We start from the raw sequence: 288,358 nt of genomic DNA, 5'->3' as shown, positions 1-288,358 counted from the left end.
AAGGATACATTTGCAGCTGCAATGATGAATTAGTACTTATTGGAATCCCTCAAGTCATCCCTCCAGGTAATCCCCATTGTCTCCCCTATATTGTCCATGTCTGAACTGATGAGAAAAGTAGTTCTCAGCATCTAGACTCCAACGGTAGCTCCATAAACAAAGTGGCACACACTCTACTGCACTCCTTAAGCTTCTAACACCATCACCTCTTCTCTCCCAATTCCATTCCCAATGCCTCATGTCCCTGTGAGATTTCCAGTTCAAATATAATTCACTGTCTCCTTGCTATATGTTCTTTGTAGAAGAATTTCAGGACATTTACCAAAACCACCTGCACATAGGGAAATGCAACCTCATATTATTTAAATGGGAAGTAAAGTATTATGACTACACATAGAAAACAATACTAAATAGAAAATAAGAAACTGAAATTTTCTGGAGAAGTTTATTTGACTGCATATTTGTTTCCTTTAGTTCTTAAAAAGGAATTAAAGTGGCTGAATAATACAATAATTTAAGGTTGCTAAATAATAAAAAAAAACACAACATAATAAATTAAAGAAATTAAAAATAAGTTAATGAGAAAATTGAGTCAGAGGAAAGACAAGAGCAGGAGAGATGAGACGAAGCCAAGAGTGAAGTTCGAACCCAAGCTGTGTGTTGGAAGTTGCTCTGTCGGCTGTAGATAGATCCAGATTTGCATCCAAGATCAGTTCTGTCATTCAGAATCTAGAAGATAAATAAATTAATTTTAAAGACAAGCCTCACCATTCTCAGTAGAGAAACTTAAAAGAACGTTTTTTTGTGAGTCCTGGTAAAGAGGGTACTGAGTAAATCACCTCAAAAACATCCTGCAGTAATTTAAAAAGTTTCTTAGGGCTGTTTTTTATAATGTTCATCAATGAAACTGATGGCATCAGGTCAGACTTCATCAGGTGTGCTCCACCTTTTGAAATTCTAACGAATTAGTTCGAATCCCATCTCACACGAGGTGGGAGCTTTGTGCACCTACATCCTCCAGCATATGTACAACCCAGTGTCTCTTGCAGTTCTGGAGAAGGAATAAGTAGTTTGTGCTTTTCCCAGTGGCCCCCCACTCTGAGCTCCTGCCCCCTCCTTGGGGTCATCTTGCCTTCCCACACGTGCTGCCCCTCTCATGCACCGCACTGACCCAGACGGGAGACAGGTCTCTTCTTCCTTTAACTCCGGAACCACCACTCACAGAAGGTATTGATGTGTGCAGCTGGCTTTATTACAGCGTTTCTGGGGCATGGATGCAAGTTTACAGCATAACAATACAATGATATCAAATTTCATGTTAGATAGCCCTGCTTGCAATGGTATATAGGCTCCAGCTGCAGCCACGTGGCCTTCCTCGCCCCTCTCTTCTTGGTCCTTAGCCATACCCACAGGGCTGTTCACTTTTTCTAAAGTCTCCTCCACCCCATGTCCTCAGGGCTCTGTAGTCAACACCAAAGTGGCTTATAAACAGAGAGAACATGAAATTGGTTGTTTAAACTGGGTCATTTAGAGAGTGAAAGGAGGTACTATTAATAATTGCACTGGGACAAGAAGCACGAACCAGGACTGTTCTGGGCAAACTGGGGCACATGGTTAGCCCGTTGTATACATGTATTACATAAATGTATATAAAGTTTTCTTCCCTGGAAAATAGTCAGATTTGGGGATTTTTTGGTACTAACTCTTCCTAAATCCCAGTTCTTTAACCTTTAAACTCCCAACACTAGTGTTGGCTTCCTGAATACATTAACCAGTCCTCTGTTTGCCAAAAACAGTATATCAAACATGAATTAGAAAACCAAAAGCTTCTTGGGGTGCTGAATTTTACACTATTTGCTTAGTAGTGATAAAATCACAGATTTCAGGCGTGGAAATTATCGTGAAACACCTGACATGGAAGTGCATAAAATCAGAGTCTCTGGATTTCTTTAATCAAGTCATTATTTTTCAAAATTGGTTGCTTCCATTCCTGGGATACAGGCAAAGAGAAAGGTGTCCTACTGCTAATCCCAACATAGAGAGAAAGTCAAGAGTGGGGAGTGGCATGGGAAAGGGATTAGCCCAAACTAGCTCCTACTTTTACCCTTTACTCCTTCTTTTCCTCCTCTCTCTAAAGTAAATACTGGGAATTCAAAGAGTGGAGTGAAAGGGAGTATACCCTGTAGGATCCTACTAACATTTTCCCCATTAAGATAAACCAACAATTTGAGATAAACCCAATGTCAGCCTTTAAACCCTACACTCTTTAGATACCCAACATACACCAGTATTTCCTGCATATCCTAGTTTATAATACTAAGTCTGGATTTAAATCTTTTTCTTCCTCTTTTCCCCCCTCTTTTCTCCCTTTGAATCTATAATGTCTGCTTGCCTATCTAATATTATAAAAGGTCCAGCAAGCAAAGAAACTGAAGTAGCCGCTGTTCTGCAGAGGAATGCCAAGAACTGCTGTATGGAGTTATTCCCTCAAAGGATTCTCCTCATTATGGGTTCCTTCTCCAGTTTTCCTGCCTTGCTACCATGGGGTTAGGTCCTGATGTTTGTATGTGTCCTATTTTCTCCCCATCAGACACTGGGAGATTAGATTTTCTCCTCTGTGGGTTTGTTAAAGCAAAATTGACCATCACAACCACCTGTTGCTAAAGAAAAAATGTACTGTCAGTTCCAAGAGGAATGCTACAGGAGTCAAGCACAGGTGAATTCTCTTATCATTTGCTGCACGGTCATCAAACACAAGCTGAGAAAGAGAACCAGAGGCTAGTGCTATGATGGTGATCCTTGGTCCCTTATCCAGTCTCTTCGTTTGGGACACTTTGGTCCACATGGTCACCTCCCAAATGACCTCTGCTCATTTAACGAAGCATATATATAATAAAAATGCTAAATTAATTGCTAAGTAGTAGGAAGATGGGTGATAAAATCAACTGCTGGGTTGACCTCAGACACTAGCAAAACTTGGTTTTGCTGCTGCTGTTGTAACATCAATTTAGCATCTCAGAGGACATAAAAATTAGAATTACTAAGGAGTGGAGGGTTTCAGGGACAACACGACATTCCTTTCTCCTCTCTTTTGGTTATTCACCTCCACTGTTATAAAGGTCCATTAAACAGATCAAGTGCAGAGTACTTGTGTCATGCTACACACCAGAAGTTGCAAATGCTGGCCTTTGATATGAGTGTGTGTGCTTGTGTGGGTTGACGTAGCGCTGCTTTACCTGCCCGTAATCCTGCACCAACTGGACAAATTGTCAAGTTCTTTTACCTGCCCATAATCCTGTTTGTGACGCCAATTGTAAAGCTACACGACTACACCAGTTGTCGTGCTAGGGCTAATGGTGGGATCCTGCCCACGTCGCCAATTGTCGGGCTGGGTCTGGAGCTCACAGACCCCTCAAGCCTGTTGTCCAGACTGGGTCTCAAACCATTCACATGCCAGGTTGGGTCCCCAGACCCCCTCGCACGCCAGGCTCAGTCCTCAGACCCCTCACATGCAGGTCTATGAGCTAGGTAACTGGCAAACAGGTCCTTGGAAGGCCTAGGTTTGGAAAGCATGGCTGTGCGGAGCAGCAGACGCCTGGGGTAGGTGCCAGCCAGGTCGCCGTGCTGCCCATGCACACTAAATCCACCCACACACAATTTGTTTACTGAACCACCCCCAACCGGCCCTGAGGTGAAGGGAGCCTGATTAAATTATTCTATTTTCCCAACAGTTGAGCATTTGAAACAAGCCCTGTGGACTGTTACAGCAATGAATTTCAGATTATGGAAAAATTTTCATTCATCCCCCAGGCATTTACTGAGTAACCTGTATGTGCCAGTCTGTTCAGCCAATTAGTGAGAATACAAAAATAAAGATCAAATAGTCCCTGCCTTCATGGGGGACCCCCTATCTTTTTCCAGGGACTGATGTCTAAACAAAATAATTAGATAAGTGATAGTTACCATTACAGTGGAAAACTAAGGAGGCAGTATTAAATACAGCCCAGAAGATTAGGAAGTTGAAGAAAATCTTCACAGAGGAATTGGTGCTTGAGCTGAGCACTGATGAAAGGGTAAAAATTCTCTGGGTGAAAAATAGAGAACTGGTATCTCAGTGAGAAGGATCAGTATGTTGAAAAACAAGAGCAGTATGAAAATAATGTTAGGCATTTGGGAAACCCAGGGGCTCAGTGTGATTGGACAGACAGTGTGGGGACGGACAGAGGAGGCCAGGTCTGGGTGCGCCATGCTAAGGAGTCAGCACTTGATCCTGGAGGCAATGGGAACAGGTGAGTGGCATGACCTGACAGTCTGGATTCTCATCCGGCCGGCATCCTGGCAGAGGGCAGTGTGGAGGGAGGAAGGAAGGAAGGACTGGGCAGAGTCAGGAGGCTGCTGAAAGTCCTGCTGAGATAGATAAGAGCGTACGTAAAGCAGCTGCAGAGGGTGATGCAGAGGATGAAGGCCCAGGGCAGAGGAAAGGGCTGAAAAGAAGTAGGAGAAAGTCAAGACTACGCTATTCTGAGTCAAGATTAGAGTTCATAATAAGCATTTTCTGACCCCTTTATTGCTTTTCCAGTCTTACCAGCACTGTCATTGAAGTGCTGGTATTTCTGCTTTCTCTCATTATGTGCATATGAAACTTTATGAAACAAAGAAGAGTGCTATAAAGCAAGGAGCTGTTCTGCCTACAGGTTTAAGGAGAATGTTAGAACAATCGCTAATAAAGCATTCCTTGGGGGTGCTGGCCAGTCATTCAGTTGGGAGAGCACGGTGCTTATAACATCAAGGTCAAGAGTTCAGATCCACATCCTGGCCTACAGCCAAGAAAAAAAATAAAGACCTTGATACATATATTTTTTAGGAAAAAGCATTTCCTGGGATGGCTAAAACACGTGATTTCCTTATCAAAAAATGAAGGAATAAACCACAGGAGAGTTTTTCAAAGATTGATCCCAAAACTATTTGGTGCTGGTTAAAAATACATATTCAGGGGCCTTCTCCTCATCTAATCATGCAGAATCTTGGGAGAGAGTAGAGACTGCTAATTTGTGTTTTTAACAAGCAAGGTAAATCTTATGCACACTGGAGTTTGAAAACCACTAGAACAGAACTGAGGCCACCAGAGGTGGGGAAAGAGGGGGGGGGAGGGGGTGTTAGTGAGAAACTGGTAAAGGGCCACCAAAAATAATTACATTGTGTAATGCTAAATATACTAATTATCCTGATTTGAGCATCACATATTGCACACAGATATTGATATTAAACGCTGTACCCCACAGATATGTACAATCAGTTATGTTTCAATTAAAAAATCAACAAGGTTTGTACTGTATTTACCATAAGCACATCAAAATTGTATAAATGTCTTTCCTACTCAGTGAACTGTAAGAGAATGGCTGCTTTTTGTAGTTTTCTTAAAAATAAACTTCACTGAGATATAATTTTTTTAAAAAAACTATTAGATGATTTCTAAATTCCGTTCCAAGCCTAACATTTTTTTAAACCTGAAAATGGCTTTCTACAGGGTAAATTTTTCAGAAATCTCTGAGAAGACTGAATATCTTCGAGAGAGATAAATAAACTTGTTGACCTAAAAAGGAAACAGGCCAAATATGTAGAGTTTATTCAGGAATAAGCATTGCAATGGGAATTCGTGTCCCATAGTAAACTCTGTCCCATAGTAAACTTCTGTCCCATAGTAAACACATATTCAGGGAGGTAAAGGAAGGCAAAGGGTTTTAAAAGAAAAGTGATGGAAGATTAGATATTGTTTTGGGATATTTATCCTCGGCTACAAGGATCAATAACAAGGATGATGCCAGTCAGAAGTTGGACAGATGGTTGCTGGGCAGATATCCTCACAGAAGTATTTTTTGTTAAGTTTGCTATGGCCTCTGTGTAAGGTTGTGGTTTTGCAGAGTCCTTTGTGATCATTTTCGTTATCAGGCATGAAAACTCTCCCTTCATGGCTTTCCCCAGCTCTATTTGTCAAGGTTTTGGTTTTTTTTTTAAAACAAGTGACTCCATTTTGATTCTGACAACTTTAACAGGCTAAAGTCATCCTTTTTTTTTTTTTTTGCAGCTGGCCAATATAGGGATCTGAACCCTTGACTTTGATGTTATCAGCACCACGCTCTAACCAAGTGAGCTAACTAGCCAGCTCTGAAGATATTCTTAATTATGTCACTCTATTAAGAATATCAAACATTTATTCAGTGTTCAGATGTGCCAAGTATATGCCAAACACATATGTCCCATTTATTCATGTTGATGTCCTTTAGCTAAAGACACTAGGAACACACCTGTCTTTAAATAAGTTGCAATTATGATTTGTTACAGCGAGAAAGACACACACCATGGAATGTTTCAGTAAAAGGGTGCTAGAAAGAACTTATTGTAAGATTCGTACTTTGGTTGGGTGAGTTGGGGAGGGGTCTAAAATGGCAGGGGTTCACTCTGGAATGGATGTTTTCAGAAAGCAGAGTTAATTTTATGATTGGTTATCTCAATAAATTTTCCCATAGGGAGGGGAGGCAAGAACAAAAATAAAGCCATAATTGATAAAGAGGTAGCAGTTAATTATTTTGATGGAGAGAGGGGGTGGTTGGTATTTTGCGGGTGGCACGTTGACTTTGTTTTTGCCTGTGCTTAGACGAAATTATGAAGTGGCTTTATTTTATCTCACTTCATTATGGTCTTAGAGTAACCTTGTCTGAATCTGGTATCATGTGAGATTGTTTATATCCAGTAGGAAAATAACATGTTCTAGATGAGAGTGTCAAGCCAGCTTCTGAAAAAAAGAGGCTGCTCCTGTCTTTTTCTGTCTTTCTCATTCATAATACCACATCCCATGAGAAAACTCATGCTCTGAGGGGTTCTGTGATTTTCCGTATCCATACAGCTACTCAGTGGGCCTTCTGAGTTCAGACAGCCTGAGTCCAAAGCTCACATTCCTGCCCATGAAGCTTTCCGGCCTCCCCCACCCTTGGAAAGTGGGACGCAATCTCCCAAGCCATATACTTCTCAGTATTGGGCCCAGTTGACTACCAGGGGCTGATTTTCAGTTACATGAAGTACCCCCACCAAAGGGAAAGTTGATAGCTATGTCTTAAGTCACTGGGTCGATCGCAGTCAAATCTAGCCAAAATCAGAATCGAGATTTGTGTCCTGCACTGGACATGGAAATCGTATAAAGAAAAAAAAAAAAGACAGAGCGGCCTCTGTCATCAAGGGAAATTAGTCAGAGCTTGTGGCATTCTATCTCACCAACAGCCTCTCTGGAATTCTGGGGCACTTCTCTAGAGGCATAGTTTTTTCCCCCAGAAAATTCACAGGGTATAATTGAATCATATGTAGAGACATGAATTCAGGTCAAAAGTTCAGACTGATGTGCTGATAAATTTAGAAAACACTAAGAATCTAAATAAAAGCAACACATTGCTCCACATACAGGACAGCGTTAGAATATACCAGAGAACGAGGGCAAAATCTACAAACATTTCCACTGAATGCAGCGTGTAAAAGGGATCCATAAAATCCCCTTACTCACCCCCGCGGGCCCCTTTTGTGTGTTTCCTGCCAACGCAGCAGCCGTCCTGCTATATAGACCCGCTGCGGCCGCCAGCTCCGTTGCACTGAACTCGCATCGTCCGTGTCGAGCAGCCATGGGGAAGGTGAGCACAGCACAAGTTAAATAAAAAGAAAAGGAAAAAAGGTTTTATACAAGGTCTATTGGGAGCAAATGATTTAATTTGGAATTACTCTTCCTTTGCAGATCACCTTCTACGAGGACCGGGGCTTCCAGGGCCGCTGCTACGAGTGCAGCAGCGACTGCCCCAATCTGCAGCCCTACTTCAGCCGCTGCAACTCGGTGCGCGTGGACAGCGGCTGCTGGATGCTCTACGAGCGCCCCAACTACCAGGGCCTCCAGTACTTCCTGCGGCGCGGCGAGTACCCCGACTACCAGCAGTGGATGGGCCTCAGCGACGTGGTCCGCTCCTGCTATCTCATCCCCCAAGTGAGTTCTGCTTGATTTCGATCATAACGCCTGAGTGTTCTCATTGCTGGGATGTGCGTTAAAGTGAGGGAGGTTTTCCTTTCAAAACACCTAAGGGTAAAGTGGGCTTTAGATACTTGCCAAAGCCGGGATAGATACGTGCACAAAAACAGCACAGAATTTAGGAAAGAACCCACTTAGAGGGGGAGTCCGTTTTATTTTTAATTTTTGCTACCATTCATTTGCTCAGTCAAAAGTTGTCTGTAACAAATGTAATATCATAATGGGATAAAAAACAAAACTTGCAAATTTGGGGAAGCTGGTTGGGCACAAGAAGGCAGTATTTCTAACTAATTGTTTTTCCTACAGTAAAGGAATTTCTAATAAATGAATTAGATAGGTTCCACTGTGGACTAGTAAACATTGAAAACTCTATTGCTAATACAGGAGGACAGGCTATTCAAAGGTAAAACTCAGGAAAGGTGGTTTTCCTTAATCTGGAAAACCAATTGAATTCTTCTTCTCAGTGAGTATTTAAACCAACTTTCCACTGAAGTACATGACTTTTAAAATCCTACTTTAGTGGTAAATTTATATGTGTATACATTTGGGAGATAATACTCTTATTAAAAGAACACTAGCCAAAATAAATTATTTTATTTTTCCCCAAGATATAGGTTTGAGTTAATACAGGGGATCAGGAATCAAAATACTTGAGCTTTTGATGAATTCTCGGATTTTAAACTTCTTAAGTGAAAATTCCATCTTCTAATAAGAAATAGAAAATGAGGCACAAGTATCTGTTAAATGCTGGTAGAAAGATCCATGCACAGCCTCACAGCAAACTCACAGTCTCTGTTTTTACATTGACAATCCCATGCCCCAAACTACCAAGTTCATCTGTTATTTGGTTGGACAAATTCTGGAAGAGGCTCATTTGCTTTTTCTGATGCTTCTTTTTGTGGATGGAGCAGACAGGCTCCCACAGGATTCGGCTGTACGAGAGAGAGGATCACAAAGGCCTCATGAAGGAGCTGAGTGAAGACTGCTCCTGCATCCAGGACCGCTTCCACCTCAGTGAGATCCGCTCCCTCCACGTGCTGGAGGGCTGCTGGGTCCTCTACGAGATGCCCAACTACCGGGGAAGGCAGTACCTGCTGAGGCCCCAAGAGTATAGGCGGTACCAAGACTGGGGGGCCGTGGACGCTAAGGCAGGCTCATTGCGGAGGGCAGTGGACTTATACTAAAATAGGTTAACAGTACTATTTTCTCATTTTGGAACCTAATAAAGTATTTCGTCTGTATTGTTGGCAATTGCTGACTTCTGTTTTTCTTTCACCGTTTGCAGATTAATTCACCTGTAAATGCTCCCTGTTAAAGGTTGAGAAGTGAATTGGAAATCTTCTTATCAGCAAAGAATTAATTAACTTATTTTCAACTTGAAAATTTCTCTCCAGAGTCAAAGCCACCCATTATCTTACAACTTTACAAATTCTATAAAGAAGGAAGTAGGGAACATTTATTCTATTTTATGGAATGAAGTGTTGTCTGATTCTAGACACAAATAAAACCAATTGACATCTTTAAACTGAAAACAAAAGAAAAGAAAAAAGAAGTACAGGGTCCTTCTGACTCCCTTCATTACTAACTCGGGTTTACATTTGGTGGGCACCCTTCTGGAATGTTTCTCTTGTTTATATAGCTGCCTCATGAAACACATGCTTTTCTTTACAAAAATGGAATCATGCTGTACATATTAGTCTGCAACTTGCTTTTAAAATATATGAGGATACTTCAAAAATTTCATGGAAATCTTCGTATTATCTTTTAATTCTATTTTTCCACAAACTTTTTAAAGCACCCTCATAATATAATATCAGCATACATCTAGGTAAGTATCTTATTCTGTTTAATTACTAAATTGCATTCCACTGTTTACAGGTCCCCTAGATTATTTCACCATTTATCCATTGGTGACTGGGTTTTTCCAATGCTGCATTTACAAACAATGCTGCAAAGAATATCATTGCACCTATATACCCTTATCTTGACATAATTTCAAGAGCATAGAGACATAGAAATGGGATGCCTGCTTATAGTGCAAATTTATTTTTTAAGAATATCATTGCACCTATATATCCTTATCTTGACATAATTTCAAGAGCATAGAGACATAGAAATGGGATGCCTGCTTATAGTGCAAATTTATTTTTTAAGAATATCATTGCACCTATATACCCTTATCTTGACATAATTTCAAGAGCATAGAGACATAGAAGTGGGATGCCTGCTTATAGTGCAAATTTATTTTTTATTTTAATATGCTCTGCCCAATAATTAGCCACTAGAGTGCCTAGCTTCTTTGACACAGGATCTTCACCATTTATTGTGCGCCTACCATGGGCCTGCTGTTGGAAGCACTGGGGATGAGAAAACAAAACAAACAAACATACAAACAAAAGTCATGGTTCCTACCACCACAGAGAGCTACATAGAAATAATACTCAATATTATTAATACAAAATAATAGGATATAATCACCTGTTTAAGTCAAGTACTATATTGTTTTTGTTTTGGGTGTTTTTTTTTTTATGTTGGCCAAATGGGGATCCAAACCCACAACCTTGGTGTTATAAGGCTGCACTTTAACCAACTGAGCTAACTGGCCAGCCCCCTTAAATCAAGTCCTTACCAAGTACTAAATAATACAAGTATAATCGCTTTTACTAAGTACTTTTAAATTGTCCCATGATAAACTTCTAGGGGAAATAAATGGAGTAATATTTATTCACACATTTCTCATGGTATGTGTTTTTATTCCTTAACATTTGGGGTGGGAAATGTGTTTTCCTGACAGGACATACACATTTAACACTTCCTCGTACACCTTACCTTTCTGCAGTACTTTTTATTCCTGCTTCAGAACAACATCTCCCATGAATACAGAGTTTCCTGTGAATAGAAAACAACCCGTCCTTGCCACAGCAGATGACGGGTGAAGGGTTGCATTACAGGAGCAGCCACGTCCTGCCTTTGGCCCTTTGGCTGGAGGACAGGAGGCCAAGGAGGGGCTAGCTACAGGTTCTGTTCCACTTCCACCTCAGCTAGCCCTCTTCCCTTCTCCCCCCTCCATCTCCTACCTTTCTCCACCCACTGGTCTTGGGGTACAGGTGAAGTGAATTCTCCAGTGTCCCTCCTGTTCTTTGTGGGGAAATTTTAACAAAGATCCTGGGCTACAAATGCTGATTCTTGTGCTAAAAGTGCTTGAGACTCACATATAAATCTTCTAAGGAACAGAAATTCTAAAAGTAATCCAAACATTTTATAAATGACTTATTTTCTCTCTCTCTCACCCAAAATCACAGTGAACTCACAACACAACATGAAAGGGCCTTTTTCTTTTTTAGAATTCCAAAAGAGAAATGTTGAGGAACCAGGTTTCAATCACTTTTACAGTCAGTTTTGTGCCTTCATCAGTGAATCATACATCTTTAGTGAAGCGTTCTGAGAACAATAGAGATTAATGATAGCTAATGAAGGTGATAGCAGACGGGGATGAAGGTGCTTGAACAATATTGCTTCATTTAAAATGAAAATGTCATGTGACACCAGAAGAGGATGACAGTATTACAGTAAAAGCTGTATTAATGAAGAACATTATCTTGAAGGCAAAAACAATCTGTAAACTCATTCTATACACAGCTCAATCTATAAGCAGCTTGTACAATGGACAAATTAAGCCTATTATTTACAATACTTGAAAAAAAAAACTGAGACTCAGTTAAATTAAATAACACACCCAGATTCCTACAGCTAGTAAGAGGCAAGGATGAGACTCCAGCTCAGGTCTGCATAATGTCCTTAACTGCTGTGTTGGTCCTAACTGGGGGAGCTCTACGGAGGAATAATTTCTAAAATAATTCTAGGATAGGATTTGGAAGCATTATAACAAACAGATACATCCCCTCCCCTAATCTCACTATATTTTCCACATTCTTTAAATCAAGTGGTTCTCAATATTTTAGATTTCCCAGACTAATTTTCTTAAATGGGAACCAATATACGATTGTCAATTTTTATTTTGCCAAGCAAGAACATTTAAAATTACCCATCATCAGATGAGTAGATACGGAAAATGTGGTACATCTACACAATGGAATACTACTCAGCTATAAAAACGAATGAAATACTGCCATTTGCAACAACATGGATGGACCGACCTTGAGAGAATTATATTAAGTGAAACAAGTCAGGCACAGAAAGAGAAATACCACATGTTCTCACTTATTGGTGGGAGCTAAAAATTAATATATAAATTCACACACACACACACACACACACACACACACACACACACACACACACACAAACCAGGGGGGGGGGGAAGAAGATATAACAACCACAATTATTTGAAGTTGATACGACAAGCAAACAGAAAGGACATTGTTGGGGGGGGGGAGAAGGGAGGGAGGTTTTGGTGATGGGGAGCAATAATCAGCCACAATGTATATCAACAAAATAAAATTTTAAAAAATAAATAAATAAAATAAAATAAAATAAAAATAAATTAAATAAATTAAATAAATTAAAAATTTTTTAAAAGAACATTTAAAATTAAAAGCAAAAAGACAAAAATTAAAAACTAAGCACCATCATCTATTCTGACATCATTTTATAAAAGACATTTACAAATGGATATTTTAAACCCCCACCCCCCCCCCCCAAATACATAAATTCCTAACAAAGTCTGTTTCAGACCAAGAAAGAACACCAGAGAACAGTGCCTTGATATATGGTTTTTTGGTTGCTAAAAACTGGTTGAAACTGAGCAGATTTGAAAACTCTTGTTTGGGATTGCAAGTCAATGCCTTCAGGAGCCAGGGATATGATGTAAATAAGGAAATCAACCTCCCCTAAGACAACAAAGAATGATGGGGATTATGATGATCTGTGGAAAGCATGAACCAACCCAAAGCATTACAAAAAACATGTAAACACTGCACCAGCCAACAAAACATATCTCCAGATCCACAGAACTCAAAGTTGCCAATTCTCATTTCCAACCTGAAATGAGAATGAAAGCCAGAGAGAGAGCCACTGACCATGAATATCACAGTACTTCCCTGTGCATCGTCTCTCCCACCCATAAAATGACTTGGCAGGATGGAAGTGCACAGAACCTTACCATGGAGCCTGGCGAAATGAAGAAAGGAAACCCCAACAGTGACTAACATTAAATTTTCTCTCCATGCCAGAGTAATGAGACTTAGATTCATAAAATATTTTGGGCTCTAGAAAATAGGAAAAGTGATATTTCTTACACACTTCATTTTGTAGACTGTCATTTACACCAGCTATACAAATGATTAACCCTGCATGTAGCAAAGCCTTAACCTGAGCTAGTCTCATTTACTATCGCTTTTGTTTCAAACCACCTGAATATTTAGGGGATGACAAAGGGCCACTTGCTGGACTAGAGCTCTGGACAATAGTGGCTGTTCTTCATTTCTTGTTTCCCCTCAAAAGACAGTTTCCGTAAGTCATTCCAGGCAAGTTGTGTAGATTTCTGCTTCTGTGCCACAGGCGTAAGGATTCTCTGGTCTTAATTTATGTTCATCTAACACACCACAATTTGGGGCTTAGGTCTTACACACATTTGTCACTCTTAGAACTTTCTTTAGAGCATTGAAATCAAGCCACATTTTGGCCCAAGCCATTCGTTTTTCAGCTCTTTGAGAAATCTGGTTTATCCCCCCTGTTTCTTTAGCTCCAGGCTGAAAGTCTGGATAAAGTCTTCTCGCTTCTGGTCAATGGAAAAACCAAGCTCTACTTCCATTATTAAATAGACAATGTCCCACATTACTTTTTTCAAACAAATTACTTTTTTCAAATACCCGTTGTTTTGGTCCTCCAGGTGTATTCTAAATTTCAGCTGTGGCTGCATGTCATCTGAGGCAGTTGTCCCCACAAACTCTGCCTCCATGCTAGGTGTTCTCTAGTTCTATACTTCCTAAACTAGTCTGTTTATGCTGTCTGGGACTCTTTACATTCTAGTTATTCCTCATATTTTACTCTTCATCCATCAACACTCTCTCCACAGAACCCTGGACTCAGAAACAACTCTGAGCAAAATAATGATTATTTTAAATTTATTTTTTATTATTTTTATTATATAAAATTTTTAGTTAAAATGATTTTTATTCTACAGATTCTGGCTGTTTATTTTCCACTATGTAAATATAACTAATTTTGCAAACACATGCCTTTACGTAGTGGATAACAGGAAGCCAGAAAATAAGAATTAAGATCATAATAGAAAAAAAATAATAAAGTCATCATAGTGCACATAGCTGATACTTAATTCATAAAGAGGAGTACCACTTACAAAGATTTATAACTCAAAGACAAGACAAAGTGTTTCCATGGGTCAACACAGGGCTGTGAATAATTCTTTGTACATGAAAGAGGCTAGACGGATAGGTCATCTTCCACTCCAGTGCTTTTTCCAGTCCATCAAACTGTTCTCTTCCAGGCCAATAAATACTTTCTAAAGTCTTCCTAGAGTCCCAGCTTCTAGATATTTATTCCTTCCTCTCCCAACACCTTTCCGGTCATAGCTCCTTTTTGTGCTCATGCAATTAATTTCCTCTGAGTCAAAGGCTTTATATACTCTTGTTCACCAGAGAACAAAGGTCTCTGGATCCTACCAGAAATGGGTTTCTTAGGAATTTTATTTTTATTTTTTTTAAAGGATGACCGGTAAGGGGATCTTAACCTTTGACTTGGTGTTGTCAGCACCACACTCTCCCAAGTGAGCAAACCAGCCATCCCTATATAGGGATCCGAACCTCTGGCCTTGGTGTTATCAGCACCACACTCTCCCAAGTGAGCCACGGGCTGGCCCGGAATTTGATTTTTTATTTTACAATATGCTAAGAGGTAATCTGTTTTTGTGTTTTAAATATATTACTTTTTCTTATTGCCTCAAACTTACACATCTCCCTTTTAGACCTTCTTTCTGAGATTAAGCATCTTAACACTACTCTCCCTCTTGAATCACAGATTCACAGTTAGTTAAGAGAAAATATCTAATTCTCAGTCTACCTCCAGGCTTGAATGCAACAAAATCAGACCCAATGCTGAAGACCCCTGTTTGTTGTTTTGCTTTGTTTTGTTTTTTGGTTTTTTACCATACTGAAAGTTCGAAATTCTGTGAACTCCCTTGGTAAAACATTCCAATTTCTTACACCCTTTAAGGATGAAGTTCCCTCAAAGGACTGTCTCAACAATTTTAACATCCATTTAAGCCATTTCCTTTCTGTTAATAATCAGATTCTATATTGTGGCACATAAGTTATATGGTAGTTCTTACAGATTAATTTATATTTATCTTATTAAGACTTTTTTTTTTATCTTCCCCACTTTTTCCTGTTTTTCCTCAACCATTACAAATAAAAGTGTGCACTATATACGAAACGGCTGAAGCTCTACTTCTATTATTAAATAGACAATGTCCCAAATTACCTTTTTCAAACAGTCTCAATAGCATCAGCCAGTGATAGGAACCCGAATACTCCAAAGAGAATGGGACGAAAACCCACAATGAGCCCCGTGGACTATGACAGCAAAGAGAAAAAAGAGAACACAAAAACGCCCCCGCTGCCCCCCGCGGGCCCCTTTTGTGTGGTTCCTGCCAACGCAGCAGCCGTCCTGCTATATAGCCCCGCTGCGCCGCCGGCCCCGTCACCCTCGACTCGCACCGTCCGCGTCCACCAGCCATGGGGAAGGTGAGCGCCGCCAGCGCGCGGGGCCCGGGGACGGTCCCTGGCTCTCGGGGGCCGGAGACCCGGGCAGGCCTTTGAGCCCTCGCCTCGCCTTGCCTTGCAGATCACCTTCTACGAGGACCGGGGCTTCCAGGGCCGCCACTACGAGTGCAGCAGCGACCACTCCAACCTGCAGCCCTACTTCAGCCGCTGCAACTCGGTGCGCGTGGACAGCGGCTGCTGGATGCTCTACGAGCAGCCCAACTACTCGGGCGGCCAGTACTTCCTGCGGCGCGGCGAGTACCCCGACTACCAGCAGTGGATGGGCCTCAGCGACGCCGTCCGCTCCTGCCGCCTCATCCCCCACGTGAGTCCAGCTCCATAGCAGGACAGAGGCCCTGAGGACGCTGACTGGATAGTTGCAAGCAAAGGTCAAACATCTGGAGTAGTGATCACTCAGAATAAACTGAGAGTGTTTGGACAAAAGACAAGCTATAGTGGATTAGTTCCATAGAGTTTGCTCCCCACAAAAGCAAAGTGTTACCCGGATACCAATTAATCAGCAAATAGTTATTGAGTAGGAATGTGTTGGCTGCCCTGGGGGGGTGTATAAGACTGAAGTCCTGCCCTGGTATCATTTAGAATGGAGTTGTAGACAAATCACTAGTACCTAATAGAATAATTAAGTGTTAGATGATGTGGTAGTTATTAGCATGCAGTGTAATTTTTTTAAAAAGACTCTTTTCCCGTTTTGCTCCCCACTTGTATATTTTGGTTTTCCCCAACCTATACAAATAAAAGAATTTTCCCTCAGTGGAAAGCAACATAGAGCTATTTTACACATGTGCTACCTACGTTTCTTATACATGTTTTAAAACACCAGAGTTGATGAAGAATTAGTCCTTGGACTTACTGATTTTTCTTTCCCTTTTTTCCTTATTCTATTCATAGATTATTGACTGAGAATCATTGTTGTCTGAGACTTAAGATGTTTAATATTTTATATTTTTATATATAATATATTTAAATGCTTATATTTTAAATATATTTTATTTATATTTTAATATATTTAATATAATTATTTCAATATAAAAGCATTTCTTCAAAATGGCAAAAAAATAGTAATAAACTGTTCAAGGTGTGGGTTTCTTTATTGTTTGGGTACTTAGCATAGTCATCCCAGGAAATCGCTGAATATGTATAAAGAGTGAGATTTCCTCAATTCTTTCAGCCACACTTTATGATCTTGAAAAGGTACTGAATCTCTGTCCTTGGTGACAGGGAGTTAATAAACTTTAAGAATTCATTAATTTTTACCATTTATTTCAGAATGGTGTGGGCTGGTTCTCACCAAGGTGAATGCACTTATGGGTCAGAATCATTTCACGGTTGCTCTTATCTTTCTGTCTCTGGGTCTGCCAGGCTGGCTCCCACAGGATCAGACTCTACGAGCGGGAGGACTACCGAGGCCAGATGCTAGAGGTCACTGAGGACTGCTCCTCCCTGCAGGACCGCTTCCACTTCAACGAGATCCACTCTCTCAATGTGCTGGAGGGCTCCTGGGTCCTCTATGAGATGCCCAACTACCGGGGGCGACAGTACCTGCTGAGGCCAGGGGACTACAGGCGCTACCACGACTGGGGGGCCACGAACGCCAGGGTGGGCTCTTTGAGGAGAGTCATGGATTTCTACTGAAATATGTTCTCCTACATCGTTTCTCAGTCTGGAAACTAATAAAATATTTTGCGTGTTCCTGGCACTGGTTTGCTTATGTGTTTTGGGGGTTTTTTTTGGTCCTACCTTTATTTTATTATTTTGTTTACACATACACACAACACAAGTGGCAACCAAAAAGTGTGATCCATAGGTAACAAAGAAAATTCTCACAGCAGAAATACACCTCCAGATTACGCAAAACCTTACAGTTTGCAAAACACTGTCATATTACTTTATCTCATTTGATTCTCTCGCCTTTAAACAACTGGCTGCTTCAAACCAGATTATTAGAAATCTGTTCAGGTTTCAGTTTTCCTCTGAGGAGTGAGGATCTGAAAGCCAAGGTTCAGATCGTGTGAGCCACTTTTTGAATCAAGAATTCTTGGTACCATAATGGACTTCAGAAGATATTTGAATCCCCTAAAACTGCATGCAAAAGTTGAGTTCACAAATCTCTGTCAGACTCCCTTATCTCTGAGATGACCACATGACACTCTTCTGGCCATTGAAACAAACATAAGTGTGGGAATGTTGAAAGGGAGGCAGAAGAAATGGTTCTGGAAAAATTTTGCCTTTCTAATAAAATACAGCAGATGCCCCTGGTGCCACAATTCCGTCTTATTTAAGTCAATTTATACCAAGAAGTGACAAGTGTTAAGGGAAAGGCTAGGATAATTTCAGAGATGCTGGTCTTGACGTGGCCGAGCCCTGAACCAACTCCAGCAACCTTTTACCTTCAGACTTCTTGTAATGGCAATAAAACAGACCCATACTTGTTTAAGCCACCATCACTGGGTGTTCTTTAATCTGCAGTTCAACACACATTTCTAGCTGAGATAGAGCATATGTGAATCTTTCTGAGGTGACTGTTCAGAGTCTCAGAGAGATCCCTAATTGAACAATAAAAGAAAAAGTAAAGAATGGAGGGGGCGAGGATGGAAGGAAGGAGAGGAAGGGGGTAGACAGAAAGAGAGGAGGGAGAGGGAGGGGGAGAGAGAGAGAGGCCACTATAAAACAATGGAATCATAAGATGATAAGATGTTTAACATATTTTAGACCTGAAGATCATCTAACCTAGATACTTCATTTTATGTAAAGTAAACTGAGGTCCTAGTCTAATGTCACACAGTTAATAATAGAGGTGGCATCAGAATCCAGCATCACAGCTCAGAGATCATTGATTTTCCATTGCAGAATCAGGAAGTTTCCTGTCAAAGTAATGACAGAACTAGCTTTCAGATTCTTACTGTGAGGTCATTGCAAACAACCAACCAGGAATCGAATTAAATGTACTGGATAAGCCAAAGCCACATTCATTCTCTGTATATACACACAATAACACATACACAGTTATATATGCTTAAATATATAAATATACATATTACCTTATACATATGTGTGTATATATGTATAACCATATACGTATGTAATATACATGCCTGTGTGTGAGAGTATACTACGTATAAGCTTATAGGGAAGTGAGACACTACATTCACTTGTATTGGCTCTTGTCCCACTTCTTGTTTCTCCTACCTCTTGTCCAATCTTACTTGTGCTCTCATTGCTAGAACTTTAGAAACAGGAATAACTATGTATGTGCTTAGAGACTAATCTGATCATGTTATTTCCCTGATTATAAACCTCTGATGTTCCTCCACTGCCCCATAAGAAAAAATTCTAATTCCTTTGAGAACCTGGTCCCTCCCTGACTGTCCACTTCGTCTCCTGTAACATGACCTCAGTCACTCCCACATCTCTTTGCCCTTGCTCATGTCTCTTCTTCGCCTGCATTACTCTTCCCCACCTTCTCCCTGGTGAGTTGCTCATCTTTCAAAGCCAGATCAAAGTTCTCTCTAATCTCACAGACAAAATGTCCCTAAATCAGTCGGGATGCTTTAGACTGAAAGTAGCAGCAACTTCACATCAAATAGACAAGCAATTTGGAAATCTATTAGCTCACATGACAGGGAGTCCTGAGACAGCACAGGATTTAGGGATGGTTGATTCAGCAACCCAACAATATCATCAGGGCCACAGGCTTTGTCTGTCTCCCGCCATGTCTAGTATCTGCATCATCCTGAAGCCAGCATCCCAGGAAAGCGATCTACTGCACCTGGGGCCATGCACAAGAAAGGCTGGGTGAAGGAAAACACCAAGAGCAATCTCTGTCTACAGCACAATTGTGCCCAGAGCACTAATTCCCAGGCTTAAAGAGGACCTTGAACTTTACTAGGTTCTTGAGTGTAAGTTTACAGCACAATTGTGCCCAGAGCACTAATTCCCAAGATTAAAGAGGACCTTGAACTTTACTAGGTTCTTGAGTGTAAGTTTGGTGCTATAGGGAAATCAGAATGGAGTGACTAAAGGCAGAATGAGGGAAGAAGTCTAAGGAAGGAAAGGTACTAACAGGAAAAAAAAATTACGGTGTTAATTATATGAATTATCCTTTTATTCTTATTATAGAGTAAGAAGACTACAAGAAATTTAAAATAAACTGTTTTAGACACTCTTTAATTCCCTTATAATCTCTGGAATTCACTCCATTCTGGGGGGCAATTTAGATGGTACCTACTATTGGCAAACTTTTTACACTTCCTTAGAACTATGTGATAATGAGGAGTTGGAAGTCACAAGAGCAGCACAAGAAAAAATGTGAACTAACTTTTGACCCAGTGATTCCTTTTGTAGGAATCTATTCAATGAAATAAATTCTAAACATGAAAAAAATGTTATGCACTAATTATTCATTCAAATAATATTTATAATAATAAAACAAATGGAAATTACTAATTTTCCAACAGTAGAGGAATGATAAAATATGGCACATATACCTAATAAATACTTTGGTACTTTCAAAGAATGATTTATGAAGTGCTAACCTGAAGAGATGTTTGATGTAATAACGTTCACTGAAATTAAAAGATTCAAAATTTTATGTGTAGTATATTTGCCACTTAAACATTAAAGTTTTTTACTGAAATAAAACAGAATTTTAACAGTAGTTTTATTTTTTTTAATTAACTTATTATTATTATTATTTTACATTCTAAGATGTGGAGCAGTTGGGGGGAGGGGGAGAGAGGAAAGGGGAGGGAGACGGGGTGAGAGGAGGAGGAAGGAGGGAGGGGGGTGTGGTCAAGGTCCACAGCACCCCCCTCATTCCAGCAGGGGAGCCCCGGGGGCTTCCAGCAGAGTTGTCACTGAGCTGCATGCAGACTTCAGGGGGACGTGGCTGAGGCCCTTAGACCTCCCCGGGCCAGACTTGGGAGCCTGGGGGACTTCTAGTCCTTCTAGGTTTTATAGGTGTTCTTTGATGGTATTAGACCTTTACTGGTTAATATCAGAAATTTGTCTCTGATCTGTGGGTTTTTGATTTTTTCTTTCATTTCTGGGTTGGATTATTTGCTATTCCCACCACTTGAACTCTTCACTGGAACTAATTTGATGTCCTTTGGTTGCTTCTAAAATGGGGGAACTTCCTGTGGGAATCAGCACTTGAGCCCTGTGGTTGAGCTAAACTGCTGCTTTGCTGCTGATTCTCAGGGGAAGGCTTTTTGTGAAGCTCAGGTTTTAATTTTTGACCTTGTAAACACTTCCAGGTCTTATGAGGTCAAGTACACCTGGTTTATGTGGAAACTTCAGTCTAGGCCTGAATCTTTTCAGCAAACTGCACCCCCTGAAGTTCTATATTCCCGACCAGTCTCCACTGAGTGGGCCTGTGCTGATTGGAGGGCAGATTAGCTGTCCATGCTGTGCCCCAGTGTTCCCCCCAGTGAGCAAGTCTCCCCCAATCCCCTGCACTCCAAACACTTCCCATGGGACGGCCATGTTCCAGTCCCTTGTGACGATTCACAGGTCTCTGAGTGGCTCCTTTTTTCAGTGGTCTGTGGCTCCTTGCTCCTATGTGGGTCCATGGGAACACTGTTTGTGGTCTTGATGGCCTGGGGGCCACCAAGGCCCTCTTCTCCCTTGCAGCCTCCAAGCAACTTCATACAAAGGACATGGCAGCAGCTTTTGCCAGCTCTTGCTCTGTGTGCTCAGCAGGGCCAGCCTTGAAGTGGTTGGGGCTTGGAATCGTCAAGGTGATCCCTTCTTTCTCTCATTGTGGCTTCTCCTGCCTTCATGAACTCCATACGTCTCTCCTCCTCATCCCCTGAGCTCTAGTGACCCCAGCTTGGCAATCCTTGCTTTTCAATAGTTGTAAATTGGTTGATTGTGGGAGAGAGTGATGCTGGTGACTATCTACTCTGCCATCTTGATCAGAAGTCCCTAACCGTAGTTTTAAAAAGGAGGACCTATTACTGTCTGTTCTAACTTTAAAGCAAAACACTTTTATCACAAATAACATTGAGAAATACAGAAAAATTGTAAAGAAGATAATTAAAAATTAACCCTAATTCCACTCCCTGTGGTAATAAGCACAGAATAAGCACAGTTAGCATTTGGTTCATATGATTTTAGGCATATGTATTTTCTTCATTGGTTCATTATGTTTAAAATGTTTTGTAACCTGCTTTTTTAAATTCCCTTTTTCTTTTGCTTTTATATAATCTCAGACTTACATGAAATTGCCAGAATAGTACAAAGAATCCCTGTATGCCCTTTATGCAGATTCCCCAAAGGTTAACATCTTACCAGACTTGCTTCATTCTTTTCTTTCTATATATAAACACATAATTTTAAGTGTGTGAGAACCATTTGAGTTAGTTGCAAACATGATGCCTCTTTTATTTATATGTAATGAGAACATTTTTTTTAAAACCACAAAACAATGATCAAAATCAAGAAATTAATATTGATACGTTCTTCCTTTTTTCCCCTTTCTGCTCATAGAAGACTTTTTAAGTTGTGGTAAAATACACATAACATAAAATTTACCATTATGTTCATTCTTGTTCCCTTTTAATTTAAAAAAAAAGGAAAAAACTTACCATTACAATTTTAAGTGTACAGTTCAGTGGCATTAAGTACATTCACAATGTTGTGCAACCATCACCACTGTCTCCAGAACTTTTTCATCATCCCAAACTGAAACTCTGTGCCCATTAAACAATCACTCCCCACTCCCATCTGCCCCCAGCTGGAATTAGCATTCTACTTTCCATCTCTATGGCTCAGGCTATTTTAGGTACCTCTCATAAACAGAATCATACAATATTTGTCCTTCTGTGCCTGGCTTATTTCACTTAGCATAATGTTTTCAAGGTTCATCCAAGTTGTGGCATGTATCAGAATTTCATTCCTTTTTAAGGCTGAATAATATTCCATTGTGTGTATATACCACATTTTGTTCATCCATTCATCTGTGAATGGATATTTGGGTTGCTTCCATTTTACCTTAGTCCATTTGTACCACTATAATAAAATACCACAGATTGAGTAATTAAAGAACAAAAATTTCTTTCTTATAGTTCTGAAGGCTGGGAAGTCTAAGATCAAGGCATGGTCAGGTTCAGTGTCTTATGAGTGCTGCTTCTTCTTCTTCCAAGATGGTGCCTTATTGTTTTGTCCTCCAGAGATAACGACCTCTGTGTCCTCACATGGTAGAAAGCAGAGGGCAAAAAAGGACCTAGCAACTTGCATCCAGCCCTTTAATAAGGTGGCTAATCCCATCCATGAGAGTAGAGCTTTAATCACCTCCTGAAGACCCCACCTCTTAATACTGTTGCATTGGGGATTAAATTTCAACATGAATTTTGGAGGGGACACAAACATTCAAACCATAGTATACCTTTTGGCTACTGCAAACAATGCTCAATGAACATGGGTGTGCAAATATCTCTTTGAGATCCTGTTTTCAGTTCTTTTGGTTATATACCTAGACATGGGGTTGCTGGATCATATGATAATTCTATTTTTAATTATTTGAGGAAACTCATATGTTTTCCATAGTGGCTGCACCATTTCTCAATCCCACTACTGGTGCACAAGGGTTCCATTTTCTTCACATCCTCACCAACTTTTGTAATTCTCTGGGCTGTTTTGTTGTCATTGATACTAGCTATCTTAATAGGTGTGAAATGATATCTCATTTTGGTTTTGATTTGCATTTCTCTAATGGTTGTGATGTTGAGCACCTTTTCATATGCTTGTTGGTCATTTGTACATCTTCGGAGAAATATCTATTCAAGTCCTTTGTCCATTAATAGGGTTATTTTGTTGTTACTCTTGTTGTTGAGTTGTAGGAGTTCTTTATACATTCTAGATATAAATCCTTTATCAGATATATGATTTGCAAATATTTTCTCCCATTTGGTTGTTGCCTTTTCACTCTGTTGGTCATGTCCTTTGATGCACAGAGGTTTTTAATTTTGATGAGATCCAATTTATCTACTTATTTTTTATTGCCTGTGCTTTTGGTATCATATCCAAGAAATTATTGACAAATCAAATGTCAAAAAACTTTTCTCCTATGTTTCCTTCTATGAGTTTAATAGCTTTAGCTCTTATGTTTAGGTCTTTGGTCCACTTTTAGTTAATTTTTGTATATGGTATAAAGTTTCTACTTCATTCTTTTGCATGTGAATATCCAGTTTTCCCAACACCATTTATTGAAAAGACTGTCCTTTCCTCACTGAATGACCTTGGCAGTCTTGTCAAAATCATTTGACAATATATGTGAGAGTTTTTTTCCTAGTAGAGGCTCTATATCATTGGCCTATATGTCTGTCTTTATGCCAGTACCACATTGTTTTGATTACTATAGCTTTGTAATAAGTTTTCAAATCAGGAAGTGTTAGTCTTCCAAATTTGCTTTTCTTTTTCAGGACTTTTGGCTATTTGGGGTCCCCTGAGATTCCATATAAATTTTAGAATTGAGTTTCCTATATCTGCATAAAGTGTCATTGAGATTTTGATAGGGATTGCATTGATTCTGTGGATTGCTTTGAGTAGTCCTGAAATCCTAACGATGTTAAATCTTCCAATTCATGAACACAAGATTTCTTTCCATTTATTTATGTCTTCCTTAATTTCTTTCAGCAATATTTTATAGTTTTCAGGGTGTAATATTCTTGCTTTTCTTTAACTTAATGTATAGTGATTATTTTCTATATCTTTAAGTAAACTCCTTGAGAATGTGATTTGTGGTAGCTGCATAGCATCTCATCAAACAGGTGTTCCATGATTTATCTAATTAATGCTTTATTTTGGACATTTCATTCATATCTAATTTTCTATATTATAAACAATGTTCTGATAAAATACCACTGTGCATAATCTTCGTATGTGCCTTTAATTATTTTGTTTGGACAAATTCCTAGAGATGAAAATATTAGATAAAAGGAAGGAGAATTAAGAGTTTTAAATATACATTATCAGTGCTTCTTTTTGTACAAGACTATGGTTTTAATTTTTTTTCTCCTTTCTTCTGTTTTATGGCTTCCAAATTTTCTATAAAAGTTATAATTTTTAAAAGATAGAGATGTAAATGAGGCTTATTTATCTTCTGTATCAAATAAAATTTATTCAGGGAAAACCGTTTTTTAGTATTAGACTTAGCAAGAATCCAAACTAAGTACTGAGATAGGGTGCATGAAGCTGAGGACTAGCTTTTTCTAAAGTAGTGGTTCTCAACAAGGAATGATTTTGCTTCCCAGAGGGTATTTGGCAATGTCTGGAGACATTTTTGGTTGTCAATTGGAAGAATAGTGCCTAGTTGGCAGAGACCAGGAAGCTGCTAAACATCCCACAATGCATAGGACAGCCCCAACAACAGAGAATTTTTCGTCCCCAGATGTCAAAATAGTGCACCGGTTAGGAAAGCTGCTCTAAAGAGGGTGGAGCACCAGGAGCTGCTGGGCGATTGGGAGAGAAGGAGGGAAGACCTCAGCCCCTGGAGCCAGAGCCTTAACTAGAGAGTAACCAGGCAGAATCTTTGCAAGACTGTGGGATGTAAAATGTGTTATATTCGCATGTTAACTTTCATTTGTCAGCAGCTAGAACTAACTAAGCTTAGCCAGTAGTTAGCAAAAATGATAGTTAAACAGAAAGAGTACTAACCACCAGAGGATCACCTCCTGAACCCCTGTGGGAGGCAGAGTGCTACAGTGGGAGAGATTCCCTGGTCCCCAGGGAACGGACCCGAGGCCAGATGCCTAACCAGGGCTTCCTCTGGTCCAACCCCCTGTCATCTTAGGCATTAGTTATCTGACACCCCTGCTTATCAGCAGGTAAGATCATAGAGAGGTTCTCTTAGAAAGAGGAAAATCCATCCAACTTTAAAGGTCCTATGGAGGAAGTAAGTTCATTCCCACGTTCCACATTTTCACACTGAGAAAACGCTCTCTAATCTAAACGCCTCCTGCTGTAGCCCGTTCTGAGCCCAGACTTAGTCACTACCCGGCATTGTTACTCGAAAAGAGATTATTTTGAAATTTAAAAAGGTAAAACTTAACCACAATTATTAACTTGTTAAGCACTTTTGCTCGATTCCATTTTCCCAAACAGGCTTCATTTACAGGCCCAAGTGACTCCAAGTGACAGTTTTAACCAGGTCATCATTTCGAAAGCTCTGGAAAGTCTAATAGAAAACATACAATAACTCCCCTACCCCCAACCCCACAGTCATTATATAGAACAGAGACAGAGAGAAACGCCCCCGCTGCCCCCCGCGGGCCCCTTTTGTGTGGTTCCTGCCAACGCAGCAGCCGTCCTGCTATATAGCCCCGCTGCGCCGCCGGCCCCCTCACCCTCGACTCGCACCGTCCGCGTCCACCAGCCATGGGGAAGGTGAGCGCCGCCAGCGCGCGGGGCCCGGGGACGGTCCCTGGCTCTCGGGGGCCGGAGACCCGGGCAGGCCTTTGAGCCCTCGCCTCGCCTTGCCTTGCAGATCACCTTCTACGAGGACCGGGGCTTCCAGGGCCGCCACTACGAGTGCAGCAGCGACCACTCCAACCTGCAGCCCTACTTCAGCCGCTGCAACTCGGTGCGCGTGGACAGCGGCTGCTGGATGCTCTACGAGCAGCCCAACTACTCGGGCGGCCAGTACTTCCTGCGGCGCGGCGAGTACCCCGACTACCAGCAGTGGATGGGCCTCAGCGACGCCGTCCGCTCCTGCCGCCTCATCCCGCACGTGAGTCCAGCCCCGCGCGTCCCCTCTGCGCCCCGAGTCGCGTCAGTGATCCAGATGTGTCAGTCGCACCGCAGGCGACGGGAGGGGGTGGCAGCCTCCTCCCTTCTGGCTCTAACTGTATTCTCTTTTCCTTTATGAACATTTCCAAGGTTTCCTTCCACTGGAAAAGTAGGTGGCGCGATGCTTCTGACTGGACATTTCATTTTATTTTACTTTGCTAAAGTTCAATTCGCCTCTACTGGGAATCAGTTTTGCCCGGTTGAATTAGAGTGTCTATGCCACAGGCGGTGAATGAGCAGCAGATTAACGCCTGCTATCAGGCGGCTGTAGGCTAGTTCCGCACATCATTTCTCACTTTCCTCATCTGTAAAATGGGGCTTAGTAGGAGCCGTGGATTTATAGGTTTGGATGAGAATGAAAGGCGGTTGGTTACCTGGCACATGGCGAGCCACCCCCACACCTCCCCACCAAGGCACTAACTATTGTTATGAACATCAAGGGTCTCCAAGTCCTGCCTTTGATTAGGCAAAACAATGACCAATAATGAGATTCCAATAGTTCCTGCAAAGCTTCATTTGTTATGCAAATGAAGCCCCAGCAGCCTGGATTCCACAGTTAGGGATTTTCTAATAGGGAAAATGTACTATTTTTGTGAGGTTTGAAACCCCTCAGAGTAAGCCCTAGCTTGTTAGGACCCAGATTAACCTTAGGAGCCTGCAAACTTGGGTTTCCACTTTCCAGTCCTGGCTCTTCTAATGACAGACTGTAAACTCTAGACTTTAGTTTTCTCATAAAAAAAGAAAAGGCTACAATGATTGCTCTGCGTGTGCCGGGCTGTTGTGAAGACTGAGGCAACAGCCACGTGAGTCCTTTGCAAACCGTGGAGCGCTGAGCAAACGAGAGATACCTTACTAGCAGCCGTTTACACCTCACAACGAATTGCTTATGAGAATCCTTCCTGTGGAGGGTGTTGATGGGGGAAGAAGAAAAACACTGAGACATTGGTACCTGCTGGGAAGCAGCAAGCAGATGAAGGCCGAACAAGAGCTCAGGACAAGGGAGACGGGATTTGCTCAGGACAAACAGCCTAACTTTCTGTTTTTCTAGAGGTTTTACGCTCCCTTGATCTATGAGGGCCCCTTCATGATCTTGAACTTCCATTTTTGTTAATTACCTAACGCTGATTTGCAGGAGCACGTGTTAGAGCTGAGAACTGAAACCTAATCTTCATGATGGCTGTTGCTTTTCAGCGTTTTAGAGTAGCAGGGCTTCAAGCGGAAAAGAAGGGATTAAGAGATTGCCTGGGCTGGACTTTCTTCCTGAATTGCTACCAATCTGTTACTCACTTTGGGAAAAGCAATTTGACTTCCTCTCCCCCAGCCTCTTCTAATGCTATTGAGATTCAAAATAAAGTCCCAGACTTATGATAGTTTGATGGTTGGACATGATTTTTTGACTCCACGGTGGTGCAAAAATAATATGCATTCAGTAGAAACTGTGCTTGGAATTTTGAACTTTGGTATTTTCCTGGGCTAGCAATATGAGGTACAGCCCTCTCTTGTGATGCTAGGCAGAGTCAGCGAGCCGCAGCTCTCAGTCAGCCACGCGATCACGAGGGTAAACAACCAGTACTCTGCATTGCTCTGTGTTGCCAGCATTTTTTGTATACTGTGTTTTCTTTCTTCGCAACCCATCATGTCTACAAAACTCCCATTTTAGTATTTACGATATTTTCGATTATGATGAATTTACCAGGACATAACCCTATCTTAAGTCAAAGAGCATCTGTAACACTTTCTACCAGGGACACATTTGTCTTTCTGTTTTAATATCTAATTCTGTATGTCATCCAAGGAAAGCCTTCAGATTACCACAAATCTATGAAAGAGAGAAAAAAAAAAACAAATACATGAAAATTGTTACTTAGAAATTGCACTGAGCAAGGCCAGTGTATATGATTCATACAGGTTGTGGCCCCAGAAAACTCCAGGAAACACCATTCAATCATGGCCAGTGTGAACGGCGCCCTCTTGTGTTTCACAGTGTACAACCTACCCAACTATACACAGCAGCCCCGGTGTTGGCAGTCTCTTCCGTTCAATTTAGTGTTTGATATAGAAAAGATAAAGAAAGGCTCATACCCCAGGGGTGGGTGTGAATGGTTGCTACCTGAGGCCAGGTTTTCTGACTTCTCATCTGCTGAACACACTCATTTGCTTCTCATTTGCTGAACGCACAGGCCAGCTCCCACAGGATCAGGATCTACGAGCGGGAGGACTACCGAGGCCAGATGGTTGAGGTCACTGAGGACTGCTCCTCCCTGCAGGACCGCTTCCACTTCAGTGACATCCACTCCTTCAATGTGCTGGAGGGCTCCTGGGTCCTCTATGAGTTGCCCAACTACCGGGGGCGGCAGTACCTGCTGAGACCGGGGGACTACAGGCGCTACCACGACTGGGGGGCCACGAACGCCAGGGTGGGCTCTTTGAGGAGAGCTGTGGATTTCTATTGAAATGTTGTTACTCTACCACTTCCTCCATGCAGAAGTTAATAAAATATTTCCTGTGTGTTTCATGCAGTTACGTAGTCCTCTGTTCCTTCCAGCCTCCTTGGGAAAGCTCAGCAAGAGCAAAGCTAAGAACAATGTGGATTTTCTTACACGTCTTGGTGGAAAGGGCAGTGTGGGCTAGCTGTGAAGAGCACAGCCTCTGGTGCCAGAATGCCTGGCTCAAGATCCACTTACTAGCGATATACAGTGAAGCAAGTTATTTACAACAGTGCAAAGCGTGAGGTAACTGCTGTATAATAAGTATTTATAACATAAATGTTCCTGGGTTTATTGAGTATAATACATTACTCTAAGTACTATAAATTAATATAATAAACACCTATCAGTTAGTATTTTTCAAAGTATCAATAATGAGTTGAGATGACCTGCATCAAGATAGCCTGGGATACTTGTTAAAATGCAGATTCCTAGACCCCACCCCCAGGTCATTCTCATGCAAATAAAATTTGAGCACCACAGTTCTAAATCTAGTTTCTTGTAGTCCAGAATTATATCCTAAATAATGAACATCTCTGTATTAGTCTGTGTTGCTATAACAGAATTACCTGAGACTGGGTAATTTATTATGAACAGAGGTTTATTTGGCTTATGATTCTGGGACAGCTGCATCTGGCAGGGTCCTCAGGCTGCTTCTATTCATGGTGGAAAGTGGCCGGTACAAGCAGATCACATGGCAAGAGGAAGCAAGAGAGAGAGAGAAAGAGAGAGGAGGTGCCAGGGTCCTATAAACAACCAGCTCTCACTGGAACTAATAGAGCAAGAACTCACTCATTACTCCCCCCACCTAGGGAGAGCACTAATCCATTCATGAGGGATCCACCCCCATGACTCAATCAGTTTCCAACACTGCCACATCAGGGATCAAATTTCCACGTGAATTTAGGAGGGGACAACACATCCAAACTCCATCAACCTCCATTTTAGACACTGTGCTTTGCACTGGGAAATGGGGTCCACGCCCCCAAGAGCTCACAGTCTAGTAGGGGAGCAGTAGATCAAGAAAATTTTTAAAATAATTATCCCCTTGGCGTAGTAGAAATATGTATATCTAAAGGGCTATGGGAGCATCCAGGAAAAAGTTCAAGACACTTATCAGAGTGTTTCAAGATGCTCCAAATGCAACTTCACCCATCATGAGAAAGGACTTTGAATGTTCCCAGTATCATACTGAGAACTGCGAGCAAGTATCAAAGATACAGATTCAAAATTAGTCTAGTAAAATTTCTAATAGAATGCTAAGAAAACAATAGTGATACAGAATCTTCACACCAACATGACAGGCAATATAACAGAGGGATTGGAATTCGAAAATAGGATTGGAGTTAGACTGCTTGGGTTCAAATCTCAACTGTATCTATATCTTATACTAACCAGGCAAGAGTCTCAGGTCAGGTTTCCCCAGACACAGATCATGAAGCAAGGATTCAGGAAGAGGTGATTTACTGGGGAAGTGCTCCTGGCAGAAAAGGGGAGGGAGCTGGGAAGCAGGACGGGGAAAAGGAAGAAGCCAGCTCAGCCTAATCATAGGAGAGCCCCAGAGCATAAAGCCCACTTCAGTCTTTCCCACCTTGAGGCAAACGGTCTGGGTGCTTGTGTTCTCACGTCAGTCCCCTTCGGTATTGGCCATGGGAGAAGGGGGACACAAAACTCTGAGAGCCTTTCAGTTCTCCCTACTGGTGAGGGGCCATCTGCAGAAGGTTGCAGGGCCAGCATTAGCAACAAAACCTACAGAAGCTGGGGTCTGAGCCCTCAGAGTGGGTCTGGACACACAGTCAGTATAATAGGGATAATAAAAAAGGGTCTGCCTTATAGGATGTGAGGTTAAAATAATATCATGACCTTAAACACTTAGCATAGTGCCTGGCCCATCGTAAGTCTGCTATTACTACTCTTAGATTCTGTGGATTTGGGAGAGATGGGTATAAAAGTGGTGAAAATGTCATGAACTAATCTTGTCCCACAGGAAAGAAGGCATGGTACATCCAAGGGAAACACTGAATAACTTAAGTTGCCTGAAGCATTAGGGACCCAGAGGGGAGAAGTAAGACAGAAGGTAGTAAGATGGTTAAGGCCATATCTCTAAAGGAAATGGCATTACTGATCAGATCCTGATTGAGACAGAAGTGATGCCATTAGAAGGCTCACAATGGACATATAGAACCTAAGCTCCAAAGGGGGGGGGGGGAATTAAAAGATACGAAAAACAGAAGGAAAACAATGGAACAAGCAAAACCACTTCAAATCCACATAAGCAAAACCAGTAAAGGAGAAGCATTTGTACAAAACGTTAACACTGCTGCTTCCTCTACAAATGCTGCAAACACACTCTCCTACAGTTGCAGCAAGTGGGCCACAAGCACCTGTGAACTTGAAGAGGCTGTTGTATAAGAATCAACACAAGCTATTTAAAACCCTTCTGTTCTCACCGCCACTTGTCTCATTCCCTTTCATCTGAACTATCCTGATAACTTCTTAACTTGGTTACCTGCACCCAGGCCCTTTTAGCTTTCTTTAAAGAACAAAATTGGTTTTGTTTTTGTTTTTTTCTCTGAAAGCAAAATTGGAATATTGCCTTCAGTATTTTTAATACGGGTTGTTCCTGTCACTATTAACTGCTAAGATTATTTGAAGAAACTAAAATAAAAAGAAAGAGGAAGAGGCAAAGAAGAAAACAGAGAGACCAGCTAGCAAGTCATTCATTTGGGCAAGAGGGGATGGGGGCTTAGGGCAGGGTTCTGGCACAGATGGAAGTAAGAAGGGGTCATATTTTGAATATATTTGGAAGGGAGAGCCAACAAAAAATTTTGGTGGATTAAATGTGGGTATGAGAGAGAGGTTTGGTGTGAGCAACTAGAAGGATGGAGTTGAATTCAACCCAAACAGGAGGAACTACAGGGGGGAGCAGGTTTGGGGAGGAAAAGTGGGTGTCTCACTTTGGACAAGGAGAGTTTGAGATGCCCATGAACATCCCAGTGGATTTGTTCATCAGACAATTGGTCATACTAGCCTAGAGTTCAAGAAAGGTGTGAGCTGAAAATGTATGTTTTTGAGTCATCAGGCTGTAGGGAGATGGTATTTAAAGTCCTAAGTTTGAATAGGAGCCCCAAGAGAATGTGTGTAAGTGGACAAGACCCTGGGGCAACCCAGCTTTAAGGGCACGAGGCAAAGATTGTATGGGTCAGGGAGGGCTAGCTGCTGTAACAAATGATGCCAAAAGTTCAGTGGCTTAACACAATCAAATTTATCTTTCATTAAAAAAAATAAAATTAATTTTTTAAAACTTAAGAGTTTGCGTGTGTGTGTTGTGTGTGTTTTGTTTTTTTTAATGATAATGACTTTTTAGCCAATTCTTCAGACAAGATAAGTCTGGGGACATTGATGTCAGCAAGAATGATGCTGAGACCATTAGAGAAGTGGAATCAAATGGTTGTTTTATATCATTTTTTATTTTTTGCCCATTGTACTTTTACTGGAGCCACTCAACTCCTGGCTCAGCTCGCTAAAATGTGATACCGGGTACAGGTCCAGCTGCCTGCACCTTTCCAAAAGCAAACCACTCAGAAGTCAAATGTTGGTGAAAATGGAAGTGACCTGAGGAGAGATGTTGGGCTAACCATCTCTCTGGAAAGGCCAGACTACAGCCATCTCCCAGACTCAGATTTACTAAGGGGGATTTTTAAAGAGGGGGCTGAGGAAATGGAAGGTGGGAAAGGAAAAGCAGGAGAGAGGGGGATGTGAGCCGTGGGGGCTCTGTGCAAGAAGCCAGGGGAAAGGTCTCGCCAAGGCTCTGTCTGGTTTTTGCTCCCATCCTGGCTGTTATCTCATGGTCCTGCTGGAGGGGTAGAATCAACACAGCTTTATTGATGTCTACTTGGTTTCTCAGGGTCTGGATAGTATGTGTCTCCTGGCAAGTCTGCAGCTCCAGGCTGACTGGAAAACAGCTTTACATTTATGTAAATAATGTCATCTTGCCCCATAACCAAGGCTCAAAATATCAAATAACCATGGGAAAAGAGGGAACCCAGAGAAACGCATGCCAAGAAAAAAACTGTGTCTAAAATCTTTTAGAGCCCATGCAGTTTTAGGTCCCAACATGGCTTCAGTACTGCTCAGTCCAACCATACTAGAAAGTCCTACCTACCAATTCATCAAGAAAATTTTGAAAACTGTAATGAGTACTAAAAAAATATCATGATGCCTATGCACCCATATTTAGAATTTTTAAGAGAGACTTTGAAGCTTTTGGAAGTAGAGGGACAAAGGCCAAGTGCACAATCACCTCCCTAGGTTAAGTTAGGACAGCTTTTCCCAAGTGCACAGGCCACAAGAATCAGCTGGGCACTTTTTAACACACAGATACCCAGACTTTGTGAATCAGAAATCTCCAGGGAGTGCCCCATACATCGGTGTGGTTAACAAGCTCCCCTGGTAAAGGCTGTGATACGGAACATTGAGGACCCACTGAATGAAAACCTTTCCTTCCCAAGTGTGGTCTGCAAGCACCGCGTGTGCCATGGAAGCTTGCTAAAAATGCAGACTCTCAGGCCTCACCAAAGACCTGCTGAATCAGAATCTTCATTTTAACAAGATCCGCATATGATCTGTATATACAGACAAGTTCGAGAAGCGCTAGGCTAAAGAGTGCCAGTATCTCCTAAATCCAATAAAGTGTAGGTCTTTGATTCTCACGTCTGGCTGTACATTAGAATCATCCACGGAGCTTTTTAGAATGCTGATGCCCGGGCCCCAGTCAGGCATTATTTCTGAATTAATTACACAGTTTTCAAATAATTTCTCCAATTTAAACTTTGCTGACTTATGCATACTATTTTGCTTATTTATTTCAGGACTCCAAATACCCCTAATATTTAATCATGATGAAGCTTGATGAAGCTTGAAAACAAAATTTGGATTTAGAGCAAAGATGTGACTCCCTACTTCTTTTCAAATCAAACTAACCACCAGGCACAGGCAGAGCAGTTATCTGCTCTCAGGTGCCCTTCCCAAGGGCAGGGCCTGGCCTGATGGAAGAGTCAGGCAGCACCAGCAGAGAGAGCCATGGAGAGACTCAGTGACAAGGGGCAATGATCCATTCCAAGCTGGACTTTTTTTACTGATTAGATTAGCTAAACCACCAAGTTCTGCCAATTTAAATGCCACAGAGAGAGAGAAAGAGAGACTCTCCAAAAAAAAATTACATTTATTTGGGAACGGGGCATTGCAATGGGAATACATGTGCCATAGGAAGCTATGTGCGTATTCAGGGAGGTAAAGGAAGACAAAGGGTTATAAAGGAAAAATGAAGGGGATCACATAATTGTTTCAAGGTAGTCATCTTTGGCCACAAGCATCAATAACAAGGGTGGTGGTGCCCAGTCTGAGGGTGGATGAGCAGTTGCTGGGCAGATATCCTCCCAGAAGTATTTTTTTGTGTAAGGTGGTGATGGCCCTTGTACTGTAAGGAAAAATGCTGAAATAACATTCTCATAAGCCTGCTTTGTTCTTGAAGTAATATCCTGTCCTTGAAACTATGTTTGCTTGCTCCACTAGTCTGGCTGTTAATCACTGCTTGTATTTTTGGCTTTTGTAACAACAGCTCGCTTTTCTGCACAGACTGCTAGCCTACTGAATGCTGAGAAAAAGAAAAAAAAATGTGTAAAAGCCCAAGAAGAGTCTGCTTATAAAAACTGTGTGATATCTGAGCTCGGGGTCCAGATTTTTTAGGCTTTAGTCTGTCTGGACCCACTAGCATAATAAACTCCTGACTCTCCAACCTTCCGAGTGATGGTCGCTTCTTGCCGAGTCCGTTTCCACAACAGTACAAGGCTGAGGTTTCTGCAGTCTTTTGTGATAGTTCTTGTGATCAGGCATTCGTGCACGAGAACTCTCCCTTCATGGCCTTCTCCACTCTGTCAGGTTTTTGTTTTGTTTTGTTTTTTGTTTTTTTAACACAAGTGACTTCATTTTGATTCTGACAACTTTCATAGGGCTAAGGAGATGTTTACCTTGCTTAGGAACAAGAACTTTAGAATATGAAGTCTTTAGAACCCCTTTATGCTGAAAGTCACTATCAGTGGAATTTATTATTAAGAAGCCAGTTTTCCATTCACATATTATGAATCCCTCTTTATTTTTGTACTCTGCTTCTCCTATCTTTCTTTATTACTGATATATGCGTCCTCTGTTTTGTTTTGTTTTCTCTTTCTTTTCTTCTTTTTTATTTTTGAGTAAAAAGTTAGACGCCTTCTGTGCCACACAGAGACTAAATGGATAAAAATTTTGTAAGTGCCAAGTGTTCAAAGTAGCTTTCTTTTCTTCCATTTAGATGACGACGCCTTTTCGTAATTTGGATAACAGCTCCACCTGGTGTTCACCAGAAGGAAAGCAAGTATGGTTTAAAGTCTTTTCCAAAATCACAAATGGCAAGGGGAGATTGTTTTGCACCTTTTAAATATACTGTCCTATGCAGCATGTGCAGGGTAAGCTTAGCATTTAGCCAGGGTGGTTATTAAGCAAATATAAGTCTAATTTTTTTTTTTAAGTGTTTGAGATCTTTGAGACACATCATAAGGATTCTTAAGAGGACGTGGAGAGAGTATGACAACTGATCTTGTGTTCACCAGAGCAGGCGTGGCCCTTTCGAGTGGGGAATGCAGCATTTGCATTGTGCATTTTAATAGAGCTCTATGTCTTCTTCGTCCATCTGTCAACATCTGACAGATCCACATCGAATTTACAAAACAGAGTTCACAAGTAAAATAGATCCCACATTTTTGTTCATATACTTTCTCCACTTCACCTTCAATCTCATCCCCATTTGCTAATGATTTCTCTCAACCAACTCTTTCTATATCCTTTGGGTTTTTTTGAACCATTATATATGAGAAGGGTTTTTTACTTGTCTTGATTAATCTTCTTTAGAAAAAAAAGATGATACCTATTCCAAATCTTGTTGGCTGACTTCCTCTGTTCTTCTGTCCCTCTCTCAGTAGCTACAGACATGATAGAATATCCTCATTCTGCTCATCTCGAGACATCTCACATCAATCTAAGCATATTCAGAGATGATGAACAGTGTGCAGTGTCGTTCCTCTACTGCCCTCCTTGCATTTGAAAGCCACAACTGTGACTCTAAATTAACACCCAAGCTATGCATTTTCAGGCTGCTTTGCAGTAGTTCCCTCAAGTGATGTTTTCCTTTCTGCCTGAACCTTCCTACTCCCAGCTTATGCTGTTCTGGAAGGTGGGAACTGAGAACTGTTGATGTAGCTCACAAATATGAGTACAGTTCGTGTCCTTACACCCTTTTGGCTTTGTTAAGCATTCCCGAAAACCCCTATTACATGTACCACATGGAAGGGAAACACTGCAAATAAAATAAACCCAGATCCCAAAGCATATGTGCATCTACCAGACTCTGGCTTTGAAACTTACCCTCTCCTGATCCCTCTGACTTCGTGGCCACCTGCCTCACTCTCTCAGGGTCCTTGCTGGGAAAATAAGATAAACCCTATCTTACCTCATCATTTTTTCTTTCCGTGATATTAACCTAGTCCAGTCTCAGCTAAGTCTCCCCACCAGGCTCTGTACCTGACACAACTCCATTCCCCCATGTCTCAGACTGTTCTCCATGGCTTCCTCATCCCACAGATCACTTTTTCCACCTGATTTGTAAAGCTCTTTTGTTATTCACAACTCTTCCTCTTTAACATTTATCTAGTCAGACTTTATTTAAAATTTTCTATTCCTCCCTCATTCACCATTATAAACCTCCATTCAAGGACTCATAATACACAATTTTGCATTTAAAAAGCAGCAGCAACAACAAAAAACTCAACAAACTCCTATAAATGATCATCAAAACTTTTTAAATACTTTAGTTGTCACAGTTACAGTTTACCATAATCATCCAGCTGGTTTTTTGCTGGGGAATTGCTCCTGAATTCTCAAGAGTTTAATGAATGAGACCTAGTTTTCAACGTCAAACTTGAATCCTAACTTTATCACGCACTAGTTGTGAAACATCAGGGAAGCTACTTAACATCTCTAAGCTGCAGTTTTTTCATTTGCCTAGTGGGGATAATAACAGAAACTACCTCATGGGGTTTTATGAGATGTAAACAATAACACATAATACTGTAAAATGCCTGGCATATAGTAACTCATGAAATGTTAGCTATTAATGTTACATTTTATTATCTTTTTTGTTGTCCTAGGTATTGTATTTTGTTCATGTGGATTTTTAAGAATTATCACGTGGTCCAAAGTTTAAGGAAGAATGTCTTAGTTATGAGGCAGTTTGGCTTAAATTAATGTAATTATAAGTGTATTTACAGATCTGCAGTACCTAAAATTCAGAAAATAAATCTACTGTTCTTCAAACTGGTCAAACAAATTGTTCAGTTCTAGGCAATACATTGTAAAGAGATCATTACTAACATGTCATATTTTCTAAAGAGGACACCAGAATTGTGAAGCGTCTAAAAACTATCTCCTGTGAATAGCTAAAGAAACTGATTGTTGGAACTGGAGAAGAAAAAGTTAGTATTTTAAGATACTTAAAAGTCTACCATGTGAAAAAGAGCCTAGACTAATCTTCTGTTTGAGCCTCGTACAGAATTGCTATCAATGGCTGTAACTTATGGGAGGGCTAACATGGGTTCAACATAAAGAAAGACTCTAAGGTAGCTGGAAGTGTGGAGCCATGTAATGGCCTGCCCTTCACAGTAGCAAACATCCTGTTCAATGAGGTGCTTAGACAATCACGAATAAGAGAGGATTTCTGTGTGGGTAGGAAGTGCCTAACTCAGGTCTCTTCTTACACATGGGAGTTTGTTTACGTGACTCTAAGGAGATGTATTAGACTCTTTCGGTTGCAAGTGACAGATCCTTAACTCAAAACAGGTTCAACTGAAACAGAGTTAATTGACTCAGAACCAGGAAGTCATAGCATTTGTCATGCAGAGGTGGATTCAAGGGTTCAATGACACGCTTTCCTCTGTGTGGGCTTCATCCTTAAACAGCCTTTCCCCATGAGATAGATAGTCCACAGAAACTCCAGTATTACTGGGTGGCTACAGTTCAAAATCCCTGTCTCTCTCCCTAAACATCTGGATCAGGTCTCTCAAAAGGATGCCTATTGGTCTTGCTGGGGTGAGAGGCCACCTCCAAACCATTCATAAGTATGCCTTGAGGACAACATATGCCAGTTGGCAGCCTTGGTCACATGCCAGCCACTGTGTTGGGGAGATGGGACCTTGTAATTACTAGCCCACCTATGGAGGAGCCATTCTTAGAGAGGAGAGATGATGGGCTGACAAAAAGTAACAGATATCTACTGCAAGAGGACTCCTGAATAGGCAGATGAGACAACCATGCCTCCAAGTTCTCTGGGTGACCCCAAGAAAGCCATTTCTTCTGCAGGGTATTGTCTATCTACATATATGGACAATACTTTGTTTTCCCTTCTACAAACATTTTCCTTTATAGGTTCACATTTTCCTCCTACAAGTGGTTTATAAGGACAGATGATTATAATCACCAAAGTAATCTAAAAATGATTTCTTTCTAGGAATAAGCATTGGTAAGGAGGAACCAGGTGGGTTTAATCAGGTGCAAATAAACCACAAATAGAAAGGGCTCAATTCATAGAGTGCCTAGAGACCTGCCACTCTCTCCCTGCAGAATACCTTGTTTCTGAAATGGAATAGATAGTTTTCTAAGATTTTAAAAAATGCCTTTCAAATAGGAAGGTTTTGTGTACAAAGAACACCTCTTCACAGTAGCATATGCTTAAAATATCAATAAGTACCTAAATTTCAACTCTTTTGTAGGTATACCCCCCAAATCGAAATACGTTTCTGCTCTGCCCACTATCTCAGTGGTTTTTAAGATTTATTAAGTAGCCACAATATCAATGATGTTGATGTTATTGATAATATCAGTTGATCTAGGAAAGGTTTTGAGGTTTGATGATTTCAGGAAAACTATCACTGTTTCAAATTCCCATAGTAGACACTGTTTAATACAAATGTGCTAATTGACTAGTGAGGAAGTGGATCTATATTTGTTGATATGGAAATCTGTTTATGATATTTTAAGTAAAATAACACTTGTCAAAAGAGCATGTAAAGTATGATCCCATTGTGTGTGTGTGTGTGTGCAGGAGATAATCTGGAAAAACCAGGACAAAAATGTTAATAATGATACTTATTTCTAAGTTGTGGGATTCAAGATGATGTAAGTTTTTGTTTAGCTACTCTCTAATTTTTCTACAATAAGTATTTATTAATTATATGATGAAAATAATGCTGAAAGAAAATAAATAAAACAAAACTTTACTTTTTTGTCTCTAAACCAAATGTCTTCATTGTGAATGGATGGAGGTCAGGGGACCAATTTGACTTAATATGCAGTTGAAGGTTATTCAGGCTTGCTATATACCAAATATTGTTCTAGACCTCAGAAAATAAATATCATACAGACATTGGCATTGACACTGAAGAAAGACAGTCATTCACAAAAAGTGACTTATAATAGAAAAAGAAAAATGTCCTGTGAGAGTTTAACACACTCCTGTGGGAGCAAGTGAAGGGAAACACCAGAGGTGGTAATTAAAGTATTTAAGAACCATCAGGGGAAAAGCACAGCCCAAACAGTACAGACGCCAGCTGTGGGGTCCTGAGGCTGAATCGGGATCCCAAGGGAGTGACTTGGGTGGGACTCAAGGCTCAGGACAAAGGCAACCAGCATGGAAGCATTTCAATATTTTTACAACCAGTTCAGCAAGGAGGTGTGCCTGGAGCTGCACCTTGAAAATTTAGTACAAGGAGTGGTTGTGAGGGGAGAAAATTCCAGGTGGAGGAAGGGCTGGTCTAAAGGCATGCGGGGAGATGTCCTGCCTAGTTTTCCAGTGTGCGCAGTACAGTTCGGAAGGACATAGCTCCTTGTTAACTGCTTGAACCAGCCTCACTGTCTGCCCCCACACCCTTGCTCTGGTAGGAGATCCCTGTGGGGCTTGCAGTTTTTCCTTCTGGTCACCGGAAAGGAAAAAGCAGCCCCTGACAGCTCGTAGCAGGCAGCTGGCCTGGTGCTCATAGCTAGGTTGCCATATCTTCCCATTGAACAAAACAATTTTATGGAACACCATCGTCAGACGAGGTTATTCTATGACTGTGATGGAGCAAGAGGAAGACAAGGTCACTTTGTTAACCATGTCTGAACACCAAAAGCAAGAACACTGTGCAAATGACAAAAATGACCCAATATCCCCCCGTCCCAGCTAACTAATGAGTAACTTCTGTTTTATTCCCATTCAGCTTTAGCCCCACTCCATTCCTCCCACCTCCCAGATAAAAATATTTAGATACCCTGTCATAGAATTGGGCCCACTTTCTGGCCCTCCCCCAAATCACCTAACACAAAACCAAATTCTATAACAGCTCCTCCTAGCATCTTCTCATTGAGATGCCCTAAGCTTCCCCCTGGTGTGCAGCCTCTCACTGCAACAGGTAACAATAAACTCAACTTTGTTCGACAGTAGGTGTGGTCCTGGTCTTTGGCTGGTGGGCATCGATAATCACTATGTTGTCAGAGCTGGCACTGACCCTCACAGTGAGCATTAGAACTTTGGGAACCTCATTCTTACTTAAAGATAATATTTATTGAGAAAAGGACAGATGGTAAAAGGGTGGGAAGAAGGAAGGAATGAAAATGGAGTGCCTGGGACAAAGAGGTATTGACACTTCTCCGAGGGTATCTTTTTGCATAACTCTGACTCTTAGAACCACAGTAATGTTTCACATACCAAAAAATAAACCAACCGTTGAAATCAATTAAGCTGTGGGGGAAACCCAAAGTGGAATACAAACACTAACAAATGAACCTAAGTAAACTACAAATGAATATCACAATATGCAGAAGGAGATGGAGAAGAAAAGAACGATGGCAAATAGCATGTTGACTGCAGAATGTAAAGCAGAAGACAAAAACTGTCTGTCAACGCTGGATCTATTTAATAAAAATATTCCTCACAAGGATATGAGTTACCAGTTCTGAATCTACTGAATTGAAAAAATTAGGTTAATGGATCATAGGTAACAAGAAAGAAGTTATAAACAAGGAAAGGGGGAAGGCTAAAATGAACCCTGTAGTATTAGACTGTATTAATCGGAAGTGTTAACATAAATCATGATTTTTAAGACAGATATAGATAGATGTAAATATGTGTTTTAACATGACTTACACATGTATATATTTTAATAGCTTTGTCTGCGGAAAGGGCATAAAAGCAATGACACCCAAAGAAATAAGAACATACCCAGCACCTAGACCTTGCTCTCTAAAAACTATTCTTCAGTAAAAGGAACCAGGGCTCCTAGGAGAAGTGGTTCATTCCGTGGCTGGAGCAGACAAAGTGCATGAATCTAGAACACCTCGTGGTGCCAGAGAGTAAGAAAATGCTATTTTTAAAATCAAGGTGGGGGTCAGGGAGCAGACACAGGAGCCAACCTGACGGTGCTCCTCATGACGAAAATGCAAACCATTCAAACTGCTTGTATTTCAGCTTGTGGGGCTAGTGAGCTCCAGGGCTAGTGAGGATTCATGGCAACTGCTACCCTTCAGGAGCTTTATAAAATGGTGACATTGTGGGAAGGGGCCTGGTCCCTACCCCTTTCCTCCTTGGAGCTATTGATTTTAACATGTCTATTAGCTCACACAAATAAAAAATTCCCCATGAGGCATAATACACATCATTATAATTTTAGAGATAAAACCTAATCGGCACTATTCACATAACTCTCCGCTGAGGTTTTCTTAAACAGGGAAGCACTGAAAATTCTTTAAGCATCTACAGTCTCTTTCCAGATATGTAAAGCTGGCTTGCTGGTGTTGTGTAATATAACCCACACAACAGGGAGCAATGACAGAGCAGCTGCTGAAAGGACAGCCACTTCGGAAGGCTATCCTGCTGCTTTCACAGGGGTTCTTTCTGCCATGCAGCCAATAACACTAATTGACAACACTTATAGACTGTTTCCAGTGTGTCAGGCACTGTGCCAATCACTTCCTGTCCATGTGATTGTCCAGTTCTTTCATGGCAATCCTATGAGACAGCTACTAGAAGCATCCACATTTAACAAGGATACAAGTTGGTAAGTTAAAGGATTAATCCAGTCCCACATACAAATAGAAGGACCAGAACCAGAATTTGAAGACAGATTTCCCTGACTCCACAGTCACCACATTTCACCATGTTATGCTGCCTCTGTACAGATAAGGAGATACATGGACATAGGAATATGGGGGTGGCGTGTCACAAAGAGACATGGATATTATTTCCTGGGACGTGGTATTTCTAGTAGTAGTTTACTCAGTAATGGAGGTAGTAGGAGTGATGAACATAGACCTCAGGAACTTGACCAGCTGCCGGGGACCCACACCTACTTGATGGCCGCTCAAGTCTGGGCTGCTGTCCCAGCCAGGAACTTTAGGCAAGAAGTTGAGGCCAGTGAAGCAAAATGCCATTCCCATCAGAGGGACAGGCAGTGGTGGGCAGAAGTAGCCTGATGTCCAGACAAGAATCTGGGATTTTGTTCACTTCTATTGCTTCTGACAACACTGACTATAACATATATTGGCAGTAAGAACCCCCACACCCGAATGGTCAAGGTTTCTAACATCTTGACCAGCAGACTTTCTCTTTGGCTTAATGATTTGGGGGGCAAAGCCTGCAGTTAACAGGTGTTGCTGGTAGCTGGGTGGACTTGAGCAGGTAGGGACTAAGAAGGGCACTACGACAGCCAGACTTAGTATGGGGTGAGACACAGGTTAAGAAACGCTATGACAGCCACACATTCATTCAACCCATCATTCAACAAAGGTTAATTGAACATCTTTTAAGTCCCAGGTCTGAACACTGCTGAGTTAAGAGGTGATAAAACAAAGTTACTGCCATTTAGGAGAAAGGGGAAGGAACTCACATTGATTGAGCCTTTACTCTGTGCCAGTCACTACATCAGGTTCTGGGAATGCAAAGAGGAGTAAGAGAGGACCTTTCCCTTTAGGAGCTCAGAGGCTAGCACAGGAGCCAGACCCACAGTTAGCTTAGTAAGGTAACACATGGTTAACCGTGTAGGCACCAAGGATGTGAAGGGCTGCAGGGCCACAGAGCAGGAAATACGTGAATTCAGCCCTGGTTAGTAAGGAGAAGTCCAGAGGAGGATTTCTATCTCCCGAAGAGATGGCATTTGAGATAGACTTTAAAATCTGAGCAGGAATTTAATAATTGAGAAAGTAGAAGGGCATGGTTGGCACCCAAACAGCATGAGACAGGGCACAGTGTGTAGCAGACAGTGTGGAACCCAGCATGGTGGGAGCACAGGATACAAGAGATGGGAGGAGGGGAAAGGCAGAGAAGACAGTAGAAAGGTGGAGTAGAGCAGTGTTAGAAGTAGTTTCAGGTAATAGGGAACAATGGAAGGCTTTCAGCAGGCTTGATGCAATTGAATCTGTGTCTCTGAAGACAAAGAACAAATGGGAGGAAGGACAGAAGCAGGAAATCCAGGGAGCCACAAGAGAGTTTGCAGAGAACTGAGCAACTCTGGGTGGACGTGCCCCATCAAAAGGGGCATAGCCCCAGCCTCACATCCTGGCGAAATGAGGGACCAGGGTGGCCAGATCTTCTCACTTTTCATGAAAATCTAGAACTGTACATTTGGGTATTAACTATCCACCCCCACCTTGATTTTTAATATAGCTCAAACATTTTTAAATCACCACACAGGGCAATCAAAACATCCTCAGTTAAATTCCTGCACAATTAGGAATAAAGGAGGGATTTGTAAATCCAGAAAGTATCCTGGAGTCAGACTGACCTGGGTTTGAATTCTGGTTTCCCCGCTAAACATCCAGGAGGCTGGGGGAAAGTTAAATAAATAGCTTCTCTGAGCCTCATTGTACCAGAGGGTTGACATGGCTGCCATACAGATCAATTAAATAATGCACGTTAAGCATTTAGCACAGGACCTGGCATATAATAAGCACTCAATACATGAAGCTTCTGTTGCTGTTATTGTTACACCTATTGTATTATGTTGTGTGTTATATGTTGTACTATTGTCTAGTCAATGAGTTATTCTCCATTTCATAAGTTAGAATTGAATTTCTATTTAGATTCAAAGCAACACAAATAACCACTACAACCTTAAAAGAAAAATTCATTTCCCTAGTTTTAGTAATAAGAAAAGCAAGAAAAAATGTAGGGCATTATTTATCCTGTCTTTGGAAAACAAACCAGAGTGTACGCACCTGAAATTCAGTGGGTCTTTCTCCCAAGAATCTGTGCTAATTGCATTTTTAAATGAGCTTCATCTTTTCTCTCACTTCTTTTGAAGTCTTACAAATAAGTTTTTAACTTAACAAAATATTTTCCAGCTTACATTTTTAACAATAATGGAGTTTTGTAGCCATTTTCAATAGCACAACCTAAACAGAATTATAGATGAAGTTGACTGCTTAAAGAGGGACCCCAAATGAACAAACACCTTTTGTCTGAAGATAAGTGCTCAATGCTTTACACTTAATCCCCAAACACTTTAGATCCAACTTGGCTTAGACAGCATTCAGTAGCAAACAAGCAGCAGCTGTCATGTGTGACCTACATGTGGGTTTCATTTCTTTCTTCCAGCAAAATAGGAAAGGGGAGATTAGCCTCTGTGGGGTTAGAGTACAGATAACTCTAAACTGAGATCACTGTTATAATGTACTGGGCAGGACTCTTTCCATTATAAGTGACTAAAAACTAACTCACACAAGCTTAAGCAAAAGGAGAAGTTACTGCTCCACATAATCTAAGAGCTACAAGCATGTGCATGCAGGACTTCAAATGAGATAAGCAGGAGTTGTTCTCTGGAGCCCTCAGCCTTCCCCAGCTCTGCCTTCCTCTATCTTGGCTTTACTCTCAAGCACGGTTTTTCCACACAGTGGCTGTGCTGGTTAATTTTAGGTGTCAGCTTGACTGGGTGAAGGGATACCTAGATAACTGGTAAAGCATAGTTTCTGGGTATGTCTGTGACAGTGTTTCCAGAAGAAATTGGCATTTGAATCAACAGACTAAGGAAGATCTATTCTTATCCAATGTGGGTAGGCACCATCCAATCAGTTGAAGGCCCGAATAGAACAGAAAGGCAGAGAAAGAGCAAATTTGTTCTCTCTTCTGGAGCTGGGACACCCATTTTCTCCTGCTCTTGGACATCAGAACTCCAGGATCTTCAGCCTTCAGACTCTGGGACTTATACCAGTGGCCCCCTAGGTTCTCAGGCCTTTTGGCATGGACTGAGAGTTACACTATTGACTCCCCAGATTCTTAGGCCCTCGGACTTAGACTGAGCCACACTACTGCTTCCCTGATTCTCCAGCTTGCAGACGGCCTATCATGGGACTCCACAGCCTCCATGATTGTGTGAGCCAATGCCCCTAAGAAATCCTCTCTCCTAGCTCTCTCTCGTTCTCTGTCTCTCTTTCTTCCTCCCTCAACCCCCTCTCCTATTGGTCTGTTTCTCTGGAGCACTCTGACTAATCCAGTGGTTCTCAAAAGTTCAAGGCTTACAACATCCTGTAAAACAGAATCAAAATGGAGAGCTCTAGCAAAGTCTTGGCATTGAGTCTCATTTGCCTGGGTTGAGTTAATTTCTCTTTTCCACTGCCAGTCACTGTGGCCAGTAGAACAGAATATTCTAAATGGCTGAAGATGAAGCCTGAGCTAAACCCTGGAGTTGTGGGATAGTCAATCAGAACTAAGCCACATAGAATGCAAATTGAGAAAGAGCTGTTCACCTAAGAAAAAGAGGGGCACTAGAAAGTAGAATGGATTCCAAGAAGGAAAAACAAAACAGATGCCTACCACCTGGGTGATGCCCATTACAAACTCCAAAGAAAACTGATAACTTGTTTTATTCTATAGCATGAAGCAAACGCTCCTGATAATAAATGGGCAAACTAGCTACTGGCTTTACCATTCACTAGGAACACAGGAGCTGACAGTGGATCTACAGAGGAGAGCACAGTAGATTTCCTAGTCGGCACGCTGTCACCTGCAACTTTATGAAGCAGATTATGATTTCTTCCTTGGAATTTAGAATGCTTTAAAAAAATTAATGGAAGAATTTGGGGTTAGGTAAGAACTTTCTGTTGGTAAAGATGAGTAAAGTCATTAAGATATTTCTACCATAAGCTGTCTAGAAAATAAGGCCAAGGAACTTGCTGATCTACTAAAGGCAGGTCTTGGAGTATCTACAAATAATCCCAATATTTTCAATGGCTGAGTCTCCACATGTATTAGTCAGGGTTCCCCAGAGAAACAGAACCAATAGGAAATAAATAAATAAGAGCAGATTTGTTATGACAATTGGCTCCTGTGATTAGGGAGGCTGACTTGCCATAATCTGCTGTTTGCAAGCTGAAGAACCAGAAAAACTGGTGACGTAATTCCTCAGAAGTCCAAAGTTTCAGGCCCAGGCCAAAGGCCTGAGAAACAGGAGGGCCAATGGTGTAAGTCACAGTCCAAATCCAAAGGCCCAAGAACCAGAGTGCTGATGTCCAATGGCAGAGAAAGATGATGTCCCAGTTCAAACAGTGATAGTGAATTCGCTCTTCCTCCACCTTTTTCTTCTATTTGGACCCTCAGTGGATTGGATGATACGTTCCCATATTGGTGAGAACAATTTTCTTTACTGAATCTACTGATTCAAATGCTAATCTCTTGTGGAAACACCCTGACAACACACCCAGAAATGTTTTACCAGCTATCTGGGGATTCCCTAGCCCGGTCAAGATAACACGTTAATGTTAACCATCACAACCCACAACCATATACCTAATGCGGTCCTTCAATCTATTATGCCATTTTGAAAACCAGACTTTGAACTTCTGTAAAGTTCTCTAACATTCTGAAATGAAGATTTTGTAAAGCTCCTGCCCATAGCTAGCAGTGGAACTATGCAGCAAGAAGAGGTTTAGATTTGGAGTGACAAGCTTGGAATTCAAGTCTCAAATGTGCTTCCTGTTAGTGGCATGATTTTATGCCACTATCTGAGCCTCAGTTTTTTTCCCTCTCAAACACCAGTTGGAATCTCTATAATACGAGCTGTTCTGTCATTAAATGGCTACTCACAGAGCCACTCAACATCAAACATGTTTCTATGCTCTCCAAGTGCTCGGCTATTCATATTTGAGTATTTTAACAAATGCTGACAAAAGTTAATTTAAGGATTAGACTACCTTCCTTTTAGAAAAACAAAACTATCTTTTCTCCTTTAACAAAGATAGTTATGAATTACTGTGTGGATTTTTATTCCCTTCTTTGTTATTAATGTTTGCCTTCAGATTATGGAAGAGTGTCATGAGATAATATTCCTTTAATCTGCTTGTTATTTCTGGCTGCCATTGATTTCATCTTGACTCTTAAATCTTTTAATTGATACACATCAGTCTTTGATGTCTGGTAAATTCTCTACAACCTCATTCCTCTTCCCCCATCTCCTGTGTTTGCCCTCTCTGCAGGAACATCAATGCTGTATCTTCTCACCCATGAGGCCATCCCTCTGGGACATTCCACCAAAGCAGCGGTTCTTAGGATGGCTGCACATTCAAATCACCTGGGGAGCTTTGCAAAAAATCCCAAAGTTTGACCCCACTCCAAAAATGACACTTACTTCATCTGAGGTGGGGCCCAGGCATCGCAGTGTTTGTAAAGTACCCCAGCTGATGATAATGTGCAGTCAGGACTGGGAGCCATGGGTGTGATTCACCTTCTGAATAAAGTTTCTAAATAGTTGCTGCTATTCTGAACAAAGCAAATATTTTTATTTATTAATTCTATTTATATTTTTCATCTCTTCCTTTCTCTTTACGGCTTAGCTATTGCATTCTATTTGTAATGTTCTTATGTTCCCCAAGCCAATGCAAATGTTAGGACAGAAAAGAACAATATTCCCTCATAGCAACAGCAAAATTAATGTTCCCATCTGTTTTTATTGCTTATTTTATTTTTGTTAATACATTGAGTTCCTTGGATATCTACACTCATTCTTATTTTTTTAAATAATGTAAAGCATTTAACAGTATTAAATGTTAAATATAGTATTATTACAGATTCACAGTTGCATTCTGTGGTACAACATTTGTAGCATTGTTATTATCTGTTCCTCTTTCTTCATTCATTGAGCATATGTTGTGTCAGAGACTTTGCTATGCTCTGAGAAGTCCACGATGAATAAGACGTGTCAAGGTGACAGAGGAAGCCTGGGAGAATCAGGCATGTGAATTATTCAGTGGAGAGCAATGTAAAAAGTGTTCCACAAGAAATAAGGAAAAGCTCAATGATATCCCAGTGTCCTTTAGGTTTGAAGCCCATTAGTAACTCTCCAGTCCAGACTCTTTGTAGAACTTTAAACCCATTGGAGGAGGAGAAGGGGTGATGGCTTTTGTTACAAGAGGCTGGAACAAAAGCCAAGGCAAAAAATGACAGTGCTCAGATCAGGATTCAGAGCCTGTCATTGCCCATTGGGATTACTGCCGCAGCCTTCTACTTGGTTTTCCTACCTCCAGTCTTCTCCCTTTAAGTATATCCTCCACATGCAGCCAGACTAATCTTTAAAAGCAAACCTGATCATACCGATACCACCCCAATCCCTGCTTACAAACATTCATGGACCCCTGGGGCTCTCAGGGAACCGTCCAACCTCCCTTTCTTGAAGGTCCCTACCTCCTGTCACTTCCTACCCTTTCCCTCTGCCTTACCCTCTTTGCTTTTCTCAACAAGGCTGTTTCCTTCTGTCCAGGGCCTTTGCACATGCTTTCCCTACCCTTAGCTAATTCCTAACCCTTTCCTTGGCTCTCTACTCATTCTGAGTAGGCCATTTCTCCCTGTTTTACTCTGTCATGGCACTATGCACTTTGCTTTTATAGAACTTATAAGTGAAATTTGACTTTTCCTGCAACTCCCTGATTACTATCTGTCTCCACCACTAGATCATTCACTGCATTAGAGCAGGGACCATGTAGGGTTTTAGCATATCCCTGCACTTAGCACAGAACTGGGCCCAGAGCAGGTGTTCAAGAGCTATGTTCTAAAGAATGAATGAGGGGATGGAGGAGATTGTGGAGGTCCTCACAGAGGCACATGTGTCCATCGTCTGGGTGTTCTCAAGGACCATCAAGAAGCGTAGTGTCAATGGAGCATAGTGTATAAGGCAGGGATCAGGAGAAGATGAGGCTGAAAAGAAGAGCTGGAGCCAGCTCATGGAAAGCCTCAATGCCACACTAAGATCTCTGTTCTGCGCACAATAAGGAACTGCCACATAAGGTTTAAGCAGAGGAGATAAGTCGTAGAAGTCTAACTCTGGCAGCTTTGTGAAAGATGGGTTGGTGTGAGAAAGCACTGAAGGCAGGGGCTTTAGTGAGAGGGTGACTACATTGCAGGATAGTTTCCTATTTTCAGCTGCACTGGCCACTCAATCTCAGGGTTTCTTCAGTGTGACCCTTGGCAACCCTTCTTAGACACAATCCTGTACTCTCCTCGATGCCCATTTTCTTCCTGCCCATTTGGGCAAATACCAGACAATTTGGCACCGACACCTTTATGCCAAGTTGGCCAGATTTGCCACAGAGTGAGGAAGCCTGGGAAATGAAGTTTCCCATAATGCAGAGCAGCGCAGGGTGCGGGATCATGCCGGGCAGTTGACAGGTCCAGAGAGCTTCCAGGAAGTGTTTTCCTTTCACTCAACATTCTAGGTGTCAGAGTAGTGCGATGGACTTGCAGAGGGAGAGAACAGACCTAGGGTGGCTGGAAGGTGGGAGGAAGGTGGAGGGGGTTGGGGAGAGGTTAGGTGGGAATAATTGCAATTTGAGGTGGTGGGCATGCTGATAACATTGGCCTAATCATCACACCTTGGGCACAGGTGCTGACGGCCAGCTCAGTACCCAATAAATATGTATAATCAATTTTTTTTAAAAAAAGAGTTAGACAAAATTTTAAAAAACACTCTAGGTCTCACCTCTTCGCCTTAAAAAAGACAGGGGCACCTATAGAATTATTCTGTGATACTAAAACTCCTCATTAGATTAAGGGGTTCACAGTTTACAAAGGGCTTTCTCAAATAGCCTCACTTAATCCCCATTCCAACTGGTGGGTGGGGTTCAGGACACGCTATCCCCAAATATGGTATCTTGAAATATTGAATATTTTAAGCTAAAAAAAGTTTTGAGAAAACAGCAGAAGCAGGAAGTTCACTCTGACCTTCTGTTTGCCCTCCTACCCTGAAGCAGGGCGTAAAACCTAGCAAAGATTTTCTGACCTTTGCCTGAAGCAGGTCAGAAGACCCTAAGGTGAGAGGTGTTCCTCCTCAGAGGAACAGCCTTTTCTCTGAAAGACAAAGGGTCACAGAGAAGAATCTGAACAAACAGGCCTTGCTAAGTTTCCCCCGGTTTATTACCATTAGATCACACCCTTTTTTTCCTATCATATTTCTCCCCCACTATCCACTCTTCATCAAACCTACTGTAAAAAACACTCAGGTTTAACAGTTTCTTAGGTCTTCATTTCCTTATGAAGGGTTCCACGTCATGTAAGACTTACATTAAATACACTTTTATGCTTTTCTCTTGTTAATATGTTTTTTGTCACAGGGGTTCCCAGCTAACAACTCAGAAAGGGTAGAGGAAAAATTATTTTTCTTCCCTACACAACTCTATGGGACAGATATTGACATCCCCATTTTAACAGATGAAACTCAGACAGTGGATGACTTGCACAAAGGCCCAGAAATGGTAATAGGTAAAAACTCAGTCTAGTTCTTCTGGCCATAAGTTCAGTGCTCTCCTCACCTCAACACAACCACCTGCCCAAGGAAAAAGAAGCTTCTGGGTCCCTTCCTTTGGGAAATGCAGTGATAAATTTGATCTTGCATTATTCTAATCATCTATTCTGTTATTGTGATTTTGCTATAAACCTTAACGCTTTACCAAGGAGCATCTCTATTAACTTTTTCTGCTCATCTTTACCAAAATCAGTATATTGAAATGTGTTTCCATGTCTATACACTTTATATTTCTTAAGGAAAAAAATGTGTTGCAAAATAATTTCCTGGCTTCATTTCCTTTCACCATTTGTTTGTGTCATTTTCCACCTCCTCCTCTCCCAATTCAGCACATTCAACTTCATTCTCCCCACCCCAATCCACCTATCCACCTCCAGGCAGGAAATGGGAGACATACACATGTGCACACGTACACAAACACAAGGAAGAAGCAGCACGGAGGTCAAAAGACAGGAAGAAAAATAGGAAGAAGACAACATTCAGGAGACCTAGAGATGGGTGTAGGCCTTAGGGTAGAATGCCAAGCATTTGGACAAGGAGAGAAGTTGCCAAGCAGGTTGGAAGAAAATGAGTTGAATAGAGGAGCTGGTGGGCTCTGAATTATTGCCTACAAAGCCCAGAACTAATTCTTCCAGCTTGCTTCTTTGACTGAGTGTATGCAAGATTATGCTCAGCATGAGAGGCACTGCTTGTGTTATCATTTAGGATAATTTAGGCAACCTTTTGCAGTTTTTACACAAATGTACTTTGGGGCCTTTTGAATCAATTTTTGAAAAGTATTGCACGCAACAACATGGCTGAAACACACAAGTGTAATATTGGGTAATAGAAACCAGATGCAAAAGGGTAACTGTGATATAATTCCATTTTTATGAAATATAAAAACAGACAAAAGGAATCTATGCTGTTAAAGTCATGCTAGTGGTTACCCTTGGGGTGGGATAGCAACTGGAAGAGGCACAGGTGGGTTTCCAGGTTGCTGGTAACATTCTATTTCTTGATCTAGATACTGGTTACATGGATGTGATCAGTTTTTGAAAATTTGTTGAACAGTGCACTTACCATTTAATTTATGAGGACAGAGTCTACCTGACCTAATCACCTCTTAAAGGTTCCACCTCTCAATCCTGTTGCTTGGAGACTAAGTTTTCAACACATGAACTTTGGGGGACACATTCAAACCATCACAGGATGGTGGGAGGGAGGGGGGATGCCAAGAAGCCCCTCTGAGACCTGAAGGGCAAGTGGGTCTTGGCAGAAGAGTATATATCAGAAAAGGACGTGGTCAAGTGGCTTTTAAGTGTTAGGCTTAACTAGTCCAGTAGAGGGCGATCACAGACAAGCATTTGTGGCAATCCCTGACCTGCTTAAGGAACCAGAGGCTGAAAATTTGCTTAACTTCTCTTGTTAGTGTTAGAGGAGCACAAATTACTCAACGGAAACTAAGAATTCAAGTATAATTTATATAGATAAATGTTGCTGTATAGTCTTGCCCAGCAGTACAATGCAAATTCCTACCAAATGCCTAATGACCTTAAAAAGAAAAAGATAACAAGTGAGTAACCCTTTTTTTGGCTTTTACAACATCCTCAAAGAGCTGACCACAAGCACAGACATGCTGTGACTTTTTCCTACATATTAGTATCCCCTGTATGAGTCCGTCATATCTGCTGCAACCCCACACCCCTGCAGAAAGCTTTGCACTGTGGATTTGCTACCTGTTAGTATCTGTTTCTCACTGAAGCAGCTAATGAACAAATGTAATTTTATATGTTGCCTATAGACAACAAAAGGCAGAACAATGAATAATTTTCTGCATCCTATGAAATGATCAGGAATGAAATCAGGATTAAAACCAAGACATTTCCAGGGCATTTAAGAATAGATTTCTTTAGCGTCTACTATATGCCAAGCACTCTAGTAAGCATTTAAGGCATGCCTGTAGTGGATTGAATTATGTCCCCCTAAAACTCATGCAGCTTGAATTGTGTCCTCCAAGCTTCATGTATTAGTCCCCACTGTGACTGTTAAGAGGGTGGGAAATTCCACTATGTTAATTGAAAGGTGGAGCCTTGAAGAGGTGATTGGATTGTAGGATTGTGCAGTAGTGTATAGATTAAAAATGGTGGTCAGGGGTGTGGTTCTGAGGGCTTCAAAAAGAGAGTGAATGAGGAGGTTACTCTCTCTGTTCTTTCTGCTTCCACCATCTTGCAATGTGAGACCCCTGGGTCCCTGTCTCCACCACCAGATGGACTTTGGACTTCCCAGCCTCAGAAATCGTAAGCAATAATCTTCGTTTTCTTTATAAATCATTCAGTTCCAAGTATTTTGTTATAAGCAACAGAAATGAACTAGTACAATGCCATTCCCCTCTTTTAAAATTAATTCCCAGTGCAATTAAAATGTTTTAAATTTTTAACTTTTCGAAAATGAAAGCAAAGCTTTTAGTGTGATGAGTAAAGGCCTGTATGGTCCAGCCATTGCCTGTCTCCTGGACGCATCTCCTCTCATTCCTTCCTTCCTCACTACGTTTCGGTTGAATTGACCTTCTTGTTTCCATGAAATCAGCAAACACTGTACATTTGCTGTTTCCCTGGAACATCCTGCTTCCCTCATCTCACAAGAGGCTTCTTGTCATTCAAGTTCCAGGTTAATTGTCACTTCCTAGGAAAATACACCACTCGCTCGTGTCTGATCTTTCCAACATGCAAAACAGAACCCTGATCCTTGGCTGGGCACTTTGCTGCCCAGAGTACTAGTGTATATTTCCCAGCCTCGCCAGCCACTGCAATTGGCCATGTTTCTGGCTAATGGGATGTAAGTGGAAATGTTCAGTGAGGCTTCCTAGAAGCGTCTTTAAAGGGAAGCAGACAGCAGCTCTTCCCATTTTCCTCTCTCTTACTATTTGGAATGCAGATGTGATAACTGGAGCTCCTGGAAGTCCCTTGGACCCGAGAAGGCAGTGAGAATGGGAAGAAAGGCAGATTGGAGCCTGGAAAGCTAACGGCTCTACGGGATGGGACAGAGTGTGTGCTACCAGCCTCTAGTTATCTTTGATGGGAAAGAGAAATAAACTTCTATCTCATTTAAGTCATGGTTATTTGCAGCTTTACTGTTACATGCCACCAAATCTTTATGCTAACTAAGTATACCACATCCATCCTCAGACACATCCCCTATTTTCTTCAGTGTCATTTCACTGCGGGAAATAACTCCATCGTTTGTGTTTACAGAAGAGCAGGGATCTGGTCTGTCTTGTTCACTGTCATTTTTCAGGCACCTGCTACAGTGTAGTGTTTCCATGCAGGAACGCCTTCCCAAAATTTCTTAGGAAACTATCTTTTTCAATTCCAAGAAAAATCAGTTAAGAACCCAGGAGAAAGTATTACAATTCCTTCTGCAAGACATAAAGTTTAACAAGCTTCATGTCATGTAGATGTTACCGGTTTGGAATTCCATCTACGTCAACAACTAGTGATAACAGAGCAGTAATGGAAAAAATTGGAAAGTTTTCAGCAGGTATCCTGCTTCACCCTGCTGTAACAAAAGTGTTTTACTCAAAAACTTGAAGAGGAAGCATTAAAAACAACGAGCAGAAGAAGCAAATACAGTGCAGATTCTGAACATGAGAAAGATATAAGCAATCACTCTGATCTAGGTAATGAAGCTGGAGCTGATTAGTATGATCTGCAAGGTGGTGTCTTTCTGGCAATTTTTACAATCAGAAAAATTGTAAAACTGTTTAAATTTTCTCTGATGAGAAATTCTCTTTTGCAACAAGAATGAGAAAAAGAAAACTACAAGTCATCTGCAACTGCAAAACACTCTGAAACACACACCAAGAAAGACTGAAAAAAATTTAGATATCTTAACTGATAAAAATTGTTTTATGACCACTGAAGGCAGGACATTTATGGAAAGGGGAATGTTATGAAATTGTGAGAAATTAAATTACATAAAACTTGTTCAGTTAGCAGTTGAAGCATTAAGTAATCATGATGCAAATCTAATCAGAAACAGATTTCTGCTTTGAGGTATACGCTTTTAAAAGAACTTAGAATCAAATTGCTTAATGCAGAAAAAAGATCTAATATCCCTCATTAAGTATTTAAGCAATATTAGTAGCTTATATGAGGTGGACAACTTTTTTGCTTTGGCAAACAAGAATGAAATAGCTCAATTAGCAGAATCATTAATGGAAAGACTTTTGTCAAGGAAAATATACTTTATCAGAAGAAATGAAAAGAGAAATGAATATTGTTGGGAACTACTATATCAGGAAGTCAGAAACTGATCAACTTCAAGAGAACGATCAGAGTCAGGGAAACAAGACAATATTTTTATCACTAAGAGAAAGGAATCAGTTTAAAATAAGCAATATGTACCCTAACACCCAACTTGAAAATGCTTCTAAACACACTTTTAATAATTCAACTAACATCAACACAAAATGAAAGAAACATTCTACATCTGGAATATTTGTCAGGAAACAAAGATCAAGACAATCCATAAGGCAATTGATGGTGTGTGTGTGTGTGTGTGTTTTGTTTTTTGGCAGCTGGCCGGTATGGAGGTCAAACCCTTGACCTTGGTGTTATCAGCACCACATTCTAATCAACTGAGGTAACCAGCCAGCCCTTAAATTTCATTTTAAGAATGATAACTTTAAATTTTAAGTGTTTGTGGCATTATCTTTTAATTGTTTAAATCGTTTTATTTGGCATTTATTTTTTGTTAATGCTTTCTTCTTTTAATATTTTTAATTATCAAATATCTATATCAAGTAGAGATTTTTTTTACACATTATTGAAATGTAGTATATATCTTGTCCAAACATATATGCCCATATTAATAATAAACCATATAACCTATGCATTTATTATCACTGTTTTGTTTTATTTCAGAAAACCTCAGAAACTTTTAGTATAAGCTCATCACAGAAAAATGGCTTACTGCTTACTATTATGATCAGTCACTGTTATTTGAAAACATACAAAGAAGATGTTATGGAACAATATGGACTAACTCATGATTTTGAGAATTCCCAAGAATACCTGAGAATTCCAATTTCATGTTCCAGAATCCTGAAGATTAATATCTATCAAGAATTCGCAAACACTAGTACAATTCCTGGCATAATGTAGCTACTCCACATATATTTAGAATGAATGGATGTTATTTTGTTTAACAGTCACAGCAATCCTGCAAAGTACATGTGAGTGTGTCCATTTTACACATTAGAACACCTGAGTCTCCTTTGTGGTTGATATAAGACAATACCCATAAGATTCTTAAAAGTTCTATTATTTACTGAGATGGCCTATGAGGGACATTCTTAAGATTCTTAGAAATACTGCAAGGGTACTTTTAAAAGTTTGTTGAAAAATAGAATTAAAAGATAATATGAATCTTTCCATGAACTTTTTTGAAGTGCCATCGTATTAGACCTGCCTTAACCTTTTTCTTTTTTTTTTTTCTGACAAAGCATCTTATAGCCAAAGTCTGCATTTGATTTTAGCCCTGAAGCCATTTCTTCTTTGGGAATCTTTTGATGGGAGAGACTGGGTATGAGCAATAGTTTTATTTCAGAACCCAGTACATCCTGGCTTCTTTGTGTTTTCTTCCAATTCTGCTAAATACTTGAGCCATTTGTTCTTTAGATCATCTCTCCAGTCTCATATTTTATCATGGGCAATGGCAAAAAGCCAGCTGGCACTTTCTACATTTTGCTTGTACATCTCCCCAGCCAACCTCACCAGTTATTGAGCACCCTTTTTATTTTCCACGTTACTGCAGGTGACAATATTGCCACATTTTCTGTCACTGCTTAGAAAGGATTCTCTTTTCCAGCCTCCAAAAATATTTTCCTGTCCTTCGCATCCTCACCAACAGACTCCTGGTGGCTTTTTCTGCTTCTCCCTGACACCATGTCCCAAAGCCAATATCACACAGTTTGGGTATTTGTTATGGCAGCACTCCATTTCCAACTTCCAAATTCTGTTCAATTTATCTATTACTACATAACAATTTAGTGACATGAAACAATTTATTATCACTACATTCAAACAGGGCACAGCAAGCAACAGTTCATTTCTCCTCCAGAATTTCTGGGGCTTCAGCTGCAATGTCTTGGAAAGCTGGGGACTGGAAGAACGAGGGGGTGAGGAGCCAGCTGGGCATCTCTGTTCCTCTCTCGGTTCCCTATCGCTCCCCCTCTGTCCATGCAGTTTCTTCACATAGCTAGCGTAGGCTTCCTTATTTGACAGCAGCCTCTGATAGCCAGACTTCTTACACTGAATCTCGGGGCTCTCTAGTCAATGTCCCAAGAAACTGGAAGCTGACAGTCTCTTAAGGCCAAGCCTGAAAACTGGCACAGTGCCACTTCCACAATATTCTACTGGTCAAAGCAGTCAGACTCAAGGAGAGGAGACTTAGGTCCCATTGCACAATGGGAGTAGTGCCAAAGAATGTGTGTGGTTGTCTTTTATCTGCCACACCTGTATTACTATAATATAGTCATGCTTCAGGATAATGAAGATTCAGATATAATTTTTCTCCTGTCCGTACTCACTCTTAAAAGGGGGTGGCATCCAGTTCTTATCCTCTACACAGTGGTGTCTCATGATCCTTTTGAGACTCCCAGTTCAGCCTACAGTGCACACCGGGTTTGAAATAATTGATGTGCTGAATCTTCCCTTCGTGTCTCTCCAGGTAATGTCTTTCCCTTCTTCACCTGCTCTGTGCCCCAGGAGTCAGATCTTTACCTTCTGGCTTCTGGTCGACTGCAGCCACTGGGTGATACAGCAGAAGTTGGATGCAGGGGGTGGGAGTGAGAGAGGTCCCTGTATTTATTCCCCCTGGCTCTCCCAGCAGCATCTCCATTTAGCTTTGCCTTATTCCTTTCCAGTTTGTTCAGGCCTGGGGTGGGAATGGTTTCTTGGTTCTCACTAACTCCAGGGTATTGCACTATGCTTTGTTAGTTTCCCTTAATCCTGTCTGTTAAATTCTCTTAAATTATCCTATTTGAGTCTTCTATTTGCTGATGAAAACTGATACATATGGTCTATTTCTTTTCTTTTTTTCTTTCTTTTTTTTTTTTTTGGTGGCTGGCCAGGACAGGGACTGAACCCTGGACCTGGGTGTTATAAGCACCACGCTCTAACCAACTGAGCTAAGCAGCCAGCCCCTATTTCTTATATAACTAATAAATTGAAACTTGCCTCCTTTTTTCTTATCAGAATTGTCTATTAATGTATTGTTCTCATTTTTCTATCAGGTTTTTATTCTTTTGTCTGTCCATTTTTAAGAGTTCTTTATATATTAAGAATATTATCTTTTTCTGAGATATACCTTAACAAAATTTTTTTGCAATTTGTTCATTGATTTTTGACTGCTTATAATGGGGTTCTTAGCCATGCCAAATAAATTTTTTTAAAAAATTTTATATGGTCAAATGTATCAGTCTTGTCTTTTATTACTTCTAGATTTTGAGCCTTTCCCCACACCAAGGTTAAAGAAAAATTCACCCATGCTTTCTTCTATCACTTGTATGATTTAGTATCTTACATTTAGATCTCTGTTTTAAATTTATTCTTGAGTATGGTGTGAGGTATGAATTTAATTTTATCTTTTTCCAAATGTACCATTTATCCCAGCACCATTTATTAGAAGGTTCGTCTTTGCCCCAGTGGTTTGAGATGCCACTTGTATTTTGTTCTGTTTCTGGGCATTTTATTCTATTTCATTAGTCTACTTGTCTATTCACAGGCCAGTACCACCCTATTTTAATTATAAAGGCTTTATAGTGTGTTTTAATATCTGAGAAAGCTAGTCTCCCTCAAAGTGTTTTTATTTTGTTTTGTTTCTTTTTAATATTTTCCTAGCTATTTTTGAATATTTACTTTACATATAAACTTTTATTGCCAACTTGTCTGGCACCATAAAAAAGACTGTGGCTATTTTTATTAGGATTGTGATCATTAATAAATTAACCTAGGGACAACTGATGCCTTTGTGATGCTGAGTCACCCTATCCAAGAACAGGAGATGTTTTAATTATAGGGGCATTATAGAATATTTTAATATCAGGGAGGGCTAATCCACACTTAAGTTTTTCTCTTTTATTGTTTTCCTGACTATTCTTGCCTATTTATTTTTCTCATATAGACTTTAGTATCAACTTGTTTAACTCCATAAAAAAAATTTGTTGGGATTTTTATTGGTAATGTGATAAATTGAATTATGGAGAACTGGCCTGTTTTCCAAGTTTGATCACTTCAAAATAGATATTTTAGTTTTTTGTTGTCTTTGTTTCTCTGTTTTGTTTGTTTTTGGCAGCTGGCATGTATGGGGATCTGAACCCTTGACCTTGGTGTTATCAGCACCATGCTCTAATCAACTGAGCTAACCAGCCAGCCCCAAAATAGATATTTTGAATACACAACACAAATGCCAGAATCTAAACATTCATTGCAGATATGAAAGGACCAATTGCATTCAATTCAGCAAGTATTTACCGTTACCTACTATTTGTATACAAGATGAGCAAGTCATGGTCTCTGTCCTCAGGAAGATAGCTACCTGAAGGGGGCGATAAGCACATGTATAAATGACTACAGTGAGCCTTCACTGCATTTAATGCGGTATCTACTGGGTTAGCATCTCCGTGAACCACAGAAATTTACAGCCCAAATATCCACGTGTTGCACTTACATATATCCACAGAGATACATGGTAAAAATGCAATTCGTTTTCCCTTGCATATGCTGCATGCTAATTTATTACTCTCCGGGTACCCTGATCTCTAACATTGATCCTTGATTGAAGAGAGAATCTTTTCTTCCATAGGAGAATAAAGAATTAAGATGAGACCAGTCATTCATTCATTCTACAAATATTTATTGAGTGCTTTTTCTATGTGAAGAATTGCTCTTGGAGCCGAGCTCAGAGTGGGTAACAAGAAAGACCACATCCTTCCTTGTGGAGATTGCATTGTAGAGGCAGAGACAGAAAACAAACACATGAAATGATATAACAATTTCAGGTAGTGACAAGGGCTGTAAAGAAGAAAAAGCCTGGGCAAGGAGATGAAGAGCAAGGGGCCGTTTGGGTTAGGATGGTGAGAAAGCATCTTCCTGGAGAGAAAGTATCTAGGCAGACTTGAATGACATGAATGCATGAGCCACAGGAAAGTCGTTGGAAAAGCGCCTTCCATGCACGAGGGCACATCTGCAGAGCAAGGCACAACGTGGAGGGCTGCACTGCCAGACGAGAAAGCAAGGGAGACAGGAGAAAAGGCTTGATGTAGGCAATGCCTGGATCAAATAAGCACTGTAGGCAGAAAGGAATTGGGATATTGTTCTGTGAGAAAGAACGCTTTTTAGTAGGAGTATGACATGCATGATCTATGTTTTAAATCTGGCTGCCATGGAGAAAATGGGTTGTGGTGAGGGTAAATGTGGGAGACTGGTTAGCAGTCATTGCGCTAGTCATGGGAAGAGTGACAGGGGCTTGAACCAGGGGACTGCTGTAGAGAAGAAAAGTGGAGAAGTGGAGAAATGTGGGAATTTTCCGGAAGGTGAGCTGACAGGACTTGCTGATGGACTGAATTTGGCGGTGAAGGGAAGAGAAGAGCCAAGGGTAGCTCTGTGGTTTTTGGCTTGAGTACCTGGGTGAATCCCATAATATATATTGAGAAGCCGTGACTACTAAGAAGGAGCAGGTTTGGGGCAGAAGTCTAGGGATCTGTTTTGGGCCCATTATTCAAGATACTCGGTTACTTCCCACTAACTTTAAATGTCAGCATAAATTATATTTTCCTTTTCTAGTCTTTTCTCATCTCCGATTAGAGTGGTTCCTAGGACAATGTTTAAGCCAGGGTAAAAGAAGATATGGTAAATGATCATTTGATCATTTCTCTAGGTCTCAAGCTTTATTCTTCTGTAAAAAGGATTAAATCAACATTATTGTTAATATTAAAAGCTGTTTAGATCTACTTGATTTCAATTGTAATCAAGAAGGAAAAAAAACCGTGGGGGTTAAACTGGGTTGTTTGCAATGTTTCACGTAGTCAGGAGCAGAGATGAATTTATTACTTGCAGCTGGCTCTGTTCAGGCTGATGGTGCATGATTACAGTACTTTGATTACCTAGTAGGCTGACGCCTCAAGACATAACCAAGCCCTGGTGTAATCTCTGAACTGAAATCACGGAACGTTTTCTCAGCATCTGCCATTAACAATACACTGTGCAGGGACTTGCACCATATCTGATACCGTGACCCTGATGTTGTTCTTGGACACCTCTTATTCTCAGATGGTTTCCCATGATCTCTTAGATGCAATTAATCATTTGAGTTTTGTTTGTGGAACTGTGAAAAGTCTTTAAGACCAAACGCATACCTTAATGAGACCGTAAACCAGTTTAGGCATGTGAAGTGCTTTGAGATGCTCAGGTGAAAAGTTCTCAGAAGTACCAATAAATATCATCTTTTACTTAAAAAGTAGCCCTTAAACAAAACAATAAGCAAAACATGAGTCCAAAAAAGCTGTGAAGGGGATATACTTTATAAAGACCTTGGGTTCTGCAGTCAATTCTTTCCTAACTAAGAATCCCTGATATTTTGTGAATTATGACGGAGCACAGCCATGCCAGACCCCAGCACTGTCACCGTAGATAGAGCAGGGCTGAATATCTACAGCTATTGTGAATCATAAATTATTTTGCATTTGCAGGAAAAAAAACAGTGAGATTGAGCCAGGTGTAAATGATTCATGTTTTAAGCATCAAATGTGCAAAAATATTTTTCCAAAATAAAAAGCCTTTTTTCTTATAAGAAAAGTAATACAAGTTTTATACAAAAAATAAAAAATACAAAAAATCATAAAATAGAAAATTTAAATTAAGTATAACTATCAGAGATTATCACTGTTAATATTTTATCTATATACAATGAATATATATGGATGTGTGTGTGTATGTGTGTGCATATTTATTTTTTTGTTTTGTTTAGTTTTGTTTGGGTGGCTGGCTGGTACTGGGATCTAAAACTGTTACCCTGTGTTCTGTGTGTGTATATTTATATATGTAAATAATCTTTTGGGAATACTAATTTCTGTGAGTATATTCTTTTTAAGAGAGCATGATTTGAAAACTGAAAAATCACCTTCTAAAAAACTTTAAGTTATGGTGAAAAGCTGCTTAGCACAGATATAATTAACAATTACTTGCATTTTATAGCATATCTATTGCACACTATCTCTTTAGTCACTAACAATAGCTAGTGTTATTAACATAATAATAATTATTGGAATATTAATAACAGAGGAAAGAATACTTGGCTGAGAGGCATAAGTCTCAGCCCCACGTTATGATTAGGCACAAGACAATGAACTACTTTGAGTCTAAGTTTCTTCAAGTGTACAATAAATATCTTGAACTAGATGAGGCCTGAGGCCTCTTCCAGTTTTAAAATCTTATTTTGTCCAAGTGTATTTTGAAATATGGGCATTTACTGAGATACATTTGCTGAGATGCAAATTTTTACTTTCTAATATTTTATCTAAAACACATCTGTTTTCAAGCTAAGAAAAATGGATCATGTTTTGAAGAAAATTTGAAGCCTTTGAAGATGGGGCCTATTTACAGAGACCAATTTGTTTCTCTACATTATTTTAGCATACAACTCTTCTCTAGTCCTGAAGCTTCCTAAGTATCTGAGGCTTAGAAAAGTGGGGGTGGATGGAGCTTATTACCATGGAGATAGATGGGAGCAAATGGTCACATCATCAAAAGCAAACTAGAAATGTACAAAGCTTTTGTGATGCTGATCCTTCTTTTTTTTTTTTTTTTTAAGTAAGAAGAAGAAGGAAAAAAGGCACAAATAAAAGGACAGATCTCTCATTAAATTCAACACTAATTTAGTAATCACTGAAATAAAGGTACCCTTGAAAGCCCGCTGTCAGAAAATACAGTACAACAAAGAAGCACAAAAGGTTGCTGGCTGCCAGGTGTAATTTCCAGGTACTCCAAGTGCATTTGGACTCCCTGTTCTCTTAGCTTTTCTTTACAGATTGGCTATCTTCATGGTGGATTCGAACTATCCATTTAGTCACCCTAGTGTGTTATCCAAATATTTAGGAGGAGAAAAATTGCAGGAAAATAACCTGTAATCGTATGATTTTCCAAAGGAAATTGCTCAAAATTAAGAGATATGAGAAGCTATGAATGAGGACTAATCTATTTTTCTGTTTACTACCTATCATTTTGGATAATCTGGAAATAATTTTGACAGTGAGATAAGACTCAAAGTTGGGGTAAGAATACAAATTTACATAAAGTAGCTTTATGTCAGAATAAAGTCATCATCAGTTAGATTGCTTGCATAAATATGTATATACCCTTTCTAGTAACCCATCCACTACTTCGTCTTACTCTGGCAGAAGCTGCCAAAAACCTGAAAGAAGGAAAGATTTACACTCTGTTCTTCATAACTATCCAAAAGAAAGGAAATCGTTAAGAATGATTAGATAAAAGTTAAAGAACTTGGCCAAGAACTGCCTTGAACTTTCAATCTATAAATTAGAAATAGTAACTGCATACTCTTGGGATGTTTTAGAGATTGAGGTGAATGTTTTTATAGTGTTTTGTGCTATTCAGAGGGAAAATGCAATTTACATTATATTTTAAAATGTGAATTATGGGGGAAATGGTCTCTTCTTCCTCTTCCTCTTCCTTCTCTCCTTTTCTTCCTTTTCCATTTCAGATTTTCACTCTTGCCTACAATGTTAAGAGAGAAGACAGCTCACAATTATAAAGACATTAATTTCCTTAATTGATTCATAAATTCAATGCAGAGCCAAATAAAACAGCAAGGTGATTTTTTTTCTTTTTCTTTTTTTAACCTATGGTTTGACTGCAACAAGATGATTTTTTTTTAACCTGGCAAAACTAATACTAAAGTTTACCATGAAATGTAAGAGGGAATTAGAAAAATTCTTGAAAAATAAGGTATTGAATGGTAATTAATACAACTATATTAAAATGTATTACCAAGTCACAATAAGAAAAATATTTTATCCTAGAGAAGAATTGGTTAAATAGAATAAAACAGAGTAGGATGATCAGAAATAAGCCCAAATACATATACAAATTTAATGTGTGAAATATGTACATGGGTCAAATTTATTGGGGGGGGTGAGGAGGAGGGAAAATGCATTAGTCAATAAATAGTGATGGGTAAACTGGCTTGGAATGCAAAATAAAATAAAATGTGTTCTTTATCATACTCTTTATATCCAAAATTTCCAGAAGCTTCAAAGATTGAAATGCAATATATACTCGTACACAAGTATTTCAAAAAGTTCATGGAAAAATGTAATTAAAAAACAATACAATTCTTGCCATGAACTTTTTGAAGACCTCGAGTGTGTGTGTGTGTGTGTGTGTGTGTGTGTGTGTGTCTGTGTCTGTGTCTGTGTCTGTATGTGTTTATACATGAGTATATAGTGTATATATAGTTTTAGTAGTTTAAAACTTGGTGAATTTATTTATATATAAGCTCGTTGCTTAAAAGAGACTTTCTAAGTAAGACGCACAATCCCAATGTCTAAAGGAAGAGGAAAATAAATTTGAACATGTGCAAACTGGAAAAAATGTTGAAATATATTTGGCAAACAAAGAGATAAAGTCATTAATATACAATACTGTACAACTCAATAAGTAAAAACAAGTCAAAAGGAAAATGGTCAAATATATTAAACTCTTCATCTCATTCACAATTAAATAATTGCATATCAAAATAATGAGTATATTCATACAATGAAATATTACCTGGCAATAAAAACCAGCATTATTTATAATAGTCAAAAAGTGTAAACAACCCAAATGCTCATCAATATGTGAATGGATAAATAAAATGTGGTATATCTACACAATGGACTATTATTCAGCCAAAAAGAGGCATGAAGTTCTGATACATGCTACCCCATGGACGAACCTTGAACATATGTTATGTGAAAGAAGCCAGACACAAGAGCATATATTGTATAATTCCAATTACATGAAATGCTCAGAATAGGTAAATCCAGAGAGACAGAAAGTAGATTAGTGGTTGCCTAGGGCTTAGAGTGAGAATTGTGGGAAAATAGGGAGTGACTGCTAATGTGAACCGAGTTTCTTTTGGGGGTCATGAAAATTGATTGTGGTGATGGTTGCACAAGTCTGTGATATACACTGTAAATGGTGAAATGTCTGGTATGTGAATTATATCTCAATAAAACTGCTATTTTTAAAAAGCTTGTTTTAAGAATCAATTAGATATGTTGGGTTTGCTTATCATATTACAACGGATATAGGACTCAGGCATTCTCACACTCTGTTGGTGGGAGTGCAAATCAGTACTTTTTAGTGGCTAATATGCAATATCTTTCAACATTTAAATGCAGTGCATCCTTCGATTCTTCAATTCAAACCCAAAAATTTACCATGAGGATATGCTTGCAAAAACTTGCCAAGATGCATACAGAAGTGTATTGTTTGTAATAGGAAAATCTTAAAATCTGGAGATAACTATTTAGGGGGATATTAGGTAGACTTTTAAAAATATTATAGTTACATGGGATATGAAAAGATATCCAAGAAAAAAAGAAAAATAATATTTATTGAGCACTCGCTATGTGTCAGACACTCTTCTAAGTACGTTAAATGCAATAATCCCCCTAACCTAATCCTCTTTGCAGTCTTATATTTTTAATATTATTATTACCTCTGTTTAATACATGATGACACTCACAGGCACAAGTAGGTGAAAGAAACTTGCCCAAGATTACACAGCTACTTAGTGGTAGACACAGAATTCAAATCCATTTGAATAAATTTTAAAAGTATAGATCTATATGAACATGGCTGTATAGTTATTTTTTCCTTGTAGAAGCATACATAAGTCACTGTTAGAGAGAGAGGGACCGAACTGCCTCCTGATTGGTTACAGTGACAAATCAAGAAAAACTCCTACAGAAAGAAATGGAGTTATTTTGGGGGGAGCTCGTGCTTAGTTTGTGTGTTTTGTGGTCTAATATCTCCCTTACCGATGTGAAGCAGATAACTGAATCAATCCAGTAAAATACAAATAGGAATTGACTGACATTTTTGGATATGAAAAATCAAAGGTCAGCCCCACGTGTCTAAAACTGAATGACTGCTCTCACATATCGTGGTCTCTTCCTTAAATGAAATAGCCAGTTTACAGCTCTAATTTTCTCTTCTTAGGATGTTGATTTTCACTTCTTAGAGCATCTAAAACCTGACCCTGAGACTCAGCTGAGACATCTGACCAAGATGGCAGTATAGGCAGTACCCAGTGTCACACTCTCCCACAACCAACCAATTTACAACTATTAAAAAGCAACAAATGCCAAGCTGGGGTCAGTAAAGCTCACGGGAAGAGGAGGGGAGACCTATGGAGTTCATGAAGCCAGGAGAAGCCACAATGAAAGAAAGAAAGGACCACTCTGACCATTTCAAGCCCCGACCACTTTGAGGCTGGCCCTGGTGAACACATGGAGCAAGAGCTGGCAAAAGCTGCTGCTGTGCCCTTTGTATGAAATTGCTCGGAGGCTGCAGGGGAGAAAGAGCCCTGGTGGACCCCAAGCCAGCAAGACCACTAACAGGGTTCCCGTGGACCCACATAGGAGTGAACGGCCGCAGGCAATTGAAAAAAGGAGCCACTCAGAGGCTGGTGAGTCCTTGAGAGTCTCACTTGCCATGTACCGATCCCATGGGATGTGTTTGGAGTACAGATGGTGGGGGAGACAGGCCCACCTGGAGAATACTGGGCACAGCATGGACAGCTTATCTGCCCTCCAATCAGCACAGGCCCAGTCTGTGGAGACTGGTCAGGAATATAGAACTGCAGGAGGTGCAGTTTGCTGAAAAGACTCATGCCCAGACCAGAGTTTCCACACAGCCCAGGTGTACCAGACCTCACAAGACCCAGAAGTGCTTACAAGGTCAACAATTAAAACCTGAGCTGCATGAGAAACCTTCCCCAGAGAATCAGCAGCAAAGCAGCAATTTAGCTCAACACAGGGCTCAAGTGCTGGTTCCCTTAGGAAGTTCTCCCATTTTAGAAGTAAGCAAAAGACAATAAATTAGTTCCAGTGCAGAATTTAAGTGGTGGAAACAGCGAAAAATCCAACTCAGAACTGAATGAAAAAGCAAAAAACCCACAGATCAGAGACAAAGTTCTGATATTAACCAGTAAAGGTCTAACATCACAAAAGAACACCTATAAAACCTAGAATGACTAGAAGCACCCCTGGGCTCCCAAGCTGGAGTGGGGGGTCAAGGGCCTCAGCCACACCCTCCCAACATCCTCATCCAGCCCAGCGACAACCACTGAGCTGCCACCAGAAGTGCCGAGGGCCTCAGTCATGCCTCCCTGAAGTCTGCCTCCAGCCCTGCCACAACAGAGCCGCCACCAGAAGCCCCCTGGGCACCTCTGCCAGAATGAGGGGCGTGCCACAGGCCTCAACCATGTCCTCCTCCTCCTTCCTCCTCTACCTACCCTATACTCCTCCTCTTTTCCCTCTCCCCTTTTCCCCAACTGCTCCACAACATCTTAGAATGTAAATAAATAAATAAATAAATATAAATAAACAAAAATAAGACCTTACTCTTCTTTTTTAGTCTATGTTATGCCTGGACTGCTCATACCCAGATCCCAGACCAACGTAGCCTGAAACACCTTTGATGGAGTTCATTAAACGCTGGTTTCATCACACTATGCCCTTGCACAAAAGCCTTCAAACTGCCCTCCGCCGGTGAAGAAGACTTTATCCTTAGCCTGGATTTCAAGTCTTTCTTGTTCTGGCTTAAATCTTTCCCGTATTATCTCCCACAACTTCACCCTCCACACCAACATTACTATTTTCTGTATGAGATTTTTGCTTTATCCCTAAATCACTCAGTCCCCTTTCTGCCTGCCCATCTCTATCTCAGCCCCACTACAAGGTCTACCTAAAGCCTTCCTTGATCCCCTCAACCTACTCAAGTAATTATAATTACAGTTACTTACTCATGAGCATTCATACAGGAATTCACATCTTTATGGTTTATTTGGTAAAGGAAGAAATGCCAAAGCCTCCGCCTAGGCTCTGCATTTCTTCTCTCACCTGACCAGAAACCTCATTCTGTGCGTATATATCACTCTCTCTCTCCTGTATCTTTAATCTATCACTCTTTACTGTCTCCTTCCCATCTCCATTTTAAACTTTTCAAGAGTCTCCAATTATAAATGAAGCAGAAAGTATATGGCACAGTGAAAGTTCTGGCCCCATAAGTAAAGTGCTGAGAAGAGGGTAAAGAGGAAGAATAGGATAGCAGTGAATTCTGAGGCTTGCAATTTTCCATGTACTGCATTAAGCTCCAAGTACCAGAAAACCAAGCAGGGGGCTGGTGGGGAGAGGGAGATAAATTGTAACAAGCATTTTAGAAATCAGTTTGACATTAAAGAGTTGAACATTAATATCTCCTGTCACCCAGAAATTCCACTCCTACATATGTACCCTACAGAATTTCTTGAATATGGGCACCAAAAGATATACAAGAATGCTCATAGCTGCATATCTGTCATAGCCCCAAACTGCAAACTGAAATGTCCATCAAGAGTAGAGTACATATATAAAATATGGCCACATTGCAATACACATAAATATAACATGGTGCATATGAAATGCTAAATACTATTCTATACAAGAGAATATTATTGAGTAGTGAAAATGAATAAATTATAGCTATACATAACAACATGGAGGAATCACATCAACATTTGAGAAAGCGAAAAAAATTCCCTGGTATCCAGGAGATACTCTGGTACTAACAGATGGCCACTCACAATTAGGCACTGGTGTTCTCCTGCTGAATGTAAATCATTTCACGTAACATAACATCAGACAAGGCCACTCTGTGACTATGATAGATCAAGGCAAAAACGAGACTACTCTGTAATCACATCTGACCACAGACAAAACATGGATGTTGCCTAAACCACAAAATGACCAATACCCTCTTATCCTACCTAATATGACTGATTTCTGCTTCTTTCCCAATTATAGCTTTGGCTGAGTCTAGCCTTCCCTCCTTCTAGATAAGATTTAGTATTGATACCCAATCTAAGAATTACTCCCACTTCCTGACAGTATCCAGTCCACAGCACAGCCCTGCTTCCTTAAACTCTCCCCAAAATCACTTAACAGAATCCCAAATCCTATAATAAGTTTTATAACACCCTCCTACTGAGATGCCCCCTGCTTCCCCATGGTGTGAGTCAAGTAATGAACTCAACTTGTTCAAGGAGAGTTCCTGTTGTACTGGAGGCCAGTGGCACAATAAATTAAGTGAAAGAAGCAAGTCTTCCCAAAACATAAACTTCCATTTAAATTAAAGCAATGAAAGGCAATACTAATTAAATTGTTTAGAGATGCATTACCACATAAATAATAAAACTACAGAGATGAAAGCAGGGAAATTATGATGACAAGTGTTGGTACAATGTTAGTTCTAAGGGGAAGGAAGGGATGGGACAGATCAAGACATAATTAAATGGGGGCACCAGTGAAAGATGCTACTGCAAGAGAGCACAGGCAAAAGCTAGCTAAAACCTGGAAATGGATCCGAGAGCGACGCTGTTGACCTCTTCTCCAGATGTGTCTGAAAAGAGGATTCAGGCACTGTATTAGCCCATTTTTGTTGCTTATAGCAAAATACTCGGAACTGGGTAATATATAAAGAAAATGAAATTTATTTGCATATAGTTTCTGAGGCTGAGAAGTCCATCTGGTGGTGGTGACATTGCAAGATGGTGGGAGCAGAGAGAGTAGAGAGAACAGAGAGAGAGAGACAGACTCCCCTCTTCTTTTAAAGCCCTCCCAACCACACCCCTGACCACCATTTTTAATCCATTCACTACTGCATGATCCTACAATCCAATCACCTCTTCAAGGCTCCACCTTTCAATTACCATAATAGGATTTCCCACCCTCTTAACAGTCACAGTGGGTGTTAAGCTTCTAATATCCAAAACTTGGGGGACACAATTCAAGCTTCAGTGAGTTTTGGGGGGAAATAATTCAATTCACTACAGGCACTATTCCAGGAGCTTGCCTGGTGATAAACTTTCAGTCGAGACATAGCTTACCTTATTCAAGGATGAGCAAAGAGAACAAAACACTGCAGCCTAGGGAAAACTTTTGCAGAAAAGGAAAAAGAAAACAACCTCTAGAAGCTTCCAGGGTAGAGCTTGTATCAGGAATTGATCTACTACAGAATATAGAAGAAAACTTCAGGGAACTGGTAACCTTAATAGGCACAAGATGGACTTGTTTTTAAGGGAAGGGTTATGAGTTATTAAAAGAGAGGAATAAAATGAGAAGACATTAGGATGAAATAAAAATGCAATGTATTAGTCAGTTTGGGCTGCTATAACAAAATACAGACTTACAAACTGCAGAAATTTATTTCTCACAGTTCTGGAGGCTGGGAAGTTCAAGATCAAGTCGTTGGCAGGTTCTGTGTCTGGTGAAGGCTCACTTCCTCATGGACAGCTGTCTTCTCACTGTAACCTCACATGGCCAAAAAAGCAAGGAGTAAGGGGACCATCTCAGGCCTCTTTTTTAAGGACACTAATCCCATTCATGAGGGCTTGGCCCTCATGAGATAATAAACTCCCAAAAGCCTCACCTCCTCATACCATCACCTTAGGGGTTAGGATTTTAACATATGAATTATGAAGGACACAAACATTCAGAACATAGCATGCAATGATGCAACAAGTTCTTGTGTTTTTGTTTCAAAGATAGAATGATGTGATAAGAAAAGATTGGAAGGAAATTAAAACTATGTGCTGGATTAAAAAAAAAACTACATTGGAGATGTTGCAAAATTGATGCCATAATGATATGGAGGACAAATTAAATAACTTTCTCAAAATACAGAGAAGAAGGACAACGAGATGAAAAAGGTAAGATGATAGCAATGAAGGATGGAGAGCAAAGAACAGAGTGAGTTGGTTTTCCTTAAGAGCTCAGAGCAAGTGGAAAGACACAATCCCGAGAGATATGATAGGAGTGTGATTCTCCACTGGAGGGTGGGGATGGGGACATAAGATCAGAACAGCCCTGGAACAAGCAGTGTGCTTTTCAATTGCAGTAATTAGTGACTGCTGGTCAGGCTGTGTTGTGTCCTTCAGTTGAGTTAGGAAACAAATAAATTAGAACCACTGTAAAATAGAAGTCTGATATAAGATAATTAATAAATAAAGGAATGCATGAAGTTGTTGAGATCAATAGTGCTAAACCATGTCCCAGATGAAATCAGTCAAGAAAAACCCATACCTATACACATTTGGACAAAATTTTGAACCACAGGATTAAGAAAAAGTATATATATGCTACCATATCTATTTTCTCTCCTTAAAAAAAAAACAAGAAATGAAACAAACAAATGAAAAACTGAGGCTGGTCACAAGCTTCTCTTTCTCTGCTACAGGAAATTCCTGATGACAATACAGCAATGTTTAGAGTGCTGAGGAATGAGGCTGAAATAGCACTCAGCTACATTTTCACTCAGAAAGGCAATAAAATGATTTCTCCAATTCTCAAGCACTCGGAAAGGAAGCCACCTCTGGGCCCCTCTTGAAAAATTACTAAAGATGGACTCTAACAGACTTGTGGATTAAGTCATGGAATGAAGCAATTGCTGGTGAGTACTTAACTATAATTGAGATAGTTTTAATCAGTGACGGAGAAGATTATTTTTTAACATCCCCATCCTCCATACAAAAAAATTAATTTCAGAAAAAAATCATTAAATGAAACAAATAATAATAATGACTAGGAAAAAAAAATGCAGACAGTGAAAAGAGCTTATTAAACTTTGTACCAGCAAGAAAAAAGTATTACATTATAAAAAAGGGAAATATGGAATAATACTTTTTTAATTATAATGATTTTGGGGGGCAAAAAAAGAAGACAACTTGTACCCTTCTACCTACATATTGGTTGGTTACAATAATGAACAATAATACTACAGTTTGATAATAATAACAAAAGACTTGAGTTAAAAACAAGAAGAAATTCCAATTTTATAAATATCAGTTGACTTCAGCAAAATATTTCATGTATAAATGAAAATTTGCACTTGCCAATCAAAAATATTCACCTTGCAGTTTGCACTGTTTCACTGTTTTTATATTTTATATGCCAAAATTTCAAATGGTCACAAAGAATGACAGAACTGAGATTAAATCAAACTCTGATTTTTCATCTTTGCCATCAATATTGTTTATTTCAAATCTACTGTTTAAACACAGGCATTTGTAGTGCCACTGAAATTGGAAACATGAACTAGTCTCCCAAAGTGAGCTGGAACAATCCTGGACCATTATAAAGTTACCTTTGAAAGGAGCCTGTATGGCTGAGGCCCTGTGTGTTGGAAGCCAAATAAATGTACAACTGAGAATGCTCGTCCTGAACTTCCATATAGAACACAATGTTTACTGAAGGGTAAGTGATCCAATGTGCAAGTTGGCATTTACATGCATATTATTACACCTCAGTAACCTCAGCAATTGTTCAGAATTTAAGTCGAAGATTTTTTCAGGAGGGAGTATATTGTCACTCACTCTGTTTATACTTGTTGGCACATGGTGATAAGAAAGAGCAGCCCATCTTTTGGTTGGTTTTATTAGGGCTCCCACTGCCCTGCTTGGTCGACCACTGCTTTTAATAACTCCGGTAAATCTAGCTGTAAAACTGAATGCCAGATCCCAGGTCTCTCTTTTTCTAATTATTATCCAAAAAAAAGGACTGTAGTTTAATCATCGAGGATGATGATCTCACTGCACGTATTGGAAAGCCAATACAAAGGTTTGAGTAAGGGAGAAAAATATCTTTTCCGTGTAACAGCCCAGGGCTGGTAGAGCATCTCTGCACTGCCAGCAGTGATGTACGTTCCCTCCGGCTTTTTGCTCCAACTTCCTTAGCTTCTGTCTTTGTTCCTTAAGCTCACAAAATAGCTGCTGAACCTGAAGGTGTCGTGCTTCCATTTCACTCAGGAAGAAGCAGAAAAAGAAAAAGCAAATAGCTTGCACAAGCTAAATCCATCCTTTTTTGTTAGGAAAACAATAGCTTCCCTAGAAGTCTCATCTACCAAATTTCTGTTTATATCTCACTGGCCAGAATTAGTTATCGGGCCACTCCTAACTGCAAGAGAGGGTGAGAAATAAAGACTTTTTATGTTAGCTGGGTGCATTGCCACCCCAAATAAAACTGGGGTTCTTTTGGTAGGAAAGAATGCATAGTGTTTAGGTAAACTGCCTGGAGGTTAAATGCTGGCTATTGAATTCTTTTGGTTGGTGAAAAGGTTCTGAAATAAATGTGAGGTATCCTTGAATTTCCCATAAGGAGAAACTTGTGGTTGAGAATCACTATAATTTTAAAAGTTAACAGCGCTGTAGCATGAGGAAGACCCACTAAGAAATATGCTTAACTCTGGTGTGGTACAGACTGTAAATGTTCTGGGCCAAAATTATTTCATATTTTTATTTTTACGTACTTTAATATATTTTTTTACTTGTGTCACTTCTCTTTTTGGTGACAATGAAAGGTTGAAACAGTATATTATCATTCAATTACCATGATTAAATATCATACGGCTTAGAGACTTTTAGACCAGAAGCAGGCTACTCCAAAGGCAAATATTGACACTTTTTTTTTTTTTTCCTGTTCACTCATCCTTCAACTTCTTGAATCTGCCTAGGGTTAAAAGCAGCAGTGGCCCCATAGCAATATTAACTACTTAACCATTTACTTGGGTGATTGTCCCTACCTGCAAAACAGCTCCTGCAAGGACAGGAATGAGAAAAGCAAGGTTGTTCTTTTGCTGGTGTTTTTAATGCCAAGGCTACCAAACACTGAGGAAGTTCTCAGTTCCATCTAATCTAGCTCCTTCCCATATAGTGTTAGGTCCTCAGCAAGGTGAAGAACATATTTTTTGGTGAAAATTTTCAAGATCAGATACCTGTTTTCTCAATGTCTTCTACCTCAGAACATAGCCTGTTCTGAAGGATGAGCTCAGGAAAAAGGATGCTGGAGAAAAAGCCTCATGGATCACAGCAATAGTGACCGAAAGAAGTTTCTTTTTATAAAGGCTTCCAGACTTCTAAGGAGGGCACAGTCTGAGGCTGAAAGTCTCCACCACTGAGCTGAAGAAACTGCTGCTTTTTGGAGACAAATACGCAGAGTTAAAAATGGTCTCTCCTAAAAAGACACTTCTCAAAAAGTCTGGTCCAGGGTCTTCTATTTTGCCTTTATATGAGATTTCATGCTAGATAAATACAAACACAGTCAGCCCTCTATATTTGTGGGTTTGACATCTGTGGATTCAATCAACCACAGACTGAAAATATTTGCAGGGAAAATAACAAAAAATAACAATACAATAAAAATAAATAAATAAAAAACAATATAGTATAACAACAATTTATATAACATTTACACTGTGTTAGGTGTTATAAGTAATCTAGAGATGATTTAAAGTATATAGGAAGACGTGCATAGATTGTATGCAAATACTAAGCCATTTTATATAAGAGACTTGAACATCCATAGATTTTGTTATCCAAGAGGGTCCAGGAACCAATCCCTCATGGAAATTGAGGGATGACTGTATAGATGTAGGTATACAAATAGACATACATAGAAAGATATATAAAAATATAAAGATACATTATAACACCTAGGACAAGGGTTCAGATCCCCATACCAGCCAGTCACCAAAGGAAAAAAAAAAAAGATATAGATATACATATACATATATGTATAGAAAGCTGTAGATATACACATAGCAGACTAAAGTTACTACCAACTAAAGAGCTGCAGGCCACTTTGAACACCCAGGCCTCCATTCCAGTTGATCTTCCCACCTAGCACAGCCATCTTCACAACTATATTCTAAAACACCTATCACCAGATTCTTCCCAGACTCAGAACTAACAGTGACAAACTACGGTACCTTGTGATACCTCATTTGGCAGTAAAATACTATGGGGCCATTAGAAAGAATGAGATGGATCTATATGACCAACAGAGAAAGACCAACATGGATATGGAGGATGTCTTGTGAGGTGCCCGAAGGAAGTTGCCAAGTTGTAAATAGTGGATTCCAGAATGTTTCCTTTTAATTAATTTATTTTTTTACTGGGGAGAAAATCATGGAGAAATGTTCTGCATTTTTCTATATTATGCTTCTCTAATCTTTTACACTTTTATACAAAAGTATATAACCCTTGAAATCAGAAAATACATATATTCATATTTTATGTGCAGCATGTTTTCTAAAACTCACTTCCTTACAAGATGTGGCCTTGCCTTCCCTACTGATTCTTACTTCATTCCACCGCCAGACCTTCAGCTCCAACTGGTCTCCCTCCTGCCACAGTCATTCTCCACACCTTTACTCCTGTTATTCCTTCTACATGGAATGCCCTCCCCTGAACCCATCATTCTTACAAATTCTACCCTCCTGCCCTTCAAGAATGGCCCACCTTAATTCAAGAGTCTCCTTGAGACTCTTCTCCCAGATCTCAGTCCCCTCCAACTTCTTTTCTCAACTTTTATAGTGCCTTTCAAAACTTTAGTGTATATAAGAATCCCCTGGAGAGATTGTTAACGCTCCTGTTACCCCACCCCCAGAGATGCTGATTCAGTGAGGCCGGGATAGGGCCCCAACGTTCACATTCCAAACAATATTCCCAAGTGCTGTTATGCTGTGGGTTGTGGATCACACTTCTAGAAACACTGGTCTACAAGTCAATAATTTAGTATTCATTATATTCTGTTGCTTCATTTTTTCATTAGATTGTCAGCTCCTCGAGGGTAAGAACTTTGTTATACTCTTCTGTATTCTCTGCAGTGCAAGAGCCAAGAGATGTTTATAGCATACATGTTGACTGAGGCTTAGCCACTTGCACATTTTCTCAGTACTTTAGAAAGAAGTAAAGATTATGTAAGAGTTTACAGCAGTCTCTTCCACTAGTACCAGCTGCAGAAAATTTTCTGGCCCTGGCTCTGAACTTGAATGCATCTGGAACCCACGAGTGTGACCATGTGACTTTATGTAAGTTAAGAGACAAAGAACACACCTGCCTTGGAAGGACAATTCCTTTATGGTGCTTCAGATTTTCTTTCTTTCTTTTTTTTTTTTTTCCTTTTAAAAAATTTTTTTATTTTAAGAAATAAGGTTTATTGAATACAAACAATTGACAACAGATTTCTATAGGGTAATCAAATGAGTCATATATTTTTATGTGACATTTATTCCAGATGAATGAGGAGATACTGCTATCAATTGCTGTGAAAGAGAAAGTAACAGAAAGACAACAGGACAAACTTTTTTCTTAGACTTGTTCATTTTTCAGGACTGATATATAATGCCTTTTCTTCACTGAGGAGATCTGGCATACGTTCTCTGTTGCACCTCAAATTAATTGCTTTGAGATTTCTCTTCCAGGGAGTGGGGTCTGGTGGTTAAGTATTTTGCTGCGTTGGTCTATCTCCTCAAGAACTTTCTTAAGCACTATGGGTCTGGTGTGCTTCCCTGGTTGTGGGCAGGGGTAGGGCTGGCCCACGCCCCCCTCTAAGGACCAAAAGAACAACTCTTTTTTTTTCCTTTGGCAGCTGGCCAGTAAGGGGATACAAACCTTAGTGTTACAGCACAGTGCTCAGCCAACTGAGCTAACCAGCCAGCCCCAGATTTTCTGAAAACGCGATTTTATAATAAGACTTTCTTTCTTTGGTTTCCAGACTGTCCCCTAAATTGGTGAAATCCTGAGTCTGGCTTATGCAACTTGATTATAATAGAGCAGTCTGAATATAGGTGGCCACACTAGTCGTGAATTTCTAGCGTGCAATTGACTTCTCTAGCTTTATTTTTTTAAAGGAGTGATGGGATGCGTGGACTCAGTCAGTCCACTGTATGAATGCTTGGTCCCATTCATTGTGAGTCAAGGTACACTTGGCTGGCTGCATATAGGCTAGCCTAATGGCTGTCTCTCCAGAACAGCCCAAAGCAACAGAACACGCACCCAATGCATGCTGTTACTCTGCACCTTCGGAGGCCCCCCCTTCTTTCTCCAACCAGTAGAGAAAGTCCCCAGTTTTCCCGAGGGCCATAAACCATTGGAACGATCCCACTGGCTGAACCAGTGCTGAGTAACTAATCCTTGACTCATTTCTTTGGCTAGACCCTTCCTTCTCTTTTTCATTTGTTCTTGAGAAGACAGAGGCATCATTAAAGCTTGTGTATGTTTATCTGTACCTTGTGAGTCTGTGTTCCTGTGTAAAGGTCCACTCATTAGGGGAATCAGAATGTGCTTCTAGTTCTACCCTTGAAACTAGAAAATTAATCTTTAACTCCATAGGGAAGGAGACCTGGCTTTCTACACTGATATGTGAAAATACGGCATATGGATAGCTCCCAAATATAGTAGTCATGGGAACCTCTCAGGGAACAAACTTTGGTTGATAAATTGAAAACAAGCACAGAGAAGTGGGGTACAGTATTTTGAATCACTATCTACAGCATGACAAATTTATTAAGCACTCAGGTCACAAACATTGTACTGGGCACTGAGGATATATTGGAACACAAAACAGACAGAAGCAATAATAGCTATAAGCTTATAAGCAATAAGCTTATAGTTATTCTCATGAAGCTTGCAGTTTCATGGGAAGGTAATTATTAATATAAAAGCATTTTGATAAGTGTAAAAGTTTAATAACTGTGAGTGCTGTGAAGAGGAGTATGGGGTGCTATAAATGTGTGAAACAGAAGTTGTCAACCTAGAAAGGGCAGCAAGGGAAAACTTTCCTGAGAGCCTGACTACTGAGCTGAGCGCTGAAGGATGAGTGGGGCCTGCCAGGACCAAGTGTCTTCTAGGCAGAACGATGTGCAAAGGCCCCATGGCAAGAATAAGCAAGACATGTTCACAGCACTGAAAAAGGCCCCTGTGGCTGGAGCAGACAGCTGGCGGGAGCATGGCACAAGGTGTTGCTTGAGAGAAAGAAAGGACTAGACCATGTGTGGGTCTCACAGATGATGTGAAGAATTCTTATGGGCAATATAGGAAGCCACTGAAAAACTTCATCAGGTTTCTGTTTTGAAAGAGTTACTCGGGCTGTTATAGGGAGAATGGGTTGGAAGGACAAATAGTGTTGCTGGGACACTACTGCAGAACTATTGCTGTCATCCAGAGGAGAGAAGATGAAAATTTGGCCTAGAGTTGCGGCAAGAGAAATGAAGAGAAATGGACAGCTCTGGCCACTTCCCTGCCCAAACTAATAATGCACAATAGTTCCCCTCATGTGACACAAGCTTCCAGGAGAGCTGAGTGTTTGAGGCCTTTGTTGCAAAGCTAGCTGATTAGAAAACAGCGGTTTGGATTTAGGAGGCCATACCAAGTTTGAAATGTAAGCGTGTGATTGATTTCTAACTTCATATTTAAAAGGCATAACGGGAGAGGCAATTTTTCGGGTGTAGTAAAGTACTGGAAAATGAGTGGAAGAAGCTAAAGGAGAAATTCCTCAGGAGTGTCATTCTGCTTTATTAGCACTGAGTGCTGCTGTTTCCAGTGACAAATTCCCAAGAAACCAAAGGGCCAAGGATCGATAAGAAGAACTGGAGGAAAATCACATTAGAATAAAAGAAAGCAAGGGAGACAAAGGCATTTCCTAATTTTGAAAACCTGAGTCCTAAGCAGCAGGGGTTCAAACCAAGTTTGTGTGAAGGTCGTTTTGCAGTATGATAACTTTTGGCTTTACTGTCAGCTTCTGTAAAGACAGTCCCCAGTAAGAAAGGGGCCAAGAAGGGGCTTTTCTAGAACCATTATTGTACCCCCTCCCGCACAGTCCCATTAGTGGGCCTTATTAAACCAACCCAGACAAAGAGCAAAGATGCCCTAGTTAATGGAGAGTCTTCGATAATTACTTTGCTCAGCCGCTTCTTTTAGGGTCTGAATGGTCTTTAAATAATGTTTCTCTTGCTGTGGTCGCAGACAATGACCTAGCAGTCTGCTTTAAGCGGTGCCAATCCCATTAGCTGAAGAATAGCAAAACTCTGTGTGTGTCTGCATGCCAAGGAGTGAGTGAGAGAGTGTGTGTGTGTGTGTGTGTGTGTGTGTGTGTGTGTGTGCGCGCGCGCACGTATATGTGCATAGTGAGGAGCTCAGCTTATGGCAGGAATCAGGTTTAACTGTTGCTTTCTTCCTTTTTTCCTCCATTCTTCTGTACACCCATCCCTCCCAGGAATCAAACATACCACTGTGTCTATTGGCTCATCTGTCTATTGAGTGACAACCTGTCCTTCCTGAAAATGGCAAGAGACTCCCTCAAATGCTTGAGGAAGGTGCCTCTTGTTCTCATTTACTGAGCAGTTCTTTGTAGGATGTGATTTTATTTTATTTTTATCATTACATAATGTAAGCATTTTTGTGGCCTTTTATACCAATTTCTCCCTAAACCTCCTGCCTCTTAAGACGTCATTTTAACCCTGCCCTCTGAGAACTTCAAGTCTCCAAAGCACAATAATGCAAACAATATAAAGTCACCCCAAAATATGTCTGCCACTCAGAGTTGAAAAATGTTAAAAGTTTTCATGAATGTGGAAGAAAAAGAGCGGAGGAACAACGGTCATAGGAGGGAACACAAAGATCCCTGGAATATTGCAACTCTTTTTTCTGATAATTAGAAAACCCAGACTTCATTATATTTAAAGATATGTTATACTCTGGACAGAACATGTGGAAAAAGGGCAACCTTAATTTATTTGGGAAGCGTCAGATTCTCTGATATGAAAGTGAATAAGTTCAATTATGAGCTACTTTGTAATAAAAAATGTCTAAACCATCATTCAAAAACATTGCAGTGAATGAAACCTGCTATTGCACACCTTTGTCTGGAGGACTTTTTCGGGGGTTCCAGAATGATCTGATCTGACAGTTTTTGAACAAACTGAGTGCAAAAACAGGCTAGCATAAAAAAGTGGGGTGACTCCAGTTACACAAATACATGGGAGTAGTTATTTGCAGCTCAGTGAGTATCACAAAGCCTTCTCCCCTCCCTAAATTATCCCCCCCCACCACCACCACAACCATTGCACACACATCATATGTCAACTCCTGGAAAGAATGATTATATTGCAGCCAATAGAATAAAAGCTATTTTCTGGTTCTGGGTTGTAGAAAAACACCATAGGCAAAGAAATACTCTTCTTGGGAAACTAAGAGGATGAATTCTCACTCCCTTTAACTTTGATCTGCCTTTTACTTTAACGACTCTGAACAGCTCACGTGTGGGCATCCTTCTGTATAATTCAGTTTAAATTTCTGGTGTTATTTATTTTCAAAAGCATGGACTTACAATTATTTGAGAGATATTAGTTTCTTGTACATGTACCATTAACAACCTATCTGTTGGGTAACTACTTCTATTTGCATAATAATTAATTTAAATGTGTGAAATAAAGAATCATCCAGCAGGGACTGAAGAATTCAGTGTTTTGGGTGTCGGGTTAGTGTTTTGGGTGTCGGGTTCTTTCGTATCAGTAATTCCAATTCTGGTGAAAGGGACTGAATAGTGTAAAAGTTCTCTGGAGTCTTAGGGGGGAAGATTTTTAGATCACATAGGAAAGCAAAAAGAGAATCAGCTCTTAGGGACAGAATTGGAATTTGGGTTAGATTTTTAAAAAACAAAAACAAACAAACAAAAAACAACCTTAATAATAATCACTTTTGAAAACCAAATGGAATTCTGGAATCTCAATAGTGTTTGATATCACAAAAACAAACTGCTCATTCGATCTTGCTATGGGCCATCACTGTATTTAGTGTTATGAAGAATAATAAGCATAATAAATACGATTCATGATCCTAGACTTTTCTGCTAGGCTTATAAGTCAGATGTCCTGATTCCCAATCCAGTGCTTATTCTAGTATAGTAAAGCCTCTATTATGACATAATTACCTTATCATGATCCCATATGTACTAAAAATGGAGTATTGCATTAAAAGAGTTGATCCCCAGTCAAACCTTCAACTACTGCCCTTGGACCAGGCAACTGGGCCACTGACCTGGGCTTCATGCTTTAGAGGGCCCTACACTGGCCCTCCTCTGGCCACATCTCTCTGGCCAAGAAGGTAGAAACTCGGAGCTCCCTCCTCCTAGGCCAGGTATCTGGGGCCTCAGAATTCCCTGCACCCAAAGTTGAGAATCTGCCCCCATGGCTTCATGGGCCTTTCCCCCAGGTCTCATCCTCCTAGTGGGCAACCCATAGTGTGCTCTCATAGGCCTGAAGAGTGACTATGGCTGGGAAGGCAGTAGACGAAGATAGGACATGGCAGCTGAGCTACCTACAAACACATGTGGGTCCTGTGGTGCAGGACAAGGCCTGGGCTGGGAAATTGAGGGCATCCATTTGTTTTCTTGCCCTGGTCCTTGTAAATGTCAGGAGTGTGCCTACCATCGAGGACCAGTTCTGGTGAAATGAACCTCTGCTCTTTGAAACTCTTCTGGCAATTTAGTTTTGAGCACATGTCAAAGTTTTGTTATCCTCTTGCTGCCAGGGAAGGCCAATCCAAAGGTTCACTCTTGGTAGGAAGAGAGAATAGTTCATCACTTCTAGTTAAAAGTCAGTATACTCTCTTTTTTTATTTTTATTGTTTGCACTCTTCTGCAATGTGCTAGCTTCACATTTTACAGCATGCAATAACAGGTCACTTATTGGGTCCAAATGTTACCAAGCACTATCATAAATTCTTAATGTGAATTAACTCATTCTGACAACACTTTGAGGTAGATAATATTATTACCATTATTATACTATTATCACCATCATCATCCCCATTTTACACATGCAGAAACTGAGGCAAAGAAGTAATTTGTGCAAGGCCTAAGAACTAATGAGTGCTAGAGCCAAGATTGTAACCATGATGCAATGCTGCTCCTATTCAATCTCTTCTGCTTTTCTACCTCAATTCCACTTGTTTTTCAAGGCAGGCTCAACCCCTTGCTCTTTATGGAGGCCTGTCTGAGCAGCTCCGTCTGATTTCCCAAACTTCTGGAATTTCTTTTGCCTTCATCACTTCCTGAATATTTACGGTTTGGAACTTCTGGAAATCTTCCCATATGTTTATTTATTAGCTCCACCATCTAGAAGTGAAAGATGACTAGACTCTTTGACTGACATTGGAGTGGGCAGGTGACTGGTTTCCCATAGCAAGTGTGGTGGACTCTGATGCACTGTCCAGATACCCCATCAAAAAAGGACTTGCTCCAGATGCTGGGAGGGCTGTCAGCAGATTGCCTTCAGTGGTCAGCCCCTTCAGGGATTGTGTCTACTGCAAAGATCCACCTTGCCAAGGCCAAGCCACATCCCACAGTAGCCCAAATCCAAAGCCTGAAAGCTGCAGGACTATAAAGGCCTGGACATTTTAGGGTGCTGGAGCCAGCTTCTGTTGACTCTCAGGGCCTGAATGGGCACATCTCCAACTCTATGTTCTGTGATGCTACATCCTGAGCTTGAAATTAGGCATGGTAGGGGTATTGACACCATAGAAACTGGCAAACACTAAAATATCAGAGCTTTGGTTTTTCAGAGGGTAAGCTTGACGGCAGACCACTGTTCTTGGCCCAGCTCAGGACTGCTCAGAAGCTTCAGAAGGACCACTCTGTCTTAGAGATCTTCGTGGGGTTGGCTGAGGCTGTTGTTGGACCTCACAGATATACCTCCCCCTCTGCCCAACTCAATCCCCCCACATTTCTTTGCACATGTGTTGATCTCAAGGGTACTCCCTGCATGCTAAACTCTCTCTAAAGTCTGTTTTCAGGGGAACCCAGTCTGCAACAACTCATTGCTACTAAAGTTTATCTCAACTTTGCAAATCACTTAGGCATTGTATCAGGAATGCTAGATTTTTCTCAGAAGGAAGTTAAGAATATATTATACAAAAAGGTTCTGTCCCACATAAAGATTGGGACTTTTTGTTTGTTTGTTTTTAACAAGGTTTTAACTTTCTGGACCATTTTCTCAACCAGTAAGCTCTTAACAGAGACTTCTGGTTCGTACTGACCCTTTTATAAAGCACTGTGAACCTATGAATCCCCTACCTAGAGGACAGTGAATTCATGTAATACATGCTTGTTGAATGACTGCATTCAAATTACCTGCTTAAATGATCAAATTCAAATTACCCAGTTAAAGATGTTTTCTGTAAATTCTATCACTTACTGTTGATCTTTTTGGTTTAAAAGGCCTTGTAGTTGGTGGTAGAGTGGGGAATCATTGAATATTTTGCTTTGTTAAAGGCTTTTCATTTCTTTTTTCCTGTTAACTTATTTGTAGGAGTGACAGTCAAAAGATGTAAAAATATGTATAGCCTGGCCATCAACTAATCAGAAAGAATTCTGGCCACAAGAGAAGAGCAGGGTCCCAAAGATACCCACTATCCCAGCAAATTAGGCTCAGGTATTAATTTTTTGGGCGGTGGATTTTAGGATGTGAGGAGTTCCTTGTAAAGAGACTTTGGGACACTTAGGAAGCTTAGAAACAGAGGCTAGTAACCAACCCGGAACTGTCTCAGTATTTTAACAATGGTTATGGTTTTGTGGGTGTCTACCAGCTGAATAGCAGGTTCGTTTATAATTTCAACAAATGATTCCATTTGTGACTTTAATATTCTACATCTCAAATGCTTTTAATTTACCTAAGAAGACAAACTAATTATATTAGATTACTCTAAATGAATATCCCAATCATCATTACTTAGGCATATTTGGGAGATAAGCAAGGTATACTTGGCTTGCAAACTTTAAGCAGCTATAAATAGCACCAAAAATTTTCTGATTAAGTTTAAAACACTTTTTGATGAAACATTTGTTTTATCAAGTGGAAGACAGCATTGCTTTATTGAATCTGGCTTGAGCATTACTTTTGTAAATGAAGGCTAAAAGGAAAAAATCTAATGAAGGGATATAATAATGGCATCTTCTTGCATGTTATTTGGTATTTCACTTTGTTTTAACAAACATTTATTGAGATCATTTACTAGGTACCATGAAGTGTTGTAGAAAATGCAGAGATGAGTAAGATAAGATCCCAGTCCTTCAAGGAATGCAGAAGGGAATATAATGGGGGAAACTTTTATTTGTTAATGATACCTCAATAAAGAAAAATTCCAGGGAAGGACTCTGATTGGCTGGGTCACATGCCCATCCCTGGATCATACACTGTGACCAGGAGACTAGGGTACCATGGGTAGTAGAATTGGTCTAGCATTGATCACATGCTTACCCTGTGACTTAGAGGTAGGGGAAGTTCCCTGAAGGAAGTAGGAGTGTTGAACAGAGAAAAAAAAAAAAAATGTCCCTGACATGTAGAATGGGCCAATAAGGTAGAGGGTCAGGTTACAGAGTTTGAACCCCTTCTGCCAATACGAGGTCATTAAAAGTTTTGGAGTAAGAAAGTAGCTGTAGATAATGGTTGGACTAGATCATCTTTTAAGTCCCTTTTTATTCTGTTAAAATTATTCTGATTATTCAAAGAGAGGCTTTCCTGAATGTCACTGTATAAAGTAATTAAAAAGATGGTGTTCTAATATAAACTATGAACTTTGTTTGATAATGATGTGTCAATATGGGTTCACGGATTGTAACAAATGTACCACTCTGGTGCAGGATGTTGATAGAGAGGGAGATTGTACATGTGTGGTGGCAGGGAGTGTGTGAGAACTCTCTGTACTTTCCATTCAATTTTGCTGTGGACCTAAAACTTCTCTAAAAAATAGCCTATTTAAAAAAAAAAAAAAAAGATGGTGGGGCTGCTGTTAGCAGAGAGCCTTTTGAATGGAGACATAAATTTAAATATTTTAAATTTACAGAAGCAAAATGCTTCAGCTGACAGAGACCCACCAGCCAGTAGGTGTCCAGCTAAGATTATTCTCATCCCTAAACCTTTCATCCCTTTTCTGGGATCGCCCCCTTAATTCTGGTGCTGAGGTTCTGTATCAGTGATTGTGAATAAATACAGTCATTCCATAAACATGGCTTTTAAATGCATTTTATGTGCCAGAACTTGTACTTAATGCACAGTGAAAAAACAATGACAAGGCACAGGCCCTGTCCTCAGATGTCATAGACTGGTATAGTTTTTCTCAAAGGGTGGTCCACAGATCACCTACAGCAGAAGTACTTTGAGGCACTTGTTAAAATCACAGAATTCAGGAACAAGCAATCAAGAACCTTGACATTCAAAATGTGGCTCCACCTGAGAGTTCATTACAGGTACAGAGGCCCATCCCAGGCCTACTGAATCAGAATCTGCATTTTAACAGGATCTCCATCCATTAAAGTTGGAGAAGCATTGCGTTACATGCTGAATTTTGAGAACCACTAATCTAACAGAAGACTGATGAGACTATAGATGAATGAGGTACAATGTGATGAATGCATTTATAGAGGAACACAAGAGATCCTCTAGGACTGCATAAAAGGAGCAGATTCCTCTGTCAGGGAAGGTTTCCAGGAAAGGTGTGATGTCATCGGCTTCTTAAAGAGCAAGGAGAAGTTAGCCGGGCAAAGGGGATAGAATAGGGCCAAGAGATCTTATCAGAGGGAACCACGTGTAAGAAGTTGTGAGGCAAAAAAGAAAGTACAGAGTTGTGAGGCAAGTTTAGGTAACAACAACAAAAAAACCTACCTCAAATTGCAGGCTTTTTGTTTGTTTGTTTTCGAAAAGCTTATTTAAACTCTGAACATGAACCAAAGAAGATTAAAACATAAAACTCAATGGTTAAAGATTTGCTTATTAATCTTGGGGGGAGGGGGGCGTGAGGGATCAGAATTTTAGATTTCTATGATATTGCTTTCTCTGACTTCTCTGGCAGTTTCTTTTTACATTCCTTTATTCATTCATTCAAACATATATATGTATCAGGCACTGTGCTAGGTGCCTATTACATGGTGGTGAGTGAAGCCAAAATGTTCCTAGCCTCAGAGTTTATAGGTGAGACTGGGATGGAGGTGGTGTAATTATAAATTGAGAAAATAGCTAAGAAGTGTGCTATGATAGAAAATAAGACGGGAAACTGCATGGAAGGTCTATCCAACTAGACCAGCATATTCTTGCAAAGTGGCCAAAGTCACTGCAAGGTAAGGTGTCGGGGGTCTCACTAAGAAGCACCCTGCCCGCACGCGGGCTTTCACACACACGCACATGCAGACACACGCACGCACACGCACACACGCACACGCACGCACACGCACACATACACGCACATGCACACGCACACGCACACTTTCTGTGTTGCTGAGAGTCCACAGTGGGGTTAGACCTCCCCTCAAAACCACTCACTTTCCACCTGCGGGATGCAACAAGAAAGGGCAGTGAGAACGGATTTTCATCACAGCTCCAAGCCTGAAATGAGAAGCAATCTCCAGATTCTAACAATAGCCTATTTCCGGAAAGAACTTTTCTCTTAGGCAAGGGAGCTGCTTATAACCGGCCCCGTCCTGGCATGTTCCAGGTGAAATTTTCCAGCCGCAGCCATCCATTTTAGCGTTGAGAGTAGCCGTGAGGAGGCTCAGCGGCACACGCCATTGCTTTGACAGTGTGTGTATGACAAAAAGTGTGTATACGCAAGCAATGAGGTAAGGAGGCCTGGCGGGTGCGGTCAGGCCCAGCCTGGCCGCTCGGTCCCTCGGGCAGGAAAGTCCTGTCCTCGCGGCCTGGAACCTTGTGTGTCCGGGTCTGGCTGCCGGGGCTGCCGGGCGGAAGCTTTTAAGCGTGGGACCGCGAGAAGCCGCTTGTAAACAGAGCCGGGCCGGGATGGTCGGCGGCCGGGCGGGCTGTCACCGGGAGGCGGGCGGGCTGCCGAGGCCGAGTCCCCTCTAGCAGCAGACCGCAGGCTCTGCAGGTGAAGGGAGAGCAGCAGCCGCGACCGGGTGAGCATCTGCCTGCTTCCTTGTGCCTGGCCGGCCAGTGGGGGCGGGGTGGGGGTGACAGAAGCTGTCTCGGGTAGCGGTGATGCTGCTGTTTCTTCCCCGGTCTGGTTTTCATGTCGTGCTGAAGACTGCACTGCATCGCAGTGGGTAATGGGTGAGGAGAGATGACATGATGCGGTGTCTGCTTATCTTTGTGAATCAGGTATATAATACGAGTAGAAAGTAGTCGAAATAGGTTACTGTTGGGTGCGTTGTTTTTAGTCTTACTCCCTCCCCCAACCCCCCGCCCCGTCCCTGTGCGCCCTTCCCAGGGGGTCCTAGAAACCAAACCTCAGCAGAGCTTTTAACCCACATCATGCTGGGGCTCCCGGAGAAACAGACTATTGTTCTTTCTGTCGACTCTGCCCATTTTTAATGTATGGTACATGACCCCACATGACTGATGACAAGCATGGTTTGGTCTTGTATGAAAGGATTATCAAGCTAAAAAAATCAAGATAAGAAAATCTCACACTCACTCCGTAAATAAAATAAATTTCTACTGAGATATACATTGGAAGACAAATTGAGACTGGTCTGGATATATAGCTTGTAAAGCAAGACAAGTTATATTTACCAAGTTAAACTGAGATTGAACCCTGCATGATGTTGTAAACTTATTTGGAATATTTTCCCCTCCTTTTCTTTTTTCCTTCTTGGAAGGAGCTAGAGAGAAACACCTGTATTTTTTTTTTCTTTCTTTTTAATTTCAGTAACCATAGTGAATTTGATTCGTATTTATATTTTATTGTAAAATACCACATTTAAGTTATAATTGGTGTACATGAAATAAAATACAAGGCAGTTTTTGTTTCATTAATTTCAAGAAAATGCCTTAAAACTTGGCTATACAGATAGTCACTTTAGGCACTTAGTCTAATTTTTAGTTAGGAGACAAACATTAGGTTAAACTGCACATAGAGAAGTATTTGAAAATCACGCACATCAAAGAAATAATATTAACACCTGATGACTTGTTATTACAGTGAATGTTTTCATGATGTAATGGTTCATAGCAAGAATTATAAAGCCAGACTACCTCAGTTTGGATTCCTGCTTGGTAAATTCCTAATTATGTAACCTTGGGCAGTTTACTTAGCCTTGCTATGTTTCCTAATCTGTAGAATGGGAATTATAACAATACTAACCTCATTAGGGTTTTTGTGAGGATTAAACAAGTTAATATTTTTAAAGTGCTTAGAACAGTACCTACCATATAGTAATTGCTACATACATATTTGTTAATAAACACATAAAATAAAAATATACCAGTGTTGAAAGTAGAATCATGATTACCAGGGGCTTAGAGGAGGGAGGGAGTGGGGAGTTGTTTAATGTGTATAGAGTTTGGCAAGATGAAAAGAGTTCTGGAGATTGGCTGGACAACATTGTGAATGTACTTAACACTACTGAACTGTACACTTAAAAATGATTAAGAGGATAAGCTTTATGTTGTGTATTTTACCACAATTAAAAAATACTGGTGTTAGCAAAGTGATGTATTCTAAGTCTTTATCAGCACACAGCAGCCCCATCCACAGTTGCTTTTGCCATTGTGAAAATGCAGCTTCTGGCAGTCCTCAGTAAGATGCATTTGTTAGTAGATTCATGCGATCGAGATGTCATAAAGTGCATGAATAAATTATAAGAAATGACACCTAAGACTCTGTGACAGGCAGAGTTTTAAAACTGCCCCTCCACCAAGATGGCTTGCCCTAATCCCTGGAACCTGTGAATATGATATCATTCCCTTGATTATGTTATGTTATATGGCACAGTTGAATTTGAAATGGGGAGATTATCTGCGTGGTACTAATCTAATCACAGGGAGCCATAAAAGTGGAGAACTTTCTCTGGCTGGGAAATCAGAGAGATTTGAAGCATGAGAAGTACTCAACATACTGTTGTTGCTTTGAAGATAGAAGGGGACAGTTGAAAAGGAATTCATGCAACCTTGAAGAATGCTGGAGGTCTAGAGTTGCTGAGGGTGACCCCTGGCTAAAAACCAGCATAGAAATGGGAACTTCGGAGTTAAGGCCACAAGGAAGTGGATTCTGTCAACAACCTGAATGAATCTGGAACTGGGTTCTTTACCAGAGTTTCTAGATAAGAGCCCAGCTTGGCCAACAACTTGATTTCAGTCTTATGAGAAAGACCCTAAGCAGAGAATCTAGCTAAGCCCACCTATATTTCTGACCTTCAGAATTGTGAGATAATAAATGGGTGTTATTTTAAGCTACTGTTAGTGGAAATTTGTTATGCATCAATAGAAAACTGACATATACTCTAGCAGGAAAATGGGCAAAAGACACAAACAGACTATCCATGGAAAAGAAAACTAAATGGCTAATAGATATATGAAAATGCATTCTTTCTACAAATCAAAGAAATAAAAATTGAAACAACAGTAAGGTACCATTTTTTCAGTTCTCAAATTAACATACATTTTTAAAAATTCTAATTCTCCATATCAGCTACGTGCAGTGGAGCCGACACTCTCAAATGCTAACAGGGGTGCACAATTATTCTAACCTTTTGAAAAGCACATTTGGCTGAATGTATGAAAAGCCTTAATAAGGATCCTACCCTTTGATCCAGTAATTCCACTTCTAGGAATCTATCAAAAGGAACCTATGAGAAATATTTTAAAAGTTAATGTTCAGAGATGTTCAGAATAGCTTGGTTTAGAAAAGTCAAATATCATTAATAACTTAAATGCCCAACAACAGGGAAACAGTTAAATTATGATATTATCAAAAGATACAACTTATGCAGCCATTTTTAAAAGATATTTATGAAGAATTTTAGCTGTGGAAATGTGTTACCAATTATTGCTAAATGGGGAAAAAATATGATAGAGAACTGTATCTACAGTATACACTCAACTATGTTAAAAAAGAAAAAAGATCTACTTAGGGAAAGGGCTGAAAGGGCAAAAAAATGGGGCAGTGCTTTTTTCCCATGGGAGGGTAAGTAAGTATTATTTATTTCATCTTTTATTCTTTTCTGTATTTTCAAAATGTTGGACAGTGAACGTGTACCTTTTTATAAAATCACAAAAGTCAATAAACATTATTTTAAAAGCTGTTAAGTGTCTACATTTTGAGAAATATGATGAACCTAAAGTGTTGTACAGTCAAATAATGGAGATAATAAAAAGTCATAAATAAATATGTGATAGAAAGTGATCTTTTTTTGAAAATAATACAAGATAGAAAACAATACCATCAGAAAGATTGGGAATAAAGTTGGAGTACTTATTTTTCGGTGGCATAGTCAGTGAAAGTGTTGTGATGGGAGGATTGCTGAATATCATACAGAAGTAATAGAAAAAGAAGGCACATGGTTGAATTTTCGTTAAAAGTCTTGGTTTTCTCAGATTGATGGATTTAGGCTTTGAGCTACAGACCCAGGTTAATTATACAAGAGGAAAACAAAGAACTGTGAATGTAACCCCCACCCCCAAAAAACACACAAAAAACAACAACAAAACCCTCTGCATGTTATGACTCAGAAAACCAAGCTCGACCTGCCCAGTAACATCTGCATTAAAAAACATCCAAAACTAATGTTTATTGAATATTTATCAGATGCTTGACATACTGTATTCTAGTTTAATCTTGTATATAGCCTTTGGGTAAGACTTGAAGTCATCATGCATTTATATATTTAAGAAGTGGGCAGGTAGATGAGTGCTACTTTAATTTCATCTCAAATGACCTGATTTTAATAGGAACCTGGAAAAGATTAGATCATTTAGGCACATTTTTTAGGATTCTCCATCTCTAGACAGTTTCCAGGAGCACCAGGCTTCTGCTGCTCCTACCCTTATTTTTCCATTGGCTCCCTTTCCTGTTTTCACTTCACCCTATCCTCCCCACCCCTCGAAAAGTACAGAAAGTATCTGTTGGCCCACTGGCTGCTAGCCAGATGCTGAAAAGGTATGGAGGCATATCTAGCAAGGAATTGCTTTTTTCTTTTTCCTTTTTCTTTTAGAGTGGATTTGGTATTTGGTTCATAAGGAGCTAAACTATATTCCAGATTGGAGTTTCTAGTGCAAGCCAAATAAATGATTCGGAGAACTCAGTGCTGAGTGAGAGTGCAGTAAAAATGACCACCAGCAATAAATTCCATGTATTGTGTTTGCTCTATTTCATTGGCCACTATGGCTCATAGCAGACATTGAAAAACCCACATAATTTACCTTCATGCTGGCCATAAGGTAAAAGCTTTATTTGGTCCATGAGTGTAATTAATCCTGATGGAGGTATGAGTTATGAGCAAACCCCAAAGTCATTGCACTGAGATGTTAGGCATGCTATTTTCATTAATATTTTGCTTGTTTTTCATACACTCATTAATTGTTCATTTGAGTTACTTGTTTCAAATTGGATTCCCAATTATGTGCCACATTTATGAATATGGTAGAGATTTATTTATCAAGTTATCTTGGTTAGTATAACCAATGTATATAATTCGGTACAAACTAATGCTACCCTGTTCTGCATTATCCAGTTTACTTGCGGATATTTATCTAACTGGGAACTTGTTAAATATTCACTTCATCTTGTGGTCTGTAGATGTGACTATAAATGTTGATTTTCAGTCACAGATCAGGGAACATTTATCATAGGTTAGAAAATGTCAGAAAAGTAATCAGCAGTTTTTATGTTCCAGGAAATTAGCTAAATTACCTCTCATGTGTTCTTGACCCACTTTACCAGCACTTTTCCAGAACAATTTCTCTTCCACCTTTAGGGATTCACTGATTCATTGATTCAGCAAGTAAGGACTGAGCACTTGTTTTGTGCCATGGAACTGTACTTGGAGTGAGAAATACAACCTTGAACAAGATAGGCACAGTTCTTGCCTTCATGAAGCTTATAGTCTAGTTGGGGAGACAGACGAGTAAATAGGCCATTTTTTAATAGGGTGAAAGGCATTATAATGGAGGAAATTGGGATGCTATGAGAGTATATAAAAAGGCCATTTTAAATGGACCTGGGAGGTCAGGGGAGAAACGGTACCTCAGGAAAGACCTGAAAGCTGAGTTAGAATTAGCCAGTTTGAGGCGGGGGGGTAGGGAGGGAACAATGGGGGTGAAGGGTGTTGGTGGTGGAAAAAAGTGTTCCAGGCAGAGGAAACAGGATGGGTGAAAAAGCGTTGAAAAATTCAAGTTTCTTTACATTCTTTTTGGCTGGAGATAGAGAGTGGAATTGGGGTTGGGGTGGATGGGGTTGGGGGGGGTGGAGAGGGAGAGTCAGGAGATAAGCCCAGGAAGGTAGGTGGCCATGAGCCCTTTCAGGTGATGTTAAGGAGTGTGTATGGCTTATTCAAACAAACAGGGTTCTAATTTTAGAAAGCCACTTTGGTTGCAGTGTTATGAATGGATTAGAGGAGGGCAAGACTGAAGGAAAGAAGACTAGATGGTGGTCACTGAACTAAGGCAGTGGAGATGGAAAGAAATGGGTAGATTTGACAGGTGTTGTAGAGGTAGAATTCATATGACTTGCTGAGGGTCGAGTAATGCAAAGTGCAGGTGTTCATCTTTCTGGGGTGGATGATGGAGAATGCCAGGAGGAGGGGCAGGTTTGAGGGGCAAATGAGGAGTTTGGCTTTGTGCATATTAGGGGACTTCTAAAAGGTGATCGCATATGTGGGTCTAGAGCTCAGGAAAGTGATCTGTTCCTCATCTGCCACGTGGATTGCAGCTGAAGCCAGAGGAATGAAGAAGATCACTTGGGAGGGTAGAAGAGGAACTAGATAAGAGGGTTATGGGAAAAACAGGAATACTCACATGTATGGTGTGAACACAGGAAGGAGAGTCCACAGGTGAGCAGGAGGAGCATCCTGAGTTGAAGGGAAAATACGAGAAGACACCGTCAGTGAATTCATGAGAGTAATGCAAAGAGCAGTTGCTCAGCAGGTCAAGTACTACTGAATGGTCAGGTCAGATGCAGAGACAAGTCTTCTGGATTTAGCAACAAGGAACTTATTGGTGACCTTTACCTGTGAAGTTTCAGCTGGGACAGAACCAGACAGCCTCTGGGAGGAGAATGAATGGTTGGTGAGAAATGGAGTCAGAAAGTATAAGACGGGCCGAGCCCGTGGCGCACTTGGTAGAGTGCTGCGCTGGGAGCGCAGTGACTCTCCCGCCGCGGGTTCGGATCCCATATAGGAATGACCAGTGCGCTCACTGGCTGAGTGCTGGTCACGAAAAAGACAAAAAAAAAAAAAAAAAGAAAAAAAAAGAAAGTATAAGACGAAGTTTCTTTGAGAAACTTAGAACAAGAGAAGAGGGGGCAAAAGCATCCTAGCTGTAGAGGAACTTGGGAGGCAAAGGAGGGTTTTTACTTATTTTTTCTTCTTTGCAAAAAGATACTCCTTTTGAATTATCATGCAGCACTTGCACCACTGAATCCCTCTGCAACAAGACCACCAGAAAAGATGATGCACAGAAGCTCCTGCACCTTGAACAAGGCAGGAGGAACCATTGAGTAGATTAAACCTTATCAGAGCTTCGTAAACTGATTGCTGTCACCACTGTCTCCACCAGTATGTTGGTCTATAATGGGAAGAGGTCCAGGAGAATGTGGTGACCTTTCCCTTGATACCACACATGCACCTATGGGCATCTTGTACCCTGCTTTGGAGTTCATAAAGCACTGCATCACATTATTTGATTTGCACTCCAAAACAACCTTTGAAGAAGGTGAGACAGGTATCCTTATTTGCCCTATGTCACAGACAAAGTGACTGAAATTCAGGTTCAAGTGGCTTGCCCAGAATCATACTTCTGGTAATGGTGCATGGAAGACCGAGACCCAGGTCTTCTAATTCCAGATCTTGTGGTCCAAAGGCATTTGCCCTTCACTGAAAGGCTTGATAGGATGTCTGTATTTTCATTATAGTCAGGTAATATGAAAGCTGGGCATATCTTCTTTTAGTAGACTTAAGAAACTAGACTGAAGGTTGTGGGTTAATTTTGTTATTTGTTTGAACCCCACATACATTGATATTTGCTCCCCCTCTGAAAAAAAGTCAAGTTGGTTTTAGAAGCAGGCAGTTTATTTGAACATGCCTTGATAGTTAAAATATGTTTGAATTTTCTGTAGTAACATCAAATTTGAAAATATTTCTTTTAATTCTTTTGACAAAAGCAGTCATTTGCAGGTTCTTTTAAGCAAACATTTTTACAAGTGTTTCTGTTCATTGGTTAAATGAAAAATGATGTCTTAGGGAAACATTAGTAAAAGGTTTGGGCAATTAGGAATATGTAAACATTTGCAAAAGTACTTGTTTGGCCTAAATGAAATCACAGTTATTATACCCTTGCAAACATTCCAAGTATATGTGTCCGGGGTCACTAAGAAAATTGAGGTTAACTATTTAGAGAACAACTTTTTACTCTGTTTGTTCAGGGACCTCTCATCTACCATTCCCTTAGAGAAATTAAAATGACACAGAAGTATTATAGAGGTGATTTTTTATTTATTTATTTATTTTATTTTTTTGAAGTTAGGTATAAACTTTCCCTTGGTGTGAAGATGATGTTTAGCAATTAACTCTCTGGGTCGTGGGTTTAACAAACAGAAAGATTTGAAAATAAATATTAGTTACGGTTGCTGGTGTTTAACACTAAAATTCGAAGCATCACATGTGTAAAATTTTAGTCATAGTATCTCAGGGTAATTAATTTGCTCTGAATTGTCATATAGGACTGTGTGTACATTTTAGAATCTCATTTCCATTCACTGGCCATATTACCTTAGACAAGTTCATCTCTTTAAATCTCTATTTGTTTATTAAAATAGTAATAATAATAGCAGCTCTCTGATAGGGTTGTTGTGAGGATTTAACCACATAATTCAGTAAAGGGCTTAACATAAGTTAAATAGTAAATACTTTAATAAGTACTCAATAAATATTATCTGTGACTTTTTAATCTTGATCTTAGCTTAGGAGTTATAAGAACTACCTTTATTTTGTTTTTAAACCTTTTATTAAATACATCGTTCCGCCTTTAGCATGTGTCCATCCATCCACATTGAAGGGATCCTGTGCAGTAAATTTTTAAAGTTGAGCACAGTAGTGGAAGTCCCTGATGCTGGGCAACTATTTGAGTCCTAACTATCATATGCCTGTCATCCTAACGTCAGATCCAAACAGTCAAAGAAATATGGATCAATCAGAGCTCTAGAATATTCACACACTGCAGGATTGTTTTGTAAAACTCCATTCCATACTAATGGTAATAGTCAATACTAAAAATTTAAACCCAGATTTAGGGAATGAAAATGTAGTTCCTACTCTTCTTATTCTTTATACTTTGTTAAGTTTTCCTCTGTCGTATATGATGAGCAGAGATTTTTCTGGCCTTCGTGTTGTATATAGTTAAAGAACAAAGACTCATTCTGTTATTTTGCCTTATCTTGTGCTTATCTTTGAGGGTCAGAGACAGTGTTTTGTCTACCTATGCCAGAGGCTGATTGGTAATGAAGGTTGTTGTCACAGATTATGTCCAAAAGGGACAGAAGGGTCATGGGTGCAGCTCATCACCACTGCATATGTCTGTCCTTTCAAACAAGAAGTGAGTCACCTTTTGCTTAGACCTTATTATTGGTCTGGTACTCTGGATGCCATTTAACAAAGACCCAGACTCACTTTTTATCAGGTTCAAGTGTATCAGAGAAAGAAAAAAAAAATCAGTTAATTACTTCTCATGTACATTCACTCTAACTGTCCATAAGAACTGATTTTGTGAATATGCACTAACCTATGCACTGTTTACTATTTTGAAGGTTAAAGTTGTAAGTGTTCTCCCTTATGTTAATCAGCTGCAGTGACCTAAGGAGTTCGAGTCAACAGGAAGTGAGGCAATTATTCATTTCCTGTGACATCCCGAACAGCCAGGAAAGGCCTTCTGTTGGACAGGCATGTTTCTGTGGGTCAGAAGGATTCGAGCAGTTTGTGAGGAAGGCAATTGCATTCCTGCCTTCCACATGTGCAGTCGTTAGTTCATGTAGAGCTCACTATTTGGTGGAACCTTTGAAGCTGTTATTGTAGGTTGACAGCTTCATGCCAGAAGCAGCATCATTTCTAGAGCAGGTTATGATTGGTTTTGTTTGTATATTTGTTTGTTTCCTTTATCTTTGGTTTCTTTCAGATGAAGTCATCTCTGTATACATGTCAGTATGTCATTTAATTGTGTTCTGTTACCTAAGACGTTTTATTGTCTTTTGTTTAGTAATGATTCCTTATTTGTGTTCCCATAACACCTTTCATATACTTCTAGTTAAGGCACTTTTTATACTTGGTTTTATGTCTGTTTCCCCACTAGCTATCCAACTCTTCAATGGCAGGAGCTGTATTTTGTGTCCCTAGCATCTAATGTATAGTATTTGGGTACTTGGTCCATCTTTTGTAAATGCGTGTTGAGTATAAACAGATATGTGGTTAGGAATTAGCTAGCTTGTAATAAGAATAGTAATTGTTTTAGATTTTACAAAGGATGTTCACATACTTTATCCAAATATGTGCTTTTGCGCTCTCTAAGGTAGATGGAGGCAAGCATTAGCAGGAGTCCTATTTTGCAGGTAAGGAGGGCCCAGAGGCCCTGAGTCAGCCTGACTTGCTGGATGTCATTCAGCTTAGAAGTCAGTACTGAGGAACACGAGCCCTTTCCTGGTGTCAGAAATTTGTGTTCTTCCCATTGCCACACCTCTGTCCCGCTGATGAAACTCAATTCTGAATCTGGGTGGTTCATGGTTTGGATTCAACCTACTTACTCCTTGTTTATGGCCCTTCTAATATCAGTGATCCTGTGCTATTTAAGCTTATTTAAAGGGTAATTGAACTTAGGTGGTCCACAGCACTCAGTAATTAGGGATTCCAGGAACTTTTTTTCCTTCCCTATGGGACCTTCAACTGACAATAGATGAGTCATTTTGGCCTATCTTTCATCATCTTTAAAATAGTCCTGCTACTTTATTTACCTTTCTCTTTTGAGATTAGTACAAGTATTTATTAATAAGCTTAGCAAGCACTTTATTAACTATTCTCTGAACCATAAGAAAAATTATTATTCTCAGTAAAACCAAGTGATTTTTCAAGTTAAGTCAATTGAATAGTTATGTGAGAAAAGTGGATGAATCTCAGTCCTGTATTGGGTTTGGAAACACAGCCCCCCTTATTCAGGCTCAAGTAGAAAGTTCTAAATAGTTATATGAGCTGATGACCTCTTTAAATCCAAAGCTACTTCCCTGGCCCCTTTGGGGTACCTTGCATATTTTGGTCTCACTGTACCTCCTTGTTATTATGTTCACTGTTGCAGGCTGTCACACATTCAGCCCATGCCAGCTGTCTTGGCTCAGTAGTACCTACATGCACCTAGCCAGTTATTATCTGTTACAGTTGGAGGCTGACTCTAGTGACATGTGGCTTTATGCTGGAAGTTTTCATCTTCTTCATCTCAATCCCAGGGTGAAGATAATTTGAGTGGTTCTTTTGTTTGTTTTTAATCACTATTCCCTGCCATGGAGGCAAAGAGAGATGACATTGAGTTAGCATTTTTAGACACTTACATAACTGAAGGTGGTGTCGGTTTTGTTTCTAAGAGCAGGACATACTGAAACTCTGTGGTTTTGTAAAAATGGGCTTCCCAACCAAAAGCCTTGGCTTTCCAATCTAGTGGCTGACGTACGGGCGTAATAACATCGCTGCCTTCGGTAGCAAAGCAACCTGAGATTTGAAGTGCCATACTTATATTTGGTTTTGTTTCTGGGAAAACATCTTGGGGCATCAAATGTCTCAAAGATTTTGCAGGTGGCAAACAATAAACAAGTACAGAGATGTACTGAAAAATGCTTAAAATTGATTGTTCTGTTTCAAAGGGAACATCTCATTACTGGTGTTAGAAAAAGCTTGTGCTCTAAGTCATTGGAAAATGATCCCAGCCAAGTTGCTGATATTTGTACTGGACACAAAATAGTTCCTATGTGCTGCGTAGGTGCTTTTGTTTCTATAAAAGGTCTGAGTGAGGTCTTTGCTACCTAACCTTTGCCATTTTATTTTTTAAATCCTGGTTTTAATAACTAGGAAGCTTTCTCTACCAAGAAAAAATTTAAAAGCTTGAGTCAACATAACATTTTGTAAAGTATGTCAAATTTTACTTAAACAAGCTTATAAAGAGTTCAAATATACTTTTGCCAGAAAACTAGGGTGGTATATATATATCTACACATGTTAGTACTTTGAAAATATGCTTTTTATTCAGTTATTCACTTCTCAAATATTTACTGAGTCCCCACTGTGTATTAGCCACAGGTCTAGGCCCAGTGAGGGTTATAAAAATGGAATAGGGTAGAATTGCTGTTCTCAAGTTGCTATAAGTCCAGTGGATAGGTGTGTGATCTCAGGCAAGTTACGTGATATCTTTGACCCACATTACACATTGTGAGGCTTATATATATAAAGTACCAAGCAACATACCTGGCACAAAATAGGCTTTTGATAAATTATAATTACCATCATCATCATCATTTCAGAAAGAACAATGCCACATGCAATATATGTTGTAGGGGAGGTAATAAAGACATTCTGTGACCAATAAAGAAAGAACAGACCATTTTTGAATCAGGGATCAAAGAAAGGTTGTGAAAGAAGTGGCATTTGAGCTGGGCCCTGAAAAGTAAATAGAATCTCAGTTGGTAGAGGTAGAGAGAGGATATCTCAGAGAACTGCAAGCAAAGGATTAGAGCTGGAAAGGCACAAAATTTGAGCAGTAATATTCCAGTTCAGAGGAAAAGAGTGTGTGTACAGAAGAGAAGTGCAAAGTTGGACAGACAAGCTAGGCCAAGATCGTGAAAGGCCTAGAAGATGAGGTTGAAGAGTTCTACCTAGTTGTCAATGGGAATTTCATTAAAGAGTTTTATTTACTGCTATTTCCCAGGTAACTAGAATAGTGCCCAGCCTATAGTGGGCACTCAGCAAATATTTATTGACTAAATAACTGAGTGTGATTTTAGGCAAATTGAGCTTCATTCTGTCATGAAGTAAGCCAGGTATAAATGTCCTACAATCAGACAAGAGGCTAATATCCAGAATGCATAAGAACTCAACAGCCAAAAAACAACCCAGTTTAAAAATAGGCAAAGGACTTGAACAGACATTTCTCAAAGGAGACATACAAATAGCCAACAGGCATTTGAAAAAGTGCTCACCATCACTAATGATGGGGAAATGCAGATTAAAGCTACAATGAGATATATCATCTCACTCCAGTTAGAATGGCTATTATCAATAAGACAAAAAATAACAAATGCTAGATTCAGAGAAAAAGGAACACTCCTACATTGCTGATGTAGTAATAAATTGGTACAGCCACTGTGGAAAACAGTATGGAGGTTTCTCAGAGAACTAAATGTAGATCTACCCTATGACCCAGCTATCTCAGTACTGGGTATATAACCAAAGGAAATGAAATCAGTATATCAAAAAGACACCTGCACTCCCATGTTCATCACAGCACTATTCACAGTAGCCAAGAGATGAAATCAATCTAATTGTCCATCAACAGATGAATGGATTAAAAAACTGTGGTATATATACACAATGGAATATTATTCAGCTATAAAAAAGATGATATCCTATCATTTGCTGCAACATGAATGGAAGTGGAAACCATTATGTTAAGTGAAGTAAGCCAAGCACAGAAAGACAAATACTGCATGATATCACTCGTGTGGAATCTAAAAAAAAGAAAAAAGTAGTTCTCATAGAAGTGGAGAGTAGAATAATGGTTACCAGAGGCCCGGGGGACAAAGGGGATGGGAGGAGTGAAAGTGGTAGACTAATGGGTACAAAACTATGCTATCTATCCTAAGTGAATCATTGTGCAGTATAGGCATGTATTGAAACAACACACTGCACCCCACAAATACATACAAGTAAATGTTAAAGTATTTTGAGTAATAAAAATATCCTGCTATTAGGAAAATAGAATAATTTAATCAGGCCCTCTCGCATCAGGTACAGTTGGGGGTGGTGTGGCACATTCTTTGTGAATGAGTTGTGTGTGGATGGAGTTAGTGCAGATGTGCAGCACTGCAGCTCGGCTGGCATTTACTGCCTTGGGCAGCCGCCACCACACACAGCCATGCTCTCCAACCTATGGCTCCAAGGACTCTTTTGGCCAGTTCCCAGCTCATAGACCTGCGTGTGAAGGGTCTGGGGACCCAGCCTGGCATGTGAAGGGTTTGTGACCCAGTGTGGAACTGGCTTGAGGGGTCTCTGAGCTCCAGACCCAGCCCTAGCTCTACAATTGGCCCAGTCAGCAGGATTACCGGCAGGTAAAAGAGCTTTACAATTGTCATAGTCTGCGACAGGATTCTGAACAGGTATAGGAGCCGAAAACCCTTGGAAGAAGGAGGAAATGTGGCTACTCTTGAATATGCTCTGCCCTATGGCCGCTTTCCTGTTGACTGGGATCTGGTTGCTGCTCACTGTATTGCAAGGCAGCATAGACCAGGCACTATGGCAGAAAGCCCCTTGGGATGGGGAGGAAATGTGGCTATCCTTGAGCATGTGGTGCCTGGCGGCCACTTTTCTGCTGACCGGAGCCTGGCTGCTCCTCGCAATGCTGCAAACTGATCGAGATTTACGGTGGGAAGCAGAGTTGTTGGAAGCATGGGTAAATGTCTTGCAGGATGATGTGCAGCAACTGGCCACTCCTGCCTCTCACACCAGGGAAGATGATGAACCCAGTGGTGAGTTGGGGGAACACTGCATCTCCAGGCATGACCTGTTGTGCACTAGAAATTGAGACATGAGCAGCCTATGGGACCATACAGACAACCAGTGGGTAACAGGTGACCCAGTTCACCAACTGTGTCCTGTATACCCAGGCTGAACTGGTTGACATGGGGAGACAGTAAAGCAGCAGAAACAGGGAGAGCCCCTGGCTGCTGCAGCTATGGGACGTAAGGGTGGATGGTGTAATGTGCTCTAGAGATGATATAGAAAACGCATGTTGTGTCCGAAGGCAGAATGCTTGGAGGGTGCCAGTTAAACCTGATGGCTGGCCGGGTGCCATATAAACCCGAGAAAAGAGTGACTGAGTGAATGCAGCTGTGGGCTAATGCTGCAGAACTGCCCAAGACTGTGAGTGAATAGCCCGTGTAAGCCAAGCTGATTCAAGTAATTCAGGAGCCAGGGATGGGGCAGCTAGATGCTAATAGCTAAGACAATGAAAAGGCCCTGAGGGTGTTTCAGAAGTTTGGGAATCCATCACAGGCCCTGAGGCCTAGAAAGACTGAGTTGTCCCAGAGGACAGACCTGGGGCACTGCTGCCCTTGGCAAACTGCTCCCTGTATCCCAGCCACTCTGGCTGGAGCAATCCTGCCTTAGCACCTCTGAAGAGCAAAAGCTTGGTAGCGTTCAGGTTGTGTTAAGTTTACAGGCCAGCAGTATGTGAGAGCAGTGGAGGTGTGGCAGCTTCCACCTAGATTTCAGAAGATGTATGAAAAAGTTGGGGGACTCAGGTGGAAACCTGTTGCAGGGGTGGAGCCGCTGTGGAGGTCATCTGCGGAGCAATGTGGAGCAATGTGGGGGTCGGAGCCCCCACAGAGAACCCCCACTGAGGAAATGACTAGTGGAGCCAGGATGGTGGGACTGCTGCCAGGACCCCAGAACTGCAGGGCCACTAGTAGCATGCAACACAGCCTTGAAAAGCTGCAGGCACCAGGGCAGCTAAATGGGCTGCATTTGGCGGAGCTGTAGGAGCAAGGTTGCCCAATGCTTTAGGGGTCCAGGTGCCCCAGTATGCTTAAAGTTTGCCCTGTTTGGGTTTTGGATTTGTTTGGGGCCTGTTTTTCCTTTCTGTTCCTCCCTTCTGGAATAGGAATGTGTACCCAATGTCTGTCCCACTGTATCTTGGAAGTAGATAAATTTGGTTTTGTTTTTACAGGTTCACAGCCTGAAAGAGTTAAGCCTTTGATCTCAGATGAGACTTTGGACTTTGGACTTTTGAGTTGGTGCTGCGACAAGCTAAAGACTTTTGGGATTGGGATGGAATGTGTAATATGTGAATGTAGGGTTGTCTATCCTCTTTAAGGCAACATCGCAGAAGATTCTGAATGCATAGATTGTAAAGCAAGAGACCCTGAAGGGGTGGAATGTTGGGGAAATAGAATAATTTAATCAGGCCCTCTCGTCTGGGGGGCTGGTTGGGGGTGGTGCGGTGCATTCTTTGTAAATGAGTTGTGTGTGGATGGAGTTAGTGTGTGTGCATAGTGCCACGGCTTGGCTGGCATCTACTGCCTCGGATGGCCACCACCACATGCAGCCATGCTCTCCAGGGCTCCAAGGACCCTTTTGGCCAGTTACCTAGCTCATAGACCTGCGTGTGAAGGATCTGGTAACCCAGCCTGGCATCTGAGGGGTCTGGGGACCTAGCCTGGTGTGTGAGGGGTCTGCGGACCCAGCCTGTAATGTGAAGGGTTTGTGACCCAGTCTGGACAATGGGCTTGAGGGGTGTGTGAGCTGAGACTCAGCCCTAGCTCAGCAATTGGCCCAGTTGGCAGGATTAAAGGCAGGTAAAAGAGCACGACAATTGGCGACGTTGGCAGGGTTCCGACATTAGCCTAGGACTACAAGTCTTCTCTTTATTAAAATCTGGATACAATGTAGACATTTAATGTTCCCTTCAAGCCTATGATGATGGGATTCCATCTGTGTTTCTAGCTATCCATTTCATTTGAAACCCCCCTAAGGTCTTTTTAAGAGGCCCACACTGGTACCATTTCCTTGTCTGCTGCTTGTGGCATGCCTGAGCTCCATCAACATACTTACATTGTCTTTGTGACAAAGCGCCATACAAAATCAGAACCTCTTGTAGCCTCTTGGTCCAGAAAAGTCATTTTGTTAGGGTTAGATCCTCTTGTTGTGGATCCTTCACATTATGTAACTCTTAGGAAGTTCTCAGTCAGCTGTGACCTTAAACAAAGTGAAAAATGTGTGAGAGTCACAGGTGCTGAACATTCTTGTAATCACCATTGCTTCTCATTTTTGGAAATGGGTTGAGAGAAACAAGTTATCCTAGATGTTTTTGGCATTGCACTTTTCTTCCCAGTCCAGCTGCTTCTAAAAATACATGGCCCCAGACACCTTCAGCACTCATTAAATTCTGATTACAAGTCATTTAGTCAAGTGGGAGGAAGTCAGTGCTTTTACCATCCAGCTTGAGAGAACACGGCATCTCTGTGTATCTGGCTAGTATTTTTACTCATACATGCCTGTACCTCTGTGTGGGAGGACTGCCATATTCATCCTGTTAATTAGCCTTGCCTAATGAGCGTATAAACAGCAGATTTCCTTGTTAGAAAATAGCAATACACTGATTCTCCATCCTGTTGTATTGTGATGCATGTATGGGATTCTTTGGGTTGAGCTCTTTTACTACCACACGGACAAATAGACCTCAATTTCTCAATCTTTTAAATAAGGGAAATACCCCTTTTTACAGAAAGAGTATTCTCTATAAATGTAAAATATCTGCAGGTCCTGCATTCGGATGAAAAGTAGTGTATTATAAATAGTTGGCTGCTGACTTTGCCTTTGTTGGGCTGACAGATCTGTCCAGGGAGAGACCAGGAGCACGTGGTTGTTGAATGCATGAGGTCCAGTGGAGTACTCCATAATTACACAGCAGTTTACATTTTTAAAGACATGTTGGAACAGCTACCTAGTGAATGATCCACATGCAAAACAATCTGATATCAGCAACTTCATTGGACATAGGTAGCTGAGTAAGGCCCCCAGAGGTTAAATGGCTTGCCAGAGGCCACCCAGCAAGTGTGTGGTTGAGCCAGATTTAGAACATGGTTCTAATTAGCTCCTGATTTCCAGTTCTCTGCTGAGGCAAACCACAGCGCACTCACACACTGATTTTACTCAGTTCACTGTGTCAGAGGAAGGGAACTTTCATGTTTTGACCTGTCTGAATATGTTCTTATTTCTTAATTAATTTCAAAACCAAATGAGGCAAGGTAAGTACTCAATTATAGAAACTAAAGTTGACATCAGACATTGTAGCATAGTGAACTTGAGGGCTGTAGAACCCAGGGAAAAGATGAAATTCCAAAAATGAGTAAGGTTGGAAAATGGAGCCCAAAAGGATGAAGACAGAGATTATATAGGAGGGTAAGTAAAGCACTGTGCCTGTCACCAAGTAGCTCAGAGTTTAGTGTGGAATCTAGAGTGACTGGCTGATCATTTCAGTACAATGTGGCAAACCCAGGGTGCTATAAAAGCCTGAGCAATTAGGAAAGATTCCCCAGGTTGTACAAAAGCGTGGAAGAATAAAATGGCAAGGTAGGTGTTGGTCAAGAACTATAAATTGGAAAGCTGGATAGGTCATGAAGAGCCATGAATGTCATGCAAAGGAATAACAATGCATTCATTCAACATGTGTCCATTTACTGCCTTTGTATGTGTGTGTCAGGCACTATTCTATGTATTTGGGAAACATTAGTGAACAAAATAAGCATAAATTCCTGGACTTGTAGAGCTTATATTTTAGTAGGGAGAGAGAAACACTAAACATTATTAAATGAAGTGGTATGTTAGAAGACAGCAAATGCTGAGGGAAAAAGGGAACCTCAAGCCAGGTGATCAAGGTTAACACAAACAGTAGTAAGTCATTTTGGTAGTATGTATCCTTGATTTGATATAATGAGAAGGACACTTCACCTCTGTGGTCTTCCCCAAAACATATAACCCTTAGCCCTAGGCTAATCATGAGGAAAACATCAAACAAATCCTTAATGAGGGACATTCTATAAAATATCTGATAAGTATTTCGCAAAACTGTCAAGGTCATCAAAAACAAGTAAAGTCTGAGAAACTGTCACAACCAAGAGGAAGCTAAAAAGACATGTTCTCCCAAGCTGGATAGTATCCTGTGTAGAATCCTGGAACAGAAAAAGGAATTAGGGAAAAATTGAGGAAATCCAAATGAAGTATGGACTTTAGTTAATAATAATGTATAAATATTGGTCGATTAATTGTAACAAATGTGCTATGCTAATATAAGAAGTTATATAGAGGAAATTGGGTGTGAGGTATACAGGAACTCTCTGTACTATCATTGTAATAATTCTGTAGATCCAAAACTGTTCGAAAATGAAAAGTTCAATAAAAAACATCGCTAAGTGAAATCAAGAGTCCAGGGCAGAGATGTGTGTTATAATTTTAAATAGGATGGTCAGGGTAGTCCTCATTGAGAAGCGGACATGAACAATCATGAACAATCACTTAGAGAGTTTGCCATGTTGGTGTCTGGGGGAACAGCCAATGCAAAGGCCCTGAGGTGAGGACATGGCTGCATGTTTGAGAACCAGCATGAAAGTGCCCATTGGACCTCTTAATCTCTCTGGGCCTCAGTGTCCACTTTTGTGAAAAGTTAGAATTGAAAGGATCATCTCAAAGATTGCTTCCCTGTCTAACAGTCTATGGTTTTAGACCATGTGGGATAGAAGTGTTCCATAAGCCAGCAGTGCTGGCCATCAATGGTTATGTGCTTTCTAACCAGCCCACAAATACCTAAGCAAAGAGCACAAAAAGTATATTCCTAGATATTTTGATAATTTTTTTAAAAAAAGAAAAAAAGAATCACTTTGGAGGTGTTTATTCTCACTCTCTAGCATGAGTAAAGACTGAATTTGAAACATTGGAGAAGAAAAGGAATATCTGTAATCTTAGATGAATAACAATACTCTGCACCTTGGTGCCTATAAAATGGGAAACTTGTACTTCATGTTCATTTGAATTTTTAGTAAAGAAAGAACTAAAGATTTTAAGTTTTATTATACATTTCTTTTTCTCAAGATGAAATAGAAAAAATCCCGTGTTTCAAAATTATGGAAGTATTAAAACTCTGTTACACAATTCAAGAGACTGAAGGCTTACCTTTAGACTTAGGGAAAAAAAAGAAACGGCAGCTAGAAAAATGTTATAACATTTTTATTTCTAAAAACCCGTCTGTGCCTTGTCTCATGAAATGCTAACATAATAAATATCAAAATATATAAAAGTAAACAAATTGATAGTCATTGTCACTTTATAAGTGGTTAACCATAGAGTTCCTATGAACTGCAAACCTCCTTAATACATTTAAAGTAAATCTGTGCATACTAGTTTAATTTACATACATTCAGCAGCATAGATTGATGCTGTTGATTTAAATGCGATGGTTTAATGACCTAAGTGCTAAAAATGAATTTAATTAATCATAAAAATTGTGAAGGTTTTAAAAAGAAAGCACATCCATCTACCTTTGCAGCAACATATGAGGGTATTGCTAATTGCCTAGTTTTACCTACTTGTGAGTAGGAAAAGAAAAAGCTCTTGCCTAATTGTTTTGTTTATTTGTTTTTGGGTAAAGATACAAAGGTGTGTGTGACTATTGGGCACTTGAAATGTTGCTAGTGTGACTGAGGAACTTTGATTTTACTAAATTTAAATAGCCATTTATGGCTAGTGTCTACTGTATTGGACAGCTTCACTGTCAAGGTCTGCTCTAATTTGTCCTGGCCTTGGAAATCTGGCATTTCCCAGAGAGGGTGGGTTAGTGCTTATGTAGGATTCTTTCTGCCCAACTTGAGCTCTAAAGAGAGCAAAGGGTGAACTAAAATCTGCCACCCAGGCAATAACTTCACCTTAGACTTTTAGACACCTCAACAGGCTGGACTTGTACTCTGAGCCAATTCTGGAAGTCTCAGGGAGTTGGCAGCCTGAAACCTTTCAAGAAAACTGGAGGAATTCTGAAGTCCAGAGTCATCATTAGGCATTATATAATCTAAACCTAGGAAGCACAAGCACAGTAGCATTCAGGTTTAATAAAAGGGCAAAGCCTCCTTCTCTGCTTCTCTCTTTTACCTGTAAGCTCAACACATCATCAGTACTTTTAAAGTTTGTAAAAGGACTCAAGCATTTATGACTTGCCGACTGATTATGATACTGGCCCAGCCACAGAATTCCTAGTCTCTTTTACTTACCATTTTAGGTCAACATGTCAGAGATTTATTAGGGCCGTCTTTTCACAACTGCTCTCAAAGGCTTCTATATGTGAGTAAAAGCTATTGACCTTAATTCCCCTTATCAAGTGTTCCATACTGCTCTGTGTAAGTTACTAATACAAAGTGGGTAGTGATGTGTACTCCTGACAATGGAACTTCTGTGTAGGTGTTGTCTTCCTTTGTGCCTGACTGCCACAGAAGAGGTGTAGAGATAAGAAAGTAATTGGACAGATTTATGTGCTGTAGAATACAATGAACCATGTGCCAATGTTGTCCTATTTATTTTCTTCCAGGAAATCAAGGATTGGCATGGTATTGCTTTGACAAGCACTTCCGTCTTCACAGAGTTTTCACTGAGGAATAATCTCAAAGGAATATTTGTCTCCCCATATCTCTGTTATTGACCATTAGTAGATAGCAGATATTTTTAATGACTAGGAAAACATCAACTCAACCACCCTTGTGCTGGGCCTGTTCCAAGCAGCCAGATGAAGCTTTCTTCCAGTTGTTTCCATATCTCTGTTGCTGAAGCACCTCTCTTTGTTGGGTGAATGTTCATGAAGCCCTTTCCTGGACCAGCTTTGCAGGCTTAGGCCTCTTGGAGCCTGTGACATGGAAGCTTTGGAAGTGGATGATATCAGCCCGGCCTTAGAAGTTACTGAGGACTTCTTTAATACTTTTGACAGTAAGCTAGAAAAGGCTGTGCAGCAAGCAGAGGTTTATGGGATTCAGGAAGTCCCTGAACTGGTAGGGCATGAGGTACTCAATAATCTAACAGACAATGGTGCTATGAAAAATGTTGCCTCCCTGGGCAAGGGGGGCATGATTTGGGACCACTGTAAGAGTAGGCTCTTAGAAACCAAAGCTCAAAATGTCTTCCCTGCCAAAGAACAGTTTATGGTCCAGAGAGGGACAACCCCAGATAATCTTTCCTGGATGGAACAAAAGGAAGCGTCAACCTTTAATTTTTTCAATATCTGTCAGCGTCGGAGGGAAAGACCTCGTTCTGTGAATGACTTATTGGATGAGACCTCTACTTTCAAGCCGGGGCACACTCGATCAAGGTCAGATATTACCCAAGTGGACTGGAGGGTGGTCCTCAAGACCATGCCATTGCAGCAGCAGCAGCAGCAGCAGCCGTCTCTTCAAGGCCCTCACTTCACCAGGCCGCCTTTTCTGCTGCCCTCACCAAATAAGGTAGAAGATGCTCAAGGAAATACCGGTATGTTTTTATATCTGACTTCTATTGAACAATTATTAATTTTTCCTACATTTACTTCATGAGAGTGTCACTCTCTGATATCCACGTCTGGCTTTGCTTCCTCAAGATCCATCTTCCATTTATTTTTGCCCTGTACCTTTGATCAAGTCAACAGTCTTGTTATCTTAAGAGGTATTTAGTGAAAAGACAACTATGGTTAATTACCCCTTTCTAGTCTTGTGTGGTAGAATCAGAATATTCTCATTCCTTTGAACACTGCATGATACTGCTTATTCACCTCAGTAGATGTTATTAGATCACACATTGGACTTAGCCTTGTGCTGGGAAGGATTTAAAGAAGTATGAAGACAATCCCTGCCCTAAAGAACTTCTTATCTGGCTGAGGGGATCAGATATTAACATAGACCCAAGAAGGTACCCAGTAATTAGAGACTGCTGATGGTCAATTGAAATGTTTGTCAGGGAACTTTTGTTTTATTCTATATATGAATGAGTGGCAGCAACTGCCAGAGGACAGAGGAAGAAGATACTGTGGGCTGGGCTGGTCAGGAAGGGCTTGCAAGGAGACATGGAACTTGAGCTGGACCTTGAAGGACACTAAGATAATGGAAACAGAGTCACAGTAGAAGACAGTCAGGATTATGGTGTCAACAAAGGTGAGGAGATGGAAGTGCAGAGGAGAGCGAGCAGACCTTTGTGAGCAGAACAGAGGGTCCCATGGCAAGTAGTGGGAGGAAATGGTTGGGCAGGTTGGTTAGGATCTCCTAGCGGTGGGTCAAAGATTTCCTTTTTCCTCGCACTTTATACACATATGTGTGTACATGAATACGTACTCATGCACTCAAACATGAACTCTGTCTTCTGTGAGACATGACAAACCATCTTTCCATTTTCCCCAGCATTTTTTTCATGATAATCTCATTTATACAGGCTATCAATTTTTATATCTGATGATTCATCAATTACCCTGCTCAACCCTTAATTTCTTCTCAGTTAACTGGGAGACCATTTTTTGTATTTTACTGCTGCTTTAGTGTTACTTCAATCTCTATCATTGCTTGGTATTCTGTTAATACATTTAACATTTTAATTATAAAATTTAGTTTGTAAGTGTAACCTGAGGTAAGGATATAGTTTACTATGTCTATTAAGGAAATACATTGTTCCTGCCTATGAGGTGCCACATTATTTTCACATCCAGTTCAAATTTATTCTATTAAACCCTTTTTTTCCCACTCTAATATATGACTTGTAACTTCTTGTCTTCTCTCTTAAACTTTCACCAGTCTTCTGTAACATCTAACCAAGGGTGGTAATCATGGGAGTAAAAAGAAAAGGACATTATAAAGCACAGGAGTTGGTGACTGATTAGATATTAAAGGACAAATAAGCTGCTGTGATCCCAGTGCCTGGCAGAATGATAGCTTTGCCTTGAACTTGTGTATGAACAGCTGCTCTCTTTGATTAGCAAATAACCTCAGTAGTTTTTTAGTTTCTTAGAAGTCACATGGATTTTTATCACTAAACCACCTTAATCATTCAAATTCCCTGGCATAACCCATATTAAGGGGATGTCACATTTCCAGTTTTATTTTTCCTATCTTGTTCTGATTGTAGGTGCAAGAACCAGACCTTCCTTAGGTTCTCTAAAGCCCTGAACTTCTCCCTTGAGTGTTTGATAGACCATGATGATTATTTTTTAATTCTCAAAACATGAATATTAAATTATGTTTAAATATAAGTACTGAGTGGTATTTTGAAAACTAAATGATAACAAATGGCCTTTGTAGATATTGATATAATATATCCTGGCTGCCTTTTGGTCATCCATGAGATACACATCCTAGTGGGAATTAGCAAACTTGGGCAAATGGCATGCCAAGTTTCTGACACCTTTTCTGTCATACTCTGGAGAGCAGGCAAGATAGATCATGTTTTTGTTTCTCACCAGGTGAAGGGCAGGGACAAGCAGTGGCCACCCATTCTTGGGGTGGGAGTAGTGAGGAGGAGTTCTAGATGCGTGGCTGATCACCCACTCTGATGGTTGTGATTGTCTCAAGCATTTGAGGAGGGGTGTGCCAACATCCAGTTGCATACTATCTTTGAATAAAGTTTACTTTAAAACCTTTGAAATTAGTGATTCAAACTGAAGATAGCCTCACTGTTTCTCCTGAGGAATATGTCAAAAGCAGGGGCAGGCAGTGTAGTATCTTACATAGAGCTGGAGATGAAATTTGGGGTCAGACCAGATCTCTTCCTTGAGCTGCAGGCTTGCATCTGACTGCCTGGTGAACAGCTCTGTTAGAACATTCCATAGGTGATTCAAATTCAAAGTGTCCAAAAATGATCCATAATCCTCCCATCTCCCACTCCTGCTATTCTAAGAATTAGCAAGCGTCTATGAGAGCTGGAGGCTCCTCAGAAGAAATAAGATTTAGTCATATGGGTTTCTTTTGATGAGATCAGCTTGGTTTTATGTGTAGTCCTGTCATTCTCTTACTTTTGGACTTTATTGCGGCATAGCCTTGTATTTTCTTCAGTTGATTTTCAGATTTTATTCTGGCCACTTTTCTGAGCTCACTCTGAATAGCTCAAAGACTTCTCAGGAGTGGTTCTTCTCCTACTTGTCCACCCTTTCCTCCTTTTTTACCCCCATCATCCCCACTCCTTCCTCCCATTACCTTCAGTAAGTAAGACCTCTGTGTCTGTTGCCTCAGTTGGCAATGAATAATTGGGCTCTTGGGCCTTACTGAGGATAAATGCTGCTTTGGGTATAAAGCAGATTGGATTCTGGTATAATGAGGGCAGTGGGTACCAGGGTGTTGCTATACCCCAGCTGTTTTGCTAATAGGCAAGCCTGACTGAAGAAGGCCTTCTGGCCAAATAAGGTAGCACATTGGTTAGAAACACTGACTCTAAACCTCAGCTGCTAGAATTTCAAGCCTTGCTCCAATACTTACTAGCTATGAAACATAGGGCAGTTTTCTTAATCACTCTCTGCCTCCATTTTTTTTCTTGGCCATAAAGTGTGGGGTAATAGTAATATTCATCTCAATTTCTTGTGGGCATTAAATGGGTTAAAACATCTAAAATGCTTCTTAGAACTATGTTCTACATATAGTAAACACTTAATAAAAATTTTAAAGATTTAATGATATTTTTGTTATTATTACTACTTGAATTTTGAAACTCATCAGTGAGAGTCAAGGTGACACTAACAATCACTCCTTGTTTTCCCTGGCACTTTCTCTTTCAGAAAATGACCTCAGAGAAAATTTCTTGGATTGAATTGGCCATTCTGCAATAGATCTTCTTACAGTTATTAACTGGTTTGTTAGGAGAAATAGACCATTCATTCCCTCTCTCATTCTAATCTGTAATCAACTGTTTACTGTCTTCTACACTAGAGTTTATGGTCACTGATGGAAGGTGGTCGTTGTTTTATCTTCAGTATCTAACTTAGTCCTCTGAATATGTGCTCAAAAAAATTTTTTTTAATGTGAAATGAATGTATTGTTGCTAAATTAAAAACATCAACTTCATTAGCTTGTTTGTATCTTTCTAGAAAAAGAACAACTCTACCCTCTTTTCTGAGGGCCTCACATCATCATTTAGTATTTCATACCTTGTGCATCTACTCTGTGAAGCTCTTTAGCAGCAGTGAAAAACGGTAATTTGCTTTTGTCTCAAAGGCTGCCCTGTACTATCCTTGTGATAAGAGAAAATCAGACACTTTTGATTTTCCCTCCCTGACTGTATTCACTTTTCCCTTCCTGACTGTGTGTGGCTTATAAAGTGCCCTAATGTTGGAAGAAGGTTGTCCTGGCCTTGGAGGTGTATCCAGATACCATCTCAGGTTCCTGGATTGCAGAGGCACAGGTTTGATTCCCCTTCATAGAGGAATCTGACTACTTACTGTTTAGTGAGCACAAACCCTGGTTAGATCATTGTGGTTTTCCCTTCAGTCTTTCTGAAGCTGGCAATCATTTGAGATAATTTTGCATACTTCTTCAACTTTTCCCTGTTCCCTGCTTGTGTTTCTTCACAAAAGATTATTGCTTTGGATTTGAAGATTACTTCTTTCCTAGAGTAGGAGAAGGATATATGAGAGCAGAATACATGAAACAGATTAGTAGCCTAATTATTACTATCAAAGCCAGTGTCCAAACACCAGGTGTGTTTGTCCTCAAGGTACATGAGAGAACCCAGGTGGAAATAGAGAGAGGAATAATAATAATAAGAGCAGTAGCTAATGCTTACTTTGTGCACTATTTTGAGTGCTTTATAGGTAGCAGCTTATTTCATTCATCTAGCACTCTTGTGATGCAGGTATTTTTATTGACCTCATTTTAAGGATAATGAAACGGAAGCACAGATTCCTACCACTAGGAAGGAGTGGAGCCTCTATTCCAACCCAGGTAGTCTTCCTCAGAGGCTATGCTCCTAACCACTAAGCAAGGGCCTTGCCCTTACTTTGGAAGCCAGTGGTTCTCAGTCTCCACAGCTGTCCACTTTGAAAGCCTTATTGGCAGTCAATCCCTGTGGGAGTAGTGGGTGGGAATCAGTGTGGAAGAGACAGACCTGGATAACATTCATGGAACTGGTTAGGAAAAACTGAGGCACATCAAAGCTATCGAGCTAAGCAAGGATTGTTTCCTGCATTTAACATAGTCGCTGAAATACGTGGGCACAGAGCTGGTCATAGTTCTTTAAGGGACCAATGAATGGGCAAAAGGAAGACTGTAACTTTGTTTTTCACCCTCTTGAATGTTAGCCACACAGAGAGCTGAAGAGAACCAATGCCTTGGGTTTGTAAGAATGGAACAAAGGCCATGGAGTTTTGCCCCATCTTTTGGCTGACTGACTGACAAGCCTGTGAATGCATTCTAGAGATGGCAACAGCTCAGGCAGAGGCAGAGCTAGAGTCGACTTCTTAAGAAGGAATGTCAGCTATGCTAGTGAACAAAGGGTACTAGGTCAATGGAGTGCGGCTTCAATCCCACCTAGTTAACACTATCTACATTATCTGAGGATTGGATAGTAATGTCAAAGGTAGGTCATCAAGTGATGAGAAGGAATAGGTATGTGGCAAGGTGGCGGCAGAGGCAGTTATTTCTAAAGAACATCAGAGTAGGTGATGGACACCAAAGTTCCCTCAGGGTCAGCTCATTTTCTTACTGCCACACCACTGTTTGCAATGCCTTGGGAAGTTATAGCAAGGTGTGACTGGGAACTAGTCCTGAGGAGGGCACTGATGCCATCACCAGAATGGCTGATTTCTAGTCCTAGCACTAACCTTACTTCTGTTAGGACATGCTCTTGACTAGTATCGATATTTAACCCTTATTCCCTCTGCATCACTGTCATTCTGGTCTTGTTTATTGAGTACTGATATAACCATAGCCACCAAGGAATTTTCCATAGGATAAAGAAGACAGGGTCCTAATACCAGGAATTTACAATCCAAATATAAACAAATCTTAAGGCAAGAACATGCAAAGTCATAGGAGCATGTGGACATTAGATATGTTATATACATGAAAAATAGGCTGTGTACACACAAGCACACACTTATACCTATACGTATAGACACAGTGAAGGAAGATGAGGCTATATGGAAAGAATACTCAACTAGGACTTGAAAGTGTCTTATCCCAACTCTACTCCTAACTCACCATGCAGGTTTGGAAAAACCACTTAATTGTCTATTGCCTTCGGTTTATAAACCCACTGAGGCAGGTTAAATTATCTCTACGATCCTTCCCAACTCTAAAATTATATCATTCTAGGGTGAATCTGAACTGACCGTGACTCATGGTTGTGTGGGAACTAATTACTATAGTCATATCAATAATGAAAGGTCATGATAGAAATGTAGCTATGATTGAAATTATTTAACACAAAAAGATTTCTTTGTGCTTGTAACTCTACTTCTAGATGAACTGCTGTTGCAATTTTTTAAATCAAAATTTTAAAAGGAAATCCTTTGCATTAGCTGTAGAGCTCTGAAACTCAATAAACTGCCAGAATCTAACTTACTGTTCCCTTCCTGACTGATCACATTTTCATCTGCTTGGCAAGGGCAGTGGTCAACTGGGCTTTTGTTTCTGTCACTTTCACTCTCTGGTGACCTGGTACCATTCCTATGCCTGTATTTCCTTGTTCTGAGTACTTCAGGTGAAGGTCTCAAGCAGAGATTTTCTTTAGGGCTAGAAAAACCATGGCAGTGTAGTTTCTTTATCACAGATTTTATGTTACTCTGTTTCAGTTCCCTTTTTCCCCATCTCTCACTTACAAAAAAAAAAAAAAAAAAAAAAAAAGCCAAACTTGGGACTTATACTGAGATGACTGCTTTTTCAATTATGATGTTTCTCAAAAACCTTGGAGCCAGTAGAGATGGGAATATTCCTGCAGGCTTAGAACAAGTGAGGTCACCAGGACATGGTCTCTTGCTGAATTTATGATTCACCCTTTAGCAAGATTAGTCAGTACAAAGAAGTTGCTAAAATAGGTCACAGAAAGTTGATTTTATATGGTCGTATAGTTTCCATTGGCTACATTATTGAATGTTGGCTTGTGGCAGCTATTTGGAAACCCAGTATGCCTCACTGACAGCCAACATTCTGATTCCTAACACCTCTATATGGGTACCCTTAAAATGAAGTGTCTGACATTTTTTGTGGTTGTTCTATTAATGTATTTTTTTTTTAACTAAGAAAAATTATGGTTACTAATTTTACAAACTGCTAGAGTTATCTTTCTAAAACACAGTCTTTTCATGCCACTCAGTTCTCAAAAAGGAACCATGGCTGCCTATTCCTTATAAAATCAAGTGTAAACTTTAAAAAGCATCCAGGTTTATAAACCTTATTGCCCACACCTTCCTCCACCCCAACTTTTCTTACCATTTTTGAATGTGCATTCACGTTCCTGGGGCTTTTGCTCGTGCTGTCTCTTCATCCCAGAATACTTTCCCTGCCCTTTTCACTTTCCAGAAATCCTCCTTTATTTTTCAAGGACCAATTTAAATGCCACATCTTCCCTGAGACCTTTTCAGATTTTTCTCAATTAAAATCCTTTTTTTTTTTCCTTTTGCTTTCTGTTCCCATAGCACATTTTATTCTTCTGTGCATTATAATTGCTTATCCATACATCTCCCACACTAAAGTGGAAGTCCTTTGAAGATATAAGCCATATTGTAGAAGACTCTGTACTGAACCAAGTCTGAGTATATGGAAGGTTGAAGTGTATGTATTGGTGCTTAGAAAATCAGGACAGAACAATTATAGTTTTTTTATTTCCAAAATGGAAATGGCTTCTCTTTGTTTCATCCTTAGTTACAGCTTGAGTCAAGTTGAATGAAATTTGTTATTATTAATACTGTCAATAAGAGTTGTCATTTAATGAGAGTTAACTTTACTCTTAGGCCTCTTCTAAGAAGTGTTCACCATTCATTGTCTTATTTTAAATTCACTGGACTTTACCATGATAGATGGTATTATCCTGATTTTATAAATGAGGAAACTGAGGCTTAGAGAAGTTGAGCTCATCCAAGGCCATACAGCTAGTGTGTGGTGGGGCTAGGATTCCAAGCCAGGCCCAACTCCAGAGACCATACCTAACTGATCTGTTATACTACCTCTCAAGCCTGAGGAAGTTTAGGACTCATTCCCTGCACTGCAAATAAGACACAGTCTGGAGGCTGGAGTTCCACTCTCACCTTGGCCACTATGTGGTATAACATTAGCCAAGTCATTTTGCTTCCTGGAATCTTTTTCCAAATCTGTTAAATCAGTTAGAATTCTTTCAGAAGCAAGTAATATAATACCTAACCAAAAGTAGCTTAAATAGTAAGGCCATTGTCATCTAATTTTTTCTCCTAACAGATAGCTATTGAACACTCAGTACTAAGTAAATGTCAAACACTGTATGCAATAAACACTTAATAAGATGCCCAGAGTAGGTGGTCCCAGGGTCATCAAGGATCCGGGTTCGTTCCATCTTTTTGCTCTGCTATCCTCAATACATTGATGATGTCTCTTCTTGCCCCTCATTAGTACAAAGTGGCTACAGCAGCCAAAGTCAGGAAGGGAAAGCAGGGCATCTCCTCTAGGTCTCTTTCTGAGAGGCTCCCAATAGCACCCCCTCAGTGGCCAGAACTGGGTTGCACGCTCACCTCTAAAGCAATCTCTGGCAAAAGAAAATGGGATTACTGTGTTTGGGTTAAACAAATCATGATTCTTTCTATGGGACAGGGAGGAGGCCACCATTCCTGAACAAAATTAGGGTTCTATGGGCAACAGCAACTGCCCAGATCTGCCTCAGATGGGGCTGGGATGAAGGAACTTCTAGGATTCCTTCTGGCTCTAAGTTTCTATGATTCTGTGGGTTGCCCAAAGATGCTGTAATGAAATAACATTTATCTTAAAACCTGGCATTGTAAGTATAGGAGATTCTTTTAAACTTAATTCCTATAGAGTAAAGAAATAGAAAGAAAAGCTCACCATGGCAAAGAGTGAGCATAGTTTGAAAGTTGATATTTGGAAGTATTTACTGGGTCAAAAAGTTCTACAATGGCTAGGGCTTACCCTTGTCACAGAAGGCAGAAAGCCTCTGCTTTTAAAGCCTCTGCTGTGATCTCCTAGTCAGGTTCACATTGAGAAGTGAAATTGACCAGGACTGTATTGAATTATGCTCTTATTACTGTTGCCCATAGCAAAGAACCTAGATGGAAAAGATCCCTAAATTGGTGTATCTAGCTAACGTGTAGCTAGATATGTTACAGGTATATTTCTACTAGAGCCTACACAGATAATCTGTCTTTTCCCTTACATTTATGAGGGGAAAATGAATGGATATCCTCTTTATACCCATAAAGAAAGGTTTCCAAAGGAGCCCTAGAAAGGATATTACTTGAGCCCAGTTCATTTCTACCAGACTAAGTTTGTTAACAAATATCTGTGGGATAGCATCTGTATACTATGTTGGCCCACGCTGTACTAGGACCTGTGGAGCACATTTAAAATATACAAGACACAGTCCCTTTTTGGTTTCTGTAGTATCATTCTCTTCGTGTTCTTTGCTATGGACATCTGTGGTAGTATCATGATTAATGTAGATCTCATTAATTTCATTTTTCTCATGTGCCTGTAATAAGGAGAACAGAGACCTAAAATTAGTTTAAAAAATTTTCCCCTAGTTTCTGGCCTAAACACAGTTGAGTACTATAACATGAAACAAATAGACTTGGAAAACCTTGTTATTCCTAACCTTGTTATTAAGGTTAGGAATGCAAAAAGAGCAACGATTGTGACCTAGAATGCCAGGAAAGTCTTCATTGAGGAAAGGGCATTTCTGCTGAGCTTTGAGGGGAGAACACCAAGCCAAGGTGAGAATACAGCATATGTGGGATAGTCGGGGGGCTACTCTGGGACAGGTGTGCATTTTGGAGATTAATGGGCTGAGGTTATGGAGGACCTTCAAAGTCAGACAAATGATTTAATGTGATATGTTTGGCAAGAAGTACTTGAAAATGTCTTGAGAGTCGAGATTAAAAGGGTATTTTGCAAGAAGTCTGGAAGTTGACAAGGGTAAAGTGTGATGTTGAGGTAGCCGGGACCTTCCTTTCCAGTAGCTTTACGTGTCCATGTAAAGGGACATCAATTAGAATAACACTTTTGGCCTCTATCCATTCCTTTGCATGCTCTGCCTCTGCGAAGGAGTAGTAACTTCTTGGCAAGTTTAGGAGAGGAACCAGAAGCAATAATTCTGGTCTGCTTCTCCAGATCTTCTCCTTCATGACATCAGCCTTTCATGGGCAGACCCCCAGGAGGGGAGGCCTGTGGTTATCCAGTGCTGCTTGTGACTTGGGGGTAAATCTGTGTAATCCTGGGGTTCTATTTGTTGCTCCGCACCTAAGCTGTATCGTCCTCCAGCTGGCTGATGTTTTGATCTCTACCTGTGTGATTACCGTCTGTCAATCTCAATTGGTTCAAAACTTGGGTGAGAAAAAGGGATGCTATTATTGGATCTCCTCAGGCCCCAACAGTATGTGGAATGGATTGCAATGTAGGTGGGAAAAACTGGAGGGATGAAAACCATGCAGTCATCACAATGTGAAGTGAAGTGGACCCAAATTAGGGTGACGAGGCAATGAAGAGAAAGCGGGACTTGTGAAAAGAAAAAGAAGTGCTGTGATTAGGGATAGGTGGAGTATATGGATGAAAGAAAGGGAACGTCTAATTAAAGACCCACCATCTGGAATGCCCTTCCTTCTTTCTACCTTTTCTGAATATCTAATTCCATCCTCTCTTCAAAGTCCATCTCAGATACTCAAGGACTTCTCAGGCAAAGATCTCTTCTCTGAGGTCCTAAGCCCTTTAGCTGTGCTTATCAGAAGGCTCTGAGCACTTGATATCTGATGTTGCAGATACCTTCAGACCTGTCTTTTCTCCCCAACTGGGCTCTAAACTCTGTTGATAGGAACTGCATCTAATTTATTTGGTATCTTCATATATTCTAGCTTAGTCTTTTGTTGATACATTCAACAGATATGCATGGAGCCAGCCACTAATATATAGGGGTCAGAGAGATATCAAGGTCCCTGCCCTCAGAAGAAAGAGATTTCTTTGAAGGAAATAAAGCACTCAGAGAGGGACCGAGAGGGGCTTTTTAACTAAGAGATGGCTTCACTGAGGACAGCACCTGTGAGGTGAAAAACTGAGGGAGGTGAAAAAGGCAGTGGAACTGGGGAGGGAAGTTCCGGATCGAAGGTCTAACAACTTCACTAGTATGTTCTTGACTTGTTCAAGGAACATAAGAGAGAACTATGGCTAGAGTGAGAGAAGAGATGTGAGATGTTATGAGATGAGGTCAGAGCAATAGACAGAGGCCAGTTCGTGGAACAGGAAGTGGAGGCATTGTAAGAATTTGTAATCTGAAGGAAGGCGACAGATTGAGCCATAGGAAAGTAGGATCAAGCAAATACTTTTTAAGTAGACATAACAAATCTTAGGATATTGGAAGATGGAGGAAAAGAGGTTCATAGAGGAAGAAGTGTAAGATGTTGTAGAGGAAGGGATTCTGGAGAAGTACGAAGGAATTTGGTACAGAGTAGGGGTGGAAGGGCCAGCTTTAGCAAGGAGGCAAGAAGTTTCTTCTTTGAGACTAAAAGACGAAAATAGGAAACATCTATTGAACACTTACATAGAGTCAGACATCGTTCTAAGAGCTACTCATTTGTTCCTCACAACAGTACAGTGAGGTGGGTACTATCATTATAGCCCCACTTATGGGGAAAGTGAGACTTGGTTAAGTAATTTGCCAATGGTCACACAGCCAGTAAGGGCAGAATTGGGATTTGAACTGAGGCTGTTTGGCTCTAGCAACTGTGGCCTTAACCACAGTGCTCAATGGCACTTCTGTAGTTGTTAGTGTGATGTTGAAGTGAGGCCTAGTGTAGAGCATATGAAGAAGCTCCCTGCGGTGCACAAGGAAAGACATGGTGGGATTAGGTATTTGAGGAAAGTTAAGATGGTAGGACGAAGCGTTCTGGGGACTGTGTTTGGAGTCCATTGAAATGGATAAAAGAATGAATTATCAGGATTAAAGATATGACAGAAGTTGAGCAATATGAATCTGTGTTTGCCCAGGTTAGCACTTCCGAATCTTGATCAAGAAAGCTAGGCTTAAACAGACAATATAGGTGACTGTCATGATACAGAATTGGTAATTAAATCAGGGAACTAAGAGAAAACAAGTTTTAACTATTGACTTCAGAATTTAGAGAAGAAAGGAATCCAGTGAAACAAGGAAGAAATTGTCAGGGGTAAGGTGGAAGGGTTTCACGATTGAAGACCCTCATGAGGGTGGAATGGAAGGTAAGTGAGGTAGACTGAGGAAAATGCCTGTGTAAAGAATGAAGGAGTACCAAGATGGAATCAATAAGTACCATATGACGAAGAGTCTAAAAGGTCTAGGATGTTACTGTTGTGGAAGAAAGAATTGGTCTCTGGAGTTAAAGAGGGTGAGGAGCTGTGTTGATAAAGATCCTAAAACCAGAGGGCAAAGACACTTCAGCAAAATCACAGTGTTCTTTCCCACTAAGTTCAGATGTGGTCTCAGCATTTCTGTCAATACAGAGTTCCAGGCAGTCAGTAGCAACCAATGAAAATTGCCTCCTGTCCCTGCTACAGACAGTGACAGAAAGGGCTGTTACTCTAGGCTGAGGACGAGTAGACCTGAGAGCGGGGCAGTCTGTAAGAGATGAAGTCCAGGACCACCACCCCCCACCCCCCCGGAATTGGAGTCAATGGCTGGAGTAGAGTCTTGAAGTCTAGAGGTTGTAAGTAATCCCAGAGGACCAGCAGGAGGGAGTGGGGAAGAGGGGGCAGGGGGGAGGGACCGTGGAGGAGGGAGTGGGGCCAGCAGGTGGTTGGATGGTTCTCAAGGAGCTTTGTGTCTCTGAGGAAGTCTAACCACATCAGCACAGTGTTATACTGTAGTATTATAAGTATTCCATCCACTTTCTACTTTGGCTTCCTTTCACATTTATTAATCTTGTTATAAGAACTTGTATTTCCTTTAAATTTTCCTAGATATTTTTGATTTGGAATATTGGCATCACATGGGCTTTTGAGTTCTTTGAAAGTACTGAAATATTGCTTTTTGTCTTCCATTCCAACTATTGCCTGATCTTTGGAATCCTATTCTCGTGAGTTCATTTCTTGTGCTGACTCAGGCAGTTCAGATTTTCTCGGTAAACCAGATTACCTAAATATTTCATTTATTGTGATCTGGGACATGATGTTTTGTAAAAAGGCAGAATTGCATGAAGTAACCAAAACGAAAGTACATATGGCTCATCATTATATATATGCTAATATATGTGAACATACGTAATTATTTTATCTATGCATATTTATAGAAAATTTCTAAATTGTTCATACCAAACAGTACACAGTCTGTGCAAGAGGATTGTGGGTGTCATGGTATGGTAGCAGAAACTTTTTTTTTGCTCTTTATATTTCTTACTGATTTTTAGGATAATTTTATTATAAGATGTAATAAATATTTGATGAATGTGAAACAGTATTCGAAATATAAGACAAAATGATATGACTCATCACAGAGATATAGCTATAGAGCTGTGGGGGTCGTTCAGAGGAGAATGGTTGTTTTCAACTGGAGGGGTTGAAGAAAGGCCTCAGGACCAGGTGAGATTTTATACTAACCCTCAAGTAGGATGGGAATGTGAACAAGCAGAGATGCAGCGAAATCTAGGCAGGTGGACCTGTTATAGGGATCTGTTACAGGTTCCAAAAAACTTAAAAGACATATCAACCGAATCAACATGTGGACCTAACTCGAACAAATAATCTGTGTTAAAGAAATGTTTGGAGAAAACCTGGGAAAATTAGATACAAACTGGGTATTAGATAAGGAATTACTAATTTTGTTGGGTATGAAAATAATATCATGTATATATTTTTAAGTTCTTTTCTGTTAGAGATATACCCTAAAGTATTTACAGGTGAAATGATAAAATGTCTGTGATTTGTTTTCAAGTATTCCAGCAAAAACAAAACAAAACAAAACAGAAAGCAAGAGTTGGAGAGGGGTGGGGGAGATTAAACAAGAAAGGCAGAAACTTGATGATTTTTGAAGCTAAGCAGAGTACCAAGTGTTCATTTTACTCTTCTGTGTGCCTTTCAGTGTTTGGAATTTTTCATAATGAAATGTTTAAGGCCAAGCTAAGCAGTATGAGCATTACTGTGTGGCACCCTGACACCTATGAAGGGTTTGGGCCTGAGGAGAGGCACGGGAAGGGCTATGAGAGACGCAGAAAGCTCAGCCTGGTGACAGTGCTTGAAATGGCCAGGACGGAGGAGGGCTAGACCTTTATGACAGTGGTGGCCATGAGGATGGAAATTTTGAGAACAGATAGAGGAAATAATGGCAAAAGAGGAACTCTTTGGTGGGTTGGCAGTACAGAAATGAGTTGGGTGCATGACAGGGAAAATTTTCTTCTTCCTCTTCAGCCAGTGCTATTATTGTCCTGAAACGACTGGGCACTGTAAGGACGAGGAAGAGAAGGAAAAGGGATCTTCTTTGAGAAGGAACTGAACCAAGTCTTCATACTAGCCAAAGTGGAAAGCAGTGCGGAAATGGAGAGTTCTGGGTTTTTTTCTTTTTTGTGAGGAATTTCTGTCTTGTTTCAGTATGAAATTCACAGGTACAGTGATTCATTTTGATCACCTGTCTCTATTTTCATTGCGGAAATGGTGATAATCTTATCAGTGGTCCTATCTGAATTCCTTATTCTGAATCTTGATTATAATAAGACTGAGATTATATTATTCATTTGTGAAATTGAACACTTTAAAAGAATATGTGGGGTTAATTAAATGAGTTGAAATAATATGGTCTGGGAAACAAAAGTTGAACTGTGGTAAATTTATGATGAAAGCTTTGATTTAAATATGTAACTTCTGATTTGTCACTAGTAAAAATATTAAAAATAAACTTCAGATCCAATGGAAAGTAGTAGTTGTTAGAGATTAAAGAGAAATGGTAGTTCTCCAGCCCTCTACAATCAAAGATAATTAATACTTCACACACCAAATATTAATAAGCTATGATATAAACAGGTCTTCCAGAGAGGAATAGGCACTCCAGAAAATTGTATCCTGATCACAATTGCTGTCTTCTTGATTCTTATTTTTCAAAGAATTGCACTCTAAACAGCCCATAAGATTAACACCCTTTCTTTTCTGTCTCAATTTAATATACCATTTAGAGAGGGCTGAAGCTAAGGTCGGGTAACAGAGATAAGAAATTTTGTTTGTTTCACAGCTGGCTGGTACAAGGATGGAACCCTTGACCTTGGAGTTACAAGGTGGTTCTGTAACCAACTGAGCAAACCGGCCAGCCCAGAAATTTTGCTTGTTTAGTGAGAAAAAAATGTTAGAACACAATGCATTCTTTACCCTTATTCTGCATCAGGAAGGTGAGGGAACTTTGAAGATTCCCTAGCAGGACTTCTCATTCAGTACCAAGCTGGCACCTCCCACCCTAAGTTGTATGGTCAGAAAGAAGTGAGGTTTTAGTCAGGTTTGAGGCTGGCTGGGCCCAATTAAAGTAAATTCAGGGTAGTTGTTGTAAAAAGCTCTCAGGGAGGTAAGAAGAGGAGAAGAAAATTCCTAACTAAAAGCAAGAGAGGTGGTTTTTGTTTTACTTGGGAACTCATAGCCGAACCGCTGGGTCACAGGAGGGATGGGGATAGAGGGACACATGGTTGTAAGTCTTATTACAGAAGAGGATGAACTGTCATCAGCACTTGATGGAAACAGGACGGGGAGAGGCAGCAGCAGTGTCTCTAATAGCACCGCCTCTCTTATTGCATTATCAGAAAAGATAACCTGAGAATAGGCATCCATTATCTCTTTGTACAAAGGGATTAGTGTGGGTCTCAAGAAATTAATGGCTTTTGAGTTGTGACAGAAATACTAATGAGTGTCAGGACCAGAGATGTAAAGCAGGTAAAACTGGCTTTTCTGTGCCTCTTTTCTCTCCTTTTCTCTGTTGGTTTGCTATTTTAAGATCTAGATCTATATTACTCTTTTTTTTTTCTTTAGCCAAAAGCAGAAGTCATACCCTGTGGGAGTGTGATTTGTCTTCTTTAGGAAATGACTCAATTAGTTTATGGCTATCTCCAAAGTGTGTCAGCAAAGAGACTGAGAAACATCTCAGAAATTAAAATCTCTACCAGGAAGAGTTCTTCCTCTTGCATAGATGTCATTTTCATGTCTGATAAAGTCGCAGGAAGTCTCTCAAGTGGCAGTCCCCTTTCATTAAAGTACTTGTTACTAAACTGGTATGTATTGCAGCTAATCATTGATTAAAGATGGCATGACTAGATAAACTCATGAAACAGAGGGAAAAGAAAAGAGGAAAGGAAGGGAATTGTACCTACTGTGTGCTAGGCATTGTGCTAGGAGCTTTATTTCTGATTCAACAAGTAATTATTAAGTACCTGCTATGTACCAGGCATTGGACTACATGCTGTGATAAAAGGATAGAGACCTCACCCCTGCTCTCAGTGGAGCTTATTGTCTAGTAGGGAAGACAGAGTTTATTAAAAAACAAACCTTAAAATTAATTTTATTTGTTCAAACATTTAACTGTTTATTTATTTAGCTATTATAATACAGTCTGATAAGGGCCCATGATAGAGGCATAATAATGTAGTAGGGATACCTGATACTGACGGGGGGGGGGGGGCCTATGTGTGCAGGTGAGGTGGGGGGAGGGGCTGGGTAGTCAGGACAGACTTCCTTTCTTGAAGAGGGCAAGTGTGCAGTTGCCGGTTGTTGGTTGAAGCAGTGGGAAGGAGCGTTGCAAACCAAGGGAACAGCATAGGCACTCTCAGGCTCAGAGGTGAGAGAAAGCTGCTGACTAAGCAGAGCCCTGGAAAGTCAGCTAGTCGACTCAAGCCTGGGGAACTGGTCACCACACCAAAAGCCCATGACCTGGCCTTGAGGACTGATGGGAGTGTCTGAGAAATGGTAATTTATGCTTTCTCCTTTCTACTTACCCTTCCTGGCTTTACCAACCTAGGGAAAGATAAGAGTATTAGCAGAGAGTTAAGTCAAGTGGAGAAGGAACGTTCTCTCATGTATTTGGTACTCTATAGAATGTAACCTAGAAAACAAGGAATCCTGGCAAGGTGTGATTGGTACTCATTGGGCGTAGCTAGTCACAGTTATTCTTGTATTTTTGTTTTCTGTGCAGACCTGTGAGTGTCTCGGTGTTGCATGCCCCCGTACTCTCGCATCTGTAATTCCACCCTAGTACAGTTTTTGAGACCCAAGACTTACCCCAGTTACATCTTGTCAATTAGGTACCATCTTGGAATTTTACCACTTCTCCTTTGTTTAGTTTGAACCAGAAGGATGTCAACCCCTGATCTGTTTGATTTCTTGTACCTACCTCCTCCTAGCCAATTAATACTTTCTTTTTTCTTTCTAGAACACAAGCAGACATTCCCGAACATTCTGAAGAAGGGCTACCTGGAGATTAGGAAGGACCATGACAGTTACTGGCAAAGCTGTTATGCAGAACTTTCACCCTACAACTTATACTTCTACAGCCTAGACAGTAGTGGGAATCAAAATCTCTGTGCCACATACCAGCTTTCACACTTCCAGAGCATATCTGTTTTGGGCAATCTTGAGGCCAGGATGGTAGATACTATTCTGTATGACAACACCCAGCTACAGCTAAAGGCAGAGTCACCATGGGAAGCTTTGGACTGGGGACAGAAGCTCTGGGAAGTTGTACATGCTGCTGTGCCTGGCTATGTGGGGCAGCAGGATGAGCTGGCCAACTCACCAGGGTTTGGCCATCATGTTGACTGTACACAGAATCGTTGTCTACAGAAGAAAGCCAGTGACCTGCTGCCACCATCCCCTGTCTTGTATAGCCCCAAACAGTACCAAAACATCCTCAAGTCAGGGACACTCTACAGGCTAACTGTCCAAAACAATTGGAAAGCATTTACATTCGTGCTGAGCAGGGCCTACCTTTTGGCTTTTCAGCCAGGCAAGCTAGACGAAGATCCCCTGCTGAGCTACAATGTGGACGTGTGTCTGGCTGTCCAGGTGGATAACCTAGACGGCTGCGACTCTTGCTTTCAAGTCATTTTCCCTCAAGATATTCTCCGCCTCCGAGCTGAGACCCAGCAGAGGGCTCAGGAGTGGATGGAGGCTCTGAAAACAGCTGCCAACGTGGCAAGAAGTTCAGAGCAAAACCTGCAAGTCACACTGCGGAACAAACCCAAGGATCAGATGGGTGGACATGAACTTGGGAAGCACAAACGTCAGTCTGTAACTACCAGCTTCCTGAGCATTCTCACGACTCTGTCTTTGGAACGAGGACTCACTGCTCAGAGTTTCAAATGTGCAGGTATGAAGCAAATTTTCAACCTAAAGCTCATTATAGAACAATCCTGAATCCCACAATTAGAATTCACTTAAAAAACCCCTCAGTACGCCAATCATAGTTGCATATAGAAAGCATTTCTCCTCCAAGGAGTTTGCTATGAAAACTTGTGTCAGTCCTCATACCATGCTGATAAAGTAAAGAGAAGCAGCTATGTTATACCCCAGTGAATCAAATGACTTGGCTGAAGCCTAACCAGAATAGAATTTAGGCTCCCTGAGTCAGCTGTGATTCCATTCCCTCTGTCTTCTTGAATAAAGGTCACTGTCAATATGGATGTCACAGATTGTCTCATAAGAGGCATTCAGGCCCAAAGCTGACTGCTAACACTCCTTGGGCAAGGCAAATGTCCAAAGTCAGTAACTGTCACTGATCATGACCTTGTCAAATCCTGTTAAGGTGCAACCTAGAAAGTCAGCCTTGACAGAAAATGTGGAGGTGGCTAAAAGCCAGGTAGATCATGATTCAGCAGATGACCACTGAGTCACAATGGGCCTGGGCCTCATCATGGGGAAGCAGGGGCTTCTGGAACTGCCATGTAAGGGTGACACCCAAAGTGGAGTTCAAGACCAATAATCTCATTTCTTAAAACCTTATTACTGTTTCTTTCCTCTATTCCCTATGTTTCCCACCTTCCCCAAAACAGTAAAATAGAAAGAAAAAAGCAAAATAAAAATCTCACTAAATCAGGGCTATATATCTACTATAAACTAATTCAAAATGATTTCCCTTTTAGTAAATCCCACAATTTGTGACAATTGAATTACCAAGAGGATAGCTTTAATGGGAAGCCTGATTTGGAAGGTTTTAAAGTCTACTAATTTAAGTTTGTGTTTAAAAATGAACAAGAAATTCACCACCAGGCAAAATCAAATTTTAAATTTTTGTCCTTGCTCCTGCATGGAAAAAAGCCAAATAGTGGTGGCACAATGAAAACCCACATTTTGAATTTATGGTGATAGCCTTTTCTATTGAAAAATAACTTACCTAAAGAAGGGATTAAGTAAATTAACCCTGCTTTGCCCCAGGGCCTCAGTGACTATGGAGCAGAAACTTACTGGGTAGATTGGAGAGACCAGAAATACTGAGCCAGTTAAGAAGCCTTAGCAGGTTATGTGTATTTATCTGCAGGTGGGAAAGACCTTGTGTTGTCAGCCAGCTACTTTTGGAAAATGGTTTTGAAATAAGGAGACACTAGTTTTAGCACAATTTTTAAAAAAATTATTGACATTTCAGTGTCTTATTATACTAGTGCCATATATTATATTTCAAAGTTCAGGCATTCAACAATAATTTACCAAGTGCTTATTCTGTAGACATCCTGGAATTATAGTATACTTTTGTGGCTTTAGATTGCTGATAGGGTCAACAAATCTGTTGTGTTAATGGAATAAGGACAACAGCTCAGCTTTTTTCTCAAGGTAGAGACCGGAGCAGCTGAATCAAGAAACTTCATACTAAAGGGGGAAGAAAAAGCCTCAGATGTTACACAAAGGTTGTCACCTAGTTGTTGCCTAATTCACCTTCCTCTCAGAAGTTTGCTTCCTGGTGGAGTGCATGTTGCCCACCTTCTGTACTGTAGCGTTCCTAGCACTCAGGAAGGAGAAATGTAGGTAGAGGGTACCATTCAGCAAGCCCAGTGCATCCAACAGTTGGAGAAATGAAAACAGGAAAAAGACAAAGTAAATGGAAGATGCAGGGAGAAAGAAAGAAAGTAGAAGTAAGAAGAAGGAAAGTGTTACATAATGGGCAGGAGTCAGACTTTCTGGCAGCGGCTTCAGGTTCTGTGTGAAAGGATGCCTCCCATTGCTTTCTAAGTTTGGTGCTCACTAAAGTAAGTGGTTGGAGGATTGATTGGGGAAGGGCAGTAGTAGGGAATCCAGAGGATTGGCTTTGCTGGGCTTGGTTTTTATCTTTGGTTTTGAGTTCTAATGAGGCACAGGTAGGTTTCTAATCTGGGCTGGAGAGAAGTCAATCCTATTTTGTACAGTAGTGTGGCAGATACCAAAGCAAAAAACAAAAATTTTTTCATTTATATGCCCTCTTCCTTCAGAAAATGCTACTTCCAGTTGCATTGTAATACTTGAGGTTTACCATGTTGCTTTTCATTCTTTTTAATACCTGTGCGGAGAATATTGGTTTCCTATCCCAGGTAGGAATACTTCATCTCCTGTAGGGGGCAGAGTCTCAAAGGAAAAAGGCAAAAAACTTGTTAAGCAGACCTCTGAATGTTTTTTAAATAACTTGGGAGGCTGTTTGTTATGTCAAAGATTATTATAGCAGATGGAACTTTAAAAATTGATCTGTGTTTCTCACAAACACAGTTCATCTAAACCGGCTGCTTCTTCCTTTTGTATCTATGTCCTCTAACTTTGCATCTTCATAAAAACACACATTCAGTGAAAAGCTGTTTGCATTGCATGTTTACTTTCCAAAATGCCAAAAAGTCCAATACACTGTTTTTAGTGAGTTTTGGCTTTATGTATTATTTTAAGGAGAAGCTAATTCACTGTATTTCATGGTTTTAGTGTGCCTTTTTAGGCTGTAAGTTTTTTATGTCTACTTAGTCCCTCTCCCTTTAAATAATATTTTGGATGAATAAACTTTAAAAGTGGAAGATTGTACCAAGTAGCTCTTTATTATGATGTCATTCATTTGCTACTCAGGGGAGCCATGAATGTTGGTTTTTAAATCTATAAAATAATACAGTTGGCCTTATTTCACTAAATTCTATCTGTAGGTGATGAATTTTCTATATCCTTCTTTAAAACTTAAAAGAGCCCCTCCGGAGAAAATGGACTACGACTATCCAAAAATGCCCAAGGTTATGGTTTTGAAAATGTTTATTGATACATAACTATATTTCTTAACATGTGCTTAGACTTTTGATAAATGTGTTTGATTATGTGTCATTGTTCCATGGCTTCCTCTCAACTCTGTGGCTGCCCCGTGTTTAGGAAGTCTCAGCTACAGTGCTCTTGTTCCTGTTTCTGGAACCTACTGTGGTCATGCCTGCCTCCAGGGCCTTTACACTTACTGGTCCTACTTCCTGAAATTTGAAAATTAAGGCCTTTCATTCATTCTAAATGAGTCAATGCTGCAGGAAAGCACACATGGGCCCTGCCTTCGTGAAATTTGCAGTCTACTAGGGAAGATAGAGTTTAATCAAATAATCATATCAGTGAATGTCAAATGACAGCTGTGACAAGAACTCTAGAAATGACACTCATATTGGATTAGAGAATTGTTAGAGGTGGTGCCAGGTAGAACTACATGAAACTACAGATCTTCAATCATTTTTGACCTACCAAAAAAAGGCAGTTGATAAGGTTGAACCTAATGTTTGACCTTAAGTCACAGAAGTTTCTTGAGCAGAGGAGCACATGATGAGAATGGTGTTTAAGAACAGTTAATTTGATGGTGCTTTAGTACAGCTTTGCCAGAACGACTCATTTTCTGTAACAGAAAATGAGGTACACATCTTTAGTGAAATTACTGGATGAAATTCAAAATTATGTTTAGCAATGAGGAATCTGTAATGTTAAAATATTAATGTTAAAACAAATGATTATTCATCTTATTAAAATATTTATGAAGTATGTACCTGTAAGTGGTTCTAAATTAGGGCATTCTCAGAATGCTGTGTAAATTAGATAATAGAGCAGCAAATCTGATTTTTTTTTCCTTAGGAATTTGACATGTGTACCTATCTATTTACATTCAATAGATACATTGAATGTTTTCTTGCCACTAGCACACACAGATATTTTTCCTGTAATTTCCCAGCAATCAAGAAATGTAGCAATTGAGAACTATAATAAAAGGGCCCAGGGACTTGTTCATAGCTGTCACAAGAGATGTATTAGCTCACTTTTGAAAGGTGTTCCTTGTGTGACTGTTTTATAATCTGGAGGTGAAATTGGATGACTTACTGTGGGACAGTGTTTCTGATTCTGAACTGAATTTGAACATGTTAATGGAAGAGACAGCAAGAAAAACTGGGCCTAGGGAATCCCCGGTACCATTTTCATACTGTCAGTTTTTACGGTTTTATTCCTTTGGCTGCTGTTTAACCTCTTGGGATTGCTGTTGGTAATTACATCCCTCTGGCATTAAGAGCTTTTTGCTTTCCTTTTTTTTTTCTCTACAGCCCAAGGGAGGAGTAAACCCGGGGGTGGGGGGGTGGGGGGGGTTGCTGTGAATTCTTCAGCCATTTAGTGCAAATTCCTGTAATTACCGGCATTGTGTCTTCCCTGAATGGCACATAATACAGCAGAAGCCATTCCTAATTGAGACCTTACAGGAGGTACAAATCCCCTCTTTGTTCAGCCTGACAAATTAGTGCCAGAAAGTGGCAGGGTCCGAGTAGGAATCAAAGGCAAGAAACACAAAGATGGAACTTAAGGCTACAGTAATAACCCTCTCTTGTCCTGAAGGGAAAAAAAGTAATGACCAATGAAAAATGAAGGTTTTTTTTGTTATAAATTCCCTTGACATGACAGCACCTCGGGTCTGCTCTATTTATTTAGCAAAAGTGATTAAATAGTAATACAACAGGGCTGCCGATTGTTTCCCTTGGTGCCCCCACCTTACAGACCCCTGCTGCCTTGGCTAATTGATTGACAATGAACCTCTGATAAAGAAGTATGTTGTTAGGACCTGAGGTGGGGGGAGCATTTTTCCCCCTCTTTGTGTGTCTGAGTGTGAGAGCGTGTGTGTGTGTGTGTGTGTGTGTGTGTGTGTGTATGTGTATTTCATTTTTGTTTGAATTGTACTCTAGTTTGTCTTTGCCCCAACCCACCCCTTCTTTCCCCCTTTTCTCTCCCTTGCCTTATTGTCCCCCAGAGCTTTTCAGCAGTTGCTCCCAGCTGACATTCACAAACAGGTAGAGGGGAATCAGAACTGCAGTGCAGGCTTTTCACAAGTTTATCTTTGAACCGAACTCCCCCCATCTCCCCCTGCTCTGTTTGAGGCAGAACAGCAGTGTGAGAAGAGAGAAGAGAGGAAAGGGACTGATTATTGGTACTTTAAGACCAGAAAGGTAGTTTTTTTGGTGAAATTCCTTGCTCAACTTTTTAAAAATCTGTGCACTAATAACACTTACATGTTGGGGGGAGTTGTAGAGTAAGAAATAAAAATTCCAATTTTTCAGTCTCCCCTCAGTTCCCAAGAAGCCAAAATTGATTATTTGAGGATAAAATCTGGCTGCTTGTGGTATAACTCAGTACCCCAAGGATGCTATAAGTTGTAGGAAGATTACCAAAGGCCTCTAGGTTATATACGCTCAACAGCTAAGCTGAAGCTAAATCCCTAATTTGACTCTGTTAACAGCTGCAAAAACAAATCATTTCAAGCGCCTATGAAAGCAAAATATATTAAACAAACAGTATCGACCTTGTTAATACCATATGGCATTTCATGTGATAAATGAGGGTGTATTTCTGGCAAAGTCTTGTTTTATGGCATCGTTTAGACATAAAGGATACCTTTACCCTAGCAATACAGGCATCCCTGATAGAAAGTATGGGGTGGTTAATTATTCATTAAATAGCTGCCAGTCTTGGAAGTAAGCAATATTTCTGTGTTGGGCCTAGTTAGTTACTTATTGGCCTCAGAGTAAATCATGCAGAATAGCAATTCTTAAAAAAAAGAGAAACTGAATTTGGCAGCTGATTATGCATGGGAGTTTACCTAAAAAAAGATCTGTTGGTTTCTAAGTGCCAAGAAGGACAGTTGTGTATTATACCTTTTTTTTTTTTTTAAAGTTCTAGGGTAGCCAAAATCTATTTTCATTTCCATGTAAATAATTAGGGGGTCCTTTAGTAGCCAGCGTGCCAGATCTTCTAAGGAAATGAGAGATGGAAACAAAAAGAAATTGACTTTGCTTGATAATCTCTAATTCTTATCTTGACTGCTATTTTCAAATTTGTCTCCCACTTGGTAGGAATAGTAATAAGATGAAGATTTATTTGAGTTAGGGAACAGGCAGGTAGCCAATAGGAGAAGGAAAAGATAAGGAAGAAAAACTCAGATATGACCCCTAAAACATGTAAATAGCTAGGATAAATGAAAATCATTTGGTCCACGGTTGCCTTGTCACATTTTATTGTCTAAGTCATCTCGTCATTGAATGTTTTGGGTTGTTGTCTCCCAGAGCAGAAATCCCTAGGTTTTTTTGAGTGTGTGTGTTTGTACTAAAGGGCTAAATCTTATTTCCCCAACCTTGAATATGACCATAGAGGAGTTGTTGATAGTAAAATCTTGAAGCAGAGTTTTCATGGAGGTTTCATTTCAACAAGCATTTATTAAACCCCTGGTGTGTGCTACACACTCTCCGCCAGGCACCTTGGGATGTGCAAATAGGAGTGAGGTGCAGGCTGTGCTCTTCAAAGATCTATAGAAGCCTCTCTCACCACCCCCAAAAAAGGATATGGAGGGCTTGAAGGAGGTAAACAGGAAAATGAAACTGGTTGACCAGGAGTCAAGCCCTCATGGCCACTGGCTTGGAGACATTCCTGACTCTGCTTATGTCAGGGAATCCCTGTTCTAGAGAATTTGAAAGCTAAAGAGCTACGGTGGCCCCCCATTTTAAACTTTGTCCTTATATTTTTCACAGAAACTCAGGGAAAATCTCCTTGGCTTTTACTACCATCTGTCAAAGATAAGACTTGAATTTCTGTTGTGTGTTCATTATGTAGTATGTTCTATGAAAGATACAGGAGAAGTGCAGTGATGGTCTGGAACCCCCAGGACTTTATAGTCTGGTTGAGAATGTACAAAGGAAAATGAGAGATCCTAGATAATCAGGTCTGGTCCATGCTATATAGCACTTCGTACTCAGAAAAGTATTTGGCAAAACCCTCAAGACAGAAATTTTAATTATCAGAGATTATAGTTATGGTGTTTTGTGAATGATTGGCAGTTTTACCCAAGGTTTGTTGACTAATGGATCCCTTCCAGCCTAGAAGGTTGTCAGTAAAGATACTTGATAAAATGAGAAGCAGCATAATTTAGTAATTAAGAGCAAGGACTCTGGAGCCAGACTGCTTGGGTTTCTAGATCTGCTACTCACTATCTGTGTGACCCTGGGCAAATTACTTAATCTCTCTGAATCCATTTTTTCACTTCAGATGTGGGAAAATAATCACATCTACCTTATTAGTTTGCAGTGAGAATAAATTGAGTTAAAGGGCTTAGAATAGTACCTGGCACGTAGTAAGTGCTATATAAGGGTTAGTTATTATTAGTATTTGCCCACTTATGACAATTATCACCTACATAAAGATAACATAGGCATTCTTTAAAAATTTGCAACTATCACAAAACTACATTGGACAACTAATATGTTGAATGATGGAATTGAGATTCCGAAATGTGAGCTAAAGGAATGGGTCAAAACAAACAAGATGAGATTTAGTAGGAGTAAATAAAATAGATAGTTCTATACTTTTATTCAGAAAATTAACTGCGAAGATAGAAGCTAGAGGAAATCTGACCTAACAGCAGCCTATGTGGGGGTATAAATGGGGCAACCAGGAAGCCATCACTTGTGCTGCTGTGGCTACATCAAAAGCATTCACAAAAAAGGCCCAGAAAGAAGAGGTAATATCTTCACTGTGTTCTGCCCTGGCCAGAGCACACCTGGAAATTTCTGTTGTGGACGCTGCTCTCTAAGAACAATCATCCACATCTACTGATGTGTGATAAGATAGTGAAGTGACTAAAACCATAGCATGCAAATAAATGTAACCTAGAATAGGGTGGACACAGGTATTGTCTCCACATATTTGAAGACTGCCACTTAGAAGAGAAAATCGGCTTACTCTGTGTAATTCCATTGGTCCATGTAATAGAAATACCCAGAGTGGATTGGATTTTTTTTTTTTATTTAAGAAAACTCTATGGCTGTGGGTGAAAATGAATAGAATGGCAAGAGGCTTGGCCAATAAAACTAGAAAAACTGGAATTTTAACCTTAAGACAAGTCGCTTAACTTGTCTGATCTAGAGTTTTCTCATCTGCAAGATAAAGAGATTTATTCTTTCGGCCCTTCTGCAAATGTTTATTGAAGCCCTACTATGTGCTAAGCACAATGCTTGATGCATAGAGAACAAGACAATCCCATTATGTATCCTCACAGAACTTGAAGAATTGGAAGCCAGACAGGTAAATTAAATAATTATAACACACAGTTGAACTTGAAGGTCTTTTACTTTCCTTCCAACTCTTCTATCTGTCTGGCATATTTTAAAGGGAATGGCCTTGCTCTATGCGGTCTCTTTTATCTCTTATTCTGTGATTCGTTGAATGTCTATAGAAGAGTAGAGAAAATGAGATTAGTGTGGCCCTTCATTTAAACCTCATTTAATAAGTAATACTTTTTTCCTTTAGAGAAGAGAACTTAAACCATAGAAATATCAATTGACTAAGAAGACAGGAGATGGGAATCTTTTTCCTGGCTCTGATGTCTATCGTTGGATAAATTACTTTACTTTTTACTCTTTTTTCAGTCTAGGAGTCTAGGTCCTGGAAATAATTTTAAATGAAAATAAATGTATAAGAAAAATATCAATACACACTGAAATAGTAATGTGAGTCTATGAAAGAAGTATGTTATGTAACTTGTGTTTTAAGCTATTTCACATCCTAAAATTCAAAGAGATTTGATCACTTTATGTAAGTGGGCCGTTTGATTTTATAAGATATAAATTTGCTTTTTTGATTTATTCCTGGTATTCTCATCATAGAAGTCACATGTTGGTCTTTGATATGTTTCAGAAGAATAAAATCATTTTGAATTTCACAAGATATGGATCTTTTGATAGACCTTCCTGAACTTCATAGGCCATAGCTGTGCTGTCTTTTTTTTTTTTTTTTAAGCCGTTCATTTCTCCTAGTCTTTGTTGCTATACTTTGGTCTGGAAAGTTCTTGTCCCTTTTTGTAGCTTCCTTTTTGGTTAACATTGTTCTCATCATGTGTTCATTTCCGGCTTAACTTCTGAAGAAAGTGTTAATGCACCATTGGACTCCACATTGACTTAAAAGTTTCTATTTACTGACTTTCACTGAGAGAAAAATAGGTCTAGGTGTGGTTTTAGGATAGACTGGGGTAGATCAAGATTCTCCTTAATTTCTAGCTAATTTCCTTGGAAAATTACTAAGCTTTTCATGGACTCCTAAGACGAAAAGCTTCTAAGAGGTTTTCTAAAATTCGTTATACTGCCTGAGGGCAGAAACATACTTAAGTGAAAAATTTGCCATTTTTAGATACATCTTTAGATAAGGATATCTAGTAATATAGAAATACCAACTTATTTCTTGCATTAATATTTTCATTCATTCATTCATTCATTCAACAAACATGGGGTACTTAGAGTACCAGAAATTGAGGCATGGGGTTAAAGTAAAAGTTAATTTTCTAGTAGGAAATATGCCTATATGTATGCCTGTATGTCTTTACACTTTGAAATATGTTAGCACAGAAAATGTTTCAGTTAAATCACATTAATTAAAAAAATGAAGAGCGTGAGCTCCTTCCCTGTTTCGGGTGAAAAATGGAGCACAGCCACAAAGCAGTGAACTGTGAGATCAGGGATGACAGCCAATGTTTGCGCATGTTTTCTACGTATGGTTCTGGATACAGCTCTATTTTGTACTTGGTTGAAGACCTCTGGGTGTGAAAAATCCTTTCCACTCTTAAAGACTTCTTTCCAGGCTTTTCTTGACCACCTCCTCTACTCCTTCCACTCTAATGCTCCAGGTACAATCAAACATTCCTCCTTCATGACTCCACCCCCCTCCACTCTCATGGACTCTTGTCATGGACGTATGCTTTGTGTCTTACTTGTCTGAGGGCCCTGAGCACCCCAGGATCTCTTAAAGTGTGGTCTGAGCACTATTTGCCTCTCCCACCACTACCCCCAACTCGTTCTTCAGGTCACTACTTAAATGTTACTTTCTAAAGAACACCTTCTCCAACCCCTCCAACTGACTTAGGACCCATTAAATTCCCTTCACTATAGTGCTGGTTTAGAGCCTCTTATTTTAGTACTGGCCATAATTGAGATCATATTGTCACTCGTGTAATTGTTTATTTAGTGTCCATCTCCTCTACTTAACCGGAGATGTCATAATGACAAGGGTTGGTCTTGTTCATTGTCATTTCCCTAGTTCTGCATGTGACCCACAGTAAGTGCACACTAAATATATCTGGTTGTCTTCTGTTTTGAACTTCCCTCCCCACTCCCACCTTTGGGTTTCCTGCTTTCACCATCTTTTCTAAGAACTCTAGGTTGGAGTCATCTGCAGATAAAATTAACATGTTCTCTACTCAGTCATCTAGGTTGTTTAACAATATTAATAGATTATGAGCCCAAAACTTACCCTTTTGGCAAACCAGTTGTGATTTTGCAAGTTTCCAGGGTTTTTTTTTTTTTCAAATTTTTGACTACAGGACCTCTTAGAGCCTTTATTACAGTAACGTGAGAGATAAGTATGCAACGTTTCCAAACTTACTTAACCATAATATCCTTTCTTTGCTGGACTAAGATTTCTTAAACATAAGGTACAACCCCGTGGCTGGGCACTGCACTGTGAGTTTATTGACATATTTGTGCATATTCTGTTTTAACCCTAATTGGTGTACTGGAATTCAGTTCTAGCAGTAACTACCTAGAGTTAGCACAGACCTCACAAGTTAAGTGCTCAGTCCTCCATGAGACTTCTCCCACTTCAGATGCCAGCTGCAAATTTAGGGGTTCCCCAGGCCCTGACTCACTCTGACTGACCTAGAAATTCAGGGGTTCCCACAACCCCCTCAGATTTGATAATTTGCTAGAACAACTCACAGAACTCAGGAAGTGCTATACTTACAGTTTTATTATAAAGGATACAAATCAGGAATAGCCAAAAGAAGAGACTCAGAGGACGAGGTCTGGGAGGACCCCAAACATAGAGCTTTTGTGCCCTCTCCCTGGAGTTAGGGCTTGCTACCTTCCCATGATATTGATGTGTCCATCAACAAGAAAGCTCCACTGGACTTCAGTGTCCAGAGATTTTACTAGAGTGTCATTATGCAGCCATGGCTGATTGTATCATTGACCATGTGATTGAAATCAATCTCCAGCCCCCTTCCCTTCCCTGGAGGTCAGGCTTGCTCAAAGATCCAAACCTCCAACCATGTGGTTGGTCTCTGTGGTGACTATCCCCTATCCTCAAGGTTTCTAGTGTCCAACTATGAGTCACCTCAGTAGCATAATCTCAGGTGTGATCTAAGTGCCCCATGAACAACAAAGACACTTGGGGAAATTCCAAGGGTTTTAAAAGCTCCCTGCCAGAAACCAAGTACAAAGACTAGACAAGTTCTTTATTATACAGTAGCACAGGACATTCAATGGGCTGTTTTCACAGCAAAAATGGAACCTGGATGAAAAGAGGATGAGTGATATATGTGGTTGCCCCTAAGGGATTGAAGAAGCCTCAACCCACTCACTCTGTTCCCTCACTTCCGATCAGCTACTGGAGGGCCACTTTCAGCACTGACTACACTCACCTGGGGAAGAGAAATTTCTGGTAGTAACTTCCTGGGTGCTCTGGGACCAAGCACCTGCCAAAGCAGACAAGAAACTAGGTGGCTCTGGGCTGCCCAGCCTGACTGCCTTCCTCCCAATACCCCAGCACATGATGGTGGGGTGATAGGCACATTCAGTGACTTTGTGATCGTCACTCTCTAACCTAGATTCCACTCTCAAATCTTGGTTTAAAATAGTGTGTTTCCTTTTTTAATAGATATTATAAAAGTGAACAACAAAATTAATTTTATTTATTACCTTTAACTGAGAAGATTTAGCACGTGCTATATAACACTTCCAGAAGGGGACTAGGACTCCAAAACCTAAGACATATGGGCTTGTATTAATTTCTAAAAGATTGAAAATAAATTCTAACCAGTTATATACCAATATATCAATGGTTGTGTTATGCTCATTTTTTTTTAGTACAGTAAGTAAATTATGTGGAGCCAAACCAAAAGTCTTGCTGGAAATCACTTCCCCCTCAAATCACCAGGCATGTAACTTTGACACAGAGGACAGACTTAGTTCAAAAGTCTTGGTCTCTTTCTTCATCTTCACCAATAAAGGTTCTTCTTGAGCCCTAGATATTTAGAGACAAGAGAGAATAATAGACACACATGATTTGGTGGCTGGGAGACATGCAGACTCAGTGGGATAAGTAATAAATTAGCACAAGACTCAGCCTTCTGTTTATAGCCCTGCCACTGATTTATTATACAGCCTCATGCCAGCCTTTTCACAGTCTTGTGGGTCAGCATCTTCGACACTGTAGTGGGTTGACTTATGTCCCCCCAAAACCCCCTGAAACTTGAATTGTGTCCTCAAAGTTTTATGGATTAGAAACTTAGACCCCACCGTGACTGTTAAGAGGGTGGGAAATCCCATTATGGTCATTGAAAGGTGGAGCCTTGAAGAGGTGATTGGGTTGTAGGACCCTGCAGTAGTGAATAGATTAAAAATGGTGGTCAAGGGCATAGTTCTGAAGGCTTTAAAAGAAGAGGGGAGTCTGTCTTTCTCACTCTCTCTGCACTCTGTCTGCTTCCACCATCTTGCAACGTGAGACCCCTGGGTCACTGTTGCCACCACCAGATGGACTTTGGACTTCCCAGCCCCAGAAACTGTAAGCAATAAATTTCATTTTTCTTTATAAATTACCCAGTTCCAAGTATTTTGTTATAAGCAACCTAAATGGACTAATACAAAAAATTGGTACCAGGGAAGTGGGGTGTTGCTTATAACAGATACTTGAAAATGTGGAAACAGCTTTGGAACTGGGTGTTGAGGAAGGGTTGGAGGAGTCTGGAGGACTCAGAAGAAGACAAAAAGACGAGAAAGTTTGGACTGTCTTAGAGACTGGTTACGTGGTGGTGAGCAGAATGCTGATAGAGTGGAGGGCTCAGATAGAAATAAGGAGTTTATTGGAAACTAGGGCAAAGTTCACCCTTGCTATGAACTGTCAAGGAACTTGGCTGCATTGTGTCCATACCCTAGGACTTTGCAGAAGTTGGAACTTAAAAGTTGTGAACCAGAGCCTTTGGCCAAAGAAATTTCTAAGCAGCAAAGTATTCAGGAAGCTGCACGGCTACTTGTAACAGCCTACACCAAGTTATGGTGGCAAAGGCACAACATAAATCCAGGATTTAAAAGGGAAGCAGAGCATAAAGATTTGGAAAATTTGCACTCTGGCCATATGGTAGAGAAGAAGAGAGCATTGTCAGAAGAAAAATTCAATGGTACTAAGAAGATTAACGCAAAAGAAAAGGATTATCATGAGAAGGGGGAAAAGGCCCAGCAGGCATTGTAGAAGCCTCTGGGGCCAACCCTTCCATTTCAGGCCCAAAGGCCTAGGGAGATAGAATCGTCTTGGGGAACAGGCCTGAGGTGCCCTCCACAGGCTCGCTGCCCAAGACCACCTTGGGAAGCTTCTTCCAGCACCAACACCCCAGCTGTTTTGGCTGTTCCGAGTGTGGCTAAATTGCCCCTAGGTGTGGCTGGACCCACAGGTTTAGAAGATACAAGCTGGAAGCCTTGGCAGCATCCACGTGGTGTTAGGTCTGCACGCTTGTAGAATGCTAGAGCTGTGGAGGCCTGGGAGTCTCCACCCCAATTTCAGAGGATGTATGGAAAAGTCTGGGGGCCTAGAAGACATCTGTCGCAGGGGTGGAGTCACTGCAGACAGCCTTCTCTAGAGCAATGCCAAGTGGAAACGTGGGGTCAGAGTTGCAGCAGAGAAACCCCAACAGCACCATGTCTAGTAGAGCCATGAGAGAGGGACTGCCATGGAAACCCCAGACCTGTGGACTTACCAGGGTGCAATGCCAGCCTCCAAGAGCTAAAGTATCACCTGAAACCAGGAAAGCCATAGGAGCAGAGCTGCCAGAGGACTTGGAGACCCAACCCCCACACCAGCATGCAGAGGACATCAAACATGTAATCAAGGTACATGATTCCCCAGCTTTGAAATTTAATGTCTGCCCTGCTGCATTTTGGACTTGTTTGGGACCTGCTACCCCTTTCTTTTGGCCTATTTCTCCCTTTTAGAATGGGAACCTATACCCTATGTTTGTCCCACCATTGTATCCTGGAAGTAGATAACTTGTATTGATTTCACAGATGGGACTTTGAACTTTGGTCTCTTGAGTTGAAACAAGTTAAGACTTTGGGGATTAAATGAATGTATTTGCATGTGAAAAGGACATGAGTTTTTGGAAGCCAGGGGCGGGATGTAGTGGATTAAATTATGTCTCCCCAAAACTCCCTGAAACTTGAGAATTGTGTCCCCCAAGTTTTATGTATTAGAAACTTAGACCCCATTGTGACTGTTAAGAGGGTGGGAAATCCTACCATGGTAATTGAAAGGTGGAGCCTTGAGGAAGTGATTGGGTTGTAGGACCATGCAGTAGTGAATAGATTAAAAATGGTGGTCAAGGGCGTGGTTCTGAGGCCTTTAAGAGAAGAGGAGAGTCTGTCTTTCTCATTCTCTCTGTACTCTGTCTGCTTCCACCATCTTGCAATGTGAGACCCCTAGGTCACTGTCACCACCACCAGATGGACTTTGGACTTTCCAGCCTCAGAAACTGTAAGCAATAAATTTCATTTTTCTTTATAAATCACCCAGTCTCAGGTATTCTGTTATAGCAACACAAACGAACTAATACCGACACTATATCTTGAGGGAAGATTAAACTGCCTAGACTATGTACAATTCAAATGTTACAAAGTATCACCTGAACCAAAAGTGACATTTCTTAATTCAGTACTATTGTACATCACTGCCTTTTTTCCCAGAAAATATGGGGAGGTTCCTCAAGTTGTCTCTTAGATGAAGAGAATTCTTATTGTGGCATAATACTGGATGGAAAAATGATGTTTCTCATCATCCATTGTTAGGATGAAGAATTTTAACTTGAGTGAAATGTGTCCAATTAACTTGAGTGAAAGGTGTCCAGCAATGCCAAGGGTTTACTCCTTGAGCCTAACTTTCCTGTATGGTCCTCATCTCAATAATCATCACCTTCTGACATGCGTGTTGTGACCACTTTCTTTTCTCTCCATTTGTATTATGAGATGCTGTCGGTCTGAGCCATCATCCTTACAGGGGTTTTACAGGGTTACTTAATACAGTAGTACCTCTTCTTTCTCCTCCCAGGCGTCATCTAAATATCCCGTGTATTACTTATAGATCCTATTTATTATAATGTAATGGACACCTAAATTAGATAGACTTATTAGATAGTGCCCAAGGCTGTGCCCTCATACCAAAGCAGACAGAAAACCTACTCCCTGAAGGCCAAGCTGACTGTGCTGGGGTCCTTCTTCTAAATTCACCAGGCAGATACCTCATTTCTCCATCTATGAAGAGGGCTTGATAAGGGATGGGGAGAGAAGCTGGGAGTATTATTCTAGGATTATTACTCCTTTCAAATGGCAACATGAGGACCAGGGAATAGGAATTTCCCACTCTCAGGCATTTTTTATGTCTTTCTTACCGAGTCTAGATAACCTAATAGAAGCAGCCTATCTGCAAATACTAAACATACGGTTAAAGATTAGCTTTGGAGGTGGTCACAGATGTGTTTTTGGAGAGACAGAAACGTTTGGAAAGAAGGCATGAGAGAAAAGAATAAAGGAAGAAAGTAGACCAAGGCAGTCCCTAAATCATATAGATTATAAAGAATTTGATGTGGGATGAAAATGAAGAAATTTAAGCATAGACTTAAAGGAAACTGATGACAGTGATCTTTTTCACTTTGAGACTATTTCTAGTACTACTCGAATCCACTTTCATGACTTTAATTTTATTAAATTGTTGTTATTACTAAAATAGCTCAAGTAAAAATTACTCTAAGAGATGCTGTCAGGGTTTTTTCAGAGATTTTAGCAAAGAAGAGGAAAGGTTGTGTTTTAGAGAGACTGTAAAGTTCAAAGAGATGAGGCTTTCATAAAATATAAGGAAAGAGAAGCAGGCATTGAGAATGGGTAGTGACGAGAAAGAGAAGTTAGAGGGGACCCTGGTGGGATACTGTACGTGACTGAAGCTACAGACTAGATGACTAAATCCAAGCTGGAAAAATACATAAGTACCAGAAATAAAGTAAGGAAAGACAGTTTGCTTTTCAGGTAAACCTAAAAGATAATCTGAACTTCTAAGCCAATAAGAGGATATTGACTTTTTGAAGCAATCAAAATAGAGATGTAACTGGGAATCACAAGAAAGAGAGTTAATGGTGGTTTAGTATAATGTTAAAAATCAGGAAAAAATCACTGTAGAAAGAACACAATTGTGGCCCATACTGGATTCTCTGTGAGGCAAAAATGTTCAGAGCAGGACTGAGGTTAAAGGTGGATGAGGCACTGGCTTTGGGCACAGAATTAAGGGGTGCCAATAAACCTCAGTAATCAAAGACAAATAATGTTTTAATGTAATATTTTTTAACAATCAAAATCTATGCAAAAAAATTTATGATGAACAAAATGTAAAAGTTTAAATAGAGACAGGATCAATATTGCTAATTTTTTATTTCGTCTCAGGCTCTAATATGGCTCTCCACTGGTTCAGAGGAACATTCCAGTACGATAGTTTATTTAACAAGACATCTTCCCCCAAAGCTCTTAGTGTGTACATTCCAAGCCCAGCCCAGCATTTGCCTTGTTGCAAGAATGGAGAGGTTGACCTCCTTTCCTGGTCTGCGATTTCAGGAGAATGTACAGGGAGTCTTGGTAGCCCCATGTTGAAGATAGAACTGAGAGAGAGAGGGAGGTATACTGTGACAAAGGAGCATTAGTCTCATCACCAAGAGCTTTCATGTCTGAAATAATCACCTCTGTTGAGCCCTCTGTTTCTGCACTTGTTTTTCAAGTAAGAGTTGTTGGTGGGCAAGTGTTTCACCAAGGATTGATTTGTGAGGAAAAGATCCCCAAGCTTGGAGCAGATGTTACTAGCAGGTAGTCTAGTAGATAGCACTGCACTGTGGATAAGACCTCTCTTTCATGGCACTTCTTCACTCTAACCTAACCTAGCAGCATGAATCATTTTCTTTAGATAAAAAAGTAGGACTGGTGAAGGGGCTTTTCTTCCTCCCCATAAGAGTATATCAATCACTGGCAGAGAAAAATGATTAAGTAGAGTGAGCATACAGATCTCTTATTTTGCCCTCTTGTCTTTGTACTGTCACAGGGTTTTTCAACAGTGGTACTATTGACATTTTGGGCCAGATAATTCCTTTGTCGTGGAGAGCTGTCCTGTGCATTGAAGGATATTTAGCAATATCCCTGGCCTCCACCCACTAGATACTTGTAGCTCTCCCCACCCACCCTTTTGTGACAACCAAAAATGTCTGCAAACATTGCAAATGTCTCCTGTTAAGACAAAAATCTTCTCTGGTAGGGAACCACTGTGCTATCAAGAAACAGATCCTATCAACTATGTCTTCTTTTCCTAGCTCAACTTTTCCTCGCTTCTTTATAAAGTAATAAATGTCTTCTGCTGAAATACATGTTGATTATTTCAGTCCACCTGATGATTTATAATCTAAGACTTCAGCATCTTAATGGGTAGACTTAAGTAAAAATAGTAGGTTATAGAAATAGGACCCTCACCAACCATCATTCAATATCGAATACATCAGATGCTTTCAGTAACAAGTAACAGAATATCCAAATCAAACTCATTTGTACAATAAAGGGAAATTATTCTCAATTAGCTGAGCTTTAGGCATCAGTTGATCTGGTAGCTCAGATTTTTTTACCTCTACTTTTTGGACTTAATGCCCCCCAAAAAAAGCATTTTCTCCTCTAAACCACCTGCTCCTTCTGACTGATGGAGCTCATGTAACAGTCACAGGCTGAAAACATTATGGGCATCTTTGTCAGTTCCCTTCCCATACTCCCCACATCATGCAGTTGCCAGATTGTTTGCATTTTGTCCCCATAGTATCTCCTTCTTTTCCCAACTTCCTGTTCCCAAGCCCACTGCCTGCATAATCAAGCTTGGACTGGAACAATACCTTATCAACTGGTTCTCTCCCCTTCCAGTTTATTTCTTACCAGTTTGTATTTTCAAAGCCTAGACTGCTACTCTGCTTCAAACAACTCTGGCTGTTCCTCTGTCTTATTGGTTGCTAAGGACTCCTCACCCTGAGCATTTAGCATTCTTGTGTTTTAGCTTTACTTTATCATTCCAAAATCTTTTTTCAATACCCCTCTGCCATGCCACAGCAAGGCTAATGTCTGGAATCCTGTCGACATCGCCAATTGCAGAGCTACTTATCCTGTTCGTGAGGCCAATTGGAAAGCTACTCAACCACACTAGTTGTTGGGTTCTTTTACCTGCTGGTAATCCTGCACCGACTGGGCCGATTGTCGAGCTAAGGCTGGGTCTGGAGCCCATAGACCCCTCAAGCCCGTTCACAGACTGGGTCCCCAGACCCCTCACACACCAGGCTGGGTCACCAGACCCCTTACACGCAGGTCTATGAGCTAGGTTACTGGCCAAAACGTCCTTGGAGCCGTAGGTTAGAAAGCATGGCTGCGCCGGGCGGACACCCAGGGCAGAAGCCTGCCCACCTGCTTCACTAAAACTCTCTCTCTCTTTGAAGAACACACCAATAGCAAAAAAAACTAAAAAAGATACATTGGCGCGCATGCGCACTAACCACACACACACACACACACACACACACACACACACACACACACACACGCGCGCGCGCGCGCGCGCGCGCGCGCGCGCGCGTACAATGGATGTGCTAAGCCACACCCAACTGGGCCCGAGGCAAGGGCCCGGACCAAACTATTCTATTTTCCCAACACCCTCTACTTATAGTGAGCCTCAGACAACTAGAATATCCAATATTTTCAAAGCATCCTCCCACTTTTCTGATGTGAGCCTCTGCTATAACGTTCCTTCTTTAAAAATCTTTTCTTTTTCAAGGTCCAGCTCAAATGCCTCTATGTCTACACAGCCTTCCTTGATCTGCACAGCTGGTTGTGATCGCTTCCTCCTTTGCTCATCCAGTATTGTCTTCTGCTTTCCACCTTACAGATTTGTATTCTTATCCTCCTCACCTTCCATATTCAGAGGTGATGCTAATGCTTGTGGGATTCTAGGTTAAATTCTTTGATGAACTAAATTATGTTCTTTGGTGTAAATTGATTCATGTTTTCTGTCCTTGTCATTTTGTCATCCACAAGGAGACAGTTTTTGTTAATATTTTCCACAAGGAGATAGTGACGTGGAAATTCACCTTTGTAGTTGATTGGTTTTGCTCATAAAGTGTCACATCAGCCACTTCTATTAGGCTCTGCTTTTTTATCAGCTGCACAACCTTGGAAAGAATTACTTTATCATTCTCTGCCTCAGTTTATTCATCTGTAAAATGGGAATAATAGAATTGATATGAAGATTAAATGAATACACACACATGTATGTATGTATATAAAAGGCTTGTAGCAGTGCATGGCATATAGTAAGCATGTGTTTGTTTAGCCATTTACTATTTATTATTTATTATTTCCATTTTTAGATTACTTACCATTTTCTTGAAAGTCTTTGAGGAAAGGGCAGATAGACATAGAAGTAAATTAGAAAGTCTAGTCATGGAATATTAAGAGGAAGACAAGGATGGAAAAAATACTAAATTTAGACTAATTTAAACACACTAGAAGCTGAATTTATAACATTTCATTATTAAATTTTTCTTATCTTACACTAATATAAACACTGCTATTGAAGTATCTTATTGTAAGAAAAATTAAAAGTAACAGCAATTCAAATCATGTCCTTTGGAAGTGAAAATCAGTGTCACAGATCATTATATTTACAACTCAAGGTAGATATTTAGTAGATAGAAGAACAGTCAGAATCTCTAGAACGGTGCACATATTTACTTACTTGCCTTAGCTAAAATCAAGATTTATTGCCTTTCAAGATAAATTTTGACTAAATATTGACTTTAGGTTCTCAATCACTGTTTACCTGAAATACCAATAAATCTTGACACTTCTCAAATTGAGTTGGAATCCACTTGGTATTTATTAATTTATTTCACACGATTTATAATCTTAATAACAACATTCCATGAGATTAAACAAACACTGTACAGTTTAGCAAGTTTATATTTTCAATCAACAGTAATTATCTGACATGTGATTTTCACTTTATTTCTCACTTAAATACCTCTAGCACTGTTAATACTTAGTTATTTAAATATTCTAGCACTGTTAATACCTAGTTATTTAAATATTCAGCTCAAAAACAACACAAAACTCACTTAAAAGCTTATAGGATACCTTTACATTTTATACCAATTAGTATTCTAAATTGATTGTCTTTTTGTTTGTCTTAGTATGCAAGTATAATCAAGTAATACATGGTTAAATGTCATGGATGGCCCGTGTTTTGGACAGTTGATGTCTGTTGGTCTAAGTCTCAGTCTCGTTTGTATGTGTGTCACCATCTCTGTCTCTCTAGATGTAATGTGCATTGAATATTCACTATGTCCAGGCTCAGTGCTGATACTTTACAAGCATAACATTTGCTGTATTGATGTGTTGAAAGGAGAATTCTTTAGTTAGGTACATCCATTTTGTCCAGCAGGAGTTATTTACTTCTGTTATATTCTTCAGGACATAGCTGTCCTAGCAACAGCTGCAGTCTATTCTACAAGTGCCAGCTTAAATTAACCTAAATGTGTGTCAGCCACAGTAGGAACAGTTTCCTTCCAAGTATTATTTATGCTTTTTAATGTGTGTCAACCCTCTGTGCGGGAGAAATTTATGAGTCAAAGTTTCAGCTAACAGGGAGTGACAATTTCTCATATATAATCTCTCACTGGTATAAAATTTGTAGGTGAACATAAAATGAAGCCCATCAGAAAAAAATTATTTTCTGAATGGAAATGAGTTTCAGTATAGCTTTGGAAACAGCCAGTCAGTACATTTCAGGATTGGTTTTGAGCATTTGTATTCCTTTCCAACCATGAAGTTTTCATCCCCTGGGAAGGGAATTCATTGTCAAGTGACTTAAAATCTTATGGAGAAAATAATTTTGAAGTATTGCAGTCTAAAGTGGGTCCATAAACTTAACAAAGGGACTGTCTGCAGCATGCTATACTATTCATATTAGCAACTACAGGTGGTACAAAATTGATTTTTCTGGATTTCCCCTTTTGTTCCTCTAGTTTGAATTGAGATGCTTGTGTATACTGTTTGCCTTGTAACAAAGTGCATACTCAATGGTATTTGCCTGACTGACCATCCAAATGTTTAATGTCTCGATTGATTTAATTAACAAATTAGATATCTCCTTTATGGGTTACTACATTGTTCCAAAGAGAGAGTAACTTGGATGCTTGAGATGAGAAAAGTTTTGGATCACCGATTTCTGAGTAGACGTTTCTCTGTGTCCCTCAGCCTATATCCCCATTTCATTCTACAGTTATAGCCTCAACTCCATAGCCTCAGCTCTACCATGTTAACCGAAGACCACACATGCGTGGTCAGTCTCACTCATATCTCAGCTCTGACTCCTCCACCAGTGGAGGATGCAAGTCTGGGACCCAGGTTTGCTTTACCTCTGCTTCCTTTAATGGACACCAAAGCTACATTGAAAAAAGTACTTGTGCCTTGTGTCAAACAATCCTTTGTTTAAACACTGTGCCCAGCTTTGTGCTAATCCCAGGCTCCATAAACAGAACTTTCAATTGTATACCAAATGTGACACCTTATTTTTAAAAGTACAGTTTCAACACTTTACTTAATAAGCCAATGGTTATAGACTGTAAGCTAGGAGAGCTAAGTTCTTTATGACTTTCCCTTCTCCTTCTTGTAAAATAGCGAGTCCTCGAACCTCCATTTTCATTTTCCTTCATTTTGGAAAATCTGGTCTCATGAGCATATGATCAAAGTCCAGGCCTTCATGCAACATTTTACGTAGCACTTACAGCAGCTCACTCCTCCCTGCCAGGACACTGGAGGGAAGGAAGGAGGGGACAGGGAAGTCCCCTTCCTCACTCCTATGGACATCTCTTCCTACCCTGTGCATACAGTAAAAGAGGTTAGGAAACTCGCCAGGGTTTTTTTTTTACCTTTCTATTTTTACAGAGCAAATGAAAATTTGTCATCTCACTCTCTTTATCTCTTTTCCTCCCTTTTAAAAGGCACCTTCTCTTCTTTCTTTTTATTTGCCCTTGTTCTTTTCTTAGAGCATTTCTACCTTCCAAATACAAAATACTAGCTTTACCTTACCAAATTAGGTAAAAGTTTACTTTAAGAGATGGAAAGGGGGTGGCATGACCACACTTAGCATTGTACAAGTTCTTTCCTTAGTGAGAGAGATTCACCTGGATTCAGTCAGCTCTTTTTACTTCCCTCTTCTGCCCATGAGTTTTCCAGCTGCTGGTCCAGAGAAGGAGGGTTGACGTTGGTAGCTCTGAAGTACAGAGAGGGTAGTTGGCTCTTCCTCAAGATCTCAGCTTCAGTAACACCACACTGCAGCCAAGTGAGCTAACGAGGTACACTGGTTAGAAGAAAGATTGTTCTTTTGTGGAGAATTATGCCAAAATTTCTGCTTCAACCCCCAGCAACAGATTCTCTCAGCTATGTTTAGTGAAAGGCCATTTGGGAAATGGGCTGTACAAGCAGCAAATGGGATTTCAGTTAAATGGTTGCATTTGTTTCCAAGAGTGTATCAGAGGGGAAGCTTAGCTCTTCAGAGCATGTGTTCATTAAAGATTTGAAGTGGGGTGGGAAGCAATAAAAAAAAAAAGGCCAGTGGGTTCTCTTGTGAGATAGGTTTTTGTTAGTGCAAATTGAATACACTCTCCGAAAAGTTTCAAAAAGAGACTGGGAAGAATGTATTTGCTTTGATCCAATATGTGGACTGTTCCCTACTACAAATGCCCTTTAATTTAGAAACATTGTCGAGAAGTCTGTTTGAAAGTACATAAAAATGTAATATGTAAATAAGCTCTAATTAGTTATTTCAATTAATTATTTTTTGTTTCCACTTTGCAGCTCTGTTTTTCTCCCTATAATGTCGCTTTTCAGTCCAGTTTTGGCACTCTCCAAAAAATGTGTTTTTGTAACAGTCATTGTTAAGAAAACACATTTTTTCCCATTGAAAACCTCACAATGATAAATTAAAATCCCACATTGAGTGTCTTTATGGGGAGTTGTTTCAGACATTTTTAGTCCATGATTTGCTAGTATGATATTAAAAGAACTCTTGCAGTTAATTGAAAGAACGGGTGTTTCCTTCTTCAAATAAATGGTATGTGTTGTTTTTTACAAAATGAGTCTACATCAGGCCAGTAAGTAGTCTCTAATCTTCTTTCCCAACCATCCTATGTTCTTTCAAAGACAAATAACATTGGATTTGGGGGTTAAAAGTTTTAATTCTTAGATATAACAACCACAATTATTTGAAGTTGATACAACAAGCAAACAGAAAGGACATTGTTGGGGGGGAGGGGGGGAGGGAGAAGGGAGGGAGGTTTTGGTGATGGGGAGCAATAATCAGCTACAATGTATATCGACAAAATAAAATTAAAAAAATAAAAAAAAATAAAAAAAATTAAAAAAAAAAAAAAAAGTTTTAATTCTTTCTAAGTCGAATAGGATAATTCCCGGTGGGGATAAGAATGCTCTGGAAAAACACTGGTAAAATGAACTCAGGTTGTTTCTACATAGCCAATTTTTAGAAATTGACTAAGAACCTGCAAAGTTGATTTTGGAAACTTAGAAAGTAAACTATGTCATGCAAAGCCCTGGACCAGTAGTCAGGATACCTGGGTTCTGGTACCAGCATTGCCACTAATTTGGGGGGGACTTTCGACAGGTCACTTACTCTCTCTGGGTGTGTTTCACCATCTGGACACTGGAAGGGTTGAATGTTTTCCAAAACTGGAGTTGTAAAATCAGTTTGGTGTATAACTACCAGAATTCAAAACAAAACATCAGGATACGTCACACATCATAATAAAGATGTTCGTTTCATGAAGAAAAAAAATAAGTAAACTGTGATGAATTATGAGCTTTTCATTGAGCAGTCTGCATACCCTCTGCACTTTTGTTGAATAGAATTAGAATTTAGAGCTTGAAGGGATCTTGGAGGTCACCTAGAAATCAGGGAGCAATCCTCAGCTTTTACCAGAGTCCCTGGTAGTGGGGGTTGGGGATGGGAGAGGGTGCTCATTAGAAATGCAGATTCCTGGTCCTTACCCAGACCTACAGAATCAAAATCACCTTGGGAAGCGAGGGGTCCATGTTTTTCACGTACATCTCCATATATTTCTGATGCTTACTGAATCTGACAATCTACCATTTTAGGATAAACCCTTTATTTTGTGGTGAGGAAGCAGGCCCAGAGAATTTGATATGTCAGGTTGCCAGTGTGCCCTAGGCAAGAACAGATCCAGGCTTCCTGACTCTAGACTAATGCTTATCTGTATACCACATGCCCGAGCATACAGACAGTTTCAAGCCTACTTCTGGGTCATTAGAGTGATTTCAGCACCTAGACTAGGATTTCATGGTTCTAAATAAGGTATGAAAGTAAAGACACTCAATAACCAGAGGTAGGAGTTTTAGTGCTGCTGCTTTTGTCTAAACTAAAACCTGAATGAACCCTAGCCATGTTCCCTCATCCTTTTTCTCTTTCATGAGTCCTGAGACCTGTGCAGACTTGAAAGTATATTTAGCTCATTTAGTTACCTCATGAAGTTGAACCCCAGCATGCTGAGCTTTGGACCTGTGTGCCTGGTTGATATAAACACTTTTAGGTTTTACACTTTTTTAAAATGCATATTTGTGTATTTTAATATTGCCTATGTATATTGCATCTAGAAAATTGTAATAAAATCATTAAAATTATGCATTGATAAGCTCAGTGGTCCCTACTAAAGAATATATAAATATCCAGCAAATGCTTACTGATGTTTATTATATCCAAAATTCAAGCCACCAGAAAGATAAAATACCCTCATTTATTTTTTCAGTGTTCTATGGTGAGAACTTAAACTACAATGATATCCTGAGTTTCTGCAAGATTATGATCAACTTCTAAATCATTAAGAAAGATTGAATTCTATTCAGTGTCATTTCAGTGGTGTCAATTTGACTGTCTACTAATTTTTGGAAATAGCAATATCTCAGTGTCTAGGACATGTTAAGTTCCACTGAACTCTGTTCCACAGTTCATATATGAACACATGTGTAATCTATACTTCTTAGAATGGGCAACATATTTTAACAGGGATGTTAACCAAATTAGGCTGTTTTGAGAGGCAGGTGACCAGGCTAAGAGGATTAATTCTGGAATACTTATGGAAAATTAAAATCTCTTTATATGTATGTGAGTGTACATATGCCAAATAATACTGTTTATCATCCCTTCAGTGTAAACATTTATTATTGATTGTCTGCTATGTGTAAAGCTGTGTGTTATCCACATGCTGAGGATAAAAAATGTATCTGAGGAATTTATAGTGTGGTCCTGGCTGGACAAGCCCATAGAAAGGCAGGACAATTTAAGGAGGCTCGTGCTTGATGCCAGATGAGTAATGCAGTCAGTCAGTGCAACAAACAGCATTCCAGCAGGCACAGCCCAGAGATTGTGACACTGTCTCCTCTGTCAAATAGAAGCTACACGTGTGTTTGGTTCATCCTTATCTTTCACACATTTCTCATTCCTCCATCAATCTGAAAAATGGGAGCTTGTTATGATTTTGTTTCTACTCAGTAGTAAAGAAATAGCCATTCTAGGAAGGAACAGGATCAAACTCTTGAAGCATAAAACCAACACATTCACTTACTGTCTTTCAATACCTTTTGTATTTAAAAACAGTAAGATCTAATTCTCTTTCTGGACAATGCACTGTGAAACTGATTGATTACTGCTGCCATTTTATTTGTGACAAAAATGAAAGTTCTGTTGAATTTTGTGACTTTTATTCATGGAGTTTATGTGAATGTATCTTCTTAGGTTGGCAGTTTGCTAAATAAAAGTATTTGAGCTCCTTGTAATGAAAATGGGGTGCAATATTGATCATTATGTTATTATTATTATTTTCGAAAGAGTAATTCATTTTTGTACCCAAATTATGAAATAGCCTTAATGTCAGATTTCTTAATCAATGTAGTTCTTGACACCCAAGTCTTAAATGGACCACGCAGAGGGATTTCTAAAATGAAAGCTGTAGATCAGAAATATCAGAAAAATGATGTTTATATATTTTTGATTACCTGTTCTGGGGCTGCCAGGATTTTGTCCTTTGGGAAGATTGTGACAGAATTTCCATACTCATCAGTAAAAGGTATTTCCTCCTATCTAAAGAAAAATAATGGCTTCTTAATGCAAGGCCATGACAGTACCCTGACAGTACTAGTACAGTACTCACAGAATCATGGACTTTCATGGATCTGAAAAGAGCATTAGCAATCACTTGCAGGCAACCTGTGATCTTGCATAATGGGCAAGACTTGTTGAAGGAGAGAGTGGAAAATGTTGTGTAAGGAGAAATAAAATGCGCTAAAACATGGAGGGTGGAATGAGCATACTGTGTATATTTGGGGAATAATGAGAAAGGTCCTCTGACTGGAATAAAGGGGTTATATTCCCACTGGAGAGTAGTGGGAGGGAAAGTTGGAAAAGTGAGATGGGGCCAGTCAAAGGCCAAATTCCTTACATTGATTTTGTAAACAAAGGAAGGCTACATATCAGTTTTTAGGATCACTTTAGCATCAGACAAGCTTAGAGCCAGATTTAAACTTCACCTTTTATTGCCTGGGTGACACCAGGCAAGATATTTCACTTTGCAAAAATCTTTGTTTCTTCATCTGTAAAAGAGAGCTGATAATATTTTCCTCATAGAAATGTTGTGCAGGTTAACCAAGATCCCATATGAGAAGCTCCCAGCCAAGTGTCTGGTGGAAATAGAATTTCTACAGGCCAGCAAGGAAATAAAGGGAGGGTTGTTGAGAGACTGATCTTTGGCAGCTGTATGCAGAAGAGATGGAAGAGACCAAAGATAGGGGACAGGTGACACTTACAGGAGGTGAAGGGTGGAGGCTGTCAGACTAGGAAGAAGGGGACACATCTATATATGTCTTCTCTGCAACTTCTTTCCTGTGGCAGACTTTCATTTAACTTGAGTGTTGTGTAACCTTGTTCTGTGGTGTTTAAAGTACAATAATCACAGCCTCTTTCTTTTGCTTTGAACAGGATGCCAGCGATCCATAGGTCTTTCCAATGGGAAAGCCAAGGTGTGCAATTACAGTGGGTGGTATTACTGCAGCAGCTGCCATGTGGATGACAGCTTTCTCATCCCAGCACGCATAGTCCACAACTGGGATACTTCAAAATATAAGGTAGGTACAAAAACTGGATTCACTTAATAATAGCAATCGGGGTGTTTGTATGTTGTCAGTTGGATTATGAAGATAATGATAAAACAATCTGAAGTAAACTGGGTTAGGTAGTCTCATAAAAGCTACAAGATTTTATCTGATACATTTTATATATTTCACAGTTTAAAGGCTTCTTAACTATGACTCATTAATTTCTTCATTTAAAAAGATATATAAAGCAGTTTTTACTTCTGGGTCTTGATACTACTGTAGGTGCTAAGAGAGGATTCTGACAGAGAGGTTTCTCTTATTCTTTTTTATTAGATCTTATCTCTACTATGGGAGGATAAAATGGAAAAATAATGCATGCATGAACATGCTAGTGACCTTTCAAGGAGAGGACTTACGTAATCCAAGGTATTTCTTAAAGTAGTACCCCTACTCATGTGAAGATGAGTCTTCTAGCAAATTCAGGCCCCTGGATCTGGAAACTTGCAAGAAGCGATAAGGACTTCTAGGTGGGGCCCATGGCAAGAAACAGTGCACTGAGCCACCCTCAGATCTTCATCTGGACTGTTGTTTATTTTAAAAGGGGAGCAAGTGAGAAACAGGCATATGCCAACAGCTTTGCAAAGTAACTGCTACCAGCCAAGGAAGATATCCAAGAAGTACAAATAGCAGACTTGGTAGCTATAGAGATGCAAGTCAATAGAGAAGAGAAAGACTGCGCCCTGGGACACTCCATCTTAAGAGGGTAGAGAGAAGAAGAGCAACCAGCAATGGAGACCAAGAAGTAGTGGGCAGTGAGGTAGAAGGATCCCAGGGTGTCGGACAAGCCATGTGAAGAAAGTGTTTCCAGATGAATTGTGACAGATGCTGATAGGTCAAATAAGACAAGCACTGAGAATTGACCACTGGCTTTAGTAATGTGGAGGCAATTAGTGACCTTAATGAGAGCAGTTTGAATGGAAGAGTGGGAGCAGAGGTCTGACTGGAGTGGGTTCAGCATAGAATAGGAAGAGAGAAATAAGAGGCAAGAATAGACAACTCTTTTGAGAAGTTTTTCTATAAAGGGAAGGAGAGAGGTGAGGAGAAACTTGAAGGGGAGTGGGTCAAGTTAGGTTTGATTTTTTGTTTTAATGGAAAAAAATAACAGCCTGTTTTTTTATACTGATGTGAACTATCCCAGAGTGAGAGGAGAATTGCTAGAAGGATGTGGACAAGTCAGTGAGAAGGATGGAATCATGTGGATGATACACGATTTGGCTGTTGCTCGGAGCATGGAATAAGAGAAAAGGCAGTCTATGGACACGTGTGACGTGGGTAGGTAGATGTGACGTTGGGAGCTTATGGAAGTTCTCTTCCATTTACATGAGCAGCTTTCATCAGATTCTTTTATTTCAGCATCTGTTATCTTAAAGAAATTAAATATTCAGTCCTAGTTACTCTCGGAAGTGCCTTTTACTCTTTTAGGTAAATACTTGGATTACAGTAAGAACAAATGCTTATTCGGGATGTACTGTGTGCTACACACTGTCCTAAACACTTCACGTGCATTAATTCGTTTAACCATCAGCAGAGAAAATAGGGGTGAATAGGCAATAATTCCATCAACCCTCCTACAGACTTATTTACATCAACCCCCATCCTCAGTATCCTCCTTCCAGCTACAGAAGAAACATCACTGCTCTTAGGGAAGGTTTACTTCTTCTGCCTCTGTTCATGGTCATAATTATTTCTCTCTTCTCCATCACAGCTTTGCCAAATCCAGTTGACCCTTGGCAATTTCTTATTCCACTGGACTTCTCTGCGATACCATATTTGAGCAGGTGGACCCCACCCTCCTTGAATTCTCCTGCCTTGGCTTTGATAACACACCCCTGGTTCTCCTCCTTCCAACACTTCTTTCTCAATCACCTTCTCTGATTCCTTGTTCTCTGCCTACACCTTTAATATTGAAGTTTCTTTAGGTTCATTCTTTGGTTTCCTTTTCCCACTTCATACTTTTTATATTGAGTTATCTCCCTCCCTTCTAGTTTTAACTATCAGGACTCATATGGTGATTCCCATTTTTATCTCCAGCTCCAGTTTTGTACTGAAATCAAGATCTTTGGCTTTCATTGCCTAATGGACATCTCAACTTCAGTTTTCAACCTAGTAGTCTTCAAGATATGTGAATTAGTTAGCTATATTGTATAGCATTTCCACTGTTACATAAACCAGGTAGTAGAATTTGGCAAGTCCGGGAATGTAACTCACCACTGGAGTGGTACTATAGGATTAGGATTCTGTTATGGTCCTGTATCTTGCCCAATAACAGATAACTTAAATCTGTTAGCTGATATGACTAGAAGCTTTTCTGATCCTCCTGCCAGAATATTGTGACATCCTTCCATCAGTGAATGAACCTTCCGTGTAAGGTGCTTCATACAAAAACAGGCTGTATGATTATTTTTAGTCTTTGCTAATAGATGTCTCACACTTAACTTTCATTGTAACTGGGAGCAAGTAGGTGGGGAAGGACCCTATAGCGGTCACCTTCCTGTAATCTTTGAAGTCTAAAATGAGTGTGAAAATTGTGACTGGCCTGTTGGCTTATGTCTTTTTCTATACCCCTGGGCAGTTCTGTCTCCTATTCTCCCTAGTAACCATCCAAATTCACTGTCTTCCAGATGCCTCATCTCAGTCCTTCTCAGCATATGCTCTTGCCTCCTACTTCAAGGAGGAAATTGAAATTATGAGATATGAATATGAATATCTACAAATCTACCTATATTTGTTCCTATTCTTACTGCTTCCCCTCATATCTTGCAAGAAAAAAGAGCCCTTTCTCATGTCACCCATGGGTCTCTAGAATTGCACTTATTTAGAGGCTAATAAGAGGAGCTTGGAGTTGAAGAGGCATTTGTCCAAACCCTACCTCTACCTCTTATTAGATGCTTGATTTGTTGGGGCAGATTACATGAATTTTTCTTAGCCTAAGTTTCCTAATCTGTAAAATCAGCCCAGACTGGGTTCAAGTCTTGGCTTTATCACTTATTAGCTCTCTGACCTGGGCAAGTTATTTAGTCCCTCTGTTTCAGTTTTCTCATCTGTAAAATGAGAATAATAATACTTCACAGGGTTACTGCTGGTGAAATGGATTAATGCACATAAAGTGTTTAGAACAGTGAGTAGCATGTGGTGTGTGCCAAATAAGCATTTGTTCTTACTGTAATTCACGTATTTACCTAAAAGAGTTGTGTGAATCAGGATATTATAAAAAAAAAAGCACTTAGCAAATGACTGTGATAAGCACTTAATGAATGGAAGTTGTTATTATTTTCATTATCATTACATTTGTATAACAGCTAGTTGCTTCTCTATAAAGGTGAGCTCCGTGGACACAGGGAACATGTCTTAGCATAGTTCCTGGCACATAATTGGTAGGCAGGAATGTATATTGAATGAATGAAAGAATGAAATCTGTCCCCTTAGCATCTTAAACTCAACAATGCCCCAGATTGGCTTTATCACACTCACCTAATGTTCCCCCACGTACACACTGCCTGCCTTGGTGAATGACCCCATCAGTCAACACTGCCTAACCTGAGAGACTTCCTCAACTCCTCCAGCTGCCACACCTGCCCTGCCTAAGCAGTTAGCAAAACCAACTGCTTAATTTTTTCTTTTTTTTTTTTTTTTTACCTTTTTTTTGGCAGCTGGCCAGTACAGGTATCTGAACCTGTCACCTTGGTGTTATAAAGCTGCACTGTAACCATCTGAGCTAACTGGCCAGCTCTTAGTGTTAGCTCTTTAGATCATGTCCTCCACTGCACCCCCAATCCCACCACACTGATGCAAATCCTCAGCATCCTTACCTGAAGCAAGTTGGTAACCTCCTAATTGTGCTTCCTACCTTGAATTCTCACCCCTTTTGGGTGGTATAATATTTCAAAAAAGTCCTGATCGTACATTGGGTAAGTTTCTTACCCTCTCTTAGTCTTAGTGTCTTCACCTTTAGAGCAGAGATACCAATGTTGCTTTTTACTTAAGTTTTTCATTAACATTTTCATTCATTCATTAGTTTTTCATAATGTTGCTGTTTACTTAAGTGAACAATTCACAGAAAGCTCACAACACAGCGTCTGGCACATAATACATACTCAGTTAAGGCCAGCTTTTACTATGATTGTTCATAAGATACATACAGTTCCCTTAGCCTGACATTCAAGACCTTTTGTGATCTTTAGTCCCTGCCTGCCTTTCTAGCCCCTTCATTCACCACCATTCCCCCGCACTCATGTCTTCATTAAGATCACATCCGTCCTTCTTTTTCCCCAGTTATGCCATACTATTTCATACCTCTTGACTTCCTCTCATACTCTCCCAGCACAGCAGATCCTAAAACCCAACTTAAACCTCATTTCCTCTCCTAATTCTTTCCTTCCCCTCCACCAGACAGAGTTATCATTCTCTTCTCTGCAACTTGTACTTGACACTCTGAATAAAGGCTATAAATATATTTGCCATTTGTGTTTTAGATAAAAACATATTTGAGGGAAAGAATGCTAGTCGAGTTCAGTTCAGACAGTTTAGATTAATCCGCTTGGAGCAGGGCTTTGACAGCAAAAGAGGTGCATAGAGAGCAAGTGAATGAGGCGGTCCCAGCCCCATGATCCCATGAGAGCTTAGGCTGGTGGCACCTGTCCTCAGAATACACACCAGTTAGTGGAGCCAAGGCAGAAAATGTGGCACTAAAGGAGAAAAAATGAAAAAATCAGGCATGGTTTATATGGGCATGAAATGGAGGAGAAGATCTGGGTCTGTTTGCAAGGAACTCTAAAGGCCACAAAAACCATCAGTTTAGCTATCATTGGTGCTTGTAATCTTCCTATAAAGCAGGATGTTTTGTTGTGGTGGTCATTCAAGTAACTATGTTCGATTTTGAGGGGATGGGTAGCTAATCAAAGATGCTAGGTACCCTCACTTCATCTACGTTGCACTTGAGGAAAATTTGCTTTGTCAGACCACTCCTTCCCAAGTTCTCAGTGGACCAGGGAACATTTTAAAGCAAGAACAGAGCTGGTGGATTTTATCTGGATCATCTCTCACTGGCATTAAGTAACCATATTCCAATTAGTTCAGTGTCTGTCTGTCTCTTCTCAGACACCAGGATTTAACTTAATACTCCTAATTATGGGGATCAATTCAGACCTATCAGTTTCCAAGACCAGACATCATTCTGTTAGATCTGCCTGCTATCCTTAGCAGCAAATATGTGACTGGCTTGAATATCCATTTAGAAGAGTGAAGAAATGGTTTTACAGAGCAGAATGAAATCTGTCATCTTAAGCGTTTCCTTGTCTGCCCTCTGGAGTATTAATAATCCTAATTATTTTTAAAGCAGTATTTCATCTATTTTCTGGTGCATATCCTGCACATTGAATTGAGCTCCAAGATTACAAAGCAGCTAAACCCTATCCTCAAATTCTGTAGCCATTTTCTAGTGAAATTCTCTTGGAAGATAACTTTCCCCTAACCCCCTTTCAAAAATATTAAGCATGACAAAGAGGTGTTAGGAGCTCAAACAGCCTCAGCTCTTCCTAAATAGTTCTCCTTAGTTGTACTTTAAAAAAAATTTCTTTTGTATCCTAGCCTGAATATTCACATTCCATTTACTAGGGGTTTTCCATGTTACATAAACCATTTCCTATTTCTACATCTTGAGAGGCATTCAGGGCAAGCTCTATTGCCCTTGTGGAACTGAAGAAAAGCTCACTGATGGGAAACACTTGATCAGAGTCTTTTGGAGATTTTGAGAACAAACTGTGATTAAACTTACAGTCTCTTGATTCCTCCTTCATTAGCCCACTGTGCCTGTTCTAATAAGACCAAGGAGTATTATGGTTGGGATTGATTTTATTAAGACTTTGGCTATGATTTTTCACAGTAGATATGGTAATAAATACTGGAAGGAAATGTTACACCAAAGCAATTGGTGGTTATTTTACTATGGTAAGATTATTTTTTCTTCTCCTGATCTTTTTTCTCCAAATTTTCAGTAATTATATTATCTTTATAATTTTATAAATTTTAACTGTCACATATAATTTATTTAAGAAAATACATATTAGAAATTAATCTTATTTTAATGCCTCAGAATTATAATTATAAATATAAATACCACAGCCAGAACCCCCCCCCCCCAACCATGCACCTCCGCCCTTAGCAACCAGTCCAGGGAAGGAGCCCGCTGTGGGCCAGCCCCACCCGCACACCCCCACCTTCATTCCCCTTTCTCCTTCCCTGCTCCCCCTCCCACTGCTCCACAACAAAATCTTAGAATGTAAAAAAAATAATAATAAATAAATAAAATGTAAAGATAAGTAAATAAATAAAAATGATTGTTCTGTCCTGTGATAGATAACTTCAGGGTTTAATGTGGTGAGTCTTTTTTTCTAAGTGCCTTGCACTGCTTGTACTTACACAGCTGTACTTTTATTCTTTCTTCTCTTTTGAATATAATATACTTTCACAAATTTTAAGATTCAAAAAGTGAAAATGGGCATACATACATAGATAATTTCCCTCTCACCCACCCCATTCTCCTTCCCACAGGCAACCAGATTGTTCCTTTCTTGTGTATCCTTCCAGAGATATTTTATGTACACGTGTTTTTTTCACACAAAATGGCAATAGGCAATGAAGTATATACCCTGTGTTTGAACAGCTTTCCATTTAGATCATAAAACTCTTCCTTGGACATTTTTTTTTAATAGTAATTTCATATTCTATTATGAGTTTTACACACATACACACACACACACACAATTTGTCTAATTTCAATGGACATTTAGATTTTCTGGCCACTCTAATCACTTTTTAATAGTGATTCAGTGAATAACTTTACACATCATTTTGAATATAAGTTCTTTCATTCATGAGTGAGACTATCTGTAGACAACTTATATGTGGGTACATACATTTGAAAGTTTGATGTATATTGCCAAATTGCCCTCAATCAGGATTGTACACTCTGCCTTTACTTCGTTGTCTTCTTGCAGGCACCTTTCTTCTCTTAGTACCAGGATATCAGCTATCATTTCTGTTGTCACTGTGCTGCCTCTAGCTGCCCTTCCCCTTTTCTTTCTTATGGATTCTAAATCTGTATGAACTTAGAAACAAAGCTGTTGAATTGTATCTAAAGTAAGAATGTGTGGTTCAAAGTCATGGCTAGAGCACTGTAAATTACTCATTCATTTGTTACCATCTAGGCACCTAGAACATAGTCCCTGCCCTAATGAATGTTCTTATTCCAGTGGAGGGAGAAAGACAGTAAACAAATATACATATAAGTGACTTTAGGTTAAGTGGAATGTTAATGAGCTTTAGTTTTTGTTTTAGAGTTAAAATCAAATAGAATCCTACATGCCAATGTATTGCCTAGGTACATTATAGGTTAGTCTCCATTTGTAGCCTACTTGCTTTCTATTTAACAGAGAGGAAGTAGGAGAGGGATCACCTCTTTTGTAGGGTGATAAGCTGATAGTACATGGTAGAGAAATTTTTAAAAAATAAAAAGAACTGTGAATGTAAACAATGCTAAAAAGCACAGAGCAGAGTATCCAGAGATCTGAGTCTGGCTCCAGTTCTGCCATGAAACAACCACAAATAAGTCACTTAAGCTCTCTGTACTCAGTTTTCTCTTTTATTAATTATAGGTAATGGATTAATTCAGAGTTTCTCAAAGTGGATTCCATGGAGCATTTACGAGTTCAATACATGTTAATAGGGGTTACTTAAAAAGAGGGCTCCACAGGAATGCCACAGCTAGGCCAGCTTTGCGAGAATCGGAAAAGTGTTCCTCCGGGAGAACACGGCCCAGTATGCTCATAGCTTGGCAAGAGGATAGAGTGAGTTAGAGAAAGATGCCTCTTCCTCCAGTTAGTAATCGGGGCCCAAGCTGGATTTCATCTCCCACTCCCCCACCCCCATACATCCTGCCCAGCACTAAACAGCTGCCTTGCTATAGTCTAATAGGTTTAAGAAGTGGCTGGGCTAAGTAGGTGTTCTTTAGCACAAGGTGTCTCAGAGTTTTAATATGCTAACACGCTGTACTTTGAATCACCAAGAAGAGCAAGTGGTGTGTGGCATATTTCTTGTTGGAATAAGTATCTTTACTGTAGGACTAGGAGTATTCCTAGGAACACAGTTTTAGAAAAACTGAACTAGATTATCTTTACCAGTCCTTGTGATTCTAAGATTAGGTTCTCGTATGTTTATTTTGATAAATATTCCTCCTTGAATAAAAATAAAGTCCTCACTACCACCACCACCCATCATCTCCAAATTGCTGTCTATGGTTAAACATTTCCTTTGCCCCGTTACTTCATTACACCAGGCTATTTTGTGGGGGAACATACCAGAACACCATTCCAGAACATCTCTCTCAGAATTATGCAAACCTGAACAACATTCGAGAACTTTGTTTTTAAGAGGTAGCTGTCACCAGCATAACAAAAGATCTGTTAGGTTTGAATCTATACCAATGACACTTAATGTTTAAATCAAATGACGTATGTGTTTATTTATAATATATATGTGTAAATGGCAGATTTGGTCATTAGTAGTTTGTCACTAATTATAATGTGATTGTGCTGTTTTCTCCAACTCATGAATGTGAGGTGGGGGAGGAGAACTATTTCCACCTGACCTCCTCCTTCTCACCTCTCTTGAATCATAGAGACTACAGGGCTATGAAGAGAGAACCCATTCACAAACTGCAACACAACCACAGTCACTTCTTATAGCTTAAACTCTTCTGTTTATAAGCTAAAAGAGTTATGGAAAGGAATTCATTTATATGAATAAGATGAACATCATTAATAAATATTGAATATTGTTTGGTAAAATACTAATAGGCCAGTAGGTTTGAAAAATGAGCCATTGACCATGTAAAAATAGATTCTAATGTGAATGGAGTGGGATCATAGAAAAGAGTGCCAGCCAAAACCATTCATTCTTTTAAAATAAAGAGTATTGTGTTCATCCATCTGCACCTGACCATAAGCTGAGTTTTTATTTACATAAGAAACAGCACTACAGCTTTTCATGTTTTTCATAAGCTGGTTGTCAAGACGTAGGACAGTAGCTCTTAGCTCTTAGTTGGAACATACTCAGTGTTCACATATAACTCATGTAATATTTACATTAACAAGAAAGAAACTTTCTCTCTCATAAACTTTATCATCTGAGAATGTTATTGGCTTCTTTCCCTGAGTAACTATTTTTTTTAACAATTTCTTTTTTAAAAAATGCTTTTTAGTTATGGTTGAATTTGAGAGTGGAATCCTCATGCCAGTGTAGAAGGTCGTTTAGAACTTAGGAAACCAGTGGGGATACAATGCTCTATTTTGCAAAAATAGCATTTCATGCCAAAATTTTGAATTCTCTGAAAAATTCCTCCACTAGCATTAGTGGTTGATTCTCAAAAACTAGAGCATGTGCTCAGCCTTGCTGCCAAAAATGGCTCTCCATGGCAGACGTTTGTTCATGCACTCGAGCAGCAGCTGGAATGATGTGCCCTGTATGCTTAAAGCTGGTTAATAATGTGTGAAGGCAGGGCCTTTGACGATGCTGAAACTAGCTCTGTTTTTGTTTTTTGTAATTTCAGTTTATGAATACTGATGTCAGTAGCTGCTGTCCCATTTGTCTTGCTGCTTTTACTGTCTCTGTACAAGATTTTCTTTCTTTTTTTTTTTTTTTTTTTTCCTTTCTGGCTTAAGTACCACCTGAAGAGAGAAGCCTTTTAAGGCCTGGGAGACTGGCCAGTGCCCTTTGTCCTTCTGTTCACCTACTAAAAGGTAGCATTGTTAACCTAATAAAGCAGGGCCCTGACTCAGTATAAACACTGTTCAATAGAGCCAGAAAGACTAATTGAATTGTACAATACATCATTTTTTAGCAACAGTTTCAAGTGGATTGTACTTCATTTCCCAGAACACCATCAGTTTTTTCCTCATATAGCAAATATTTAAACATGATAAATAAAATATTTAAACTTAATTCTGTCTTTCCCACTGAACTGTGAGCTACCTGTGAGCCATGCCTATCTTTTCCTCTACTTAATGTCTAATGCCTGCTACAGGATCTGGCATGTACCTGTGTCTGTATGCCTCGAAAATAAGAATGAGGATCTTTTAGCCTTGTCAACTTGGAATATATGTTATTTCCAATCTGGTTAAATAGTCAAAGGTTTTGGCTAATTCTAGGAGTCTCTTTGTGACCTGGATTTGCAGATACTATCTGCTTCTCTAACTCTGTAACTCTAATTCTGCAGGATGCTATAGGCTCACACAGCACAACAGATGCCTCAAAAATAATAGCTTAGAAGGAAAAAAAAAAAGAGACTTTTGTTTTTTAAAATGATGCATTTTTTGCATTTCTATAAGGAACATAAACTTTGGTATGAACTTTACAATATAAGAAAATGATAATATTGAATTTCATATACTGTTACACGTACCAGAAATTTGTGTTTTTAATCAACACACAATAGCCATACATTTAATTATCAAACGTACATATTGAGGGGTGTTTGAGGTTGTGTCTGCCTGTTGTGCTCTCTGTCCCATCCTTGTCCACCAAGTGAATTTCTGTTTATCTTTGTAGACCTGGATTAGTGTCATCTGCTTTGCCAGGCCTTCCCTGGCTCCTAGCTCTCTCCTGACAAGGAGAGTTGATTTCTCCTTCCTTTAAGCTACCAGTGGGCCTCACCCATATGTCTTTTGTAACAGGTGACAGGCTACATGCTACATGCTACATGAAATTTTGTCTTAAATATTTGTCTCTATTTATACTAAACAGTGAGCGCCTCGAGGGTAGAGACTGTATCCTATTTATCTTCTTTAATAAGCTTTTAGCTGAAAGTATGAAAGATAGTGAATTTTTAATTTTCTTTTTGATAAGCAATGTTTTTTGTTTATTTGTTTTTATGTTGAATTCCAGCCTTGCTCCAAGAGATGTTTTACCAGAAACTTTTTGGAGAAGTTTCACCTTCCATAAATAGAAACTGAGCAAACTCTCTGTATATCACTAGCTAATACACATCTCAGTATCAGCGAAATGGTATATACAAATTCCAAAAAACTACCCACATGTTATGCATTATTTTTGCTACTTCTTCTGTATCTCTGATGCATTGTGTTTCCAATGCACTATTTATTTCTACTGATGTCAATGACATTCTAAAATCAACTTCCATAATTAACCATTTACTACCAGAAGTGGATTTAAAGTTAAATAGATATATTGGCCAGAAAAAAGTTTAGCAACTACTTTCTAGTCACTGGAGTAGTTTGTTTGAGCCTTTTTCCTATTCAAATTATTCTACATATAATATGCTTTTTTTTTTTTCTGAGAATATCCTTTTTATTCCTTCTAAATTTGTAAATGTGCATGGTTTACCTATTTTTTTTAAAAGTGTCTACTTCTTAGAAATGTTATGGAATATACATACATATATATGCACATACATATTTATGTAGTTTTTAAAATCAGTGTTGTTATTAAGAGGGTCTTAATGACTTCCCTTTTTTTACTTTGTATTTTGAAATAATTATAGCCTCACAGGAAATTACACAGTGGAGAGAGGCCCTGTGTACCTCACCCAGTTTTCTCCATTTGTTACATCTTAGTTTCTACAGTATAATATCAAGAAGAAAACAAAAAAAACCAGGAAATTAACATTGGTATAAGAGGTCAGTATAGTCCTATATCATTTTATCACGTGTATAGATATGTGTAATCACCAGCACAATCAACCTTCCAGGGTTAATGTTATCAGTTGAGTTTCTGGAAGAGAGAAAGAAAAGCCAAAACTTATGTGTAGTTCAACTATGGGCTTTTGCACTTGGCTGTGTTCAGAAAACGGTGCTGTTGCTCTGATATTTAAGCTATGGTTTCCAGTTTGAGCAGGCGTGGAAAGCTGGATGATTCTCCAGAACTGACTGACACAGCTTGTTTTGTAGGTGTCTAAGCAGGCCAAAGAGTTTCTGGAGTACGTGTACGAAGAGCCCTTGATCGACATCCAGCAGGAGAACCCCTTACTGTACCGCCACGCGGAGCCGCTGGCCACCGTGGTGCGGCTGCGGCAGCGGCTGAAGTCACTCCGGGCCTATTTGTTCAGCTGCCGGGCAGCGGTGGCAGAGGATTTGCGCCGCAGGTAAGAGTCATAATGTCATAAATGTCAGACGGCTCCAGTGTGTTTTTCTTTCCTGCCCTGGGAGGGTGGTTAGACGATCTCCAAAGGCCTTTCCAACAGGACTGTCTGTAATTCTGTGGCTGTCCCTCCGCCTCTCTACCACCGCCTCCCTCTGCGTTCATCTTTGACTTTTTCCTCCGAGGTCCTCTATTTGGTTGAGCTCAGCAAAATGAAAATGTCTCACGGTAACTGAAGGCTTTTAACCCGTGGATCTAGCGCTCAGGGCGGTGAAGGCTTCTCTTCTCTTACTCATATGTTAATTTGATATAATAACCATGGGAGTGTCTTCATGGATCCCTTATATAGTGTTTTATCATTTTTCAATTTCAATTCCTATTTATCATCAGTAAAAATAAGCACGTTTGAAGAAAGATTTTATAACTCAAAAACACTTTCAGTGGGAAATAAGTAGATGGTTATTCAGATCTTATTTTCCATACAGAAACAAATACCCAAACTCAGTAAGTGATGCCCAGGATTCTGCCTTTTCATCTTACCATTGGTGCAGGCTGCTTTTCCATGGCTTAGTTAGCTTACAGTTCATAGAACACACAAGTCCAAACCAGGCTCAGATCCTCAAAATAAAATTTAAGTTAAAATGTGCCTGCTCTCATAAAATTCCTTCTTTTACAGTTAGATTTATGAGCATTTAAATTATCACCCTTGGCATATACGAACTAGCTTATGCTTGAAATAATTGTTGTTGGTGTTCATAAGTCCCTAAAAATACCTTTTGATTTTTTCATTTTAATAGAAATGACCAGCAGCATACATTAATCATGTTAAATGTTTTTGGAGGTAAGCTTACCTACATAAGAATCTTTGGAAAGTATTAAAGTGATAGAGATTGCAGTCTGGGATCCAATTAGATTCAAAGAAACTGACATACAACCCCAGGCATCTGAAGAAGATGTTTTAAAAAGAACTAAATGTAGATAGTGAAGGACACATAATATCTAGACAAACTCTCATAAAATGGTAATGAAAAGGCAGCTGCCATAAAGCAAAATACTTCTCAGTAGTAGTCATTCTGTTACCTAGTTGTTTTTCAGAAAGCACCAGAAAATGGTTAGGATTTATCTTATAAAATCTAAGCAGATCTTAATTTTAAAAGATCAGGGCTTTGCCTGGAAGGCTAAGTAGAATTATATGTCTCAAACTAATTTACCAACTAAACTAGATACAATATTTTAATGTTTAAAATATGTTTGTTCTGTTATTTTCAGTACCTTCTGGCTTTGCTCAGAGCTTGTTTTGTTGTTGTTGTTCCTATATTTTTATTTGATATTAAAATCTACATGTGAGAATCATGTCGGCTACTTTTGTGGTATAATGTTTTGCTTTGGTTAAAATATGCCAAATCAGGGCACACACTTAGAAATTAAATAGGAGGTCCTTTCCTCATATGGATGACTAAGAATCCCTGCTCTATTCCAGCAGTCTGGTGGTTTACCACCATGTACTGCACTTTATGGCCAGACCACCAGGAAAGAAATGGAAGTTCTAGAAAGAAGGCACTCCCAAAGCTATGAGAATGAAGACAGCAGTCTTTTTTTCTTTTCTCTTCATTTTTCTTTCCTGGTCTTGTTCATAACCATTGTATAATGCCATGCCTGGCACAAGGTAGGTGGTCAATAAGTATTGAGTGGATAGATGGAGGGAAGTAAGCAGGGAGGGAGGGTTGATGGATGTATATTAAATGTCAGTTTAGACCACTGTAAGCAACGGCTAGTAACCCATTTCGGAGGAAGAAGTCATCTTCGAATTCTTCTTTATCTTCCCTGTTTGCCACTTAGCATAGGGTCTGTAAAGCTACTCGACTACGCCAGTTGTCAGGCTCTTTTACCTGCCGGTAATCCTGCCCCGACTGGGACTGGGCCAATTGTCGAGCTAGGGCTGGGTATGAAACTCACAGACCTCTCAAGCCCGTTCCAGACTCTGTCACAGACCCCTCACACAAAGGTCTATGAACTAGGTAACCAGCAAACAGGTCCTTGGAAGCCATAGGTTGGAAAGCATGTAGGCAGTAGTCAGCCAGCCAGCCTCACAAACTCTGAAGAACACAAGATACATTTGCGTGCATGTGCACTACACACACACACACACACACACACACACACACACACACACACACACACACACACACACCCTATTCACAGCAAATGCTCAGCAAGATTCTGAACATCTGAGGGGCCCTCACACACACACACACACACACACACAAAAACACACACACACACACACACACTATTCACAGCAAATGCTCATCAAGATTCTGAACATCTGAGGGGCCCTCACACACACACACACACACACACACACACAAACACACACACACACACACACACCCTATTCACAGCAAATGCTCAGCAAGATTCTGAACATCTGAGGGGCCCTGACCATTTTCCTGTATTTTCCCAACAGAGTCTGACCCTCAAAAATAGTTTTTGAATGAATGAACAAATGAATGAAAGAACCAATCAAATCAGTAAAAAGAAATTTAAAACATAATTGGTTTTGTTTCTGAGATAACTCTCAAACCTTTTCTCTCCTTTTCTAATGCACCACCCTGGTTGAGAATTTCAGGACTGCTGCAATATCCTTCTAGTCTATCTAACTTCAATTTCTTCCCTCTCCAGTCCAACCTTTGCATTAGGCAAATTTATTAAAGTATAAGTATGGAATGTAAGATCTGCCCAAGTCTAGCCTAGTATATTGATCTACTCTCCCAAATATCCTGCACTTCAAGCAAAACTTATTATTTAACTCTTCTCTCAGTGCATTCTGTGGTGGGAATTAAATGGGTTTGTAAACTGAAGTGTTTAAAATAGTGCTAGTACATAGCAAGCACTCAATAAATACTGTTGTTATTAATACTGCTTTTGTATCCTAGAATGTTCCTGGCTTTAAAAATCTGGCTTTAAAAATCTTTGATAAAATTCTGTACTTAAAAGCCACACTCTTCCCACCCCCGCACCCCATGTCCTCTCTATAGGAAGTAATTCTCTTCTCCTACTACTGTGTCAGGAAAGGAGTGAGCAAGATGAGTTGTAAAGCTGGTGGGGCCCAAGCCCACAGTTCCTAGTTATACAATGCATACTTATCTGTGTGGTTGTTTCATAAGATGGGTGGAGCAGAGTCTCCCCAAGAGCAAACAATGAGACAGGCCTTCCTCTTGAACATTGATTTTTTCTTTTTAATTTTTGTTATTTCAGATTCCCTATGCTTATATGCTGTTAAAACAATGTTTGGAATTACCATTTCTCTCCAACCTGAGACAGAGAAAAGTCTACCAGTAAAAAGCAGTACTCTTACAGCTTTTTGGGGGGTGGGGGGCGGGAAGAGGAGGGGAGTGGGTTGAAGGGGGTTGGTCTTGTATTATTTCACATCTTTTTTATTTATTTTGAAATATGACTACTGAGTGAAATAATCTCTAAAGAGATTTTTTGGGGGTGTCTGTACTTACCGCAGCTGGGTAACATTTACTATCAACTCTGCTTTCTTCAGTGTCTACAAAAATAACCATAAATACAAAAGGGAACCATTCATTGCCCACCTAACATGCTGAAATTCCTGCTGCCAGAGGCCACCTCACACTTATTTTTCACTTTTATGTGGAATCTGACTTTTTAAAAACAAAATTAGCCAATAATACCTTTAGAGATGATAAGCTTATCCAAAACCAGTATCTAAGGTTCCCCTTGTTTCACCTGAGGACATAACATCTGAAGTGGGGGGAGTTTAAGCAGTGAGGGGAGCCAGCTGGACAGGACTGATCTTACATATCCCTGATAGAAATTAAAAGAAGGAGGAGTTGATGGGCTATAGGGGAACAAAAAAGCAAGAGAATCTAGTTCTTATCTAGTTGTAAAAGGCATTCTCTCCCTGCCTGGTTTTTACCTCAGTATAAGAGTGGCCATTAATCTCCAACAAGTAGGCCCAGCACACTGAAGACTGTCAGCACCATATAAACAGAATAAAGCAAACTGTTAATATTGCTGTCGTGAGAAAACTGAAAACAGACTGATTAATCGTATTGGTGCTCGACCGCCAGGGAGCCAGCTTTGGTCGTCGCCTTATTAGGGAAGTCACAGTTTGCTTTTAGGCCTTTCATTATGACGACTGTCCGGTTTTCATCCTCACTGTTTTTGTTATTGTTGTTAAATGAACGCCTTGTTCTTGAACCCATACCGCAAATCTTGACTGGCAGGGGTGATTAGTTTAGAAAAAGTCAGTGTCCTCCCTGAAGCCTAAAATGTTTACAGTGCTGACAATTCACTGTTTCTGAGGACTCCCAGATGGCGACCCTGCTGAATTAGTTCAAGGCCTAGTTAACTTTTCATGAGAAGAATTATTTACAATGTCCACACATGAAGGTGCATGAAGAATTCTGTGGAAAATCTTGGCAATGTCAGGACACATCCGGATCAGCAGCCATTAGAGTAGTCTGTGGGGGGACTCTAAAGAAGAGATGGGAGGGGCCTCAGCCCTCCATACCCTGCTCAACACAGGAACAGTAGGATGTGTGTAAATCAGAGGTCACACACGGGTACCTCAGGGCCAGATTTGGCCTGCAGACGTGTTTGGTTTGGCTTTGCAGGGATGGACCCCACCTGGTTTTGAGGTTGTGAAATAGTTGCTATTTACATAACCAGGAGTTTTCACGCACACACAAAATGGGGCTTTCTGCTTTCTCAGGAGAAATCAGAAGTTCTGATTACACAGACTTTCCCTCATTCTTGTGCAGTGGCAATCACTTGAGATACTGGACACTCCGTTTTGCCGAAGCCTCTACTGTTCCTCTTGTCTCCCCATACTCAATGTCATGTGGTATATAGTACATTGCTGCCCTGTTTTTCTTACCCGTAGCCCATCTGATTCATTTATGGTGATTCCTGGGCCTACAGGCTGTTGAGGTTTTGACCTTGGATGCAGGTAATTGAATATTAAGAATAGAGTTTGCTGATGTCTCAGATACTAGATCCATAGCTTTTATTTCAGTTGGGAGGTCCATCCCAAAGGGTGGCAAAATTCTTAGATTTGGTTGTCTCAAAAGACAAACATCAAGAGGGTTATAGAACTAGAAGAAATAACACCAGATCAGTTTTGAAGTTCCACAGAAGATGGGATATTCTTGTGCTTGGGCCAGCCATTGCAACATGTCCTGCAGACAGTTGCTGTATAGTGACCTGAGGGACTATTACCTGGTGTAGCATCCTACAATGATTCCCGGTCACCACAAAGCTAAAGATTAGAGCTGGGTTACCAAGGCCAATGGGGGCAAACTGAGAAAAAAAATAAGGTGCGGGCATAAACAGAGGCAATTTACTGCAGGCCCTGAAGTTTGGCTGTCTGAGCTCAGAGCTCACTTTTATGTTTAATAGCCTTGGAGCCAGTTTTCTCACCTGTAAAAGGGAGTCATGATAATACCACCTCATAGGGAAGGTCTGAAAATGAAGAGAGTTAATGCCTGGAAGAGAGAAAGTGCTCAGTAAATGTTAGCTGCCATGATTTTTATTATAAGCAGATCAAAATTCAGGCAGAGCCAAGAGGCAAAAGGAAGGTAAGCTTGGAGGTGTCAAAGAGCCTGGGATTCGGGGCTTTGCTACAGCTTTCTGTGCAGAGCATGCAGCATCAGTAAGAGTAACAAGATATGGACTCTGTCCTCCAGTGGTGATACAGCAGGTCCTTCAGATACCGTGCTTTTAATTCCCACTTCCTCCTTCTAGCATATTTAATTTATGTCTCTCTCTCCAATTTTCACCTGCACTATCACTTAAAAAAGTTAAATAAAAAGCCCACCTAAAGTCACATCTTCAGGCATTCTTTTACTCTCTTTCTTTTTTTTTTATTTGGTAGCTGGCTGGTATGGGGATCTGAACCCTTGACCTTGGTGCTTGGAGTTTACAGCACTGTGCTCTAACCAAGTGAGCTGACCGGCCAGCCCTCAGGCATTTTTTTTACTTGCAAAATTCTCAGCAATATCTCCATTTCCTCTTTGCCCACTCACTTCTTACTTGACCTCTTGCAGCTTGACTGTGGGTTCTGACACTGTGTCTTCCTGAGGCCCTCGTTTCCTTAACCAGCTGGGCATTGTTGGCTGCCCTTCCTGCTAGGCCTCTCTTCTCCCTGCCCTTCTTTGCACTCCATCCCATCTGGGTCTCCCCCTTCTCTGCACCCTTGCTACCTCCACATCTTCCCCCAGCTCCCTAACATCAGAAATGTCTGACGCCTCAGCTACCTTTCTGCATGCTCCTCCAGCCCTGACAGGAGCCAGTGTGGCCACTTTATGGAAGTTAGTGGAAGATGCCCCTTTCTCAGGACACTATATATTGACATCTGCACGGAGACAGTGGTGATCCCCCTATAAATCTACAATGACTAGAAAGTGTCAACGTGTGGCTCAACCCTCTTCCTAGAGATCACCCACTGGCTTGTAATCTCAGCTACCTACTGGACATCTCCACTGAAGTTATTGTTTTTCCTTCCCTGAGAAATATGTCCACTGTTGTCAGGTCTATTTCAGTTAATCATGGCATCATTCTCTTAGTTTCCCATAGTTCGAACCTTACATTATCCTGAAGCTTTGCTTTAAGTTTCCCTAAGAACTAGTCATATCCTTCCTTTACTTTTCACTCCCATTGCCATCCCCCTAGTCTCTACTCTCCACAGCTTATTTCATAATTTTCTGATTGGGAGTCCTACCTCCCATGGCTCCCCTCTTCTGTCCCTCTAACATACACACTACTATAAAATGGTTTTATTGGACAGTGGATATAGTTAAGCTACCTGCAGGATAAAGCAACACTCTTGGGACTATTCTGACCCTGAGCTACACGCACAACTTCATCTTCTACCTGGTCCCTACATGGACCACACCACCAACCAGAATCTTCCCCTGTGTCCCTAATGGACCACAGCCACCCCACCCCAGCCAAAATGACATACTCATTTCCCTGACAGGTTACCTGCCTCCCGGTCCTCTCTACTTGACTAGGTTACTCTAACTTTAAGGTCAACTCAAGTTCTACCTCTTCCCACTTGTCCTCAGTGAGTGATCCTTTCTCTTATCTCTTCCAGAAATGATCATCTGGGCCACTCACTTGTCACTTAAGTGGCTGAATGGTTTTCATCTCCTTATGTATATATCCTTTCTTGCTGGCTACATATGGAAGGCTCTTAAATGCCAAGATTGTCCTATTATTCCTTGTAGCCTTAAATAGAAGACTTCATCTGCTAGCCATGCAATAAAAGCTTGTTACTAATTGTAATTATGTCATCTCATATTTATAGAATAGCTTACTTTATGTAAGGTAATTATGATTTTATCAATTACAGAATTCTTTTCCATAAATATATTATTTGTTCTTTACAACAGCCCTTTTGGATAGGTAGGGCAGATGGAATTCAGAAAGAAGAGAAGGGGCCGGCCCATGGCTCACTTGGGAGAGTGTGGTGCTGATAACACCAAGGCCACAAGTTCAGATCCCTATATAGGGATGGCCGGTTAGCTCACTTGGGAGAGCCTGGTGCTGACAACACCAAGTCAAGGGTTAAGATCCCCTTACCGGTCATCTTTAAAAAAAAAAAAAGAAGAAAGAAGAGAAAGAACTATGACTCTGAGATGCTATGTGACTTGTCCAAGGTGACAAAGCTGGTAAGCAGCAGAGTCCACACTGCAACCAGGCCTTCTGATGCCTAGGTCACTGCTATTTCCCCAGCTCATTTGCTGTTGGTGATGGTGATGTTCAGAAGTCCCCACACTCTTGAGAGGAACCACTCCTAATTCTCCTGAAGCCTTGATTGAGGTCATCTAGGAGAGTGTGAAGGAAGGCAGGGCAGTGGCAGACAGTGGTGTCCCCTGAGGGGAGGCAGGATTGCTGACACGAGCATTCCTGTGCTCACTGGTAAACTCTGTAGGTCACGGAGAGCCAGGCATGACAATTGGCTTCGTTCCAGAGAGTATGTTTTCTCTAGGTCAACATTTGCCAGACCTTTCCATTTCCCAGACCTGCAAACTTAAAACAAAAATGTGGAGATATCTATAGGGTTGCCTTACATGTGTCGTTAGCCAAAACAAACAAAACATCACCATCTATTTCTCAACATCATTTCATGTAAGAACATAGTAACACTAAAAAAAAGATAAACAGCCTCAGAAATCAAATGGCTTTTTAAAAATCAAGTAGATACAAAAATCGTTCTATTTTTTTTCTCATTTTCCCTTGCACTCCTAAAACCACCACCAGACTGACACCAGCTGTTTGGACTAGCGTTTCAGAAACCCCTATTTAAGTCATATTTTGTCTTTTGAGTGCTGAAGTGAAACCATGAGTATTTCCCATTTCCTATCATCAAAAATGTGATTTGAGGAGTTGGGGTGCCTGGTAAATCCAAAGTTCTATTATGATATAAATATAAAACTGGTGTCTCTCCAACACTAGTTGAGGGCAGTAGGCAATATTATGCCTATTTTCTCGGTTGCTTAGAGCAGAATTGTGTCCATTTTTAGGGAACATTAGGTCCTACATGTTTGTCAAGTTTAGTCCTTAGCTTAGACCATTCTGATGCAATTTAACGGCTTGACTTGGGAGTCTCAAGAGAATACCAAAAGTGATTCTTCTACCTTCTAAACTACCTTTTACTGTCTTTGGTCTCACATTCTATTTGATTATGATTATATCCAGCATGAGTTACCACTGAAATATCAGCTTTACTGAACAGTGAGAAATTTCTGTCATAAAGATTGCCATTTTTATTAACCATATTTATCCTGGTGAGTACCAGGAAAAAAAAAAAGTATGTGTCCTGTCAGACTCTCATTGCTTCCTCTTCCTTCAGACAAAATTTAGCAGCTTGCTCAGCTCTTAGACCAGTCCCTATAAATGTCATTTGATTTACCAATGCTCGCTTCTCTCTCTTTCCCTTGCTACCCCAGTAAAAAATGTCTTTCTAGTGGATTCACTCAAGGTGAGCCTAAGTCCAATAGTTGAAATGTCCTTGGGACGTCTAATAACATCTCAGACTTCAGATATCAAAACCTGAGCAATGAATGTCCCTACTCCCCACTCCCATTGTAATCTGCTCCTTCTGCAGTCTTTCCCATTCTACTTCATGGCACTTGCATCCATCAAATTACTCAGGCTAAATACCCTTCTCTCACATTCCGCATCCAATCCATCAGCAAACCCTGTGAGCTTCAGCTTCAAAATAAGTCCACTCATGACCACTTCCACTGCTACCCCTCGGGTCCAAGCCACCATCATTTTTCTCCTGGATATTCTAATAACTGTTCTCCTTACTCCACCCTTGGCCCACTTCAGTCTGTTCTTAAGACTGTAGCTAGAGTTAGTGTGTAAATTAGATGATGTCACTCCTGTTCCAAACTGTCTAATAGCATAGCTCCACCTCTCACTCCAAGTAAAAGCCAGGGCCATGCCCAGTCTCGTCCCCCATTACCTCTCCGCCTCATCTCAGCCCACTTTCCCCCTCATTCACTCTGCCAGTGGTACTGACCTTTTTGTTGGTCCTTGAGCACACCAAGCAGGCTTCTACCTGAATTTCTATATTTGCTTTTCCTTTCTCCAGATTACAGAGCTTGCTTCCTCTCCTCCTTTGGGTCTTTATGCAACTGTCACTTTAATGAATGGTCCTTGGCCACTCTACTTTTAATTACAACCAGTGTCTTCTCCCCACCCCCATACCTCCTGTGTTCTTTCCCTGCTTATTACTATATACTGTGGTATTTTATTTTGTCTGTCTCTCACTCTTAAGCCATCATGTATGGATATGGAAGTTATGCTTTACTCAGCCTTTGCAGCCTTGTGCAGTGGCCTTGCTCTCCTCACTACATGTAAGCTGCACAAGGTCGTGGCTTTTGATCTGTTTTGCTCACTGATGTATTGCCAGGGCCTAGGAGTGTACCTGACATATAGCAGGGGCTAGTAAATACTTGTTAAATAAATCAATTAAATGAATGAGGTACCATTACCAAAATTCTGCCCACTCAACTTGGTCAAACTTTTTTCTTATTACAAAAGAATACTGTTCATCATAGAAAACAAAAATAAGAAAGCCACTCCTTATCCTACCACTTTGGTGCATATTCTTCCAGAACTTTTCCTTGGCAGATGATTTTTTCCCCCATTAAAATGGTTTCATACTGTAGTAATATTTTTAACCCAACAGTTTCACTTAGTATATTGTGAACATCTTTTTATACCAGTAAATATTTGTCTAAAGTATCATAAATCACTGATTGAAAAGTGTTTTGATGTGTAAGCATACCTACGTATCACTGATCTTAGAAGAAGTAAATGAGGATTATTATTTAGTGTACTCAACAAAAGATTGCATGAGCAATCTAGTAATAAATAAGCTGCTGGAAACATTTCATACCAACATCTCCTCTTTACCCTTCACCCCCTGCCCCCCCCCGCCAAAAGTCAGATGTATTAGGTAGAAGGAATATCTAATATAGAGAGAAAAGATTACATGCTGTTGTGAATCAAATACACTTAATTTAGGAGGCTAGTTTATTAAGAATATGTCTCTTAGGGCAGCCTAATTCTTAAAACATAGTCTACGCAGATTGGACTTGCTTTGTCTCTAAACTGCATATGAGAAATGTCTTACAACCCAAATCTGAGATCTAAATGTGCAGTCTGGCTAATACTGAATTTTAAAAGAATAAGTCCATTTTAGCAATGTTATCACCAAATTAGTCTCATTAAAGGCCAGCAATTATTAGCACTTCAAGTGTGTCAATAATACTTCTTTAAGCTCAGTAAATGAACACAGCTCTTTTATGTTTTCTGTAAGATTTAAGGTTAGCAAGACTTTTGTGGATAGTTTGCAAGTTAGCTAATTAAAAATGTGGTTAACTGCAGTTGGAATTTTAGCCTTAATAGATTAACTGCATTAATCTGTCAGGACTCAGAAATTACTAAAATACAGGATGTCATTCTGTTAGTTTTTGAAAGCAACCATTCTTCTCATTCTACTACAAGAATTTTTTCTCCCTTGGATGACTTCTAGAAGTCTGGTTTTCAAGTCATCTAGCTTCCTGATCTCCTAATAGCTCTTCCCCTTTCCTTCATTTTCTCCAGAGATCTCATTCTGTAAATTATATATATACACCAGTACCAACACTCTAAAAGAAACTACCAGACTGTCTGCAAAAGACAGTGTCATTCAAAATGAAACAGATTAATAAACTTTGAAAAAGAAACTCTGGAAAGTTATATATTAATTTTACTAAACTGTACATAGCTCTTTACTGAGGAACTCTTTGGAAAGTTAGGAAGTGATTTTATCTTATTCTGAGATTAAATGAAATATGCATAAATTATCTAAAATCATTTTTTAAGAGACAAGAAAAAATAAAACTCATTGCAGGAAAAGTGTTATATTCTTGCAACTTTTAGAAAATACCTTAAGAATTTGAGCTAGGATATGTAACAGCTGTGGTATAATCTGTCACTTTTATAATCAGGCCCCAGAATAATCACAAACAAAATTATTTCCCAAGTACTTCTACTTCAGCCTTTAGATTGTTGCTAAGAAACTTAAGCACAATTTCTGAATGAGCAGGTAAAAGAGACCCTTATTTCCCATAATTATTTGCCAAGATATAATATCTGGTGCAATCTTGCCACTTTTTCAACCAATGAGATTAGCAAAATGAGGTTCCTAGAGAAATGATTGAAGCTTCCACATGGGCTGCTATCAAAATATCTGCCTTTGATTTAAAATTGTTTTTCCATTAGCTCGGAGCATGGCTGGACATATGAGTCCTGTCCACATCCAGCCTAATGTAACCATTTCAGGAAGAGTTTGCAGCTCATATCAAGAACACCAAATTGCATCTCCCTGGGGATGCTTCATAGTGCTTTTTGCTGATTTTTTTGTGGGTGCATGTGCCCTCCAAAGGAAACACTGTGGGCTCTCTCAGCTCAGTACAGATTACCCACCTGGAGCACATATTCTTGGAAAACATAGTACTGTTATGTGAAGAAATGGTCTTTCTTTTTAAGTTATTCCTTGTGCACCTCTATCCGTATTCTTCCTTTAGACCCTTATCATTTAGAATCAAATTCTGCTACAGGTTTGTCTTTGGTGTTGTGTTATCGTTCTGATTTCACACGTGTGTGTGTGTGTGTGTGTGTGTGTGTGTGTGTGTTGTGGTTCTTCTTTAAAGCCTATCTAAGCTGAGATATTTCCATTACACACTTTTTTTTCCATTTTAATCATTGGACTTTTAAATGCCACTTGTTTATCACTAAGAACTGAACTTTAAGGAAATGGTGATCTTATTAAATCTGTCAGAATCCTGTAATAGTCTGCCTACTTCAGAGCCTGACCAACCCTTTTTCTGTCATAAGCATCAGAGCTTGGTGGGAGCTGAGTTAAATTCCTCAGAAATTAGTCTATTTTAAATAATTCTTGATTTATTTGACTTAATGTCATGAAACAAAATGAAATGAGGCTCTCCACTCCACCTTTCTTGTAAAGACTACTGCCTTTGATATTTCATAGGCAGTTATCTCTACATTTTTAACCCCAAGTACCAGCTGCATAATATAAGGACTCTGAATCATATATGACCTTTTCCTTTTTAATTTTCATCTTTCCTCACCTTTCTTATTAGAGCAATCTATAAATGAAGGCTGAGTTACTGTCCCAGTGTGTGAGGCAATTCTAAAGATGATAAAATAGAAAGTGTTGGCACTAGAAAGGATTGTGCTAGTTGATTTTCATGATCCTTTAGCAGGTGTCTTCAGTGTTCTTTGGTACCAGGGAATTTGTTAGTGCTACCTGCCAGGGATGTGGTTTCCTTTGATGGGTCAGTGAAGTGTGGAGTAGACTCTCCTTATCTCGTTTGTCCTTTGGCTCGGATGTCAGGGCCAACCAGATGAACTTGCATTGGCATGAGCAGGGCTATCCATGTGGTTGGCCTGCTGTAGAAATGCCGCCAGAGCTGATGATTAATAGGCCTGTGGTACAACGAGGTCATTTAATGCACAGAAAGCCCTAAACACAGCCGTCTCATTGGAAAACAAAAGACAGGACCCTCCTGCACCAAGGATCCTGTTTACCAAAGGACTGCTAAGTCAGATAACCTTCAGTTAGTTTGTAGCTTTTTGTTCCTAATATGTTGACGTTTGGGGGTTACAGTGGAGAAATTAGTAATTACCTTTTATATAGTATTTTAGTAAAAACTTGAAGCATTTTAGTTAAGAAAATACAGTGTGTACACACTCACACTCGTGCAAACACGTACTAGAAAGAGCTTCCAGCTGGATCCACATCTCATTTCCTGTGGGGCTTTCCAGGGCCAGGCTCCATTAATTCTCCCTATTTGTGTATCTTCAGCTTCTCCTTTTGTACTAGCTTCTTCATTTTAGCCTATAAATATGCCTGTCTCTTCCATCTTTAAAAGAAAAAAAAAAAGATTCTTTCTTAGTCCTATTTCCTTCCTTAGCTGTGACCCAATCTCTCTCCTTTCCTTGAAAGATAACTTCTTTAAAGAGTAATCCACAGTCCTCACCCCTCTGCTGTCTGGCTTCCCTCTTCCCTGAAACCACTATCTGAGGTCACTGTTGAATTCCTCTTTGCCAAACCCGGCAGGCACTTTTCAGGCCTCCTGAGAGTCTTCCGCATATCTGACCTCTCCACTACCGTTGTGCCATTGACCCCCTTCTTCCTCCTTGAAATTCTCTTTTCTTGGCTTCCCCGATGCTAGTTCTTGTGTTCTCTCTCCTCCTTATCAAACTCCTCCTTCCCAGTCTTCTCCCTGCACATCCACTCCTTAAACAGTACTGTTTGGCCAGAGTCCAGTCTTTCTCCATTTCCCAGTATGTGCTCTCCTGGGCTGTCACTTATTCTCAGGGCTTCACCTAAAACCTATAGGCTGGGGTCACACAAATCTCCCACCTATATTCACAATTGACTTCACTTGAACACTCCACAGACAGTTTAAATCTGCTGCCTCACCAACAGAGCTACCCTTTCCCCCACCAAGATAACCTCTCTTATTCCAGTGTCAGTAAATGGAACTGCTGTTTATCTACTTGACCTAGCTAGAAAACTGAATCATTGTCATCATGACCTGCAGATTCCGCTGCAGAAATCTCTCTTGTGGTGGCCCATTCTCCCCAACCCCAGGGCAACCATTTTAATTCTATTCAGGCCCTCGTTACTTCTCACCCAGTTTACCAAAAAAATTCTCCCTCTGTCCCCTTCTGCTCTCAGTGATCTTTTAAAATAACAAAGCTAACCATGTCATTCATTCTCCTGCTTGAGGCACTTCTGTGGCATCCCATCTGTTTGGAGGTAGACTCTTAGCATGGCAGTCAAGACCCCTCCTGTCTGGCTACAACCTAACTTTCCGAGCTCGTACCCTGCAGTTTCCCCTCCCAAATATGTACAGCTTTCTCATCTACCCAGAGAGCTGGTTGCCTGAATGCATGGCATTTGCTCTGGCTGCTCTTGCCTGTGCTGCTTCCTCTTCCCAGAATACCCATTCTTCTGCTTCTTCCTAGTAGCTCCAACTTGTCAGTTCTCTGAGGCCCTTCCTGCCCTGCACACAAGTCCACAGAGCTCAGCCCTCCACATTGTGAACTGGAAATTTGTGCTGACTTGTCTGTTAATCCCACTTGGCTGTATGTTCTCTGATATTAAGAAACGATGTGTTTTCCTAATCACCAGGGTCCAGCACAGTGCGGGGCACATGTTATGTACACTTATTGCAATGAAATGTGTGCTGATTTTAGGTTCTGATTTTAAGTTCTTAACCATAGTGACAAGTCAGCAGAGGTCATAAAGCTGGGCTTCATTGGCATTAAATTCATGGGAGACATGGTGATCACAAGTGTTTTCAGACAAAAATGCAAATAATATCCACTCTTTATTGAATGTATTAGTAGTAAAGTTAATGCTGACATGACTATCTTAAGGGGATACCGAGCTTTGCTTCCCAGACGTAAAGGGCTCCCCCATCAGAGTCTCTAAAAGGACTGCAAACTCACCTCTGCATCCCCTGCAGAGCCCTGTCTTCCCTAGTTAGATCTGCCTAAGGTAGCTTCACGCCTGGACCTACAGGTTTACCACATCTCCTTCAGCTAATCAGAGTGGAAGGAGAGCTGAACCCTGGGAATCCCTGCTTCTTCTGTCCGTTTCCTAAAGCACGCCTTTTTGATGGCCAACTTGTAGGACGTAACCCACAGCAAGGAAAAGCCTGTGGGTGGTGTTACTCAGTTGGGAAGTTGTCATAGCCTGTGCTTTCCTGAGCATGGCTTTAACGTCCTTATTTGCCCTGCTCTTTCCCTGTGGTTGGTCTGCCTGAAGAAGATATTCCAAAAATGTATTGCAAATTCAGTCTGCCTTAGGCAAAAGAGAAACTAGCCCAGTGAGCCTTCAGTTATCTGGCCCTGCCTTCAAAACCCTTTTCTCCTCTAAGCAGAAGAGTGTGTCCCTACCTCTAAATAGCTGCAAAAAACCTTTTTCTTTTATGTATATTAAAAAGCATCACTGTAAGAGATGCATTTTAATATCTACCAGTCTTCTCTCTCAGGATATTTATTCTTATATTTCACTTCAATACCTCCATGCTATGACTTCTGTCCTTCAGGAAGAAGAAAAGCTGATTGGCATTATCTGTCTTAAAAGTCTGTATTTTTAATGATCACCACTAAATCTCTTGGACACAGCATCTTCTCCAGACACAATAAACTCAACTCCTTTATCTTTTCTGCAAATATTGCATTTTCCAGTTCTTTGTGTCTGTTATGACTGACCTCATGTGAGTTACAGTATCAGACACTGAAGAGTGATAGAGAGATAGTAGTCAAAGTGCATCTGTAGGGGTTTAGTCTCTTCTAAAGGGAAAGAGAAAATAAACATATGTGGAATATGTTTACACAGACAGAAATATTAAATAAATACATAGCTAACTTTAGCTGTACAAATAATGTTAGAAGAGTATTAGAAATGACTGCGACCCATGTTGGTTAGTTGTTTCGAGAAGAATAATGAACAGTGCTTGGCAAGAAGGACCCAGCCTAGTAAGGAGAAACTGGAAATTCTTTGTGGCTCATCGATTGTTCCGTTGAAGTAGCCATCGCCAGCACTAATGTAACGCCCAACTTATTTTAGGCTCTCAGTGTTTGTTTACTAGATAACTAACTCACTGGCCATAGTACTCTAGGGAAGGTATATGTGTATGATTTGGTTTGTAAATTTCTAAATAATTCTTATATACTGAATACTCCCAATCACAGAAATTTTAGTATTTTAGAGCAGAAAGAACTTAAAACAGCCAAACCTTACAGATATACTAACCTGAATTCATCCCTGCTGTAGATCATTTCAGTGATCTTCCATTCAACTCTTTCTCCAGTTGACCTGTGTTTCTACAAACCAACAGAAGAGGCAGGAGCTGATCTTGAAGTGATTTTCCAGCCCACTTACTTAATTCACTCCTCCATTTCTTAGCACTGCTGTCACAGTGCTTTCATTTTACTTTTTTTAAGGGATTTCACTGTTAAGCAATGACCTTTCAAAAAGTTATCCCTCCTATTTAACCACCCCCAAACATCCTCTGTCCCCTGTATTAGATTATTGTACACTGCTCCCCTTTCAGTAGTCCCACTGAAAGACTGTGTCCTAGGTTTCCTTTTCTGCACGTTTGTTTGGTTCTCAAGTCTTTGTAAATACTTAAGTATGTTAAACAACAACAGCAATAAAACAACAATCTATAAGTGCAATATTGTTTTCTGGATTGGATCCTGGAACAGAAAAGGGACATTAGTGAAATAACTGGAGAAATCTGAATAAAGTCCACAATTTTCATAATAGTTAATTTCTTAGTTTTGATCAATGTACCATGGTTATGTAAGATGTAAACATTAGGGGAAGCTGGGTGAAGAGTTTGAGGATATGAACATTTTACAAATCGGGAGGAAGTGTTAGAAACTGAACTACATGTGCACATCCTGCTTATTTCCAAAACATATCTTGTTTAAGCATAAGAAAAATTGTATACCACCAAAGTATAATTTTAGATAGTTCTATTTCGAGGGACCATGGTCTACCTTCCATAACAAGGGGCCTTTCTGTAGGGAAGGAAGAAGTTGGGCACTTTCCCTATACATGAGCCAGGTGCTCTGGGACTGTGCTCTGCTTCTTGCCACAGTAGCAGCCCTGAACCATTAGAGTTGAAGGGATCCCAGCCTTAGGAGCTATATCCCATTTCCCAGAATATAATGCCCTTGTCACTTACTTGGTCTGTTGTCATTCCTGTGTGTAAAGCAGCACTTTCCAGAGAATTCTTTAGCACCTATCTTACTTTCCAGGAGAGTTCCAAAGTAGAATACACCTAGCCCAGTCCTCCATGGGGTAAGGACTTTGTCTAATTGATTCATTGCTCTTTTTCAGTGGCCTGCTACAGTGCTGGTACACAGTATGTGCTTAATCAATATTGGATGAATAGAAGGATGAATGGTTTAATCTCTAGGATTTGGGAACTAATGCATACTTAATTGAAAGACTGAATAATGAATTTCCCAATGAGCTAGATATTAGGCCAGTGGTTCTAAACCTTGGCTGTACTAAGGACCAGGAGAGTTTTTGTTTCATTTTGTTTAACACCAATTTTTGGACTCTACCCATACATAAGCCCTGTTGCTTTCTAAAAGCTCTCCAAGTGATTTTAATAGACAACCTGGGTTGGAATCTACCATGTTAGAACATTCCAGAAATATGTACCCCATGCATAACTCTTATTTTCAATTACTGCATTGTATTGTAATTGTCAGTTTATGTGTCTTTCCCTCATTTGACTTTAAGCTACTTGAACTCAGATTCTGGAACTATCTTATTCATAATTGTCTTCCTAGTATCTGTCACAGTGGACAGTCATAAATGTTAATTGAATAAATTATATGCCTAGTATCTGGCATATAATGGACAGTCATAAATGTTAATTGAATACATTGGGTTTTTTTTTCATTTAAGACACAAGAAAATTGCATAGTACCACGTAAGATAAAGAGAGAAAACCATGGGTTTTGTTTTGGGTCTAGTTTGTGTGTGTGTGGTGTCTTCTAACCATCTACACTTTGGTACCTGTCTGCTTGCCTATAATCGGTTGTTTTTTTCCTATTTGCTCACTGTCGTCTATCCAGATACTGTGAACTGACAGCAAACAAAGATATTGGACTTTGTTGAGGAGTCCCAATTTAAAATATTTTACCTGATTATTTCCAAATGTACCTAGGTTCTAAAAATTACCATCACTAAACATGTAAGAGGATAGTCCACTCCCTCATTAATGAAAACCACAGAAGCCTCTAGACAAACACACACAAATTGCCACTCTAATTTTTCTCAACTCCAAAACTCAATTTAGACAAAGAATAATTTAGACATAAAATAATACAGCCAGACAGATATTTAGAGACATCAAGTTCAGTCACCCTTGATCTACAATGAAGAAGTGGAAGCCAGATGGGTTTGGGGATTTACCCAAGATTGCACAGCTTGTTAGGGACACAGCTGGTTCAAGAAAGGTTCAAGAAACCTGATGCTCTGGTTCTCAGGCCTGGACCACCACACAGTACTTGTAGCATTTCAGATGACATTCTGGTATCTGTGTTAGGAAGAAAAATATCTGAGAAAAATGTGTTACTACAGGTTTCTCAGAGGGTGGGGGGAGGAGAAGTATAGATAGAAATGGCAGAGGGCAAATGAAAGGAATTCTTGAATGAGACTGGAACTTAGGAAAAGTGTGTTTTGTGGCAGCAACACAGTTCACTTTTCTATCTACCCTTGTTTTCAGAATTTTCCCCAGAGAATACCTCCTTCAACAGATCCACCTGTATTCCCTTGCCGACCTACAGCAGGTAAGTGCTCAGATGGGCCATTTCATTCTCATTTTCTCCCTGAGGAAGTCTCTGTTGATTATGGTCTTGGCACTGAATTCTGCCATCATTGGGATACTTTTCATCATAAGCTTTGATGCTCAATTTCTATTCAGAATGGGAAAAAACTTAGTATAAAAAGCTGCAGTATAGGACAATAGCAGGGCAAGTATGTAAGGAAACTGGAGCTCTCAAAAATGGCTGGTGGGAATGTAAACAACCACTTTGGGAAACAGTTTGGCAGTGTTTCACACAATTAAACGTAGAATTACCATTATGACCCAGCAATTCCACTCCTAGGTATATACACAACAGAATTGGAAACCTGTGTTCACATAAAAACTTGTACACAAATATTCAGAGCAACGTTATTCATAATAGCAGAAAAGTAGAAACAACCCAAGTGTTAATCAGCTGATGAATGGATAAACAAAATATATATCCAAACAACAGAATATTATTCAGCCATAAAAAGAAATGAAGTACTGATACATGCTTCAATGTGGGTAAGCCTTGAAAACATCATGCTAAGCAAAAGAAGCCTCACATGAAAGATCACATTCTGTATGATTCTATTTAAATAAAATGTCTAGTATAGGCAAATCTATAGTGACAGAAGGTAGATTAGTGGTTGCCAGGGCCTGGGGAGAGCAGAGGAATGAGGAGTAACTGCTAATGGATACAGGTTTTCTTTTAGGGCTGATAAAAATGTTCTGGAATAATGGTGGTGGTTGCATAACCTTGTGAATATACTGAAAACAACCTAATTGTTTACTTGAAGGAGTGACTTTTATGGTATGTAAATTATATGTCAGTAAAAAAAAAAAAGTGTAAAAAAAAAAGATGTAAAAGGCAATGAATGTGTTAAGCCCTTTGACTTGTGCTCAAGCCGAACAGCTGAATGACTTTTAAAGTTTAGTAAAACACAGCAGAGCACAGAGTTAGAATCATCTTTTTATACTTTTATTAGTACATGTACTTTTAATGATTGACCAGGTTAGCAGCCAGAAGGAAACCAACTTTTGTGTGTTCAGCCCTAAGTTCTGAATATGTTAAGCTTTAGTTAATGATTTAAATCAACAACTCACTCCCCAAGAAGCTGTTAGACTCTCAATGAAAGCCTTATTTCCCTTTCTATTTATGTATTGACTCTTTCAAGAGTCAATTAAAAAAAATAATTGTGACAATTTTCAAAGCATGTCTAACTGCTGTGATTCTGTTCTTTCGTTGTTTTCTTCTCTGGTTGTTTTACCCAGAAGAAGCAAGGTCTGCTTAAAAACTGTGTTCATATCCTTTAGCCATTTTTCAGACTTTTATTTTTCAAGGTTTTTTGTATGTGTGCCTTTTTTTTTTTAATTTAAAAAGTTAAGACTTTTGTGTTCTCTTTGTCCCCCCCAGAGGTAGAAAAGTTATTTTAAATAGCAGAAGTAATTTTAGAACATTTAGTTGGAGAGGTCTGAGAGAAAGACTAGGGTTTTAATTTCCATTTGTGTGTCAAATTTAAACCTATTTGCACATATCAACTCCCCCCAGTTCCTTCAGTCCTGCTTACTCATTACTACATATTCAAGCAGCAGTGATCTGCTGGCTGAGGTAGAAAGGGATATATATTTTTTTTTATTTTCATTTTTCTTTTTTTTTTTTGGCAGCTGACTGGTACAGGGATCGAATCCTGGAACTCGGTATTATCAGCACCACTCTCTTACCAACTAAGCTAACCTGCCAGCCTTGAAAGGGGTATATTTTTAATTATAGTGTAAAGTGGTGTTCAAGGGGAAAAATTGGTTAAAACACCTTTATACATTTATCTGTTCTCTAGGAGTGTATCTGAGGACCGAGACTCTATCACTTGAGAAGTATATTTAAAGGCACCAAATGTTTTTGGAAAGATGGTTTAAAATAGAATGGATGGGCTCCAAAGTGAGTACTCTTTAAGGAAGCCTTTCAAAACTGAGTTTTGATATCAGATAAGAATCCAAGTAATTCCATATTCGTTTTAGGGTGTCAAAGTAGTATATCCACTTTGAATAATAAAGCCTACTTTTTAAAGCTTTCCTATACCCTGCGGTCGTTTTTTTTTTTTTTCTTTTCTTTTTTTCTCCCTTGTAATAATCAAGCCCTACATGCCGAGCAGCTTACTTACATCAGTGGCAGCGGTGTTCTTGGTGGGCCAGGCCATTAGCCCCCAGAGCCCCATAAGCAGCTTAATCAGTTTTCAGCCTGGGTAGTGAAGTGATAGAGGCAATCAGCAGCTTATCAAACTCCCTGTGGGCGGGGCTGCTGGAGCTCAATGCATCCATTTACTTAACAGCTAACTCTAACCTGCTTCTTTGTGCCTGGCTTTAAGAGCCCCCAAACTTATCATATTTAGAGGAAGTTTAATTCAATTACTTTTTCTGCCTGAGGTGGGTTAAATTGGATTTAGCTTTTGATCTGTCTGCATCTTGGCTATCAGCACTGAAGGGTACCCCCACCCCATCTTCCCTTGGTTTCTGAGTAAATAACTAGCATGTTTTCTAGATCTGAACTGTTCTTGCAAATATGCAAGGGAAGGGACACAAGGACAAAGACGAAATACTATTTCTTAGTGATAGAGCATGTCAGTGGGAGCACGAAACCCCACCTACATGACCCAACCACCAGCCCCACGTTGTCCCATGCCATTTCGGCCTCGCCCTGGCTGCTTCGTCATCCTGTTTTATATCAGCTTCGGGAGTTTTAGAGTAAATTATTTCCCACTATTTATTCCCCTCCTCACTCCTAAAGTTTTCTGTAAAAGCAGATCTTTATATCATATAAAATAACCATAGAAAAATGAATTTTGGTGTACAGCTTTTGCAGGGGAAAGAAAGATAAACTAAAGAAAGTAATTGAGGAGTTATAGATCCTGAATAATCACACAAATATCCTTCCTAAATGTACGTATTCCTTCCTACAAGTTTGTCTTAAGTGAATTTTATTTTTTCCCTTTTATTAGCTTTTATTTAAAAAACAAAACATAGATATTTTCCTCTCCCAAAAGAGAAAAAAGAAAGGTACAAATTTAATAAACATGGTAAAGGAGAATTTGTAATTGATAGATAATTTTTAAATAATATAGTATACAAAGCGCTAATAATACTTAAAGATGCTAAAAGACTTCTAGCTGCAAAAAACTTGCAACCTTCTTGTCTCTCTCTGGTTCCATGTTTATAAGTAATAATCCCTAAAATTTTAGCAGATAGACTCAGTTCAACAATTTGGTGAAGATTTCAAGCTACCTTAATGCTTCTGTTGTTGCATTCTAGATCATTTTCTCCCTTCTTTTCATTATTTGAATTTACTGTCCTATTGCATGCATTCTCCCTTACTATTGTACACATGAACATGAGGAAATGAATAGCAAGGACTGACAATTGCTTAGCAAAGGAGACTCCCTCCATTTGTTCTGGGAGCTATAGTCACCTGCTGACCGGTCGCTAAGTGACCATTATTGGCAAAATTTATGCTAGTGCTGAGTCCCTAATTGTCTATTTATTTCACCAGTGATTAAGTTGCTCACAGGGTATTGCTAACACACCAAAAAGGTAGCAGTTGTACAGCACATAGTCATTATCTGACTGTTGGTAGCATTTAGCCATAGCATGTAAGATAGAGCCAAGTACTCCTTCTGGCCTAGTAGCAGGGCTAAAGAAGGGATTTAAGATAGGGGCAGAGGCTCTCCAAATCCTAAGAGCTCCAGGGTGCACCAGCTTGAGTCACTCATTTCTTAAGTGTGGAATTCCAGATGAATTTCTGTAAAGCAAAATAATAGGTACTGTTAAAAAACATATTCAATCCCTGCTCTTTGAGTGTAAATTTAACAGAATATGCTGTTAATTTTTTAAAAATAAAATCTTATAAACAGAAACTTACTTTCAGGAGGCGTGAATGTATAGTGGGTTTTTTGAAGTAACAAGGCGCTTCCTTATAAAAGATTTGTCAGGCAATGACTAAGCATTATGTAAGTGAATGGACAAGTATTGGTGCATGTTTTGAAAGGGGAAACTAAGGTACTACTTTTTAAGAGTTTTTCCTTGGTTTGATACTTTGAGAAGCAGAAATAGAATTTGTGTTTTGTTATTTTGAGTCTATCCAGCATTATCATGAATCCATAGGAAGGCTTTAAGACAGCAGTACAATAAAAAAAAAAAAAATGCTCAAATGAGTCATCAGGAACAGTACTATAACTCTCAATGCCTTAGATTGCTGTATTAGCTATCCCCTTTCCCTGTGAAGTATGTGACAAACCATCCCCTAACTCACATCTTCTCGGCTCTTTTAACACTGATAAAAAGGTTCCAAATTTTACCAGCATAATATATTAGTATATGTCTGTTAATGTCCAAGGGTTCTTAGTTGTTCTTAAGGAAAAAATCAGAACCCTGGTTTACTATGTCATTCCTTGGACTGTGTAAATGATAGGAGAATTCTTATAAAGTTCCTTCTACTTGCTGAAAAAAAAGGTCAGATTTGACTTCTAAATTTTGGCTACCTGTGCTCCTGTGACAAAACCTAAAATGTATATTAATGACTAACTCTTCTGGTGTTACTCACCTTTGGGACATATGTAAGGTAAGCATTGAATGATTCCATTTGTACATGATTCATGAGAAAGGATACTGAAGGATCCCAAGGGTGAGGTGGCTGGTTAGAGTAGCCCCTTCCACATACTCCCTCCACTGCCTGCCACCTCACCCCCCAACACACACTCCACTCTCGTGAGACAATCTAAAGAGCTGATTTCCCATTGTTCACTTTCCCTGGGCCCTCAGTTTCCAAACTAGATCCTACCTTTAAGTTAAGGCAGTTTAAATTCTAGTTAATAGGAAATATATTACCTAAGAAAAATGAATTATTGTTTAGGTACAAATTCATTTGTCTTATTAATAAGTTGAAAACACAGCACGGTATTGGGGGTGGGGGTGGGGAGAGACATTTCAACAGGTAAGTTTAATGAAAAAAAAAAAGATGGAAAAAGCTGGAATTTAGAGTACTTACTACAGAGTTGTAAAGTGGGAAGTATGCCAGAACGTAGGACCCACAGCACTCAAGAGCCATGAAAAGAGAAAGGAGTAATCAGAAAGGTACACGCTACCTTTCCAGAATTGCCTAGAATGGTCTGAACTATTGTTTTTTATACTAAAGAAATAAACACGTACACTAAGTAACTGATGTAATTTACAGAGCATGTAAATGTTCAATGACTCAATGAATGGATGGATGGACAGACAGATAAATGGATACATGTGTGTACCTATTCATTCATCCATCCATCTACCCAACATTCTGAACTCACTAACTCTCTCTACCCCCAAAAGAAAAGCAAACTAAATTAATTTAATGTTAGCCCCTAAACAAAACAAAATGACAAAAGTCAGTCTGTGAAATAACAATACACAGAATTCTAAGACCAAATAAAAATCTCTGCTTTTTTTATGTCAGAATAACGGTGAGTTGTTTAATGTTGTGAACTTTCTGAACACTCACTAAACGTTCCTGAACAGCTTACTTTTCAGTTAACTTTTTTGCTAGTCCTGCATACCCATAGAGCGTAGGAATTGTCATCTGTGTGACCTAAACTTTTGTCAGAATTGGCCCCTGAAGAAATAATGCAAAGGGCAGTCCTACCTCCAAGATTTCCTAGTGTTTTCTAGTTTAGTGAGTAAGATCACCAAAAGGCAATGTTTAAGGCACATCCAGGCCACTTTTTAAAAACATGCTTTGCTGATTTCTTCTTCAAGGAAGTTATGTGAGTTATTTTGCATGGCCCTGCCCCACCAACCAACCACATAATCAGAGCATGTTATTCTCTGCGGACGCTCTTCAGAGTCAGCAGACAAAGCCCGAGCCTAAGTGGGTACCCAGAGCAGCTGCCCTTTCACCGAAGAAGTAACAGGGGATGACCTTTATTCACATGGGGGTTGACATCTCTGGATCCACAGCGCACAGGGATACAGCACCTCGGTGCCCACAACCAAGTCACCAGTCCCAGTCCTCAGGAGCCTGAGGAGCTTGTGTTCATAGCCTCTCAGCAGCCCTGATCCCTGCACCAATGTTCACTCAGGCATTAGTGGGCAGGATAACTAATTGGGAGCATTCGGATTTAACAAGCAGAAAACAAAGCATGACAGTTTGCCTGTGTTGTTCCGTGGCCAGTGCCTGTATCCACTGCAGCTGTCACTGCCTTCAGAAACCTCTGGATGTAATCTGGGGAGAGACAGAATGAGGCCTCCATTAAAACATTACTAAATCTCTGTTAGCTACTTTAGCCAGCGTTGTTCCAACCAATTAATAAGCTAGGAAAGAGACCAGAAGTTATTTGGGGAACAAATCATGCCTTTTCAATAAGTGGATTTTAAAGAAATTAATGTGTGTGTTTCCTCAAAGACCTTTCCGGGTAGGGGGAATGAGTTCGAATGTTATCTTTGAAGGCTTGAGATTGGCAGCAGAGCAGATGGAAAGTGGCCGTTTCTCAGGAGGGCAGAGGTATCTTGAGTAGGTGCTCAACAGTTCACATTCATGCTGAATCTCCCAGGGTGTCTCACATCTGGCGGGGGTGGGGGTGCAGAAAGGGAAGAGTGACAGCTACTGCTAAGTGCCAGGACTGGAGCCAGATCTTCTGGCTCCTCACCAGAGGCTTTCAGTCTTTGGTGTCTTTAACACATGCTGATCATAACTACTGTTTTTTTGGTGTTTTACTGATGGGGCTAGTTAGCTGAGTGAGTTAAAGCCGGTAATTAACAAGGTGATAGTGCAGATTGTTCTTTATGCAAGCTGGTTAGTCTCTACCCAGAGAAAACTTTCCTGTTCTGCAGTTCCGGGCACCACAGCCACCTCCAGCCTGGTGCACAGATGCATTAAAGGATTGGGGGAGGTGGGCAGGTACTATGGCAGAAAAGGTGGGTCCCTAAGGGCAAACTTATTGCCCTTTTTGAGAAACCACATCAGAAGGATGACCACGTGTTGTGAGCATTGGATAGAGAGCCCCATTGTTCAGGTGAGAAAGAGTTTGATTGAGATAAGGATTCCAGAAGCCAACCATGAGCGCTTCAGGTATACCCATCATAGTGATGGATCAGGACACAGCCACAGAATTGGATGGTGGTTAGTCAGTGCTGAAATCATTTCTGTTTGGGCTTCCAATCATCTGGGTGGTGGTGTTGTTATTGGGTTTTTGTTGGTGTTTCCCATTTATAAAAAAGCAATTATCATACTGGCTAGGTGAGGGCTTGTTTTCAAAGAACATTTACTTAAAGATCTAGAGTAAGGTTAATGTCAATCTTGCCAGTGGTGGAACTGGGCTGTCAGCCTGCCACCTCACACAGAAATGCTATCAGTTGCTAGGAGCAGGTGAGAGAGGGTTTGGGTCAAAATTAACCCATCTCACAATCAGAGAAACTGAGATAGTGCCACACTATTGGTTGGTTAGCAGGCACATTTCTGTGTATTAATTGTCTATTGCTGTGAACCAAATTACCCCAAAACTTAGAAAATTAAAAGTAAACAGTAATTGTCTCATGGTTTCTATGGGTCAGGATTTCCTGAGCAGTTTAGTTGGGCAGTTTTGGCACGGGTCTGTTATGAGGTTCCTGTCACCTGAAGAAGCCTTAGTTGGGACAGGGGGATCCACTTCAAGGTGGGTCAGTCCCCTCGCTGGCAAGTTGGTGCTGGTGTTTAGTGGGAGGACTCTTGCTCCAACCCAAATGGGCCTCTCCATAGGCTGCTTAAGTGTCCCCATGATGTGACAGCTGACTTGGGAGTGGCCCGAGAGAATGAAAGGAAGGTCTTGCCTAGAAAGTTAGGTAGCATCACTTCTGCCACATTCTGTTCATTAGACTTGAATCCACTAAGTCCAGCCTCCATTTAAGGTGAGAAGAATTAGGCTCCACCTTTCGAAAGGAAGCATATGTGAGCATACATGAACATATTTAAAAATCACCATATCCTGCAATAATAGCATCTCATATTTGCATATTGCTTTACAGTTTTAAAAGCATTATTCCCATAACAAATTTGTGATAGGAAAGCCTGCCTTTTTTTAGTACCCACTTTATAGGCAAAAAAATCCCTGAGACTTAGAAAAATTGGCTGGCTTGCCAAAGTTACACAGCTTCTACTAAGTGACTGAGCCAGGACTGAAGCCTGGGTTTTCTGACCGTCCAGAGTTCTTTCTGCTGTGCCATAGGGTGTCTATGTATAAAAAATGGGCAGCCTCTTGAATAATCTCACACTTTCTAGGTTTATAGCAAAGAGATATAAAGGGAACATGTAAAATAATATTTCAAAAGCACAAGAAGGGGAAAATATGAAATAGTCATGATTTTTATAGTTACTTCCCGTACACAGCCCGAGAGGCCTCAGGAAGCCAATGTATCCCTGCCATGTTGGATATACTCACAGGGAATGGCCTTCAGTCCCAGCAATGTGTTTTGGGACTTTTCCTTCACTTTTTATTGTCGTCAAACTTTCATTATGCCATCAAAAAAAGAGGGGATCCAGGAGTCCTTCTGTTTCTTTCTTTCTATTCAGTTCAGTTCAACAAATATGTGTTGAGTGCCTTCTGTGTGCCAGGTACTGTGCTGGGTGCAGAGGAGGCAAAGGTGAATAAGTCACAGCACATTCCGTCACGGAGCTCACAGTCTAATGAGAGACAAGCATCTGATTGAAGTCAGTGGAGTTGAATGCAGGGTGCTTGGGAAATGCATCTAACAAGTGTGGCAGATTGTATTTGCAAAGGTAGTCACAACAGCATCTCCATCTCATGTGTCCTTCTTACACTGTGATTTTGATACTTCTCCTGTCTAGAGGTGTAGCCTATGTTTCCTTTCCCTGAATTTGGGTGGGCCTGTTATCGTGGAAGTGATGCTATGTGATTTCCAAGGCCAAGTCATAAAAGGTGACATAGCTTCAATATGATGCCCTCTGGGGATGGTTACTCTTGGACCCCAGTCACCATGTTGTAAGCCCATGCAGAAAGAACACACGGGCAGGCCACATACCACCATTCAAGCTGACAGCCATCGTCAACCACCAGACACGTGAGTGAAGACACCTCCAAATGATTCCAGCTCCTAGCCTACTAGTCTTCTCAGCTGAGGTGACACATGTCATGGAGCAGAAGCAAGCCATCTCCACTGCATCCTGCCTGAACTCCTGACCTACAGAATCTATAAGCACAATAAAATGATTCTTTTATACCACTCAGTTGTGGGGTAATTTGTTTTGCAGGAATAGTAACCAGAACACAGCCATCAGGGAAGGCTTCCTAGAGGCTATGATTGTAAGTTCAGGTGTGCGGCCAGGTAGAGAGGAAGAAGACTTGTAGGCCTTGGCAGCTCAAACCCCTCAGTGACCTAATCCACAGTGTTTCTGTCATGGAAGCACGCAGAAGAAAATGTTCATTACAACTTTGACATTTCTAAAGAACATTGCCTGCATGCCGTAGGATTCTTTTGATACATCATCTCAAAAAAAATTCATGGAATGAGTGAGATGTATCACTTCGCTTCCCTCAAAAATAAAAGATTCTGTGACATGCCTAATGCTGCAAAGAGCAAGGAATAGAGTTTTTAATCTTTCCTTCCCACCTGAGCACCTGAAACATGAGCCCAGTGTTCTGTCACTGTACCCCTGCCTGGCTGCTTTCTTCCTGTTCATTTATTCATTCAGCAAATATTTATCAAGTACGAACTATGAGCCAGAGCTGTGCTAGACTTGAAAATTGAGAGGGCTCATTTTCACAGAGAAGGACTAGCGATTCTTATTGATGATGGTTAAACTCCTGCACGCTGCCTGTGTGCCAAGAACTTCTAGTACAGGTTGCTCGTAATTCTGCTCAAATAGTGATGTCCAGTGGATTTTATCCCTTGTGGCCTTGGGCCAGCCATCCCACCACATTTGCAGTTGGTCTTCAAGATGCGAGAGGGATAACAAGAAGGCCCTGTCTAGTGAGGTGTTGAGGGCTGAGGAGGTTTCTAGCACTTCACAAAGTTCGGTCACTTGATGATGCTCCAGAAATGGAACCAGGAAGTATAGCAGCCCCACAGGACAGCATTAGCATGTGTGTCTCGGCTGACACCACTGTCTGCTTGTGAGAGTGGCCTACAGTTCCATTTGCATTTGAAACTTGCAGCTTTTCAACATTACCCCTATCTTTCTGAGGAAAAATTGGAAGGCTGATGGAAGCAGTTTTTCATACTGTTGTTTGGTTTTTATTTTAATTTCTGGCTAAATCCTAATGAGCCATCAACATATTTGCTCCTGGAATTTTAAACAGAGTTCAAAATCACTTGTGGCAGCGAAGATCTTTATGGTAAAACAAATAAAGAAAAGGTATAGGGAGCAGCATCAGTCATTCAAAAAGCTACTAAAGCATTAATGAGCCTGGACTTCTGTAGCTGTGGAGCAGGTTTCTTGTCACTCAGAAATTAACTCTCTTCCTGAGAGGTAGTCATTTATTTATTCATTCTTATGAGAAGAAAGTGATAAGCATCTATTATATACTGGCACTTACTGTAATAGGTACTTAGGACAGGATAGAAAAGGCACAGGGTAGAAAACTGCCCTCTCAGAGCACTTTCTCTACCAGCTCTGTCCTGGTGTGGCAGGCACATTGGAGAGGCAGCCTAGCCAATCCATTCTGCATTTTAAAGGAGAGAAATATGACTTTAGACAAAGCTATCATGACTCAGGTTCCTGCAGAAAGCAGGCAAGTGGCATCTGTACCCAAAGCAGGCCTGAGGGGGGACCCCAGGCTGTGATAAACAGAGAGTGCATCTCCATCCAAAGTGGGCAGCTGTTACTCAGGAGCCCCGAGTCCCCAGATCTTCCTGTTTTCCAGGAGAAGCCGGAAATCCGCATTTTTATGTGAAATTTCTCAATATTTAAACACTCTGCAGGCCAAACAAAACACAGCCACCAGTTTTGACCTCTGCTTTATAACAGAGAATGCCTGCTTTTGTGCCGTCAAACTAATGAATACTCCATTACAAGAAGGGACGTGGAGGTTAGTGTCAGATCGTGCTCCTTAAAAGGCTGCAGACCCCATCCCAAACCCTTGAGATACAAATTGACAGGCTTGCACAGGCTGACAGCTTGGCCCTGAAAGTGGACATGCACAAGGAAATGGGCAAGCTATTCCAGGTCACTTTGCAAGGTCAGGGCAGCAATGCAGACATCAGGAAGGCCAAAAACGAAGGGCAAGAGACAGCCAGGAAGCCCTACATTTCCTTGAGCTGTTGGTTAATAAATCATATTCAAGAGGTATCACCAGAGTTCCTCTCCCTGGCATTGCTTTGTGAGGTGGAAAATTAAATAGAAATCAAAATTAAGATGGATGTCAGGAGCTTTTAGGAGAACAGCATGCCAGTGTGAAGCCAACATGAGATGAAGTTTCTGCCTGGAGCAAAGATCTCCAAAGGGATGATGAGACCCAATGTTGGGCATTGCAGAGGAGCTGGCTGCTTCAGTGGTCACACACTGGAGTTTTAGAGCTTGCCTGCCCCTGTTTAAATGCCAGCTCACACCAGGCACACCAGGTGACCTTGGGCAAGTCACTTCTCTTCATGCCTCAAGCAGTTCATCTCTGAAGTGGGGATAATGGCACCTGCCCCAAAAGGTTATTGTGAAGCTTAAATTTAGCATGAGTAAAGCACTTAGAGCTCTGCTTGACACATAAGGGCTTGGGAGATGTGAGCTTTGCTAGTGGTACAACACTGGCATTAGTGTTCCTGTGAAGTATGGGCCTTTAGTAAATGGTTCTCTGGAGCTTTCTTCAGCATCACCAAGGCACTGCCATCTGTGGACATTAGACTGCAGCTGTCATTGCAGAAGTAATGTTTGCAATATTGTAGTTCTGCTTATCAGATTCTGCAGGGGAATCTAGGCCACAGGAGCCTACTGTGGTCACAGCTGTACAGTCACTGTATGGAGCAGCACCTTGGCAGGGAAAGCAGAAAAACCCTGGACAAGCTCACTCCTGCTTTCAGGGTGGTCCTAGACCAGATCTCCCCAGTGGTCCCACAGGGAAATTGTATTTGGGGAGCCCCCACCCCATCTAGGGAAGGCAGTGAGCTCTCCGTAGGGCTATGCTAGAGTGAGTCAGGGACTGCCTTCTGAGCGTCACCACCTTTCCTTGTTCTTGCTGAGAGGTCTTCAGAGCCTGCACCAGAAAGGGGGGCTGGGGGAGAGTTTGGCTTGCTGAAGAAGGTAAGCACCTTTAGCACCTGTCTATTTAAAGAATGCATACCCTTTTGGTGGGTCGTGCACAGGTATCTTCAATTTTAACAAAAAGCAATATTTCTGTAAATTTTGTAGAATCATAGAGTACACATTTTTGTGCTTAAGGAAAACCATTGAGTCCACACTGTTTCTGCAGCTATAGAAGGGAGAAGCTTACTAGACTGAAATGTTGGCAGAAACAAAGAGAAGCCATGTTCCTTCCCACCTGCAATTACAGTTTTACTAGCTTGTAAAGCACACACAGACTTTGCAGTACGTTCTTCCCTTGCAGTAGGGGAGAGGCCCTGCTGTGAATGTAATTGGCTTCTAGCTTCCTTTAACATAGAGGTAGAAGGGAGGTGGACTGAAGGGCCTTCACTCTTAGAATTAACTGATCTTGAATTGTGTTTAAATTCCATGCATCTCCCTGAATGCATGTGTTCCGTTAAGTCTTAGGAATGGAAACGCAGCTTACATCTGAAAATATCTCCATCCCTGTCATTTCTTATCACTTTTTGAAAGCCAAGTTTGTTTCTTTCTTTCTTTCTTTCTTTCTTTCTTTCTTTCTTTCTTTCTTTCTTTCTTTCTTTCTTTCTTTCTTTCTTTCTTTCTTTCTTTCTTTTTTTAAGTATTTTTAACTTAACCCTGGCAGAGATTATTTTCAACCTTGTTAACCTGTTAGAGTTATATGGCATCTTCAAATGACAATTTCATACAGTACATCCCATTTAGACCACATTTTTCTCTGGCTTTGGCTTTGTACTATATCTGCTCAGAAGAAGAGGACCACAGGAATGTATTTGGATAGAAACTGTCTTTGTTACTTTACTTCTCCAGTCCTTAGTTTCTTCATTTATGAAGTAAGAAGGTTGAATTAAGCAATCTATGTAGCCCCTTCCAGCTCTAGGGCCCTGGTTCCATGATTTTATGATCCTTAAGAAATGGTTATATTTTGAAAGTCACTCTACATGTGTCTACTTTCTGGGGCTTCCCAGCCAGTTTGCATAAAATGGCCAGGCTTCTGGGCATAGCAAGGAACCTGGGCTGAGAGCCACATAGCTGAACGTGGGCTCAGTCCCTTCAGTTTTAAGTGACAAACGGCAAGATTTCCATTTGCCAAGGGTCAACTGTTTTGACTTTCTGTCATTAAATAGCAGTTTTACACATTTTCACAAATATCATCTGAAGGACAGCTTACAAAAAACAAGTTAAATATACTGATTTTATATATTCCTTAAAGACAAATTGTCTTCTTAAAACCTCACAATTCAATGGCAGTTAAAATAATGCCCCCACACAAGAGTTGGCCAATAAAAATGTGCAGAAGATATGATGCCATCTAGTGAGTTTCCTACTACAACAGACAGATTAACTTGGCCATAGTTCACTGGATAACCTGATTGGTGAACTATGAGTTGGTGTTTGTATTCAGGCTACAACAGAGAGCCTGTTGCAGCTCAAGGTTGCAAGTGGTGGAACTATTTAAGAATTTGTGACATAAGGGACATGGAGGGAATGGGGCATCATATGGGAAAGTTTAGAACTGAAGAAAAAGGGAATTAGGGGAAGGAGATTGTAAAAGGATTCTTGGTGAGAGCAGAGGTCAAGGGTGCAGAGAGAAAGTAGGTTAGGCAGTTGCAGGTAATAAAACTACTGATTTTTTTTTCTTTAACTACTGATTTGAGTTTCACCTTTTCCTCTTTTCTCTGCATACTGCCTGCTGGGGACAGGGACTGATCATCTGGCAGACAGGCGCAGGAGCTAGAAAGGGCCAGGATTCTCAACCTACTTATTCCATCCCTGAGTTATTAAGGCACAGTCTCACTGAAGGCAAGGGACTTGTCATTTCTCTCTCATTTCATACCTCTTAGCCTAGAGGAGAGAGGGAGGGACCGTCAGAAAACCCACAGCCCAGGATGACAATGATAGTTTATCCTTTACAGTCACAGATTATCTCTAGTGCTTAGAAACTTTGTAAAATGAGAAGGTCGTACTAAGTAATAGATTAATAGCTTTTTAAAATATTATTATATGCTCAAGAAAGGTTACTTACTTTGATTATCAAGTTCTTACTTTGGGCCAAATCCTGTTCTAAATCTACATGGATTATCTCATATAATCCTCACAGCAGCCCTCTGAGATAGGTGCTATTATTATCCACATTTTACCAATGAGATTAACTTGCCCAAAGTCATCTAGCCAAAGTGGAGGAGCTGGAATTCAAGCCCAAGTGGTCCTGTTCTGACACATATTCTATTTTGTTTTGTTTTTTCAATTTTGTATGAAATGTTCAGACTTATCAAAACATAAAGAAGAACGATTATTGCCAGCTGCATGATTGCTTCTGCAGTGGAAGTATTCCCTTCATTGGAAAAGTGGGCACACACTCTGAACAACTAAATTGGACTGTTTCCTTCCAGCATTAACATTCTCTATTTCTAAAGGCAGATTGCTACCAAGATCCACCTGGCAGCAAAGCAAAGCCCTCCCACACCATTTTTGAAGCTTCACCAAGTCTTTCCACTGGATGGAAGGAGGGAATAATAGGGCAAAGAGGGAAAGAGAACTAAGCAAATGCACCCATCACTAGCCCCAGAGTGCCAGCACCATGCATGGCAAAAACCCAGTGCCCAGAGAGACTTAGTGTAGGGATTATGATCATATTGGTCAGACCCAGCTTCCTGACTAGGTTTCCCCGAATAGGCCATAACCCCCAGGTTACAGGTCAATTTTAATCTGTGCCATGGTGATCAAAATATTTCTGTTCTGTTCAAATCAATGACCTGTAGTTGTCAAAAACAGCAAGATTCTAGAACAAAGGAACTGGATTATCCATCGAATATATTACACTCCAGAAAAGAAAGCAGGTTAATTACATATGGATTTATGATGCTATGGATTTGCTTTTTGTTTTGTATTTCAAAAATTTGGGGTTAGCTCATTCTATATTATAGGTATGGCTGATGTGTGTTGGTGTTTGTTTATGTATTTATAACTGGTCTGATTCCAAAAACAACTTTTGAGGTGGAGTTTCTCTTTTCTCTCTTCTTTCTTCTTTATTCTCTCTCTTCTCTCTTCTGTCTTCTCTCTCTCTCTCTCTCTCTCTCTGTTTCTCGTGTGTGTGTGTGTGTGTGTGTGTGTGTGTGTGTGTGTGTGTGTGTGTATTCATAAACGTGACTAAATTTAATTCCCTTCCATTTCCATTGGTTTAAATTATTGGCATATACACTTATCAAAAATGATTCTTTGCTGCTCAGGGATCCCACGTGTCTGAAGTTCTGCTAGCATCCCTCCCACAGAATGTGGTTAGAAAACCCAACTCTTCTAGAATTGCCATCAGCCTAAAGGTTCCCTTCAGCCACTGAAAGGATAAAGAGTAAAAATCTCTGATGCAGCTGACATTTTAGGTGTGTATATAATTTACCAAATTGTTGACCACTCAGCTTTTAGTCCGTGGTCACAAAAGGAATTAGCAACCCTTCCCTGCTACCCCAAAACCCTAAGAAGGAAGGGTGTTACTTGGCCTTGGCCCAGAGGCCTCCTGGCACACAGTGCCAAACAGCACCAAACAGCAGCACAATGGTACATTTTGGCCACAAAAGGCTTGGGGTGGCAAAAAGGGCCAAAATAGTTGTGGCATAAGTTGGCCGGGATATTAAGCAAATCTGAGTTTAATTTTACAGAGATAACAACTCTTTTTTTGTTTTCCAACTGGCTGCTGCTTTCTCTATCTCCATGGAACCAAAGATTTCAGCCAGGAGTTAGTTCATGAGGGCATTAAAGTCCTCACAAAGAGAGATATGTAATGGTCTTTACACAGGCTTTCATGTTTGCCTGGGCAAGATGGAGTAAGGATAAAAAGGCACATGGGTAGTGGGTGAAGCTGAAAATGGATCTTGAGGCTTGAATTCCTTCTCTGAGTTTGCTTAAGCCACATTGCCTGAGCTTAGAATAGAGAGGCAGGCAGTCTGTCTCCTTGGGATAAGGAAGGATTTGGAACTCAGCGACTGTGAGGTCTTGGCCCTTACTGTGTTTTCTGGTTTGTTTTGTTAGCAGGAGCAAGTTATTCTAGTTTCTTGCTTCTGAGTTTTTCCTCTGCACACTTTAAGCAATGTGTCTCCACCCCACTGATGGCGATGGTGTGGATGGAATGGGATAATGAAAGGGGTGGAGAGAGAAGTTGATGGAGCTGCCTAGCATGAGGGAGGCAAGGAAACTTCAGACCTTGGAGCTAGCTTCCGAATCCATCAGGGGTGGAGAGGGAAGGGGGACCAGAGGATTGAAGCCATCTCAGTCTAGGACAGAAGCGGAGTCGTTCTGAGAAACTAATATGGCCAGCCGTGCCAGTTAAGGAAACAGGCTGGTTGTCTGAGCTGCGATTTTATTACCCACGAAATGGTTAAGAGTGGAGGACAGGTATAGTATTTAGACAAGTAATCAGTGAAGAGTAACCAACCGAAAATGATTACAGGATCCACCTAAAAATGGTTAAAATGGTAAATTTTATATCATGCACATTTACCACAATAAGAGTACCATCCCCTTTAAAAAAAAAATTATAATGAGCACCTCAGGAAAGTACCAGCACTCCTTAGCTTATGGACTATATTTTACAATGTTTTAAGTATTTGTTAAGTGCTAGGCACTATACTCTGTAATGCAGTGACTTCAAAATATATCTGACACAAGACACACATTCTAGGTGGGCATGTGCTGAAAGAGTCCTCTGAACTGAGAGGAGAGAAATACGTTTAGGAGGAAATGACGAGCCCCCATACCCAGGATCTAGAGGGGCCCACCCAGCAGGATGTCCTCAGTTCCCAGGCTGGGGAGTGCAGGAGGTGTGATTTTATGATTCTTGCCAGAACTGTGTTATGCCTACCCAAGATAAAATATCACCTGAGTTACTTAGGCCTGCTTAAAAGAGCCATTTAAAATAATCCATGAGTGAAAGATTCAACCTTGAATGTGAGTCTATCTTATCTATCCTGGGCCCCCCTAAGAACACCAGTGCTTGGGCAAGAGGAAGTGCCCAAAGAATATGGGGTGAATGAATGAACCAGTGCTAGGCAGAGGAGGATAAGGACAAGAAGGAACTGAAAGGGGTCTAGCAAGGTAAATCTGTTCATTTGATTTACACACTGTAGTACAGCTTTATCATCCCCCCTATGCCCACATATTCTTTCTTTCCCTATGTTTTTATTCTGACCAGCAGTTGAAACATTCATAAATAACAGGAATACCTTAACTGACATTGGAAACTATCTGAAATGTTACAAAGGGGATTCCCTACATGCATAATTGACATTTATTTCACATCCTATTTCCACCACTACTACCAAATCTTTTCTAGTTTAGGTAGTCTCAATTTCTCCATCTCTGACGTGGATAATAATTTACCTCACACGACTGATAAGGAGACTAACAAAATATATATTGGAGTTTTATTGAAGTATGTTAGCTAATAATTAAGTGTAGTAGAAGTGCTTTTTCAAATGGCCCAGCAGAAATCACTGATGCTGGCATTTCAAAAATTGAATGAAAACAGTAGTTGACTTGCTTTGGTAATCATACCCTTTAAAAACAAAATTATGTATGTTTCAATAAGAAAAATAAATTCATAGAAAATAAATTTTAAAAATATTGTAAAGCTAACTGACTATGGTCCAATAGAAGAAGAAAAAAAGACAATATGTAGCCATCGTGATACAGAGCTGAAATTTCTAATCAGAGTTTGGTGGGGTGATATTGCTAGCCACATTGTACCCTTAAATGAAGGTCTTTTCTATTTTCAGTTCTTACAGTATTCATATATTCTTTAGCAGTAAGTTACTTTATATGTCAGTGTACACAAATATATGCAAATGTATATTATACACAGTCATGTATTTAAGGAACTGGTCTCCTTTCCATAATTTGAAAATTCCCGGTAACTCCTTTTTATTTTATTAACACACGTTCTCACTTGATCTTAACTGCCTATTTCCTAGGGTGTGCTATAATTTATACTCCTGACATCACCTTGTGACAAGAATTATGAGTACTACAGCCAGTTTGCAATTCTTAAAAAAATGAATGAAAAATAAAGAGGAAAAAGTAGTAGCCTGTGAATGGGGAAAGGCTGGGGGTGGCAAGAGGCAGGGAGGGAGGCTGCTTGGCCCAGGAATGGCACTGGGAACGGAGAAAAGAGAGCGCTGACTGCCTGGAGACGTGTTATTTTTCCTGTGGCTTCTTGCTTCTTTCCACCCCCACCTCTTCCAGTCTGAGCTTTGAGTACAGTTGAATTTTCACCACAGAACTTGGCTAGGCCTCCTAAGGGACTTTCTCTTTCCCATCTTTCCATAAATTATAGGTTTGCACATGAGAGCAGAACAGATGATTCTCATTATCTTTTGGGTTGGGTTCGGGTTGGGTTAGGAGAGTGCATGTGTGTATGTGTGTGTGTGTGCACGTGTGTGTGTATGTGTTTTAAAAAACCTCCTGCCCACTCTTAAATATGTATCCTTGTTCAGGGAGGTGGAGATTTTGTTAACATGGTGGCTTATCCACCAATGAATTGGTCCCCTCCTCCTTAATAGGATGGTTTTAACCTGGTTTCCATGACCAGTGTTGATTTCAATCATTTTCCTTGGCCTTTAAATACTTGGCCTTTAAATAGGAAGTCATGGCTCCATGATAGCAGGGCCTTGTCTGGGCTGTTCACCCATATCCCCAGCACCTGGAACAGTGCCCAGCATACTGCAGTTCCTCATGGATGTATGTAGAGATTTTTTTTCTTACTTTGGTGGCAAAGTGACATTTCTAGGACACTTTTTACTTTCATAAATGACTCATTCAGATCATTATAAAGTTATTGGATGGGTCCAAAAAAGTTAACTTACTCCAGAACATAGAGGCCATTTATACTTAGAGTGTAGAACTCACTAAAAACTAGAACCACTGCTAATAGTTAAGTTCAGGGAGGTCCAATCCTGGGCACTCTTTTTGATTAGATGTCCAGACCAGCTGCAAACACAGTAGTGGATGGGGGAAAGGAGTTGACTGCATTGCATCCGAGCTTACCCTGCTCTTTTGAGTCTTCTAAAGTACTCAAGCCAAGCCTTCTAAAAGAAGTAGGTGCTAGGAAAACATGCAAAGGAAAATTAAAAGATGTGGCCTACTAAGTAATGGCGGTAGAATGTAATTCACCTCAGGATCTGGAACACTTGATTGCCTATGGACATAATAGAAATATAGTGAAGAAATTATTTTTTTAAAAAAATACCCCTGACAGAATGAGAGGAAGAAGAGAAGTAGGAAAGAACAGGCAACATTTATAAAGAAAGAAAAGTTAACATTTGATGAAGAATTCAATAGAAGAGTTGAGGGACCTGCCCAAGAGAGCAGAGCAAGAAGGGATGATAATGGCCTACTCAGAGAAGAGCCTAGCAGTGAAAAGGCCTGTGGAGAAAAAGGAGCCAAGCTCCAAGTGACAGATCGTGACAGCAAAAATGAATAGCTGAAGTGAAGTGCTCAACTTGAAGTGTTGGAGGAAGAAACAGCCCCAGGAGAGAGCAAGGGAGGTGACCAAGGAGCATGTTGTAGAGATGGAAGGAACTGTCCTGCAGAGAATGGACAGGGACCGAGGAAGGCAGGTATTTTTGTAATCCAGATCCTGCTGAATGAGACCACCATCAAGATGGGCCCAAATAGGATCTAGAGATGGCTATAAATTTCCAATATGACCTTATCTTGTAGTTTAATAAGCCAAATATGTACTTGTCCACTATCTCGTGCCCTAACCTTGACCAAGTCCTACTAAATTAATACCCTCTCTTTCTACTTGACTGTCCTGGCAGCGCTGTTGTTCTCTCTGTACTAAATATAGTTCCAGGGACAAAAGGGTTGAGACACATGAAAGGGAACAGCTTAGGACATGTTAATATATGTCTTTCTTGTTCAGGACCAACTAATCCATCTTAGGAACCCCCTAGAACTACTGCTTTTTGATGTTAGCATATTTATTTGAGGGTTTACTTTTGAGTAAGTCCTCTCTTACTATATTTCATAATGTGAATTAAATCATAATATGTGCAGACACTCAGAATTAAGTCCTATGTTAATTCTGTCTTTTTCTCTAAAGAGATGAGACATTGACTTCATAATTAAAAAGCTAATATGAAAGTAATTCAAAAAAGCTCATAGAAAAAATAGAATTAAAAATAATATGAATCTTTCCATGAACTTTATGAAGTGCCCTTGTATACTTGGGTGACCTTGTTTACCTGAGTACCCACTTATAGTTAAGATCCTGAAAGCCTTTCTTTCTTTTTGTGTAAAGTGCATTGTGCACTATGCCTTAAAGGCAAAAGTATATCATTCAGACTTGCTGTTGGCCAGGTAAATGAGGCATGGAAGGAAACTTAAGCAAAATGAACAATAAATTGCCTTAGAGGCATGTGTAGTAAGTTATTCAATTTAATTTAAATTAGCAAAATAATTGTCATTCCTATTTCCTAGCTATATGTTCTTTCCAGAAATGTGTTACTGTATTACTAAAAGCCTGATATAGTCTGACATAGGCCTAAACCAATATCCTGGTTTGGTGTTTCCCAAAGTGTGAGATAATAAGAATAATAACTAACATTTTCCATATTAATAGGAAGAGAAGGTAGATAGCTTGCTTGGAGTCACCAGTTAGTACACGGGAAAGTTACAGTTTGAACTCAAAAAGGCTGTTTTGGCAAATACTCTTAATTACCCTACAAGAATACCTCTGATTCCATGGAATAAAGATGATATTATTTGGTACAGAAAATGATTTTAGGCAGTACGTGGATATGGCTTAAAATGACGTTGATTTACATAACAAGAAAATTACTCTCTTCAGCTCTCTTTCTGTCCTTCAGGTTAAACCAAACAGAAAGTTTCATTCTAGCGCTGGTATGACTTGAAACCCCTAACACCTGTTTAATCTCCCTTTTCAACAGAGAGTTGGCTCCAGGTTCAGAGCCTTCCAGCATCTGTGCTAGCTTGATTTTATGGCGGGGGATACTGGTTTTCCATTTATGATATTCATATAAAGGTTTTCATTTTACATGAACTTATTTAAGTTCACAAATGACTCTATTTTTTTATTTTAACTTATCAATATACAATGTAGTTGATTTTCATGTCCATTTACCAATTCCTCCTTTTCCTCCCTCCCTATCCCCCATCCCCCCCATCAACATCATAACTGTTCACTTGTCTTAACAAGTTCAAGGAATTGTGATTGTCGTGAAAAATGACTCAATTTAAATAAAGTGTTAAATAAATAACACAGGTGGAATGCAGCTATGACGGCACTTACGAAGGTGTTCACACATGACTGAAGTTTAGGAAACACTCCCCCAATTCTTCCATTTTGCAATTCACTTTAAAGCAATGGCTTTGGCTTTTAATGCCTTATTTCTTTTTTCTTTCTTTTTTTTGGGCAGATGGCCAGTACAGAGATCAAACCCTGGACCTTGGTGTTATCAGCACCACACTCTGACCAACTGAGCTAACTGGCCAGCCCTTAGTGACTTTTAATGGCTTTTAATCTATAGGCTATTTTTCTCTTTCTCCTTGGTGGAATCCTTTGTGCTCTTATCACAAAGATTTCCAACTTCCCTCTGGGGATTTAGGGCTCTTCTGGGATGGAGTTTTCACCAGACCTTAGTAATACCACATATATTCAGTTTAAAATGTTTCTTTTTTCTGAAATGATACTGTTTCTACATTTTTGATGTTAAAATCCCTTTCCCTTTTTTTGTGAAATGATGGTGATAGTAGATGATACATTTTGTTTTGTTTTTAGTGTCTTTACTTGGCAAAATTAAAAATTGGCAACTTTTAAAAAATGTGCTGATCCAGAAAACACAAAATTTGAGTGCCGTTGCTCCATTACTCTCTACTCCCAGTTGCCTAGCAGTCTTGAGTATTTCAGGAAGGGTGATATGGAATCATGCCAATCTTTCTTTCTAAAGTGCATTCAAGCACTTTCTTTAGGGAAATTATTAAAGAGCTCCTGCTTGTGAAACTCTCTTATGTCTGTTCCCTGGGTTTATGGTTTTGATATCAAGACTACAACCCTAATTATTAATAAAATAATTTTTTAAAATGAGATATCTGAGGTAACTACTTACTGCCTTGTGTGTAATCAATCCATCGGAATACTTAAACTTGCTAAGATATGTCTATTTCATATGCATTTCCAACATGGAAATTTCACAGCACAGTTGAGAAATACTTAAAGTCATTGGGGTTTTTTTGTTTGTTTGTTTGTTTTGGTGGTTTTCGTTAATGTTGCTGCTGTTATTTCTGGGACTCAGGAGAACAGATAAGTTAAAAATCTTATACATATTTAAGAAAATTTTGAAAGGTTGTTATTTCTCTATCTCTGCTCTTTCATTTCTTGCTTTGATAAACATATTATTTCACATTGGGTTTCAGAGTTGATATAGAAAGAGGCCATTTGGAGATGCCGAGAGATTTGCAAAAGGGAGAGAGAGCAGGAGGCCCCAACTGCCCTGCGTCAAGGAGGCTAGAGTTGGAAGGTTTAACAGTAGGGTCAAAGCACAAACAAGAAGCAAAGTTCAAAAACTTCAGCAAGATTTAAGGCAGTTTGTCAGGGCATGCAGTTGTGTGAGTTAGGCAGGGAAGATCTATCTGGCAAGCTCAAAGCCAAATTAGCCAGCAAACCCAAAGCCACAGGATCATTGCCATAGCCACTGCTCTAAGGAAGAGAGTAGAAAACTACTCAGAGAGCTCTCAGACCAAGACATTCCAAACCCCTGGATCACTCTGTAGACTCAGTGGATATTATTGGCTGGTGTGGAGCTTCTGTTTTACAAACTCTAAGGCTTCTGAGTGGCCCTGCCTCTTAATGGCTTTTCATGTGTCTTAGAGGATCTTTGTAGAGATATATGCAGGTTCTTATCCTCGTCTATGCAAGGATCTTAGTTTCAGCAGCACATGTGATGGTTTGTTTCTGGTCTGACTCTAGGCCCCATGTCCATCTGGAGTCTTTCATGATCCAGTCCAAGGACCTGGAACAGACCTATCAGACTAATGTCATCTATTCTTTTGGGAGTAGACATGATCCTTCAGGAGGAGTCAGGGCCAGACTGCACTATGTGGGCACCCAACCAGGCTTGTAATTTGGCATCCTACACATTGATACTCTTTAAACATATTTTCAATATGTATTTAAATAAAATTCAATGTATTTAGTAGATGGGGAAGAGAAACTGATTTTCTATTAAATATATATATGTACATATACATATGAGGGTACTTTTAAAAGTTCATGGAAAAATAAAATTAAAATATAATACAAATCTTTCCATGAACTTTTTGAAGTACCCTCATATATATATGCACATATATATGTATATATGTACAAATATATTTAATAGAAAACCAGTTTATATATATATATGTATATATCCCTCTTTATTTATGTTAAAAATGAGGACTGCATTACATGCTCTGACAGTAATGCTACCCATTAAATTTATTTGGAGTGGATTCCTAATAAGTTTTTCCATAACTCTGAACTGGATAGTGTTAGTCATTTAGTCTGGATATAGTTACAAAGTCTTGTTCAAAATATATTTAAGTTATTTTTTTCTGACTTTCATGTCAGCAAAATGTTTCTAACTTTTCTACATACCAGATCTCATCATGTGAGATTAGAAATAGTTTTACTTCTTTCTTTCCAGTCTAGAGTTTTTTATTTCTTTTTCTTGCCTGATTGCCCTGGCTAGAACTTCTAGTATAACAGTGAATAGATGTGGTGAGAAGAGACATCCTTAGCTAGTTCTCGATCTTAGGAGGAAAACATTTCATCTTTTCACCATTAAGTATGTTGTTAACTGTGGGTTTTCAATAGATGCCTTGTATCAGGTTGTGGAAGTTTCCTTCTATTCCTAGTTTGTCGAGTGTTTTTTGTCACAGAAAGGTGTTGGATTATGTCAAATGTTTTTTCTGCATCTATTGAGATAATCATATGGTTTTTGTCCTTTATTCATATGACCTATTACATTGTTTGATTTTCAGATGTTAAACTAACTTTGCATTCTGGGATAAATCCCAATTAGTCTTAGTATATAATTCTTTGTATATGTTGCTGGATTTGGTTTGTTAGTGTTTTATTGAAAATGTTTGTATCTTTTTCCAACTTTTCTATTGTTCTTGTGTTCTTCGGTTTTTTGTGTGCAATTTTTACCGAATCAGTCCATTTTAACCTCTGTTGCACCCATGTTAATTGACTGCTAACTCAGATGACTGTCCACTGCTTCATTCCAGGGCTGCTTCCCTGGTTTATAGTTGTTCTGCACACCTTACACATGCTTACCACCCAAATGATCAGTACTCACTGTATAAAGAAATTTTTTAAGTTGTCACTGTTTATCCTCAAGTGGGAGACTAGTTCATATTTGCCAGTAATTTAAGGAGTGTCTGTGGAAACCTGAGTTCACTGGCTCACCTTATTTCCAATTATTAGATGACAGTTTAGTGCAGTTTACCAGTTAGGGTACTGGGGCTGGCTGGGCCACACCTTAATCTAGCTCTGATCATGGAGGACTGAGAAGAAGAACTTCTGATGTTGTCATGTTTAGTCCCTGGTAGTCAAAATAGATATAAAACCATAAAGAAGAGCTCTCTGGAATTCTTTTCATTTTGTATTGTGCCAGCTATAGTTTTGGAAAGCAAAACTCACATCTTATCTTCCCCTTTCAGTACCTTCCTTTAGGAGAAAGGAGACGGAACACCCAGCTGAGCACATGATATCAAAGCCTTGCCAGCCATTGGTAAAGTCACAGGTGTGGAGCCCAAGTTTAGAATGTGTGGTCCAGTATGACTGAGCTTGTTGAGCCAATATAACAGGTACCAAGACATAGACTTGGATCTGCCTTTTAGGCTGAACAAACTACATCCGTGGAAAATGATTTTTGTTATTTGGTTAGAGCTATAGACCTAGCCAACTCACATTGTGATAACCCAGGCCTTTTATGACTGTTTTCAGAGAGAGAGAGAGAAAGAAAACGAGAGAACAACTCTGACCATGGTCTGAGAGCCAGACTTCTGTCACTAAGCAATAAAGAAAAAAGCTCAAGTAGCCCTTGCATAAGTGGGAATTTGCGGTTTCTAAAGCTGCCCATTCCCCTAACAACTAAAATATGTTATTGGCATTTGGCACTGTTTTCTATGTTTTGCTCTCCTTAAATTTCTCCTTAAAGGGGCTTGAGTTTAAAGGCAGAACCACTGAAAACTGCAATTTAATCACAGAATTGAGAACGACTGGGCCCAGAGTTAACCCCAGGATGCCCTGTGTTGTTTCTGTTAAACCAGGACTTTGAACCAGGCTTATTCCCACAGGGTGCAGAAAGCCCAAGAGAGGCTAGGGGTTGTGGGGAGCAAAAGAGGGAGGCAGAGGAAAGAAAATGAGCAGGCCAGGATGGGGCCACCATGGACTGAGGACTTCCCTTCCTCACTAAGCCCGGCAGCTCCATGATTTACACTGGAAAGAAGAGGAGAAAGGGAAGGAAATTGAAGAAAGGGAACCCAGAGCCAAAAGGAAAAGTAAGAGGACTTACTGATGGCACTGTCCTCCATACCACAGGCTGTCAGAGGACAGAACACACAACTCCAAAGGGCCTACTTGGTCCCAATTTGCTTTTTAAAAAGTTGTGTTTTTTTCTGATTATAAAATTATGCTGATTGCAGAAATTGGGGAAGTATAGACAGTTTCTAAAGAGAAAATAACCCTCCAGGCATCATGGGAGGGAAGTTCTGACCTCAGCCTTTGGTAGACCTGAATTTGAGTCCCAATTCAGCATCGTCATCTATAAAGCAGGGGTAATAAGATCCGCATGATGATGTTGTGAGGATTCAACAGGATCGTATACCTGGCAAAGACTAGCTGTCCCTGCTGTAATTAATCATCATTGTTAGCCCAGCACCAAGGCTAACATTTAGATACATATCCAGCTCGTTTTCTGTGCATGTATAGGTGTAAAGCATGGCTCATTCTTTACAATATATCAATTTTTATCCTGCTTTGTTTAACTTATTAAATAATCTTCAAAAGCACTAGCTGGTTTGAGTGCATGTTTAAGCCGTTGCTATAACCTTCTCCTTTAAAGAAGGATAGTTTAAGCTTCTTCTTTTTATTGGACATACTTTATTATTATAAATAATACTATGATGTATATCCTTGTGCAAAACCATTTAGTTTCTGATTAAGATAAATTCAAAAGAGGGACTACAATAGTCAGAGGGTTTGAACTTTTCTAAAGCTCTGGATACAACATCTATACCCACCAACAGTATAAGCAAGTTTTTCCTTTATGTCACTGGAGCATTAACCATTGTCATTTAAAAAGCACAAATCTTTGGTCATTTTAGAGGCAAAAAAGGGTTTCCCAGAGTTTGACTTTTCAAATCTATTTTTTTATTTTTTTGCTAAGCTAAATTTTTTGTATGTTTATTACCATGTCCATTTTTGGTAATAAACATATTGTTTGATCACATCTTTTGTCCATTTGGGGGCAGACTATTTATTTAGTTTATATGAGTTTCTTATATAGTAAAGCTACCAATACTTTATGTGAGATATTTTCCCTAGTTTTGTTTGTTGCCCTTGGATTTTATATATGGAGTTTTTTGATAAACAGAAGTTTTCAACCCTTAATGTGTTCAGATCTATTTTTTCCCTTGTGTGATTTTTTCTGTGGCTTTAAAGCCTACAAAACCCTTCCTCATCCTCAGATCAAAGAAATAATTGTTTGCATTTTCTTGTCTCTTTTAATAGTTTATTTTGTATATTTAATAATTTAATGTTTCTGGAATTTATTTTAACTTGTGGTATAAAGTGAGCATATATCTCAATTTTTTTCTCCAGACTGTTAAGTCCTTACAGCTCTGTTTTTAATAATCCATCCTTTCCATGCTGACTTTTGCTTCCATATTCATCATAATCTAATTACATGTGTATCCTGGGGTCTGTTTCTGAACAACCATTTCTGTTCCATCAATAGCAATTTCAATACCAGTACCAATTATTTGACTTTTATGACATATTTTGATTTCTGGTAGTACAAATACATGCTCATATTTTTTAAAATTGCCCTATTTATGACTGACCTTTTATTTTTTTATTTTTTTGGATCCACTTTGGAATCACCTTGTCAACCTAACTAATTTCCTTTTTTTTTTTTTTTTTTTTGGCTGCTGGCCAGTATGGCGATCCAAACCCTTGACCTTAGTGTTGTAACACCATGCTCTAATTGAGCTAACTACACAGCCTACTTTTTAAATTATTGTAACTATTGTGCTTATTCTGAGTTGAATTTTTTTACTTTTTCCTAAACAATGAGAATTTTTAGTTTGGGAGTTGAAAGAAACACATATGTATGTGGTTTAAATTTATGTAAGACTAATAAGTTAAAGAATTACCTTATTTTATAATCTTAAATACAAGTTAAATTGAATGATCACAACCAAATGCTGCCAAAACTTGTCAGGAAGCAGTTGCAGAGCTAGCCACTTTCTGTCAAGTTGTAAGGACTTTTATAAATTGCATGTTGATATTCACTTTTGATGTACAGAAGGAGCTGCACGCGTACCAAATGTTGAAATGTTTGGGTATTTTTAATTCTGTGTAATCAACAAGAATGCTAGCTATTACAATGATAAAATGCTTTTCAAGATCAATTCAAAATTTGCCCATTATGGCCTTTCTGGCTGCCCACAGAATTCACTCTCCGTTGTCCTTGTGTTTGGAGAGCTGGCTAGCTCATCCCTCAGGAATTACACATATTCCAAGAGCTGATGAATCATGCATCCCCTAGAGGTTCTTCTAAAGTACGGGCGGTGCTTAACTGGCAGCAACTTCTCCATTTGCTTTCTGTGTTCATGCCATTAGACCATAACCCCATCTGGTCAAAGACTTACCATTTTGTTTGGACAAAGTTGCAATTTAAATGTTTGCATACAGGGCCTGCAGTAGGAATGTTCCAGAAGTATTCAGTTTTTGCTTTTATAATGCATTTGGAAAGACCTAGAATAGAAATGTGGCAAGAGCCATTCCTCCTTAACAAGTGATGTTTATACCTGTAGATGGCAATGGAGCAAGAGGGGGCAAACTGGTGACAAAAAAAAATGCCTTAGAAACTAGTGACATTTGATCCAGGTGTGAGAGGATCTGACTTGAGAGGAATTGTGGGAGAGGAAGAACCAAGTACTGAAATCAGACAGGATTCAAACTCCAGTTTTGACGCATATTGGCTTTCTGTCTGTAAACAAGTACTTTATCTTTCTGTCTCAATTTACTTATTTGTAAAATGAATATAATAGTATTTATTTTGGGAAGTTACAGTAAGAATTGGAAATAAATATAGAAAGCACCCAGAACTCATGCATGATAATAGCAATAAATGGCAGTTAGGACGATCATAACTTTTTGGGGGAATAGGTAGGCAACACCAGCAAAAGATAGATGCATAGTAGATAAAGACTAGAAGAAAGTATGGAAAAATAGGCTGTACCTAGCTTGTAGGAAGACCATATAGGGCATGCTAAGGAGTTGAGATCTCATCCTGTAGGTTCAGAAGAGGCTTCAGGGGGTTTTCATTAAAGAAATGCAAGCTCCAGCAAGACACTAAAGCACAGTGATTGGGGTTTGAGCTTTGGGAGACCAGCTCCCTACTTCACACTTCCAGGGTGAGGGACCTTGGGCACATTAATTAAGGCTTCTAAGTCTCAGTTTTTGTCACCTATAAATTGGTAATAATAAAAATATTGATCTTTTAGGGCTCTTGTGAACAATAATAATAATATTTATTTAATGCTTGCTGCGTGCCTGCCAATGTTCTAAGTGTTTTATACATATTATCTTAAAGGAGATAATAAATTAAAAGCTTAGGGCAGTGACTGGCACATATTAAACAGTTAATTACTGCTATGGGGATAGTGGTGAATATTGCCAGTGTCATTATCATTATTTTTATTTGGTCCAGTCTGTATATTAATAAGATCCTTCCAGTGACAGCATGGAGAATGGGTTGGAATAGTTGAAACTAATGGCCAAGAAAGCAGATAGGACAATAGTAGTTTCACATACATGTTTAAAAATTCATTGAGTTGCATGTGGTGCTGATAACACCAAGGTCCAGGGTTCAATCCCTGTACCAGCCAGTCCCTTTAAAAAAAAAATCATTGAGTTGTACACTTAAGATTGGTGCACTTTACCTTATATTATGTTATACTTCAATTCTTTTAATGCAAAAAATAACAGAGGTAACCAATAAAACCTCTTCTCCCAGTTTACATAAGCTAGTCCTCAACTGCTTGGACTTTCAATTGGGCTCTCTTCATAAAGAAAATGGATTATGAGAGACTAAGTAAAATCTTTTTTCAGTTACCCTCACTCATGGAGAACAGGGAACCCAAGGAAAACTGAAACCTCTGTAGTTTGTACAAAATTCTCTCCTGGTTGATATTTTTCCCTCTGCTAGAGCTACTAGCAGTAGCAAATGAATCTAGATGAGAGTCATCTCTTTCTTCTCCTGGCCTGGTTGTGCAGGGATGCTAGAGTGCAGATGGTCGACGTGGTACAGAGGACATTAGGTGCTGGACCAGATCACAGACTGTCTGCTCTCTACCCCCTGAAAAATTGGCTGTTTACTGGGCTTCCTTTCTTAGGACCCTTTTCCATTTAGATTTTACTGAACCTCTGACCACGTCTCAGCTGGGCATGCTATTCAAATACTTTTCTCTTTGAACCTTATCTTTGAATGTCCTACTGTTGTAAAACCATGGTTTTTATTTCTTTCTTCAGGCCACATCTAAGACAGGTCAGTCGGTACATTGACTTTTTCTCGGATTGACATCAAACTAGGTGGTAAAAAATGTTCAGACTGAGTAACATACTTCCGCTGCACAGTACCCTGGGTGGTGTGAAATTATTGTGACCTCTGAATAGATGAGGAATGGATTAAAAAATCTGATACCAATACTGTTTTTCCTCTTTTTACTATTCATTACAAAAACACAGTCTAAAACTAACACAATTTATGGGACCAACCAGGTGATAAAGATTAAGTAAAGTGCCTGAGGGAATGGAGTAGGTCATCTCTGATAGGGCAGGAAGGAAAAAACCCTGGCTATGCAGAGATGGAGAGATGGATCTTAGCTAATTAGCTGCAAGAGGGTATTTAAAACATTTAAGTGAATTCTTAGAAAACGCTATATAAATCCCAACTGATTGCTTACTTACTAACTCCCAGTCAGGTATTTAAAGAGATAAGATTAAATGTCTAGAATTCAGTGATAATTATGTAAACAAAAACCAACCTTGAATTGCCTGGTATTAGATATGGCTATCGACACTCTGCATATCTTGTAAGTCATTCTAACTGAATGAGCAATGTTACCTTCCGAAACCTGAAAAACCCACTACTAAGGGCACATTCTTATTAGGTCTCCTTGAATACAAGCATCAAGTCTATTGTAGTCATGACAAGTTTACTGATAAGCAATTTTCCAGAACTTTTGTAAAAATAAACATGTTATTAGGGACAAGTGACAGCACAGGTCATACAAAACCAAAAATGAAGGTTTTCTAAGTTTTTCTTATATATGCATGTGCAAATTACATTTGTGTATTTCTGAAGCCATGCTCTGTAAAACTGCCTTTGTTTCTTTTTTTTACAATTTAAACATTATAAAAGCAGCAGTTCATATTCATTATTTAAAAATCATAGGATACAAAATTATGTATTTAAAGTCTGCTCTTCTCTTGACCACATCCCACTCTGCAGACATTGTTTTGTTACCTATAGCCAGTCTGTCCTTCCAGATAATTCTACATTTACAAGTGTTATTATTTATTTATTTGCAAATGGGATCAAACTATACTACTTTTCTGTGGCTTGCCTTTTTTCATTTAACAGTACACTGTGGACATTATGCACGTTCAGCATTCATAAAGGTTTGTTGCATTCTTTTTATCAGCTGCTTAGTGTAGAGTTACCCCATACCTAAGGTGACTTCGGTTTAAGTTAGGTAAGTTAAGTAACTTAAACCTAAATTTTTTTAACTTGTGCCAGTTTTTCTCTTTTAGGATCCATACTGCAGTGAACACCCTCTATGTTTCCTGGTGCATTTGTGTGAATATGTATGTAGTGTAAGTTCATTAAAGTGAGGCTGTTGTGTCAAACATTATGCACGTTTTGCAGTTCGATAGATATTGCCAGTTGCCTTCTGAGAAGGTAGAACCAATTTGTATTTCCATACAGTGTCTTGAGAGTGCCTGTTTTCCCTCACCCACATTAACTTTCTACATTAACAATATTTTAATCCTATCCAATCTGATAAATAAAAAATAACTTCACACTTGTTTTAATTTGCATATTTTTCCACTGTCCATGTGTAGTGTTTTTTATTTGCCTATTTAATTAACCTATTTTTAAATTATGTCATTGGTCTTTTTCTTATTAGTTTGAAAGAGCTATCTGTTTGTTAAGGAAATTGGCACTTTTCTCATATAAATAGGAAATATTTTTCCCAGTTTTTTGTTTGTCATTTGACTTTGTAAATGGTATTTTGTATTGTACTTATTTTTATTTCATATATTCAGATTTATCATTCTTTTATGGCTTCTAAGATTATAAAGTATTTATCCCACACAATAGGGTAAATTCTAACATTTTTCTAATATTCTAAATTCTATTAGAAATTCTCAGGTTTTTTGTTTGTTTGTTTGTTTGGGGGGTTTTTGTGGCTGGCCAGTACAAGGATCAAACCCTGGACCTTGGTGCTATCAGCACCATGCTCTAACCAGCTGAGAAACCAGCCAGCCGCATCTAATATTTTTCTCTAGTACTTTTTTTTTTTTTTTTCAAAATTAGTAGTTTTTATTCTTAGTCATATGACATTTAATTTACATTTCATTTTTTTTTGTTATTTTTTATTTATTTTATTTTTTATTTTATTTTATTTTTTTAAATTTTATTTTGTCGATATACATTGTAGCTGATTATTGCTCCCCATCACCAAAACCTCCCTCCCTTCTCCCTCCCCCCCTCCCCCCCAACAATGTCCTTTCTGTTTGCTTGTTGTATCAACTTCAAATAATTGTGGTTGTTATATCTTCTTCCCCCCCCCCCGGTTTGTGTGTGTGTGTGTGTATGTGTGTGTGTGAATTTATATATTAATTTTTAGCTCCCACCAATAAGTGAGAACATGTGGTATTTCTCTTTCTGTGCCTGACTTGTTTCACTTAATATAATTCTCTCAAGGTCCATCCATGTTGTTGCAAATGGCAGTATTTCATTCGTTTTTATAGCTGAGTAGTATTCCATTGTGTAGATGTACCACATTTTCCGTATCCACTCATCTGATGATGGGCATTTGGGCTGGTTCCAACTCTTGGCTATTGTAAAGAGTGCTGCGATGAACATTGGGGAACAGGTATACCTTCGACTTGATGATTTCCATTCCTCTGGGTATATTCCCAACAGTGGGATGGCTGGGTCGTATGGTAGATCTATTTGCAATTGTTTAAGGAACCTCCATACCATTTTCCATAGAGGCTGCACCATTTTGCAGTCCCACCAACAATGTATGAGAGTTCCTTTTTCTCCGCAGCCTCGCCAGCATTTATCGTTCATAATCTTTTGGATTTTAGCCATCCTAACTGGGGTTAGATGGTATCTCAATGTGGTTTTGATTTGCATTTCCCGGATGCTGAGTGATGTTGAGCATTTTTTCATATGTCTGTTGGCCATTTGTATATCTTCCTTAGAGAAATGCCTACTTAGCTCTTTTGCCCATTTTTTAATTGGGTTGCTTGTTTTCTTCTTCTAAAGTTGTTTGAGTTCCTTATATATTCTGGATATTAATCCTTTGTCAGATGTATATTTTGCAAATATTTTCTCCCACTCTGTTGGTTGTCTTTTAACTCTTTTAATTGTTTCTTTTGCTGTGCAGAAGCTTTTTAGTTTGATATAATCCCATTTGTTTATTTTCCTTTGGTTGCCTGTGCTTTTGGGGTCGTATTCATGAAGTCTGTGCCCAGTCCTATTTCCTGAAGTGTTTCTCCTATGTTTTCTTTAAGAAGTTTTATTGTCTCAGGGTGTATATTTAAATCCTTAATCCATTTTGAGTTGATTTTAGTAAATGGTGAGAGGTATGGATCTAGTTTCATTCTCCTGCATATCGATATCCAGTTATCCCAGCACCACTTGCTGAAGAGGCAGTCCCTTCCCCAGTGAATAGGCTTGGTGCCTTTGTCAAAGATCAGATGGCAGTAAGTGTGTGGGTTGATTTCTGGATTCTCTATTCTATTCCATTGGTCAGTGTGTCTGCTTTTATGCCAGTACCGTACTGTTTTGGTTATTATAGCTTTGTAGTATAGCTTAAAGTCAGGTAGTGTTATGCCTCCAGCTTTATTTTTTTTGCTGAGCATTGCTTTGGCTATTCGTGGTCTTTTATTGTTCCATATAAATGTCTGAATAGTTTTTTCCATTTCTGAGAAAAATGTCTTTGGAATTTTGATGGGGATTGCATTGAATTTGTATATCACTTTGGGTAGTATGGACATTTTCACTATGTTGATTCTTCCAATCCAAGAGCATGGAATATCTTTCCATCTTCTTGTATCCTCTCTAATTTCTCTCAGCAGTGGTTTGTAGTTCTCATTATAGAGATTGTTCACCTCCTTGGTTAACTCAATTCCTAAGTATTTTATTTTTTTGGTGGCTATTGTAAATGGGCAGGCTTTCTTGATTTCTCCTTCTGCATGTTCACTATTGGAGAAAAGAAATGCTACTGATTTTTGTGTGTTGATTTTGTATCCTGCTACTGTGCTGAAATCATTTATCAATTCCAACAGTTTTTTTGTAGAGGTTTTAGGCTGTTCGATATATAGGATCATGTCATCTGCAAACAGGGACAGTTTGACTTCATCTTTTCCAATCTGGATGCCCTTTATTTCCTTCTCTTCTCTGATTGCTCTGGCTAGTACTTCCAACACTATGTTGAATAGGAGTGGTGAGAGTGGGCATCCTTGTCTAGTGCCTGTTCTTAAAGGAAAAGCTTTCAGCTTTTCCCCATTCAGGATGATATTGGCAGTGGGTTTGTCATATATGGCTTTAATTATGTTGAGATACTTTCCCTCTATACCTAACTTATAGAGGGTCTTTGTCATGAATGAGTGCTGAACTTTATCAAATGCTTTTTCAGCATCTATAGAGATGATCATATGGTCCTTGTGTTTGAGTTTATTAATATGGTGTATCACATTTATTGATTTGCGTATGTTGAACCAACCTTGCATCCCTGGGATGAATCCCACTTGATCGTGATGAATAATTTTTCGTATGTGTTGCTGTATTCTGTTTGCTAGTATTTTAGTGAGGATTTTTGCATCTATATTCATCAAGGATATCGGCCTGTAGTTTTCTTTTTTGGTTATATCTTTACCTGGTTTTGGTATCAGGATGATGTTTGCTTCATAGAATGAGTTTGGGAGATTTGCGTCTGTTTCAATCTTTTGGAATAGTTTGTAAAGAATCGGTGTCAATTCCTCTTTGAATGTTTGGTAAAATTCTGCTGTGAATCCATCTGGTCCTGGGCTTTTCTTTGTTGGGAGCCTTCTGATAACAGCTTCAATCACCTTTATTGTTATTGGTCTGTTCAAGTTTTCTACGTCTTCACGGTTCAGTTTTGGGAGCTTGTGTGTGTCCAGAAATTTATCCATTTCCTCCAGATTTTCAAATTTGTTGGCGTATAGTTGTTTATAGTAGTCTTGAATGATTCCTTGTATTTCAGATGAATCAGTTGTAATATCGCCTTTTTCATTTCTAATTTTTGTTATTTGAGTCTTCTCTCTTCTTTTTTTTGTTAGCCATGCTAATGGTTTGTCAATTTTATTTATCTTTTCAAAAAACCAACTTTTTGATTCGTTGATCTTTTGAATTGTTTTTTGGTTTTCAATTTCATTCAGTTCTGCTCTGATCTTAATGATTTCTTTCCGTCTGCTAACTTTAGGATTGGATTGTTCTTGTTTTTCTAGTTCTTTAAGGTGAAGTGTTAGGTTGTTCACTTGCCATCTTTCCATTCTTCTGAAGTGAGCATTTAATGCAATAAATTTTCCCCTCAATACTGCTTTTGCAGTATCCCACAGGTTTTGGTATGATGTATCATTGTTTTCATTAGTTTCAATAAACTTTTTGATTTCCTGCTTGATTTCTTCTTGGACCCATATGTCATTAAGTAGAATGCTGTTTAATTTCCATGTGTTTGTATAGTTTCCAGAGTTTTGTTTGTTATTAATTTCTAGTTTTAATCCATTGTGGTCTGAGAAGATACATGGGATAATTCCAATTTTTTTGAATTTATTGAGACTTGATTTGTGACCTAATATGTGATCTATCCTGGAGAATGATCCGTGTGCTGATGAGAAGAATGAATATTCTGAGGTTGTTGGGTGGAATGTTCTGTAGATATCTGCCAAGTCCAATTGGTCTAGAGTCTTGTTTAGATCTTGTGTTTCTCTACTGATTCTTTGCCTAGATGATCTGTCTAATATTGACAGTGGAGTCTTCAGGTCCCCTGCTATTATGGTATTAGTGTCTATTTCCTTCTTTAGGTCTAATAGAGTTTGTTTTATAAATCTGGCTGCTCCAACATTGGGTGCGTACATGTTTATGATTGTTATGTCTTCTTGATGGATCAGTCCTTTTATCATTAAGTAGTGTCCCTCATTGTCTCTTTTTATGGTTTTTAGTTTAAAGTCTATTTTGTCAGATATAAGAATAGCCACTCCAGCTCGTTTTTCTTTTCTGTTTGCATGGTAAATCTTTTTCCATCCTTTCACTCTTAGTCTGTGTGAATCTTTATGGGTGAGGTGGGTCTCTTGTAGGCAGCATATAGTTGGGTCCTGCTTTTTGATCCAGTCAGCCAGTCTGTGTCTTTTAATTGGGGAATTTAAGCCTTTAACATTAAGAGTTGTTATTGAAAGGTATTGATTTATTCCTAGCATTTTATTGGTTGTTTGGTTGTCTTAGGTGTCTTTTGTTCCTTGCTTTCTGATTTACTGTTTGGTTTCTTTGTTTGTTGGTTCCTTAGGTTGTAGATAGTGTTTTTGTTAGCTTGTTTTCTCTTCATGAATGCCATTTTTATTGTACTAGCGGGTTTAGATTTTTCTTAGGTTTTTATGGCAGTGGTAGTTATTTTTCAGGAACCAAACCCAGTACTCCCTTGAGGATTTCTTGTAAGGGTGGTCTTGTGGTAGTGAACTCCCGCAGTTTTTGTTTGTCTGAGAAATATACTATTTGCCCCTCATTTCGGAAGGATAGCCTTGCAGGGTAGAGTATTCTTGGCTGGCAATCTTTGTCTTTTAGTATTTTGAAAATATCATCCCATTCCTTTCTAGCTTTTAGGGTTTGTGATGAAAAGTCTGATGTTAACCTGATTGGGGCTCCCTTATAGGTGATTTGACGCTTCTCTCTTGCAGCTTTTAAGATTCTCTCTTTGTCTCTGAGTTTTGCCAATTTGACTATGACATGTCTTGGAGAAGGCCTTTTTGGGTTGAATACATTTGGAGATCGTTGAGCTTCCTGGATCTGAAGATCTGTGATTTTTCCTATACCTGGGAAGTTTTCTGCCACTATTTTGTTGAATATGTTTTCAATGGAATCTCCGTTTTCCTCCCCTTCTGGAATACCCATGACTCGGATATTTGAGCGCTTGAGGTTGTCTGATATCTCTCTCAGATTTTCTTCCATGTCCTTCATTCCTTTTTCTTTCTTTTTGTCTGCTTGTGTTATTTCAAACAGCCCATCTTCAAGTTCAGAGGTTCTCTCTTCAACTTCGACAAGCCTGCTGGTTAAACTCTCCATTGTGTTTTTTATTTCGCTGAATAACTTCTTCAGTTCAGCAAGTTCTGCTACATTTTTTTTCAGGACATTGATTTCCTTGTATATTTCCTCTTTCAGATCCTGTATACTTTTCCTCATTTCATCATGATGTCTAGCTGAGTTTTCTTGTATCTCATTCAGTTTCCTTAGAATTATCACTCGAAATTCCTTGTCAGTTATTTCAAGGGCTTCTTATTCTATAGGATCTACAGTATGAGATTTATTAACTTTTGGTGGTGTACTTTCTTGATTTGTTTGTATTTCTGGTGTCTTTTTTTTGGTGTTTATTCATTGTGGCAGGGGGTTTCACAGTCCACCGGTTTGAGACTAATGACTAACTAGGATGTTGCTGTGGTTGCCAATTTGGTATGGCTCCCGCCGTGACTGCTCAGTTGGCCTCTAGTGTCTTGTGTGTGTGGTTGCCTCGGGTCTTGGGCTTCTCCGGGGATCCACCTTTCTGGTCAGCTTGGACTCTGCTGGGCTGGTGGATCACGTACCACAGGGTGTGTGATCTCTGTTGAGCTTTCACTTTCTGTACAGGACTTCTCCCCGTTCCGTGTGCTCTGGCCCAGGCTGTTAGATCGTGCAGTGGCGACCCCACTGGGTGTGTGGTTTCTGTCGAGACTCCGCCTCCCTGGCCGCACGTCTCCCCCCTCTGTGCACACTGTGCTGGGCTGGGGTGTGTCTTCTGCACCCCTCGTCTATCAGCTGGGCCTTCAAGACCCTGCTCAGCACCGCCTCGCCCAGGAAGTCTACCAGGTTTCTGCTGGGCACAGACGACCGGTCTCTCTGGGTGCCTTTGTAGCACTGTGTAGATCTTTCTCGGGTCTTGTTCACCTTTGTATCCCCCCGGTATAAACCGAGTCTAGTGCCCGCCTGCAGCCTGCTCTCCGGCAGGTTCAAGCGGACCTGGGAACTCTCCTACCACACTATTCCCAACCAGAAATTCGTTAGGCTTTTTTCCAAACTGGTGGTCGCAGAGATGGAATCTGCCTCCCAGTAACAGGAAGTTTACCGGGTCCGGAGTCCAGGGTGTGGTGGAGTGACAGTCGGCCCCGCCAGTACTTCCTAGCCCTCCCAACACTGGTCGGGACGCCCCACACCCCCAGCCCCGCCAGAGAACCGCGGAGGGAGTGGGAGAGGAGGCCGGCCCGCAGGGTCCGGAAAGCCCCGCGCCAGGCCAAGCAAATGGGCTCAGTGATGGCCGAGCAGGGCGGAGCTGCCCGCACCTGGGAAAATGGAGGCAGCACCGGGGCAGTGAGTGGCCTGGTGGTGCAGGCGGGAGCCGCGTGGGCATCCACCCCCCGAACAGAGCTGTGCCAGGGATCACTCACAGTGCTGTGCCAGGTCGGGCGCTCGCTCTGTCTCTGGTTTGTTGCCTTCCGTGTTCTCGGCGCTGCCGCCTTGGGCTGTTCAGTCGCGGCGCCGCTCGGGCGCTCCCAGGAATCTTCTTTAATGTCGGCCTGAAACCTCGAATCCTGAATAGGGCAGCTGGCCGCCTTCAGTGCGGCCCCAGCCTCCGGGATCCTGGCTGCATCCACAGCAGCCCTGGCGCCGTGTTCCCTGTTTCAAGACTCGCTTTTGCAGCTAAGAATCAGTTCTTTTCCTGCTCCACACTTCAAAGCTGTTGCCTGTAAATGAGGCAGCCTCTCCTGCCGGGGGCAAAGTGGCGTTGAGCCCCCAGGACCGGCCAGCAGCAGCAGTCCTCCCTTAAGAGATGGCCAGAGGAAGGTCCACAAGTTTCCCGGCTGCCTGAGGCCCAGTGGCCACCTTTTCCACCTCAGCTACTCCGCGCCAGCCGCACAGCCGCCGCCATCTTGAAACTCCTAATTTACATTTCCTTCTCTAGTACTTTTTAAAGTTATAAAAATTCTTCTTTATATTTAAATCTTCAGTTTATCAGGAGTTACATTTTTTATGAGATGAGTTAGGGATTCAGCTTTATTTTTTCCCTGATGGCTAACCAGTTGCCCCAGCATTGCTTATTAAATAATTCATCTTTCCCCACCTTTATCATGTACTAAATTCCCATGTATATGAATTCATATCCTGGGTATATGGATGCCCAGGTATATGAACACTACTGACACAGCAGATAATATCCTAGAAAAACAGGATGTGTAAAATCTTTTTTTTTTTTTTAATTTTTGGCCACAAAACAAGTCTTAATACATTTAAAAAGACTAAGATCATAGAAAATATGTTCTCTGACCGCAATAACAGAAGGAGATTTAGAAAATTCATGAATGTGTGGAAATTAAATAACACTCTCATAAATAAACAATGGCTGAAAAGAAAAATCACAGGGATATTAGAGAGTACTTTGAGATAAAATTCCAAGCATAACATATCAAAGTTTATAGGATGTAGGACTTATGCAGTGCTTGGAGGAAAATTTATACTTGTAAACACTTATATTAAAAATAAGACAAATCTTAAATCAGTAATGCAAACTTCTACCTTAAGAAAATAAAAAAAGAACAAACTAAAACAAAAGCAAATATGAGTAGGAAATAACAAAGATTACAACAGAAGTATATGAAATAGGGAATTAAAAACAATACAGAAAATCAACAAAACCAAAAGTTGATTCTTTAGAAAGATCAAAAAAATTTGCAAACCTTTATTTAGACTGACCCAGAAAAATAGACATAAGACCAAAATTACTGAAATAAGAAGAAAAGCAGGGGCATTATTACATTATCACTATGGTTATTTGTGGTTATAAGATTTAGTTTCTTTGTCTTTCTTGTTTGCGTTTTTTGTTCTACCAATGGGTTTTGTTCTTTCTTGTGTATTTGTGGTAGTGATTCTCATTGTTTGGATTCCAGATGCAGGACTTCCTTGAGGATTTCTTGTGGGGATGGTCGTGTGGTAGCAAACTCCCACAGCTTTTGTTTGTCTGGAAAATATACTATTTTTCCTCATTGCTGAAGGATAGACTTGCTGGGTATAGTATTCTTGGCTGGCAAGCTTTTCTTTTAGTATTTTGAATATATCATCCCATTCTCTTCTGGCCTGTAGAGTTTCTGTTGAGAAGTCTGCTGTTAGTCTGGTAGGGGCTCCCTTGTAGGTGACTTGACGCTTTTCTCTTGCTTCTTTTAAGATTCTCTCTTTGTCTTTGAGCTTTGTGGGTTTGTTTATAACATGTCTTGGAAAAGATCTTTTTGGGTTGAATCTGTTTGGGGATCTTTGAGCCTCCTGGATCTGAAAGTCCATGTCTCTTCCTATATCTGGGAAGTTTTCCATTATTATTTCATCGAATATGTTTTCCATGTCTTTTCCTTTCTCCTCCCATTCTGGAACACCTATGACTCAAATGTTTGTTCACTTCAGGTTGTCTACTAGCTCTCTTAGATTTTCTTCATTTTTTTAAATTCTTTTTCCCTTTTTTTGTCTACTTGGGTTATTTCAAAAAGACCATCTTCAAGGTCAGAAATTCTTTCTTTTGTTTGTTCTAGCCTGCTGCTTAAGCTATCAGTTCTGTTTTTTATTTCATTGAGTGACACTTTCAGTTCCATGAGTTCTCCTACATTCTTTTTTAAGGTAATAATCTCTTTGTAAATTTCCTCCTTCATATCATGGATATTTTTTTTTTCTTGTTTCATTATGTTGTCTAACTGAGTCTTCTTGTATCTCGGTGAGTTTCCTTGAGATTGTTGCTCAGGATTCCTTCTCAGTCCTTTCAAGGGTTTCCTGTTCTATAGGGTCTAGTATTTGAGAAATATTGTATTCTTTTGGTGGTATCATATTTTCTTGTGTTTTCCTATTTTTAGTATCTCTGTGTTGATGTCAGTTCATCTGGTAGAGCAGTTGCCTCTTCTACCACTCTGGAGTGGGCTTTGAGGAGAAAGATGTCCTCTTCTTTTTCCAGTCTCCACTTGTAACTCTCCTTATATCAGTGCAGTTGAGTGTCTGGCAGACTGCCTGCATGGTGGCTGTGGCTACTGCTGTGGCATCAAGCCACTTTAGTAGCAGCATGGCTGTGGTGGTGGCTGTGCTGGACCATCTATGAGGAAATGGTGTTTTTGGCATGCTCTCTTGCCTGCTTCCTGGCAAGGGGTGCTGTTCTCAGCCCCTGTCTAGGACCCTGGGCATGCTGTCTTGCCTGCTTCCAGGTGAAGGGGGCTGCCCTTGGCACCTGCCTAGGACCTCAGGTGTGCCCTCTTGCCTGCTTCTGGATGGAGGGGGCTGCCCTTGGCTCCTGCCTAGCAGTGTGTGCAGTCTTGATCAGTACTGTGTTGTGAGTGGCGGTTTACTACTTGTTGACACTTTGACACGAAGAATAAAAATCACCAACAATCTTAGACAATGGTATGCAAGCTAATAAAGAGCATCTATTTCAACTTATGTGCAGCGTTTGTTTTTACTCATCCGTGACCCAATAATTTATTAGATCATAGCCTTCTAGCCAGGAACTCACTTTAGTTTCGCATTTAATCTCAGTCATTGCTGGTCCCATGAAAGCAATAATAACGTTGAGTGCTTATATTGTCTTTTTCATCCCTAAAGTGCTATCTAAACGTTAAGTAATTAAATGCATTGATGAAAGGAAGAGATTTGCAGAGATCTTCAGGAAAACTGATATCTGGTTGCACACCTGTGAGGGGATGATTCCTAAAGGGCCTCACCTCTCTCTTTGAATGGCACTCAGCAACCAGGGGAATAAAAAGCTGGTGACGTTATTTTACTTCTGTTGAAAATTTCCTGAGGTATCTTCTAATTAGTCTGGTTAAACTCACCTTTTATTTATCTTCCCAGATACTCCCTTTCTACATTCCTGGGGCTATTCAGTAAGCTTCTTTTGATGTTTCCCCTGTCGGTTAATCACAAAATCATAGAATCTTCAAATTGAAAGGGATCCTTATTGATCACCTAGTTTTGAATGACTTAGTACAGTCACTTTACTTTGCAAATGAGGAAACTGAGGCATAGAGAAGTTAAGTGATTTACAAAACAGGTCATACAGCTCACTGAGGACACAGCTAGGAATAGAAACCAAGATCTCTAACTCCCATTTCAGATCTCAATCAGCTTCATCCTTTTTTCTCTTTGTGAGCATCTGTATTGCCTTTCTGTATTTTTATAACTTTTCTTTTTCTTTTTTGCTCCCATTTTTTTTCCTTATTTCTCCTTCCCTTCTTTGTTTTTGGCCTTTTATGTCTCCTAACTCTTACGGTTCATTCTCTTACATGATGAGATAATGTTGTTTTTGCTTTTCCTCTATTTCTCTATATCTTTAAATGTGGGATATGTCTTTGTTTTCTGTTAAGATGTCTCATATTGACCTCTGCTCAAGTCCTCTCTGAAAAGCTACATTTCTTCAGTTTCTCCCATGTACATGCATACGGGGAGTTGCTTTGTTTTGCTTTGTGTTTTGGGGGGTTTTTTTCTTTCCAGCTGTAGTTCCTTCTCACTTTTTTAAAGTTACTTCTCTGGTAGCCAAGGGTTTAAGTTAATGGTAAGTCCATTTTTTGCTGCAGAATTTTTGTTGCTTTAATTTATGAATTTCCAAGTAGTTCAATCAATAAGACACTATTCAAGATCATCTCTATAATCAGAAAATTATACTAGATGTGACCACTTATAAGGGAATTTTTGTACTAGGACTTCATACAAGGTCTAAATGTGTTACATTTCTGTGATTCAAAGGCAGATAACCAGTTCAGATCAAAACTGTGGGTATAAATCTGGAGCGATCTAGACTGGGCATCCTGCTTCCATACAGGGACTAAGTCAGTTTTAGAAGTCCTCCATTTCTACATGGGGGAGTCATAAACATCCAGTAACCTCATAATTCCTGGGCTGAACCAAACCCCAGGGCTGCACTCTGAGTCCAGATGCCTTCAGAAAGTCTCCTTCCTAAAGTAGAGGAGGGTGGTGCTTAAGAGGGAGAGTAAGGGTCTATCGCTGACCAGCTGGGTGATCTTAGGTAGCTCTTGTCACCTCTCTGGGCCTGTTTTCTCACAGATTAAGTAACAATGCTGAGTTAAAAGACTGCTTGGGGCTTTTTCTCATTTACTGTTCAATAAGTCAGTCATGCCATAACTAGGTCCAAAATGAATAGTAGAGACCTAAATCAGATTTATTTCAGACCTGTAATTAATGAACTCAGCAGAGAAGCAAAATTCTGCTGACCATCCATGAGAATTTTCTAGAACAGCCTCAGTTTAAAATATTGTAATACTTTAATAAATTTAATTAATAAATAATACACATGTACCTATATCAGACCATGTGGTCTGTTTTGGGCTCAGAATATTTAGAATACAATATTGTACTTACTCTTTGCAAATGCTTCATCAAAGTTCCATAAAATTGTGGCTTGACTAAGCCGTATCCCTTGAGGCACTTAGTGCAGAAAAACTAAAGTAGACCCCACCCCATGTTTTTCTAAATAAGAAATTTGCATTCTTGGGTTCATCTTTGCTATTGAAGAAAATTGAAATTGAAATTCTTTTATCCTTTTACCCCTTAAGACTTAGTTTCCAGCAGGAAGCAAAATGTGATTTAATAGGAATGATAATGGCCACTCACAAATCTACCCAATCTATATTAAACAAGATTAAATTATCACATAGTTTCCAAAGTCTAAGTAGAAATTGTCACCTTTGGGAGAAGATCAGATAAGAGCTAATAGATGACATCATAATACACCCTCAGTGAAGTGCTTGATTAGACAAGACCTAAGTCCTGTTAGAGCTGTCTCATAATGGATAGGGGAGAATGGGAAGCAGCTAATTAAAGAAGAGACAGTTTTGTGTTTATATACAGACAGCCCAGCATTGAGCCATGATAAGGAGCTCAAAGGTTAATCATGGAAAAATGGGTTTTTAACCAACTTTTGAAATAAGAATATACCATGTACTTTTGTTGATAAGCTTTTTATTTTCTATTTTTAAGGTTTTATGAGTAAGAGGAGTAAGATTTAGAATGGAAAAAAAGTACAGAATATTCTCATTATGTGTTAGGGTTTTCAAGCTTGAGCAGAATCCACAGGCTGTTTTTTCCAAACTTCCCATGAACTTACCTGGCCTAGGTCACTAGACTTCATTCCATCCACCTGTTGTTGACAAATGGCATTCAGAGACAAAATACAACTTTTCATGGTTGTCTGGCCAAGCAATTCCAAACTAAGTTATATTGGAAATTATTTCACAAAGTGTGGCAATTTTAATTCTTCCATTTCATCAAGTTAGCTTGTTTCTAGTGAGTAGCAGGTGGCTTTGTTCAACTTGAATTGGGTCTTTTGGTTAGACTTTTAGAGAAGGAGCCATTTGTCAAATGCAGCGGCCCTCTTCAACAAAGTATTCCCCACAGTTGTCCAGAATCGAGACGTTTCACAATGGCTGAGGAATGCTTGTTTTGAAATGGAGAGTAACTTGACAAATCAGAGGGAAGAAATTAGCCAATGCATGAAGAAATTCAACGAGAAAGAGCCTTTTCTTTCTTTTCTCTTGTCCAAGTTACTTATTCTCTGTCTCCCTCCCCCTGTAGATTTTGAATTTTGTGATGTTGCCAAGGGAGTGAAGGTAACCGACATAAAAGAATCATTTGTGTCCTTTTCCCAATCCCACAGATCTCTATTGGCTACAGACCTTGAACATGACACTGCAATTTCCTGGTGCCACACATGAGTAATAAGCAGCTGTTTCTCAAACTGTGGTTTGGAGAAGGCAGCACTAGGTTATTTTTTAACTTAATTGTAATTTTTGATTGGTCTGCAAGAAAGCAAATCAAATAAAGTCTGTTGTCTTAGTCTGCAAGAAAGCCATAGGCCTCAAATTCCAATGCTGACCATTCTTGACCAGAATAGAAGAGGGGGAAATGTGTGTATCCCTGAGCTGGAAGTTCAACCAGGCAGCTTTCATGGGCTGCCTTCACACAAGAAGGGTAAGAATATTTGGTATATTTGTCAGCTGACTGGATCATGGAAAGTGATACTTGACAGTCCCCTGATTTCTGGAAGTATCTGAAATGATAGTGAAGAGAATTTACAGAGAGACTGCAAAAGTGAAATATAGCAAAATCTGGAAGAAAATATCAGCTTGACACTGCATTTTATCCTTGTCCTACAGGATGATGAAATTACGTAATTTTACATTGCAAATGGAAGTGTGTGTTCTTTGAACACCCGGTCAGTATAACACCTATGAAATAATTATATGTGCACACTCCCCAAGTGAATAAATCAGGCTAGTGCCTCCCTTAGTACAAGAAATTAAGTTTAATGGAAAACAGAAACAAACTCTTTCGCCCTGTTCTGGACATCTGCCTTTTCTCAGGGAGATAGGACAATTTGGTATATAAAGGTGAAGGAGGCTGAGTGCAGGGGGCAAGGAAATGGGGGAAGAGCTACACATGTTTTCTGCTAATTGCTTTGTCCTGATTCTGTTCACGTAGACATGCACTTTGGGGGAAATAAATGGAGAGATATCTAAACCTCATCTCAGAGGTCTATTTCGCCATGCTCCCACATATCCAAATGACCACCTGGTTAACTAAAACCAGTAGCCTTGCAGGGCTGAAGATGAAGTGTCTGCCTGACTTTTGATAGGTTGTTATAAAGTTATAGTAATCTGTGACTAATTTAAGTATAAGTAGGAAAAGAGTAGGAAGTTGCCAGGTGGTGCTAACGTGTTGTCTGATAAGAGTAATTCAAATCAAGTTTGAGGTGTGTTAAATGTCTTCCCCCAGCATTTTGGCCTTGTCAAAAGTAAGTATGCTTGTACAGTCCCTGTTCTCTTATTTACAGCAATATCAAGTGAAATGAATGTGACCACTTTATGTTAGTTTCTACTGATTTCATCCAAACACAAGAACAATTTGATGCCTTTAAAAAATGACATGGACCTTCACACCATTTTTTCTTCCTCCTACTGTAAGTCTCAGGTGTTTGAAATGGGTCTAAGTCATAGAAAACTTTTATGTAGATTAAGATAAGCTAATAATGAACTATTATTTATTGATCATTTGCTCTAAGTCAGACACTATTCTTGGTGCTTTCACTATATTAAATCTGAGCCTTCTCTCAAAACTTCAAGGTAGATATTATCCTAATTCTTTAGTTGAGGAAACTGAGACTCAAAGAGGGTAATTAATGTGCCAAAATCTCACAGCTGGAAAGTGGATGAGCTAGAACTTGTATTCAGATCAGCCTTGCTTGTCCACTCTACCCCACTGCTTCCTACTACCTGGACGCAAGTTGGTGCTTATGGGCTACTGAGAGCCCTGGAAGGTCAGCCTCTGTGGGAGAATCCCTAATGAGTCAAACTACTGCACACTGGAAAAATACACTCAGCTTGTCTCAAGAATCAAAAACTGTACCATGGTTAGATTTTTTTTAAAAAACAAGCTTTGGCCAGTTTTATTGAGGAAGTGCTTTTGTGGTTTACTTTGTCCTGATGGGTTCTGGCTTGCTCTCAGTGATGTTAGAATCCCCGGATCAACTCTAACCTGGGTACACAGTTTGTAGGACTTTTCCCCATGCTGGGCCCCACAGAGGACTATTGTCACTGCAGTGAGGCATAACTGTTTAGGGTTGACATGGCAGAGTCCTCACATCTGACTCCCCCTAGGCTGTGCACTTGTTGACCAAGAAGGCCCAGTTGACTTTTCCATTTTCCAGGTCAGTGGCATCCTGGTGGTGCATTTCTACTGCTGGTTGTCAGATGGAATCTGAAGGTGCTAGGCTCCTTAGGCTTTGGCCCTATTTGAGGCCACCATTTTCCTAGTGTGTATGAAATATTGCCCTAACCTTAAGCCCCCACCAAGATAGCTAGGAAGTAGAAGTGAAAGGTGTAAAACTCCTGAGGTGGTGGAGGGGAAAGGATGGGAGGCAAGACACTAGGTTTATTTTTAAGCAATTATCCAAAATAAAGATATATAAGGAACCCTAGGAGATATCACACCTGGAGCCCACTTCTTTATAGTGATGAAAACTCTAGACCAGGAGGCAGTATAGCTGATTCTGTTCCCAGTGCTGCTAGTAGTTGTATTCAAAGATAATATTTAAGCTTTCTAAATATATCTTTACCCCTAGAAAATTATAACTACAAAATTTTCCTTTCTATAATATTAAAGGAATGTTTATAAACTCTAAAATAAACTTGAGAATATTACCTCACTTTTCTGGAGGATAAACTTTTAACAGCTTCAGCCATTTGAAACATGGCCATGAACCTAAGCAGACAATTGGGAAGAGCAATTAATCAAGGATAAAGAAGCAAAAGGATTCCTGAATAACTGAGCTGCCACCTCCATACCCTCTGTCTGCTCCTCCCTAAATCACACAGCAGAATAATTGAAAATGTTTGTGACACAGAGACAACCCTAAGATATGACTGCTGTCAGCCAAGGGAAAAGACACAAAAGCATCCTTGGTCAGTCAACAAGAACTCAGGTGCCTGGCAGAGGGGGGATATTTAAAACAAGTATGGGACTCGGTCTTTGCCCTCAAGCAATTTATATTATCTTAGGTTACCACATATAAAATTGCCATTTCTATGGATAAGAATGGTCAAATACATCATTTTTGTATATTCAATGTACAATTGGATAAGCAACACATTCACATGTTAAACAAATGCAAGGAGTACAAAACAGCATTGCGTCAAGTTCTATGTTAAATTATATGATATAAATGTCTAGGGAGAAACAGGAGATCCATGATAGCTGAAGTAGCCAAAGGTGGCTTTCCAGATCAAGAATAGGTCTGAGCCATGAAGTCTATGTGAAATATAAATATGTGTTAAGAGAAGAGGTGAAACTCCAGATAGAGGAAATGGACATGAGTTAAGGCCCAGGAGCAAGAGTGAGCATATTCTATACAGGAAAAAGTCTGCTCACAATGGAAAATGAGCGTGGATAGATAGTGTGGGATCAACTTATGGAGACACTGGCATACCAGGCAAATGTAAGCTTCAGTTTTGTCCAGTTCACTCTTGTATTGAGTATCTGGGACATAGTAACTCAGTAATTCATTTCATAGTAACTTTATGAAATGAATAAATGAAGAGTTTGATTAATGATAAAATGAGAATTCACCTAAGATTTGAGGGAAGAGATGATACATAACGAAAGTGATGTCTAAAACTGATTAATATGTATGCTGGATGGATCAAAGGAAAAAGACCAGCATCTGAAAATAAAACTTGGTTGTTTAGGGAAGAGCAAAATATGGAAAACCAAACTCAGCTGAAGTATTGTTACCACAATTTAGAAATAACCCTATGACACATTGGTAAGTGTTTACTGGTGGTTGGGTATATGATTTGGTAGTGATTATTTCTTAGAAAGTATGTATTATGTATTGGTATTAGGAGCATGCCTTACTGGGGTTTATCAGAGCTAATGGTCCCTCAGAGAAGATAAGTAAAGAGAGGTGTATCTATGGCTTCCTAAATGTAATAGGAGAGTAAGTTGAAGAATGGTGGAAAATGTATACTTGCTTGACTCAAAAAACTGCCGGGATCATTTCTACGCCCTTTATTAACGAGAAAAAAACAAAACAAAACAAACTGTACTCTTACAAAGCAGTAAACCTGATTTTTCTGTTTACTTTCTGAATTTTAATGTAAAAATAATATATATATATTTTTTTTTTAATGCAGAAACACACTGTATATATACAAAGTGGCAGACTTGCTTCTCTGGCTTGTTCTCTTCCCTAGAGTTAAGCACTGTTGTATTTATTTTTAAAACATCATAGGATTGTTTCATGATGTGTAAAAACCACATTGGTTTTTATCTCCAAAATTATGCATAGCTTCATTTTTTGCAAAACACATTGTTACATTCTTTGTAGTCTTTTATTTTTGTATTACCAGTCACTCATTTAGACATTGCAATTTCTGTTTAGGTGTGATTTACTACATTTCCCTCAGATGTTATTTTTTAGTAAAATTGTAATTTTAACTATGTATTCATTTGAAAGAAAGTTTCCAGCTATTTCCAGTTACTTCCATCTATTTCCGAATTAAACTTAATCTTCATTTTTTCCCTTTCATCAAAATCAGCGTGTGTATGCATATGCATTAATGAGAGAGAAGTAGAGGCAGATTTTATCTTGTTAGTATGTGAAGTGTTGAAGTCTTTGAAGCTCGTGCATATTAGGTAAGTAAGGAGGGCTGTGACTAACCACAGGTTCCAAACTCATGGATGTTTGCAGGACAACAGGTGGGGTAACTATGGGAGACAGGCAGAGGCAAGACACTAGGGCCTGGTGGGGACGACTGTCAAGTGAAGAATACGTGCCTCATTGGGAGCAAGCAGCCCCTACCCAGAGCCAAGATAATCATCATGTTAGAATTCAGGCCTCATTTTGCTAGAACTTCTAATTTTTTTCCAAAAAAGCCAAAAATCTGGATTTTTATGTGAAATCTCCCAATTTTTTAATTAGTTAATTTTTTAAAAACATTAAAGATTTTTTTAAAAATCTACAGGCTGAAATGGTCCTCAGACTGCAAAATTGCAACCTCTTTCTATTATGCATACCAGCAGCAAAAGAAACCTATTTTTCCACATTTTGCTGTATGTTCTTGGGGAGATGGTGAAAAAGTACCCCATTAATTCATCAGAGAAAAGACATTATTGAATTTACAACATAAACTTCTACATTCATATTTACCCTGTATGTTTTCAATCTATTTTGGGAAACCTACCACACTCCTCTTATACACCATAATTATGACGTTGGTCTGTAAAAGTAGGGTTCCCCATTTGTTGGTCCTCAACCTCGTACAAGGAAGGAGGAATACAAAAGAAGTTTCAGCATCTTCATTGTCTGTCTCACAGTGGTTTAAATAAGAGAATTCTTTGGGAGCAACAATGCTGTCTTTTATTCCTCAAAGTTGCTGAGAAATTATAATTAGAAGTTTTTCTGTTGTGTAAAGGAAAGGGATTCCTTTCCTTTCCTGAGTCTGCAGGACTTCCATTCTCAACAAATTTGCTTCCCTGTCCCATTTCTCTTTCTGCAGGTGATAGAGGGAAAGCTGGCTCCATTCTTGGGCAAGGTCATTAAATTTGCCACCTCACACGTGTACAGCTGCAGTCTCTGTAGCCAGAAGGGGTTCATCTGCGAAATCTGTAACAATGGAGAGATCCTCTACCCTTTTGAGGATATTTCAACAAGCAGGTACAGAATATCTTATCTTACAAAAGAATACCTGAATATGTCACCAGCAGTTTTATTTGGCCAGATCACACCAACTCTTAGTCAATTACTGTATCTCTGTCTCTTACCCTGGATCAGGTTTCCCTTGTCTTCGGAGAACATTTTTTACCCTTTGTTTTCCTGTATTTATTTCCAACCTTTACCTCCCTACCTTTATCCAGAATGAGATAACAAATGAGTTGCAAAAAAAACATCGCTTAACTCTTACCTTATTAGTTAACAATGAATGTTCAGATTCACTTTCAGAATGAAGACTGGGGAAAAAAATCCTCACAATCTTTTCAGAGCAAAGTGGTCAGCAGTAGGAAATTGCAGTCTCAGAGGAAGGCCAAAACCAGACCAAGCATCAGGAATTAAACTAGAGGACCCTGGTGAACAGCTGTCTGCCTCACCACATGCTTTTCTCCACAGATGCACTGCAGTGTAGTGATGAAAGTTTAGGACCCAAAGGAGAGAAAAGTGGGAGTTTATGTAGGATTATTTTCCCAACCAAAGTAATATTTGACATCATCACATTCATTGATTGATGGATGATTTTTCCCCATAACCTAAGATTACGGTTTTTACTATTGCTTTTCTTGAATCACTAAATGATACATATCACTTTTCCTTTCATCCCAAAAATGTAATAGAAATATACACTGTTTGTGTGTGTGTGTGTGTGTGTGTGTGTGTGTGTGTGTGTGTGTGTGTGTGTGTGTGTGTGTGTGTGTGTGTGTGTGTGTGTGTGTTCTGGCTTCTTTGGACATGAATATTGTGGGTTATTTCCCACCCTGCAGGGCGTACTTACTCTGTGGTTCAGAAAACAAGGTGAGGCATAAAGCCAGAGAGAGTTGAAGTATGTAGGGTAGAGCTAAGATGTTAGGAGTTGACTCAACTCTTTTGGTCTCTACTTAAACCTAAAGACTATTTGTACCCATTCAGGAACTTGGGTTGACCCCACACACAGACAGACACATTAACACGCAGACACACAGATGCACACGGACACATAACACAGTCCATCCTCCAGTTTCCTGCGTGCAGGTACTTAGCTTATAGCCTAGATACCTCTTAAAAATGCATACCACATAAAAACTTGTATATAAATATACACAGCAGCAGTATTTATAATAGCCAAAAAGTGGAAACACCCTGAATGTCTATCAGCAGATGAATGGATAAACAAAATGTGCTATACCCATATGACAGAATATTATTCAGCCATAAAAAGAAAGTGCTGGTACATACTATAACATGTATTATCCTTGAAAACATGCTGAGTGCAAGAAGCCAGACACAAAAGGCAGCATATTGTATAATTCTGTTTATACAAAATGTCCAAAATAGGTAAATCCATAGAGACAGAAAGTAAATTAGTGGTTGTCTGGGGCTTGCAGGAAGGAGGAAAGGGAATACTACTAATGGATACAGGTTTCTTTTTGGGCTAATGAAAATGTTCTGGAATTGGATTGGGGTGACAGTTGCATAGTCTTGTAACTACACTAAAAATCAGTGAACTGTTTAAACGGATGAATTTTATGATATGTGAATTATATTGCAATAAAAAATTATTAATAAAAATTAAATTTAAAAATGCTTCCAACTGAATAAACCATATGCTGTGCCACAAAACAAGCCTCAGTAAATTTTAAGATTTAAACTATACCAAATATATTCTCTGGCACATGGAATTAAAGATCCCTAGTAGAAAAAAATCTGGGAAACCTCAAAATATTTGGAAATTAGACAATATACTTCTAAATAACTCATGGGTCAAAGAAGAAATTGCAAGGGAAATTTTTATAAATACTTTGAGATGAATGAAAATGAAATACAAAATATATGGAATGCAGCTAAAGTAGTTCTTGGTGCAAAATTTATAGCTGTAAACACCTATATCAGAAAAGAAGAAAGAAGAAAGTTCTCAAATCAATAACCTTAAATTTAACCCTAAGAAACTAGAAAGGAGAGCAAACTAAATCCAAAGCAAACAGAAGGAAAGAAAGAATAAAGATTAGAGCAGATATCAATGAAATAGAAAACAGAAAAACAGTAGATCAATAAAACCACAAGTTGATTCTTTTAAGAGGTCAACAAAATTGGCAACCTTTTTGCTAGTCTGACCAAGAAATTAAGAGAAAAGATGCAAATTACCAAAATCAAGAATGAAAAAGGGTATAGAAGTTAAAATAATTATAAAGGAATATTATAAGCAACTTTATGCCAACAGTTAGACAATTTAGATGAAATGGACAAATTTCTAGAAAGGTAAATTACCAAAACTGACTCAAGAAGAAATAGAAATATGAGTAGACCTATGAGTAAAGAAAGTGAATTAGTAACTTCTGTCTCTCACAGAGAAGCCAGATGGCTTCACAAGTGAATTCTGTTGAATATGCAAAGAAATACAAATCATTAACACAAGGATAAAGGGGTAGTCAGTCCTCCAAAAAGACAGAACAATCCTTCACTCTGTGTGTGAACAGAGTCGAAATATGTTAGGCAAAAACTGATAGATCTGCAAGGAGAAATAGGCAAGTCCACTAGTATAGTTAGAGACTTCAACAATCCTCTCTTCAGGAGTGGAGTTTGTACAAAATTATTTGACATCCTTCTGCATGAGAGATTTGTCTCTTCTTCCCATTTATTTTTTTCAGTTGTTTATTCATGTCAGTATGGACTTGTGCTTAGTTCTTTTATATTTGGGGTTATAGTCCAATACTTCTTTATTTTATTGCTCAAACTCTTCCAGCTTTGGCCATTCAAGGTCTCATTTGGTTCCTGTGTCCCTTTGACATACCCCAATTATTATGGGGTTTTGTTTTGAGGGGGTTTGTTTTTGTTTTTTGTTTAGCATTTCCTTACTCTGGCCATACCAGATATTCCAAGCTCATCTTATGTATTTCTTGCCCTAATCCTAGAAGCAGATGTCTGTCCAAGAGCCCGGGTTCCTTTTATTGGAGAATGATGTTGGAAACCAAGATCTGGGCACTGAGTTTTGCTCACATTTTTACAGCCCTCAGTCCCTGGACTTGTCCCTTGACTTGGGTAGAGGTGCTGCCCTCTGACTGTACAGCAGAATCTCCTGTGAGACTTGGTTTCTTTTAATTCCAGACTCTGTATCTTCAAAGACTCTGTGTGATGATAAGTTACCACCAAAAGAAGGAATCACCCTTTAAGGTAGCTGTGGTCATGGTTAGAGATGCTGGATTCTCATCAAAATGACCACATTAGCACAGCTATGGGCTCCTAGGAGCCTTTACCCAGTAGGAAAGAATATGTAGCTATTTAGAATCCTCTTTTTCTCCCTTGGTCAGACGCAGTTCTCTAAGCTTGCACAAATGTCTAAGTCAGAAGGAGCCTTGACCAGCTTTCGTAGAATTCCATATTAATAATACTTTTCAGGAACATGTTGAGCTTTCTCTTGCTGTTCAGTTTCCAGTTAAACACTGGGAGTGGTTGGTACAAGTCTATGGGAAATTATAAAGAGAAACAGTAATAAAAATTTATTAAAGGAAAACTTTAGTCAGAAATACTAAGTGGCTGATTCAAAGCATATCCATAATGATGTGTTGTGATAAATAAAAGAAATGTGATAAATAAAAAAAGAAACTTGAATAATGGGGTAGATTTTTAAATCTGTGTATATAACTTTTGTGTAAATCTTTATGGATGAAGTAATATGATGTCTGGGATTTGCTTGATAATAAACTGATGGTGGGGGGGATGGATATAGATGAAAGAGATGGCCGTACATTGATAATTGTGGAAGCTAGGTGATTGCTACACAGGAATTCATGATACTGTTCTCTCTCCTTTTGAGTATGTTTGAAATTTTCCATAATGAAACATATTTAAAAATCTGTATGTAAAGATGAGAAATGAGGTGTGAGTTATTAGAAATAAGATATTTAATGAATTTGTTACCACATATCCTTGCCCGTCCTGCTAAATTCAGTACCTCTGTGTCCTTAGAAATATAAATAACCTTTCAGATCCAAATATCATTTGAATAGCATAATTACAATTGAGTAAAAAACATCTCACAAGCATTAGTGCTGTTTGTTCTCTCAATAAATGATTTATTGAGCATTTTATGTATGTGTGTTGGGCTAGGTTCTGGAGACTCACAGTGAACATGGCATGCTCGTTGCTTAGAAGTTTACTAAAGGGACAGATCATTTTATTAAAGTGTGGTAGGAGCACGGTAGAGGGAGTAGACCTGAAGCTCTGAGAAGGACTCCACCATCCATACAGCAATGTGCCCTACAGGTGAGAAAGAAGTGCCACAATTTCTTAAGTATTAGGGAACTCTATGTTGAACTCTAAAGCATGGATTTATGTACTTCAGTATTAGAATATAGTTGGTTTTAACATGCTTAGTTGATTATGACCATATATCAAGCATTGGTTAACTCTTTCAGACTTTCTTTTCCCTATTAAATTAATCATTATGCAGGAGGAGGCCTCATGAATGTGTAATTTGAAAATATACCCCTAGTAATAATTTTTAGAACCCCACCTCTGACAGATATAGAAAATGTGCTGGGACTGTAGGGGAATGGCACTAATATTTACTAGTGCTAGTGCAGCAGTTTACGTATCTCATCATTTAATTCTTCTGCCAGTACTCTGAGGGAATAGTATTACCTCCATTTTAATAATGAGGAAACCTAGGTTCAGAGAAGGCAGTTAACTTAGCCAAAGAGACAAGGCCAAAACTTGAATCTAAATACATCTGACTACAAAATCCTTGCTTTTTTTCACTATCTATCTCTACTTTTGTACCTGTGGTCTTCAAGCCATTTTGCAGTATACCCCCTAAAATTAACTTGAAAAAATTATGTACCTCTGTCATTAAAGAAGTCTCCCCCAAAACTGCTATTGGGAATTTCCCCCTTATTTGCTCCTTTGACATTTTTTACACTTGGAGTAGTGAGCCATGGATAGATTGGGGTGGGGGGTGGGAGATTTGCCTTTCTTTTGCAAAATGACTGAAGGGCAGTTGTGATGGGGAGTGAAGAAGGAGCAGGCAGCAGAGCCTCCATGGTATGTGCAGCGCATGCCAGGGCAGGTCAGGCTGTTGAAGGTGTACCAGTGGAAGCCGAGCAACTGCCCTGGTCAGCCTTCTCTACGCAAACCCCAGTTTGTGGCACATACCAGCCTCGCCTCCGTTCAGAAGATAGTGCTGACAGTTTTACCTTGAGATACTCTTTCTTCTCAGACATAAATTTAGCACATACCTCCTTTAATCTAAATAAGAAAACCCTAAAATCCAGATCGCAAGGTTTTAAATACAATAAGAAGATCCTGAATTATAAAACTGCTTTATTTAAACCTGATCCAGCATTTCCCTTCCTAGAGGACTATAAAGGACAGGACAGTTTTAGAAGAGATAAACATTCTGTTAAAACAGTGATAAAATTCCACCCCGAAGGAAATAAAAAAGACAAAATATTCCCTCCTTAATTGAGAAGAAATAAGGGCTCTTACTTTTAAGAATTACAAATCAACAAAGAAGTCACATATATCCATAACAAAATGACCCAGGGCTTAGATTTTTCTTTTTCTTTTAAATCCTTAGGTTACCTCCTACACAGCTTTCTTTCTGACATCTCTACATATCACTAATCTTCTCTTGTTATTAAGGCCACCTTCCCAATGCTGCTAAGACCATCCTGCTTTCAACATTTCTGTGAAAATGCCATTTCTGAATCTTGAAGTGCTTCAAAATTACAAGTACATAAACACTTCATCTTAAAAACACTCAGAATGCATTTTAACATGGGGCTTACAAAATAAACCAGCGATCAAAAATCAGTTCTATCCTTTCCGTCCTTTTTCATTTGGCTTTGTTGATTTTTTCCTGTGACATGCAAGTCATCCCCACTGGTTTTCCAATATGGGAAACATTGCACTTCAAGATTTTATGACCCCTATACCATTTAGGACTATATTTAGATGTGGGTATTCTATAAGAAGATTGTCCTTAACACTGAGCTTGGCGTCCTCCATGTAGGGGGCATTCCATCAATATTGTTTAGTTCCACTTGTCCAGGTAAATGTGCATTTATGAGAACACTGACAAAGTTTTTTAAGTAAGCTAGTTAGGTAAGGGAATTATAAATACTTCCAAACATAGAGGAGTATAGCAGAAGTCTAAAGTAAGGCTACAGCTTTATGTATAAGCTTTATGTATAAGGTTAAACTACCATTTAAGGTCTTTCTCTGATGAGAGCATCTTCCTTTCCTGGCCAACAACATTCACTTGTCCCAGGGAAGGCATCAGAGGAGGTGTTCTTCCTGTGTTAGTGGAGCTTCTGCAGCCCAGTGGTTACTCTTCTAAAAGGGTTAATTTTGTTTGTTTGTTTGCTTTTTTGGTGGCTGGCCAGTATTGGGATCCAAACGTTTGACCTTGGTTCTCAACATTGCACTCTAACCAACTAAGCTAGCCAGTCAGCCCATTCATTGTCTTTTAAAGCTGCAAAATGAGCATTGCTTGTCAGTTTTTCTTTGCATACAAGTAGTTGACCACTCCCTCTCCTCCTCCAAGAAATAAAGGTGACATACAGGATATTGAACTTACTAGCACTAAACTCTTACCAGTTGAGTTACCCTTACTCTGCCACCACATCCAGTCTGCACACATTTAAAGATCATTTCCTACATCACATCTTGAGTCTTCAGAATGAACATTGACTTCATAAGAGTCCATAGCAGGTGAGTTTCTAACAGGTTTATCCTGTTTTTCATTTTTAAAATCTATTTTGTCAGGTTAGCTTACAGAAAAGGAAGGCCTTCCTAGGAACTTGATCCAAGCCCCATTGCTTTCATCCGTCTGGCCAAACTCCAGGAATGTCCTACTTGTGCTGAAGAACATAGAGACTCCTTCCAACACACTTGACCTTTTGAATTGGTCTTTGTCATTTTGTATTTCGTTGCAATCCATACCACTCTGCCCCTGAGGACCTTAACTTGTTGAGGCGTGGACTTTGTCCTTTGCCTTGACACTTACTGCCCTTCTCTAAGGTCCACGAACATATGAAGCTTCCAATACCTAATTGTAGTCGAACCTTATAAAGGTGTGTTTAAAAAGAAAGATATAAAGAGTAGAATTACTTCTTCCCACAGAGGATGCTGGGATGCTAAATTTTTCTCAGCCCAACTTGAACAGTCCACGAAGAGCTGTGTTTTCTGTTGCCCTATTTCGCTTTGATTTGCCTGTGTGAGCCTAGTGCGTGGAGAAGCCTCCGTGGAGGCTGAAAGTGAAGATGGCTTTGCCTGAAGTTGTCACTTGCTTATTATATGCCTAAAACCTCATCCAACCCCAGATTTGCCAGCAGCTTTACAAAGGCTGTTCCATTTTTCCGCAGAGCCGGTTGTAGTTTTCCATTTTTTGAAAGAGTTTCATGTTAAGTGCTTACAGGAATTTGGGGTCAGGGGTGGGGAGAGGAGAGGGTACGGGAGAGGGCAGGTGGAGCAAAACTCCAGAGGAGAAAGAAGCACTGCCCAGAAGCTGGTCTCGTGCTGCCTGCGGCTTCCTATTTGTTCAGCCTTCCTTTTCGTGAGTCCTTGCACAAACAGACTGAATACCTAGATTATGCCCTCATCTGGACTCGAATACACATACATTACATACCCTTTTCTCCCTAATCAGCCTGACACATTCCTTTGTTGGTAAATGGTTCCAAAGCAAACACTGTCAGTACACCTAATTAGCAGGTTTGTGGGCTGCGCTTGGCAGTCTTGTTACATCCTGTTCAACAATAGAGAACAACAGCTTTGGCTAGGTCAGGCTAAAGGGAGGGAACAGCTTCCCCCAATGTATATACGCTTTTTTAATGATATTTCCTTTCTGTGGCTTTTCTTGGGAAGCAGCCACTCAGTGAGTATTGTAATGAGGTGTGGAATCCTAGAAACAGCTAGAGGAGATTTGGATCCTCTCCATAGGTACCTTTTCTGAGGACCCATTTGTCTCCATCTGCTTATGGTTCTTTTCTCTCTCTGGTACTAAAGAGGAGCACTTGGAGGAACTTTCTCCGTGGTGGAAAACAAGACTCCTGCCTGTGTTTTAGAATCGTAAATTCATGTAGGAGAGACTGTGAGGACCGTAGGCATTTTGAGGGTGGAAAAGCTGAAGCCCAGAGAGCTCGTATGTTTTTTGAGTGGCAGAAGCAGGCTGATAACTTACCAAGATGGAATTCTATCTTAGGCCATATAACTGTTTATTCTTAAATGGACTTATTTTGTCAGTAAAGGTTTTCCTTGATAAAAAAAACTCTTCAGCACAATGCTAAATTTTTTGTTTGTTTGAGTTTGAACTTTAGCTAAAGAGTAACCTGGTACATACATTTTACCTTGGCCTGGTGGCTCCTATATTCACATGTCAAAAAGTTTCAAAATGTCTCGTAAGGCAGATGAGACTTTTGTGAAACCCTCAGGGCTGACCTGACCCTTTATGCTATTAAGGCACTTGATAAATATGGTGCATTCATAAACAAAATCCTAGCTGGTGAGGCCATTTGGTCACTTGAACAGATGGCTGTCTTCTCCACCTAGACACATTTCTTCCCAGCTTCTAGTTAGGCATCTGGTTAACATTGTGTTAATCATCTTATCTTCAAGCATTTCAGACAACCTAATTTTTTATTGTTTAAAGAGGGAAATGTTTATTATTGTTTAATTCGTATTTTAACTTTCTAACTACTGAATTAATCAGTGTTCATTATAGAAAATTTGAAAAGTACACAAAATTATAAAGTCTCCATAATTTTTTACTACACATGTGTATGCGTATATATTAATAAAATTGGGATCATATTGAATACATAATTTTATGTCCAGCCTTTTGTCACATTATATCAGAACCAAGAAAATAGTCACATTTAATCTATAAACTTTTATTAATGGATACTTCTACAGGAAAAAATTTTAATTGGCTCTAAAATCATTAAGATCCATTAATAAGTAGAGGCAGGCCAGTTCCGGGAAAGATCGCTGGACTAGGAATAAAGAAGTCTACGTGTCATTTCTGACTGTACCACTAACTTGCTGTTTGACCTCTGAGAAGCCACCATTCTCTGGAACTGCCTACCAGTCATATGGCACTCTTCTAAGCTCTTACCGACAAAAGGGGTAAGAGCTTTGCTTCAGCTCCGTTGCTTAGTATTTTGTGTTTGTCTGTTTGATAGTTTGTCATGACATTTTCAGTGAAGTTGGTTGATACTGATACTATTTACCCAAAGGAATTAAGGTACAAATTCAAATTGTGATTTAGTCCTCTGTTTTGAAATAATGTAAGCTCCATGAGGAAATGGACTTTTTTCTGTTTTGCTCACTGTTCTATCAAGAACATCTCACAATAACTGCTCAATAAGTAATTCATGAGTGAATGAAGAATTTGCTTTATTTTAGTTTTGTAATTAACGTATTTTCTCTTATTTTATGTGACTTTTAAACTATTTCAGGGAAATTTTTATTTAAATAGACATTACCAAGACATGAGACTTTATTGAGTGATGGCTAACATTCTATTATATGTTAGGGACTGACGTGTTTTAGTGAGTCAATGGAGACTTTAATGTCAGGAAATAGATGATGTCAAAATTTTGAGCTTTGGGCCGAGCCCGTGGCGCACTCGGGAGAGTGCGGCGCTGGGAGCGCAGCGACGCTCCCGCCGCGGGTTCGGATCCTATATAGGAATGGCCGGTGCACTCACTGGCTGAGTACCGGTCACGAAAAAGACAAAAAAAAAAATTGTTTTTTGAGCTTTGCTAAACTACTCAGATTATTAGATTTTTAAAACATCTTTTAGGTCATTTTCTAGTGTGTGCTTTTTTCTTCCTCATGGGACTGTAAATAAGTAACCTGAATACACAATAGGGAAGAGACGGAGTATTTACCTTTCCATACAAAAAATGTTGACTTTTCAGGCTGAGCAGTATGTTCTAAAATGAACTGTTTTGTACTTTAGAATTACAAAAGGCAGAATAGTATCTTGGTTTTATCAGTATATGTTTATGATATTTTGAGACTTTTTTCATAGAAGTAATTATGAGAGTACAGATAATAGTATCTTGTTAAAGTTCTCTTTTAAAAATTTTTTGTTTTAATTTCAGCAGCTAATACATAGCGTCATATCTTTATTAAGCCCCTACAGTATTCTGAATATTAAATCGCTCAACAATGCTGCATCAGGAAACATCTGCACATGCTATCTACAACTACCATTAATAATTTTCTGTTCAGTCCTGATGGTTCAAGCACTTAAAATGGAGCTAAAGGTGCCCTCCATAGATGTCCACACTCTGTTGAAAAGTTGCTGTTTGGACTGAATTATACGAGAGCATAAACTTTGTAGAGCCAGTGGGGAACTTAGCAGTCATCTGCCTATGACTCCCACTCCTGCGGCGGCCCATCCACCACAACACCTGTAGCTACTGCAAGACGCAGGCTGCTGAATACTACCATTTAGCTTTCTCTACCCAATTTCTGTTTTATGAATATACGTGGTGTTGAAAAAAATAAAGTTTTCATTGACTCCCAGGTATCTTACATGTCTGTTTATTGCTTGTGTATATAACATAACTATTTTTATTACTGTGATTATCAGTTCCACCCAACTCTTACTAATAGGCAGAGTGGAAGCAAAAGCTCCAAATAATGTCTCACTGAATAAAAAGGGCAGTGAAAACATGCATTGCTATTGAAGTCTTCTTCCCTTGTTCAGTGTTAATATAAATCAGTTAAAGCATTATTGCAGTATTTTTCCAAAGTAATACGTAATATATGCTTGCTTCATGCAAAGTAGGATAATTTTAATTATGAAAAGTTTATACATTATTAAACAATTGAACCATGATTCCTAATTTTATGAACATGTAAACAATCAGTCCGTTAGTTTAACCCACCAAAGTTGTACAATGCCTTCATCCCTATATAAAAATGAAAAAATCTGAAGATGTTTAGAAAGTCAAATATCTAAAACCAAGAATAGATCCTGACTACCTGAAGTGTTTATACAGGTGCATCTCATTTTAAATAAACTTTATAAATGAAACCATAATATAAATTTTAAATTATATTATATACATACTGATACTGTGCACTGCAAAATTCTTTTTCATTTAACATGAAGATAGAAGGCAGTAAACTTCCCTGATATAGTCAATATAGAATTACAGAATTTTATGAAAACTTCTCAAAGTTTTATTTACATGAAGGGAGACTGTTTCTATCAGATAGAAAAATGTATTGTAAAACATTATAGTGCTGGCATGGGAATAGACATACCGACAGAACAAGATTCAGAAAGTATGGAAATAGACCCAAGTAATATGGGAATTTAATACATGATAAAGGTGGCACAACAAATTAGTGAAACAAAAAATAGATCATTCTATAAAAGGAATTGGAAACTAGCTATTTGGAAAAAGAAAAATAATGCTGGAGTTTACCATACTTCTTATATCAGGATAAATTCCAGGTGGATCAAAGATTTTAATGTAAAAAACAAAACTCATAAAGTACTAGAAAAAAAGGTGAGTGAATATTTTTATAATATTAATGTGGGAAAGGACTTTCTAAGCTTGACACAAACCCAGAAGCCATGGAAGCAAAATGCTTTTAAATACATTTTTAAAAAGTTAAATACTTTAAAATTCTACTGGTAAAAGCAAACAGAAACAGGAAACTTGGAGGAATATTTTCTTTTTTTTTTTTTTTTTTGTCTTTTTTGTGAGCAGCCGCACTGCGCTCACTCGGCAGGAACACTGCTGCGCTCCCAGCGCCACACTCTCCCAAGTGCGCCACGGGGTTGGCCCTGGAGGAATATTTTCAACATGTGACAAAGTATTGATTTCCTTAATACAAAAAAACTTTAAAAATCAGTAAGTAAAAGTCAAAAGAAAATGGACAAAAGACATGAACCAATTTACTGAAAGAATATGCAGATGGCTAATGAACAACTCCATATTACTTGTAATTAAAGAGAGCAAAATAAAATAAGGTTTTTACCTATTAGCCATGAGAAAATATTAATAGATATGAAATGTAAAGCCATATATAAAAACATTAGTTAATATTATTTCCTTTTTTCATTTTGCGAAGTTCATATTTTTGTTCTAAATATTAGAAATGATTGACCTAGAATCATGGATTTCAAAATTTTGTGTTCATCAGAATTCCCTGGTGGGCTTGTTAAAACCCAGATTGCTGGGCCCCATCCCAGAGTTTATGATTCAGTAAATCTGGAGTGGGACCCGATAATTTGTGTTTCTAACAAGTTCTTTAATGGTGCTGGTTTGGCTGGTCCAGGAACCGCACTTTAAGCACCACTAGCCTAGAACAAATTGAGTATTAGAAAATTATATAATACCATCTTGTTAAGAGAATTGTGTTGGTGACAGGAGACAAATAGGGGAATAATCTAAAGTAATAACAAAACACTTTGGGTTTTTTATTTGAATGCCTTTCTCCTTCTAAATTTACATCAGTAACCAACAGCTTATTCCTAAGCAGCTAATCATCCTGCTCATAAAGTTAAATAGGGCTTATCTTCTGGATTCTTTTGTATTTTCTAATGCACCCATGTTTGAAAATTTCTTTTATTTTGGCTCTACTAAGTGTCTTGGACTTTGAGGAACTAAAACATAATATGTTAAATAAAAGTGAGTCCCATTCAGTCTTAGATATGTATCATCCTTATAAATTATTTCTTTTCAAAAGGCTTATTTCAAAACCTTGACAGTTAAATTTTTGAATTTTACATAAAAACGTAGTCTGATGAATCAACAGAAATCCATATGTAAACCAAAATTATTTGTCTTAATCTGCATTAGCCTAATAATATTCTCATAGTCACTGTCTTTGTTTCAGATGTAGCAAGACATTTCTAAATATTTCTTGGGCTCTTAGGCATTTTGAACCATTTTAGAAATTTTTACAGAAAACCATTGCTCTTATTTATAGTTCTCTATGGCTACAATTATAATATTTTCTAGCTTTTTCCAGAAGTGGTAGAAAAGGTTTAAATCCTCCTGCAGTTCCTTTACTTTCTCTAACACTAAACAGATTTTTCCTAAAATAATCCCAAGAAAAGATGGGCATTTGTTTCTTGCGAATTCTATTAATTGCCAGGTGAACCTTAAAACGAAAACTTAGAAGTGTCAGAAATATCAGTTTCTCCCTATGCCCCCAAAATCTATTGCACTGGGGTCAAATCTATTATGATTTTACACATATACATAGAGTATAACTGAGAAGTTCTGCCACCATCCACAAATTAACAAGAAGCATTTATTAAGCATTTGCACAAAAGATGAAGTTAATGTCCCCGGTAGGGTAGCAAAATTAACAAATGAATTAAGTAGCCCTTGTTTACATTCTATTTTAAAGCTAAGATTTTAAGTAAAGCTTTTCTATTAGTTTTTAGTTATTAGCTGAGCTAGGTTTACGAACTAAAAGTGCAAGACCTGTGAAAGCCAAATGCTTTGTGGGCTGCAATCAGGGAAAAACCCCTCCTTAGTTAACTCTGGAGTTTAAAGGATAGATAAAAAGATCGTTGTAGGGCACACCAATTGTTCTTCCCAGATATGGGTGTTAACAGGTGTTTGGTATGTGCTGAATAACTTAAAGGACCATGTGGCTAGTAACAGGGGAATGGGCCAGATTTCAAATCAGAATACTGGAATCAAGTCCAAACTTGTTCACCCACTACTAGCTCTGGGACCAGATAAACTGCCAGTTGCTATATTGTCTGGTATTTATTTACTTATTGATTGAGTATTAGTTTATCTTCTGGACTTTTTTGCATTTTCTGATGAATCCATGCTTGAAAATTTCTTTTATTTTGGCTCTACTAAGTGTCTTAGTACTTTGAGGAACTGAAATGTAATATGTTAAATAAAAATGGGAAAACAGTACCTCGCTCAGAGAACTGTTGTAAAGATCTTTAAAATAATTTATGTAAAGACAGGGGCAATGGGTAGTACAGATGTTGCCTAATTTAGATGTCCAATTTTCATCTTACTGTATTTGCATTTATCAGTCAAAACTATTGGAATAACTTTACAAACTAGCACATGCACACCTAAATTTGCCAGACATTTAGCCAAAGAAGCTGGATTTTTTCCTAGTCTCATACGATTCTAATCAAACCATTTGGATACATTTTTAGCCATTCACTTCCCTACCCTTAGCCAAAAAAAAAACACAATGAATTATCCCAAATGTGATATGTCCAAATGTAGTCCATTTTTCTCTCTGCAGAGATCCACAGTCTGTCATCAAAATTTCCAGGACCCTTGCTCTCTTCCTCCCCATCCAGCTGCTTCTCCTGAGGTCCTTGCACTGCTGAGCAAAATAGAGGGGGAGTTGGAGAGTTCCACTTTCTGGTCAACCTGGAGCAAGCCTCAACTAGAGGTGGTGGCTGTGAAACTTGGACTCTGGCCCCAGCTGTCAGCACCCAACCATAATCAGCTGAAACTGTGTTAACCTTTCTTTATTTTAATCTTTCTACTCCTCCAAACAAAATGGATCTGTTACATTTTATTATTTGTTTAAATTATATTTAATTCATTTTACCTTAGAATGTTTAGTAACATGTTTGTGCATTTTTCTGAACATACGAGTACATATGTATATAAGTACATGCATAGAACATATGCACAGGCAGGCATACACCATATGTAATGTTGGCTGATTGCCTATTTAAGCAAATTACAAATTGTTTGCTTTTATGTTCATTTACTTACATAACGGAAGAAAACACCAACCCAAAACATTAAAATAACCAGGCTCCAGTAACTACCTCCCTTAGCTAAGAGATTTAAGTAATTATCTTGGTTTCTTGGAAAAACCAATAATAGCTAGTGGCCATATGGGGCACCTTACATAGTAGTCATACACAAAACCGCACTCACATGCCTGATAATGTGCACTGATTTCTCTACCCCATCTTATTCATTGTGGGCTCTGCAGAGTGGAAATCAGCCAAAGCTCTGCCCTACTCTGCAGGCCTGTCCTTTTGCTTGTCAGAGATCCAACCAAACTGAAGCCTGAACTTTAATCCAAGTGAATCATCTGAGGCCATTGCCTGAGCCAAAAATAAAAACACAGCAGGAGGAGAACCCAACATGACCAGAGCAGAAGCATTTCAGTGACCTCAACTCGGGGCAGGGGCCTTTAGCAGTTTCCTGTGACCTCCCTATGTGTAGCTAGAATCTGGAAAGGTGCAGACAAAGCCACTGAGCCTGTCTCTAATTGGTCTCACATCATCAGTATTCCAGAACAGGAAACTAACTGTCTGTAGCCAGGAATTCTTGCTTCCTTGCCATAATATTTGAGAAGCAAACCTTTTCGCCTGCACGTATTTAGTTCTGCTAGTTTGTAGCAGGTTCATTTTCTTGGTTTCAATAGCTCTCATGTCGGTCAGATCTCTTGGCAATGGACTATTAGATTTCTAGGTTATGAACTTCTCCCTCATCTGCCGTGGGTCAGTAAGCTAGATTTTAGGCCAAAGACTTCATAAAATGTATAGTTTTATTCCATGGTGCGTTTACTAAGATGCAAAGTGAGATTTGTGTTGCCCCAAAATGGTGGAGATGTTCCCCTGCCTGTCCCAAGGAAGGAGACCAGTTTGCCAGGGTGCACACAGATAATGAGTAGTGTTGCCCCCTGCAGCATCGTGCAAGCAGACCTCCAGCCCCTCCCTCCTGGTCCCACATCCTGTGCTGCATCCAGTGCTGTTTATGCACCTGGCTCTCTCCACAGTGGCTGTCCCGATGGTTAAAGCACAAAAGTACTCCCATATAGCGTGGTATTTACTCTGATTTTTTTCTTGGGGAGAGGGGATACTGATGAGGGTTGGGAGAAGGTTCAAAAAGGAATTCTTAATGTTTAATTGAAATTTTTTGAGATAGGGGCAGAGTCAGCTCCTTTTGGCCAAATTCATGATACAGCTGTTATATGCCAGTTCATATAAAGCTATTTTATAGCTTGATTAATCAATACAAATAAATAAAAGTAATGCTTTATACCTTAAGGCTCATCTCATTCAGTTGCAGCTTGTCAGTTTGAGACTTTTTCAGGAGGAAGTAGCAAAGCTACATTCCCATTCATTCATCCACAAACCTGGGAGCAAGAAAATTTGGAGAGAGGATGGTAAAATCCCGAGCAGCTTTTCCGCCCCCACACAAAATCTACAAGTTGGAAGGAACCTTAGATGCCATCTAACCCAACCTTCTCTTTTACTTCTGTGGAGAGTGAGATTTGGGTATGAAGCAACTTACCCAAGTTCCTGTGACACCAGGGCCCACCTGGGCCGAGGACTCAGGACTCCTCACTAGTCAAGCTCTCCTCTCTGCAGTAAGCAACCTCTTTTTCATTGCAGAAGTTGCTGAAACCTAATTGCTTCACAGTTCCATAAAAGCAATTTGTTTTATGAAGCAAATGTAAAACTTTTTGGCTTTGATTTGCTAGGTGTCCTAGGTAGGGCATGAAGAAGCAGAAAACACCACAGAGAAACAGCCTAGAGGTTCTTGGCCGAAGAGCAAATAAATGTGACTGGGGGCCAACCACCAAGATGGCTTTGGGGTAGAACTGGAAAACAAAGTGAGTTGATAGAAAGTTAAGGGGTTACTGAGCAATGCACAGAATTGTGTCATGGGTATTGGCTTTTAAAATGATGTTCTAAATTATTTTTAGAAACCACTGGATGGTTAGTGCTAGTGAGTGTCAGCTATTTAAATCAAATGATGTGTTAAAAATATATATTTGTGAAAGTTATATGAATATGGACAATACACTGGACCTTACTGGTTGGTAAGAGTATAAGCCAACAGGAGACACTTGCAAATTCAGTGAGAGGTGTGCTCTTTGTGTATTCCCTGGAACCCCTCTGTGATGCCTTTTCAGACAGATTAGGTCAGTGGTTCTTAACAGGGATGATTTTTGTCCCCCAGGGGCATTTGGCAGTGCCTAGAATCATTGTTGGTTGTCACAACTTGGAGGTGGAGATGGGGGGAGGGCAGGCAGGTTTGCTACTGGCATCTAGTGGGTAGAGGCCAGGAATGCTGCTAAACATCCTACAGTTTACAGGACAGCCCTCCACATCAAAGAACTGTTCAACCCAAAATGTCAATAGTGCTGTGCGGAGGCTGAGATCCCTAGATTAAGTGAAGCATGGATGTGTTCAAGAAAAAAATGGAAAAACCAATTGGATGACTTTGGTCAAGAGCAAATATGGCTCTCCCTGCAGTTGCATTCTCTATGGCACTGGAAAGGGAAGACATAAGGTTTTCGTTTTCTGGGGCATAGAGCAACAACCAAAAAGCAGTGAACCTGCTTATTGCTGCGATTGGATGACTCAGAACTGAGGACACTGCTTTCATCTGATGTGTCATGCAGGAACACCAAAGGGACACTTCTTTCGTTACCTGTTGCAGTTTTCAGCAGAGTTGATTACATGGGTAGATTTGCCTCACATGAAAGAAGTGTTCCAGAAAAGTTATGTGTGTTAAATCATATTTTAAATACAGTCAGGAAACTCAGTTAACACTCGGGAGCCAATGAATCTTTATAAAGTGAAAAATCCTTTTTAGTAAAGTCCTATTCTCAAAGAACAGCACACCTATATACTGCATTTTTTAATGTAAATAATTTATTTTTCCTGCACACTACATTTTTATTACAGAACTCCATAAATTTTATGTGCGAGAACAGTTTTTCTTTCTCCTTCCTTTCCCTGCTCTTATTCTTTTCCTTTTAAAAAAAACATCAGGGGGGAGGGGGAGGGATTAACTATAGATCTCTGAATTTGGGAAGGTCATTGATCAATCTATCCATATGACAGTTTAAAAGCTGTCTACTGGGTTACAAATTGTTAGAAAATAGAACTTGGTTCTATTTTGAAATCATTAATTTTTTTTATCTCATACTTTTTCTTCAGTTACTGACCTTTGGCTAGAAAGAGCAGGTGCACTGGGTTTCTCCACCACCGTATGGGTGTTTGTGGCACCAGAAATACCAGATAAGACTCAATCTCTTCACTCACTGGGGGCCAGTATCAGCAGAGATAGGGAGTGGTTCTGAAGGAACCCAGTGCTTTCTCTTCTTATCAATCACTGCCCTTGGGCAACATCCCCAGGTGTATAAATCACTGACTAACCCAGCAGGGCACAGGGGGCAGGAAGGAGGAAATTTATTTGATAAAGCTACCATTAGTGTCACCTTAGTGATAGAAGGTTACAGAGGTGTGACCCTGTGGGGACAAAGCCACTGCCACTGGGGAGGAACTGGCCCAGACAAGAGAGGCATTAGGAGACCTGGGTCTGACCTTCATCCCCATGTGTCCCCAGGAGATAATAACTAGTCCTCTTAGAGTCTCAGTTTTCTCATGTATGAAATGAGGGGGTTGATTGAGATGTCTGCAGACCACCATAGAGACACGGGTGAAGTCAGGCTGAGATGGAGCCGCACAGAAAGGCAGCAGCAGCCTGAGGGGCTCACTAGATGGAGCAGTACTAGCTGTGTTATTAAGCACTTATCATGTGCCAGGAACCGTGCTCAACACTTTATCCCTAATCTTATTTGAGACTCGAAGAAGCACCGCTGTGAAGAGGGTGCTAACATTATCTTCAATAAGCCCATAGGGAGTCTCAGAAAGCTGAAGTAACTCACTCAGAGTCATTGTCTTAGTCTGCTGGGCTGCCATGCAAACTACCACAGACGGGAGGCTTAAACAGAAATGTGTTTCTCACAGTTCTGGAGGCTGGAAGTTTCAGATCAAGGTGCCAGCAGGGTTAGGTCCTTTCCTGGCTTGTAGTCGGCCTCTTTCTCTGTGTCCTCACATGGCCTTTCCTCTGCGCATGGGGAGAAGGAGAAAGAAGCTTCTCTCTGTTGTCTCTTCTTCTAAGGACACTAATGTTATCGGATCAGGGTCTCACCCTTACGACCTGTTTAACTGTAATTACCTCCTAAACACCCTATCTCCAACTACAGTCATATTGGGAGTTAGAGCTTCAGTATACGACTTCCAGGGGGACACAGCTGGGTCCATAGTGATCATACAGCCAGGAAGGGCTCTGAAGCCCTTGGCCTGCCCTGCTAACCACCGCTGTGCCTCCCTTGGCCAGAGACTGAGCTGGGGGAGCGGCTACTAGGTGCAGTGAAGCTCCTGTCCTCTGGTCTCTCAGCTGGAACAATCCCCTCCCCCCATCCCCTGAGTCTCTCCTCCCAAGTCACTGCTTCCTCTCCATGGTATGAGGGTGGGTAGAAAGATCCTCCTTTGGCTAAACCCTCTGAATCCTGAATGGTGCCAGGGTAAGTTGGTGGCAGGCTAGGGAGTAGGGTCCACATGACCATCCTAGGCCCAGGACTGAAACGCAAGATACTGTGGGAAAAGCAAAGGATGCTGAGGCTGAGCCCTGAGAACTGTTTCTTGCACAGCCCTCTATGAACCCAGTCCACCAGGGAACCTCCCCGAGCTGCTGGCTGGACAAAGTCATGCAGGTGCAATTCCCTGCAAGTTGCTTGTCCCTCGTGTGTGGGAGGAGAACTGAGTTCACATTGGCAAGCCACTCACTGGGCCATCTATAGTTGATCTTGTCAGGGACTCATTACTAAAAACTTTGCAGTAAAAACAAGCTATTCAGATTCCTGTGCAGGCTTCCACTAAGCCAAACAACAAACCAGTCATCCACCTGGAATGTCTCCACACCATAAATTACAATAGTGTCGTGTGTTGGGGGAAAGATGTTTTCTTCCCCACTCTCTCGTGCTTTACTGTTCACACTTCTGTTTTAAAGGTAGACTTGTAAAGGCAGGTGATTTTTCCTAATTTCTAAAAAACTCACAAGAGTAAGAAACCACAGGCTATCATTCAGAACATGAAACTGTGTCATTTTACCTTTTCAAACTGTCAAATAAAGGCAGTGAGATAACAGAGAACCACGCAGCTCATGTTAGTAAAGTAGAAGCTACATTTGCACAGATGTAGCGCTGGAGTTAGCGCTGAGGTTGGCACTGGGGTGGGGTGTGTTTTCGGTTGGCAGGGCACTTCCCCTTGTTTTCTGCCACTTCACTCCAGAGTTACTAGCCAGCTTCTTTCTCACTGGTGAGGAAACGGACACACAGATCTAGTGCTCTGTCCACTGCATGTAGCAACAGAGTTGCTAGTCAGCTGCTGCCTCCCCTCTGCTCGTACCCATACGCCTCTCCCCAGCCTAGTTCTAATCAGAAAAAAAAAAAAAAAAAAAAAAATGTTTTCCAAGTGAAATTCAGCCTTGAGCATTTTGGAAAAGGAAGCAGCCCATTTCTATGAGTCATGTCTCTTCTCATTGGCTGCGTTGTCCAGAATAACAGACTGGGTCCCAAGCTGCACCAGAGACCACTGGACTTCACGTGTCTGTGTCCTGCTCATTTCAGTCTTGCTCATCATATCCATGCTTGACTTTTGCAGGTGTGAAAGCTGTGGAGCCGTTTTCCATTCTGAATGCAAAGAAAAGTCTGTCCCCTGCCCGAGGTGTGTCCGCCGAGAGCTGCAGAAGAAGCAGAAGTCTTTCTGGCAGAGGCTGAACATGGATGAGAGCCTAGAGGAGGCTTGCACCATGTTTGAGCTGTCCTACCAGAACACCTGACTCGGGAAGACCCCAAAGCCAGGGAGGCACCGATCCGCAATCTTTCAGCCCCGAGTGGCTTCCTAACTAGCCAGTTAGACCCCTCCTGAAGAAGAGTATGCCTCATCTTCAGCTAGATATAGATATATTTATTTATTTATCTATATGCACACATACCTGTACATCCTGTGCGTGTGTTCTGTATAAATCGTTGTTCTAAAAGGTCCACAGAGCCTCTGTGGCTCCAAAAATGACCAATAGCTGATTACACTTAGCCATGAATTTCAGCTGCTTGCTCCCAGGCAAAATGTGGTTTACACACAATGCTTTAGAGTTCAGACTTTTTTTTTTTTTTTTTTTTCTTTTTTTTTTTGGCTCTCAAGAGCCATTTTATTACGCTAGGAGCAGGAGGAAGCATTTCCTGCAGAACAACAGTGCTTCGGGTTATTTTTGTGTTATTTATTTTTAGTCCTCAGAGGCTGAGGTAACTGAGTCAGACACCCATCATCATCTGTTTCATAAGAAAAATCTTCAAAACACAAGAATGACTCCTGGATCCTTCCAGGACTCGGTGTTCCCAGTGCTCTCGCCTCAGTTCTTCCTGCAGAGGTGGGATCACCGAAGCAGAGCTGAATGGCTGGAAACCAGGACTGCAAGCTCCGTCTGACAGAAAGCATACACCCCTAATCTATGAGAGCTGGTTCTAGCATTGGAGTTAATCCCAGAAAGTTTTTTCCTGATAAGAGACCTCTGCAACCAATAACTGCATGTTGTTGGTGCGTTTGCTGGTAAGAATCCCAATGCCCGCCTAATGATGGAGCTGCCACATTTGCCAGGTTGTAACCATGGTTCTCTTAAGAACAGCTTGCCAAGGGTGTCATGGGTGATATTTATGATTTTTTCTCAGTGCTGCCCGGAGGAAATGTCCTAGGATTAGTGTTAAAGACATCCAGCGTGTAGACTGTTAGGTAGAGTAGATGGTACGTGTATTCAAAGAGACTATCCACTTTCATTTCACAGAATCCCGTGCAGGCAGTTCCTACCTATCCATTTTAAATGCTTTATTTCTCATTGTTCTTCACTGCACTTTTCATTTTCACCTTTAATTTGTTAATTTAAGCACTCTCGTTTTCACATTTTTTAATTGTTTAAAAAATCAGAGTAACATGGAACTTCAAAATACCAACTTTAGACTATGAAGAAAATACCAAACTTAGGAATATAATTCATGCATTAAATCTAATATTGCTTAAATAAATATATACACAAATATATAATTGCCACCTTAAAGTAAAGCAAAAAGTGCTAAAATAATATAATAGGAGTAAGAAATACAACAGATTGCTTTGCTATTTGTCAGGGTAGCATTCTCCCACTGCAGAGCTCTTTTATGAGCCAGTCTAGCAGTCACTGTGACCAAAGTGGCAGGTAGGATGGCACTGGAAATCTGATGGCTCCAATTCCTTCCACCTTAACTCTTCCCAGAACAGGAAAATATGCCTAGAATGAAATAATTCTCAGTCAACTTCATGAGAGGATTCTGTAGCTTTCGCACTGAACAGATGCTTGTTTGCTTTCATGGTTTAGTAGTTCCACTGGTCTAAAGATCTCGGGTATCGGTGGCTCACAAGTACAGGGGACATTCAGCCCCATTGCTCCTTTCCTCACACCTGCTCCCTGAAAATCCCAACTCATGATGCTTCCATCCATTTAGAGGTGACATTTCAGACTGACTTTTCTACAGTTAGATGGAGACGTCTCACTTCTCAATCCACACCAGCTCCTTTGGCCCCAGACCACACATTTCAACCTAATAGCTCAGCACCACACATGCATTTATTTTCTGACTATACAGTAGCCATAACGAAGGCATGAAAATGTGTCAAAAGGCCAGGGCTCTATCCACAGGGCCTCACGGTACCTTGTAGTCTTAGAAAAGCAGTTTGACTGTCTCCCCACTCTAGTTATAGTAAATGTTGCACACAAAAGAAAAAGGGTGGAAAATCTCAAACACTTGGCAAACAGGCAAACAAATTTGATCATCTCCTTTCCTCCTCCCCTTTGTGAAATACAGTATTTATATTTTCCAGCCCCAGAGAAGATAGCAGAACATGATCTTTCACAAGAGAATTATAGACCTGCTTATTATAAAACAGATGTGCTCCCATGGCAAAGTGCCTTCTCCCTCCACCCCCAGCTCCCAGTCACCGTAACTTACTTTGCCTTGGCTATAATTAATGTATCTGTGATTCCAGCTGTCAGCGAGGCCATTCCCAGCACACCGCATTTGGAGTCCTGAAGTGCAGGGCCAGCTCCACCCCTTCTGCCATGTTTGTCCTGTGTACAGAATTTCCTGTCTCAGCTCACAGCACCCAGGGTCAGACCAGGCGACAGTCAAGGGTGAAATTCTGGGTCCCTGTTCTTACCACCTTTGTTTTCACCAGTGCCCATTTAGAGGGCCCTGCTAATTATTAGCAGTCCCTGTAAACGCCTAAGGAGAACTTTCCTCCGACATCATATTCTGCTTCTTTTCAAAAGGGAAAAAAAGAGATGTACAGTCACCATCAGCTACCCAGAACTGGAACTGTGTCCCAGCTGCTTCTGTTTTCTCTCCTTTTCGTGCAGCACTGACAGCTTGGTTGGTGCCGGCCGCGGGCCTACAAAGACATTTTCTGCCACCACTGCCAAAACCTTATAGGACAGAGCGGAGCCAGCTTAGGAGCTGGGTCTGCCATGAAAATTCAAAATTGCTGTTTTCAACCCAGAATGCCCTAGAGTACATGAACACCCTTACTGTTTTCAACCCTACCAAATTGCTTGATGCACTGTTAGGTAATTGTTCCACTGCTTAGAAACTGTCAAAACAAAAGCAAATCTGTGGATTACCAACTCCTTAAGACCAAGCGCATACCTGCTTTTCCTTGTGTTCCGTTTTCATCCCATATTAAATATCTTGCACATAAGGCATATGAGAAAATGGCCAATTAATCTCCAGGAGCTGGCAGCCGACTCTGGGGAACTGCTTTTCACTGAAAGGTCCATTCCCTGGTGTATTACTTGAGGAAATCCCTCCTAACAGTGCCAGAAACTCATGTGTGAGACCATCTAACCCTGCTGAAATGTTGGCATCTAACCCCACAGTACAGAAGCCAGTTCCTAAAATAGACCTCAGTTTGCACTGCTGCAGGAAGGCCACAGAGTACTTCAGAAGCAGTCAACTGGAATGGGAGTAGTGTTCTTTCCAGGGCTGCTGTTTCCCAAAGCTGAAAGTTTCTTCATATGAAAATAATGTAAACTTTCGCCCTCCCCCTTTGCTTCAGTGTCTTTTCAGAGGGCTGTATTATAGTCATTTTCATGGCTGTCTTGCTAAAAGGTCATCTTGTTAGGAGCTGTGACATTTGATTTACTGAGAGGGTAATCGCTTTTTGATTCCTTTAGACTAGGCCTCCACCAAAAAGGGAATATGGCTAGTGCTTGGGATTTGTGGTTTCCAACACAGTGGTGTCCTTCAGCCTCCTGAAATGGGACTGTGCCACGATTTTTATTCTGGCTGCAGTGAGACCCCAGGTGTTTCTCACTCTAGTCACCAAATGCAGCCTTTGCTGAGCACACCCTTTGATGGAGTCTGGCCTCTGTTTCTGTCTCTGCCTGTCGTGTGTACACACTGGACATTGACACCGGATGGTTTCTTTCTGGTTTCCAAACCTGGGAGTTTGTTCTCTACCCATTGGCCAAAAAAGGCCATACAGAAATCCCTGTCTCAGGGGCGCAGAGAAAGGCACTATCCAAGAAAGTAGAGAGACACCTGCTCCTGACATAGGGTAAAGCCAATGCTGCTGCTCCTGTGTTTGTGCAGAATTTTTCACTTCCAATTGATCTGCCACACTTTATTAAGAAATTAAATTATGAAATAAATCTTCAACTCCTGATTCTAATACTGCATAACTTCAATGCAGAGGTTATTTTATTTTTCTTTTTTACTTCTCATGATAAACAGAGATGTGTACAATTTTTCCTCTTTTTATTTCTCGGGGTTTCTGCCCCGCTTCTTTTTTTACTCTGAAATAATGTGAAAAGGTAGAGAGTCTGGGGCAAGACTGAAAAAAACAAACAGTCCACTCCAAGCATGAGTTGAATCGTCACGGTGCCCTCCATTTTCCTGATCTTGGTACTTGTTAGCAGTGGGCCTTAGCGGCTTCCTGCGTCGTGCACCTTGACCACTGACCGCTCTAGGTTGAATGCAGTAATGGTCGAGAAGCCCTGCTCAGTCAGTCTAACAGACAAATGTTGATTTCTGCCATGTGGAACAGTGTTTTGCCAATTAAGTCTCAGCACACAGCAGTCATCTTAGTGGTAAACGATTCTAATTTCATTGGATTCACAGATCTTTGACTCAAGAGTTTTTCCTTAGTGCGTTTTAGTGGGTGCACAGCTGTGGTAAAATCCAAGCCACTGTTACACTCTAGGTAAAAGTGGAAAGAAAAGTGTGAAGACCCTCCTAAGCATACCTGTAGTTGTCAGGGTTCTTATTTAAAATGGGTCTTAAATAGTCTTGCCATGTGGCACTTTCCTCATGAAGTGGCCTCTGATGGGATGGAAGGTATCGTCAAATTCAAATGCAACGACTACTGCTTTGCTTTCGTTCCTACCTGTGGAAAGAGAAGCTACTGTCTGCTCATCTGGTCAGAAGCTCTGAGGGAAGCCAGCGGTGGCCCAGGGCAGAAGATTCAGGCACCTGCAGCAACTCTCAGCCCAGTGAGGACCCCCTCCTGGCTGTGGAGCTGCAAACCAGCCTGTCTCCCCATCCCTTGATCCTCCTCGCCCCTCGTTCTCAGCCTCTGCCTAGCTTCAGGCCTCATGGCTAATAGACTTGTTAGGGGACAACTGGGGCCCATGGCTGCTTCTCCGTGTTGGCCTTCCGTTTGTTTTTTTCCCCTGTAGGAGTGCCTTATGTACTGTCTAGTGCTTCTAGTCTAGTCTATCTGACCCACTTGAAGCCTGCAGGACCCTTCAACTTAATGTAGACCCCTTTGCCTCTTCCTTGCTGGCCTCTCTTCGTACACAAGCGCCTGGAGCCTGCTATTCCATGATGCATGTCACAACTCTCATCTTTGTTGAACCTGGTGCCTTAACCTGTGAGTAAAGGGATTCATGCTGGAAACACATTGTGACGTAGGATGGTGCAAACATTGGCTTCTTAGAGCCATTGGCACTTTTACCAGGAAATACAAAAAACACAACCACATAATGCTTTAATTTTGTTTTTTGCTGTTTTTTAATCACTCTGTTTGTTTGTTTGCTTTCATTAACTAAACTCAGGGGAATGTCATGATGTCACCAAGGCCAGTGGGCAGAGAAATAAAATGAGCTATCCAGAATTAAATCTGTAAAGTCAGTGAACTTAGCTGTTTTCAGGTTCAAAAACTGCACACATGCAAGGATTTTCTTTTCCTTTACTCTCTAAAGGTTTTCCTTTTTATTTTGCCACCTGTTTTCCAAATGGGTACTAGGAAGCCTCTTGGATAAATTGTGATAAAAGTGTCTCTTTTTGTGTTGTGGGCAGTCCACTGACCTGTCTTATTAGGCTTTCACTGCTGGAGGCCAAGTTCTAGCTTTGGCCACATATCAGAATCTTAGTGTGAATAGCTGCTAGCCTATTATAGAAGATTTAAGAAGAAAATCTGTCTTTAAGGGATGGTAAAAGAAGGGCAAATGCTTAGGTTGCAAATGAAGAGCACTGAACGTGGCGATGCAGAGCACTTCCACACACGGGTTTTCACACTCCTGGGTCAGATCTGTGTCATTGTTCCTTATTTCTGCTCACGCGGTACAGAATTGACTAAAATTTTGGTTTTGGGCTGTTATGTCACTCTGTTACACTATTTGTAATAGCTAATGTGCTCCCTTATACATGTGTTCTTTCTGTTTTCTGGCTTTTATTGACTTTTGTTTTGGTGTAACTTATCCATACTTTTGTTTACATCATTTTTTAAATATCAGTAACTGTAATAATATAAATTTGAAGTTGTATTATTGACAACCCTCTAGTTTTTATGGTCATCTGTCACATAATTTAAGTGCACCAGTTCCTAATGTATAAAGTTATCTCTCTCTCAATAAATAATGCAGAAAGTACTTTCTCTTCTCATAACAACTTTATTAAAATACTGTTTTTGAGAGAGTGGTGAAAGCCCAAGATGAGCCCTGGATGTTAATTCAAAGTCAAGATTTGAGCTTTATCAAAAGTGAGCTATTAGGATTTTAAAATATCTCTTTCATCAGCCCTTCCCATGCTTATGAAATATATAGTGTGTAACTTTTAAAAAGATGCAGATGTAGCGGGATGGGCCTTATTTGCCAAATCAAAGCATGATTACTTTCAATTCTGAGAAAGCTGCCAAAGCTCACACTTGGAACGTCCTCCTCCCAAAGCTGTTCCCCAAGCCTTCTTGTCCTAGTTTTATGTCACCATTCCTGCACTCTCCACATTAGAGGGACAAGGGCCGGGCAGTCAGCACTAGGCAAAGTGCTGGTCGTTGCCTGCGGACCCTATTTTGGGAAGAATGAAGGAGTAAAGAGTGAAAAGTGAAGAGTAGGTGTTTATAAGATATTGAAGATAGCAGCCCTCTGGGAGTTGGGCACTGATTGGAAATATCTGCACCACTTCCTGCCTGGGCTCACCCTCACCGTTTGTCCAAAAAGGCCACAGAGTGCGACAACGGTCCACTTGGAATGTTTCAAAAGCACCATTTAAATTCACTTTCCCAAAGAAAGACATTGAAAAGAGACTAGAAAAGGTGCTTCTGGTAAAACATTTACCAAAGGTGAACCCTGAGCTTTACCCCCTAAGACACACCTAAACAAGTTCATGCCCAGCCGTCTGTCCCTCTGCACCCTTGGGAAACCAGTCAGGGCTCCCGCCTACTCTGTCCAAGGAATAACTGGACTTCATCCTCACACAAAACCTGCTGAAATCCACAATAAAAAGAAATGAGTTAATGTTTCACTGGACCAAACTAGACACCTGATGTAGTCAGAGCCTGGATTCAGATGTAGTCAGAGCCTGGATTCATCTGATTCACAGGACAGGCTAGCTTTCTCCCACTTGTGGTAAACTGGAGTGGCTGGATAACTCCAGGAAACTCTGGCATCATCAGATAGAAGATATGCAAAGATGTTGTCAGCAGGGTGCAAGGAGACTCCGATTTGTTCATCTCTTCCCGCCCTCCAGGGACCATGATTTGAATCTCCCTTAATTGTTTCCGCCGTCCTGTCCTTTGATGATAGCTCAAGATGATGGCTTAAATCACAAAATCACATTAGAATCACAAAAATAAAAGCAAAATGTCAGGACCTCATCACAGACAAATCAGAATCTCTCTGGATGGGGCATGAGTTTTTGTATTTTTTAAAAGCTCCCTGAGGGCTGGCTGGTTAGCTCAGTTGGTCAGAGCGTGGTGTTCCCCTGAGATAAACATTTGCTCGTCATATTGGTGGGCACCGGTGGGAACAGTGTCAAAGGATGTGGAGGGACTACAAGACTTAGTTGCCCTCCAGCTAACAGCTGTTGCCTCCTTTCTTCCCAACAGACACAGAACAGTACTATGGCACTTGCTACTCACAAACTACAATCGCTTTTATAAAACCTTACCCTTTATTTTCTTCCAGGGTGTGGTTAGCTTCTATTTACCCAGTATACACCATCTCCGGAGAGCCTAGTGAATAAACATGTCCAGCTCATGGCTGCGGGTGACTAAGCTGGCCTCCCAAGGGAGCCCTGCATTCCCCCTTTCATTTTTTTATTCTTCCCGGTTATGCTGTGATTGGTCCCCAAAGGCGTGTATGTGAGAATCTGCTCCCAGTTTGGGCGCATCCAGTGAACATGAACCTCATCACTCTGGGTGGTGTGTTTAAAAGGGAAAATTGCTGGATGCTTCTTGCCCAGAAAGGCTTAGGAAATTCAGAAAATCTTGAGCTATGTCCAGATTGGCCTTAGTTCTATAGAACTAAAATGAACCATAGTCATTCCAAATCTGGCACGTGTTGAACTGACAGTTTTCAACTTCAACTGCCAGTTACAGGTGAATGGAAACTTAGGAAGACAGAAATTCTTACCCTCTCCTCCCTTTATTAAGTCAATAGCTTAACTAATGACAAGTATTTCTCATTGACGGAGCACTTTCCTAAAGTGTCCAGGTTCTCTTACCAAAGTTGCGGTCTCCTGCATGCCCGCAATGCTTAACACATGGGAACACGCACAGCAGCAGCAACTGTCTTCTACGTTACCGTAGGGAGCAAGTGCCAAGGAGCGGAAATGCCCCTAGAAATGAACTTGGGTCTACCGGGGCCTTACCCCGAAATTGTTCCAAAGTAGCATTCCTGATTGGAAAAAAATAGTTTTAAATTTATTTTTATTATTATATCGAATTCTGACTGGGGTAGAAAATTCCTCCCCCAGGATAACAAAGGTCCTTGGTACATAATACCCAGGAAGTCTGAGGCGAAACACACCCAACAGAAAGTAGTTCATTCTTCCTCATTGGTATCTATGCCCTCATAGCTTGGGCAGAAAAGTCTAGCAGGAAGAACAAATCGTTCCCGTGGCTGAGCATACAGATACTCTGATTTATGAGCACTGACATCCAATTTACCTGAACAATAGAGAAATTCATTATTCCTCCACCTTTATTTCATATTCCTCCATTAAGGGCTATTGGTTTTAAACAAATCAGCTCCAGTTCATGAGTTCATACAATATTTCAGACTCTGCCATGCAATCTCAGGCAGCTGTTGGTCTGGGGAAAATTCCTCCAGCTTTTGTCCAGACTCTCCCAATACGGTCTGTTGTTCTGAGGTTGAAGAGCTGCTATTAGCACAGTAATTTTTCCAAATGAACATTGGGCTAAATTATCTTGAATGTATAAAGAAATATCTCTCTCTGTGTTATGGAAAATTGCCTCCCAAATTACAAGACTATACAAAGCACGTATTAATTCTGGGCCCAATGACAACCAAACTGTCTTAGATTCTGTGTTGTATTGTGGTAACACATACTTAACAATGTCAGTGTCTGTGGATATCACAAGGTGCACGCTGTTAAGAAAATAAACCAGAATTTTTCTCCATTAGGATCACCACACACAACACCCAAGCCCAGCTACAGGCATTTTGCTCTGAGATTCAAGCCTTTTGCAAAGGAAATAAGTTCCAATTGCAAAGGTGGGGAGTGAATTTGGATTCTAAACTCGGTCAACTCCCCAAATGGCTTTGTCACTGCTGCCCATCAGTGGACAGCCTAGGAAGCAGCTGTCAGCTGCCATGGTACCCAGAGGAGATTCCTGACTACAGATGTCTCAGGAAGTAGCTCCTGCTTATGCATGTTCAATTCCACAACGACCAGGTGAAAGGGGGAAATCAGAGGCCAGGCACCGGCTGTTGGACTGGGCCAATGCCGATCAACGTGTGTCAATGTGTGCACAGAGAGATGGTGAGCCCCGGAAACTAACCTGACCAAAGTCACCCCAAAGCAGTCTCCCGGGCACCCGGTCAGCTCATATCCATTCCTCCACAGGGTGTCTTCAGTAAGGATTTTCAAAAATAAAAATTACTACATTTTTTGCCTCATTTGTCTCACCTTTTTTTTTTTTCATTTTTTTACATCTTTGAGGACATATTACAAAGCAAATTCCAGTCATAATGACATTTTATCCCCACATGCCTCAGTACACATCTAACAACGATGATTTTTTTTTCTTTGTAGCCACAACGTCATTGCACACCTGACAAAATTAACAATAATTCCTCCGTATTATCTCAGTTCTAAATCACATTTATAAAATTGCCTCAAAAACATTTTTTCTTGTTTTGTTTGAATAGCAAGTCTTTTAAAAAATAAAAACAAGAATGTGAGGTACCCCTCCTGGAGGCTTGGTAATATGTAAAGGGCTGTAGTGGCCCCCCACCCAGCATCCAGATAGTCCTGGTGGCCTGTCAATCAAAATCCCCTTCCTTCCGGATGGGACCCATAGCCCAAGCTTGGGCAGAAGGAGTGGGAATCCTGGGGGAAGCTAAGCCGCCACAGTGGACTACAGCCTCCCAAGAGGTCGTCCCTTAGTTACTGCTCCCATGAAACTGTCCTGAATTCTGTTCTTCCGAATTCCAGAATTTAAGGAATTTTTTTGTTCCTTAAGTTCTGTCAACTATGCAACAAATGGCTTTTCTCTTCAAGTTAGCCAGAGCTGGTTTCTGACCAATGCCTTTCCTGCACAGGTCTCCTACAATTTCCCTATGGTCTCTACACATTTGCAAGCTCATCCCAGCCTACAAGCCTGACAGACACTGCAGCGTGAACAAGAGAGGACACTGCCCGGGTGCACCATTCCTGGCCTCTGTATTCAGAAAGCTGTACCAGAGCTAGAAGGGAAGCTTTCTTTAATTGAGTCGCTTCTTCAGAAGCTTCTGCATTGCCAACACAATGATAGTGACCTCCCGTGGGTGCTAAATAACTTGAATAATTGAAACGATCTGCTCAAGAAATAGGGTTGGTTCCTACAGAATTGAGTGGAAAGAAAATCCTAGGGTGCAAAAGTTCCTGTTTTCTGGTACTTTGTGAAGACCCAAAGCATTAGCTCCTGAGCCAACACCCTCCAGGTCCTCGTGGGCAGATTCTTTGATTCTTGACCTATCTCCAACATTGTCCCCACCAAAGAAGTTTAGGACTTGAGTGCTGTTTATTCAGTTCTTCTACCGGGTAAGTATTTCAGTTTGAAGTATTAGATATCATGAAATAAAATTAAAAGGCACAAAAATCTGTGAGAGAGAAGGATTCTCCAAGAGAGTCTTCCCAAATGAAAGAATCTGTCCAGATATTTTCTAGAAAATGTCATTGTTTGCAGGGTTTCTAGTTGGGAACATACCTGATCTTTTTTTCCATCAGGTTTAAATGACTATTTGATTAAGATTGTTGTTTAAAGCAGGCAATAGTCTAAGATTATTTATCATTATGGTCAAAACTTTTCAATTTTAATTTTCCCTGAAACTTCTGATCTCAGGCCACAAAAAGACAGAGACAGTGGAAGGAATGGAATTCGCTGCTGCGCTGTGAACACTGTACTATGGCTGGAGCTGCTGTTCTCTCACAGCCCGACCTGCAGGATCAGCATCAACTGGGAATGTGTTGGAAATGCACATTCTCAGGCCTCACCTAGACTTACTGTCTCAGACACTCTGAGGGGTGGGGGTGGGAGTGCAAGAATCTGTGTCTTCACACCACCATACCACACACACACACAAACACACACACACACACACACACACAGGGGCTTCCCATGCAAGCCAGAGTCTGAGAATTACTGTGAGCTGGAGGAGCTCTGCCAAAAATTCAGCCCTCTCTGCCTCCCCACAGACAGTCCACAAACCTTTTTGGAGCCCCTTGTGTATGCCAAGCGCTCTGTCATTTGCTGGGGATGAAAGACAGCAAAGACACAGCCCCTGCCATCCAGAAGGGCAGAGTGGAACAGAGAGGCCAGACAAACAACAGCGCAGTGTTAACCTGTACTGTTGTGGCCGTGACAGGACCCACAGAAGTTTACACGGCAAGCCCTAGAACCCCACTTGGCTCCTCCTCTTTCATGCTCGGTAACCTTGGGCAAGCTATTTAACCTCTTCGAGTCCTCAGTTTCCCCATTTGCCTTCTCTGTGGGGATGGTTATGGGGCTGTTGTGAGATTTAAGTGAAACAACGCATAGAAGGCACCTAGCACCCTGCGTGGCACCCAGGAAGGGAGGAACAGAAGTCAGGGTCTATTATTTTCAGGGTGCAGAGGGAGAGCAAGGGAGAATGTGTGGGTCCCTCCCACCTGGCAGGGAGACGCTTCCCAGGAGAGGGAGCGGGAGAGGGAGTCTGGGGTTGGTCTGGGAAGGTGAGTCATTGTGTGCAGAGGGGCGTAGCTGGGACAGGTGCTTCTGAGACTGCTGCAGGTTCCAGGTGACCTTCTAGGGTTTCTCAGGCACTCTCCAGCTGGCCCTGAGCACCCCAGCAGCATGATTTGCCTGCCATTTCCTGCCTGCCATCCTGCCCAACTGTTTAGGATCATTTCAAAGGTCAGAATAGCCTTCCGCATCTCCTGAGCTAAATAAAATAACATAAAGTAAGTGGCTAAACCTTTTCTCTTTCTGGCTCCCCGCCTTATTCAGAAATGTCACAGAAACAGGGATTTCACCACGTACCAACCTCCACACCCCAGCTTCCAACCATCCTTTCAAGAGTTTCCTTCAGAGCCTTTTCCCAGCAGCCTCTACCCTTTTGGCATCAGCTTGCAGAGACCCAGGAATGCTGGACGTGGAAGTCAGCTCCACTCAGGTTTCCCTTCCCTGGGGCTGTCCTGGAGGGGCGACCCCCACACCGCGCCCGCCACACCCCTGCCACCAGAGCTCTGAAGCTGACTGCCACACAGTCTAGGTGTTTTTCCCAAATAATTATTTTCTCCGTTCTTATGATGAATTTGGAAAGCCCAGCACAAACCAGGGTACGGTGCCCCCTCTTTGGTCTGTCCCCCCTCACTAGCAGGAACTTGGGCCTCCCGTCCCCCTCCTCCTTCTCCTCCTCTCCTTTTATTTCCATGGCTCCCTGATTGGAAAAGAGCGGCCCCCTTCGTCCTCCCCAACTTCACAATTGTCACCGCCAATTAGTGCATTGTTAGGGCACACAATGGCGTTACTGTAGCCAGTGGAATGGGAGGCCTTTGTGCTTCTCCAACCGGCCGTGGGGGCAGTCAAGTTTCATTTAGAGACTTAAAACACAACACCAGAAGAAAAAATGCTATCAGAAAAGCAAAAAGCAAAAAAAAAAAAAAAAAAAAGGTGGGGGGAGGGAGGAGGCAAAAAAGAAAAAAAGAAAAAAGGGGAAGGTGAAGATGAAGATGAAGGAAAAGAAAGGCCGTGGCAAACAAATGTTGAAAAGGGGAAGAAAGAAACTCTGCTATTCAAGAGTTAGCCCGAACTCATGAAAGGACCCAAGTGGTTGCTACACACTGAAGTCCCCCCTCAGGACACCAAAAGGGGCTCGAGCTTAACAGTAATTAGTGGTCTGATTGTGCTTGGAACACTCTGTGTCTTTAGAGGCTTTTTCCAACTTTTCTATATTTTTTTCAGTCTTCACCAATAAAGGGGGTGGGAGGTGAAAGGTAGGGGGTGGGGGAGGGAAAGCGCCTACAAGCCACAGCCCCCCCAACACAGCAGTCATGGGGGCCAACTCAGCCTTTCTCTTTGACAGGTAAATTGGATTTTATTCTCTAAAGCTTGTAACTAATTACAGAGGGTATTTTCCTGTAAGAATGTGACATATGGGTGTGTTTTAGAGTCACCGTTTTATTTGTTTCAAGTACCTTTCGAGCAGCCTAGACCTTTTTGCAGCCCGGAAGATGCCCCCAGAGGCCCAGGCCTTTCATCCAGAGCCACGGGTTGTGGACTCTTTCTGTCAGCAAAACTTTTATGTCTAGAAGAGCTTTCCCTGATTGTAAAATTAATATCCCAGTTTCAATGAGCGATTGGCCTGAGAAAGTAGCTTTTTCTTCTGAGCGGGTGGTTCCTTGAGAGCGTTTGTCCAGACACTTCTGGTGCTGGTAATGCCACGTCCCTGGGGGTGTTTCCCCCACCCCACCCCCTCACTGATCCCCAGAACAGTCGGGTGCGCTCCCTGCGTGTTAGAGCTCGTGGTGCAAGGAATGTTCTGTGGGCAAAGGAGCCACCCGCAGTCAGGCTGGTCTCCGGGTGCCCAAGCTCGTTCTCCTTTCCCCTCTCCCACCTGCCCTCACCACACCTCCCAGTTTCTAGAAAGTCCAGAGTCACTTGCCAAACAAGGATGTTCATGTATTGTTGTTTTTAAAAAATTACTTGCAACAACCTAGCCCAACTCAGCCAATTTATAACCTGTACCTACTTCACTCTGACTTGAGTATTTTTATTTTCTTTCAAATGCATTAAATATCCCTCCTCTTTCCCTCTCTCTGGGTCAGACCAGACTCCTAATTTTTTTTTTTTTTTAAACAAATAAGATAATGGAGACATCCACTCCATGCCGGTTTTGGTAAACTCCCCCATCTTAGAAACAAGATGGTCCGAATTGATATTAGACTCTCACTGTTGTGCCTCTTCTTTTCTGTTTTTCCATCAGTGAAGGAAAAACAAAGATGACTCAGGGCTGTTCCCAGGCATTTGCTGGAGCCGGGAGGGTCGGTGGGGTGGGGGACGGGGGGCCCATCCTGGAATGTGAAGGCCAGAGTTCTAATCCACATCCTGCCACCAAGTGACAATGGGCAGGTTGCTGGAGACTTGGGTGAGCCTCCGTGTGTTCATGTGTAAAAGGGAGTCGTTATGCTCACGTTAAGGCATTGTAATGAGGATTAGAAGAGAGATTCTATCAAAAGGGAGGAGCCCTGGCACACCTCAGTCCTGGCACCGAATACACACCGGCTTCCTTCCGTGTCTGCGTCTCTGCTGTGTTGTGGGATTGTCCTGGGCTCTCGGTAGGGGCCTTGTCACACACTGGCTCCCTCACCACCACGACGATTCTCAAAAAGAACATGTCCTGATTCAGCCAGGAAATGAAAAGTGAAACCCTCTGATAATGGCCCTTGGAATGTCACAAATACCAAGTCAGGAAATGCAAATGTGAGGGAGGGTTATTGAGAGGACAATGATTTAGCTGCCTCTACAGGCTGTATTTCTAGGACTGGAGGGGGTGGCGGGTACTTGGCTTTCCCTAGGTTTGGGTTAGAAAAATCCTCTGCCTCTGTAGAAATCAGTGTAAAGGGATTCCAAAAAGTGTTCTTGGCAAGAAGCTTGTGGCAGGCAAAACACCGGCCCCTCCCTCTTGCCCTACACCCCCAGCCTTCTGCTCTGCCTGGGGAAATGGGACCCCAAGGACTCCAGAGCCTGCTGAGAAGGAGGCCCAGGAGATCTGAGCAGAAGGCAGCCTGGCCATGTGCACTATCCAATCAGTGTCCCACTGTCAAGTTCACCGCCTACCTGTCTTTCAAAGCCCCACTCCTCTCTGTCCATGGCCACTGCTCTTGTCTGTGTCCTCTCTCTCCAGCCCATTTCAGTCACTTCTTAACAAGCCTTCCTGCCAGTCTCTTTCAGTGCTAAACCTGAAAGTGGTCTTTGTAAAATGCAAGACTGATCTTGCTTCGCCCCAGCTTAAAAATCTCTTACCGGCTCTCCGTCACCTGCAGGACACAGCCTAAGCTCCGAAGCATGACCCAGAAAGCTCTCGATGACATAGTCATCTCCTGCCACCAGTGTGGTTTGCTTCATGGGCACGTGACCTGTGCATTCACTAGATTTAATGCTCACCCATCACCACCTTGAAAATCTGGGTAATTTTTGAACAAAGATCCCCGCATTTTCATTTTGCTCGGGCCCTGCAGATGTGGTGGCGGGTCCTGCCACTTCACCTCCTCCCACTTCACATTCCTCCAACGCCAGACACGGTCCTTACAGTTCTCTAAAGTTTTCTGCAGTTCCTTCTCTTTTGAATGTTCTCCTACCCCCTTGTCTGTTTGCAAACTTCTCGTCGCCCTTCAAAGCTTTGCTTACATATCCCCTTCTGTGAGACTCTTCCCTGATTCCCCTCTCCAAATGACTTATTGCCCCTTGGCAAATGTGCACTTTTCAGCTTATCACAGCTTATTATTATTTATTTCCTGCCTCCACTTAGAGGTTATGAACTCCAAGGGGGCCGAGATTGTGTCTTGCTCGGTACCAGGGTTTCTAATGCTTGCGGGAATGACATTGAACCAAGTGCTGTATTTAAGAAAGAAGTGTTTATTGGAAGTGTTACTCTTTCATTCCAGTGGCCATACCTGTGCTGTATGTGCAGATTTACTGTGACTTCAAGTCCTCACGGCAGCCTTGTGAGGGACCCTTGGGGCCATGGTGTGGCTCACCACTGTCTGGGACCAGTTAGGCAGCCTCTGCTAAGTGGTTTGCTCTAGTTAGAGTAACACCGTGCAATAGGACATTCTGAGATGATAGAAACATCATATAGCCACGCTGTCCAGCATAGCAGCCACTAGTCACACATGCTATTGAGCATTTGAAATGTAGCTAAGGCCACTGAGGAACGGAATGTTTAATTTCATTTCATTTTCATTAATTTAAATTTAAATAGCCTTATGAGACTAGTGGCTTCCACATTGGACAGCACAGTCTTCCACGATATTACTCAGCAGGTCAACTCAGCACCCAACCCTGTTGCTTTAGGGAGACACAAGACTTTGAGCACTTCCTGGGGAGAAAAATTTTCAATGACAAGGAAAACAGTCTTTCCTGTTTTTTCTCAATGACAACACAGTTTGGGACTCTCCCTGCTGTAGATACACTTGACCTTACCTGTAAAATGAGAAAAAAAAGGGCTTCCATACCTGGGAGGGAAATACCTACTGGGGTCAAATATTTCCAGTAAGACTACCAAGGGCAGTAGACTAGTCTACATTCCTTTCCTCCAGTTTTCCAAGGACTCTTATTAAGGTGACTTGTGGCTCTCACAGGTCCTGCACAGCCAGGATCACAGTGCCGGGCATGACTCCGGTGGAGGCTCATCAGATGCTGGGTTGTTAAAAAATGGGGGAAGCAGAGAGAAAGGAGATCCGCTTTCAAGGTGCTTTGTTTCTTTTAGCGAGGGCTTCTGTAACTGATATAGGTAACTGTAGACCACCTGTGGACAATTTCAAAGGTCAGTGCTGCTGGGTTCATAGAGATGACACCAGATCTAGGTGGCTGAGAATCAGGACCGCACAGGCAAATCACAGAAGAGTGAGAAAACCCCTACAGAATCTGAAGTATCATTTCATATGCTATTTTAAATTATTATCATCAAAAGAATAAATTAATTTTCAGGTCTCCAGGCAATATACGGGTTGTACCCAGCACCTTGGCTGCCACCACCCACCATCAGGCCTCCAGGTTTCCCAGGGCACTGCCTGTTTTCACAAGCCCCAGAGCAGGCTGGAGATGCTAGAAACTTAGATGCACCCAAGAGGTTAGGCTGAGAATGACAAAAATGATAGCTGTAACTGTTGGGGGGGGGGGTCCCTTTAAGGTTTTGCTGGTTGCATTTAAGAGCAGGTGCACAGCGTTCTCCCCAGAATCATCAGATTCCGACTGATGCATTCTCCTGCATCTTTCTCCTCCTCTGTGAGAACAGCAATTCATGCGAATTATTCTTAGCCAACTCTCGCAGAAGCTCTGAAATGGTTGCCCACTAAAAATGTACTTTGTCAGTCAATATTTGAGTCTAGTGCTCTATTTGAGAAGAGTTGTGTCCAAAAAACATAACCCAGGTCTCTGGCCTCAGCCGTGTCACGGTTTGTCTGGCGTGAGAAGGAGTAAAGTGTAGAGAGCAGCGCAAGGAGTAGGAGCCTGTGTTAAGTTGTGAGTTGCAAGCTCCCTGTGTGGTTAGAACTGGAAAGGCAGACCACTGCTGGCCATGGTGGCTGTTAGTAACCCAGATCCAGTGTTAGAGATGCCACAGACACAGAACAGGATAATGATGAAGAAGGTTTCAGTGTCAGCACCGAAGGGGCACTGTTGAATTCCCAGCTCCACCATTTACCACAACCATGTGACCTTCAGCGCGGGACTCAGCTTTCCTGAGCCCTCCACACCTGTGGAAAGGGGATGGTACCTCTTCCCTTGCAGGATTGTGATGAAGATTAAATGAGATTTTAAGTAATAGCTTCACAGTGTTTGGCACATTATTTGGTCCATAGTAAGCTTGAATAAGTGGCAGCTATTACTGCTGGGATTACCCCTCCTGAAGCAGAGGCAGGAAGACAAGTTAGGAACCACTGTCTCTCTGCCCATTGCTTCTTGTGTTTTCCGATCTATGGATTATTCGATCAGTAATTAGTCTCATTTTGATAAAGCCATTTGTAGTACAGTTTTCCTGCCAATGCTTTTCAAACAGCAGAAACTTGAATTCTGTACTATTTTTATAAAGCAATTTGGCTTAACTTTTTTTCCGAGACTGATAAATAGGTTGAACTTAGGGAAAACTGTATAGTGAGTTTTCATAAAAAACTTACTTTAGTTTCTGTATTTGATTGATCACAGTAAATCCTAAAAAAGAAACACTAGTGAAACTATGTGCTGTCCAAAATGAGTCCTTCAACAAACATGTACAGAACACCTACTATAAGACCATCCCTATGCTACATGCAGACAACTGCCTGTGTGTGTGCTTTTATTTTTATAGTAACACAAATTCTTATCAATAAATATTCCTTAAGTAATCAAAGAGATCAGGACAAGCACTAGGATCTGGAATGGTGTAGAAACTTATTTTTAAGTGTGTATAATCTGCCACATATATAAAAGATAGAAGAAAGCACAAATAGATTATATAAAGATTATCTAAAGTCTCATTTTAAATCATACTAGACAATAGGCAAGTTACAGAAAAGAAAAAAAATGCCAATAAATGCATGAAAGATACAATGGAATATTACATAGTAATTAAAAAGAATGAGTTAACATGGAGTTACCACACTTATCTAGCAATTCCTCATCTGAGTATAAGCCCCAAAGAATTGGAAGCAGGGATTTAAACAGATATTTGCATTCCCTTGTTCACAGCAGCATTATTCACAATAGCCAAAAGGTGGAAATAAATGTCCAACATCAGGGATGAATGGATAAATAAAATGTGGTTTATATGTATACAATGAAATATTATTAAGCCTTAAAAAGGAATGAAATTCAAACATTTGCTACAACATCAAAGAATCCTGAAGACACTGTGCTAAGCTGGACACAAAAGGACAAATACTGTACAAATTTACTTACATGAGGTACGTGGAGTAGTCAAATACGAAGAAACAAAGTAAATGGTGATTGCCTGGGGCTGGGAGGAGGGACATGGGGCGTTTGTGTTTACTGGGTACAGAGTTCAGTTTGGGATGATGAAAAGGTTCTGGAGATGGTGGCAGTGATGGTTGTATAACAATGTGAATGTACTTGATGCCACTAAGCTGTCACATAAAATGGTTAGAATGGTCAATTTTATGTTATGATTTATATTTTATTTTACCACATAAGAAAAAAAGTATTTCCAAACTTGGATTCCAAAAGCACTATTGTTCTTTTTTTACCTTTAATTATGCTTGAGAAATATTCTTCCTTCCCCTTTTATCATTGAACTTCTTCAATGTGCCTTTATTATTAAAAATGCAAAGGAGAAAAAAGAAAGAATGAGGTAGACAAAGAAAGAAATCTGAGACAAATCATTATGAGAAAAAAGTTGATTGCACAGGAATATATATACAGTATTTTTCCAATTATGTCAAGGAAAAGAAACACACCGTATATTTAAAAATTTAGAGAATTGTCTGTGAGAAAACATTCCAAACGAGCAGCAAAAATTGCTTCTGAAGAGGAGAATGAAGGGTGAATGGGAACTTCTGATTTATCTTTATTGTTGAGCAAGTTTTTAAAAAGATCCATAAATTCCCAACTTTGGGGCAAGAAGGCTGGGGTCTCCTGCCCAGTGGGTTTGGCAAACTAGGCCCAGGGATGCCACATCTGACAAAGTGAAAAACAGTCTATAAGGTACCCACAGTACAGGGAGACCATTGAGATCACACATGTGATGAACCGTTGTCTGTAAAATAAAATCATACCTGTGAGACCATGAGTGTGAGTCCTCTGTGCGGAAAGTGTGGCCACCATCGTTCTACTCTGAAAGACCAGGAAGTAAAAGCTGAGTCTTGAGCCAGAAACACAGGAGTCTAAATATCATGACACCGTGTTTTACTGATGGGATATAGGCGATCCATTTAACCTCTCCAGGCATCAGTTCACTTGTCTGTAAAATGGGGATGATAACAACACACACTGGGTTGGGAGGGGGGATAGGATTACAAAGCACCTGTCATATGCCAAACACCCAGTAAATGTCATCAATATAAAAAGTCTCTTTTCTTGAAAAAAGTACCTGGAGTTAGAACTTTCAAAAACCTTAGCCAGAGCTATTCCTCTCCCTTGCACAGTACCTGGCCTTTAGGAGGCATTCAGTAAGTAGGACCCTGGGCTTTGCATGCTGGATTTGTCGTTCTCAGACCTCAGTGGGCATCCACATGATCTGAGGAACTTGTTAAAAATACAAATTCCCAGAGTCCAACTTCAGAAACTGTGATTCAGATGGGCCAGAGCGTGGCCTGCATTTTGTCTGCAATGCCGTGTAGAGCACATTTAAGAGATACTGTTTGTTGGGAAAATAGAATAGTTTGGTCAGGCTCCCTGGCCTCAGGGCAGGTTGGGGGTGGAAAGGAACATTCTTTGTAAGCAAATTGTGTGTGGGTGGGTGGAGTAGGCTCATGGCTTGGCTGGCATCTGCCTCAGGCGGCTGCTCTGCACAGCTACGCTTTCCAACCTACAGCTTCCAAAGACCTGTTTGCCGGTTACCTCACTCATAGACCTGTGTGTGAGGGGTCTGGTGACCCAGCCTGGCATGGGAGGGGTCTGGGGACCCAGTCTGGCGTGTGAAGCGTTTGTGACCCAGTCTGGACAATGGGCTTGAGGGGTCTGTGAGCTCCAGACCCAGCCCTAGCTGGACAATTGGCCCAGTCGGTGCAGGATTACAGGCAGGTAAAAGTAGCACCACAACTGGCATAGTTAGTTATGTAGCTTTACACTGTTCCAGGAGTAATCACTGAAAAACATGAGGCAGAGTTCAAATGTCCTCCCCACACCCAAGTACCTTTCCAGAGTCTGTTTTCCTTTCTCTTTACCAGAAAAATCACCTTTCCGTTTCTTCTCCTCCATAAGTCGAGAAGTATACTTTCTAGAAAGGATGCCTTGCTATTTCTTGACAAAGTCTCAATAGAACTGTTTTTTTTTTGTGTGTGTGTGACCGGTAAGGGGATCGGAACCCTTGGCTTGGTGTCGGCAGCACCGCACTCAGCCCGTGAGTGCACCGGCCATCCCTATATAGGTTCCGAACCCGTGGTGGGAGCACTGCTGCACTCCCAGCGCCGCACTCTTCCGAGTGAGCCATGGGGTCGGCCCTCAATAGAACTGTTTTTAAAAGAGGAGAGAAAGTGGGGAAAAAAGTAAAACAGAAAAGACAGCTGCTTGGAGATGGGGTGGAAGGGTACCTGGAAGGAGAGGACAGGGAAGCTTTGGCATTTACATTTAAAAACCTCAAAATCCTAAAATATGCCATCTGATGGGCAGGCAGGCCTTTCCATCCTCTGGGACAAAATCCAAAGACTTCTCCAGTTGGGGGAAATGGCAGAAATGAGGAGAGAAAAACAGGCAGGAGAGGAGAGGGGTGAGGGACACAGAGGGGAGACAAACTACCACGGGACCCAACAGTACCCCATGGATCCGAGAGGGCCATGTGAAGGGTCCCTTCTTCAGTACCTTTTAAATAAACAAATAAATAAAAATAAAAATTTGCTTAATGCTTATTTTGGTTTCCTGCTGCTTTGCAAACACCAAATAATGAATTCATCTGGGCAGGACAGCCCCTCCAGAGGCAGGTAAATAGTTCCAGGCTCTTAGGCCATATCTGCTAAGTAAACGGAAATACAATGGGCTAGAAGTTAAGCAGCTTGTGTGGGGAGAGACTGCATACAATTAATTAATTGCCTCAAGTCTGCAGCTGATAAAGCAGGTCTAGTGGGGGGCATATTTTACAGTCACACAGGTTTAGGTAGAAGTTGAAAATTCAAATAGTCGCTTGTCCAAGAGATTTGAGGTTCCAGGATCTAACCTTGCTAAAACTAAGGCCCCAAATGAAGGGGTGGGTTGGTCAGAAAAACCTGAGAAGTTGGGGCTGGGGTGGGGGTGAGGGGCTGCTGTTGTTGTCAGTAGCTAGTGCAGCCATTCACCTGGATTTTTAATCCAAAGGACAGTGAAGATGCATGCCCCAGTGCAACGCTGTCACCCCATCTGTCTCACTCTATATCCAGAGGTCATTCAGAAATGACCCCTCCCCCATTGTATCTGCTCTCCTGTCCAATGTGCTTAATCATTTTTTAAAAACTTTTTATTGTAGAAAATTTCAAAGATATTTGAACCCCCACCCCATGTACTTGTCACCCAACCTCAACAATTATCAAGGCATGGTAAATCTTGTTTCATCTAAACCAATAATTCTGTAACCTGAGTGGGCAGCAGAACCCCCTGGGGTCTATTTAAACACAGATTGCTGGGCCCCACCTCAGAATTTCTGATCTTGTAGGTCTGAGGGGGTCCTGAGAATGTGCAGTTTTAACAAGTTCCCAGGGGCTGCTGCTGCTGCTGGTTGGGCAACCGCAGTTCAAGAACCACGGATCTGTACCCCACTGGCTTTTCCCTTCCGATGTGATTATGACAGCCAATCCCAGACATCTCATCATTTCATCTGAAACAGTCAGTGCTCTAAAAGATAATACCATTATCACACCTGGACAATAATGATAATTCATTCACATCATGAAACATCTGCTGAGCACTGATGTTTCCAAATGCTTCATACATGTCATAATTTTTTAAATTTTAATCAGAATCCAAGTAAAGTGTACATATTGTGATTGCCTAATACGTCTTTAGTAATCTTTAACCATAAACCCCCCCTTCAAGTTTTTTGTTTCCTAGCAATTAATTTGTTGAAGAACCTTTATTATTTTTTAAGAAGCAGAATAGGATAGCAGCAAGCCCTCCAGAGTCCAACCGCATGAGTGGCTCCAGCACAAGCGGTGTGACCTTGTCAAGTTAGTTAACCTCTCTAGGCACTGGGGTACTGGCAAATGTTTAACAACCAGCTCTCTGACGGGAAAAAAAACGCAAGCCCTGATTTGTACATTTGCCAATTTCTGTGAAGTAAATACCCACTCCCCAGTTGATTTCAAGGTACTGACATGATGTCACTGAATAAAGAGGTGGGAAGAGACAAGCAAAGCAGCACACGCTGCTGCAGTATTTCCAGCACACAGACACCAGAGATGTGGACAGCTTCCAAAGCGCAGGTATTCATGAAATGGACTCATATAGTTAGGAAGAGATGAGTTTTAAGTCTTGATTACCTTTGTTTTAAATATAATTTATTTAATTATAAGTTTGCCTAATTTAACTTTTTAATAATGGCCGTGGTTAACAACGAGCTTGCCAAATCTCTGAAAGTTTAACCATCAGCTCTGGCCCCTGCACATCTGTCTTTCTCACCTGTGAAATGGGAAACACTGGCAGCAGCACTTAGTGGTGAGGATTAAAGAAGTGTGTGCACCTGAGTGCATGAGAAAGAGCCAGTGAGTGTGCCCGGTCAAGTGGACATCAAACAGAAAGTTATTCACTCCCTGTGGCAGGGCCAGGAAAGCAGCAATGAGGGGACTCGATACTATCAAGTCACTAAGTACAGGGGAGCTATTTTCAGAATTCCAGGGGGAGAAGCAGCCAGAAGGGTGCGAACTCACCCTCCTAGGTGCAGGAACTGACCCTTGGGCCTGGCTGGATCAGCATATGAATTCCAACTGCCCCAGAAGAAACCCGAGCTAAGTAGTTAGGCAGCCTGCTCCACCCCTCCACTTTACACAGAGGCCACTTAAACTGTTTGCTAAAATCGAGACCCTTCTTTGAGGTAGATCAGGTTACTCAGTAAGGTGATTATTGTTCCTAATGGTCTGCAAACAGGTGCTCAACTGTTAACCTCTCCAGCCTCTAGGGACACATGGACAAGCCAACTGGGCAGAAGCAAACTCAAGCACCAGGAGCTCAGGGGATTGAGAGATATTCAAAGAATGAGGCTGGATTTAGTGGGGTCTTGTGCCAGCCAACAGGTTGAATTCAGCTCAACTCCAGGCTGAGTGCTCAGCACCTACCTTCCTCAAATAACCTGTGACTCCCTCCTGGCCTTCGAGTTTAAGCCCGGGGCTGGAGAACTCACAGCACACCAAACATTATCCACAGAGTAAGTAAATAAGAGGCAGGATCAAGTGGCACTAAATCCTTCATGCCCATCAGACTTTGAATTATGGGCCGCCACTGCCCATCTGTGTGAGCTTGGGCAAGTTACTTGACTTCTCTGTGCCTCATCAATGCAGTGCGGGTAACACTGGTCTCCACCTTGTAGGGTTGGGGGGCAAATTATACATAACTGCATGGAGAGCACATAGCAAAATACTTGGCAAATAATAAGTACACAATAAATAGTAACTGCTATCTTTATGATTTAAAAAAATTTTTTTAATGCATGTAGGTACTGCTATAGTTAATAAAATGAAAATCCACTTAAAGGAATTGTGTTTAGTTAATAGCAGCTTCCCCCCTCCAACCACGTATTCTCTCATTTGATAGATACCAGAAGTGTCATAAGGAATGTCTCTGGGCTGTTTAGACTTTCAAAAGGGGTCCTCGTTCTTGGGGAACTGCTGATCTAGCCCATGAGAGATCAGCAATGTCTCCACCCACCCGGGGAGGGCTCAGGCCCACGAAAGGTAGACAGTGTTTTGCACAGTTGAAATTTGAAAGAAAAAAAAAAAAAGGCATCAGGGATTAAACAGCTTCACCTCAGATGTCAGGAAGACAGAGAAGGGTGAGGACTTGGGAACCTTGGATGAGGTAGGATGAGAGGGCATGGCTTTCTTAAAAAGAAAATTATTTATGTCACGATGTCACCAAAACATCCTTTTATCCATTAGCGGAATCCACAAATCTTTCTGAGTGCTTTAACATGGAAAAACAATTAATATTTAACAAAAAAAAAAAGGAAATCGTTGAGATTTGGAAAGGGCTGCTATCAATCTTGTAGGTCACCTCTCTGTGTCTTCCTGGAGCCGGTGACAGCACAGGGCACAGGGCCCTTTCATGTGGAAGTACATTCATATGTGCCTAGAGAGGGTATCGGAAAGTTATTGCATAAAATAATGAACACAGTGTGAAATTTGGATGTGGGAAAATAAAAATAATGACTTTTGCTTACTTAACTTTTGTATAGTTTTGCAACAATCATGTACAACATTTATCCTATCTTTCAAATTTACGTATAGTTACATTGAACTATACAATACTGAAGTCCACAGACCTTAAGTGTCAGTTTGATCAGTTCTAACAAGTGCATAGACCCATGTAACCCACATACTATCAAGACACAGAACATTTTCAAGACACAGAACTCCAGAAAGTTCCCTCACGCCCCTTTCTGATTAATCCTTTCCTCTTTCTCTACCCCCATATCCTCCTATCCTTTCAGTCCCCACATGCAAACACTGATTTGGTTTCTAGTTTTGCCTGGTCTAGAACTTCATATAAGCAGAATCACACATATGTACTCTTGTCTCTGGCTTCATTCACGCAGCATAATGTTTGAGGTTCAGCCATGCTGTCCCACGTATTCGACTTTGTTCCTGTTTATGGACGAGCAATACTCCATCGCATGGACTTAGCACAGTTTGTGTATTCACCCGTCAATGGACACCTGAACTGCTTTTAGTTTTTGATTATTATGAGTAAAGATGCAAAAAAAATTCATGTCAGAGTCTTTTTGAGGACATGTGTTTTCTCTCTCTTGGGTAAATATCTAGAAGTGGAATGGCTGGATTAAAGTCGACGGTTTTATGCGATCTTACCATTATTCGGGTCTCATCATCCACTGCCAGTAGGAAATGGAGGCAGAGAGAGTTTGGGGAAAAATAAACACTGAAATGAGGAGGCAGCATTCTAGAACAGAAGATAGCAGGCACTGTGCTTTGGAAGCTCTCACCCCAGCCCTGGCTTCTCTTTTTTTTTTTTTTTTGTCGTTTGTTTCGTGACCGGCACTCAGCCAGTGAGTGCACCGGTCAGTCCTATATAGGATCCGAACCGCGGCGGGAGCGTCGCCGCACTCCCAGCCCAGCACTCTACCAAGTGCGCCACGGCTCGGCTGCCCTGGCTTCTCTTTAGATCACTCTTTGTCTTTGGGTAAGTCACTCAGGGTCCCAGTTTCCTCATCTGTAAAAGAGCAATAACGGTAAAGCGGTAGAAGGGAGGAGCAAACGTTTTCAGGTAGATGCACTGAGAAGAGGATGCGTCGTTACCAGACCTCTTGCCCTGACTTGGAGTTTAGAAAACAGGGTCAGCATCCCACCAGCAAGCGGGGCGAGGAAGAGACAGTGCTCATCATGGCTTTCCAGATGGGCTAGGAAAGAGAGCACGAGTGACTCCTCTAGATCCAGAAAGCTCTCTCTTTGTTTAGCCTCCGGCTCACAGTTTAGGAGGTTGAGTTTCCCACCTTCTGTGCCTATTCTTTCTTCCTCCACAATCCAGCCGGCAGGAGATCCAAGCCCAGATTTCCCATGCTGATAAGACCTAAGTGCTCAGGTGGGAAGAACTACAGTTGTTGGTTCGGGTGGAAGTGAAGTGCGCTGGGTGAAAGGTCAAAGGAGGGGGCAGGGGTGCCCCTCAGCGCTTGTAGAGGGAGTTTGGCTGATGGCCTCAGGCCCCTTTCCGGTTAATCCTCTCTGCCTCCTGCACCCCTGTATCCCCCATCCTTTCAGTCCCCGCACAGAACACAGATCTGATTTCTAGTTTTGCCTGTTCTAGAACTTCATATAAGCGGAATCACACATATGTACTCTTGGACCCCCTGCAGAGAGTGGCACAGCAGAGGCTGTGTGAGGACCCCTATGGGGTCTCTGGTCACCATCCACATTCGGTACCGTCTTCTTATCAATCAGAGGTTCAGGAGAGCTGTGCTTTCACTCTGTGTCTCTTCATTCCCCTGTAAACAGTAAAGGTCCACTGAACACTGAATGAGTGAGCGAGCCATCCCTCTCGTGACTTCAGATTGGGAGAAAAGAGGCTGAGGCCACACATTTCACAGTGCAGGGAGGCACACACACACACACAGTGCAGGGAGGCTACACTACCCAAGTGACTTCATGCTGGAATCACCAGTCCCAGAGTCTTAGATTTTCCTATATAAATATTTCCTATATTTTCCAATACAAGTCTCAAAAGTCTGAGTCCCGCCCATGAAACCTTTCCCTTTGTTTATAGGCAAGAACATTTTCCCTTCGTGTCCCTGCCTCTGGCAAGATGTTCAGCGTTGAGGCAGAGAAGATACAGCTCAAAGTAAAACTTCAGGGAGGGGGAAGGAAAAGAGAGGGGAATGAGCATTATTATTGTACAGATTTTCCCCTCCTCACCAGTGGAGAGCCTGTGGCTACGATGACAATAATTTTGCCTGGCTCTCTCAGCTCTTGCTTTACAGAAATGACTGACTGACTGATTTTTCTCTCCTTGTTCCCAAAAGCACAATCTTGGGAAGGAGGGGGTTGGGCAGCTGTGGGAAGCGTAGGTGACGTGCTAGGGTGGGGGGGTGGGGGAGTAGGGGACACTCCGGACTTGAATAGAAGGTGAAGGCCTGAATAGAAAGGCTGTCACACTCCCATATGAATGTGCAGAAAGTCCTCAGACTGTAGCACCGAAGGAGCAATAACGCCACTGACTTTGATTTTGTTTCAAAAAATAAGAATGAACATAAGCTGGAAAGTAACCTCGGATTCTAGTCCTGGCCCACCACTAACCAAGGTAGCTCAGACAAGCCACCTCACATCCAGGCACTTCAGGGAGCTCGCCTTCACAGACACACGGAACAGTGCGACACTAAGGACGGGGGGGGGGGCAGGTCATCAGAAGTTACAGTGAGAGGTGCTGAGGACTGAAGTTCAGGGATGTAGAGAAAAGCAATTCAAAGAACTCTGCAATAGCTCTTCCAGTCTTCTCTCTCAGTATCTTTCTTTTATTTGATTATTTATTTATTTATTTTGGCAAGTGGCTGATATGGAGGTCTGAATCCTTGACCTTGGTGTTGTTAGCACCACGCCTTAACTGAGTGAGCAAACCAGCCAGCCCTTCGATATGCTCATTTCTAGTTCCCCGGATGGAACAGTGCCTTCAGACGCGCCCGTGCGTGCGCGCACACGCACACACACGCACACGCACACGCACACACAGTGATTTCCTACTGGGCTCCAGGTGTTTACCTGCTCTGGAATGCCCCATCCCTGGAGGGTCAAATACTTCCTGCCCGGTAGTGGAGCTGCAGGTGGACAGGGTGTGCTGAGGCATGCCTGGGGAGAACGCAGGTCCCACTCACTACTGGGCATATGTGGAATTGCGAGAGTTGCCTAATCTCATTTTTCCCTTGTACAAAATGGGGCCAGTATTACCTTCCTTGAAGAATTCTTGTGCAGACTAAATTAAAGACTGTATGTCTAGCATAATGCTAGCACATAACAGGCGCTCAAATAAATATTCGAATGGAATGAAAGTACAGTATGATCAGTGGGTGTTTGGGGGAGCTGTGAAAAGAATTTGTTTAGGGAAGTGTTAGCTGTGGTTGGAAAAGCATCAGAGATCATGAGCACCACGAATTTAGGGACTCTGCCTCTTTTGTTTACCTGACACAGTGCCTGGCATATAGCTGGCAGTTGGTAAATACCTGTTCACTGAATTATTCCATATGGGAGGCCTTGGATGGCAGAATAAAAAGTCTAAGGACTGATTTGTCCTTTTATTTAATGGACATTAATGAAGTGCTAGGCACTTCCCTCTGGGGAAGGCGAAGAAGCCAGACCCTGCCCTCTAAGGGGGCTACAGAAAGCCAGGTTTTAGGATCGCCTTGGGACTGAGGAGTGCGGAGGGGGTAGACGGACTGGAGAAGGACACGAGGAAAGCTGCGGAGCGGGAGGCCAGCTGGGACCCTCTAGCTGTGGCCCCACAGGACCAGGCAAGGCTGTAAGTGTGTGTGGCCAGAGACGCTGGTTTGAAAAGCAGAACCAGGTAAGAATTCTCAAACAGGTGGAGAAAGGGAAAAGATCTCACGATAAATTCAGGTTTTTATGGTCAGATTGTCTATCCACGTACGGGCCATCGGAGAGTGGAATCTCCCTTGCCATGGTGGTGACAAGTTGTTCCGTGTGGGGGAGGAAGCCTCCCCTCATTCCAGAAGGGCAGCCGGCCGGTGTCAGAGACCTCCGCAGACAGGACTCCCAACATTCTGAGAGTTGGTCAGATTCCTGGAGAGCAAGGGTTTTTCCAGTGTCCCTGGGAGGGGGCAGAACGTTCAACCACCCCTCTCCCTGCTTAACCAGAAATTCTGTCCCACTCACAACAGGGGAGACTGAAACTCACCACATTGCCCTTCACATGCAGAGAACCATTTCCCAGTGAAACACAAAATGCCACAGCCCGAGGCCCCAGGCCTTGGTGCCTTTCTGAAAGGGGCAGGAATTGGGCTGAGCTCAGAGGAGCTTTACTGCATCCAAAACAAACACCTTTCACCCCCCAACCCCAGGGTTTCAACTGGTGTTTTCTTAATGTGCCATTAACTGTTCCCATTTTATTCCATTTTATTTATCTCGCCCCCCACCCCCATGTTAGGAGATTTTTATCCATCCATTCATTTAACAACTATTCATGCAGTGCCAACATGCTAGAGATACAAAGAAAAACAAGATAGAATTCCAGCTCCCCAGCTTGGCAATAGGTATTAAAAAGTTAAATGTCGGGCCGAGCCCGTGGCGCACTCGGTAGCGTGCTGCGCTGGCAGCGCGGCGACGCTCCCGCCGCGGGTTCGGATCCTATATAGGAATGGCCGGTGCACTCACTGGCTGAGTGCCGGTCACGAAAAAGACAAAAAAAAAAAAAAAAAAAAAAAAAAAAAGTTAAATGTCATTATGGCCTTTGACCAAGCAATTCAACTTACAAGAATTTATTCTAAAGATATACTCCCACGGGTGCCAACATTTATACATAAACAGACAATCCCTGAACTACTTTAAATAACAATCGAAATTAGGAACAATAATAGGGAATTGATAAAATAGATTATGATAAATCTAAGCAATAGAATACTATAATTGTCCCAAAAAAGGGTTGATCTTTATGGAATGATAGGAAAGATCTCCAAGAAAGATTATATAGTGAAAAAACCAACGTATATTATACTACTTTTGTTTTTTTAAATATATGTAAGGGTTGGGTGGTTAGCTTACTTGGTTAGACCCGGGTGTTGATAACACCAAGATCAAGGGTTCGGAACCCCTAATCGGCCAGCTGCCCCCTCCTAGATAAAATGTAATTGTATCATACAAAGACAATCTAGATGCGATTGCTGAGCTGTTCAACAAATGACTACTGAACACTTGAAATGTGGCTAGTCTGAATTGAAATGTGCTATATACAGCGTAAAAACACACATCAGGTTTTGATGACAGTACAAGTAAAAGAATGTAAAATATTTCAAGAATTTATTCTTATTACAGGTTGAAACGACAATATTTTAGATTCATTGAAATTGATCTCACCTTTATTTAAACTTCTTTTTTAGTGTGACTGTGAGGAAATGTAAAATTACATATGTGGCTCCCATTACATTTCTGTTGGACAACACTGGTCTAGAACAGGGGCCAGCACACTGTGGTCGCAGGGTCAAATGGAACTGAATCCCATTTTTGTAAACGAGGTGTTACTGGAACACAACTTTGCCCATTTGTTTAGGTACTGCCTGTGGCTGCTGACAAAGACTCTCTCTTTTGTCCAAACTTGAGTCAGGCTGCTCTGGGCCGACCTTCAACTTCTCTCTCTGTCCTTACAGAATTCAGTTTGAGCAAGTCAGTTTAGAGACAATCCCCTGCCCTCGGTATCTTATCACTGTAGCCTGCCTTTAGCAAAAGGTCTGTTGAGTAGGTCTAGCAAGAATCCCCCTTATTCCTGATGTTTCCTCTTAGTAATTTTCCACCCACCTATCCTCACCCTGTTCCTTAGTTATAAATCCTCACTTGTCCTTGTTGGGGTTGGAGTCGAGCCTAGTCTCTGTCCCCCACTGCAAGACTCCATTGCAGTGGTTCCCGTACCTATAGCAATAGCCCCCTTGAATAAGTCTCCCTTACCATCTTTAACAAGTGTTGTGAATAATCTTTCCTTTAACACTGCTTTCTTGCTATAACAGCAAAATTAAGTGGTTGCAACAGAGATTGATTGGCTATGAACACAAAAATCTTTATTATCTAGCCCTTTACAGGAAAAGGGTCTCAGTGTTGCCCCCACTATTGTAAAGGAATCTATGCAAACCACTATCTACAATGATTATCTTTAGGGTCTGAGAGTAAGGCAGATTCTTAGATTTTTTTCCGGTTGGAATTTATTATTTTTGTCAGCAGGGGAGAAAAACTATTGATAGAACTTTAAAAACCTGCACTCACAGGGTGGACATTCTAGTGGGGTGGTAGGGGAGACAAGCAAGTAAATAACTAAAATGTCAAGAAAAAGTACAAGGTCACTGTTAGAGGTTTGGAATGTCAAGTAGACAATAGTAATAATAGTAATTATTGAATGCTTACTACCTGTTGGCCACTGTGTGCAAAGTAATGCCTTTTAATTAATTAATTTTTTCTTTTCTTCAAGATGGAAATAGCTCTATTGATTTTTATTACTGTAAATGTAACACATAGTCTTTGCAAAACTTAAAAAAATAGAAAAGTATGAGCTCTGTATATAATTTTAATGGGACTAGTCTATAAATACTATTTGATAACCTGATATTTTCACCAACAATATATTTTGGACGTCTTTCCATGATAATCAATATCTCTCTATGGCCACAGAGGATGTCCTTGTATGTATGTGTCAAACTTAATGCCTATTGTTAATCTAATTAAATTGATTAACTAAATATTACCTCATTTAATCATGACATCCTCATTTTACAGTTGAGGAAACTGAGTCATTAAATAACTTGCTCACCTAAACAAATCCAAGCTCTTAATCTCACTAAACTGTATGGGGCAGTTAGCCTCTAGAAGCAAAGTCCAAAGAATCAAGGAAGACCTTTCTCTCGCTCTCCCTGCCTGATTTCCCTAACCAGCATTTCTATCTTTTCTGGAATAAGGTTTCGAGCCAGAGGAAGGCAGTGTGGGGGCTATCCTTTTCTGAGATGTACTAAATACTTTAAACAATCTTTTCATTATAAGCACAAACTGCTTGTGAAATACTATGACAACAGGGAAGCAAATAGTGGCTTTCTCATCCTGTCCCTCCTTTCCCACATCCCTGTCACGGACCTGGAGAATGGCCTCCCAGACTTCGCACTTAATGCTTTCAGCAGAAGCAGTGCACAGTGATCCTGTCAGGAGACGTGCTTTTTTACCGCTAAACAATACAGCATGGACCTTTTCACATGACAGCATTCATAATCTACTTAATATTTTTTGACAGTTCTATGTTATTTTAGAAAGCCCTTTTTCAATGAAAATATCAATTAAAGTTCTGACTGAATTCTAGGAAAATAACTGTTTTTGTTTTTGTTTGTATTTAAAATATTTTAACATTTACTTGTACATATTTGTGGGGTACAGAGTGTTGTTTCAATACGTGCATATACTGCACAGTGATTTGCTCAGGGTAGATGGCAGGATGTTGTACCTGTCAGTC

General features: G+C 40.4%; 4 protein-coding genes across 6 annotated transcripts; all 4 read left to right on the top strand.

Annotated features, from left to right (window-relative positions):
* The first annotated feature begins 7,667 nt into the window (after positions 1–7,667).
* LOC134382241 (gamma-crystallin C) lies at positions 7,668–9,246 on the top strand. 2 transcript variants are annotated; one of them, XM_063102663.1, is made up of 3 exons: positions 7,668–7,676; positions 7,778–8,020; positions 8,974–9,246. In XM_063102663.1, the coding sequence occupies exons 1-3, from the start codon at positions 7,668–7,670 to the stop codon at positions 9,244–9,246; spliced, it is 525 nt and encodes a 174-aa protein (XP_062958733.1). The 2 variants fall into 2 exon arrangements, with proteins under 2 accessions (XP_062958733.1, XP_062958723.1); XM_063102653.1 differs by having other exon boundaries at positions 8,971–9,246.
* Positions 9,247–15,777: 6,531 nt separating this feature from the next.
* On the top strand, positions 15,778–17,457 carry LOC134382143 (gamma-crystallin D). The gene is made up of 3 exons (XM_063102436.1): positions 15,778–15,786; positions 15,887–16,129; positions 17,185–17,457. Exons 1-3 carry the CDS (start codon positions 15,778–15,780, stop codon positions 17,455–17,457), a joined length of 525 nt encoding a protein of 174 aa, XP_062958506.1.
* Positions 17,458–26,199: 8,742 nt separating this feature from the next.
* Positions 26,200–29,063, top strand: LOC134382130 (gamma-crystallin F). Its single transcript, XM_063102398.1, has 3 exons — positions 26,200–26,208; positions 26,309–26,551; positions 28,791–29,063. The coding sequence occupies exons 1-3, from the start codon at positions 26,200–26,202 to the stop codon at positions 29,061–29,063; spliced, it is 525 nt and encodes a 174-aa protein (XP_062958468.1).
* Positions 29,064–86,930: 57,867 nt separating this feature from the next.
* PLEKHM3 (pleckstrin homology domain containing M3) lies at positions 86,931–256,183 on the top strand. 2 transcript variants are annotated; one of them, XM_063108411.1, is made up of 8 exons: positions 86,931–87,044; positions 107,452–108,380; positions 125,409–126,344; positions 153,674–153,819; positions 165,810–166,003; positions 184,881–184,944; positions 235,112–235,269; positions 255,749–256,183. In XM_063108411.1, the coding sequence occupies exons 2-8, from the start codon at positions 107,771–107,773 to the stop codon at positions 255,924–255,926; spliced, it is 2,286 nt and encodes a 761-aa protein (XP_062964481.1). In that variant the 5' UTR covers positions 86,931–87,044; positions 107,452–107,770; the 3' UTR covers positions 255,927–256,183. The 2 variants fall into 2 exon arrangements, with proteins under 2 accessions (XP_062964481.1, XP_062964490.1); XM_063108420.1 differs by lacking the exons at positions 235,112–235,269; positions 255,749–256,183 and adding an exon at positions 186,612–186,751.
* The last annotated feature ends 32,175 nt before the right edge of the window (positions 256,184–288,358 follow it).

The sequence above is a fragment of the Cynocephalus volans genome, chromosome 1, assembly GCF_027409185.1.
Source record: "Cynocephalus volans isolate mCynVol1 chromosome 1, mCynVol1.pri, whole genome shotgun sequence".
NCBI lineage: Eukaryota > Metazoa > Chordata > Mammalia > Dermoptera > Cynocephalidae > Cynocephalus > Cynocephalus volans.
Note: the sequence above shows the minus strand (reverse complement) of the source record. Positions and strands in the feature narration are given on the sequence as shown.

Bases quoted from the DNA above. Each gene is read 5' to 3' on its own strand.
- LOC134382241 (XM_063102653.1), top strand. The intron at 8,021-8,970 runs GTGAGTTCTGCT...TTGTGGATGGAG, and splicing joins CCTGCTATCTCATCCCCCAA to CAGACAGGCTCCCACAGGAT.
- LOC134382143 (XM_063102436.1), top strand. The intron at 16,130-17,184 runs GTGAGTCCAGCT...TGGGTCTGCCAG, and splicing joins CCTGCCGCCTCATCCCCCAC to GCTGGCTCCCACAGGATCAG.
- LOC134382130 (XM_063102398.1), top strand. The intron at 26,552-28,790 runs GTGAGTCCAGCC...CTGAACGCACAG, and splicing joins CCTGCCGCCTCATCCCGCAC to GCCAGCTCCCACAGGATCAG.
- PLEKHM3 (XM_063108411.1), top strand. From the start codon at position 107,771: ATGGAAGCTTTGGAAGTGGATGATATCAGCCCGGCCTTAGAAGTTACT. The intron at 126,345-153,673 runs GTATGAAGCAAA...TGCTTTGAACAG, and splicing joins TCAGAGTTTCAAATGTGCAG to GATGCCAGCGATCCATAGGT. The intron at 235,270-255,748 runs GTACAGAATATC...TGACTTTTGCAG, and splicing joins GAGGATATTTCAACAAGCAG to GTGTGAAAGCTGTGGAGCCG.